The following is a 286,178-nucleotide window of genomic DNA, read 5'->3' as shown; positions in this document are numbered from 1 at the left end:
CCTCTGTCAATTTACGTCAATAACCTCTTCTTTTTAAAATTAATTGCTATTAATTACTCACTATCTGAAGCAGTTTATTGGTATCGATTTGCTCGCTTTTGTATGTTTCTATGAGATATCTAATTGGTCCTCCTCACCGCATTTGTTTTCCACCCAAGATACGAAACATGCACAGGTGAGCGTTGGTTGACAGCCAGGTCCAGATGAATGTCAAAATCTCAGTAATAAACTTTCTGTCAAAAGATAGCCATTGCTTTTGTGTTCTTGATTTTTATGGTATTTTTATCTCCTGAACTTCCTGATTCATACAAAACCAAAATAGCATGGCCTTTATTTCAGACCTATTCTTAGCATTTTAAAAATGAGTCCTGGTTTGGGGTTTGGTGCATAATGTTCCCTGTGTGCAACGATGGAAAGAGCCCCACTGGCAGTCCTGGCACCCACATTTCACTGATGGTTTCCACCACAGTCAAAGCAGCGCTTGTTTTCCTCATCAGCCTAACAAGATCCCCAGGCACATCAGACCAGGGCAAAGCCCGCAAGTATTTAAGCAGGACCAGACCACGACGGTAAAGACAGCGCCCCTTTTCCTGCTCCAAGTGCAGGAGGAAGCAGCCAGGCAGCTAAAGCATTTCCCACTTAGCAGGAAATCGGCACTGCTCAGCCCCCGACCTGCCAGCAGCTCCTCGCCTGCCCTGGAAGGTGAGGACAGCACCAGGACATCTCCGTGAGACACGCAGCTCCCAGCTGCTCTTCTGCACCAGCAGGAGGCGGGATCGTGGCAAAGGAGAAGCATTAATTTGCTTCAAGTTTTGCGATGTTATTGGCATTTTCTGTTGGACCTTTTTTTCTAGTGTAATCAAATAGCCACGATCAATACATTAAAAGCCAGATTTTCTTGTTAGCTTCTCAGTGCAGCCATCAGCAGCCAACACGCAGCTATCAGGGCAGCGTGCTCTTCAGTGTCTGCCTCATAAAAATCAAGTTTTGCGTGGTTTAAAGGCGGCATCCTATATCACGCTGGGGCCTGGTGGGGCTGAGCTCGATGGGGAAGTGAAGATGGTGGTGTGGGGAACACAGAATCAGGGCTCGTACAGATCCATCTTATTAATGGGATTTGTTTTGTTCTAACAATGGTCAGCGGCAGGACTGGGGTGCTTCAGACCTTCTCTCCTGCCCCTGCAGTCCTTGGGGCACTGTTATTTCTTTGGGACACACTTAATCTGGGAGGAGAAGCAAGGTGTGCTTCTCACCGCGTTAGCAGGACCCACCTTGTTTCTTTCCACGAGGATGAACAAGGAGCGCTTTCTAAAGCAGAGCTTTCACCAGCTTCTTCCGGAGCATTGCACCGTTAGAAATACAGGATGATGTCTCTGGCTGACGGATTGACAGGTTTTCCGTTGCTTGCTGGCCTCTCTGACTGGTGACACCGAAAGGCGATCAGAGCCCACGGCGTCAGCACCGTAACGCCGTGCTTGATCCAGGATCCGTGGGACGCGGCACGGGCTGCAGAGCGGTGTCATTTCTCAGCCTCTGAAAAGCTGCAATTTCTCCTCTCGAAAGCATCAGGAGATCCCCTGGGATGCTGTCAGCTGCTTTCACTGCCTGGAAAAAGATGTCATTTTTCTTTTTAAAGAGTGCTACAATTATTATCACCAGGCCTCGGGGCACTTCACCCCAAATCAGACAATGTTATTTCGGGTTTCTCTTTTACCACAAATGTTCAAAACCAGCTGCTTAAATCCAGTTTTCAAAAGTGAATTGGGCATGTGGCAGCCCGAGCGTCTCTCAGCATCTCGGCAATGCGCTGCAGTGGCTCTCCTGCCAGCCAGGTCCTCCCGGGGGCTTCCTCCCAGGGCCCTGAACCACGTCAGCAGCATCCTTCTGGGGTCCTCGGGGTGAGACGGGTTTGCTGGGAGTCTCCTCCTTGCCCAGCACCTCGGGATACCCAGATGTGGCTGAGAAGGACCCAGCTGTGCAGGGCCTGGTCAGGCAGGGTCGTGCTCGCTCACAGGCTCAGCTCCGCAGAAAAACAGGATTATATTTTGTATATAAGGCTTTGTGGGATTAAACATTGCTGAATTTGAAAGGCTAATTACTTCTCAGGCAGAGCCTACAGGATTTTTTTTCCCTCTGAAGTCTCTAATGACTGTGTTTATGGGTAAGTTTCCCTGAGTACCTCCAAGACTGAAAGCTTTTTTTATGAGACAGATGGAGATGTTCTTTCCAAGAGTGAGTAATATTTAACCTTAAGCACTTTCAAATCCGGCCTCAGGAATATTGAGATGAAAGCCTCGTGGCACTAAGCTTCTTTCAAATGGATATTACAGAAAAGCTGCCTGGACATTTGTCTCCCCAAACCGCCGCTCTGCTTAGCATTCTGCCGGCGTGCGCCTGTTCCTCGAGGAGGTCCGAGCAGAATAAATACTTGTCTTTCCGATTTCATTTTCAGCGGCGGCTCTGCTCTTGCTATTGTATTTCTTTTGAGCATCATTCACTGGACGTGAAGCTCCTGACGGTGTCACCGTGCGGACCCGTGCGGGCTGGCCCCGCTGCCCTCGGGGACGCTCTCTGTCCTTTTTCCAGCAGCAGCTCCTACGGCCGGGGACGGTGTGGGTCCAGCACAGCTCTGTGCCCTCGGTGTCCCAGTGAAGGGACCCAACTGGTCACCAGCACGGTGCCTGCATTGCCTGCGTGGGAAGCAGGTTTGGCACACAAACACCTGGTGGAGGAAGGTGCGAGCCTGGGCCTTTCCCAGCTGCTCTGGACCCAGTGCAAGTGCAGTGGAATCCACTTTTCCCCAATATTTTCTATTGTTTTAGTACAACGCAAAGCTTGCTGAGCACCGTGTGCTCTGTGTCTCATCGCTTAACTCACCGAAGCAAACCTTAAAGTGTTTTAAACTGAATCAGGTTGCTTACATACATAACCAAATGGCAATATTCTATAAATAATAGCTGGAGAAAAATGAAATAGGAAATGAAAATACATTTACAAGAGATTTCCTTTCTCTTCTTTCCTTGTCGACTGGGACTCTTTGCAAAGCAAACGCCCATCTGAGCAGAGCTGAGCAGCGGGGACGGGGGGATGTTGTCCCCAGCTGCACAAAGCACCTGGTGCTTCTCCGCTCTTCCCAGCACCCTGCACGGCCCCGAGGTTTGGGGGGATCCCCCCAGCAGCTTCCTCCCAGCAGCAGCAATGCCTCAAAGCTTCGCCGTGCACCCCCGGCAGCCTGCGTGCAATCTGTATTTGTCTTGATCAGGATATTAAACTACAATCGTGCACAAAGCAGTGAGGTCCCTCTGCACTACTGTTGAACTAAGAAATCATTATCATCAGACGGAAGAGAAGTATGGATGATGGATAATGGGTCTCTCTGCTGCCCAGCGATCATTACGCTCCTGCCGATGAGGCAGCGACTGTTTTAAGTCCCATTAGCGGATGATGGGCTGTCTGGGAGAGGATGCTCAGACGCGGGTGAGGAGCTCGCCCCAGCTGCCTTCAGCCCGCCACGGGGGGACGGGGATGGGTGGGATGCGGGGGCAAAACAGCGTGTCCCCATCAGCCAGGGAGCAGGAGGGGCCCAGGAACTGAGAAACTCCGGGTGAAGGGTAAACTGCTGCCTCCTGGAAGGACTTTTAGGCAAGAAGAACATTTACGGAAGTGCTAACAGAGCTCTGGCGTAAGTCTGAGTATTTATAAATGAGAGTCATCTGCTGGTAGCTTCGACATCTGCTTGGCCCCACGTGGGTTAAACAATCCCCATATCGGTTGTCTGAAACCTCTGTGGGCAGGCTGAGCCCGGCGGAGTGCGGGGAGCAGGGATACCGGAGGAGAGCAAGTCCCTCGGCCGTAGGTGCCCACACTCAGCTCTAAGCGACTTTCTGCTGTGTCTGTCACAGAATCACCCGGAGCAAGAGGGTGCCAAATTCAGGCTGAAAAACGCCACTGGGAGGACACAGGTGGCTGCTGACCGACGCAGAGGGCTCCCACCGCAGCCCACGCCGCTCTTCGCCGAGCCCCCTCCTGTTGCTCTGTGCTCCCGAGGTCGCCCAGCTCTGCCTCCTATGGGAGATAATGCCGCAGACTTGTGTAAAAGTGTCCGTGAACCCAAGTAATTTTAAGTAAACTTTGAGAAATTGTACTTTAAACCATGCCTAAATCAGGTACATCACCAGTCTGCGGGCTGTGCAGTGAACAACCGCCATCCTCCGGCACCTGCCGGGCTCTGCTCTGCTCTTGACCGTCCCTCAGCAGCTGTGCTCCAAGAGGACAGCAGAGGACAGGAACTGGATTTAGCTGGAAATGCACTTAAAATGGCATTTCGGAGGGTTTCGTTAAACTATTAAAGAATAGGAATTCGCCTTCTAAGCTTCAGGAGGTGTAAGGCATTTTACGGGCTATCTTTCAAATCGTTTTGAAAATCTTCAGATCCCTCTCTTGGAGCTCTCACAACTATTTAGTAAAACAATAATAAAACCAAAACCAATACACATGCTATCTGCTGTTTGGAGAAGTAAATATCCTTGCTAAGTTTTAGCAAAGCACTTACAACAGAGTGGTTTGGATGAAGTCCAGACTGTTCAATGATTAATATATTATTCATATTAATAAAATAATGTTTGGAAGGGCACCAAGTGTCCTAATACATGTATCAAGACCAGGGTTTTAGTAGCTAGTTGACAACTATTTACCAGCTGAGGATTTCCCATATTTCTCTAAAATTTATTATGGGGCGAAGAGACAAGTTTCGCTCTGTTTCGCTGACAAAACTCTGATGCTTTCAGCATTGCGAGTTCCCGAGCAAAGTTTCTCCTTTTGACCCTCTAAGGGTGGGACTCAGCTTTCAAACCGGGGACTGGAAAACTGGGGGCAGGATCAATTGCACAGGGGTTGGTGCCCCATCACAGCCAGGCTGGTGCCCCATCACAGCCGGGTTTTGGTGACCCATCACAGCCGGGTTAGGTGGATTTGGGGACGTGGGTGCCCAGCAAAGCCCCAGCAGCAGTCGCAGGGGGCTCATTGGACCTCGGCTACGTGCTCATTTCTGGGCAGGACACAAAGTTTGCAGACTTTGGGGACCACAGGGAAGCCGTGTACGTCCCTTGGTGGGCACCCCTGCCGAGCAGCTCCTCGCCCTGGCCAAAACTGTCCCTCCATGGTGCGCTGAGACCCCCTTGCCAGAGCAGTGGAAAACAAACAAGCTATTTGTAACCCTTAATTTAAACAGCTACCGAAGTAATAGTATAAATAGTATAATGCAATTGTAATGGATAATGCATTATGCATACGGCCTCATCCCTCTTTGAATATGCATGAGGCAGGAACTGGGGAAGTGGAGCAATATTGCTCGATTGCTTACTCAGGCCCTGGTCCATAAGGTGTCCCCGTGGGGTCCAAGGGGACGCCAAGCCCAGGCTCTGCGTGACCCCACGGTGCTGGAAAGCCACGGTTTGAGTGGGGCACAACACCCACGAAAAGTCACGGACTTGCAGTGCCAGGAGATTGCTCACCGTTATCACAATGTTTTTTCCAGCCGTGTTGGTGAAGGTCTCCTGGCCTCGGACCAAAGCCGCCCAAACCTCACTCCCACAGCCACCTGTGAGCTGGATACAAACATCAGAAGCACTTCCAGCTTTTGTAGCCTTCGTGCTGCCTGGCTTAAAAATCAGGAAAATATCAAACTAGTTCTAGGAGCTGAAGCAAATAAATTAATTTCAGTGACAGGAATAAAGTGGATCTAATTAGAAGTCCCTCTGCAGTGCCTCATTAGTGTGGTTGGTAAGTAAATGAAATTTCAGCAGTAGTGAGCGAGACTATTTGTCTTGGGTTATTTTTAGGATTTACAAAATGCCAACAACTGTGTTTCTTCACAGAAAATTTCCTTCATCGAATGTCTCGAGGCCTTTTCCATAGATGATGGTGCCGCCGCTTCATTTGCATTCCCGGGGCACTTCCCTCGCTCTGTGCAGCTCATTCAGAAATTGGAACAAATCGAAGCAATTTTTGGAGACAAATGGCTTCGAACTGTCTCATTGCACGCACGTAACCCCACAGAGTGAGCTGGGGCTCTTATGTCTGAATACTTTATAAAAGTTGAAAACGTTGTCCCGGTGAATAAATGCCTGTTTTCTACACAGAAAGGTGCCACCGACCCCCGGTGCCAGGGGAGCCCCTGCGAGGGGACGGACGGTGCCCGTTTTGTTCCCTGTCCCCCCTGGGGATTTGTATGCAGAGGATGTCCCAGTGTGCTGAATTCCCCTTGGTCCAGCTGTGGGGAACTGCGCTCGCTGCCCATCCCAGCTGCCAGTGGCACTGCTTTTGCCGACGTTTAGTGTTTGTGAAGTGCCACAGGTGTTAAAGGAGTGAGGGGGAGACAAAACCCCTGGTCATACACGTGGCGGGGCTCCTGCCTTCCCATGTAGCCAGACACCGCTTCCAGGACACAGCCCGCTCTGATGGAAACCACAGCGCTGTTCCTGTTAGCTTTGTTCTCAGCAAAGCGGTCGTTTTTCAGATAAAAAGCTGATGCAAGGAAAAGGCAGGCCCTTCAGCACCAGCGCCTATCATTTGCAGGTTGCACCACGTCCCCGTTCGCAGCCTGAACTTTGCCCCCTGACCGCAGGCCCTGGGGTTTGGAAACCGTCAGGAGCTGAACTCGCTGATCTTTGTGGGCCCCTTCCAACCTCCAGCTTCCTTCTGTGATTTGGATTGGGGTTGAGACGTTCAGCTTCCACACCCAGAAACGCCTGAATTCAAGCATCGTTTCCATCACACGTTTTAAGCCTGATTTTAACACAAGCGGTAACCTTAAAAAGCTAATACAGGTTTGGGGAATATATATTGCAATCAGCTCTAACAAGAACATCAATCTGAACCGGGTCGGGTTAGCCGTGCGGGCTACGTAGGATTAGACATATAAATTAGTACAAAGTTCTTAATGGATTTTAAGCCAATGCCTAAGATTAGCATCTTTATTGAAAAATATTACATGGATTAAGTTCAGGCTCTGTGTACTTCCATTCTGCTTCACAATATTAATGTCAAGAAATTGGGCCACACAGGATGATTCATAAAGTTTAGATACCGGAATAATATCTTAAGGCAAGAATAATTTGATTTCTTTTCCCTGAACGTGTTGCCATAGATTTTCCTAAATGTTTTACAAACAGTTATTAAAAGCACATTGAGAATCTGAATTCCCCGTGGGCAAAATGTTTTTGTACTTAACTCTCATTTAATTCAAAATCACATATGGTTGGACTCGCGGCAAAACATCCCAAAATCGCAACCAGCTATCACAACAGCCGCGGGAAGGACACCTCTGGGTGCAAACAAGACGAGGTGCTGGGTGACAAAACCAGGCCCGCCTGGGCCGAATGTGCAAGGCACAAAGTCTGGGGAGGGAGCCCGGACCCTGGTGCCGGGGTTTTCTAAAGCTGCCACCAGCGGTGCCGGCACCAGGGACGTGGAGAAGGGGCCAAGGACCGCGGGCGCTGTTGGCTTCTCTGTGGCCTGGCAGGCGCAGCGCACACCTCTCCTACAGCTCTGCTCCGGAGACACAGAAAGAGCGTCCCGCGTTTATTTATTGTGCCGGTGTCAGAGTTTTAAAAAATACATTTATCAGCTTTTGATATTAAATAGTCCATAACTGAGTAAATATATGGGAATTAAAATATATATGTGTGTATTCCAACACCCCCTTTCAAAACTCCCTTCCCTTAATGGCACTGTAAATTTCAATGTCATATTCCTCGACGTCGCTGCCCTTAATCTGACAGTGTCAGAGGGATCTATCTTCATTTTCTCACTCTTTTCATAATCTAATCCTCAGCTCTAACATGCAATTAGTGCCCTCCTCGCCCTCCGCATACCAAGCAGGCTGATTGCTACAGCTTTCACTGTGCAATCCATTTAGCGCTGCAGCTCGTAATGAATATGTACATTTTGAGGACCTCGGCGAGGAGGGTCACAGGCAATCAACCTTGAATTCAATTACGCGAGTCAAGGTTAATGACTCGGCGCAGTGGTCAGAGGCATTCAGCGTCCTGCAGATTAAATCAGCCTGTCACAGCTGACAGTGCCGGGCTGCTCGGGTGAGAAACGGGGAGCGGCGCGGGGAGAAAATGGTGTCAGCCTGCGGCGGGGACCGCGCGGGCTCTGCGCTGAAAATCTGACTGCCAGGCCCTGGTCCTGCCGCGGTTAGTGGTGTGTGGGCAGGGGGAGAGTACGGTGCGGCCAGACGGGGTGCCCGCGGTGGACCTTGAGCACTTTGTTCGGTGCTCAGGGCTGGGCTGTGCTCCCCCGGCACTCCTGCACGGCGAGCGTCCCAGCTAACGCCGGCGTTTCAGCAGGTCTCCTTTGGTCCAAGGAGACCATGTGCAAAAAAGGGTTTTCTGTGACGAACTCGTCCCAAACAGCGTTCACAGAAATCCCTTCCAGAAAGTGCCCAGGAGGGGCACCGCAAGGGATTGCTGCACAGCATGGCACAGAGACAGAGCGTGGGAAGACCATGTAAACTCAGCAGCTTGAAAAAAAATAAATTAGTTTAATCCAAGACCACTTTGCAGAGTAAACAGGCCGTGCTTGGAGCAGCTCAGGCACGGGCATCAGTGAGGGGTTGGTTCTCAGTGGCGCTGGTTTTTGGTGCCATCCAACAAGGTGCAACACCCCTCTCACCGCTGCCCGCCAGTGCTGCCGCCTCCCTGTTCCGATAGGAGTGCGATGCTCCAGCTGCTGGTGTGGCCTTGGGTTGTCCTCTTGGGGCAACACGTTGCTGCCACGGCCCTCGGGGACCCCAGGCACGATGGCAACACCCAACACCCATCGCTTGTGGCCTCCTGCCCGACTGCTTACGGCTTGCTCCAGCATTAAAAACCCGTACGGGGAGCACGGAGCTGCGCAGAGGAGCAGAGACGCTCGGTCCTCGTGTCTCCAGCGGTTCCTGCTGGCTCCCGGGGCCAGATCCTGCTCGGGCACCAGGGCAGGTGGGACACCAGAGGTCGGAGCCTCAGCAGGTGCCACCGGGAGCAGCCAGCCCCTGCTGGGGACGAGGACATGGGGGTCCTGCTACAGCCGAAGGCTCCACCGTGGGGCTGCGTGCTGAGTAAGGAGTTAGTTAGTGGCGCAGACAAATTAAACACATAAATAATGTTCGACTGTCTGAATCTTTTCAATAAAAACAAATTATGAGTTTTATGTATGTAAAGCAGCGTCGCTTGGTGTGAAGAATCTTTTACACGTGATTTATGCCGTTATTAAATACGGGGCAATTTTTAGAACCGAATCACTACTGCAATTCAGGACCATTACACTGCATTTAGCACAAATTCACAATGTATGTACTTTTCAAAACGCCTTTCCGATGCAGAGCCTATTGGCAGCTTTTAAAATAGAAACCCCTTTCTTTAAAATAAAACACCAGGGTTTTATTTTATTATTTGTCGCCTTTTGCTTCCTTTCCACAGGGAGGGAAAAACCGAAGGAGAGGCCAAACAGGCGGCTCTGGGGCTCGCAGGAGATGCAGCCCGAGCACTCGCACAGCACCGCAAACGTGTGCAGTTTCCCCATTCCTGAGCACGTCGGGGAAATGGGGGGGTCCCTGTGCTGGGAGGGCTCCTCAGCCCCAGGCACGCAGGTTTTGCACTGCAAGAACCATGGGGTGCCTGTCATTTTATTGCAGTGTTGCAACAGCTATGCACTTGCGTAATAGATACGAATTGTTCGCTACCGTTAATGAGAAAAAGAGAGGGGAAAACTACAAATATATTAGGTTTCCAATCCCTTTCTGCTACTTGGAAACTGAAGAAAGTTTTGGCTCTTGTATCATAAATTAAATATTCAGCATAACAGCTCTCGTGGGCAATAGAGAAGTGCTTGTAAGTGCTTGAGCTCAGCCCTAACACAGTCTTAAACTTTCTATACGTTGAACCTAATACCTGTAGAGCCACTGTGGTCTCCAACTTCTGTTGGGGCTGTTTTCAGGTGCAGGATAAGGCCGAACAGATGCAGCACCCAGCAGCAAACTCCAGCTGAAAACGCCTGCACCAGGAGCGGGTGGGAGCTGAGTGCCTGGCCCCGAATGCCCGGGAATATTTAGGATTACCAGGTTCGAAGCATTTCCTGAAAATCATTCTAATCAGATTACTGTTCGCTACAGCCAGAGAGGATGCTGTTGGGATGAATTACCTACATAAGCAATTCATGATCAATCAATGCAGGTTTTAATTGGTCTAACGAATTTACCTATCAGAATATAAGACCAGAATATATAAGAGTATAAGTCTTCCAGGTTTTATTTCAGTTTCCTCTGAGTATCTTCGCAGTTCTCTCAGTAAAGTTTCCAACCAGTTGGTCATATCCTTTATTTTAGTTGCACAAAATTGCGCATCTCACAGGAAGGTAAGCCACAAGCCGCTGGTAATTTCTGAAACCAGAGGGCGGGTTTTTCCTGTTTTTAAAGCACAGCCCACACATACCTGCTTCATTCATGATGTGGGAAAAGAGTTGGAGGAGCGGAAAAGTGAATTCCCTCTGCACCGAACTTACAAGCAGCAAGCAGTGAAAGGGCTGATGGCAGAGAGCACAGGGTGAGCGGTCGCCCGCCCGATCAAGCCCATCCCCAGGCAGCAAACCCAGGCACAACTCCCGCAGGTTTCGGCTAGAGAGAGGAGCCTGAGGAGGCTGCTGCCACCTCCCCACCGCCCCCACCACGCCACTGTAAAACTGGGCACCTTCCTGGGCAGCTCCGTGATTTTTCTCAACGAGCGCTGGAAGTTAAATAAAGCTCTCAAAAGGAGTTATCAGGTAAATGTTATGGATGGCTGTGATTTAATTTATGGGATTAGTTTGACTTTCAATTACCAGGCTTCACACTGAATCACTTTATATTTTGAGCTCTGTAACGAGCACTCCTTACACTCGATCTTTCATTTAGCGAAGGATTATCAATAATTAGACACCGTGGCCTTATTGATCAACTAATCAATAACTACATTAATCATCAGCAGTCTAAAAACAATTCACTCTTTGCATTAAAAGGATTCATTGCAATCAAATTAGCATCCTTTGCTGCACACCCATCGCAGGTGGTACCTTTGTGATAGACGTAATTTCTGAGCACCTTACGGCAGAGCTAGAAAGGTTTTCCCTTTCTTTGAGCATCCTGATTGAGTTTGGGTCAGTCTTTCTTAATTGTCACTAACAACAAATTTTTGCTCACAAACAATATCAGATTTAGAGACTGAGTATCCGAAGATGCCACACATGAAAAATACAGAAGAAATGTCTTAATGTCATCCTCTGCTCGTGGTGATTGACAGTGGGTAGATTATATACAAATATAAATCGTTTCGCAGTGCTACTTAACTTGCTTTGCTTTATTTTAAATTGAAGCCTGGAGAAGCCCAGTGCTGGTGGGGAATTCCCAAATCACGCTTCCCACGGTACAGTTAGTGCTGCAGCACTCGCAGAGGCAGCCGCACAGAACGAGGACTGTGTGTGCGCCCCTGGGAAATGATGTTACTGGTGGGAGATGCCACAGCCGCCCTCATCGCGGTGCGCCACTGCTGCCTTCATTCCCCTCTGACATAAAGTGATTTAGACCCGGAAATCTTCCTGCTCTGAAAACTCCATGTGTTTCAGCATCGTTTCGCTGGAGACGTGGATGAGCCGGTGGGCAGGGAGTTCCTCAGCACCTACCAAGCCATGTGGCACCTGCATGGAAAAAGAGGCCATGTCCCACTGCTTGCCCCAAAACTCCCACTCTGCCTGGATGTTTGGTGCTGTAAACCACAGCATAACACCGGGGGTAGGGATGCCAGGCACTTTCTGACCCATTTTTTCCAAAATGTGAGCTTAAACTTCTGTAAATGCATGCACTTTGCGTGGGAGGTGCTTGGGAAATACTACTTTTTTGCCAAAACACAGAATGCTCCTAATTTGCAACACCATGAGGCCACGCTGCCTCCCGAAGGCTGCTTTCCATGAATGCCTTTCCCTGAGTGTTCCCTTCACCGTGTAAAATTTTGCAAGCGTTACAAATAATTGCACCGTCCTATTATCCAAGTTGCATTGGGTCTACTTAAGCCCGAGCAGAACACCTGATTAAGTTTGTGTTTGCCACCCCTCAGCCATAAAACACATTTACAGCCAGCCCCCTCCATGAATCAGGTGAGACTATTAAGAAAACAAGAAACCACCCCATAAATTATCCTGATCTGTTGTAAAACTGATCTTAGCAATTAATTTAGTCAATTGTGTTTAACCGGTTGGGAAGTAGCCTAAATAATGTAATCACACTGGATATTTCATTGAGTAAAAACCAAGAAAGCCATAAAACTCACTCAGAATAACATGAAACTATCGGTTTGTTTGTTGGTATTTTGCAAACCCGCCTCAGGTGTGACCATAAATCCTTTCTTGTGAGGGTGTATGGGCTGGGAGCTGCTGCAGGAGCTCGGTGTGCCTTTGGCAGCGCAGACAAAATCAATGATTTTCACGTGCAACCCTTGGGACTTTGAGAAGAGTTTTGTTCATGGAGAGGGTCAAGCAGAAATCCAGGGTTTGGTCCGTAGCAGGGGACGTGTACGATGTTATTTGTGCCCCCAAATTCCCTGGGTTTGCCCCTAGCACTGATGTAGAGATGCCCTGGCAATGGCCACCAGTGCACAACTCCAGTTTTCAGGTATCTGGAGCCATCCGAAGGAGCAGAAGGACTGTGAAATGCTCAAACCCGTGGACTGGGTGGTGAAACCCAGCCCCGCACCTCCCGAAAGGGCCTTTCTGGTAGAAGAGGGCAGCACCAAGGCCAGACCGCCGAAAGCACCTCCGCGTGGGCCATGTTCTGCCAGCCCACCTCATCACAAAACGCTTTTAATGGGGAGATGGGAGATTTGGGCTTGCCCAGCCGCATGCAACAGGTAGAGCAGCAGTGGGAAAATGCCTGCTGCCGAGGGGATTTCGGCTGCGCCGCCGCTGCCGGCGCTTTGCTGGGAGAACAACGCTGGCTGGCACCAGCACACGGCTGTGCCTTGCTGCTTGCCAGGCACATTATAATTTTTTTTAAATGATAAAACCACCTCTTAATCACATCTTCCCGTTCTTTGAATTAATGAAGGACTTGTTCAGCGCTCTCCTCTCCAAAAAATAATAATAATAAAAAAAAAAAGCAATCAAAAAACTGGCAAAACAGAAGCGGCATCGTGTGTTTCTCTGCCTCCGTCACTCGAGACCTTTGACTGATAGCGAGTAAACCTTTTGTGTTTAACCCGTGTAGCATTAAACCTTTCAGCACTGGCGGTACGTGGGAACACCAGGGCTTGCTGTTTTGTTTGATGTAACACTATGTGCGGCGTAGTGAGAGGCTTCAACTGTCTGCACGGAATATTTTAAAACTGATGCAGTTGCTGTTAAAGAAGTTTTTAGCTGCAGAGGATGGCGACGCCTCTCCTGATGCAGTTATTAATCGGATGGTATATAAATTGGCGATGATTATTGTTGCTGTAGCATAATGCACTCAGGTGTACAGACTGATGTATGCACACATACACACACACACGATTTTTGTGCTCGTGAACCAAGAAGCCGCTGCCGCCCAACCTCGCACACCCTGGTTCATGTTCACAGCTCTGCTTTTCTAGTTTTATCGAGTGCCTTTGTCTTTTGCCTCAGCTGGTCATTCTGCCCCTCACCCTAAGAGCAGCAAAGAGCTGCTTGGAGACCACTGGGCGCCGTCCTGGTTCCCAGCACCGCTGACATCCAGAAGATGGGATTTTCTTCGTTGCCAAAGCCCTGGTGAGACGTTTCCCTTACAAACATCAGATCTGACCCAGAGGAACAAAGTCACACACTCAGACGAATCACCTGCAGGTGATTAAGCCCCATCCTTTCCACCCAAACCTCCTTGAATTAGGGCCTTTGGCTTCCAAAGCCAAAGAGCTTTCACCCTCATTTTTCCCTTTTTATCTTGCAGTGCCGAGCACGCCGTGCAGAAAGCAGGTAGGTTTTGGCTCAGAAGGAGTGGCTCTTCCCAAGCTGGATTTATGTGATACCTGCTCGGTGTGGTGCATGCCTCCTCCCACACCCCCTGGATCCTTCGGACGGGGAAGGACGCGTGCAGCACGCAGGCCAGGCACGGAGAGCGACTTCGTTCAAGCAGCACCGTGCAATAAAACCCAGCTTAAAAGACCCATAAAAACAGCAATTATAGGACACGAAGTGATCTGAGGAAGGGCTGGCGCAAAGAGGCCTCCCTCCTTTTGATGTTTATTGCCACAGCAGAGCAAATACGAACAATGCTGTTTTTCATGAACACTTCTTAGCATGCAGTATTTAACATTTGGTTCCAATTTTCACAGTTACATTGTATGCTTTCATTATGCCATTGTCTCAGAAATCGCACAGGCCGTAACAGTTGTAATTTATCTTTTGTGCAGTGTAATTTGGAGCAGTCCGGGCCAGAGAGGAACATCTGTATGGAGAGACCGGTGTCTGCGCACCCTGGACTTCTACACTGGGACGTGTTATAAGGTCACTTTCCTCATAAACTTCGTTATCGCTGTTGGTTTTATTCATTATATTTGACATATTAAGCTTCTGTATCTTGGCATAAAGGACACAATATTGCAGCATATTGGCAAGCTCATTTGCTTTTCACAGCTAGTGTTGTGTCCAAATATCAGTCCCTGGGGAGCGACACGTGTATATAGACTGCAGGAAAATGAGCCTCAGCAGCAGGTGGCCTTTTGCAGCCTAATGAACATGGCAATCTGTTACTATCACGGCAAGGCTTTTCACCAGACAATTAGGCAACTAAGCATGTAATTATTCAGGCCAACAAGAAGAGGCTCTTCTCTAATTTCATCTTTTCATTGCTGTTTACTCACCCACACTCCCCTCATTAATGAGAGATTTTCCAGTCTATGCTAATTGGTTTCAATAACATTCATTTCAGTTGAAAGGGAACGATTCTGTTAATTGAGAATCGAAAGCATCTTTTCATTTCAAGTGCGTCCTGCTATGGAAATCTGAACACTCTCAACAGGTTCGAGCTAATGAAATTAAGTTACACAGCCACTGGTGGTGTAATAGAAATAAAGTAATTTATTTTCACTGAAGCATGTGCTGTAGGTCCTGAACAATTAATCCAGCTCGTTCGGGAGAGCCATTGGAGAAGGCGATTTTGAATAAGCAAGTCTGCCTGCTTCAGATCCACCGCTTTCAGCCCCGCTTTGGTTAAACTGCTGAGCTTTTCAGGACGACCTGGAAATACTTAATGAGAATGATACGCGCACATGGAAACACTAATTCTTTAATAGCTGTTGGAAAAACAAACAAACAAACACAAACAAACAAACAAACAAACAACAACACAGAAAGTGAGCTGCCCCACAGGAGGGCAGCGTGGGTGCTGGGGCTACCAGGGGGATGCAGGACCCCCATCGGGACCCACCAGCAGCCCACTGTGTCCAGCACGTGATGGCGAAAAGGGCTTTGGAGGTAGAATCCAATTTCTTAAGTATCTGAGGCCTGGAAAGCAAGAGGGAACCGAAGACCAAGAAGAAAATAATCCTTTCTATTATTTTTTTTCCCATTGACCACAAGTTCTAGGAACTATTTTTAACGAAAGCTGATATTCTCAGCTATCTCCATAATTTCTAGCGTTCAGGCTCTAGGAAAGCTTAGTGTAACAGACAGCACACGTTATCACACCTGCAGGGCAGGCAGCTGTGGGCACCGCATGCCTGTCTGCGATGGCAGAAGGAGCGGCGCCTTTCCAGGCAGCTCCCAAAACATCCCTGTTTGAGCGTGGAGGAAACAAAAGGTGCAGCATGCAGGAGCGCTCGGCGTAGCTGGATGCAGCCCCATGTGCGCAGGCATATGGAAAGTCAGCGTAATTCCATACGCAATTATTTATTGTAAAAGTACAAGGCAGTATGTATTTAAAGTATCTTATGGTCATCCAAAATACTTGCATGTATAACTGAATAAAAAACCCCAAACCATACATTTTCTTGACTTTGCGATTTTTTTTTAAGGGAGACTTCCAGCTTTTCCTGCCTCTCTGGTGTTAAACGATGCCGTGGAACATATCTTAGCACGAGCGAAGGCACTGCGCCTGACTTCTGTCTTTATCGTAGCTGACGGTGGTAGGTCCGGGTTCAAGTCTGCGTGATAAGCACTGCTCCACCCAGCTCCTGCAGCTGAGCTAATTGCTCGCTGGAAGATGCCCTTTTCCTCCACGGGGAGCAGGACCTGGGCTCGCTGCTGGTTGTGCTTCATGGGGCCTTGATTTGGGAGCACTTGTGTGTGCGTGGGGCGTGTACATGCAAACGTGGGTTTCTTTTTATTTCTTTTTTCTTTTTCTTTTTTTTTTTTTGTTTTTCCAAAGCTGGCTTCCAAAATGCATAATGGGCACGGGCCGATAACATAACGCACCGCAGGCTGTTGTGAGCATTTCAAGGAATTAGGTGCTTGCCTGGTGCAGGGCTCCTCGTGCCGGCGCGGAGGCACCTGGGGTTGCCAAGACTACGCGGCCCCGCGCCCCCAGCCCCTGCACATCTGCATAATCCCAGAGCAGCCCCATCGCGTTTCCAAGAGAGATTGATAAATGGCACCTTGCTCGGGTGATGCGTCCATTTGCATGTGATATATCTCACGACTCCTGCCTTCTAAAGTGTTGTGGCTGATGAGATGTCACAGCGTGTGTGCATGCAGAAAGCGGAGGTATGTTGTTTTTTTTTCTCTGGATGAAAATGCCCCAGAGCTGAGGTAAGGGTATTTTGTGCTTAAAGCTTTTTCTTTAGAAATTTTGAAGACGATTGTAACTAACGCCAGACTTTGCTTTGGTCACAAGGGCATGGAAAACGATCGGTGCTCTGCAGCGGCACCTTCCCTCGGATATCACCAGAGGCGCTCAGCACCTTGCTTGCCTGAGCCAGAGCTTGCTGGTAGCATCCTCGCCACATTTTGATGCTGGATGTCCCCAGGAAGCTGCGAGGGGGACAAAAGGGACCCCCAAACCCCTGTCCCTTGGCACTCCAGCAGTGCAGGAGGGTGCTGCAGTGCACTGCAGGCAAGCCCTGGTCCCAGCCTCAGCACCACGCTGCCTCCCCTGCTCCCCACTCTGCACGCAAGACAAATTAATCCGTGTGTCATAAACCAGAGCCGTGCTCCAGCCACGGCTGGAGGTGGGCACGGCCAAGCCGTGTGGGGTGGGCAGCGTTGACTGCCCTAGGACACACTTGTGTGCCTAAAACTGGTGGCATGGAGCAAGTTTTGGAGACAGCAGGATGGGTTCAGGAGCATGGAGAGGCCTAAGCGTACCAGGTAATTTATTCACAATGAATAATGCGAGCAGGCTGCCTTAGCATCTTATTTCCAAGCCCAGAGATGTTTGTAACAAATCTCCTCCGAGATACATTTGTAAGTGAAATGAAGAAACTGTTATTGAAGCAATATGAGGCTGGAGCCTGGTGCCGCTCTGAAGACCTACGCCGTATTTCATCCTTTAAAAGCTATCATTTTACTTAGTGAGCTGCTCACTACAATTATACAATGTTTTTCTTGGCCCCCAGCTACATTAAACATCCATTTTATAGCGTTCACTGTATTACCCTGAAAGCCTGGCTCCCGAGGAGGGTTTGTAAAGGGTCATACTGTAAAAAAGTACACGGCTTCCTCATTAACTTTATGGCTTTACGGCCTCGTTTGGGCCACCTCTCCTTCCTGCCCGCGGCGGTGGCTCTGGGCGGGCGGCAGTGCCCTCTCCTCCCACCGCACCGACCCTCGCTGCCGGAGCCGAGGCACCTTGGTGGCAGTGCCACAGCCTCCCGGAGCTGTCCCCGAGGTGTTTCTGCTTCCGACAGCTCCGTGGGCCAGCTGGGCTATTTCACGGCGGTGCCCGCCGCGGGGACGGTCAGCCAGCGCGAATGTGTGTAAAATCTGTTATCGTCCCCGTGCAGCGCGGGAGATTGCACCGTGCCGCATGAGCCCGGTTTGACTGCTGCTAATTATAGGTGGATAAAGCACGGTTGGCTCCGCAGAGGCCCCGTGGCACACAAAGCCCGTGGCTGCTGGTATCCGTGCCTATTGTATATCGATAGGCTAGGATTTATTGCCGAGAGCGCAGCCCGATTGCTGGGGCTTGGCTGGGAGTCGTGCGCTGGGGAATAGGGCCGGGGGCCGTTAGCTCGGGGTAATCTATCAGCGTGCTATCAATTAGGGACCATCCACCCGCCGATGCTATCGGCAGCCTAATGGCGATAATGGGCTTTACTGGCCGGCACTGGTGCAGCGGTGCAGGAGCAAACGCGGCAAGGGCTCGCTGAGCTCCTCGGGGGCTGCTGTGTGGTGGGGGGATCAGGGGCAGGCAGCACCCCCGGGCTGCAGCAGGTCCTCCAGGCACCCACGGGTGCTGCAGGGAAGCCTATGTGGCATGCATCATGCTGGTGTTTGTGATGCAGTTAAGTTATTTCCCTCCGAACGTGTTTCCTATTACCGCCTCCGCTCCACGAGGCTATTTTTACCACATCGGTGTCTGCACTGAGTGCTCCCCTCCTTTTTCCCTGGTTGTTTGTAACTCGGCCATAAACACCCGCCCTGCCCAGGGCTGTGCGGTGCTGGCACGTGAGGGGCACTTGGGAATGACACAAACCTGGGGTCCTCGCTGAGATCCACCCCTCGCACCCAGCCGGGGCAGGCGGGAATGGCACAGAAGCTCCTTTTCCCCTTGCTGCCCCCTGAATCCCTCGCCCCATACGTCACATCCTTGCTAAACTCTTCTGATTCAGAAAGGATCCCAAACTGGCTCAGACACAGTGATCTGGAGTTCATAAAGATGCGAGATTCATCCAGGCGCTGAAGGGTCTCTGCCCTCGGAAATGGCAAGCGGAGCTGGAGAGGGGAGGCTGCCCAGAATGAGAACGTGTCCCAGCGTCACAATTAGTGCTTCGCTATTAAGCGAGGCCCCTGGGCGCTGTAATTAATACCTCGCGATGCCACAGGTGAGTTATGAAGGTACTATTTCACACACAGGGATAAACGAATAATTCCACTGTAAACCTATTAAAGATGTACAGGCAGCGAAGTGTATAGGTTAATAAAGTGTTCAATAATAAATAAAGATACGGGTAATAAATTACCTGGTTTTGTCGTCACCCAATTTGTGAACCTCAGTGTACCGGAGGAGAAATTCCTGTCGGATCTGTGCTACCAGGAGCGAGGGCTGCGGAGGGCCGTGCAGCCACGCGTGGCCAGCACGGCGGCATCGCCCTCGCCTGCGAGGCCAGGAGGCAGCAGAGGAGCACGTCCCGGAGATTTTCTCCTGCTGAATATTTCAGGTCAGCTCAATATAAATAAATCAGGCCCTTCCAGACTCAGCAGGATCCTACCTCCTGCAGTATTGCTCTGTCATCCTATTCCTGCTCGGGCTTCCTTCGGCATCAGCCCGGCTGCATCGGTTATTAGGTCTGTGCTCACAACTGGCCGCAGTTAGCATCCAGTTACAGCAAAACCCAAGGATAATTGTGAGGTTTTCCATCCAGTGGATTGTCTTACCAGACCAAAAGCGAGCGCCAGAAGGACTGGGGCTGGGAGTGAGCACATCCCAGCGGTGCCGCAGCCGCTGCTGGCTCATGGTCTCCACGAGCAGGGGTCCTGCTGTGCTTGAGCATCGCTGCCACTGGGCTGGGTGCTGGGTATTCCCTGAGCGTCCTGCCTGAATTTAACGCCAATTCCCTGGACTCTGGAACAGGAGGGCTGGCAGGGAGGGCCGGACATGCCTCTGGAGGCAGAATCCAGGGGCAATTGAGATTCACTCCCCCTTGGGCTCTCCAGGCATCATTTAGGTTGCACGTATGGGTTCTCCCTTGTGAGAGGTGTCTGGAGAAGGACTGGGGCTGCAGCCAGGGGCCATCCACTCCCCACGTGCCCTGCACTGCGCTGGCCTTTGCCAGGCTGCGGGATAAGGCTCCAGGAACAAGGCAAGTCTCATTAGGGGAGGAAATCATTCCAGCCTTTCTCTCCTTTGGGGACAGAGCTTTACCAGCTGTGCAGCCATTTCCCAGGGGTGTGGGGATGACAGATGGGGGGCAAGGGCAGGGCAAAGCGGCTCCTGCCTGCCCTATGGGAGCTGGGATGCACTGGGATGTGCTGGGATGAGCTGGGACATGCTAGAATGGGCTGATACATGCTGGGATGTGCTAGGACGTACTGGGATGAGCTGGGACATGGTGGGATGAACCGAGACATGCAGAGATGCATTGGGATATACTGGAATCAGCTGGGACATGGTGGGATGCATCGGGATATGCTGGCAGGAGCTGGGATGCTCCGGGACACGCAGCAGTGTGCTCAGTTCCCTGGCCAAGGCTCACAGCAAGCTAAATGATTTCCAAAGCCATGCCTTAAGGTCCTCCTTGGATTTCTCTGGCAATTCCTCACATATCAGTACGTCCTGAGCTCAGGCCATGACAGGGCCTTGCTCTGGGTGAGGCGGCACAAGGCTTCCAGCGGGCTCTGCCCGGCACCGCAGCTCCCTGGGCAGGGAGCATTCATACTTCTTGGCCTGTTGGGCCCATGGCGAGACTGGTGCCGGTGGTGCTGTGCTCATCCCCTGGGGCGCTGAAGCCCGCGGGACACCCGAGTTCACCCCACGCACCCATGGCCCCGCTTCCAAGCAGAGAGCGAAACCCTGCAGCGCTGAAACCGGGGGGAAACAACAAAAAAACCCACACAACAGCCGCGGTTAAAAACGTCTTGCATTGCTTTCCTGCACGAGGGAAACTATTTAAACTGGCACAAAATAAATTTAAGGAGCATATTCTTGGAATTACATAGAAAAATACCCCGTATGCTTTGGCAGCAGCTAAACATATCCTTAATAGAATTCATATGGGGCCTGGAGTGATCACAATGTTTGGAGAGGAGCCAGATAGTAAGTAATTTAAACATCACAGGAAATTAAATTTTAGAATTCAATTTTGCATAAAGTTTTCTGTAATGAAAATGTCACACATAAATTATGAAGTCTGATTATATTCTTTTTTGACTTTTTAATAAAATAATAGAGGCACTTGACAGTCAAGAACAAATGCATATTTTATGTGAGCAGCATTACGTTAAACTAACGTCCTCTGGAAATAATGGAACAGATGTTAACACTGCTATATCAGTTATCAGGTGCTCTGTTAAACAGCCTCAAACACAAGTATTTATTAAAAATGCTAACAGGATTGTCTCTTAGGGTTATCTAATTGTAGGTTTAAAATGTGGATGTTTAATGTAATTAATTATATCTGTAGAATTATATACTTAGGCCATAATTTATTGTATGTCCATATATAAATTATACGGCACCGTTCACATAAATTAGTTCAGCACGGGCAAGGGGAATGATTTCAGTGGGAACACAAACCAGTTCCCGGTACAGGGAGAAATCAGAACTATGCTGAATTTCCCCTGTGCCTCACGAGGGGCCGGGCACGGCTGCCCAAAGCCTGGTGGCCGGGAGCACCCCAGCAGGCCCCTCGCGCTCATGGATTTAACCTGAAAGCAGGCAGGTTTAGGTTCGATAAAGGAAGGAATGCTTCACCAAAAGGGCAGCAAGGCCCTGTCGCAGGCTGGAGTAAATACGCCAGAAAATCGGTTGTTTCACGGTTTGTGTTTGGTCCCTGTGCCTGGCTCCATCGCAGGCCGGGGCCTGGACGGCCTGTGGCAGCCGCACGAGCACAGAAGGTGACACTGTGGGTGCTCCACAGCAGCCCCAGGCAGGGGCAGGGCTTTCTGGTCCCCTCCCAGTGCTCCCAGTTCTCCCAGTGCCAGCAGAGACCAGTAGTGTGGGTGGCACATCCACATCTTGGGGGTACCTCCCAAAAACACAGCCACAACCAGCCACGTCGTCCTCAAAATGTAACGGCGTGAATGGCTTGGAAAAATAAAGCCTGATTTGTTTCCTTGGATTTAAATTGGAAAATTATTTGAATTTCCCCACCCCTAGGTGAATGATTTAGATGGCCTTGACCCCAGTCTGACTGCAGGGATTAATGTGGTATAATGATTGCTGAGGCTATCATTGCAGCAGGCATCATTAATTATCCTTATTGATTGTAGCTTTCAAAGATAAAGCATTATGCTGACTGGAAAATACCCTCTTCCTGCAAGGTCAAGGCTAAAATAGGGCAGCTAAATAATTGCATTAACAAACAAAGAAATAAAAATAACCTCTTGGAGAGCTGTGTAATTAAGATCCAATTACAACATTTGGCCCCGCTCACGGAGAGGCAGGAATTCTTCCTGCGGCAGGGGACAGGGACAGGGACAGGGGTGGGGACATAGGGATGGGGACATGGAGACAGGGACATGGGGACAGGGGCATGGGGACCCCTGCCACCATGCCTGAGAAGTACAAGGGCCCAGTCCAAAACCAGTAACGGTACTAGACAGGGGGGCTTGGGGGAGGAGGCAGTAATTAGCCTCAAATCCTATTAGATTTCCGCTGGATCATATAACGGAGTTTAAGGACGCCCCGGGCACGCTGCTGTGGATGTGTCTCTGCTCTCGGGGCTGCGGGGCTGTGGCCAGCTCCTGCCTCTCGCCTCACATCCCCAGCACCTTGAGGGAAAAGGATGGGCCCAGCAGGGCCCAGCAGGCCCCAGGCGGCGCCCGGGGGCATCGAGGAGTGCGATCTGCCTGAGCACAGGCCGGGCACCATGGGCCTCTGCAGAGGCTTTGCCTACAGGCCTTGGAGCCCGTCGCGGGGTCCGGTGTTTGATAAGGATGCGAAGCGTGTCTCAAACAGAAACATTTTTTTGACATCCATTTAATTATAATTATTTTAATTTAAACATTTGTCATTGAGAACCAGGCGATCTGGCACGCCAATTCACCGATCCGCTTGCTTTCCCTCATTTGAAATGTTAAAACCAACTCAGTAATTTACTTGAGCATGAAGACCACTTCCCATTTAAGCAATTACAGGCTGTGATTTCTGGCTAACGGGTGTCGCTGGGGTCGGTTGGGAGGTGGTGGTGCTGGGATCCTGCTCCTCTGCCCCCGCCGGCTCCATCCCACGGGCTACAAGTGTGTGCAAGCACTTTGCTACATCGGGGCCTGAGTTCCCGGCAGCGTGGCATTGGCCCCTGACAGCTTCATTAGTGCCAGATGAATCTTGGCGGAGTTAGAGATGTCACGCCAGGTAATTAATAACGTCCCCCAGATATGCAGATTTTCCTGGGCTTTTTGTGCAGAACAAACCAGAGAGCAGAGCGCTACAATCAGGGCCTGAAAAACCTTCTGCAGAACGGCGCAGTTCTTCGGATTTCTCCCTCATAATAGACTGCAAGAGGGAAAAATAAATGTGAAAAGGAAACTATAGGAGCAAAAGGAGTTTGCATTATTGTTCGCACTGTGAAAAAGCAAGGTGCGGGTTGTAAAGAGCCAGGGGAAAGCTGGCAACAATAGGCCCCATAGCAACAACAACTTCTAAGGGGAGCAGGAGGCGCGTGGCTGCGCAGAGCCCACTGCCCACGCCTTGATCTCAGCAGCATGGTGTGTTGTGCTGGCCCAGGAGCCAGGCAGCCCCGCGGGGACAAAGGCCCCCCACTGCCCCACCGCACAATGGCAGCTCCTTGCTCACTGCACAACCCTCACAGGTGGGCAAACGGCGTCCTGCAGCCCTGTGCCCCTGCAGACTGCATCGTACAGCCCTGCACCCCTGTATCCCTACAGCATCTCTGCGTCCCTCCATCCCTACAACACTGCACCCCGGCACCCTGCATCCCTACAACCCCACATCACTGCACCCTGCACCCCACGGGCCTCTCTTGTTAGCTCAGGCCATGAGCACATTTACTCAGAGAGGGGGAAAAAGCAATGACAGGCATTGGAGGTGCTTCTTGAGCAGCAGGGGATAAGATAAAACACCAGAGGACATGAAATGATGCGATGGGAGGCACAGAGGGTTGTGCGGTGGCCAGAGTGCATGGGGATAGAGTCGGCAGGAGGATGAGGATGAGGAGGGCCGGAGGGCGGCAGGGTGCAGGCGAGCCCATCAGGGCCCCATCCCACCCACGGACCCCCAGCTGGGGGGCTGCAGGGCCAGCATCTCAGGGACATCTCCTGCAGCCCCCGCATGCCCACAGCTGGTGCAAAGGCACGCAGGCGCCTCTGCCACGAGCTCCTCCCCTGCTTTGACCCCTGGGGAGCTATTTTTAGCTTTTGGGGGACTGCTGCTTCCTTTCCCTTCCTTTGTCATTGACTGCAAGCCCCTCGGTTTGAACCACATTTCTCTCATTGCATTAGCGAAAGCAGAAGTCGTTTTGACTCAATTTTTACATGCAAAGGTCACCATTAAAAAGTCATAATTCAGCGCTGCACCGAAGGCTGGGCCCTGCCGGCGCTGTCATTAGAGCAGAATTTAAGGAGGTTCTGCCTGAAATGAGTCGGTATTTTTAGCTAACAGTATCAGTCAGAAGGAGCGGGGGGTGCCTGGGGAGATAACAGCATGGTTTAGATTTCTGCCTTTACGCTCACTGTCACATTAAAAAAATAAATCATAATTTTGATTTTCCATGTCCCTGAGGGAGAGATTGACAAGAGCATCCAGTCCTCGTAATTGGATCATTCCTCTGGGAAAGTTGGCTCCTCTGCTGAAATCCGTACTTGCTCTAAGGAAAATTGCTCTCAACATTATTGAAAATATTTTAGGAGGCTGAAGATTCTGGGACCTTTCCAATTCGAGTGCTCAAGTCAGTCATGCCAAAGGAAGACAATAATGGGAACCAAATCTGGAGAGCATTTCACTTAATTGGAGCCCAATCCTGCAAGCCTGGAAGGCGCACGTCCCCCGCGACTGCTCCGGACCTTCCTTTGTTAAGGACTTGCAGGAAGGAGCTGTTAGGACGCCTTCCAAAATAGATGTCTGAAATAAATTATTTAAAGTGTTTATGTTTTTTGGTAATGAAAAATTCAAGTGTTTTGACATGGCTGAGCACTGCAGAGCGTTGCTGCAAGAGGCCAGTACCAAGCCTCCCCTGGAGAAGCCTTTTGCCCGCCATCACGGGGCTGTAGCATTTTGGAGATCGCCTTCAGGGGATGATTTTGGGCAGTGGTCCTGCCTCGGGACCTAGGATACAAATCGTGTTTGCACTCCTGGGCTGCCGAGCTCCGTCATGGATGTGTTCTGCCACCGCTGTCACCTCCCCTACACAGCTGGGGGGTCAGTGAGGAGACAGGAGGTGGGCATCCCCGGCAGCGGTGCGAGGGGATCAGGTCAGAGCGCAGAGGGCAGGGCAGCCAACTTGTTGTTGCGACCCTGCAAATTACTGCTCCTCTTTAACTAAAGCTTGCCCTCAGCTGAAATTTGCCAGCTGCACAGGTAGTAAAGAGTTGGTCTTCTCCAGGGCCAGGCTTTGGGGCAGGCGAGGCAGGTCTGGGTGCTGTGTCAGGGGGCTGTGCCACCAGGGCAATGCCCGCTGACGGCACCCCGCGGGCAGCAGGCGCCTCTGGGGAGGTGCTGGGAATGCTCCACCATTTCCCAGGAGATCCACAGCGCGTAACAGGGCTCCCTTTGGGAAGGGAAAAAGGGAAGATTGCTGATGAGCTATAGTCTTCCCTTCCTTCCGCATAAATTAATTGTACAATTTAATAAACTAACAGGTGGTTCCACTTCAGAGAAGCAGATGTGAGCCTGAATGAGCAGAGTCTCCTCTCATCATCCACTCGTCCCCCAGCTATTCCTTCCTTTATATTTTTCCCTTTCTCTTTGCCTCTTCCCCTTTCCCCCTTCTTCTCCATCTGATTTATGAGCAGCTACAGAATAAAATGTTTTGTCTGGACTGTATGAATATTGATGACGGGGCAGCGCTGATTTTGGCTGTATGCATAACTCTGGTGCCCTTCCCGAAAGCTCTGCCTCGTGCAGGCACCAGGGATGCTGCGATTCTCGTACGTCTGTATTTATTTCATGGGCCACATTTTCGGAAGGCAGCCCCATTCGTTAAGCCTGCATCTCGTGCACACATTTGTCTTCAATTATCTTCTAAAGAGAAGACGATAAGTACTTACACAAACCTACAAAGAAATTAAACACACAAAACAAATGAGCCTGGTGTGTTCTCATTCTTTCATTTCCAGTGATAATACCCAGGGGAAACACTTGCATGGCCACAGATGGAGGATGGTCTCAGAGCCCCAGGAGGCTTCGGGCTGCCCTCTTCGGAGGAAAGCTCGCTCTCATATTTCCCATGTGGAGAGGAAAAATCGCAGCGCTGCTAACGGCTGGGGCATGGCAATGCACAGAAGGGAAGGAGGAGGTAGCTGCGGATGGAGGAAAGCCTGGAAAATGCGAGTGGGAAATATTTTGATAAGAAGTGTTTTGGGCTTATACAAATATTCAGAAACTTCTGGAGCCCATTTATCACTAGATTGAACCCAGATGGTATCGGGCTGTTTACTTGGGCTGGAATGTGCCTCCACGAGGCTCTGCAGACACCGAGGTCCCCGGGCTGAGGACCGCAGGGAACATGGGGTGGGGGTATGGGCAGCCCAGGGTGCCCAAAATGTCCCCGTCTGAGCCAGGCTGGGCAATTCCGCGCCCGTGGGACCTGTCTGCAGTCATGCACATCCCTTCCCAAGACAAAGAACGGGGCTTCAGTACTGTGGGCACCATCCTGGAAACAGTGTAAAGGGCATGGGGAAAGCAGCTTAAATTTGTCAAAGGCTCGGGGGGCAGGTGAGTGCCCAGCTGACATCAAAAGTGAAAGCTGGCACGTATCCGTGCCTTTGAGGGCCACCTTCTGCTGGTTTAAAACACTTGAAATAAATGTACACCTCTTGCTTGTTCACCCCTTTTCTTTGCTTCCCGTCTCCCCAGCAGGCACCACAATTTCAATTTCCTTTCTGTTCACTGTAGGCTTCTTCTGACGTGCAGGAGCAGGAGGCAACACGAGGTGTGCGAGCACAGTCCCTCCTTTCCTGCTGGCAGTCCTGCCAGTGCCGCCCCAGCAGCCGTGGTGTCCCCCAGAGCGGCCGCAGGGCTGCAGCCCTCTGCTCCGGAAGGGGTCAGCAGCCCGCGTTTGGCCTCTCACCTCTGCTCAGGCAATGCGTGTTACCAGCTGTTGTTTTGAAGTTAAAGTCTGACTTCCCCCAACTGGAGCCTTTTCTTCATAAGCAATCAGCGCTGCTTTCTGAAAACGGCCCGCATGCAGCATTGCAGAAGGAACGACTCAAAACAGCAGAGCACCGTGACCACTGCTTTGCTCCTTCCAGCAGACTCTGTGGCTACCAGGTCCCCCCCGTTCCCTGCAGCTACATGGGTGACCCCCAGGAACCCGCCCGGAGCCGTCCCCACATCCCTCACGAAGCCCCTCGGACGGGGTTGGGGAACCAGGGCGCAGAGGGACCCCATCGCACCCTGTTGCAGCCCCTGAGCCCTCACGCTGAGCTTCTTTCCTAGAAAAGGAGGCCTTGGCCAACACGGTGGATGTGCATTTCTCGGTCTTTATTGGCCCCTGGAGGACTGGTGTTGTTTGCACAAACAGCGCGCTGGCTAATTCAGAGCAGCTCCTGGAGAGCTGCAGCCACGAGCGCGTCAGATAGCGATCTGCAAAGGCAGAAATTAACTCGGGATGTGTAATTCCCAGCGAGCAGGAATAATCTTCAAAGTCCTACTGGGGTGCTTTTTGGACGGCAACGCAGTTTTCCCTGCTGTAAATGGGATGTGAAAGAATTAACTGGAGTTGGAATGTTATTGTTTGTGTCAGACTCTGTTAACCACGTTAAAACTATATATAATACTGCAATTTCCTATGTAAAAACTCTCTAATGGGCAATACTCAGAAATCAAAGTCTTATGTAGCGGTTAATCTTCTGCACGGACAACGCCAAGTTTAAATCCAGTCCAAATGCCACTTCTCAGTCACAGCTTTAAAGGATTATAAATGATTATAATGGTATTTGCCTACTTGCCTGATACATAAGTTCATGTCAATGTTATCTTGGAAATTGACATTCGGTTTCATCTTTGAGGTGAGAGAATAAACTGTTGACTACCAGCTTCAGAGAGGAAAATGGATTAGCTATAATGTAATTAGAGCTCCATTCACAAATGATTATTTTAGTCCACTGCACAAAACACGGCGATAAGAAACACATTCAGCAAAAGCGAACCGGGAAAGTATTTCACTGGAATTCGCTCTTTGTTTCGCATCGGGCGACACGCTTACCATGTGCAGCTCCCGTCTAAGACACCCAAAATAGTTTCACCGAGCGTGCAGACGGCAGCCCCAGCGCCGGGGCCGGCCCCGATGCTCTTTTCTCCGCATGAAGGAAGAAAACTGCTGCGGCTCTGAGCCACGCACGCCACGCCAACGCGATGGCCTCCGCCCCTTGCCGGTTTTTAACTTCTTCCAGCACTCCATAAATGACAGCAACCAAAACTGCTGTGGCTTTTTACTGCATTTTTTTTTGTTGTTGTTTATGTGCCTCCTTAGCTCTTAAAAAAGACATGAAGGAATAAGAATTGTCCCCAAGGATGAAGGAACAATGGGAAGCGGTGATAATCTAACAAAAATAAATAAATTAAGCTGTATACGCTGGTGCTAATACAAATGCTTTGTGAGTGGCATGAAAGATTTCGCATTATTTTCAGAACAGCACAGAAATCTTTTCTTTCGCGTTATAAATTCAATTTAATTTTATGTAACATGATAAATAATGGCAAATTGAACTTTATTATGTATTCAAGAAAGCAGTTTAATACAATTGTTATTTCTGGCGTTTGTGGTTTGAAGACGCTCCCTCGTGAGCAGAGGTTATTTTTTAACGCGTGAATTCGGAGCCGGTGACCCGTGGTCCCGCTGCCTGCAGTGCCAAGGCTGTGGGACGGGGCCTCGCTGCATGGCACAGGGATGCTGGGGTGCACGGAGCTGTGTTTTGGGGTTGGGAGCAGCCGCCACGGGCACAGAGCCCTCCTATGAGTGCAGGCACGTCGATGGTGCGGGGTATTCTGCGAGCACTGCTGCTTTTCCCCTTCCCGTGGCACTTTGTTATAAAGACATGCCTGAAAAACTACAGCGGAATTACGAAGTGGAGATTATTTCAGGAAGACAATGCAAACTCAGAGGCATGAATGTCACTCCAGCACAACTCACGCACAAAGCCCTCTCCTTGGCAGCTCCTTAATAGAAACGCGAGCGGGGCGAGCGTGCAGCAGCCCAGCCACCGCTCGCCAGCCAGGCTCCAGGGAGCCCGCTGAGAAATCTCCAAGATGGTTTTTTTTGGAGGACTTAGCTCTTCTGTTCTCGTGGCAGGCTCGCTAAGTCCTCCTCCTCTCCTTCCAGCTGCCCCGACTGCCCGAGCCCCCGATGGATCTGTGCACCCCAGCGCTTCCACTGCCGGGCACCGCAGGAGGTTGCCTTCGGACGGGGACACGGCACGACACAGACGGCATGTCCAAATGCATGCTTCTTGCAGGCAGAGTAGGCAAACGTTTGTGCTGGCAGAAAAAGGATGCCCAGAGCTGAAAGCAGCTGCAGCTTCAGCGCTGGGGCTGAGATCTCTTACAGGGAAAAGCTGACAGAAATATAACCACATTGATTTGGGAAAAAAAAAAAAAAAAGCTTTTCCTCTTCTTGCTGGATATCCCTCTACTTTAGAATAATTTCAGATGGACAAATTAAAAACTACATTTGAGATAAAATATGGAGCCAGACGTAGATTTAAGCTCTGGATCTAACTCCGAAACCACTTGCAGTTTGACGCTGCGTAATGATTTAGTGTGCTGCATGATTATATCCTGTAGGTAGCAGCTCAGCAAGTAGGAAATAATTCAGCCAGGGACTTGGAAAAGAAATAAGTTTTCTTACGGGCGCGGGACTTGAAGAAGAGTGGCACAAAGCTAGAGCCCCGCAGCTGTTACGTGAGTGCTTGAGATCCTGACCTGCAAGTGGGCTTGTAGCTACGGTGAAAGTAATACAGCCACATATCAGGTAGAATCTTTGGACCTCTGCCTCTATGCACAAGATAATGTTCTCTGAAGGCCAACAAGAAAGTACCCTCCGCAACAGGACCCTCATAATCAGGCTGTGCCCAACACATCCTCAGCTAGTCCGATTATCTTGGTGAAATTAATTTCAAAAAAAAAAAAAAAAAGGTTTAAATGCTAAATTAAAAGCGGTTACGGCTGAGCTGGGCACGGTGGGGAGGTCCCAGGTGCTGGCGCTGCGCTGGCGGGCAGGACACGGAGGGAGGGATGACACCGGTGATGGATCACCCGCCCCTACAACGCTGCCAGCTGCAGTGGCTGGAGCAAGCCCCAATTCACTATTTATAAACCTCCCCAGCTGTATTTTCCTAGGCAGAGCAGCTGGTCGCTGCGGGAGTGTGAAGGAGAGGATGTTAACAGGTTGGCTCGCCGGACTCCGGAGAGTGCTTTCGGTGGCGCGAGATGGGGTTCACGCACAGGACAGCACCGAAAATCTTCGCCCGAGCAGGCTGGGCTGCAAACTGCCCAGGGCGAGGCCGGCAAGGAGGATCTGGCTATTTAGTCATTAAAAGGGGAAATTATCCCGATGCCTGGTGCTGAGGGTAGTGCCCGTCCCTGCCCCGGCTGGTTCTGCCCTGCTGGCATCAGCTGGCACCGAACACCCGGTGCAGGATGCGGTCCTGGGGAGACCTGGCCCCAACAGGGTAAAACCCACATAGAAACGGTGCAAATTGGGCACGTGTTTCTGTAATTTCTGCTCTTTGTGCTCAGTGACACATCCCCACCGCTCCGCACGGGCTTCTCTCAGCGCTGCTAATGCAAACATTTAATTTTGATGATTTATAGCACGGCTATAAAAAAACTCTGGATTACACTTTGGAGTCAAGGTCTCAGCTCGAGAGCACATTTTTATAGAGTCAGCATCTCTGTTTTTAAAAGTTATACTTCAATATTAAATATGACTTTTTTTTTTTCAGCAAGTCAATAAAATCCCTTTAGACCAGATAATAAACTCATTTCTTCTGGGCTGGCTATTGTTTCTATGGTGGGTCATATCCGGCAGCCTTTAACACCACTCTCGTCCAGCCTCTCTGATCAGGATTTGCACCTTAAAACCCTCCTGAGGGCATGCCCAAGCACTGCTGTTGCGCCTTGGTGTGACCACAGCCAGCACTGGCCCACAAACCCACCCCAAAAAGCTTCCCCTGCTCACATAAGGCATTATTTGTGAATGCAACTTGGTTTTATATCCTAAGAAGAAACAACGAGGCCTGTTACAGTAAGTTTCTTTTATCTGATACCAGTTTTCAGGGTGGAAGGAGACAAACCTTTGTTTTATCTTCAAAAGATGAGTACTGGAGAAAGGTTGAGTTCATAACAAATGTTTAAATATTTCAGTTTATTAAATGGGTAAACCATATCACATTTCTACGTATGTTCTGCACAAAGCTGCCCCACGTGAACAACCAGCAGGTCTTCCCACCAAGCTCCTTACAAACCCCAACGACTCCAGCTCGATCCCCCGAGCTGTGGCTCCACGCGCCATGCGGTGGCACTGGCCATGTCCCCTCCAGGGCAGGTGTTCAACAGGACCCTATTTTGGTGCATTTTGGGTAAATGCCAACAATTTCATCACAACTGTCCAGTCCTAACTGAGGAATGGCTTTGCTGCTGAGAATCTTCCTTTGGCATCAAAGCAAGCTTTAGACAAGTTGTGTGGTTCCCTCTGACCATTGCACTGAACCCTCCAAGGTGGAATCCCTCCACTGGAAGTCAATAAGGCAATCGGTGGTGCTGGATGTGGAAGAGCAAGGTTGGACCTAAAACCTTCCCGCTCAGGTGGAACAGGAGGGATGCGCTTATGGATCCCAGGGCTCCAGTGCTCTGGCCTTGGCTGGGCTGAGCCCATTGCCTCTGCTGCTGGTGCTTGTCCCCATCCTGTCCCATCCCCATGCCATGCCATGCCATCCCATACCATGCCATCCCATGCCATGCCATGCCATGCCATGCCATGCCATGCCATGCCATCCCATGCCATGCCATGCCATGCCATGCCATGCCATCCCATCCCATCCCATCCCATCCCATCCCATCCCAACCCATCCCATCCCATCCCATCCCATCCCATCCCCATCCCACCCTCTGCCACCGCTGGGGCTCCTGCCAGAGCTGTGCCAGGATCAGGCCCCACACGTGGGCACTGTCGGGCGGCTGAAGGGAGAAATGCTGAGGGTGGAGGAGCTGACGGTATCGGGCCCTGCGGAACACAATCCGATGTCGTGGCGCGGATGATACTGCTCCTAAAGTGTGGCACAATAAAACGTGACTTCTGCGTTTAGAGGGAGACAAGTGTTTTATGTTTTTAGAGCTCACAGAATTACCCTTTAATCTTATTTATTTTCTAATACAAGTTTCTGTAGAAAAGTGTATCATAAGATAAATAGAAATTAACTGATTACAAGGATTGCCATTCCTTAAGTACACGTTTATCAGACCATTTGCCATTCTGTTCTAATATCTTGACATAAGAGTGTCAAATTAAACCCTAGCCAGATTATGATAATACTCAGCACTTTTGTAGCTTTCCTATCTGATTTGAAAAGCTTTCGTCTTCATAAATGCACTTGAAGTTGGTGCTTTATAGGGTTTGATAGAATTCATTTCAGGGTTAATAAACCTTCTCTGAACCATTTAACAAAATCTCTGCAGCATCCTATCCCTGAATAGATTCAGAATACCAAAGAGTGATTTAATTAATTTGTCTAATTAATTGAGGAGAATTGAAGTTATTTCTTTTCTGCAAATTGCTTCGTGTTACCAGCAGCAAATGTCAGCTTTACATGTCAGAATTACATGTGCGACACAGCCCCGGCTCCCACCACGCACGAGGTTATCTCGGCCTTGTTTTAGCGGCACATGAAATTTGATGTCTGCGACCATTCGGGGCCAGCTGCCCATGCGATTCTATAATTACTTTTGCCACTTTGCTTTTGTGGAGTCATTCATTACGAGACTGTTCTTATCTTGTCATACCTCCGTGTCATTAGCAATGTTTTAATGCATTAGTGACCAAAGGCAGGTTTAGCAGCGGTGATTAGAGCGGCGGGGCCGCCATCCGCCTGAGTGATGTTTGAAATATTGGAATTGGTCTCTTAATTTCTATCAAAACAGACGAGCGAGGCGGCAGCGTGGAAAAGCGGCGCTGCTCCGCAGAGGGCCGCGGGGGAAGCCGCGTCCTGCCCGAGCCACCGGGGCGCTGCTGAACGGAGCAAGCGGTCGGCGGTTTTATCGCAGCGCGATTTTTTTGCAATTAACCTCCCATCGACTTGGCTCCGGAGCACGGTGCCCATCGCAACGTGGCTCTGTGCTGCAGGGGCAATTAGGTGCTGGGTAGAGCAGTACTGAGCGGCCACTCATCCGTGCAGCCATGAAGTTAGGGACCGGCATTGCAGCATTTTACGAAAATACTTGAGGCATCCTGTACTTCTAATAAAGACAACTTTCCTTAAAAAAAGGGTACCTGAGCTCTGACAGCACATCTATTGTACTTTATTTTCCTGGAAAATGCCAGCAGATTTTCCTCTGCTGCGGAACCAAACAACTTTTATAGGAAAAGGTCGAGTTTTGATAGATGCATGCTTGCAGACCTTCTACTCCAGCATTTTCCAGAAGAGCTGAGCGTTTTCAAAGGGACTGAATGATCATGCCGCGTGGTGTTACCATATAAGAAACTAGTGGCGCAGCTTCTGCACTGTGCTGAATTTCAAAAGCTGGATCTCATGGAGCAGAGGCGCGGCTGTAAGAGCCGGGCACAGCAAGAGCCCCGGGGGCCAGGCTGGCTCTGCAAACACACCAGGAGAAGGAGCGGTGTGGGCTCAAGGACACCCCTGGCCCATGAACAAAGTGCCCACAAACTGGCCAAAAGGTAATCAGCTCTGGAACTGGGTTTCCATGTCTCTGTTTTCTGTGATGAGAAGGACGACGTCCTGTGGCAGCTACACAAACACCTGCGTGCACAAGGGGCAGCGTGGGAGGAGGACAGGAAAGCAGCCTCGGTGGGGTCGGGTTGGTCCTGCCAAATTTATGGAAGGGATTATATCAAGTGGTCGCCTGCGTACACAGCATTTTCTTCCCCTGAAGTCAAATTGAAATCCCTTAAGTAGAAATTGTACGCCCCTTTCTGGTTCCCACTGCAAATTAAATCAAACGCTGGGACAATTAGTACAACCGGCGTGTCAAGGGAACAGGCTCGAGATACGGCAAACACACAGCACACTGAGTAAATATTTGATATATCTAAAAAATCTTTACAGTTGAGATGTTTTACACTAAGCCACATTGATTTCCCGTCAATTTTTTATATCAGTGCGTGTAATCCTGGTGCAGCAAAAAATACAATAAATACTAGAAGTGATATATCCAAATGGCATAGAGCAGACATTTTGCAGTAACTCAGTTCACAGCCTAATAATAAATAAATCAAAATGAAAACAAAAGCCAGCACATAAATCCTGTGTACAACCTACACCCTTACTGGGATGTAAAATACGGGGGAAATGCAGCCAGAGCGAGCGAGCTGCTCCTGCCCAGGAAGCCACACATCTGGCAGCCGGGGCCGGGGCTACCCTTGCTTATCTGAGAATTTTCTTTTCTCCTTTCATTAAATTTCGCAAACATATTACAACGTTTCATCTGTCAGCCCTAATACCGAAAGACCATATTAGCCTACATATTACCCGGTTCCTGTCTCCTGAAAACTTTGATAAGACCTGGCAGGAATAGCTCCAAAAAGCTGCATAATCATTTTGCGCTACGAGCCTGGCTTTATGAAAATGTGCAGAGGGAGCTGTGAGTGAGGAACGGAGGGCTGGAAATTAAAAATACAGAGCGGATCACTAAGAATAAGCAGGAGGTGGTGGGACAGGTGGGAAAGCAAAGGGAGCACAGGAAAATCCTAAAGCCAGGCTGAGCGAGGAGTGGTGGCTTCCTGGTGCTGTTCGTTTTGCTCAGGTAATGTTCTAATTAGGACTGATAGCTCTGCAGTTTTACAACCTGCTTGGCACGACGCAGGATGCTCCCTCCTGGCCGCTCAAGCTGCAGCAGCACCCGGTGACCCCCGGCCCCATGCCCAAAGCTGGCACAAGCATCCATGGGCTCCCCTTCCCTGCCTGGTGCCACCAAGCGTGCCAATACCTCCTGCACCTTGCCTCTGCAAAGGGCCCTGAAGCCCCAGCATCAGCGGGAGCCAGCTCAGCGATCAGAAAAAAGAGTTTCTTTTTTCCAGAGGACACTTAATCGGTATTATCTAAAAGCCTTTCACATTTTTGCGAACACATCCGAGCATTTCGGTGTGTATCTATGTCAATAATATTAGAAGAAATGCCGCGTGCCGTTAGCAGCTGTGGCGGGCTGATCGATGCAGCGGGTGTTATCAAAGCCTTGCAGACAGGCGATGTTCTGGAGTACCACCAGCACCTTGGTGCTTTTGTTTCACTGATGTGGGTCTATTTATCCACTCCCTACCCAACCCTCCAGCCCTGCTCTGGGGGAAGAGGCAGCATCTGTGTAACCACACGAAACCCCCACCTGTATTTTCAATACAATGGGATTTTAATTTTGAGATCTACATCTAGCTCCAGAATTAATCCCATGGCAGTGTATTTTAGCTGAATTAGTTTCAAGCTGCTATATTTAGTGTTTCGTGCGATATCTTGTAATATTTAAGCAGTTGCTGACGTGTCCATGTAGCTGATATTGGAGTTCCCACAGTTTTCCTCAGATGTTCACGGAAGTTCCCTTTTACAATTGATTTTTTAGTTAATTTGAAACAGCAAGATAAACAGCCTATGCACTAAATTCAGTATAAGTGTGCATACTTTTAAATGAGGTTAAAGCAATTTTAAGCAGAGATATTTCTTTAGTCTGGCTGTAGGAAAAAAAAATCAATCCTAACTTAATTGGAGGCCACAAACCAAACTCCACTTTCACTGCTCCCTATGCAGCGCGCAAGAGGCTGTATTTACAAACAGAATTTGTAGCAGGGAACCTGATATGCCTGTTGCATATCAAGCAATTTTAATTTTCTCTGCTCTAAAAGCCCATCACATTCGGGCCCAGCAGCCTGTGCTGTAACCCTCTGACCCGCTGCTGCTGGGGCCACCTCTCGGGGTAACGACACCTCCGGCACCCGGCACCGGGAGGTTGGGTGCTGCTCCCCATCACCGTACCTAACCCCCGAGCACCTCAAGGTTTTGCCCCATTAGTTCAGGGGCTCTGAACGAAAAGCAGTGCTCGTGGCTTTCCCAAGGCTCCCTGGAAGCACCTGAGAAGGGCAAAAGATTTTTGCTACAGGATCAGTGCTCGTGCAGCTCCTCTGGTTCATCGCCGCACCCCTCTTTGGGAAACCAAGGATTTTCTCTCCCGGTTCTGGACGTGGGAAGTTTCTCAGTCAGTGTTTTACGCATGCCTGCAAGGAGAGAGGCTTAATCCTGTTTGCATCCTCCAGCTGTTCTGCAACAGAGACACCGCGGGGGCGGCCGGGCACCGGGCGGGGGAGGCTGGTGCTGGGTTTTGTCTCTCCAGCAACATAAACCAAACGGGAGATTACAGGGAGATTGCATGAAAACGCAAGTCCGAGAGGCAAAACTTGCCACCTCATTACACGCACACTTCCAGAGGCTGCGTTTCAGTTTGCGGATGAGAAGTGGGACAAGGCTTGTCCTTTTCTATTCAGGACAGAAGGGCTGGCAGCGCCGAAGTCCGGCTGTTCGCCGGTAATGAGGAGCAGTGCAACACGCGATATCCATCAAACCCCTTTTTGAAATGAAACACACAATATGAGTGCAAAAAACCAACAGGACAGGAAAGAAAAAAAAAAAAAAGAATAAAAATCATATTAGTGCTGGAAATACCACTTTCAACTTTTCTTCCTCTACCAGAATTTAATAAAAATCCTGTCCGGTCTCCGCGCTTCTGGATCCTGCGCGAGCCCCAGGGGCGCAGCGCGGTGTGCCCCGTGTGGAGCTGCGCTGCCTGGCTGCAGAGCCAGGCTTTATTAAACCCAATCCCGGGGAAAAAGAGTGTTTTCCCTGCCACAGCGTGATGCAGCCCTCCTGGGGAAGGGCGAGCACGGCGTGTCCCACTTTGCCACCATGGCGCAGACCTGTTGGCTGGGGTGTCTGCAGTGGGATAAATGCGGAGTTGTGCACGCTCCGAGCACCACGCTACATCTCCGCCAACCAAACCCGTTTGCAGAGGGATGAATTCACCTTTTTTTTTTTTCAGAAGCTAAGCAATGAGGTGCCCGTGTGCCATCTCCTAGGGGAAAGCAGCAGAGAAGTACCACCAGCGAGCTGCCGGGCTCCATCTACCTCCGCAATTACACTCAATTAATCACAGCTGCCTCTTGCCGTGTGTTCTGCAAAACCAGGTAATGAACCAGGTAATGAAGCAGGAGACGCAGAAGATTTTATTTTTAACAAAACAGCTCTAGAGATGACTTGCGTTTTTAGCAAGTCGCATCTGTGTGTCTGCAGCTTGGAGGCTGGGAGGAAAGAGAAAGCAGTCGCTGGAGCAGCAGCCGAACGCTGGGCACGGCCCCTGTGGGCAGCCCGTGGTGCTGGCTTTAAGGTGGATTTGGGAAAAACCACCTAAAACCAGAGACCGCTCCACCAGGGTGGATGCCAATGATGCCAAAATTCAGCTGTAAAGCCACACAACCCTTCTGCCCGAGATTTTTGGGGGATTTATTCATGGTGTCTTTACTCAACATGGGTGGCTGTGAGGGGTCAGCACCACACGGGTGTGCTGGGCAGGGTGTGGGGGGCTGCTGCCGCCGAGCCCCCCGGCCCCAAAGCTGAGCTCTGTGAGGAGCAGGGCCTGGCAGCACAGCCCCTGGCAGGATGCCCCTTCGCAGCCGTCACCCACAGGGAGCCTCAGAGCAGCGTCAGTGCTGTAATTAATTTCTCATCTCCATCATCACTAAATGGGAATTGAGCAGGGGGAATTGAGCAGGGGGATGCTGCAGGCGGGGAGCTCGTTGCACCCGCTGTTGGCTCACCCCAGCTACAAAATGCACGTCTGTGGCTGGCATTAAGGTGGGGGGGGGGGTGTCCCCAAAGCAACCACTCCGACAGCACATGATGGGGGCACACCAGGGGTGCTGCAGGGCCGCCTTGGGCTTGGCACTGCCCAGATCCCCACGTCTCAGGATGCTCTAGGTTGGAACAGGCTGGGATTTGGGCTTGGGTTGGGGCTGGGATTGTGTTTGGGCTGGACGGGGGTTTGGGTTGGGTTGGATTCAAGTTTGCGCTCGGGTTGCGGTTGGGTTCAGATTCAAGCCTGGGGCTGAATTTGGGTTGGATTCAGATTTGGGGTTGGGTCTGAGCTGGGCTCAGGTTCAGGCTTTGATTTAGATTCAACTCTGGGTTTGGGATGAGGTTGGCTGGAGTTTGGGTTTGTGTTCAGACTGAAGTCTGGGCGTTGGTTTTAGGTTCAAGTTTTGCTTTGGGTTTGGATTCAGGTTCAAGTTAAAGGTTAGATTCAGTTTCAGGTTCAGTTTTGGGCCCAGTTTGGGGTTTGGGTTGGGTTTGGGTTGCATTATTGTTTGATTTCACGTTCATGTTGGGGGCCAGGCCTGGATTTGGGCTCAGGTTTGGGTTGGGTGGGCCCCAGCGCCAGCAGCCCAGCCCAGGAGGGTCTGAAGCAGCGGCAAGGGGCAGGCAGCATGAGTCGAGGGGCTGAAAACCCCAAATCGTGTTAGGATGGAAGGTGTTTGCTATCAAAGCAGGACTTTCCCAGGGCACTTCTGAAACAGCCCCTGTAGGAAGATGAGTTTTCTAAATGACTTTTCTAACTTCTTTTTTGGCTCACGTTGGTAATTGGTTCATTTCCAGGTACTAGCAAGAATGTAAATATGGAATGAATCAACTTTTTCCACATTTTCTTTAGCAGCCCTTTTATGAAGAACAGATTTTCCACAGAGGAAATTAAAAAGTACATAAAACTGAGAAACCGTGGTGTTGTTGAGAACAGCATCAGCTTTCAATGTCACTTTATAACTGGCAGCACATACTGTATTCGAATGGCATTAATATAAAGTACAAAGTTTGTTTCAATTAGCTTCGTTTTTCTTTCAGAAAAGGAATTATCATAAATCCCTGAAATAACATTTGTCCAAAAGAGATGTGTATCATTACTTTAGAAATCTTTTATGTCTGTTTTTAAATTACACTTCCTTGTAAAAATGACTATACATTGATTTAATAAATATACTTGATTTGTGTATATTGCTTAAATTAAAAAAAGACGCAACATAACTCTGATTTCCTGTACAAGACTGTCAAATAGTTTTTTCTGCAGTAAATCCAGCAAGAAGGATCTTGCCATTTCGTTCTGCGCATGGGTATGTTAGCGAAGGAGAAAGAAGGAATTTCATTAGCATTTGGTTCGTATTTCTTTCTGGACAGGATTCTTTTGAACAATTTCTAAAATAATCTTCCTTCCCAGTGCATCTGTAAACATCTGAAAATCCAGCATTTGGCGACAGACAATTGATACGGACGGCTCGGAGCGCCGGAGCCTCATGCGTGGCGATATCTGGATTGCCATCTAAATCCAAACCACATGCGGGGCAGATGCGGGGCGCGCTCCAGGCACGGCGGTGCCGGGGCATCTCCGGCCTCCTGCCGCCCCGCCGCGGTGCCACCCCTCACCTGTACGGCCCCGGCACGGCGGGTGCAGGGAGATCGTGCATCTCTTTATTTGCTTGCTGCGTTCCCCTCCGAGCAGCGGGATGGGACGGCCGTGCTCGGCGGGCAGCAGATCTGCCAGCACGGAGATCCCCTGGGCCGGTGTGCCCAAGCCACCGCTGAGCGACCTCACTGCCTGCACCAGACTGCAGATCTTTAATCCGCGATAGCTTTCTGTGGATGAGCAGACTTAAACAAGCAAAAAATAAGTTTTCTCACCTCATGGGCTTGAGCGGGTGGCCGAAAGCCAACTTTACAGCGATGCGGCTCCGAACCTCAAGCGTCCTTCCTCTGCTTTGGTCCTGGGAAGCAGGGCTGGGAGCGACCTGCACCTATGCTGGATATTCAGGAGGGAAAAATATGTACGTGTGCACATGCAGACACACATAAATATATGCCTGTACATAGACCTATGTGCATGCATGTGCATATTTGTACAGAGAGGAGAGGTGGTTTCTACCTATGCGTATACACACACACGTGCATATCTCTATATATTTATACCTGCAGACGTCCGAGCAAGCCCTGGAGGAAGAGGTGCTGCAGAACACCCCGCCGCATGCCGGGGGAGGCTGAGGTGGCGGTGACGAAGGGCAGGCGCTGGCTGCGAGCGGCGGCGATGCTGACACGGGTCTCGCCGTGCCGAGCGGGCAGGGAGCGGAGATGGGCACAGCTCGCGGCCAGACGTGACCCGAGGCAGTTTCCCAAACCAAACCTCCCCCAGACACCTTCGGCGTTTGGAGGAACGTGGAGCCAAACCTCATAAAAAATCTTGTAACTCGTAAAATGTAAACATCATCAACTCGACAAGTCTCATGCAGGTCCGTCCCAAAGGCCATGGTGCTTCCAGCCCCCGCTGTCCTGTGGCTTTGGGCACGGGACCTGGCCTGGCCTCACGAGGGAGCAGCACCCAAGGGTGCCCCCTCTCACCCCGGCCAGGGCAACGGCAGCTGGGCACCAGCTGGCTCTGGGGCTGCTTTGGGGATTTAAAGCTTGTCACGTCTCTCCCATTTTCCAGAGTCACCCATGAGCACCAGCAAACAAGCAATATGAAAATTCAGGAATTCCTGCACACCCACACGAGCAGCGCGCTCACAGGAGATGCGCCACAAATTTTAATTAACGTGAGATCTCATATGGCAGCCACTACACACCTACAAACGCGTCTCGTCTCCTGACCAATTTTACTGAAACCCAGGCTAATCTTGGCAGCTTATTTACATCAGTATCTAAAAACGTTTGTCCTTTCCTTGCCAGCATGACACATGCCTTGGATCTCTGTGGCTCAACAACAAAGGCTTTCTGAACTAGACAAGCTGCATCATAGTTAATATGTATGGCTCATCATTGCATCATGCAATGCAAATTGCAGGACATGCTTCTTTATCGGCTAAGTCGTATTTTAATGTTGCTGTCACGTTAAATATTTGTTGCTTTGAGTCAGTAAATGACAGAGTCATAAAGTGCGGTGATAGTCAGCATCTTAAGTGTTTTTGATGCCTAATGTGGATCTTGATACTGAAAATAAACCACATACATTTAGCACTAATTGTATGCAAGCTATGATAACAGATTTACTTTACAAGTTCGAACTGTGATCCACAGCTGTAATAACAAGCTTGGGAAAAAAAATCCTGAGACGAGTCAGTGTGGAGCTGCGAAGGCAAACTGAGCTTCTGCTTGATGCTGGCTTGGGTAGTTTGGGTATTTATAAGCAAATGGAAGAGAGGAGTTAAGATCTTCTCCAACGTAATGCATCTCCTCAGCATAGGTTTGGGCACCATGGCTCTGCCGGCACAATGAAGAAGAGCTGATTTATTTACTCTGGTGTCCTTTCTCCAGACCAAATTACTGTATTTGGGGATTTAATATTTTCCCCTCTTATTTCAGAGAAATCACACGTTTTAATCCCACCTATTCTCACTGCTGCTGCTTTCGAGGGCTACGACTGTGATCGCACGGCCACAGTTTCACTCTGTTATTAAATTCTGAATTATTTCTGTGGTTTTACCTGGATAACTTGTTCGTCAATTGGGATCCCAATTTCTGCAGCCTGGCTGGCTTAGAGGCAGTTCCTGGGGTTTAGGCCTCGTGAAATGGTGAAGGAGCAAAAGGCTGCTCACAGAGAAGGTCGAAGATGTGACTCGGTGTCTGTTCTGCCCCGCGGTTACGCTGGGCCTGATTAACCCAACGAATCTACAAAGTCACTCAGAGGACTCGTATTGCCGTGTCATGTATGGGTTAATACAGGATCAGTGAAGTGCTCTCAAATGATGTTAAAAAATGTACTTTTCTAAGAGTATCTATTGTCCTCTGGTTGCACATGTGTCGTCTGGCCGAGCACCTGCAGAAGAATAAAACGGATCCATGTGTCTGGAGAGCGGGACACTTCCCCAGTGTTTTCCTGCATATTTCAAGCTGTCTGTCTCTCACTCCACACGTCTAGGGGCTGGCCAGTTAGTTGTTTTAATCTACTGCCTAAGAGAGACTGTATTTCCTTTGAAATGCACCACTTCAGCCATTTTACCAATTTATTAGAGATGAATTGTTTAAGCTTTAAGGCAAAGAGCTGGAAATAACATTCCTTTAAGAGTATAAACAAAAAGTAGATTTCCTTTGGTTTTCATGTTCAGGAGAAAATTGCAGCATATTTTACTAGTTAAAGGTCAATTTTATATAGACTCATTACAACCATTTTGGTGCTGCACCGTGGACAGCTTTGCCCACTCCGAAAACGGTGTCTGTCATATCTAAAATACTAAATGCACTTTAGCGGTTTTGCATGAAAAAGGAAAAAAAGGATATTAATTTTGGGGTGCGGGCACTAAAAGTAAAATACTCGCGGGTGTTCAGGGGGCTCAGTGCCTGCTGCCTCTGCCGCGGTCCCAGCGGGACAGGAGCTCAGCCCTGCCACCGTGCCCAGGAGACCAAAACAGAGCGAGGAACCCACACTGGGCTGATGGTTTTAATTAAAGTGCCATGAAGGTCTGTACGTGCAGCTGACAACAGCTATGATTTATCTTGTCAGCTCTCATCAGAAGTGTATTCTTTGAAGTAATAGTAATAATAAGAAGAAAAATCATCCCTGACTACCACGGGAAGCAAGTTCTCGCTGCTCCCCCTCCGGCGCCATCCGCTGCGCCGCTGTCAGCTGCGGCCCTCGTGCTGTTGTTCTTCCTGGAGAAGGGAAGGCAGGAAAGGTGGCTCTGGGGGAGCTGCAGGAGCTGTGCCCCGGTGAGAGGCTGTGGGGACCGGCGAGATTGGAGCTCAACAGGATGGTTTCGTGTCTTCAAGGCATGCACAAACCCTTCTGAGCGCCCACCGGCCGGCTGGGAAGCCATTTTGTTTCAGCCAGGAGCCCCGCCACAGCCCCGCCGAACTTGGCTGTTTAGGATAATCTGCTGGGTTAGAAATCATGATTAAAACACACAAAGTAATTCAGGATATTTAGCGAGGGCTGATGCCTCTCAATGCTTCTGGGAGTAAAATGAAAACCTCAAGAAGGGCTCTGAGGAAAGCGACCACTTGATTTTGTTTCCTCTTTCTTTGCAGTGCAGCAAGACAAACACCTCCCCTCATGACTGCCTTCAGAAAGTTTTGTAATTAAAACGCTCGCTGAACTTGCAGACGTTACGTCCCGTGCAGCAAGAGGCGACGTCCTGCGGGCCTACTCATGCCATGCTGCTTGTAGGCCCCTCGAGGAGTGCCCGCGGCCCGGGGCTGCGCCAGCTCCATTCCTCCCCCGTTTATAATTCCTCCCCAATTATAATGCAAACCAACACCCGCAGCCCTGCTACCGCGCCTCAGACCTGAACTTCCTTGAAGTTCTGAGGATTTTAAAATATTGGTATTCATTAACAGGGTGATTTCCTGCAACACCAACGCACATTATGTACTGTTATGTACTGGAAACAACGGCAAATGCCGTGTCAGAAGTGTTTACATGGCTGTTGTGAAAAACGGCCCCACGCTAATATATGCCTGTTCCTTAAATTCTGTTAGCAGTTGTAAGACAGTCGGATCCCACCCATGGGAGCGTGTGCCCTCATGAAACACAATTACAATGAGAATATCTCATTATCTCATTGGCTTTAGCTTACTCTTCTGTTACCATGGTTTCAAATACACAGAGGAGCCTGAAACTAAGAGCGCTGCTAACAAAGAACATCTCCTTGTACAATGACATCAGATCGTGTTAGACAGAATAGACTTAATTAAATACCCCCCAACGTGGGCCAAAATATAGAAGTTGGGGATACTTTTAAAAATGGCATCTCCCGGGGGTTTTGTGTGGCTGGAAAGCTCCGCGGTTGCCAAAATCGGCGAGGGACGGAGCTAGCGTGTCCTGGTGGCACGAGGAGCAGCGAGCTGCTGGGAATGGTTTTGGCACTGATGCTCTTTGCCAAGCAGTCCTGCTCCCTTGCTGTCACCCCATTCCTGGCCCTGGCCCACCGTAACCGCAGCCCCATGGCACCTTTGCATAGGACAATGCCCGACCCCCTTATGTCCCCCCGTCTTTTAACCCCATGTCCCATGGGATGGCAGAGCCATGCCCGGTGCCGCAGCGCAGCCCCCGTCCAGCCCCACCGCCCAAGAGCCTCGGCTTCGGGTTTCGAGCGGTGGCATTAAAAATTCCACAAATCATTTATTTACCCTGGAGTATATCTGGTGACATAATGTGACAATAATGACATCCCTAGTGGTGTTAATTGATTTTGTCCTGGTAGAGAGGGTAATTTGGCGTCCACAGCAGCTTCTAGATCATGGACTTACTGATTGTCTGCCTAGGTAATATTACTGTTAATGAAGAGAAAACATGCTTTCCTCTTTAAAAGACAGTATGCTAATTATGACAGACAATAGGGAGTCAGAGGTCATTTATTATTTTTAAATAGAGAGTTAATGCTAAATGACTGGCATGGAAGAGCAAAATGACTGTAAATTAATAAGTGCAATTCCTAGCTCATAAAATCCAATGTCACTATTAAATAAAAAGAGCATTCATGAAATATTCCAACCATCTTAGTACTTGAAGGTGTGAATAATTAACAGCCAGAAGTTAACATCCACTCGCTTGTAAAAGGTCTGATTAAAAGCGGTGTTCATCATCCACCAAACTATCACAGCCCATTGGGTCAACATCTTCTAATTAATGATTTCTTATTAGAGAGATAAAACATATTTTCTCAGGATAATTATTTTTTAAAAAGGAAGGACTGTTCTGAATGCAATGTGTGGAATAATTAGAAGTTATTTAGTGGGGACAAGACTCGCTGGGTATGTAAGGCAGATTGTGGTGTGGGCACTGGTGGCTGCAGTATGGCAGTGCCAGGCAGGGTCCCTGGGCAGCTGAGGCACCCGGACCCACACTCCAAGCTGACCTTTCCCAAAACCCAACCCCAAAAGTCCATGTTTTCAGCTTTCCTTGAAAATACCACCATGGCAGCACCAACCTACCAACCAGCTGTCACCAACGTTACGGCAAACTCTTATCTTGTCTCCCTCTAGGGATGACCCCAAACCCCAAAGTTTTCTGATGGCAGGAGCTGGTAGAGATGGTGTGCCACATGTCTTCCATCACGTTGCAACATGGGGAGCTGCTGTTTGGCAGCAGATCTTGGATCTGTGGGCTGAAAAGTAGCCTGGAAAGCTGTCAGTGAGGTCTCATGGCAAGGCAGGTCCTGGGATGAACCAAACCTACATGCGGGAGATGCAAAGAAGAGGTTGTATGTTGTGTAGTCATCCTCTGGTTTTGCATGTTCGAGTTGCACCACAAAAACAGACACTTCTAGATATGTTCTGGAAAGAGCAATACGTTATATTGTCTGGTTAGAGCAGGATGAGAGATGAAGCAAGCTGGATTTCATCGCTAACCAAATATATACGGACTTGTCTCTTTTGCTATATGCATGTATTTCAATTGGTATTAATAAAGTATTAGGCGAATTCAGTGGAAGGGAGCTGACCTTTATTACTCTTTGTTGGAAAACTTTGAAAAATTCATTATAGGCCATCACTGGAGGTGTCACTCTAACCTTCATCTCACTCTGCTTCTCCTGTTCCCGTCTCGTCTCGGCTTGTGCGTCATGTGCAGAGGCACAGCGCAGCTGGTGTGGCCAGCTCCTTCTGGCCCTGCAGAATCAGGCCAGCTGCCCCGCGTTCACAAGGCTGGCTTTTAGCTAAGCCAATCTAAAAAACAGAATCTTACTTTTTATTTGATTTTTAGGCATGTTTTTACCATTTTACAGCTCTTATTCATAGAAATAATTTTTTTTTTCTTGTTCCACTTCTGCAGCTGAATTTGTACGTTAACTTGGCTCCAAGAACTGGGACTTTTAGCACTCACCTCACCTGCAACACAATTCACAACAAAATAAAGAATTGGCATCATATAAAACTTGGGATCACTGTTGAGGTGAGCACATCTGCTCCTCATACTGATACATTCGTATGAATAATTTACTTTCAAAAATAATTTTGTTAATGGGTTCAGGAATGGATTTGATGTTTGGAACCTGTATTTAAGGACTGTGGTTATGACACTGTACAGTATACCCTTGGTATGCAAATAACCCAAACGATATTAAAAAAAAAAAAAAGAAGAAGAAGAAAATATCCTTTGAAGGGTGAAGACCTCGAGGTGGTCACAGCTTATCTAGAAATTAGGAACATTGGTCAATGTGAGCCATGTGAATCTGCATGTTGAAGTGCAGGAGGAAATATTATTTTAGTGCATTAAAATCATCACAGATGATAGAGTGAATGTGACCCTCACAGAAAAGGAGGACTATGTCCTACCTAATTCCCTCCTTGGGTTGTAGGGCGATTGTAATCCTATAAAACCTAACTCGGAGAGAGATTTAGGCTGGTGCCGACAATTCTGCTCCCCCTGTGAAAGGGGAGACATGGCTGAGGTTGTAAAGGTGCTGCGGGGGCAGCTCTGTTTTGGGACATGAATTATGGAGAAAGCTGGAGACACCCAAGTCTGGTTAATCTAACAAAAAGGAGAGTAAAAGGGTAATCTCTGAGAGATACAGTGTCCTAAAAGGGAAGGAATTAATGCGGATGAGATGTCAAAGACAGTTAATAATTTAAAAGCCGTAGGTAATGGGCTGACTACTTTCTAGGGACAGATCGGATAGATATGGGAGCAGCCTGGGGTTTTGAAAGACTTTGGCTCATTTGTTGGCGTTGCTTTGCTTTCCCAGTTTGTCAGAGATGTGAGTTAGCAGTGGATGTATTGGGAGGGGTCCCTTCCAACCTCAGCCGTTCTGTGATTCTGCACGAACAGATGCCAAATCCTGGTGCTCCCCCGCGCATCCCTCGCGGTGCCTGGTGCCCCACCATTTCCCCCGATGCACAGGGCACAGTGGCTCCACTCGCTGTGCCCACTCCAGGGGCTCGTCGCGGGGTGGAATACGTGGCACCAGTCTGCAAAATGCCTGGCACAGCGTCGTGACCTCGGGAAGGTCCAGCTCGCTGCGTGGAGCGGGCATACCAGGAGCTCCAGCTGGGCAGCACCACCCGTGGCTCTGGCAGATGCTTCCCAGAGGATGACCAGGAGGATGAATTGTGGCAGGGCTGGTAACTCAGGTCTGGGAGCAGGGAGGGGATGGTTTTGTCGAAGTCCTGGTGCCACATAAACAGAAACAAAGAGCTCGAACGACAGTGCAGTCCCTAAGGCTTGGGGGGGTTTGTTTTTAATTTACTTTTTAAAGGCCGTTTTCTAAGCGCTGACCTGCATTAGAAGCATTTCCTGGTGCTCATTTGCATTTAAAGAAGAGAAGTTCAAGCTCTTAAAACTCCAAATTCTGCAGGAAATGAGGGTTGATGAACCAATATTTACACTAGATTCATTTTGGTGACTAAATGGCATTTTAGCTCTAGTTATAATGAGCGGGTACTGCGCATGCCGCCTTGCTGGTTTGGGCTTGCTCTAATGATCTGGAGGTGTGGCTACGCTTTAATGATATTCTTTAATAATTTATCAATAGAGTTTGTAAGTGCTAATTTGCACTTTTAGGTGCATATTCTCCTTTTGAAGCCGTTGTACAACCCCCCATTAATGTTAATGGGAATTGTGCTCACATTAAAAGGCGATTATACCCCGTAGGTGTTTAACATCTGACTTATCTAGGTCTTAAATTGCATTGCTGAATGTCATTTCTTTCATTTACCAAGATGGCTTTTTGTTGCTCTGTCACCACGTGAGCGCGACGGCAAAGAATGCTCAAGCTAGGAGAAAAATGGGGACGTGGCGAGTCGGTGCGCCGGCCCCAGCATCCTGCTCGTGGCTCCAACCTGAATTCGGCGTGAGACGTGGGGAGGCTGGCAACGGATCCGCTCTCTCTGGATGCCCGCGGTGCTCAGGGGCCACCGTGGGATGTGGGAGCTGGTGCCCAGGGTGCAGAGGGACAGCCGCAGCCGGGCAGCAGGTTTTCCCCCAGAGGAGTGCTTAAGAGCTGCTTCTAGGACAGTTGTCGTGATATCGTCAGAGGCCAACATTTATGAATTGATGTCTCATTAACAGAAAGTAGGTGAAGGCCCGCATTTGTCTTCTCACTCAAAAAATCACTCAAGTTCAAATTGAAATCCTCTTTACTTCACTAAAGTTAATCGGGTTAAACTACGCATTTAAGAACTGATTTCACCCCTGAGCACTTTACTAAGCCCACACTTACTAATATCCGGGATTTTGGAAGACAAACAGAGTGGGAAACTTATCTGGGTGCAAGGGGTGAGCCTGACTTCTGCAGGCATGCAGTGGCTGATGGATCCCAGGCCATACATGAGGGGGTTTGAGAGGCACTAAAACGCATTTTCCCCAGAAATACGTAGTTACAGCTGGCTCTGGACACAGCATCAGTTCAAGCCTATTGAGTGACATCCTTTAGAACTTGAACGTGACTCAGTGTGGGTAAAGATGACTAGCAGAGGAAGTCAACTGGAAGTTTTCTGATTGTGAGAAAATGTCCTGGAAAGGTTCTCTAGCACTGCATGCCCTCAGACTTGCCAAGACAGTGGGTTAAAAAACGTGGCTGTTGTACTTGGCTCTTGGTTAGGAGCATCCTCAGGACAGGAGAGCACGGCAAGTGCAGGAGTCCTCAGGCTGGAAAAAGCAGGTGGAAAGTCTGACTTTCTTGTTTTGGATCTGGGACAACAAGGACTGCAGCACCTCTATCGGATGCTGGAAACAGCATGATTAATCATGAGACGTGCAGAACATTTCACGGGCCAGGATGGGGCTGACGATGCCTGCGTGGTTGGGAGAGGCGATGCAGAAAGATGCAGCTCGGCGCTGCTCAGGGGTCCTGTGGCTCGAGGTCATCGGCGTCCACCTTCATGTGTGTTGAGCTTTTGGAAGAAAAAGCTGGGCAAACGGATCTTGCAGCTGCCAGAGACGTGTCAGATGGGGAGAAAGACCCATCAGCATGGGGACGGCTCAGACACCGGGCTTGTGGGTCCCGCTGTGCCCCTGCGCCCCGGTCCCTGCTCGCCAGCCCCGGGGGAATGCCGGTGCCCTGGGTGCACACCAAGGTGCAGGGGTGGGCTGCACGCTCTGCTCCCCTCGGGGAGGGCACCGCTGGGCTGCTCGGTTTGGGGAAAGTCCCGACCCCTGAGCACCCATCCTCCGAAATCTCACACTGCGTTACAGCGCAGTGCTGGAATGTGTTAGAGGTAGCTGGCTGCAGAGCAGACCTTGCGATGGAGCGGGATGATTTTATATAACACAGGTGTTTGGTATTCATCTGCATAACTTTCTGTGCTCGCCTGTGCACCGGCTGAAAAATATAATGAATGCCTTACATGTTAATCATGAGAGAGACAGAGCCGTCGGAGTGTGCTAGGTGATGAATTATGCATTTGCCCCACCTGGGAGTTAATATTTACCATATCTTGCTGAAATCCATTACGGAGAACAAACATTGTATTTATACGACAAGCTGCAAAGCCGTCCGCTCGCGTTGTTGCGAGCCAGCAGAAGGCAGGACGGGCGCCGCGGGGCGAGCTGGGCTCTGGGATGCTTTCTGTCGCGGTGCGCTCACCCCCGGGGAGGGAGCAGAGCCCCCGCCTCATGGCAGCCCGCCTTGCTCCCAGGGGGAAAGCGGGGTGATGCAGTACTCCTGGGGGGCCTTACACCTGGCACGAGGATGCGGCACGGGAAGGCCAAGCTTACACCAGCCCAGAGGGCAGGGGCTCCCCGTCGCCGCCCCGCAGTGAGGACTGGAACCTCCCGCAGCCCCCGGCACACCCCAAAATGCTGCCCCAGGTCTCCTTGAACACGTGTGCCCCTGGGCCCAGGCCCCTGGTGCCTCCTCCTGAAGCTGTTGTTGTCACCTTGTGCCACCAAGCAGATACCTCTGGCGCTCAGCTTGCTTTGAGAAGTGGGCGCAGATGTTTGGCACTGAGGAATTTTACACCAAAGGCCAAGTGAGGGGAATGAAGAGGCTGTGTATTTATGAAATCTGTGCCCTTCGGGTTGTGCTGCTGAGCCCATGGGCCACCAGAGGAGGAGAAGCAGAGGGGGAGGTGTGGGCCTCCCCTGAGGCCCCCCAAAGCCGTGCTTCTCCCCTTCCCAGGGGCTGCTCCCACCTCACCCAGCTCTGTGCTTCCAAAGGGAAATGCCTGTTGGGAGGCTCCGGAGCCTGTACGAGCACTTTCCCAAACCTTTCCCATGTTCTTCCTATTTAAATGAATATGAAAATAAAAAAGAGATGTTCTTTCCTCAGCGTTCATTTTCCTGACAACGTCTGTAAAGCAAACGCAGCATTTTCTGCCAAGTGCAAGCTCCTGCAGCCCTCAGCACCCCTTCCTGCCCCCCGGGCTGCCCATCCTCACCCTCGGTGCTGCGCCCGTGCAGCTTTCACCCCTTTCAGCATGTGTTCCTTGAAATAAAAATACTCGTAAGGTAAACTCGCTGGGGGAAGTGGATGCAACTTTGCTGGAAATTACTCTGAGTCTTTAGGACTTCCCACACTGCTGTTCACCAATTTTTCATGCATGTACATATAACATCGGTGAGTTAAGGGGATTTGGTGTCCTTTAATGGGGTTACCCATGAGACAACAACTGCCCCAAGGGCTTGAGAAGACAGCGGTGGTGCCCAGGCCCTGTTCTATGCAGGCAGCGTAGCAGCCCTGAATGGGGAGGTGTGCAAGGACACCACTGTCCTCCAACACTTTATTTTCACACCTTCGTTGCCCTGTGGGCCACAAGGCTTGCGTGAACCCTGAAAATAATTACACAAAAGTGTCTGCAGTGGAAAAAACTTTGGCGACAAATGGCCCCAAAGCACCCAACAGCACCTCATACTGCTGCCATTTGGTACAGGGGACTGAAATCTCAAGGGTGCCTTCACGGGGATGCATTGTGTGTGGTGCCTGGCAGAACAGCCGGTGCCTTTTTCCTGTAGACGTGGACGCCAATTTTCCGCCAGCACGGGCTGAAGCCCTGCGGCACGGGACCAAACCCGCAGGGCCCGCAGGGCAGCACGGAGCTGCTCGGCACTCAGCGGCACGGCGCAGCCGGTGCACGTGGATTTAATTCGCTCCCGATTGATCCCGTAATTACAAAATTTGTTTAAAGCTGTTATATTATCTCCTCATTTGACACAATATGGCACAATTTTGTTATAGTATTGAAAACCAAATAAGACAACCGCAGTTGGTAGCATTTCAAAGAAGCATTCCCTTTAAGATGAAATCAATCCTGTTTCAAGTTTATTCCCTTGCTTTATGATCGAGGCTCTAGGGGTGTATTTTTGCTGAAAAACGTCTTTTTGATTTTTCAGAAATTCTTTAGATTAATATGCAGCTGTCATTGCGAGGCAAATCCAGCCCCGCTTTCATGTGCCTCCTCTCTCCCCAGGCTGCGCTGGGGCTGCCTCTGCCGGGGAGCAGCCGGGGCGGCTCCGTGCGAGCCAGGATGGGGCCCTGCCACCCCCCAGCCCTCCGTGGCCAGCTCTGCCTCACTTGGCCCTCGCCACCATTTTTAAAGCAGGCGTAAAGTGCGGCTCGATATATAAATATGGCCGTATAAAGAGAGTTTTGCTCTTCTGTACCTTCCTCGGAGTGCCTTTTGAAAAGTTGTTTGGCTTGCAGATCATGTCGAATAAACTTTCCAAGGGGATATTTTCGAGTAAATAGGCGCTGAAGGCCGTAAGCGAAGTTTTAAGTATTTATATAAATATTTCAGCACTTCTTCCTTCCGCAGTGTCAATCAGCGCGGGGCTGCGGGGCTGCGACGTCGCGCCCACCTCGCTGGCTCCAGTGGGGCTGCGGCACGGCAGGGACCAGACCCGGGAGCTGCACCCGGTGGGGGTTGGACTCGGTGGTCGCCAGGGGTCCCTCCCAGCCCCTGTTCTTCTGTGATTCTGTGCTTCTGGCCTCTCGCAGGGCACCCGGCCGAGGTGGCAGCCAGCCGAGGGCTTCGTTGCCAAAAAATGGGAGTGCTAATCCAGAGCGGCAGGGTAGCGATGGCGCTCATTGACTCAGGGCATGGCTGCTGTATTAGTCCAAGTGCTCGAAGGAAGGAAATGAAACAAGGAACGTCCTTCTGGTGCCTCGTGGAGATTACTTTAAGGAAATACAAATAAGTACTACGGGAAGAGCTGTTTGACTGCCTCCCAGCAAGGCCCTTGCCCAGCTGCTGCTGCCCTGCCTGCTCAGTGAGAGGCTGCCCAGCGGTGCCACGGCGGCTCCTGGCATTTAATTACTAATTAATGAGGTCGTCAGGCAGAGGAGGCACCGAGCACCCCTTGTACCCACACCCAGGGGCTGCACAGGGCGGTGGCGGCTCCTGGGATGAGAGCAAAGAGAGGGGCCAAGCATCCCTGCGAGGGTTTCCGTGCGATTTCCCCAGAGATTAATAAAACCTATCACTCTGAAGACCTTTGCATATTTTATTTTCTTATCCAAACTGAGTCCTGCAAACCTGGCATTTTCTGTTGTTTCAAAGAATGAAAAACGCTGTTAGGGAATAATACATTAATAGCTGGAATGCTGCAAGCAGTTGTTTTACTAAGGCTGTTTTTGTGCTGGTTGAATAATTCTGTTGATTCCTCCACTTTAACATAAAACTTGTATTTTGAGCTGCTTTCTCAGAAGCTTTCTGACACAGCTGGAGATATATGACGAGTCAAAATAAGAATATATGAATGCAGAGAACGCAGCAGCTGGAGTTCTGTGTGCTGAAGTGCTCATCTCTCCTGAAAATTTGGCTCTTCGTTTCTTTGTTCTCTGTTTGATTTCCCTTTTTCCATATTTCTATTTTCCTTCGGGGCAGCTGGAAAGAGCTCGGCTGGGACAGGGTTTTTATCATGTGTCAGGAGTCCAAGTTTGGCGCGGCTGGAAAACGCAAAACCGTTCGCTATTTCTGAAAACAAACACCAGCAGTCTGCGTAATAAAGTGCCGAGACGTTTTGTAAAAAATGCTGCCGACAAAATATCTGGACAAGCCTGAACCCCCAGGCCCTGAAACATCCCTCCCCGTGCTGCGAACCCTGCAGCGGGCGGGGATGGGGGCCGCACGCCTGCCTCGGGTACCTTGGGTGTCCCGCGGGGGACACCTGCAGAGCTGCTGGGGACGGGACGCAGCCAGGAGCCCGGGGCTGCAGAGCGGTGTCTGAAAGCACTGAGCTCTTGCCTCTCCGGGACGACGTTACAGAAAATTTCTCGGCAGAAGGTGCTGTGGTCGCACGGGGGTGCGTACGTTCACACAGCCTGCGTCATTTCTCAGCTGCTCACCAGCGCTGTAAGCCTTTCGGAGGGTGATGCTTCTGCACGGAGCTGGAGCCTCTCCAAAGGAATTTCCCAAACTCCTCCCCCCCGTGTGTTTTATTAACCGTGGTTATTATTTGAAATGATTTATGGGGAATTTTGGCTGCTGTTCCTCTCTCGGTAACCCTTTCTCAGGATTTGATAATTACCCCGAAGCAAACCCTCAGTTTTGGCCATAATTTGTGCTGTGAACTGCAACAGACAGACGCGGTCTGTGTGATGCTGCGGTGTTTCATGGCGTTTGGTCATCTTCAGCAAAATAATGCAGTTTTCAGTAAATGCGTGCTTGGAGCTCTGTGTCCGATAGTGTGAAGACTTCCTCTCCGCCACCCGGGAGGAGCAGGGCGCGGAGGCAGCCCCCCAGCGGGGCGGCCCTAGCACACCTGGTTTGCTTTGCAGTGGCCAATCTGGGGGATGTGTGCCAGCGGAGACCTGACGCTAATCCTGGGCACTTCCATCGGCATCGGCACCGCTTTTGTTTGCTGGCTCGGGCTCGGGCGTGCGGGTGATTTCCACACGTTTCGGCTGAAGGACAGTCGCGTGCATCTCGTGCTCGCAGCGTCTTACATTGCTCGAGATTATGCATCTGTCATGTAAGTTATTAAGCCGCTGTGGATTACATCGCATTACTGCTTAACGGGGAGATGTGTTACGGAGCCCAGGAATGTCTTGCCTGTTCCAGCAAAGGACATTGTTTTCCCATATTTCTCTAGAAAGATCGTGCATTATAATCACTGCATACAGTATACCACGTAAAACGATCCCCATATATTTAATACAATAGATACTGTGTCATTTAATTAATTTAGACTAAAGAGGAATGATCAGCATTCCCTAACTACTTTTCCTCCGGGACCATACATGAAAAACCCTCGTTCTGTACAGCAGCCAGCACAGGGAGGCGCTGCTGGAGATAAGGTTTGAGCAGAAGGGAAACGTGCCCCTACTCCCATATTTTCCCCCAAATACATAATGAGTTCACAGAAATGATCTGAAGCACCTGGTGGCTGTGCAACCCACAGCCCCGTGCATTCACAGAACCGGCCACGGGAGCAACGCCAGTGCGGAGGCAGTCGGGGAGAGGTGCGTGCTCCACGGCCGGTATTTGGGGCTCGGTGCCGGGGGATGCAGGGAGGAGAAGGCCAGCCCGAGGCACCACCATCGCTGCTGGCTGTTCCTCACACTTCCACTTCTTTATTTTATTTTCTTCGGTGAAGTGTTATAGGGAGGTGTTGTGATCGGGGATGTTTACGGCGCATGCAGCCGCATGCCGGTGATCGCCCGGAGTCGTAGTGCTGCGTTTTAGCATTCCTGTCCCTGCAGAACCCATTTTTGTATTATGGAAATTTCTGCAGACCTTAGGCCATGAGTATTGAACAGTGCTCACCTCTCACAGCTTCTCATTGACCTACAGTACAATACAGGCTTCTTTGAACATAAAAGCATCATTGACAACTGCTCTATTACGCCAGGAGATTGTTTACCCATGTGATGGAGGAGGCTTTTAAACTCGCCGCTAATTAGAGGCGTGCTTCTGAGGACAGCCTTCAGTGCAGGAGCTATCACCACTTTTGTTCATCACGCCCGTTGCAGGTGATCTCTCACCGAGGTGTTTGCTGGTTTTGGCCAGCTCTGGGGCTTTACCTCTCTTCTCCTTTCTTCTTGTTCCCATCCCTGCCCCGAGCAAGGGGCCGGGGCAGCGGGGAAGCTCCGCGCCTGGCAGGCACCGAGCCCGCAGTGCGAACCCTCACCGTATTTCATAGCTCACCCTTCTTTTTTCCCCACAAATTTATAGCTCCCTGCATTTACTGTAAGCACCATTTTCAGCATACATTAAGAGGGTTATTTTAATCGTGAGTAGCAGAGCTTCTCCCCCCAAAACAATTTTTCTTCTCGGGAGAGCTAATGCGCACTGGAGGCACAGGTTAGCCCCCGCGATGCTCCTCGGTGAATTAGCTGCGGAAAAGTCTTTCACTGCAGCCTTCAGCAGTTGGAGTATTTAAATATAACCACACAGCTTTCATTTGATATAATAAAAGATTCTCATCTGTATTACCGGGTTCGATATAAGTGGTTTGCCTCTCAGATGTATTACAGTTCATTTCATATTTAGTGATACGGTAATAGCTCAAATCGTGCACTGAGGTCAAGGACAGGCATTGATCTGTTTAAACAAACACCGCTATTAATTAGAGGTGGGGTTGCACTGAAATACCCGACCTGTGTGGGTCCCTTCAAACGCCCCAATGCCCTGGTGCTGTCAGGTTTTGTCCCGGTGGCTGTGCTGAAGAGGAGCCGACTGCCGCGGGGGTGGCCCCAGGGACAACCCGAGGATGACACCTTCTGGGTGTCAGAGCCTTTGCTCCATTACCGGAGCCTTTGCTCCAGTACCTGTCGATCCTCTTCCCGCCTCTTTTTCTTCTTTCCTTTCTGAAGTTGCTGCCTAGCCAATTCTTTCTAAGCGAGGAAGTTTTTACAAAGTCTCATGAGCCGTGTCCCATGCCTATAAAGGTTTTATTATTCGGGCAATATGGCCAAAGCTCTCACTTGTCCCCTCTCCAAGACTTCAAACACAAAAACCCAACTCTCCTCCATCCTCACTCACTCACTCACTCACACACATTTATATCCCAGCTTTCACCAGGTCATCTTAACGAAAACTGCTGAACCAGAAACCAGTGAGTTTATACAAGCACGACTAAGCCGTCAAGAAAAGCCTTTCCACGTCACAGCAGTGGTTTTATTAAAACCCTTCAACCAAAACCAAAGAGCTTCAACGTATCGAGGAGAAGACAGACACAGAAAAGAGGTGGTGGAAAGCCCCGCGGTGTCAGTCCCAGCGGCTGCAGAGGTGAGAGGCACGATGGGCGGCTCGGGGGGGGTCTGTCCTTTACCCGTGCATGTCCCAGGGCAAAGGCTCCGGCAAGATCTGGCTGCTCACGGCCTCGCTTGCTCTACCGCACACCCAGAGTCGGTCGGGAACGACTATTTTTGCCCAAACCCACTTTTGGGTGCCTCCCTGACAGCCAGGGCGCAGGGGGCTGGGGCTGGGGGCTGCGCCCACCCCCGGGGAGGAAGCGCAGCAGAGCCGGCGTTCGGAGGCTGAGCGTAGCCCCGAGTGAAAAACCTGACACAAACACAAAGAGCAGGCAGGATAAACAAATCCCGCTATTGCGAAGTTGCGGGGGCTATCCATCACTGTCAGGGCTCTCCTGACGGTACGAGCCGTCATCGCAATTCAGAGCACCGGCAGCTAGAGCTGTCCCTGTATCTTAAGGGTATCCTTTTCAGAAGACATCAATAACAGGAAAAAAAAAAAGAAGGAGAGAGAGAAACGCTCTTTTTCAAGGGTCTCATCACACTGAAAACTTGCTTGGATTTGTGACAGCACTTTTACATAAAAATAAAAGAATTCACATTTTTCCCCATGATGTGGTACCAAAAATCACATTAGCAGGTAGTTGAGCAAGAAGATCAGCATTTAATATGTCCTCATCACATACCCATTTTTAACTATGAAATGAAATATTGAATTTCAGGAGTTTAAAATAAAACCCGTCTCTGGAGCAGTGCTTGGGGCACCTCCGTGCGGTGGCGGTAGCGGCAGGGACCGGCCGCGTTCACTGCCGGTTACATCGGGCTCCAAAGCACGGCCGAGGTCATTTGTCTGGTGCAGGTGGGAAGGCTGAACTGATACACGTTGGCATGGGGAAGATTAGGAGGGAAGATACGCTCTAAAGCTTAATACATCTGGAATATATGTGGGAATCTATTCCAAGCTAAATGCTGTGCAGCAGTTGGCGTTGGCACCAAAGACCTGGGGACCCTGGTACGACACCAGCCCTCTTCCGAGCCCCTCTCCCTCAAAGCAGCTCTCAAGTGGCCTGGACACGGGGCACAGCCGTAGCTTTTGGGGTTGCGTTTGGGGCCTTTCCTGGCGTGCTCTGTAGCAGCAGCAGCTCGACACCCAAGCATCTTATTGCAAACGTTTTACAGACACAAGGCTGCCAGCACAAGCCCTGGCTCCTGTCCTGCTGCCAGCCAGCTCAGCTGCCCCCAGTCACACTTTGCAGAAGTTATTGCAATTTTACAGGCAGACCTGGGCAAAAGAAGGTGGCTTCCTGTGGCTTTGCCCAATTGCATCCCTCCTGCCCCCAACGCTGCTGCTCCCACTGGTCCCCGCAGCCCCACCAGGAGACGCATGAAGGAAATTATCAACCAGGGGAGAGGGAGAAGCATCCACATCTGTGTGGGGAGAGAACGCAATAAATAACAAACGAGATTTGATTATATAACATAATATTACTTTCAATGTAAAAATGAATTACGCTGCATGCGGTAATAAATCATAACTTTACAATTCACCAGCACGGAGCCAGTTCTGAACCACAACATCTGGAGCTCAGGCTGAGCTTCCCAGCTTTTGGGGACACCCTGACCCGAGTTTCATCTCCGGCAGACCAGATGAGAACCTGAGCCTGATTATCACGGAAGGACCTACGTGGGGAAGGAGGCATCATCAGTCCGTGGCATGATGCAAAGCTTGCAAGGAAGCCAGACGGATTATGAACTTTTTATTTTTATTTATTTTTTTTTAAGCTACAGCAAAACAAAGCCGTAAGGTTGGCTATCTGAACAGGTTGCCTGCTGCAGCTCAGGAAGCCCCACGTGAGCTCACGGGGGCACAGCTTGGGCACGTCACCACCCTGGTGGCACCGCACAGCCCCAGTTGTGCCCGCTGCCACCCCACGGCTGCCACCCCGGGTCCCAAGGGGACGCCCCCACTGCCCTGCTGCGTGGTGGTGGCAGGAGATGTGCTTGGAGCCACGGCCAGGTCAGCTCTCACTAAGTCTTGCACAGTTCTCAGTTTAAAACTCTGTGTGCACAATCTGCACTTTGGCTGCAGCGAGCGAGAAGAGCCCCGCTCGTCCGGCACTAAGCAGTGTCCCTGCTCGCTTTATGGGAAGAAGCAAAGAGAGATGCTTTAAGACCAGGGGAAGAAATACTTGTTTTATTGCTAAGCTTGGCACATCTGTATCTCAGTGAATTGGCTTAACTACAAGTCACAGTTCTCATTTTAAAATATGGGCATTTCTCTGCTGGAAATGCTGTCCTCTAATATTTCCTTGGTCTGAAAGCTGCGAGGGTCAATACATCAGCACTAAAGTCTGCTGAGTGTCTGGAAATAAGGCGGTATCATTTCCAAAAGTAAGTGACCACCAGGCTGCCGTTAGCTCTGACATTGCAGAGGAGGCGATGGCTTTTTGCAAAGTTGATTTACTGACAACTGTTGGAAAAGAAGCAAGCAAGAAATGAAAACCCAATATTTCCATTACCGTTTACTTAATAAAAAGATATTGTAGGAAAGTCAGGCATCATAAAACGCCCATCTCCTCTCTACCTTTACAGGATCACACAATACCTTGAGCCAGAGCAGCAATCAATTAAAGAAGCCCGGAGCAAGCACAGGGGCTGCTCTCCCCCCAGCAGCACCCCCTGGCCCATTCCAGCCGGGGCTGGGGCACAGCACCGACCGCCGGTGGCCCCACAACAGCTCTGGAGCGTGCCATGGCACGGTTCTTCCAAGAAACCATCTTGCACGCTGAGCAGTTTCTCCTCCAAGGGGCCCGAGATCATCCTCATCATTTTGCCCTCTTGCATGAAACCTCTGCTGGGTGCGGTGGGAGCAGCGCTGCTGGGACGTCGGAGCCCGCCGGCGTCCCTTATTCCTCAGCCAATAGCTTAATCTATTTTAATGATTATCAGTACTGATGTGCAGTATAATCACCTTGTCTGATACAATTGCTAGAATCTGAAAGTCAACTAGATTTTAACGGTTTATCATTAGGAGTATTATTTAGTTGGATTAAGCTGGTCTCAATTCCTCTGCAGTCATCATCTCAAAGCTGTTGGGAGCCCATTACGGCAGCCCCTCGTCCCGATATGAATCAGTGCCCTGGCTGCACACTGCATATTCAGCTGCATTTAGCAAGCAGTGACACAGATGGACACTGAAGTACTACAGGCGATTCATGTTCATGAACTGTCCCTGCCTCCATTCCAAGCGCCTTAAAAAGCACGGCAGCAGCGGATGGATGTTCCTCTCCGGGTACTGCGGGAGACCTGGTTGGAAGACCTGGTTGGAAACGCTCATGAAACGGAGCCTGGAGAAGCCAGTGCAGCCCGTTCTGGAGCAGGAAAAGTGCTCACCGGCCAGGGTCCCGGGGCTGCAGGATGCCATGGCACATCAAAGCACCCAGCACAAGGGCTTGGGCTCCAGAAGGAGCCACAGAGAGCAGCAAGATAAAAGCAGGGACCTTGTACAGGTCTTGTCCGAGCGCTGACATGAGATGGAGACAGGCTCTGCTTTTGTACCTGAAAATAAGGTCGTTCTTCTGCATTCTTGTGCTTCTGGTGCAGCTGTAAACAACCCCCCAGAAAGTATCGTACTAAAACCTTGAGGGACCATGTTTGCTGCTGCCACGAGACGCTGCAGAGCTTAAAAGCTGGTTAGCTGGAAGAAGAGGCAAGGAGATTGTTGAGCAGCCCAACCACGCTTCCTTTACGCTAATACTACTTTTTCTTTACCCGCAGGAATATAAATGTGCATTTAGAAAAAACACTGGCAACTTACTGTTTCAAGAGCTAGTCAGAAGTGGTGAATTACGCACATCTTCATTGAAACAAGCAATCAAGATCAGCGTGTAATGACCACGCATAACTCTTCTGCGGACTGAAGAACTGTATTAGGTAAGTTATTTGATTAATTTGTGTAAAAATAAAGCACTCGAGGCATTTTAGATGTTTCCTTTAGTTAATGAGATTTCCATGATAGTTAAAAAATAACATTAGAAAACAATGCCATTAATCCTGGATTACATGCAACGCGGGCAGAAGACTTAGTGGCATAAAGCAGGAAGATTAAGACACCTCGCTCTCCAACAAAATAGCAGTGGTAGAGGCTACGTGCCGTATTTTCCTGCCTGAGATTAACAAAGAGGTAATCAGGAGCTGTCCTTTCGTCTCCAATGCGGTGCACTGGCACAGCCCTAACTTCTCCTTTTGACGTGGCAGAGCCTGCTTCTGGGAAAAAACAAATAGTGGCTGAGCAATGCGATGACAAAGAAACCTCACATCTTAACAGGCATCGGGAAACAGCAAGGACAATTGCGCGATGGCTGGTTACCGAGTAGGCATTACTCACGTAAGTTTCTGCTGGAACAGAAGCTGGAATGAGTTCACATTTCATGTCTAACAGCAGGGACAACTATCCCCTGCCCCTCCAAACCACTCAACAGCAAATTTATTGATTGGATTTTATTTTTCCTCAAGTATTCAGTTAACCCATACGTGAAATATATAATAAATGAAGTATCAATAAACAAACTATCATTGCTTTGCATTTAAAAAGTTATTTTCCACTGAAATTCTTAAGTTAAATCACAGTAACTTTATACATCCCCTATTTAGCTGTTTTAATAAACAGCTGTATGAAACAGGGATAAAAAGGCAACCCGAAATAGGATTACTTATAGCAATAAAAAGGGAAATAATCTTTGAAGAAATAATGCAAGACCAAATTCTAACTGCATTAAAAAGTAACAAGTCATGGTTTCAATCAGCAGCCAGGCAAGCGTCTGATAATCTCGTGTGTACAGCATATAAATCTGCAAGTGAGACAAATTGCATTTTAATTTATGTACTGAAAAGGTTAACTTCTAATACCCTCTACTAGCTTAAGAAACCAGGAAAAGCGTGTTCACTCAGTACACACTGAGGCCAATAAAGGCACCCTGCACGTGGGGAGCTCACCCAGAAGCCCAGCCGTGCGGGGCTGTGACACATCTCAGAAGTGCGCAGCCTTCCACAATACTATTTGGCAAATCCCTTTTATAAATTCTTTTCCAAGACCACAGAATTTAGTCACTCATATAGGTAAGTGACTGCTGGAACACAGGGCGAGGTCAGTTCACATTTCCCTATCCAACAGCAGGGATGACATTACTCCCAAAACACCCTACGCCCTATTTTGTGGGGGTTTATTTTATTGTTGTTCTGTTGTTTTTCGTTGTTGTTGTTGTTTTAATCAGTAGTGCAGGAAGTTCTAGAACGTCCACAGAGAAAAATGCTTCACTTTTAGTGTGCACTTTTGGCAGAGATTTAGATATGATCAATTGCACTCAGTTTATTTTCTTCTTATTATTATTTTAAATCTCTTCTGATGTCCGTTCAACAAAGTTATCTGAAATCAAAGGGGATGAGTTCCATGATAAGCCCACAAATGCACTGACTCATACTGACTTTTAAAAAACAGCCCTTTTGTTCGCAAAGTTATTTATTGAAGTGAATCATTATACACATATACAATGAAATATTAACTAGAATTTTATTCTGAGATCTTATTAAAGTTTTCTTCAAACAAAACAGTTTTGAATAAAAATACCTAACACACCATAGACAATTGCAAGGTACAGTCTCCTTAGCATACCCCCCTCCAGTACTTACCTAGAGCAGCAGCTTGTAAAGAAATGCAAGTCATAAAAAACCCCTTTCCATACAGTGTATGATGGCACACAGTAATTATATTCCATGAAACACAGGGGTATTGACGTATTAATGTTTTAATTAACAATAAAATGCATAGTAATACTTTGCAATGAGCTGTATATGAGGATCCCACCAGCTTACAAGATTGATGTAAGAGCACAACAATGCATCCTGCTTTTTTTTTTTTTAAACAGACATTACTGTTATCTAGATGTAGATTTTCATCTAAAAATAGTCACCTCGTGATACGCATTGTATCACGACATCAAATAAATACTTCTAAAGCAGTCACTGCTGTGATTCCCTATCAGGATAGGCAGAAACAGCCTAAAAAGTGGGGGGGGGGGGGGGGGGGGGAAATCAGGAAAAAAGACTTGATATCATCCTGAAATACAGTATTAAATATTTATTTTCATATCATCTGCAAATAAGTAATGACAAATTAATGACAAAATAAATAAAAAAAGTAATAAATGTGGTCCCTAAGCAACTGCAATCTCAACTGTTTGTTGAGGTCATCCAAGAGCGAAGTGCACGGGAGGCAGGAGCCGACCACGACCCCGCGCTAGGCGGTCTCCTCGCCCAGGAGCAGCGGTTCCACTTCCAGTGCCACCACGCCAGGCTGCCTTTCCTCGTGCTGACGATACAGAACGAACTGCGCAGTCACCTGGTATTTTGGGGTAAGGACGTAATTAACTGGGATACAGAGGCAGCACTTGCAGTACTGGCTTTCAGTGACAGACAGCAAGCCGCACAGAATAAAAGCAGCCACCCATTCAGCTCTGGCTCAGACTCTGAGCACCACAGTCCGCAGAGGAAAACTTAAAACTTGTTTCACCTAATTCACATACTGTGGGGTATTATCCATTTTATTTAATCCTAACTGTGGAATTTTCTACATTATCATACAAGCTCTTTCAAATCTTACTTAACGCTCATTTTCAGTATTTCTTTATGACAAAATGTTTAATTATTTTATTTGCAATACTAAAGAAGGGAAGATACAGGAAAAAAATAACTTAAAACCTCAGCTTTACGGCTCAAATACAAGTGAGAATATCCTTTGCTATCTCTTGCCTGCAAGGGTCATAAGCACGAAATTCATCAGACGTGCAAGAGGAGCATCGTTCACCTGGGGAGCCCACGTGGGGCTGCTGGTAAGGAGGTGGAGTTAGTAAAAACTTCTTAGAGGTGGATCAACAGGGCCTGATCAAGAAACAAAATTCTCCCCCATTTGGTATTGGAAGGCAATGACAGGCCAACAGCTCTATGACTCAGTATTTAATACTGTTTTCAACACAGAATTGTGCAATTAGACATAACTGTTTACTTCTATTGTAAAACAGACCACTGGAAATACTGCTAATCTAAAAAGAATTAACAAGTACGTACTTGTCCTTTTTCGTGATGATTCCAGCTCTCAAACAAAATTACTGACTTTGAGCATATCTAGCCTTCAAAGAAATGGCGATGTGCACTTAGAAAGGATAAGAGATGCCTTACTCCTCAATTTCTGATTGTTGAGTTTTATATTTCAGTACTGACCTGGATACCAGGCACTTGGTTTTGATAGAGACACCATTTTACAATATAAAAGTATCATACAAATCTCTCCAGCCGTCCTTCCATAAGGGACTGTGGTGTTTTTTTTTCCGAGGGAAAATGTTTCAATAGTACGAGACGTAGGCACAGCATCTTCCAGAATAGATTTCCTAGTGACAGGACACTGATCCGAACTGAGGTGTGCCCCCAGCAGCGGGCCCAGCACCCTGCCTTCGCGAGGGAACAGCACCAGTGGGCAGCGAGGTGGCAACGCTGCCTGGGTGTGAGGCACCGCCTGTGGTTCTTCCTTCCCCCCCCGGCATGGAAGCAGGCTTAAAAGTACAGGGTGTGAAGAAAAAGAAGCCATCCGTATACCTGGGTACCCCTCCGCAAAGTGCAGCGGATGCTCATCTATGTTCAGCTTTAATTGAGACTTGTTACCGCTACTACTACACGTAAAACCCCACTTTGATTTGAAACTGCATTTCTCCGGGAGGAAATCTGGCATATAAAATTTTGCCAGGAACACTTTAGCCCAGTTAAAATAACTTGGCTGGTAGACAACACTTGTGAGAAGTCTGAGGCTAATGTACATGCTTATTGATAAAAATAAGAATTAAAAATAAAAAGCTTTCTGGGAGGCCTGGATGGAAGCAGAGGAAATTCTCTACAAATTTCTTAGGCAAAGCCCCAAGAGTTGTCCCACTTTCCCAAAGCTCTCCTGCATCCCACCTCTAAGGCCTCCCAGCTGAAGACTAGACAGGATTTCCTTCCGAGACAGCAGATCAGCACTCATTTCAAGCCCTTCTGTAGTATTATGCAGGAAACTTTAAGAAGAGAATTTAGCAAATTAGTGTTACAGCATATGTAGCTACCGCTTAAATTTCCTGCCTTTTTCTTTTTTCAAATAGGCCTTACTGGACTTGCAGCCAAACACCTCCCCAGGTCTTAAAAGCTGCACTGGTAGGAAAATCTGTTGTGGGTTGGGGATCAGATCTGCTGAACTCACACTGCAGGCTGGGGACAGGACTGGGCTGCATTAGCACTTAGCCACCAAGCTGGCAGCAGCAACACAGCTCTTAATTTTTGTAACTTACCATTCTGATGTGGAATTCACCAAGAAGTATTTCCAGAATGTTGGTGTGGTTTTTTTTTTTTCTTTTTTTAGCATATGTGCTCATCTGGTTGTATTTTTAAAATAAACGCTGGACTGCCAAGACTACTTAATATAGAAACATGCTTGCTGCTCAAGTCTGTGACTTTCTGGGGGAAACTCCAAGGCCTAAGTACGCAGACAGCCCAGAGTGGAGGCGAGAACCAAGCTGACTACTCAAGACTGGTGTTTATGACAGCCACTGAACAAGTTTATCAGATCTGTTTCATTAAACCTACAAACAATTTAACGACAAATCAAATAATGCAATGTTTTTGAGACAACAGCAGGTAGCTACAGGAGTGCAGAGAAGTTTGGCTGGGAAAGTCTTGCTGACTTGTCAGGTCAGACTTACATTCTTTGCAGCGTGTAATTAAATTACAAAGCATGATGTTGTGTAGAAGTATATAATGGATTCCAAGTGCTTGCCCTGCAACTCACAAAAGGTGCTAGATAAAGAGTCGGTGTACAGCAGCTTGGCTCTTGCTGAATATACTTTGGCTATTTAGTTACAACCTGGCTACACTTAATGAAAAGAACTACCTGCAGAGGATTCGAACATCGCGCTCTGACAATAGGGTGATGTCAAACAAACAAACAAAAAAGAAAGGCAAAAATCTTAGTAAAAGGCCTTACCTGAATCTAAATACAAAGCAGAGTTGTTTGGTTTTGGTGGGGGCAAGGAGAGGAAAGAAGCAAGGGTGAAAGAGGATACTTAGAGAAAAGGACAAAGTTTTCCAGAAAAGTTGTGCTAAATTCAGTCTCTTAGACTTTTAGCAGCAGCCAACACTACATTTCCAAGGGCAGAACTGGTCAAAACCTCAGTATTTTAGTACCACATATTTTAAATCCTCATGTACAAGTGAGCCATTAAATAATCATGCACAAAGTAAAGCTCTAGGGAGGTCCACCACGGAACCCTAAGATAGGCAAATATGGACTTCAGCATCTCTCCCAGATAAGGCACACCACCCCATCAGGCACATTTAAACCTTGGCCTTCACGGTCTCTCAGAACCATAGAGTTGTTTGGGTTGGAAGGGACCTTAAAGACCATCTAATCCCAACCCCTCTGCCCTAGGCAGGGGCACTTTCCCCTAAAAACCCTTGGGAAACTCCAACCACCTTCCTCTGCAAAGCAGCGCTTGGAAGGAAACAATAACTGGAAGACAGAATCATGTCCGATTTATAATGCAAACGTGCAACGTTATGAAACTCCTCCTTAAAATGAAAAAGAGGACAACTCATACTTTACAAACAACTGCACACTTCCATTACTTACCAAAAATAACTAGCTTATTGTGAGATCAAGTAACTAGCTTTAGACACCGAGGAAACAGGATGACCACGTTATCCCGTTAAACTAAGCTGAAACCAGCCCGGTGTAATCCTGCACTGAGTAGCACTGGAGCTGCTGTTCCAGCTACGATCGGGAGTCCATTTGGTTCTAAAAATAGTCAATGCCAGCCACGGCAGACGGAAGCAAAAGAAAAAAATACCGCAGCAGACACAGAGTAAGTGAACCCTTAATCCTTCCTTGGACCTTGAGGAATGAGGGCTTATCTTCCACCTAATGAAACTCTGCACACTCTGAGGAATAAGCCGTACTGGAATTAGACAATTTCTACAACGACTCCTCAAACCAGAGACTGCTGCACAAATGCTTAATTACGAGACACCTCTCTTGTAGAAATTACAACGTTTTCATTTAAGTCCTCTGTTTTTCAAAACCCGAGCGGTCCTGCTCTTTTCTTTTCTGGTCTAGGTCTAACATGACATACCGGTTTGTTAGAATTTTGATTTTCTTGCTTGGCAAGAGACAGTAATGAAGCTCTCTTTAAAAAAAAAAAATAGCATTTACTTCCATACCTTCAGGGCTTCTCAAAGCTGGAGGTCTGCTTTTGTTTTCTCTTGATTACAAATACTTCATACATTTTCAACTAACACTATATACTTGACTAGATTTCTATAAGCTCCCCAACCTAATTTGGGAGCATCTGCTTCCAATATAATTTGAACTGGAAGACTATTAGCAAGATTGGATTCAGACTCCAATCAAGAGGGAGCTGAGAAATGAATGTCATGTGCACACTGGCACTGCAGTTCCGGGGCTGGGCTCGCAGAGGGGAGAGGTTTGTGGCCAACGTAAAAGTTTTGGAGTACATCACAGAGAGACATCTGCTAATATGCACGTAATGTACTGTAAGGGTCATCAAGATCAAATTCTAGTTTTTTTTTTCTGGTAAATAAATACTGGCAGATTTATGTTTCCAGCTGTGGAGAGGAAAAGAAACTTCCACTTCATTTGTGGAACAAAAGGCCTGAGCACTCACACCAGCCACATGGGCTAGCAACCCTGAAGCCCTGCAGTCTGTTCGTGCAAAAGAAACTACATTGTCTCAAAAGATAAAGGTTAAATTTACAAACGCAAGAAGCACAGATGCCTGTTCTGAGGGATGGTACCATTTAACAGCCCATCCAAGGTGAGGGTCAGCTGTCCCATCGTCAGGCTAATTGGAGTGGCTTATGAAATTACTTTAATCAGAAAGACAAGGCTGATGCCTGGGAATCACAACTTCTTGAACTGTTCCAGGTAAATCTGGTAAAGAACTTCTTTCTAATATGGAACGGATTAACACAGTATGCTTTAGCATGGTCTTGAAATCCCTCTTCACTCTATTCCATTTCGTACTTGGAGTTAATGGAACTAAGTACCAAGATGTTTTAAGAAACAAAAGTAAAATTCTTACTGCAAGAAAGATCAGAAAGTCTCCTGTTTATACTATTTTAAATGAAAATGCAAGCTAAAGTAACAAGGCAGGTGGCTATAAACACACAATGAACAGAAGAACAGCAAATACCACATTACCATTCACTAGACTTCTGAAGCAAAGTACAATATTACCATAAATACTTTACTTTTAATTTCTTGATCACAGAATGCTAATGCTCAATGTAGAAAGAGCACGACTAGCAATAACTAAAACATTGTAAACATCTTACATATGTCCCCTGAATTAAGAATAAAAAAAAAGTTTACGTTTTTGTTTAAGTTTGCTCAGAACTTCAAGAAACAGGCATACTAACCTACGTAACCGTGTAGTAGTAGGGCAGCTCTTAGCATGACTCAGTGAGCACAGCTGACAGTTTTCAGAGGCACTCACTGTATCAATGCATCTGATTTTGCCCCAAATTATACAGTTAAGGGTAGCTGCAGCATTTCCTTGTTATATGCTATTTTCTTGAAACAAAGTTTGCCAAAATCTCATTGTCTGTCTCTCACGTTAATGCACTCTTCCAACAGCACTTACAAGTCAGCCAACTTCTCAAAGCTATAATTCTATATTTACATTTAAAAACAAGCAGTCTTGGAGGTGTTCTTTGTTTTTACATTTATCAGATATCACACAGAACAACTATATTTTAGTATACTATGTATCGGCTACAACATTAAAATTAACCTGTGCAGTTCTATGATACTGTTCTATGTCGCTTTAATGTAGTTACTTTCTATGAACTTAATGTTATAGAAATATTGTTATAGAAAACATATGAATTATTGTTCTGAAAGAAGTTAAGATTTTTTAAAACATGATTAAAAAATTCCACTTAATATCTGATCTACTTATTAACAAGCCCATCCTGAAAAACTCTAGCTGCAACTGCAAAAGGATACAAGAATGTCTAGAAACAAAACTCCAAAGCTCCCAATGAGCCACGGAAGATGGTGTAAAAAGTAGAGAGCTTGGAAAGATTTGGTAGCAGGCATCTTTAAAACAAGGCTCAGTCCATACGTACAGTTTCCCAGCATGGCTAATGCAAACAGCAGGTAAGAGGTGCCTTCTGTTGATCTTCTCCGAAACTAAATATAAAGAAATTTTACAGAAAAAATATGTTAAAACATTCATCGCAGTAGACAGTTATAGATAATTCTGCTATTTTGTGCTATAATACATCCAGAGACTCTCAGTCATTCTTCCTGGGCTCTGAATCCTCTGAGCTTAGTATTTTCAGCATGTATCACCAACTGCTATAGAAATTGTTACAACTCTTAGAAGCAGCTCTAGTTAACATGATACTTATTTAAGTGCAAAGCTGCAGGGATAACCTGCTTCCAAATGATTTTTAGAGCAACAGACTTGCTAAGAACTATCAGTCTGTTCAGAAGAGCCCTTTGAAAATGTTGTGGTATTCCGTCTGGGATGGAAAAGGTAAAGGGGGAACAGGAATAAGCTTGGAAATTAATTAATCATTTACATACTCTGTTAGAATACCTGTATACATTTGATTATGTAAAGCCCTTAGCATTTTTTCTCCCACAGACTCTTCACTATTGGTATATTAAAAAAAAAAAAAAAATCAGTAATGGCATCTTTGTGGAAAAGTCTAAAGCTTTAAACTAATTTTCCTCTAATTTTAGCTTTGATCCTGTAGTTGGTTATTTAATGTAGAGTAGTTTGAAGAAAGAAAAGGGGAGATACCACTTGCTCATGAAACCAACCACACAAAGCATGCTTCTGCTCATGTATCTGATCAAACTGTGTAAAACTGTAAAACTTTCCCTTTTCCTGGCAAATCAGTCCTCTTCTAGCAATTAAAGACCATCATTTTTCCAAAATTCTCACCACCCTCTCCCATTCTGAATGAAAAAATAAAGCCCTTCTTTTTCTTTACCATTTTAGAGAGTCACAAAAGCCAAGAAGGCTTTTGATGTTGAGGGCTCACTGCTAGGAAGAATCCAAAATGTCAAGCAACGGAGAGTATTTTGCAAAACATACACAAGTATACTTAGCCAAAAACCTACTTACATTTTTATAAAGCTGAGGAAATCTACTTCCCAAGTAAAACACACAAGATACATAGCCACAAATGAAGCCTGACATTTCAATCATATCAAGAGAAGTCTGAAAAATAAAGGTACATATGTTTTGGCAATAACATTTTCAAGCATTTCAGAGACTCAGAGAGGCCACAGGCTATCATTCTGGACAGAACTCCTTTCAAAGCAGTTCAGGACAGCTCTTCAAATGACCAAAGAGGGCTAGAAAAGGTTTAATCTTTATCTCACAACAACGCACAGTGCTGTGTCACAGCCATGACTAAGATCAAAACCAGTGCCAGGCTTTAGGCTGTCACACTAATGTCAATCCAGTCCTTCTGCTCAAGATGCCTGAACACAATAATTCAAGCCAAAACTAAAAACTGTAGCTAGGGCTACTAAAAAAAAAATCATCCTGTCTAGAAAAAGCAAAATACTCATTTTTCAGTTTAAGAGAATTGTTAGTTTTCTCACTCTAGCTGTATTTTGAAAATAAGCTGCCTCCCTGCTGAGCAATGTTGCTGGATTACAATTATTTTACTGGCATTAGTACGAAGGCTGTAAAATTGCTAGAATAGCTTGTGAACTTCCCTGGTGAAGTGACAGCAGCAGCAGCAGCAGGTACAATTGTAATTTTCCACTTTTATTGATTTCACTTTTCACTGCATAGTCTCTACAAGGATGTCCACATTATCTAACACAGGCAGGAAGACAACACGTATACATGTTATTTCACAAAGCAGCACATCCTAATAACCCAAGGGGCAGAATAAGCCCAAAACACAGGAAGCTGCTAAAAGAAGCTATTTTGTAACTTTATTTTGGGATGTATGGTACATACTTAAAATGTCCAAATAGCACCACATTTATGATTTCTAAGGCATTGTTAAAAACAGCATCCAAATTTCTTTAAACCTCAGAGCACACAGTCCTTTCAAGACACTTATACTGGTTTTTTGCTTGTTTGTTTTGGAATGGAAGCAGGTTAAGAACTTACATTACTTCTTTCCAGTACTGAACTCTGGTCTTGGTTTCTTATTAGCAGCTGACAGAGTAGGACGATACACAGGGCTATACACAGCAAGATCCAGGTTACGCAGAAATTCTTCAGGTTTTTGCTGCCTGGAATGACATACAAACAAATTAGCTGAAAAATAAAAGGTAACTTTAAATTAACAGCAGGTGTTATCTGCAATATAAAGATGCAAATCTAAAGGTACAATTCCAAGTATCTTCTTCTCAGCAACAATGCAAGCCTAAGGAGTCCTCCTCTTTTCCTAGGCTCTGTGTCTGGTCCTGCTCACTGCGTACTGTGTCTTAATGCACCACCTGAGGGCAGCAGTGCAGGAGCAGGAGGGAGCTCCTCACTGAGGCATTGCTACTGGGACAATTTTCACACACAGTTCATCTCTCATATAGAGTTTCATTTCCTAGTAATTTACTTTTATGTAACAGCTGATAAACAGAAAACTGCTAACAATAGAATACAACAGTTTCTTTCAACACATTGCAATTTAAAAAGGCAAAAGCAACGATATTTGAAATTTAGATTTCTTATTTATCTGAAAGATATTTTTGAATTTAAGTCCTCTGCTGGACCACTGTCTATGTCCATGGTTAGACGGATGTGAAACCTTATCTTTACATGCAGAGGCTCACATATGCAAAGATAAAGACTCCGCCTAGTAAGTCTCTATGAGATATCCTGAAAATGATAAACAATCCTACTGATCTCTCGAGCTATACTATCTTCTGTATTTAAAAGGTACTGGTAAGCTCCTACAGTCACTGGTACCTGTGGAACAAATTGCTGTACAGCATTAAAAAGCCTGCCCTAAAGACCTGCAACCTGTAGAAGAGACACAGGAAGCAATACTGCTGTTTCACAGGCTTGGAGATGCAAAATTGACCAACTTGCCTGCAGTGACAGCTCTAGAACTGGCTATGGGAAAGCCCTCTTTTATTGCTTTATTCACGATACCATTTCTCCCTCTCCAGCTACGCAAAGAGTTGAGCTGAAACAGGCACAGACAGTTATAATGCACAAGAGCCTGCATTTGTTTTCAAGAGCAAGCAGCAGGAAGGAAATATCTTCAGCGCTGACCTATCTCCAGGCTTATTATCAGTTCCATATTGAATGAATCTGCTTTATCCCTATTTAGTTTGCTGGACAGGCATCTGTTTTGCTTCAGCTTTTTGTTACCTCCACTGCACCATGGGTATTAGGTGTTTTTTGTTGTTGTTGTTTATTTTTGTTTTGTTTAGATTGACGAAATAATGTTTTTGATTTGATACAAAGTGAACATAGCTTTCTGTCTTCCATTTCAGTAAAAACAGTAGTTCGTTTGGTAGGCTGAATACTACAACTACTGCCAGGATTTTATGAAGCAACTCAAGCAATTTCATTCCCATTAATACTTCTTAATTGTAGGTATGAAACAGGACGCATGAAGATGTCAAGATATTTTATGCTATAAGCAAATAAAGTCATGTTTTAATCAACATGAAGGAAACTGAGCCACACAAAGCAATAATGCTTACTCTCAACTTACACATACAGTTAGATAGCTGAAAGTAGGTAGTAAAACCATGGAGCAAGTTAAAATACGGAACCAGATTCCACAAAGCTACAGTATTTTTTATGTCTATATAGACTGAAAGTACTAGGAAACATGTACAGATATTTTGCGGGTAAAAGGAGGGCAGAAAGGCTGGGGGAAGAGAAAGAATAGGACTTTCACAAAAAGACTAAGAAAACTGGAAGAAATAGGCCTGACAACTCCAGGTTGAATTTGTGTACTCTATTTTTAGGTAGCTTTTCTTTAAATGCTATAGGAAACATCACAGTGAAGAATGTGCTACTTAACGGAGAATATTAATTGCTTAAAAATCTTACATTTTGTCATCTTCTGATTCTTGAGCTTATAGTATACATATTGTGAAATCATAATTATATCCATATTAACATAAGAGATGGCAGTGATGGTCTGAAAGAGAAAAATACATTTACTTGTTCAGTATACAAAAAGTTAAAAACTTTCTGAACTTAACTGTGCTTCATAATAATAACGTGAACAACAAATACCAAGTTAGACAGCAGCAGATGAACGCGATGTAAAGCTTGTGCAATGGTGACATGCTGACACAATCACAAGCGTGTCATTTTGCAGGATGCATGGCACAAATTCCTGCCTGGGCAGACTGATAAATCCTTTCCTGCCCAGAAGCTGAAGTTCACTCTACCCAGTTTCCCAGCACTTTGGAATCTATCAGTCTTGCTTAGTGCCTCCTGCCTCAAAAAGACAGGACTGACATTCTCTCTTCCCCCTTAACAATGAGGGAGATGAAACTGTTAGACAACATTAAGTTGTAAACTAGATGACAACTCTGTCCGCTCTTGGGTCCATCTCCAGCTTGGGAAAACTTCTGTGACTGACACGTACATCTTTCTTTCATTAAGAATTGAAAATAGAAACAGTAGACAAGAAAGTTCCAGGCACAATTAACAGATCACTGACAACTAAGGCTTCTTCCAGTGAAGCTGGAACTGTATTTTCAAATTTTAACAGATTAACAAGAAAGTTCTAGTTCAAAGAAGCTGTTAAAAAACAGTTTAACAAACAAACAAACCTCTGCAACCTTACTTTGAAGGTGAAAATTGGCTGATAATTCCCCACTTCATTCCTTACTGAATATAGCCCGGTAAGTCGCTCAAAATGCTAACTGCAAGAGCGAAATGGTTCTGGTAGTACAATGGTATCAGAGTAAATATCTGGGAAATTATAATTTGTTTTATAAATAGAATAGAATGTAAGACTATTTTCTTTCCCAGTACCTATTACACTGTGCAATATTACATTATCCTAGAGGTTAAAGAGACAGTCGAAAAGTATATATCAAAAAGTAGAAATATCAAGAGATTACCTGAATTGGGAGTTGATTTGTTAAATAACAGCCTATGAAATTTGTAAGATCTCCAGCTATCCAACACAGCAGAAAGCCCAAAGACAGTGCTTGATCCACTTTTCCATTCTGACAGGCAATGTAAATTTGACTGGCACAAATTCCAGAAGTAATTACAAAATATTGTAAGCCAAAAATGTTTGACAAGCTTGAAAATACATTTTTCAAAATCTGAATAAAGAAAAATTAAAGCTCTTAACCACAAGAGACCCATCACAGCAATACCCCACTTATAGTTTGAATGAGAACTCGGATTCACTACCGCTCACCATGTCTTACTCTCATATAACAACACCTGAAATCACAACCTCCTTACAGCTTGTATGAGTTCTTTTTTTTGTGTGTTCTGCACTGAAGTATCATTTTCTGGACACCAGAACTATGCCATCATCATTTCATATTCCTCTGCCATAAGTACTAGCCTTTAAGATACCGAAAGAAGAAAAACACTTATTTAACACAGAAGTGCTAAGAATGAACAAAGCTCCTGTAAGAGCTGACAACTACACTTACGCTTGCAAATTGGAGAACTGTTACTCAGATTCATAACGGGGGCTATGAAGCAATCCCAAATTTGAGTCCATTAGACATGTCTTGACGAATTCCATACCCACAAACATGACACTTTTAATGTAAGGTCCCTTTTCAACTAATATTTCAGAAGCTCAACAGCTTACTAAGAGTGTTTTTATTTTGCTTGATTTCCATCGCACTTTTATAAGTTCAGTAAATTATATTTCCCTTATGGGGACAGACTTTGGAGTCAATCCCATTTTGTTTCAGGCATTCTCGTCTACTAGCAGCATTTCTGCTTTTCTTTTGCCATCTCCTACCTACGTTTGAAATCTGAACCAGTCCACCAAACAGCAACTGATTTAGCACTACCAAAGTGCTAACTCATGCTGTTTCTGACTTTTTCTGAGTCCAAACTTTGATGGCAGGAGCCAGCACAACAGTACTGGTGGCACGGCATGTGGTTTAAATAAACACCGAGCCAGTTTTTGCGGCAAGTGTGCTGCATGTGCACACATCTCAGGGTGGAGAAGATAAGAGAGAAGAGGTGATTTATTCTCATTTGCTCTAAGTGGCAGAGATTAGTGTCAAGTCAGTACAACAGAACAGTACATCAAGCTCATTTGTCAACCACCAAATATTGTTCTAAACATGAACAACGTGCTTCTCTGGCATATTATATCTGTATTATGCAGATAGAGAAACATATCCAAGATAAACTAAAAAAAGGCAGCTTGTGAAAAAGGCTTCAGGCAAGATTACTCATGTCTCAATCTGAGGACTGCCTAAGACTTTAAACTTACGGTAGTGCAGCAAACAGAAAACAGACAATGGAAATCAGTCCTATGACAACGCTCCAGTACTCCCACGCATTCTCAACACATTCTTCCAGAAGATGCCAAATCCATGGTGTTCCATTTATACACAGTCTCCTAGTCTCTATTGGGGAGATATTGAAAGCATGTGTATACAGCTGGGAAGCCATCATTTCTGGACTGAGATTCAATTTCAGAAGTTTATTTCTGCCTCCATTTTTACCCCATGCAAATCCGCAAATCCGTTTACCAATGCTGAATATCCGCTGTGAAAAGACCTCTGCATCCAGACGGATGCTTGATATCGCAGTTATTTCCAATCTCATAAATGAACCTGCCAAATTCAAAGAAATAAATATAGCCAGTGTGAATAAGACATTAACCATAAGATGCTTGATCATATTTATTGCTTACAGAAAAGAAGTTAAGACTTCCAAGAAAGAAAAATACTTTGTAGCCCATCGCATTCATTAACCCTTGACAAATATGCAACGCTCCAGATGTTTATCACTGGAGCATTTTAGCCTGAGCCTGTGTTAGAGAGAGGTGCCAGAAATCTGCTACAGGGTAAAGTAAACACAGCCATTTATTTGCACTTAAGACCAAAACTCTGATTTTCACATTCAACATTACTGCAATGAAGCAACAGTGCTTTCTTTAACAGTATCCATCCTGAACACTCTATTCACACTTATGGAACATAAATTTAATGATCTTTTCTACGCAATTAATTTCCAGCTAATATTATGAAAGAGAAGTTATTTATTACACAGATTGCAGACAAGCTCTAAGGTCTACTTGAATATGTAGCCCAATCAGCCTAATTAGCGATTCAATATAGTGTCAGACAGCTTGTATTATTTAATACTTCAGAGGAAACAGGGAAAGCATGAGAAGCCTCATCAGGTGAATGTATGGTGTTTCCACTCCCATCCCACACAGAATGAAGCAGGTGAAGTAAAAACATAGCTTAAGTTTTGAAGCACGAGGTCTTTCTGACCTTAAAAAATATCTTCTCATAGCTAATTATAATAATTCTGGATATTTATTGTTATTCCTATTGAAATATCCATCCTATTGGACATCTTATTTTTTTTCCTAAAAGGCTAACCACTATAAAATTGAAGAAAAAATTTTTGGCAAACATGCAGAATTATCTGTGACTATTCCTTGAGATTTACTGCTGACAAAAAAAAAAAAAGCTGCTTTCCCATTCGCTGTGATGATACTTAGGTTCTCCGAGGGTTAATAATTTCCCATGCAGAGAAGTCTCAAATCAACTAGCTATGAAAAAAAAGCCACAGCATATTTAAAAAATTAAATATATATATATAAATATATATATATATATATATGTATTGTATTAATAGGTTCACCTGTTTAGTACTTAAAGCCAGATGTCAAATCAGTGACAAGAAAGGCAACGAGAATTTTTAAGACCATTTGGGAACAACTCAGAAGCACAGCAAGTTCAGAAACCAGGAAGAAGTAACACTGAGGCGTAAGGGCATCCTCCTAGAAGCGACTAAATATCTTGAGGACAACAGTCCCCAAAGGCCTCATGTTTGTGGCAGGAATTTTGATGTTTGTAACACCACGTGCCTGGGAACGGGACAGGGCTTGGAAGGGCTCAGCTTTCTACCCTTCCTACAACACAACATGTTGGAGCCACTCTCATTATGCAAACTACGTTCAAGCCTTGATGAAGGTTCACAGCGTTAGTTTTCGTAGAGCATCATTCACTGGGATGTTAGGACTCACTTTGCTAATCATCAGGAAATCTTTTTTCTTTCCAGACTTCAAGTATCTGCGGCGCTGAAACAAGTTTTCTGCAGAAACTGGCTGCCTCTCAAGAGAGCTGTCATCATGGGACCTAAACCACATAAACAATAAAAGAGAACATGTTTTCATACACTGAGAATTCATCTTAGTCTATTAGATATATTTAGCTTATACTGGAGAAGTTATTAGACTTTGTAGTCATCTTTGAAAATATTTTTTAAAGTTAAAAAAATTTATCTATGAGTAATGTTTAAAGTAAGCTTCCCATTCCGGTACTCTGAAGCTGAACAGGGTGTTACCATCCACTAAAGAGGGGAAACAAAGTACACACGCTACTTTGGCAGGTTTTAGGCCACAAGCTTTCAACTATCTATAAACACTGTAACAATAAACACGCAAATTTTATTAGGTTTCAGAAAACACCTCAACTTCATCCCAAAACGCCCCTTTCAATATATGCAAAACATATTAGACATTAAAAAAAAAAAAAAAAGGTTGAATGTGGTATTTAAAACTATGCCTGAATGTCATGACTGCAGTTTGACTCATGCATTAAAAGTTCTCTTAAAAAAAATTCACAGACTATGGGGTAAAAAGTCTAAATGAGGCAATTCAGACTCAGCCACCTGACTTAGGCTATACCCTGCTCCAAAACCCTGCAGCTGTTACAGAAAACCAAACAGTTTAAGAAGTGGTAGGAGTTCGGCCACTTACACTTCCCAGATGACTGCAGACTTGCGCGTTGGCCTCCTGCCACACGCTGCACTTAACACATTTAAAGCACGTGGATATTCTCGGGTTGCTATTCCTTAACATCTATACAGCAGGATAACTTCTGTGCTGCCGGCCCTTGAGACTATACTTTTAGTCTTAAAATAATTGTGTGGTTTTTTGTTTTTTAATCCCCAGCAAAATACTGTGCCCCTATACCAAGAACAATTTCATCCGTGGGTAGAACAACGGGATGCTGTCAACTAAACGCATCTGCCACAAAGCCCTTCTTACTTCTCTTTTGTTGCATGAAATGCTTTGCACCTGAAAACAGGATGAGTTTGCCATGACATTTCTTTTCTTCCTATAGAGTTGGTGAGAAAGGAAAATAAAAGGTGAGTTATGTCCCTGTAAAAATTTCACACGTGCAACCCCATTCTTGGATTACTGCCCAAACAGTATTTTCTAACATTTGAAAAAGTTGTAGTAAAGGTATTATTTATTATTTTCAATGAAGCGTTAGCTCAGAAGCTTGACGTCATACCTTTCTGAAAAGGCTTGGTGTTTGTCTAGCTAGAAATAAAACCACTGTGGTTTCGGATATTTAGTTATAAGGAATCAGTAGCTTGAGACTTTGCTTTGGACAACTTTCTTACTTTAATCCCCTATTACGGAATAAAGATGCCTGAACAGAAATAAGTAGTATCTTAAGAGTGAAGTCCTCTTCATTACGAACAGCTCCACGGTGCGGAGGAGGCAGAACATGCTTCTCCTGTAAGTCTGGAGACTTGCCACAGCCGCTCTGCCCCTCCAGCAGCCAAGTTGCTGCAAATACCCGTGTGCTCCGACCACGGCAAGCGCTGGGGGGGCAAGTAACGGGGTCGCTGCGAGTAACGCGTAACGATGTCGGATATATGTGTGTGTGCAGCTGGCACTTTTGCAAGTTCCTTAGATAGCAGCTGGTAACAGCCTGAAATCCGAAAGGATGTTCAGTTGTGTAGTGTTCATAATTTAATTAGTAGCGTGGGTAAAAAAGAAAATTAAAATAAGTGAGTTAAGCTAAGGAGTAACTGGGAGCTCCTTCACGCGCTCCCCAGCATTAAGCCGTTCATCTGCCCCTGGCTCTAGCTCTTCTCTGAGGGCATCTTCCCACAGCCCCAGCTGTGAATATTGCATTCCCAGCGCTGATGATAAAGCACGGCCAAACCGACCCCACAAACCGAGTCCAGTTCTCACAGAAAGCTCCCAGCTTATCAAAGAAAGAAGAAAAATGAGAGATAAAGAAGCGCCGTCCCAAAGAAGCGCCCAGCCCCAGCCCGACCGCCTCGGGCAGCCGCAGCCGCAGCCCTCCCCGTGCCCGGCCCGGGCCGAGGGGAACAGCCGGGGCCGGGCAGCTCGGGGGGGGCGAACAGCAGCGACATGGGGACAGCAGCGACAGCGGGACGGCCGCCACCGGAGGGGACAGCCCCGGGTGCCGGCGCCCCCCGCCCCGCGTAATGGCGGCCCCGCGGGGAGGCCGGGACCGGGACGGGGCCGTGAGGGAGGCGCGGCGAGGACGCGAAGCGGGGCGGACACCGACCTGGCCACGGCTGCTGCTGCTGCTCCGCGGATCCAGCTCGGGCTCGGCCGGCCCCGCTCCGAGGGCCCCCGGCACCCAGCGGAGGGAGGCAGGCAGGCAGGCAGGCAGGCGGCCGCCCGGCCCTGCCGGGGTGACGGGGAGGCAGGCGGGCAGGGGGCCCGCCCGCACCGCGCCGCCCCTCGCCGCCATCAGCAGCCGCAGCGGCGGGGCCCGGGCGCCCTCTGCGGGCGGCTGCCGGGGCTGCGGAGCTGCCTGCACGGGGAAAACTTCGCCCTGGGGGACAGGAGCTGGGCTCGGCAGGGTGGAAAATTGGGGATTTTTGGAGGCCCGGGTGGTCGTTTCGGGAGTGTGCCCCCCTCTTATACAGCACCGCGGCTTCCAGGCCTGCCTCCGTGTTGTACGCACCAGGGCGGTCACCGTGAGGGGTGAGGCTCTGAGCAGAGGAGCAATCTGTTGGGTGGTCCAAGCAGTCCGTAGTCCCATATTGCTCCATAATTCCGTGCTGCTCCATGGCTTGCCTTCAGCTGGAGCACAAGATTCGCTTCACGGGCAAATGCTCTAAACGCGCCTTGGTTTTCTGGAGGCTTCTCTTTCCCCCAGAGGCTCCAAGGTGCAGACCCAGGCTGTCCCTGCAGAGCTGGCCATCTCCAAGGAGCTCCTGTGCGGGCTCTGGTCAGTTTCTGGGTCTCCCTCTGAAAACTGGGAAATCGGCATCTAACCCCCAGTGACTAAAAGCTAGGTTCAACCCAGGATGAAGAGCGAGGCACAGTCAATTACTGCAGGGCTGAATGCGATGTGCCCTTTGCAGGCCTGGCCTCTGTCTGGGGTGCAGCCACGACCCCCCTGCTGCCTCCAAACGCGCCCTTTTTGCTGCTGAGTTAGTGCCCCTGGGACGCGCTGCCTGCTGGCGGCTCTCAGACGCTGCCTTTTGGGTTCATTGGTAATGGCAGGTGGTGATCCAAGAGACAAAGAAGTCTAACGAACAATCCTGGGATCTTCACAGGACACGCACTTTTAGGCATGAATATTTTAAAATATTTTGATAGGAAGGAATGTTGTATAATTTACTGAATTTTTAATAGAATTTTGCTTTTCTTCTCATACAGGCTCATCATTTCTGTAGTTACTGCAGCCTAGCTAATAAACACAGGGTTGGGAGACTGATTAAAGGAAGGGTTTGGGTATCTGTATTGTTCTGGTTTAATTGCTGCTCAAGCAATGATTCAGTGTTGTTTTTGGCAGCTGAGCAGCATTTGTCTGGCACTGTGAAATTCCCCGCTTATGTCCACGAGGCTCATCTGTTGCTGACTCGCAAAGGCATGCAGATTTATACTTTTATAATGTTAATTGTAGGGGAAAATGAGAAAACTAGCAATTTAGGTGTGGAAAAGCACTGTAATGATACCTCTAAAATGCTTCTAGAGGCTAGAAAATCTTTCCAGAAAGAGAGCTTGAAATTCATAGCTTTATCCAGGCCAGTTGCTGCTTCTGTTTCTAGAACGTATGTATCTTGTATGTCATGAGCTGCATCCTATGACACCCACTTTAAAAAGTGAATAAAGAGAGGGTAATGTGCTGAAAGACAGCCAATTATTTCATAAATGTAAACTACACTAAAAAGTGATGTACGGCATTATATATTTATGGATACAATTTTGTTCTACTGTCACATAACAAAATGAATAATACATTAGTCCAAGAACTTGTCATTAAGTGAACTTCTTTGTTGCATTTCCATTAAAATAAAGTCCTTGGTCTGTGTATATGCATGACATTAACCCTTTTCTGGGAGTACAGTGTAGTGTGAGTGAAGGTACTATGAGACTGTAAATTTGAAGTAGATTTTATAATTTTTAAGGTGAAAGGATTCTAATGAGATTCATCTAAGATTTGAAGTCATTCAGGATGGTTTTACAACTCTTTTTCTGTTAATGAGATGTGATAAATGGAATTGATACTGAATATTATTTGGACAAGAAAATGCTGTTCTTTTTGACAGTCTCTATTATCTGAACATTTTTGTAGTAACCGGTTGGAAAGAGAGAGTTCCTTTGCAAGAATTAATGAGAAGGTGGATTCAGGGAAGACTTATTTAAACGTTAGAAAACTTCCAGGTAAGACTAAAAGTTCTGCTTGACCAGATTTAACTGTAGAATATCAAGCTATTTTGTATTTTAAGTCAAATTAAGTATTATTTTTTTTCCAAGAAGTCAGAGGAACATCTATTTACAGTCTGATGAGGAAGACTAAAGGGGTAATCAGTCTTGGCGATTAGGAGAAAATTAACTTTATGTTTAAACGTACTGGACTGGATATGGGAATTTCAGGCCCCAGCTTAAATTCTTGTCTTGCCCCATGAGCCCAGCTGAGGGGCAGGGGTGGAGAAAACCCATATACAGTTTGATGGTGTAGCTGTCACAATGTTGAGCCTCCCAGGTATTCTGCAGAGTTCTCCATATAGATGTATATGATGAGTTTGCACCTTTCAAAAGTAAGATTAAACTTAGCTGAAATACCATTTATCTCAGGATGTGTTAATCTGATTTTTTTTTTCCTATTTTCTTCTTTTTCCCTGTAATGTAGTTGACAGAAAAATTGGATCAGTTTACTACCAACTTGGACGTGAAAGGTGAACACTGAATTTTCTATTACTTCATTTTAATGCAATGTGTACACCTCACTATTTGATAAATTCAGACCTTCCGGGGAAAAACTGAGAATCACATTTTGGACACAAAGGATCAGATGTTGACTTACATTGCAGAGACTATTGGTTTAATTTTCTAGTTTGAGAGGAAAAAATGGTTTCTCTGCAATATTTTGAAATTTAAGGGTGTTGTTTTCATACTGGAGCCCTGTTGTTAGCTGTGTGCCACATTTGTGGGTAGGAGATTCTTGGGCAAAAGGGAACGCTTAAGGAAAAGGACAATAGGTATAGCAGTATAAAAAACAAAACCAACCAAACAAAAAACAAACAAAAAAAACACCCTGAGGAATTTGAGGTCATGAAAGCTTTGTGAAGCAAATTTAGCTTAGGTCCCGCCCTAAGGTTAAATTAACTGAACAAGACATGGAAAAGCACTGAGCAAAGCATGAGAAATTGCCAAATGTGACAGGTAATGGTGGAGAAGCTGACAATGGTTACGTATATGAGGGAGGTGCTGCCAAGCTACAGCACAGTGATGAGTCAGTAGCATGATGCTGTGGAGAGAAGCAGCTGTAGCTTTGAAGTGTGCTCATCGGGAGATGGCTACAAGACATGGGAGACTGCAACCCTACTGTAATTACACTTGAAAAGGCCTGAGGTAGGCCGCGGTGTTCAGTTTTCAATGCATCTCTTCCAGAAAAGAGAGAGAGCAGAGATTCAACAAGGGTGGGGTGGAAATTGACAAGAGAATATGAAAAAGGTGAGAAACTGAATGAGATGTTTGCTCCACAAGAGACGTTTGAGAGAGCAAAGAGTCATTAAGAAAGTGAGGCCCTGTAACAGAACAGTGATCTGTTATCATCTGTTCCTAATGAGATTGGAAGAAGTGTTTGGCTACTGAGTAAATTCTTAATTGTGAAGTGTTGAAACATTTACCTCTGGGAAGCAATAACAGAGCAGAAAAACATCAGGTGTGCCTATACCTGACAGCTCTTGCCTCAGCACAAGGATGTAGGTTAGATCACATCTTGAGGCCTTTCCAATCCTACATTTCTATGGTTCCATGCTCACTTTGTACAGAGACTTTCTTCTGCAAATCTAGCAAACAAAATTAGGTCTAGGAAAGCAGTTTTCCTAGGCATACATACTAGTGCTGATATTAATTCATTTAAATAATTTCTCCCATGAGGTGTTGTCTCTTTTTTTTTGTTGACTGGTTTCCTTAAGCCATGAAATAACTGCCACTACTTAGCTCTGCCATTGTTGACTTTAGAGTTCCTGGTGGAAGTACTATTCCTTATGTTTGTATCTTTCAAAGCATTGTGCTCATCTGTGAGCTATAGAATTAATGATGGTAAGCTTTTGAAGTATTATATCCTGAACAGATGTTTCAGTCGTTTTTAAACACTGACTCTTACTTTGGCATCTATCCATAGCCAAGAGGAGAACCTGTTCACAGGAACGGCATGAGCTCATTGTATCAACGTGTGCTGCGTTTCTTTCTCAAAAGTTAGCAGGAATGCTTGTATTAATTTTAAATGTGTAGCTATGGTACGGATTATCTGGTATCATTAGCAGCTTCAGAGGATAGGTGTTTAATATTAATAATCACTGTTAGCCTATAGACTTAATTAGGATGAGAAGTGTCTGGATGCTGTGCAGAACCAGTCTTGGTTCTAGATGCTGTTCCTGTCTGCAGCAGGCACATCCTGAGTGCTGAGCTTTTGTCTCCAGGCGGCTGAGAACAGCATGTCCTCACTGCCACTTATCGATACTGCTTCTCCTCCCTGGTTCTAGGACTCTTTAAAAGGTTTCTGGCTCTTAACCAGAAATGAAGAGCGTGAGTGCCTATTGAAACAGTCCCTTGCAGTCAGGCAGCTTTTTCTTCTGTGTGGGAGTAGCTGCCTTTGCTCTCCTAAGGTAAGTTTTCTTGACTTCTGCTCTCAGGGACAGAATACAAGGGTTACTTGGGCTGTCATCAGCAGTTTAACTCATTTGCCTGGCTACCCTTAAAAAGACTTTGCTTAAGCCAAGTGTAGATTTCTACCCATTCAGGGTTGAAAGGGTAGGAAAATATGAAAAACGTACAGATATTCAGAAGTGAAAAATACAGTGGAACTGTTGAAATTCTCCTCAACTTGCAGAGCTTGTAAGTACGGAGGCGCAAATCCACACTCGGTATGCCGCTTGGTACAGTATATAAAAACTCTGCAGTGGAGTTATGCAGCTCAATTACCACAGTTCATAAACTATGCAGCTCAATTAAGAAGGTCCTTTATGTGGGAAACAATGTGAATGGAAATAGACGCCTGAAGTAAAATGTGCAGTTCAATTGGAAAATGATTCAGGTAGGTAATGAAAATATGCTATCTGATATGCAAAATGTGAATGTGAGAGGGTGTGTGTGCATGTATGCATGTGAGCGTGTAAAAATAGATTGGGTGTGTTTACAGTTTGTCCATCACAGCAAGGAAGGATGCTGAGCATCTGAAGAACCGTCAGATGGGCCTGAAGTGACATTTGTTTGTTGCCTATGAGTATTGTGGGACTTTCTCCGAAACAGAACTGGCTATAAAGAAATAAGTATTCAAACTTTTCTGTTTCTGATACAGTTTATCAATGAGATGGCACTTAGATGCACAGCAGATGTTGTCTTTTGTGATGCAGATGAGCCTTTTGGAGCAGTGCAGCTGATAATGAGCTCTGTGTATTGTTACAAGATAGGGCTGCCAGGCAATAGCCACCTACGAACCCAACTAACGAACAGCTACAGTGCTGAGGCAGAGTCTAGTTCCTCTGAGACAACGGGTCAAATCGTATGGTTTTTAGTCTTCATTCAGGGAAAACCTATTTTAATTTCAACGGGAGCTTTGACTTTGTCTGGAACACAGGGTTTGGCCTTTAGAAATAAACAGCTATTCTAAAAGTGTCAAACCAGATTGCTTTGTCAGTAATTGGAGTATAAACAATCCTTAGTGTGCAAATAATAACTAGAATAGTTAAAAAATAGTGTTAATAGCTAACATGGAATTTGATAGAAATATTAGGTTGATATCTAACAATTTGTTTGGCAGGAGAGTTTACTGTCCTAAATACACCAGTGTATGAAATTATGCAAGTACACTAATTATTGGACTGCTGCCAGTCAAATGCATGGCCCAGAAATATTTCTGGTAAACTAGTCCATATAGAAACCAAAGATTACTTCATAAATGCCTGTGTCATTATTCACTTCTTTATCTGGAACAGCAAATAGGCATAAGGAAACTTGTGGAAATACCTACTGGGAGAACAAAAGATGAAAACCTTCTAAGAGTTGCTCAATTGACTTCAGTGAGCTTTTGAGAGGTTCTTATTTCTGGAGAGAAATGTTTCTTCCTCAGAGGAATGGACACACCGGGATACGTTATCTGAAAGGAAAAAAAAATCAAATTATATTTATCTCATTATGGTAGAGGAAGCATTGAATCTGTTTCTATAGTTCTTAGACAAAATCGTTAATATCTGTGTAAAAGATGCAGCTGTGAACTAGTTAACTATGTGGCATGCGGTAGGTAAAGAATTTGCTTACAAAGGAAATGTTTCCATGTTCCTCAAGGTATTTGTGTCCTCGCCGATTCCATCAGAATCAGAGGAATTTTTGCCAGGTTTTAAAAATCTGAGTGGATTAAGGGAACAGTCATCAGTGTCTTGCTTAGCAAGATTTTGAGGCATCAGTGCACATACTTAAAGGACAGCAGTAGGCACTGCGCCATCTGTGCTAAATCTGTCTTCTGACAATGCTACCGCTGGTGGCTGACCACCAGGCCCTACAACACAGAGCTAAATTTTGTTATTTGAGCTTGCTGATCATCTGAACGCAGAATTTAGACTAATAATTGCCTGGCTTTGAAGTTAATGTAAACTATCTGGAGGCATGATCCATAACTTCTGTACTATCCTCATTGGTTTCTGTGGCTGATTTCGGGCATACAACAGATTTCTGGCATCTAGATGTATGCAGGGACATAAACCTGATTTTTTTTTCTATTATCTTTTTACGTTAGTAGGTTGTGGATGAACGTGGATTTTTATGAACGCTCTAAATTAAAGAGACTTCAGCTTGACTGTGAAATTAATAGAGCTATCAAAAAGCCCACTGTCATTCTACAACAATTGTTAATTATTTACAAGCAAACTTCTGCAAGAACAGTATTGTAGCTGTCAGCATTGTTGTTATTAAAATTAAACTGCTTTGCCTGAGTAGAAGATAACATGACTCATTTAGGCTAAATGCAATGAATACAGAATATTCTGTTTCTTTTCACCAATTAGTCAGAGAGAACAATAGCATCCTTCTTTCCTAACAAGATGTTTATTTAAACAAGTCTAACAAAATACGTTATTTTCAGGACTTTAAGAAGGACACAAATTCATTGCAGCTATTACGAAGGTTAAAACCAAGTTTTTTCTAGGATGGGAAAACTCTTCATAAAGTCAATTCTCCTCTTTCAGATAGTGAAGTATGCATGTACATCTTTTTGCCTAACTGCAATACATTGTTTATCATGTGCTTTATGTGCTTTAGAGTCATGAGTTGCTCAGGTGCTATCTATTGTCTTTAATTTCATTTGTCTTTCCAAGCATATCCTGGTCCAGTGGTATTCGGTGTTCTTTCTGTAGCTGATTACATTTTTTATAAACGGTAGGAGGGAAGTCGAAGAACGTTCAAGAAGACTGCGGTGGGTGGCTTGACTCAGGCTTCCTGTGACTTTCTTTAACGTGCAATCCTGCATTAGCTAACATTTCATTGTCTTGGTGACATTAGTGGTGTATAACAGTGAATCCATCAATGAAAAAACAAAAGAATTAAGGTATGAATATGTCAGGGCTGTAAAGGGTGATGCTAGCATGGCAAAGCCCTGCAGCGAGTGTACAGATTGGAAGGGACTGAAGCCCCTAGCCAGAAGAGTGCCACGTTGCTTTGTCTTTCTTCAAGGTAATGCCATCAGTCTTCTTTTCTAAGCTTGTTTGGGTTTCTTGCACCTGGTCTTTACTTTGCCTTACTCTCCTTAGTCAGCTGTCTTTGTTGGTTTTCTCTCTGACTATACAGATGATTCTGGGAGCAGAGAACATTCACTCCAGGGTAAGATATATTCTGTGCAGGACCCCTTGCTGCTGTCCACCTCATGGTATTAAGAGAATGGGCTGTCTGAGAAGGCAGTCAACGTTCATCTTATCCTTTTTAGTGTAGCTATCAGAAGAGCTTTTCCACATAAATCTTCTCGGGACTGTGATTAGCTCTGACTGTAGGTGTGTTTGAGTAAGCACAAAACCAGCTTGTGGTTCTACCTTTCCTTCTGTATAAAAAATTGAAAAGATTGTCAGACACTGGGGGGAAATGTTACTTCTGTTTCTTGCAGCGAGTGAAGGAATCAACCTGTTAATTCCCACTGTGCAGTAACTTAAATCAGATGCAGAAGGTAAATCCAAGATCCTCTTTGTGCTCTCCTAAGCCAATAGTTAGGCCATCCTGATTTTTAAAATACTTTCTAACATCTCTTGTTTAGAAAACAATTTTTAGAGTGAAGGTTTATGTTCTGCTAACAACCTATAAGTCTTGCATAGCCTCACAGAGGCAGAGGGAAGCAAACTGTGTGTTTCATATGCATGCTAAGTTAAAAGGAAGATGCAGAGAACACAATCATATTTAAAAAAAAAAAAAAGTCTCTTAGCTTCATTAAAGTATGTGTTCACCCACCGTTAATTTTGTATTTGGTTGTAGAGGCCATGCTGGAATGGTCTGGAGCTAAAAAGCTATTCTGAGTGCTTACTGTTAAAATCAAGGACTCGTAACTTAATTGTATACTCTGTGGAGCAGATTTTTTTAAGCTATAGCTTATAAATCCTTACTGTGTTGCAAAAAGACAAAAGACCTAACAAAAATGGTACAAACGTGCCTCCTCGTTATCTTTGGGCAAACAGTCATTCTTTTCTTCTGGCTAAGTAGCTGGCTGAGAGTGCTTGACGTTACCCTTTGCTGTTCTGCGAGGTGGCCAAAGCAGTATCCAAATAACCATTATGAGAAAAATGGCAGTGCTGGGACACTCCCAGTGTGGGTTTGCTCCTATGCTCAGCAACGAGGGGAAAATATAGCCCGATATCAGTTCTGTCAAGCTCCCCATGGGCCTGTGTGTAGGGTAGGGTTTAGTTACGGTTAATGCTTTGGAAATGTGGAATTTACTTATCAAAGGAAAGCTAAAGGGAGAAGTATACGGACGTGCTTAACGTGGGAGGCAAGCACGTTCAGCTTGCGTGCAAAAATCTGCCAGAATGATTTAGAAATGATTTCTCCACTGCAGCTGCCAAGCTTTGGAGGTGTTGAGGTAGGTCCCGAGCACAGGATTCACCTGGGCAGTGGCACTTTGTAAGGGCTGCCCGAAGGTCTGTGGGCTGGCGAGATAGGGCAGATGTCACCTGAAAGGATGCACGTCCTGCCCAGCGTCCTGCTCCTTCCCGAATTTTCTTTGGGCTGGTGTTCCTCCAAAGACACAGAGAGTCCAGCCTTCTCGCTGACTTCTGACAAGAGGCCCCATATTATATTATATTAACTGCTGCAATTTCCTCGTTGCTCTTAAGCAAGTTATTAATTAACTGAATGTAACCACTGGCTGTTGATAAATCCTTTTAACTAATTCAAATTCCATATCGAGCTCGGAGCGTTTTCACTCAAGCTGCTGCCGACTTTAAGCTTTGGGAAGAATTAGTTCTGAGCTGTTTTTGAGTTCTGGAGTTGGGGAAAATGGAGAGAAGATATTTGTTTGCTTGATTCCACATGACAACTCCAGGGTAACTGAATAGACTGTACGGTTGGTTTGACAAGGCTGTGCACCGAGCCAGCAGCCTCACATACCAGAGACAGGGGGATGGAAGGGGAACTGACAGTTGTAATGGATTTTATCAGAATTTCTCTAAAGACCAACAATTTGCCTTCAATTATTAATGGTTTTCAGAGGTTTCTCTCCTGAGAGGTATGAATAACTAACTTAAATAAATATGCATTCATGTAACACTTTCAATAATGAATAAATTACTGCATGGAAAGAAGTTGAGTAGCACATCCAAATATTAAATAATGGAAGAGGTTTTTGAGAGTGTGTAAAATGTTGTCTTTAATACCGGTTAAGTGACTGTTTTTTTCTGTGGATGCAGGAACTGTGGTTATTACATGTATAAATGTATTACAATCATGTTTGTTAAAAACCTGTTGTAAATTAGCTCGTAGTTGACTAGAGAGAAAAAGCAGTGCCTGTGCATCGGGGTGTGTTACAGCACGGGTGTTAATCCCACGGCGTTCTTGATTCATCTTGGGGCTCAAATGCATTTCGCTTTCCTCCCCGCTCTCAGAAGGCACTCTGTACCCCGTGCTGTAGGATTGTTGCCTTAAGTTAGGGGAACTTGGAAAATACGGACTAGAGAAGGTGTTGTCTGTACTAAAATATGTGCTGAAGAGAGGCTGGAGTGGATTGCCAGATGCCTGGGAGGAACCTTAGGATATTCAGTGATTGTTTGGTGACTTCCAGTTCAGGAGACATTGAGGGACAGGGACTTTGATTTTTTTTTTACTACTTTTTAATCGTTCTAGTCCCATTTTTACTTCCAGAGTGAAATTCTTGGAGACCTTATCCTGTTGTCATCTCCTGATGGTCTGTTCTGTTTAGTCTCTCGTGCTCTTTAAACAGAAATGCATGTTTTTACATTGAGTGAAACTTTGTAACAAGTCTTTTTCCTGTAATGCCATGTAGTGTTGAAAACCTGTCGCGTATATGAATTCTCATTAAGAAATACTTGAAAATGGTGAACTTCTGACAGCATCGCCATGACAATAAGTGTATTGGTATTTGTTACATGAAGCAGTTTAAGATATGTAAGCAATGTTATTCTAGCATGATATTTTAATGAAGCTACTTAGAAATTGACTTCTTACAAATCTGTCTTACTAATTTTTAAAAATGTTTTTGCTGTGTTACTTATAGCATTAGCATGTTCTGAAGCAACAGCCGAATATAAACCTTTGATTCTACTATTTATATACTGAAAATTGTAGAAAACTCTCAATAGTACATAGGTTATCAAGCAGGTATGTTAAATGAAGTATCATTTTTTTGGTCAAGTTACAAACCTTTTGCAAGAGGCACACCTGACAGGTTTACAGGTACATTCTTTCCACTCTCCATCGGTTTTGTTCTGCATGGATTTTTGCAGCCAAAATTGTGACAGGTCTGTGAGATCTGGCTCGCTTAAAGCATCATCTGAGCTATAAAACCTACCAGTTAAGCCAGTTAATCGCAGGGGAGAACATTTACCTGGTGGTTTGCATGTCAAGGAAGGGTACTGACCTTCAGAATGGGGATAGACCTCCCTAAAAGCCCTGCAAGCCTGTTAGAAGTGATGGATCTTAAGAGGCAGTACATTTCCTCTGATTGTTTTCCAGTTGCTTCCAGTAAGAGTACAGTTTCTTTTTGTATGAGGACGGGCATTAGTCAGTTTGCAGCTCCCAGGACTGCAGCAAGGTGTTTCGTTAGCCCCCCCCCCAAAATAATAAATCCTAATTAGTAGACTTCATGTTTCATTGTTTCATCATCTGGTCCAGCTCAGCATCCATGGGCTCTCTAGACGACATGAAGTGTGGAAACCTGTCATGACAGAAAAAAAACAGAGGCTTGCAGCAAACAATGGTTGTTTTGTGGGAAGAGTTTAAATATATGCAGCTGACCCCATGGGAACTGCTGTAGTCTATTCACCCTGTGTGAAAATGATGCTCTTTCAAAATAATCTTTAATCCTTTTCTTTCACTGAAAAATGTGAGAACTTTATTTAAAAGTTTCGAAAGAGCTCTCTATTTTAGTAAGTAAATGTGTTTCAAATACAAAAATAAATCAAATTATTATTGTAACACGGAGGGGGGCAGTTGTCCAAAATATCTTGCAATATTCTATCCATAAATTACGTATGTGAATGTTCTTGGGAAAGTTACAGGCCCAAAATAATCAGGAAATGTATCCGTGCTTTCTTTTTTTTTCCTGCATGGATGCATGTGGGGAAGGAAGTATCCAACAGTCTTGGAGACATTAGAAACTTTTGTGAGCGAGACATCCTTTTTCTAATGCCGCAGAACAGATTTTTCCTGTGAGGTGGGGGTGAAGGATTTCAAGGGAAGGGAATGCTGCTGTATACACAGAGTGAAAGTTTACTTTGAAGGTGATTGTAATCTTCCTCCTATTCATAGAAAAGTAAAATAAAACTAAATGTGCAGTTGTTGGGAATATTTGTCCCCACCCCCAGAGAGAATGGGAATCCAAACCTCTCTTTGTTCAATCCATGCGTGTGTGAATAACATCAAACTCCCACAGGGTTTTGTAGAGCTGCTGTCCTATTTGTTTTCCTGTGGTTTTTTTTTGGTTTTTAATAGGACCATGTCCTAAATATTAAACCCAGTTCAGTGAAATATACGGTCTTACTCCTGGTGGTATCATGCAGCATATGTGTTATAGTCTGCACACAGAGTGCTGAAAAGGCAAAGAGCTACTAACACTGTTGTGCTTTTGCTTTCCTGTAGCGTCTTTCATCCAAGGCATGCAAAGCACTTCATACAATCCAGTGTATTAAGCATGGCAACGTGTCTGTGAGGTAAGGAAATGTATTTATTTATTTATTTATTCCTTTTTATTGATAGAATAGTCAAAGCATTGGGCCGGGATTGTATGGGATTGCTATGGTAGAGCACAACCTCTGGCCTCCCAGTCCTTTAACACAAGTCTCTTCACTTACGGAGAATTCTCTCTTGTGTAATTTGCTCGACAATTAAACCTAAAATATTTTTTGCACTGGGTGTTTAGTTTATACCGAAAAGGAAATTTACCTTTTCTTTATCAAAGAGTTCTGGCTTTTAGGGTTGCTTGATCCATCAGTAAAGAAGCAGAAACATCAGCTGGCAAGGCTCTAGTTTGAAGCTGTGCTGCGGTGTTTGAGGAGAACCATGCTCAGTGCCTGTGGCAAAATGGGTGTCATGGAGGAGAATGGGGTTTGGGAATGGATTAAGAATTGGGATCCCTCGCTGTGCACTAGATTAGGAGTTGAGTCCGTCCTTGGTGTGGCTCCAGCAGGGTTCATCCTCCCAGCCTGTTGTCTCTTGAAGTGCTCAACTGCAACCGGTCAGCGGCTTTGAGAGTTTATCCCTCAAGGCTGTGGGTTATGGATTTTACTGCAGAGATGAGTTAGCTCAGGACTCGGTAATGTTTAACTTTGTTCTGAAATGCACTATTATGTAAATTCCCTTCTAATTTGCTTGAACAGTGCAGTAAGAGTTTAGGTGCCTCTTGCTTTTTAGTGAGAAAACTGGAAGATGCTGTAAGGTTCACTTAACATTAAGTGCAGGTGGCCTGCGTTTCCAAAAATTCCTTAAGTACAGTGAGGGGTTTTTCATATTTATGTTGTGTAGTGTACGGCTAGATTAACAATATTGCACAGTTCTTCAAAGACTGCCCTTTTGTTTTCAGTGGGATAGCACCATCTGGTAAAACTGAGCAACCGTACTTTCATGTCAAGTCCTTTGCAAGCTATGGAAACGACTCTAACTTCTTGCAGCATTTGCCCCACTAAAAATTCAGTGTATCTGATTCCTTCCCCTTCCTCTCTGATTCCAAAAATACTTTTTTTTTTTTTTTTGTCCTTCTAATGTCTTTCTGCAGAATCTGAGTTCCTGATAAAACTATGACTTTTTTTAGCTGAGTTCAATTGGTTCTTGGATGCCTTTAGGTCCGACTGCCCTTTTACGTGAATTTTTTATTGTTAATCTTCTCTCATTGGGGGAATTATTTTGCAAACAGACCAATTCAATTGCTTCAAGCTCTGAAACCTGTCAGGCTAGCTTTTGTTCTGATTGCTTCTGATAAGGAGCTTTGGTAAGAATGTTGTGCCTCCAGCAAGTTAAGAGACTCACCTTGGAGGGGAGCAGCTTCAAGGTCCCAGGGAACACGTGGCTCTTTCAGTTTGTCATGAAAAAGGCATCTAGGTGTAGAAAATCAGAATAAAAACTTTGAATTAGGTGTGGGAGAAGCACCACAAACCTGTGGAAATGGGCTGTGTTACAAGCTGTTTCCTTTTATGCATAATGATGGCCTGGAGTTTGTTACCAGAGCTGGAGTCACTGCTTTGTTCCCACGCTTTGACCACGTGAAGGCGTGGATGCCTGCTGCTAGCCCCCACGGACACGGCACTGACGGGGAGCCGCACAGGAGGGAGGAACTTTGGCAAGTCCTTTCGCCTGTTTTCCATTGACTGTGTACGTGGGGCGCAAATGTAAGGCTGATCTCAGATGCTGATCAGACAGTGATGTCTGTCCTATTGAACAAGAAGATTCTGACGATGTGGAATCGAGCTGATGAGGCATCTCAGGACCCATGCTCTGAAGCAATTTAATTGTCCAACCAGGTTCTTTTTTTTAAGAATAAAAGACATGTATTATGTTTTATCTTTTCTTCAGTGGCAGCTACCTACTAGCAGTAAACTAAAACCTTGTAGTGAGTAAGGAGTTGCTTAAAGAACAATTTTCTCCTTGTAAGACCTATGCGAGGAGAGTCTTTTGGGCACTGTTACATAATTTTAGTATTAAGATGACAATACAATTCCATTTCAAAGCGCTTATGGGTAAGCAAATGTTTTTCAATATTGTCCTTACTGTCTATAAACCATGTACAAATGGAATCAGTCCATCAGAGAGAACAGGACCTTTCTGAGAAACTCTTCTGCAGAAGCACATTGAGTAGATATCATTTGCAAAAGGCCAAGAAAAGGTAGCTGTGTTTCAGTGCCTCCGAGCAAAGGGACGACTCAAATGGAACTTCATTCCTGAAGCATTTTTCTGAATTCTGTGTCCAGATTTTGTTGTGCTACTTCTAAAAGTAATGTTAAAAGCCAAAAAACTTCAGACTCTCTTTTGTATTCATGTAAAGTGTTACAGAATGATAGCATTTATTCCTTTGGACAGAAAATCTCCTCTATTGCAAGAAAAAGAGCAAGTGAACAAACCAGTGTGAGCTTACTGAGTTTTTCTTTCTAGCCTTCTTCCCAGGAAAGGATAGCTTTCCACTAACACAGAGAGTTCTGTTTTCTCTATTAAAAACAACTGCAGTCAAGTGGAATAGGCTTTGTATTTTGCCCTAGAAACAGAGCGTTTCATTCAAAGATAAGGCCTCTCTGCGTTTAGGTTCATTTAGTCACCTGACGGAGAGATTGGTAACTTTTAGGCTGCTTTAGTCTGCATTCCTGAAATGCTTCACTCCTGGCACTGCAATTAACAGCTTCGGGTTCACTGCTTACCACCAGATTCCCCAGCTTTCCACTCGTGCCCTTGGATGTTGCCTGTGGTAGCAGGAGAGCAAAGCAAACAGGCTTTGTTTGAAAGAACGCAAACTTTACACCTCTAAACATCATTGAGGATGTCAGTGTGAAACCATGAACAGGTAAAAAAAAAAAAAACAGTTTGTCTATGGCTTTTTGAAGTTTTATTTATAAATTTGAGAATTGCTGAGTATGAGTACGATGGGCCCAGTCTCCTCTGTTGGAGACAGAGCACCATCACCTTACGTGGGTGACTGCTGGTTTAGGTCTTTGAGCTTGTCAGGAGAATCTAGCCCCGTGTGCCTTGGGGTTTAGAATTTTAGTAGCTTTTTTTTCTGCTTTTTTCTTGCTGCAAATAAAAAAACACTGTGTAATGATATTGATAGATTTAAAATTTTCTATTAAATTACCTATTTAAATCATTTTAAATAGTGAAGTATTTTAAATTAAAAAACATACAGTCAGGTTTATGGCAGATCAAATTCAGGGTTTTGTCTATTCTGTTAAAATAGAGATTGTTTCAATGAACTATTCCTGGAAAGTTCTCAGTGTTTTGCATTGGATTTGCCACTTATTTCACACTTTGCTTTTTTTTTTCCCTGAAAAATAGCATAAAATAGAGCACAGGAATCAAGGATACTCTATATATTTCAGTTAATAATTACGTGATGAACTATGGTCATCAGCTCAGGAGAGGAGTTTGGCCGTGAATGCACCACGTGGGCAATCTGGAAGCGCGCTTGGTAGATCTCTTGCTATCCTCAAAATCAGTAAATATTTTTTAAGATATGAATAAGTGAAGACAGAGGGAATTTTTTCCCTTGTGACGTAATGTTTGTGTTCTCGGGTTTCAGGCTGGGTAGGTGTGTAGCCAGGGCTGCCTGCAGCCTGCAGTGCCAGCTGCCGTGCTCCTGCTGCAGCACCTGAGCTCTCCCTGCGGCGCTGCCGTCGGGGCACGCGTGGCTGTGCACGCCTTCAGCTAACCCAAACCTCCGTGAAAGTGAGGTGGTGTTTGATTCCCAGGCTTGTCGTGCTCATCCAGCTCCTTCATCACTCTGTCCAGATTATGAATAGCCTACTTGTCGTAAAATTCCCTTTTCTTCTGTATTTTACTTCTGCTAATATATGTCAAATCTCTGACTCTTTTACCCCTCTATATAATATAGGGAAATTTTGCTCATTGGAAACACAGACCGTATTATTTAAAAAATGTGCACAAAAGCAGACTGATCCAGCTCTAGTGACTGCTTTTCCAGTTCATAACACTTGAAACTAACTCAAATCCGTGCATTAAATGAGGACCATATTTAGCAGGTGTCTAATGTCGCACCTTTACGTTGACCACCTTTGACTCATAGTCATGCATCTCTTGCACTCTGCAAAGCCAGCCATGAGTGGCGAAGCTGAACCTTTCTTGTTCAACTTCAGCATGAAGTTCATGGTAGGTGCTTAAGGACATCCCTAGATCAGGAATTTTGCATACTGCTTACATGCACAGTTTAAAACTCTTTGCTAAACTGGATGATAGTGAATGCATTTGCTAATTTTTCCTTCTTTTTTTTTTTCCCCTTTTAGATTGTGGCCAAGGAAGTCTTGAAATGTGCCACAGATTTGTTCTTCGTATTACACTGATGGCTGGTCCACAGGGTTGTTCCCGTTCTGTCCTCATCTGACTCCTTCGTGCATATGCTGCATGCAGAGGCCTGGCTGAGTGGCAGCAAACACAGCCATGCATCATCTCTTTGGGCTGGTTTTGGCACAGAAGGACCTTTCACGCGCGGGGGATCTCTTCTCCTTAGATGATGCTGAAATTGAAGGAAGCCTCTCGGAAGCTCTTGAACAAATAAGACTAATTAGTTCATCTCCTGTAAGTGAGACGCTGTCCTCTAATAATTTTTCATGAGATAAAATATATCATATAAACAAAGCATTAAAGGTGGTGACATACACAATTCAAGGTTTTAAACTCAAGAATGCCATACAAAATGTAAGTGTCCTGCTTTTGCTCCTGCATTTATTCATGGACAGCTCCAGGCTTGGGGGTTGTTGCAGTGGGCTGGTTACACAGGCACTGCTGGCTCCTTTGGGGTGAATTGTGTGTGGCTACAAAACGCTTGGTGAGCTTCTGAAAGGAGGCAGGACGATGCTGCCATCGCCAGAGTCCAACCCCTTGTCTCCTGAGACTACCTTTGTCACCTCTTTGTCCCTGAGTTTTGCCTTTAACCTGTCTGGTTACAGAGCGAGTTGTGTCCAGTTTAATGATCAGCCCGTCCATTCCTTAATTATATTTCACAGCAGACTTGAGCCAGAGCCTCAGAACCCCTCAAATGCACTTGTGGCTGGAGCGTGCGCCAGCCTCCAGAAGGGAAGGGCAAGCTCCTAGGAGCGCTAGGATACTCAAGCAGCAATACATAGGTGTTCCAACAGCTGCGCTTTCCTGGCGTGTTACTTCATGTGATCTTTAAAATCAGTTTTGGCAATGTCCAAACCTAACAAGACCTGACTCAGTCTCCAGGATGGCCACTGGGCACTGGCTTGTCTTCTCTTTGGTCATTTCTCCGACAGCAGTTATATCTGCAGTCCTTCACAAAGTTATTTTGGCCGCCGGGGCTGCTGTTTCCAATGCACTTCCACAAACCTGACTGCAGATAACCATGGGGATTTTGTGTAAAACACGGTATGCTTTTCAGGAAAGAATTCCCGAACCTGCCATCGGATTTTCTGAAGCACACGGCTTTGTGTGAAGCAGTACGAGGAGCAGGGCCAGGGCTGGGCACTGCCTGCCAGAGGGCTCCGAGCGCTGCCCGCAGCTGGGAGCAGAGGCAGAGAGCTGCCCCGAGACAGCCCCAGGTGTCATCGCCTCTGCCCGGCACTCGCAGCCATCCCCAGCTGTAGCACAGGCCCTCTGGAGCAGCACATTGTGAACTCATGCTGAATTTGGCCCTTGAAAAATGTCCATATTTTTCCATTTTTGATGGAAATTTTGATGACTTTCGGTTAATACTTTGGTCCGCCTTTCATCTTCGTTACTTTTCAGGGTGGAGCAGCACAGGTCAGAGGGAAGCACGGAGGAGTTGTATTTTGGGTGTGATTCTCCCCAGCAGCCTTTTAAGTTATTGCGCAGTGCTACTGTTTTATTGCCATGTGGCGTGTGTGTCAGTAATTATGGGGGATTACAGGGCTTTGCAATAAAGCCTGTTTAATTAATTTTTATTCGTGTTATGTTAATACTAATTGAAACTAACCGTGCTTACATCAGGGACCTGACATGATGAGAAATATTTGGGACCCTGCATTTGGCTATACGTAGGTAACAATTTCAGTTTGAGTTTCAGGATGCTGGTGGGAGAAGAGGCCCACACAAATGTTTATAAGGCATGCGGCTGCAGTCTCTGGTCAAGAAGGCCATGCTTTGAGACAGTTTGCTAAAAATCGTGTGATAACATAATCTGCATCTTAACAGTAATGGGAACTAAGACTTGGAACAGCGAGTGTATCATCTGTGACGTGGCTGATTTGTTTTTAATCATGCTAAACGTTAATTCTGAAGGTGGAAGTGAGCAAACAGTAGGCAGTTACAAAAACCTCAAGCCTTCTGGTTAGTTTTGTGGGGTCTAATAAAGGATGTGCATTCACTGGCAGATGTCTTTATTTGAACCAGGACTACCAAACCAACGACAACGACCAGGCTGTGGTGGAAATCTGCATCACTCGCATCACCACTGCCATCAGGGAGACGGAGTCCATCGAGAAGCACGGGAAAGCCCTCGTGGCTCTCTGGGAGTCGTGTCTGGAGCACAACCTGAAGCCTTCTGGAAAAGATGAGGACACGCCACATGCCAAAATAGCATCTGATATCATGAGCTGTATCTTGCAGGTAAGAATGAGCTGGAAAAAGCAAGGGAGTGCCATGAATTCCTCAGCTACCCAGTTTTATCTCTGAAGAAGCAGTTGTGCTTCATGTTTTCTGAGGGTGCATGAGAGTAGTTGCATTTGTTTAAAACCAAGAATATGACCCCAAATCTTAATGTAGGTTATCACATATATGTGTTATCTCTTCTGATGAATCAAACGTTTTGGCAGATTTCTTATCTTTAGAAATATTGTGACTATTTAGTGCCAGATTTCGTAGTGCCAGATTTCGTTATCTTAATGCTCATCAATTCTAAGTATTTGCATTTAATGTAAGAATTAAAGTGGGAGACGCAGGGCTACCATTTTCTGTTGTTACAGAAAGTTTCATGGGAAAGCACTTAATATCGGGAAGGAGGTTATTCTTTGGAATTGTTCTGGAAGGCAGAAAAATACTGAAGACATTTTAATAACGTGGCATTTAGGTCATTGGATATCCTGTCAGCAAGGAGACTCTCCCTTTAAATTTGGATTGCAAAAGCTGAGTCCAGATACAACGCAGAAGACTGACTTCTGACCTAAAACCTGATTGCTACGGCTCTAAGCAGAGGACTAGAAAGAGGTTATGCCCTGGCCAAGAGTGTTGAAATAATTTCTTAGAATATTTTACTAAATGCTGGAGGCAGCAACAATAATATGGAAAAAGTATTTAGGTCCCAAAAATGTTTGCTAGAAGAACAGCTGAAAATAGGTCCTATTTGAACCCTGTAAATGGAAGACTAAAAATAAGACCTCAAAGTATATAGCAGCCTTTTAGGGTAGGAGTAGGCTATTCCAAGGCTTTCTAAGAAGGTAATCTTAGGGTGAAAAGCCATTTAAAGATGGGGAGGAGGAAAAAAATCCCCCTAAGACCCAACCTGATTTAATATGGGATTTTTTTTATTTTTTATTTTTACTATATTTTAAAAGCAGGGACTGCAAGCAATGTTATTTCTTGTTGGGAAAAAAACTATCATACACTGGACGGGCCCTTAGAGAAATCTGTGTACAGTTATCTAACGAGGAGCAGAAATCAGGGTTCTTTCCAGAGTCTCGTCTGTGGGTACAGTGTATGGGTCAGATACAGCAGTTGTTTCTCCAAATGCTGTGGAGTGTGTTTTTGTGTGGACTGCTTTGGGGTGGTGTTTGCAGCATGTCTGCTGTCTCGTAATTGCTTTCTGTACCTCTTAAAATCAGATGTGTATTTTCTGGTTCTTTCGTTGTAAGAATTGCAGTGGTACCAGCACAGGTACGTCACTGTGCCATGAAAGCTGCTGCTTAGCCCCTTGTAGGATTGCTCAATAAACTTACTGAGATTCCTCATCTAGTTTTGCTGAAAGTATTTAAAATCCAAAAGAAACAAGAAGTTTCAGGGAAAAAAAAAATTGGAATTAAAGATGAATTTTCTTCAATTAAATTTTAGTTTGCAATCATTTGTGGTAAGTTGTTTACTCTCGGTCCCTCATTCTGACGACACACAAAAAAGTATTATAATAAAATATTAAAAGAAGGATGAGACTTCCTTTCCCGAAGCCAGGTTGTTGCTGGTGTTGGTTTAGGAAGAGTAGGAGCTTATTCTAGCCAGACGTGAGGTCAAGTCTGTGGATGAGATTTAGCAGGATTTCTTCTGCGCTGCGCTGGCAGCTGGGAGCTGCGATTCGTAAGCTGCACCCCGGAGCAGGGCCTGGTAAAGCATCCTCTGAAGGTCCGTGGTGTGCTGGGGGGGTCGCATCCCGGCTGCCCTTCTCTGTGAACGGCTGGCTTTGCTAAGGGCCGTGCCCCCTGGTACGCAGTGCATTCCTGGGGGTGCCGCTTGCTTCCCCTTCTGTCTTGTGTCTCTGGGGGTGAGGCAGTAACTGGATTTGGATGCTGGCTGCAGCACCGCTTAAACTTTCCAGACCAAAGGCTGCAGACTGTAAAATCGTATCGTACTTCATAAGAATGCTACAGTGCGCCACGGCTCGTCCAAGCCTTCAGTCTGTGCTGTTGGCAGCTGCGTGCCTAAATCCAGCGAGCTCTTATCCAAATGTTTTCGGGATTGCGCTGTGTTACAGATTGCTTTGAGAAAGGAGTTCACTGAAATGGGAATTATAAAAACATGTACTGCTCTCTGAAACAGAGCTGCTTTGAGCAAGTTTCTTCGCATAAAAGAAGAATGAAAGGCATAAACTGGGTTTTTATGCAATATGCGAGGGTTAGTTGAAGTAGTAATGAATATCTGACAGCTGGGTTGAATCTCACAGCATGTTTCTGTTGATATTAGCAGCAGGGAGGTCCCCTAGGTTTGCAAACAGCACTATATCATATTATTGGAATCTGGTTTTCATTGTCACCTGCACATAAGTGTGCTGTCATGCCCTGATATTATTTATAAAGGAGCAAATGGAACCTTTCTCCTTCCATCTGAATTAAAACCTTTTCTTAACTATTTCACCTTTATCATAGGTTAAAAAGAAAAAAATCCCTTTCTTTGAAATTTTCCTAGATCTTTTTAATACTAGTCAGAGGGCCAAGTCTTATCTTCCCCTTCTTTCTCCATGGAGCCCTAGAGTATAAAATGGAGGCAGAATTTGGCTCCTACTCAGTGGTGCCTCTCCTCCAAACGCAAGGAGGCATTATGTTGATTTAAATATGCTGCTGCCTAAAGGTCTATTCATTCTGAGGGCTTTTGCTAAAATGCAGTATTTGGTCATGTGGAGTTGCCCCAGTGAGCTGTGTCGATGCCTAGGCGTTGCTGCAGCCCCTTCTTCCGTAGGGGCTGGTGCAAAGGGACCGTCCCGGAGCTGCTGCAGTGCTGCGCTGCTTGGCAGGTCTCTGTTGCAGGGATGAATCCTCACAGCCAGTTAACTTGGCTTTTTTGCATTGGTTGAGCAGCAAACTGCAGCCTTAATTAGGGTCAGCCCTGCTCTCCGTGAGGCTAATGGCCAAGGCAGTTACTACTCACAGAGGCAGCCTAGCAGGCAACGTAGCTGGGTATATGGAACAACAGATTTGTTTTTTTTCTTGGGTTTAAATTTTTTTTTTTCAGTGCTGCTCCAGAATGAGCATGTGTTAAGTCTGGCCTGCCTTTCTTTGCACTACTTTGTTGCTTTCTGGAACATCTGGGTGCCAGTGGTTGCCTGTGATTTCAGATGCTAATTAAATATAATCATATTGCAGGACTATTTTCAAAAACAACGACATACTCTGGTTTCAAAGAGATATTCAAAACTGAGTGAAGATGAGAGAAAAGCACTGATTAAGGAGGTTTCAGAAAGAATGTAGATCCTCAATTGCACATAAACAAATATGTCCTACTTGTTTCAAGGGCAGTGAGGTAACTTAACTTGGGAACTTAATGGGCAATAGATGTTTATAATCTGTGCATACAATTTTGCGTACACAAATAGTTGCAGGAAATCCTTACCCTAATCGCAAGACGTAAGTATGAGTGCAGATAACCCTAAGGTCACTGAAGCTCGATGCCATTTTGAGGACAGAAGTCAGCTGTCTCTAGTTCCAGGTGTAGGAAAAAATTCAGTTGAACCTGGTGTTCAGAGGAATTGACTGGAATTTAAGAAAGGAAATCTTAATTATCAGAGGAAAATTGTGGGTTACCCTGTGAACAAGCCTTCCAGAACACCTTCTCACGTGTACTCTTTTCCTCATTTGACAGGTGTGCCTTTGATTTCAGAGTTAATTACATCTACCCCCTGTCCTTCAAAACAGGGCTTCTTTGTTTTCACTTACTTGGAGCTGCAATTTGAAAAGAGTTCTTAATATTCAGTGAATCGTGCTGTAAGGTTTTGAGTTACAGCTTTGGGCTGTCGTCACACATGGCTGCCATATTCATGCCGTGCTGTATATTCTGAAGAACACAACTAAACAAACGAGGAATTCGGACAGAAACATCGTAGTCATGCCAAATACAAGGGAGACCCTGTGCTGCAGAACCGCGTGGTTCTAGGGTTTTCTCCCCTGTGTTTGTCCTGTGCTCTGATGCTGTTTTTGGATGTGAATGCAGTTCAGGCCTCTGAGCTATCCCCAGCTGGCCTCTGGGGAGGGTGGGTGTTGCAGGGCAGCAGGGCATCGGAGGATGCAGGGCAGGGGAAGGAAGCAAACCTCGCAGCAGCAGCAAAATGCTGCCTGGACGCTGTGCCCGCAGGTAGGGAAAAAGGCAGTGATGGATCTGCTAGCGTGGTGAGTAGTATTTACTGGTCAACAGCGGGAGCGATGCTCTGAGGTGTTTCCTGTGCTTTGGGGTGAAAATTACCTATTCTGTCTGGATGATGGATATGGTTTCTGCTGTGTTCTCTGATGGCACAAAACAAAAAGTATTGTTGGAAATGTTACAGCGGTTAACGTTTAAGTAGTGCACTCAGTATCGTGTTTTCTCCTCCTCTTGCAAAATACGAAAATGGATGTATTGTCATCATCTCCTGCTGCAGCAGTTTTAAGTTTCCTTATGTGCTCTCTCTTTGAAGTCTGTTTTCAGTGGTGTTACCAAAACATAACCTTTTTTGACCTGTTTTTTTCTTCCTCCAATTCTGATCAGCGGGAGATTTCATTTTAATAATTTTTTTCAGCTGCCTATTTTTCAGTGTTTCTTCATGTTGTTCCAGAATTACAATCGACCTCCAGTAATGGCCTTAGCTGTCCCAGTGGCGGTGAAATTTCTCCAGAGGGGCAATAAGGAGCTGTGCAGAAACATGTCGAGTTACCTATCTTTGGCCGCAATAGCCAAGGCGGACCTGCTGGCTGATCACACAGATGCCATCGTCAAAAGTGTCCTTCAAGGTATGAACACACTGAGATTTTGGGTTTAGTCCTGCAGTGTGCCCATAATTACATTAATTAGTCTATAGTAGGTGTATATACAAACATACAAATAAACGTTTTATGCATAAAAACACTTATGAGACATGTATGTATAAAACATGCATGCAAACATTCATAAACATTTGATGAAATATATCAGATACAATCTAAAATAACAGGATGCATCAAGGAACACCTTCCAAGACTATGTGAATTTAATGAACCTTGTTGACTGTGGAAGATTCATTGCAGATTGGATGACCCGTAGGGCAGGAAATATATCTGTAGTTGTTATTGCACTGTACTAATGGACTTCAAATAATAAGCCGTGCTAGGAGACGCTAGTTACTGGGCTCTTATCCTTTCTATTAGTGTCATTGGCAGTATTCCAAAATATAAATGAGGATGAAATGAATCCCATTTTGTGGCAAAGTAGTCAGATGTAAGATATAAAAGCTTCATGGTGATGCTTTAGTCTTGCCCACATCAGTAGTTTTAGACAGTTTTGTTGCTAAACTCCGTAAATTTCACTATTGTGGTTTAAAAAGAAACCAAAAATATTCATACCTCTGCAAAAGTAAGTCCATTTTGGCTGAGGTAGTAAAGTTCACAGTATTAATTGCAATATAGTGCTACTGCAGCAGTAAAGCCATTGTTTTCTCAAGCACAGGTAACAGCAATGAGTACCAATAGCTGTCTAATTATGCCGTGAATATTATGAAAATATTAAGCCCTTGAACTAAATTTGTGCATTATTTAAAAAACAAAAAATGGTGCTAGTTATTTTTTGGTATTATGTGGAGGGATACCCTGAGCTAGAAAGTCACTTGGCCCTTAAAGCACTATAGTAAGAGTTTGCTTATTTCTATCTAACTTGTTTAAGGACAAATGTGATAAATACGATAAAAAGAAATAAATATGTGTGAGCTGTGTGATCATACTAATAGAGTAGTCCAAGAACAGGATTTTGTTAACTTACAAAGCCACGTGGATAATTCTTTTAAGACTTGTGACATGGGTATGTATGTGTTTGTTGTATGCTGCCACGGGAAGCACGGCACTATGAATAGAAAGATGAAGTGACACAAGTTTTGTGGCACAGTCATAAGTTTAGGAAAAGAGGGACAAATGCCCGCAACTGAAGGATTCGACTGTGCCGGCTGGTTTTCATGTATTTATATTATTCTACCAGCAGATGTTGCTGTGGACATCAGAGATGGAAATTGCAGATTGGACGAGAGTACTCTCTGCACAGGCACAGTGCTCTGCTTTGCGTACTGGCTTAGTGGCACCGTACACAATTTGTTTTTTTCAGGCATGAAAAGGCTGGTGTGCAGCAGGCCAAGAACCATGGGTAGAGACTGTCTGCAGAAGGGAGAAGGGAAGCAAGGGGGGATGTTAAAGATGGCTTTACGAAGCAGTGCAGAGACAAAGGGCCTTGTTCTGGTGCTGCGCAGAGCGGGTGCAGCCTAGTGGCACCAGCGAGACTGATAGTAGGCTTTGGCCCGCTGCCGGCGAGTGTTTGAGAGCTGACTGGGGTTTTGGCTACTTGGGGCAACAGCTTGGCTGCGCAATCAGTTTCTTATCGTACTAGTTAAGAGAGCTCTTTAGAGTGAGCGTGTAACTGCTCTGTTCTGTTTAGTGTGAACTCAGCCTCCAAGCACGCGCGTGTCTGTGCCGCGCGCGTGATGCTGACAGGCCGCGTGCTGGCACCTTCCATCAGGATAAGGGACCAGGCAGCCTCATTCCTGCTTCCAGGGGACGGCAGCAGAACCACCCCGCAGTCACTGCGGTCATCTGAGAGTCCCGCTGCTGCTCTGTCTTCTGGGGGAGCTGGGGCAGCGCACACGTGCCGCTGTGCTGGGCAGAGGCTGGTTACAGAGCAGGCCGAGCTCAGCGCCACACACCAGCTTACGGGACCCGCGTCTGCTCCTTCGAGTTTATGTTCCCAGTGCAGGAGCAGGATCACAGTGGCTCTTCTGTAGCTGGAGACCAAACTCGCCCCAGATACTTCTTAATTTGCGTCTTCCAAATGGGCCAAGTAACTGTTAACAAAGAAAAATTTAGCTCAGTGCTGAAGGGGAGAGAAGAGAAGCATGGTGGTGGAGGTGCCTCGTACTGGGCGGGAGGGGACTGGCCGTGGGAAAGCTCTGCTTGTTTGCGGAGGTTAGAAAGGGAAAGAAAAGCGGTTGGAAAGAGGAGGGTGTTCCAGCTGAGCCGATGGGAACGAAAGGACCGGCTTTGCGTTTGGTGATCTGCCAAACCAGTGCGGAGATAGGAAAAGGCTACTTGAAAGACAAAGCATTTCAGGTATGAGGAACAGTAAAGAAAAGCAGCCAGGAATGACTTTCGGTAATCTTTTTGAGGATTTCGCTTGTTCTGCTATATTTCATGGACATTTGTTTTCATTTAATGGATGGCAGTGTATGGAAAGAGGATTTGAGAGTATTTTTGCACTTGCACAATGTTGGGAAGAAGAGTGTTTTTCTTAACTCTGAAGATGTGTTTTCTGGCTGACATCAGATGAACAGAGGTAACCTTTCATTGTTCTGTACTTCAGGTTATTTGCAGATATTATTTAGTAAGGGCTTTTTACATTTTTATTGCAAGCAGTAGGAGAAACTCCAGCATCCTGAGAAGTTAGATTTGCCTTAAATACACAGCATTGCCAAAATGTTGGAGCAGATTGTGTAACTTCAGCTGCGAAGCATAACCCCCTTGAATGGCGTAGTCAAGTGGAAATTACCTTGTCATAGCTTTTTTCTTACTACCTCTGTGTTGCGAAAGGAAGGATTTGGTAGCTGCATTGTGTTCGGGAATGAACATAGCAGCAACTTTTCAGAGCGTGTCCTTAAGACATCTGTAGAGAGTGAGAAAGAAAATGGGAATAGAGCAGAAAGGTGTGCTGCTTCCAGTGGAAGTGAGAATTGCTTTGAATAAGACATTTTCCAAGATAACTTGTTCAGAGGCTTCAGCATACGTTGAGGAATCCCCTCAGGTTGAAGCGCGTTTATCAGTGTCAGCGTTCCTTCTGTACGAGCAACCCTGCCCACGATGGAGAGCTGCTGGAGCAGTAGATCCCTCCACGTGTCAGTGTCGACGGGGGGCTTGTTACCATGACAGACCAGTAAAGCTGGCTTTGCCAAGTGCTTGGAGGTCAGTCCTCTGAGGGGAGGGTCTCTCCATTTGTGTGAGATGTTAATATTTGTGTTTCTCTCTATTAGCAACTAAAACTGTGTGGTTAACAACATGGAAAAATTCCCATTTTCTGTTTATTTCAAGAGTTCCAGTTGATGAATGCCATGGAAAATCTTAGTTTAGTAAAGTATCTTTATTTACAGAACAACTTTACAAAAATAATTTCAATAAAATTATTACAAAGTCAATTTACAGTATAATACAGCTGTGTTTTCTCAAAATGTAACATCGGATTATGATGGTGAATATTACTTTTATATGTTAGGTCAATCCGTGGCATTAAATAATGCTTTAAACAAGAAGCTAGTTTTATTGTAGTCTACAAATTACTAACAACACTTAATAAACAACACGCTTCTTGGCTTTTGTGGTTCCTCTGCACAATTGACATTAGCACTATAAAAACCAGCGACTGGAGAAGCCTGGAAGATGTGCGGCTTTGCATCTGTTCTGCGGAGACGTGTAGGAGCTTAGCAGGAACTGCAGGAGTCCGGTTCTGCTCAGTCCACAGTGGCACTCATTTTTATACGTAAGCTAGAGAGACAGCGGTCGTCTGACCTCAGGAATAGCTTTTCCAATGTCAAGCCTTGATATATTATTTTCAGTGTTTTGCAAAAACAGCAGGCAGAGATCAAATCCCATCTCCACAGTACCTCATTCTGTAAACGTGCAGTGCTAATCTTCCTTGGGAGGTTGGGAGGTGCAGGCTCTTTCAGCTCTGTGTACTTGTATGCATTGGCATTCTGCTCTTAATGAAACACGTTCTCTGCTTCAGAAACTGTTCTACAAGAGTTTAAGAAACATACTGAGCTCCTCCGTATGGCAGAACTTCTGTGACTCCCCACCCGATGATGTTGCCCCTGATACTGCACGCATCTTCTCCGCTCTGCGCTGCTATCTCTTCAGGGCTGAGCACTCTGTCCCACAGGTTAAAGCCTGTTAATTTTCCTGAGAAGGCTAAAGCTTCATCAAATCCACCTCCAACACAGCAGCCATTCTTCTCCTGACCGATCTGCAAAATTCCTCCGTCTGGAACAGTGTGAGCGTCAGCAACGCCCGCGGCAGTGCCTGCGAGCTCTCCGTTCACCCACAGGGACGCGGTCCCGTTGTCCGAGCTCCAGGCGCCACAGAAGTGGATCCACTTTCCAGGAACAATTACATTTTTGACAACTAACTTGTGCTGGTCGCTGCCAACAGCAAGCACTGCAGACTCACGGCTGAGATAAAGCTGAATTTCGTACGGATTTTTCTTGGTTCCATAGGAGAAGACAATAGTTTTGTCCAAAACCTCAGTCACTTTGATCCAGATGCAAGCAGTGAAGGAGCGGAGGGTCATTTCAGCAGTTGGATGAACGCTCCCAAAGATCTTTTTTGAACGCATTGGGAATAGAATTGCTGTTTCGCAGCCTGAAAAAGTTAATTAGAAAGATTATGTAAGTAAAGGTTTGTACATGCAGTTAGGACCCTTGGCATACGCTCACCTCTGGACTTTTCGGAGGGAGCTGTTGGTTTGGCTCATCCTGTGGAATGTAGGGACCCACTTACGGGGTGCTTTGAGGAAGCTAGCAGGTCTGATGGATGAATTTGCTTAGCACTTGGTATGGCAATGAGCCTAGGGGCTAATCATGCTACTTTAACAAGACCCAGCCTTCCCTTCACCATCAAAGTGTATTGCTGTCCTGTAGCGTACAAAATGGGCATTTAGTTTTAATGCTGCCTGCCTGTCCCGACCACGTTATGGTGAAGGGATGGGTTTGCCAATCTATCAGGCTGGAAGTTTTATGTACTGTGACGTTCCTGGGAATAGCAGTGTGAAATGCTGCCGGGGCCGGTGGCACAGAGCCACCGGATAGCTGTGTCACCAGCAGCTGTAGCGTGTCCTGCTGGGCTGGATACCTGATGACGGTCTTCCGAGCACCAGCAGGGCTCGGTATGTCCGTTCTGTGCAACGCAATACGGTGGAACGGTGCCTGCCAGGAGCTGAGCACGGCCCCGGGGAAGCCCTGTCACCGCAGCACTCTGTCCAAACCGGGGCACCTCAGGCCCAAGGGACGAACGGATGCGCTGACGCGTTGCCTGTCAGATTTCTGACGGTGTTTCGGTGCCTATATTTAGGCTCACTTCTGAGGGCAAGGCTTGATCTCGTACGTCCTGTTTCTGGCTCAGGAAATGTCATCGGTTATCGGGGCTGTGATGTGACCCGAGGAGCCCTGCCAGCTCGGAGCGGCACAGGCTGTTTGTTGCTGATGCTGCCCCATAACAGCACGAGCTGAAAATGTGCCTTCCTGAGCCAGCCCCGTTTGGTTACGTCAGCGCGAACCCAGGGCTGCACAACTAGCACCTGGGGGGGATTTGTGCTGGATTAACTACAAATAGGATCTTGCACTAAGTAAGATACTTGAGAGCAGTTTCAGATCCCGGCTGGTTCCCCTGTCCTTTGCAAACGCGTGCCTATGTGCTGGCGATTTCCTGCAGCTGGTCTCAGGCTGCATCCTCCAGCAGCAGAGTGGGACGGGCTGCTGGAAAGCACGAGCAGGGAGCGTTGGCAGAAGCATGCTGAGATGTATTTTTTGTTTTTTTATCGGTTCCTTTTCTGACCCTGGCTTTAGGGCTGTTGGTGACTCTTGCACTGGTTGGTTGTTTCTCATGTTTCCAATATTTAGTATCTTTAAAGCAGTTCCCCTTCCCTCTCCAATTTATCAATATGTTGTAATAGAAGCTAGATTATTAAAGCTATTAACAGGAATTCACGGTTATTAGAGAAGTGTCTGATGATTACTAAACACAAGACATTCTTGGCATTCTAACGTGCTGTTCCCTGGTCCTTAGGTATAACTCAGTACTCTAAGTGAGAGGGGGAAAAGCAGCCCCCTTCTATAATTAAGCTGGTTCGTTTCCTGTTTAAACAAGCTAGAGGATCTAAAATGTCTAAAATGTGTGTGGAAATTTCAGCCTCAGTGCATGAAGGACTCTTTGTGTCCTTCTGGATAGTGCTGCTGTGTTATTTCATAGACTGCTTCCTTTAAACTTTGGGCGGATTTTACATTTCTTCGTTTTTTGGTTTTTTTTTGAGAGAGAGAGAGTTGAGGGGCAGCAAGCAACTGTTGGGGATGCTCCTTAAAATGCTACTTATGAATGCTATTGTGAAATGGCTTTTAATGAGCAAGCTTTCTGACTTTATTGTCAAGGAGTAAACAAAATTAAAAACAGCCTCGCTGAAGAACAAAAAGTGTGATTTGAAAATCCCTCAAGAGTGTCTGGCAGTAATTCAAGATGGGAGAAATTAAAGTCAGTTGCTAAAAATTCCCTTGAAAAAAATATCCAGTGAGAGAGACCCTGGAAGTACTTAAAATGTGTCTTTTAAATTAAGAAAGGAAAAAAAAAAAACAAAATGCTTTCTATAAAATCATGTAGGAACTAGTGGAAATACTCTGAATTTCCAGTGCTGAGTCTGGGATCTTTAAAGCTGAGCGAGTTTTTTTTTACTCTCACCCAGCGCACAGTAACTGACTGCAAGGCTGGCCGTGTTACAGGGGAGATAAAGGGTGAGATCATGCTTTTTGGAAGGCGAGATTCATGTGCTGGGGGAGGGAGGGGAGGAGGAATATGCTGTAAGAGCTACTTCCAGGACATGCAGATTACCAAAATATTACAGTAAAGAAGTAAAAGCAATTTACTTACAAAGCTGAATTAATGTTCTCCATTAAAGGATAGTAAATTGGTGGATTGTAAAATGCTTTGTTATAAACTATTGTTGTGTTTGCAGCGTAATAGGCTCGTGTAAGTTGCTGTTGGCTTTTGCAGCTGCGAAAAGCACACTTTGCTCACCTGTGTAAGCGCTCATGCTGGTGGCATTGCTAAGGGCTCACTGCCAAGGCTGGCGTAACCACCCAGCTCCCTATTCACACGGGTGGGATTCTGTGAGCGTAGGTTTCTTTGTGTTTGGGGTTTTCTATACTACCGTAAAACTTTTGTTTGTGGAATATGTGATCATTAAAGATATGTCAGCTTTTAGAAAACACGCAGCGCCAGTTATCCAGTAGGCAGAGTTACATCCAACGCGGTTACGCTGTGCACGCAGCAACTTTGCACCCACACCCTTTAGGTAGGGGTTTGCTCTGCCATACCTAAGGTGTCACAGCTACTTCTGCTGGGTGGCACATTACAGTGCACAGCAAAACTGCAATGAATTTTGAGATACGAGCTCATCTTTCTATGGCTACCTTGCTTGCTCACCGATACCAACGTTTTGGGAAGAAAAAATCAGTGTGTCAGTTCTGCTGTGTTACCTGCAGGTTCCCTTGCTTGGGGAAGGCATTCTGTCCTGACAGTTGCGTGCGGTGAACGTGCCCTCCCTGCTGCAGGAAGCATGCGTGGCCGTGGCTGGTTGGCACCAGCAGCACGTCCTCTGCCCTGGCTCTGCTCTTGGGCATCAGAGTTGGTGAGGAGGAGGCAGCGCTTAGCTCAGGAGGAGTGGGTACATGCAGGAGGAGGACAGGAGCATTAGTGACTAGTGAGTATCTGTGGGAGTTACCAGCTGGGAAGGTAAAAGGTGAGAGAATATATTTTGTATGTTTAAAATATGTTTGTTGCTCTTTGGCAGCTGCTTTGATCTAGGAGAGCCTCCAGGAGGTGGGATCCTAGCTGGGTGGCTGCTTTGCCCTGTGTAAGGACTTTGATTAAACCCTGCTTTGATCCCTTCTTTGAAAAGCTCAACGCCTCTTTTTTCAAGAACACTTACTGGGTTTCCTCCCCGTATCTGCAGACTGCTCAGAGCTTCTGGGCTATTCATAAGATTGCTTTGGAGTCCTATGTGGAGGTAAATGTTTATAGGATGTCTGCTTTGACAGGCCAACCAAAGAGCTCACCAGTAAAGAATAACATGTGTGGACTTACCTGCTGGCAGCAAGTGCTGAGCTGCCCATTTCTGCGATGCCTTCAGTTCAGCTCTCATCTGCTGTAGCTCTTTCCACAGAGAGTTCAAAATGAGGTTGTCTTCTCTGGTGGGACTGAGTTTGTCCTGCTGAAGTGCTGTTTCTTGAGCCTCCGCCTCAGATCTTCTCAGGCAAGCGCTCTCCAGACGGCTGAGTCTGTTGGACACGTTGTGGCTCAGTAACAGAACGTGCTCGAGAAGCTTTCCTTGCTGGGACTCGTGAAGCCCCTTGGCTTCTTCACCTTGGTCACTGCTCCTCACAAGTGCCTGCTCTACCTGTGAGATGACGTGGGAAGTGACTTTCTCGACCGCAGTGCTGAAGGTGCCAGCGAGGCTGGCAGTGAGCTGGCTCAGTTCTGCTCTAAGCGTCTGCAGGTCCACCTTCAGGATGTCGTCCATTGTCTGCAGCATCATGTTCTCCTTCATCTGCGAGTTCTCGAGCATGATGAAGAGCTTGTCCCACTCGGTGTGCTCTCGCTGGCAGTCACACGAAGCTGGAATGCAAGATGCAGATGCACTTACGGTTTTAAAAAGAAGGGGTATTTAACAAAATCTGGCTCTGCACAAGGCTTATGCGCTCCAGTCTGCCAGTTCATTTTCTTCTGTATCAAAATGGGAAGGTAAGGCAGTGTGTATTAGAGCGATTCTAAAACTGTCAACCCCACTCTTCTGCAGGAAAACAGGAACACTAGTGTAAAGCAAATTTCCAAGGCACGCTATCCAAGTACTGTAGCGTTTGCTGTTCACAATAATCTACTGGTAAGAGCACATGCTTCTTCCTCTTAAAATGAATAAATTTTTGTAACAATTGGTACAAGAGCAAGCAACAAAGAATGCAATACTGCACTTAACAGAAATTTAGTTTAAATCTACTTAATCTACTTACTTTCCTCAGTCCCATGAACCGGACCTTCGATTTCGTTATCCAGGTTCACATACATGAGATCATAGTTGTCATCTTCATCCAGAACAGAAACAGAAGCCCTGAAAACACAGAACAGCGTAAGCAGAGAAAGCACTCCTTGAGGCAGCATTCTCCAGCTGCTTCCTGAAAATAGCTGAGCTGTCTGGAGCTAAAGTCGAAGTCAGACTTCAGCGGAGACGAGACTGCGAGTGAGCCGCGGCGAGCCCCTAATAAATGCTCCGGGTGTCTCAGCTTGAATGAATGAGCGATGCTAGTGCCAGTGTTGTAATAAGAGCACTTCTGGTTGTTGGTTTTGGCAGCGAGGCGAAGGGGGCGTGCAGCTTGCTCAATCGCAGCCTTCCAGGTTTGCGCTGGGGGGGAAGGACTGCCTCATGGAGGGGAAGCAACGGGGAAAGCTGCTCTTGCGAGCTGCCGCTTCCCCTCCGAGAGCAGATTGCCGCAACGTGCAGCGAAGTGAGGGTGAGAGCGGGGGATGAAATCACTCAGAGATCGCTGCCTAAAAGCCCAGGCTGCATCACTCGTGCCATTTTGTGTCCTTTGTGGAAAGGAAAATGTTCTCTGCGAACTCATTTTGCAGTTGGTATGTGCCAGGGCTCTGGAGGGGACTGGTAGAGAAATAAATATATCTGCAACTGGTTTAGATACATATGTACAGTTTCACCTAGACCTTGTAACTTTTTTTGATAGTTTTTTGTTTAAAAACTTCTCTTATACTAGTAGTGTGCTGCCTTAAACAATAAAGAAGAACTTGTGAAAAAAATAAAGATAGCTTGCTAGGGTTTTACTTTTTCTAGTCCTAATTACCAATAATAGCTTTGTAACTGGTGGATAAGGCATTACTGCTGGTATCTTGTTTCAGGAGCCCATAGGTTCGCAGCTGCCGGATGAGAGCTGTTTCTCTTCACTTGGAAACAACAAAACGAGGGACTCGTGGGTTAGATGTTAATCCAGTGACAAGTAGTATTGTTGTTGGTGTTGACTCACTTAAGCTCTGGCAAGCTTATCAGTTTAACGGGCCCTTGATTATTCCAGAATTGAGATTAAGGGTAACATACTGATGGTAGAAGTTTCACATCGGCTATAAATATTTAGAAAACTGGGGGGAAAAACCCTACATAACCGCACTCAGCGTGCAGTCTGCGTTCCCCTTCTGCTTGGGACTCTCAGGCCCAGCCCCTCAGCGCTGCACACAGCGGTGGCAGGGAGGGCCCCGCGCTCCCCCCCACAGCTTCCTCGCCCTGCTCCATCACTGGGGCTTCTGATCAGGGGCAGGAGGTGTGGGGAGGTAGCACGGAGGCGTGCATGGCCTCAGCACACCTCCGGGAGCGGCACAGGGCTGCTCAGAGCCCGGCACTGCTGAGCTTGATGGCGAGCTCCCCGCGCTGCTGGCCCTGTCGCGGTGCCCTTCCTCTGCACCACACGTCTGGCTGTTCCACAGCGTGCGGGTGGCTCCTGCCCCAGCGGGGCCTCCGGCTGCTCTCCCGCTACCTGAAACAAATGGTAACGTTGGCACAGCGTCCTGCAAAGCCCAACGGTTTGGTAAAGCAGAGGTGAACATTTTCAGAGTGCTCCGCCCAGCTTGGGACACCCGAGGAAAGCAGTGCTCTTGGTGCACGTGCTTTTCCCAGAGTACTCCTCCTGGAGTGAAGGCCAGAACAGGGCTGTACGTTCACGCAGCACTGCCAGCCTCGTTTCCTCAGCGCTGCTGGGTTGGGCTGTGGATGGGGCAGAGCTGGGACAGAGCACGTGGCTGCCTTCGCCGCTCCTTGTGCATGCAGGGGATCGGCCAACGTGCGTGCGGCGTGGTCCCGGGGCTGTGGCTGCTGCTGCTGTACGTGCCTCTGCCCTGCCTGACTTGCAGCCAGCCCGGCTCAGCCATCGGATGTCCCCAACTGTACGTTAGTTTCTGCCTGAGTTGCATAATTCCCAGTGTGTGGTCTGCTTGGAACGTCTGAGCAAGTCTAATCTGGAAAGCATTGGGGATAAGGGTGGTAGGGAAGGAAGAGGGAGAGAAGGTAATTAAGGAGCTGAGTACAATGTTTTTCCGTTCTCGGACAGCAAATGTGCTTTTCAGGCTCTTGGTTTAGGCTGAGCGAGATGAAGCAAGATGGAGCAAAGTGAATCAGTTGGGAGCGGGCAGAGCATCGCCTCTGACTGAGCTCTGAGGATGCAAAAGGTTGGGGAGCTGCACGTGGGGAAATTGCTCAGAAACTGGGAAGGTATGGCAAATGGCAGCGGTGCTCAGAGCTGGCTGGAAACATGCAAACCGGAGAAAGCAGTGAATTGGGTCATGCTTTATGACCTTTCCTAAGTTATACAAAGAACAGGCACAAACTGTGGTGTCTGCTTGGATGGTTTGCAGGTTGGTATATGGGGGTTGTTCAATTAAAAAGGATTCCGTGTCAGTGAGGTCACTTAAACATCACTCCAAAATGATGGGCTAGCTTCTAATTTGCCCTTTTTTTTTTTTCATTTATCCTGCTTAGTGGATATAAAGGCAGTAATGTTTGCTGCGTGGTGACTGGATGAGCTGCCCAAGTTTACTTTTGTACAAAGTACTTTTGTTCAGAGAAGTTTCATAACTGCAATCCATCATGTCATGGCAAATTACACCACCTCCTCTAATGCATCCAATAGTTAAAATGGAGGTTTTCTCAGGGTGAATAATTAGTCTTCGTTTCCAGATATCTTCCTACCAGTGATATTCTGGCTTAGGCAATGGCGAATCTCAGGCTAGTAGCTGTCTTTCTTCATTTAGAGCTGCTACTTCTTGTTTTTCTGTTGAATCATTTCCCTCCATACTTACAACCAAGAATTTTCCCTGTCCAGGAACAAGGAAACTTCATCTTTTGCAGTTGTTACCATTGCTGAAAATTTGACTGGAGCTTAAGGGGTCTGTTCTGCATGGGCAGAAAGCTTCCAGTGGAAACTAAACATGCACAAGTACAAAGAAAGGGCTTAATTCAGTAAGCATGAAATTATCCAGAGAACAAGAATTTTTTCAGTACATTTGGTTACAAGACTGTTCAATTTCAAACTCAGATGTGAGTCTAGAAAACTTCAAGTAAATCGATCTTAACATTTTAGTTTTAGCCGTGGGCGAATTGGTGCTTTAATGGCTGTGTTTCACTGCACTGCTCATAACCACTGCCTTTCCTGGTGCTCAGCTGCCGCTGCTGTCCTGGGTAGTTTAAAAATTATAAAATAAAATCTATAAGCTGCGTGTGCAGGTCAAAGGCGTTTTCCAAAGAACCTCTGTCACTTAGGAGCATGAGTCCCATGGTAAGTTAGTGACTCTTGTGCCCCTCAATTATTTTACATGCCGGTAGCATCAGGAAGAGATGTGCACGAAGGTATGGATAGAAAGTGGCCAGAGCTGAACTGCTTGCTAATCTGTTTGGGGTAATCCATCAGCAAATACCCTTCGTTTGCAACTGGCCTTTGTGCTTTATTTGTAGAACAGAACGAGACATAAATTCTTCGTGTCCATGGGAATTGAGGTGGGGTCTGAACCTCGTTGTTAGCCCTGCCTTCGGGAAGAAGCCAACGACCCTTCAAGCAGAATAAATGCTTCAGGGTAGGATGCAGAAGTGAGGCTGGATAAGCAGTGCGGAGGCACTCCTCCGAAGCATAAGGACCCCTTAAGGATCATTACAGACTGCTTTGCCTAAAAGTTTTGAGTCTGCAATGAGCTTCATTTTATTTACTTGCCTCAGGGGCGATGTTGTAAGACCTAACAGTGTCTTGGGCTGCTCTTTCTGTATCTGGCACGAGCATGATGCGATCAAGTCTGACCCATATATCCTCTTTCTACCATCCGTGAATTGACCTGCTTATCTTCCAAAATTATAAGGCTTGGATTTAAGTGGGAGAAAAAGCAGCAGGCCAGAGTGCTAGTTCGTCTTGGAAACCAAATCCGAAGAGACCTTAAGGACTTTCAAGGGTTTACAAAAAGAAGCCATACTACACTGCAATAGGCAGATGGTTTCCATATGTTGTTCAAGTGAAACTTAAATATATTGAGGCAGGCATGTACAGCGATGTGAAGTTATATATTTTGGTATGAGCCTGGGCTTCAAACTGAATTATGCACAGACATCTTAAGAAAATGTGTGAGAGAGGGTTTTGCATATCTGTGTCTGTCTGCAGTTGACTCTCTCTGGCTTCTTTCTATTCCTGGAAATGGCATCCTTAACTATTTATGTTCAAATTTACTGTCATGCACATTTAGTTCTCTTAATAACTAACTATTCTTTCCATATGCTGGTTACTTAATTTGAAAGCCTTAATCTCAACAAAGGAGAAATAGAGCTTTTATGTGCTTTCTAGCTTTTTTTTTTTTAGTTATTAATTTAAATCACACTTTGTGGAGTCCTAGACCAATTTATCATCCAAATCTGAAAGCTCGTTAAGTGGCCTTCTCATGGTATTGTACTTGAGACTGAAAATTATAATTAATTTTCAATTTTTTATAATTAATAGGAAATACTTTTTTTTACACATACATTGTTATACCTGCAATAATTCATTCTATTCAGATAATTTATTGGGCTTCTTGGCACACTACATGATTTCCTACAGTGAATTTTACACCTCCCTGGTTCTGTGCTTATGGTTCTAAAAAACTGGTGTCTCCAGGTGTGTGCCGATTTTCCAGCGTGCTCCCTAGCTGTGGGGCACTGACATACAGTAAGTCACCGGCCTCTCGTTTGCTCTGTTCTCAGGGAACTCGATGCTGCTGCGTGTCCTGCCTTCCCTGTACGAGAAGCAACCGCAGCCGATAAACCTCCATCTGAGGGAGCTGGTGGCCCTGCTGGCTCAGCTGCACCAAGCCGAACAGCACCACCTCCTCAGGCTCCTCCAGGTCGTGGCGAGGAAGAAAGAACTTGGGGTAAAACTGCGTTTGGAACATCTCACTGCTAAATGTTGCACCCCCTTTTGGGGGAGGTTATTTGTTTCACATGGCTTGGCAAAGTGTGTCTGCTAGCCGCTCTCAGAACAGTAAGAGTCCCGTAACATGCATGGCAGTGCTTTCCTGTGATTTTCCCATGGATTTCCCTGTGAATTCTTTAATTCCATTTCAAATTCTCCATCTGATCATAAAGAGGACGTAACAGTGACTCCGTTGGACCAAAAAGGTTGTGTTAAACCAGAACTGTTTTCTACTTTTTTGGCTCTTCCTCCGTGAGCTGAGCATTAATTCCCATAACTACATTTCTGTTGGAATATGTGAGCTGCATTAAGTAATATATCAAGGAAAACTAAAACGAGTTAGGAACTGATTAAGAGTGAACTGGAGATTAACTGAGGCAAAGCATCCCGTGCTTTGAAAGTTCTAGGACAGCACCCAGCACGTTCAAACAAGACACAAAGCTACCTGCTTTGTAAATTTATGGAATCTATCAAATCTTCGGAAAACAGGAATCAGCAGTACTTAATATCTTCCTCCAGATAGCCAAGGAAACTTTATCATGATACCCTGTCACAGATGAAATAGGGCTGCTTTTGGAAGTATCGTCAGCCGAAGGGCCCTGCACTGCACTGCTGGCTATGCTGAGGCTCCACGCTGGAGCCGACACGTCTGAGGTTGCTTTGTGCAACTGTCAGGTGCTTGCTGTAAGTGTGTGGAGATGCTGCGCTGGTGAAAAGTAGATGTGTAAGCCAAAAAATGTGCGAGTGAGCACTTGGAGCATCCTCCCAAATCCTAGCAAGTTGGTGGAAAGCCTCCCTTTGGCTTCAGCAGGTGTTGGACCAGTCCGTCGTAATAGCATGCAAGTCTTGAGCTTTAATAGCTTTAAAGTATTTCATGTTTGCGCAGTGCTTTGTGTCTGTGCCACACGCTCCATAAATCCAAAGTGTTGTCTTTTACCACTGTTAACAATTTATTCAGTCATGTACCTGCAATATTTTGCCAGAGCCATTGGTAACAACTTGCTAAAACTGATTGTCCGCTTGAGAAAAAAAGGAAAAAAAAGTCACTTTACGCCCTCATTCTGTGCTGTAATGTGTTTTACATGCACACAGCAGTTTCACAGTCAGAAATGTGTTAGTATACACGTAGACATGCACCAGTATACATGTAAAATAATCATTGAGTAGGTAGTTGAGTACACTGCATCCTGTTTGTAAGGTGTTCTGAAGGACTGGACCCTCAACCTCTTGAAAAGTGTGTTGTAAGAAATGACAACTCGCCTGCAGCATTTCTGTGCAGCTAGGATCTTGCCCCTTATTTTTAGTTTTGTACCAGCTATTAACCTTGTCAAGTTATTTAGTTGCTGGGGGAAATCAAAAATTTCTGCTAGTACTTTAATTTACTGTATCGCTGGGGAAGACTAAGATGACCTATGTTGTTTTAATCCATAAAGTATAGAACTGGCCCAGAGCAAAGGAAATATTTGGTGAGGGTTTTTTTGCCTTTTTTTAAACAATTGAGTATTTCCTTACTTAAATATGCATAACTGCAATATTTCAAGGCTACAGCATACCCTTGTTCCATATGTTGAGCTGAACTTCTGTTGACCTCAGCAATAGCTTTGTGCAAAGGTCAACAAAGGTGGAAAACTATTGTGCTAAATCAAAGTCTGGCATTTTAGTTCTATCCCTCCAACGTACATGCCTCTTTTGGTTATATGTATTCACAATTCACAAATATATTCACAATCTTTGTCTTTTTTTTTTTTTAATAGGTGCTGAAAGAGTGTATTCCATGCCTATTGGGACACTTACGAGACCCTAGCCAGAGCGATGCTATTCTAAACATACTTGTAGAAATATCTGGCTATGACCCGGTAGCCTTAGCTGCTTTTCTTCCGAAGCTAAAAGAAATTGGTGAGAGTTTTCCAAGTTTGATTGGGCAAACGGCAAAGATCTTTGGAGCTGTTGGACATATTGATGAGGTAAGCTTGAAAACAAAAGTTGGTTGGTTCGGGGGATGGCTCTGCGTGTGTGTGAGTGTGTGTGCGTGTGTGCTCGTTGTACAACATTTAACAAAAGAAACAAAGCAATATACATAAGTATTCCAAACGAGGTATTGCAAACCCTGGGTATGATACTGAATTTTAGATGCATATAGTCTTCAGGAACGTTGCAATCATGCAGTGAAATGTGAACTCGCTACTACAGTGTAATCCAGCTATTTTGCATTTGTAGGGAAATGCAAACTCCCTACTACAGTGTAATCCAGCTATTTTGCATTTGTAGCCATAGTTAATTGAATACTTCTGACAAACGTCTTTATAAGGACAGTGCCCGGCAGTGATGCTGGACTCAGGCCTCATCACCGGAACATTTTCACTGTTAACTCGGTTTGGGACCTGACCCAGTGGGAACATTGTGCCTTAAAAGGATTTAAAGCCACAAACTCCTAAAATTATTTCATGAGTTTCGTGACAGAGTAACACATCTGCACTGGAGTTTTTCTTCTGCCATAAATGTGCAGTCTGGACGTAGAAGCGATGCACACCTGCTCCAGGTGCTACGAACAGGCTCAGCGTGCTGCACACACCGCCGAGCAGCTCTCAGGTCCCAGCCCCTTGCCCTCCCCAAGCCCCTAGCTCCCCATGGCCCCAGCCGTGAGGGATGCTGCAGATGAAGCACCGCTGTTCGCCTTGTCCCACCGGGACTGGGAAATGCCGTAGACCCTGCTGCCATCCCCAGCTCCTAAAAATGCAGCCTGAGGGAGACAGCCACTGCGAACTTGCGAATTACCAGACTGCTCAAGACTTTGGGTGTCCTGAGGACACCAAGCTAGCTAGACTCGTTTATGATGTACTGTGATTTTTAATACGACTTTTGTTTTCATTCCTGGTTATAAGCTTATGTGTCTTTCACCGCTAATAATAGACATTTTCCCTCTGCCTCAAATCACAGTTCTGTGAAGGTAAAAATAATGTTCTGCTGAGTTCATGGAGCTCCTGCTAAATAATTCAAACTTTCATGGCTGTGATAAAACTTGATTATATAGCCAGAAAATGAATAGTATGTAATAAATCTGTTTGCTGAAGTTAGGTACTGATGCTGCCATACAGTAACCTGGGTAATTTTATTTTGGCAGAGGTGAATCCTTGTAGTTTCCTTGTCCTTTCAGTGATCCTTGCGCCAAACCAACTGGAGTTTGTCTCCATAAAGGCTGGAGAAGTTGGTCCTGTGTATATGGATTGGGCTCGCGGACTATCTTAAAGGTTTTAAAGCCTCCCCAGGAGGTGGGGTCCTGCCTGGGGGCCCAGGAGCTCATGGGCTGGGGACACGTGGCACGACGCAGGGCAATGTTGTGGCATCCTGCACAGCCTCGCTCACGTGTGGTGTGTGGCTGCAGCTTCCAGCATGAACAAAATCGGTTGTTCTCCCCTTATGTATGTAGGATCACCCCAGTAAAATTTACCTTGCTGAGAACTGCAGCAGGCAGTGTTTATTTCTGCGTGCAGCGCTTCAGAGTTAAGAACTCCTAAAAGCTTTACAGCTCGTAACTGGTTAATATGTGAAAGAGCACAGCTGGGATTAGGACTCGAGGATTTCATTCTGGTTCTGTGTTTTAGCATGATGAACCAGCTCTTCCATGCAAATATCTGAGGCAGCCTTTCTGCTGTGTTCCCCTTCTTAAAAGGGACAGAATTTATGTTGCCTTTATTTACTTATTCATTGATTTATAGCAAGAACAAGCAAGCAGCCACCTGGATGTGTTGTGCTTTGTATATTATTGGAAATGACAGACTACTGTAAAGTTTACAAAGAAGCAATTTGCAGAACACTTTCTTATATTTTTTTAATCCCTGGGCTTCTGCAGATGCATGTAACATCCAACTTTTACATGCACAGCCTGGGCCGAACCTGCACGGAATAATTAATCTCCAGTCTTGTAAGCGTCAGGTAACCGCCGTGCTGCCCCATGCCGTACGCCTGATGTGTCCGAGGGGCTGCAGGCTGCTGAAAGCCACGGCTACGTTCCAGCCCAGCTCCATGCCACGAGCAGTGCTTGCTTGGAGAGGTGGGCGCACGCTTGGCTTGGTTGTGTGGGCTCTGCTTTAGTGGCACCCAGGAGACTTTTGACCAAAAAACATTCCTAAAAGCGATGTGCAAAGGGTGGCAGAGGTGAACTCTCTGGTGTGAGGCAGCTGGCTCCTCTAGTCTCCTGGGTTTGCTTTCTAAAAAGATGTCCAAATGTGTTTTGGTTTTTTTTTTTTGTATGTTTTTTGCATCCTCTGACGTGGGACATGGTCTGCTTCCCTGTGTCGCCTGCTCGGGTTCACCTGACGGCTTCCCTTTTCCTTCAGCGTTGCAGCTGAGGGTCTTTCTCACACCTTCTCCTTGCGACTTTTGTCTTTCATCCTATTTTTTTTTTTAATTTATTTTCTATATTTTAGGGAACTCGAGTGCTTTGTGTTCCACAGTTTTCTGGGGGTATGAGGAGCTATTTGGAGGGCCATTCACTGGTCCAGGATTTGCAGGAGACCAGACAGTGACCGAAGGGTCCCTGCCACTCTCACCTGTTCAGAAACACACAGATCTCATTCTCCCCATAAAGCTTTCTTTTCTTGCTTTACTCTGGCTGTTCCTTTTGCAGATTTTTGTCCCCACCCTACCATCAGCAAAGGGACGGGTGCTGTCTGTGGGTGCTCCCGTGCAGATTGGGCACCTTGAAAGAGGGGAGGAGAGAAGCCTTTGTGAGTGCCCCGTGAAATTCACGGATGTGTGAGGCATCGCTCGCTGCAGCGTGGACACCCAGCCTGTGATACAATAGAAGAAACACATCTGGCATCATAAAAGCTGGGCCGATCGTAAAGGTTCAGCAGATAAAAATGAGTCTACCCAAAAGAAATTGTTCAAGTAACACTGATCTGAGAGGAACTGCTCCGTTACGAGCATTACTGCAGCCAGCTAATTTATGTAGGCCCGGCAGAAACGTGTGAGCGGCACAGCGGTCCCCGCACGCCCGTGCGTGCTGATGGGGTCCCTTATCTCGGCCGTGCCTTCCTGAACACGTCTGCGGCCGCTTCGCCCCCTCTCGTTTCCTGCGACGGGGCTGTGCTGCAGATGCACCGCGAGCTGCTGCCTGCAGACGGGACCCTGCACCAGCAACCCCTCGGTGGCCGAGCAAAGCGAGCGAGAAACAAAATGATCACGGCGCTGTTGGAACTTTGTCTGTTGGTGTTTTATTTCACTGGGCGGTTTACTGGGTGAAAAGAGGTGGCAAGGATTAAGGGTTGGCCCGGCGTAATACAGATTGCAAACGTGAGCAGAAAATGTCTTCTGCTGGCTTCTAGAAGCGAGCTCTCGTGCTTTTCCTGAGCTGCTCTCTCCCCCTTGGCAGCTCAGGCAGACCCCTGGAGAGATGAGAGGTTTGGCTGGGAACGGAGCCCTTTATTTTAGAGGTCCCCCTTGTTTATGCGCACCGCTTCCCCTGATGTCAGGGGGAGTCTCACGGGTGAAGCTGCAATCAGAACGTGTCCCTTGACCAGCAACTTGTGCAAAGCAAAACACCACCAGCACAAGTCAGCTGGATATGTAGTTCCTGAAATATATATATGCATATATATCTGTATTAAGATGTTTTGGACAAACTGGAAATTGCAGTTTCTTCTGAAATCATTGTGGCCTCTTTTGTAGTCCCTTGAGCCTGATTTTAAGAAAAAGCAAACGCTGTTGCCACACCTTGTTGCCTGTATTTCAGATCTTCACCTACTGGCGGAGGTAACGCCATAAAGCGCGAGATAAGCTTACGATAAAGCACATGAATACAGAAAACAAGCACAGTTGAAATAACAATGGGTTATGTACGTCCAAACAGGCTTTCTGAATATTTTGGGGTAAAAATTGCGGCGCAGATAATAACTGCTTTCATGTTGAGCTGTTTTGCTGTAATTTTGTTTTGTGTAACAGTTCCATATTATATTACTCACTGGAGTTTATTGTTCTTTTACCTCACTCCAGGCGAGTAGCAGCATTTCAGCGTGGCTGGAGACATTCCAGCTGGATCAAAGTGACATGAAAAGGGTCACAACTTCTCTTCGAGCTGCGTCTGCTGCACAGTTTGTTTAGGAAACAAAAATGTGTTTTAAATGTTAATTGAGCCTATGTTTATCTCTTGGAGGGAGGAATGTCTTCCAAATAAGCTAGTGAGTATTTACCAAAAAGTCAGCCCCTTTCAAACCATTGAGAAAAAGGCCCGTTCTGTCACAGCAGCCCGAAGAAGTAGCCGTAGTTTTTCCACATACGGCTGAGGGGAAGCAATTTGTCCGATAAGCTGCGCTCATTTATCTCTGTCATGGCACGGCGTAGCCGATCTCCTTTTGTTTGAAAGAAGTTGACTTTTCCTTCAAAAAGTGTCTCAGCCGTGATACTTGGGCAACGCTCTGCCAAAGTCTCCCGTGTATTTTTATGACCCAGCTATACTTGGAATTAAACCTCCAGCACTGTTTTTTCTCCTGTTACACAGTCCCGGAAGAATTTGAAGTTTTTTCTCTGAAATCTGAGGCAATAAAGCTATTGCCCTGCAGTGCTGGGAGGATGTATATGGCACGCAGCTTCCCCTCCTTTTCTGCTAATACTTGGGAAGAAGAGATTTAGTTTTTTTTTTTTCCCTAAAGTGCTTCTGCTTGCATTTCAGCACAGGTTCTAACAGCAAAACATCTCCAGGTTTCTGTAACGATCTGCTGAGCGTGGAGGGGGTTTCGCTAAGGGGAGCCGTGCGCTGGTATCCCAGCGGAGGATCCGATATGAGCTCCGAGTTAATTGCTTCTCTCTTTGCTGCTTTTACCACTTAGGTATTTATAGGGTTGTGGAACCTTATACACCTAGAACAATTATAACAAAACAAAGAAACCCTCATGCATTTCTTTGCCGTCAGGGTCTGTGTTTTATTGTGAGAACTTGCCCATGTGCATACAGAGATACTTGGAACTGGAACTGTGTGCACTCGCCAAGCAGAGATAACGTATTTGTTAGCAAATATTTGCCTTTTTTTTTTTTTTTCTTACATTATGATCTGAAGCAGCCCCTTTAATTGTAATTTGTGGGGGATGTGATCTTGCTGATAAATTGACCAGCAAAACTTTGGCTACGGCGGGCATATCAGACTTCAGCGTGTTGGCAGGGATTGATACAGCTGCCAGACAGCAGCTTATCGCGTGTGGCGAGATCGTAAAACGAAATCTCATTTTAAACCCCTCTTTGTTTCGGTGTTAGTCACGGGTCTCATCTGAGCGTTGCTCCTAGATGCAGCACAATGGAAGGAGAGTGCCCCTGTGATTTCTGAGGCCCTCCAACCCGTCGCCATCAGCCCCGTGCTTGGCCCTCCTCTGCAGGACGCCGTCGCAGGAGTCCCTCTCGGTCTGGGGAGCCCTGGTGAAGACAGGGTCTGGGGTGACACTGCTAAATATAGCAAACGGGCAACACCCGACAGATCCAGAAAGGAAGTCATGATTGGGAAACACTTCTGTGCTCTGGAAAAATGGGTATTTGCTCCTGGCTATGTGCTTGTCACAGCTGGTGGCATGCGCAGAGCTCACTCTAACTGCCTGGTGGCTCTTGAGTGGTTGCAGTTGTGGAGGATAATGTGGACGAGGCAATAATTTGGAAATTAGCCCATAAATGCAATGGGTCTGTAACAAAGCCACACCAATGGAGTCAGCCATGGGCCGTGCAGAGCAGCCCTGAGCCACAGGGTCTGCTCCCTGCTGAGCTGGGGGCACACGAGCACGAGTGTTTGCCTGCCAGAAACAGCCCGGGAGTTAGAAGGAAGGAAAAGAAAGAAAAGCAAGCATGGAAACTGGGTTATGGGCAGCTGAGGTAGCTTGGCCAGGCTTACAAGGCTCATCAAAGAAGAAATAGGAGCCAAGCCTGCTGCTGGTGCTCTGATCTGTGAACCAGGTTGATCTACTGCCCTGGAGCAATGCAGGGCCCTCCAAAGGCTTTGGGGACTCCGTTTCTGGGTTGAGGAGCAGACAAAGGTGTACTGAAGCTAAGCCAGGTTGGGCAGCACCAAGCCGAACACCAAGCCAATGTTGACAGCACGCAAAAGTAAAGTGTGCTTTTGGTGCAGCTGCCTTTTTGTTAGTCATGGGGTAGCCACTATTCCCTAATTCCCTGATGGCAATGTTTTAATCAGCAGCATGCACACAAACCAGCCTTGTGCAAGCAAACATTGAATTCATTTGTTTAAAATTTTTTTATCTCCTTATGTTGTCTAGGAGCGAGCCAGGATGTGCCTGATGTATTTGGTGAGCCATCTGGCCAACATGGAGCACTCATTTCACCACATCCTTTTGCTGGAAATTAAGAGTCTCACTGATGCCTTCTCCAGCATCTTGGGCACCCAGAGCAGAGACATCTACCGCATGAGCAACAGTTTCACTGCCATAGCCAAGCTCCTCGTCCGACAGCTAGAGAATGACAACGTGTCAGCAGCCAGGTAAAGCTGGGTTTTGTGTGATGAGGGGCAGTCCCAGGGGCTGTGCGAGGCAGTGTGAATTTATATTAAATATACTCAAGTTGCAATGAATGAGCATCCAGCTGAAAATAAGCTGTACTGCAGTTCCTGTAAGTTTCTATTTTCAAATTGATCTTGATATCTCTCATGTATTGTTCCAGTGTATACTCACTCAGCTATTGGATTGCATTATTTATAGGGTCAGGTAAGCGTGCAGACACCCGATGGAGAACATCCGTACTTGTAGAAGTAACTTGAGGCATGCATTTCAAACACAGGAATAAGGACGATCGACACTAAAGCAGAAATCCATAGTTCCAGGATGTCAGTAAGAGCCTAGGTGCGCTGCAAATGCCAGATGCACGCTACCAGGCAGAATGGCCTCTGAACATCACGCAGTAGCAGCTGTGTCATTTGGCAAGGGAGAAAAAAGAAGCTGTTAAAGTTTTAGCACTTACAAAAGAGCAGAAAGAAGGCTACATCCCAGATAAGTAGACTAAGGCAATCTGAAAAGCTTCAGTTAAAAATAAATCGGTGAAGTCAGGCTACACAATTATCATTGAGTTTATTCTAGAAGATAACCACTGAAGCTGAGGAGAACAATGACTGGCACAGCTCTGTGACAAAGGTTTGCTAAACAAGTCTGAAAAAATATTCTCAAGCGTGTACAAAAATGTTCTGAGCACTTAGCCTCCTTAAACTTGTATCCTGAGATTAAAGCATTGGGAGCACTGCTGCATTTGTCACATTAAGAACGTGTTATTTAAATATCTGATAGTAGTCACTTTTAATTAGGGAGAGACTTATAATTAGCATTGCGTATACTGCAATAGGTCAAGAGGGCACAAAGGAATAGCAATCCTGTGATATAAAATTTAACGCAGATGTCAGAAAACTCATAACCATGAAGGATAGCTTTGGAGACAGACTGGTAGGGTCGAAGCCAAAACATTGAGGTCATTTGAGAAACAATTAATTGGTATCCTGGAGAGTTAAAAATGAGAAAGGAGAGGAACCCCGATATAGCCACTTATTTTACAAGGCTGTAATAAATGTGCACACATCACCTGGTGGCAGAAATCTGCTGAAACAGAGCCCTCAGAACTGGCTTTGTGAAAAGCTTCACTGAAGACAGTGAAAAAGCTTAAGTGGAAATAACCGAGTGAGCATGAAATGACGTACGTGTTTTTCAAACTAGTCAAGTTCAACTACAAAAAAGAGTAGGCAAGTTGTCCCAGCGAAGGGGGCCAGAAGAATGTCACATGTTATGGGAACTGTAACGAAACAGGACAGGAATTGAGGTTTCAGTAACGAAGTGTAATAATTACTCTTGCAGCCCAGGACTGGTCACTTGATTTATGATAGAGAAATTACTTTATTTGCTAAAATGTTATGGTTTTCCTATTCCTTAATTATCTTCTGTGCATGACATTTATCACTAGAGCAGATCTACCCACCCTAAAAAAAAAAAAAAAAAAAGAAAAACAGGAAAAGGTTTTCGTTAGAACGTTGTTGTCGTGTTTCTCTATTTCTCTGTAAAATTCCCCTTTAAGGACTTGCTTTGCTGAGGGGTAGAAGCTGTTTCAGCTGTGTATGTGCACGGTTACAGAAGCAAAATACAGTTTTGTGTGTGGAGCCTGGGGGAGGAGGAGAGGACAGAGTTTGGCCTTCTATCTGCAGTGGAAGGAACTTGAAACACAAGTTCCTCCACACTGTTTGTTTTGCTGTTGCTATCAGTTTTTAATATTTCTGGTGATAAATTGCTGCTTTTAGGAGCTCAGGCAGTTGATGCAACACAGGTGCTCTCACCACGAGGCAGGTGCAACTCGTATTGCTTCACCAGAATAAAACACGAATAAAAGCCTGTCCCTGATGCTGCTCTGGGTGACAAAGAGGGGTGTCTGCCTCACATGCAGCTTTCCTGGACCAGTTGCTGTGCTGGACCCTTTCAAACCAACCTTTCTGGGACTATTTCTTATTTGCCATCTTCCACTTGATTTCTCCTGCATCGTCTGCCTTATCCTTCGCGACCCTGGTCCTCGCAGGCTGGCAGCTGGGGTCCTCAGCGTGGCTGTGAGTGAGCAGAGAGAAAGGCAGACTTTTTGCAGTTATAGATTTGTTATTTGCTTTTGCATTTCAAACCTTTATCAAGCATAATATCGGCTAACTCAGACAAGAACGAGTATAGAGCAGCAGTTAAGGGTAAAGTGAGAGCTCTCCACTGATTTATGCAGCATTTCTTCTGACTTGTGTTAAGTGCAATAATGTTAAGTGGGGAGGATCCAGAGATCAACATGGAAATCCACTCCTGGCTGCAGAGCTGCTGCAGTTACTGAGCTGCAGTGGTTTTTAAAGAGCAGCAATCCGGAGTGTTTGTGCTGTGAAAGGAAAACAGGGTTTTAAAATGTGTGGCTGGATTATAACCATTCCTTCCAGAATCATGTGTTTACATAAAAGAAACTGATTTCTTCAGAGTGATGGCTGGCTTGGAGTTGTTTGACACTGGGAATTTTACATGCATTTAGTAGAGAGTGTAATTAAAACCATGCGATGCTCTATTGCCCCTCGCTGTCACAAAATCGCAAGCTACTCAGTCTCAGAGGGGCTTTTTAAGAACACATGCGGAGTCTTAATGGACTGATCTAACCTACAAGTGTAGCATGGTTAATTAAAAGAAGGCAAGAAAGGGCAGAAGGAAAATGTAACGGTGCTTCCAAGCCATCGTTCTGGGTAAGAGCTGCTGCTCAGTGTGGTGGCTGGATGAAATTCTTTCTTCCTTCAAGGAGAGCATAGGTCTAGCACATAGCATCGTTTAGCATTCATTTGCCTTTCGTTTTGTACAGTATTTGACCTCCTTTAAATCAACACTTGTAGCGGTAAGGAGAACTGGGGTAACATCTAAGATTTCCGTGCGTTTTAGTTCCCCCGTTACCACCCACGGATGCTGAGGCTGTGAGCTGCTGTGTGTTTGACCTGTCGGAGGATGCAGTCCGCAGCTCCGTGTAGCACCTCAGCCTTGGACGTTATCTGGCCGATTACGTTTCCATAATCGGTTACTAGCAATATTTGGAAGCTCTTGATGGGCTTCCTGACTGTGAGCCGGGGATTCTGCTGGCTCTGACAAGCAGTCCCTCCTTGTCTGCCCCGTGCTATCCCCCGCTTGCCTTCTTCAAAGCTGCACTTCTGTCGTGTTTAAGGAGGTGATTATGGCTGCACGCTGATGAACCACGAGGACCTGCACTTGAGCCATTCATGTTACTTCCAAACAGAGTTGAATCCTGGAACCGGTCCCATCTCAGTGTATTTTTAGCAATTTCTATTCTTGTGTGCTCCTCTTCTGCCCATTTTAAGCACCTGACTGTGATGCTGATAATGGTGTTGGTGCTCTGGAGAAATACTCTTCAAATTAATACATCACTCTTGACTTGCTGACCTGTATATTTTGGTGTCTTTCTAAAATTTGCAAAAGAGCATTTAACAGCAGTGCACCAGTGAGGAGCACAGCAACATGGAGGTCTTTGCCAGCAAGGTCCTTATGACTCACGATAAGTTTGTGCATCCTTTTCCTCTTGAAACACTCCAAGCTTTGGTGTAAGCTGATCCTTCTGCAGCAACCTCAGCAATGTACTGGGTGCCTCTTGCCAAGATTTCAAACAATAGTTTATTTTACTGTTGCTGCGAGGGGAGGCCAGCAGGAAGGCCTGCCAGGCAGCCCGTTGGGCGTGGGGTGGAGGCTTCATTGAACTTTTCTCTTGGGGCATGTGCTTTTGGCTTCCTGGGAATCGATGCGAGTGTGAGGCTGGTACACGTGAGAGCTGGTGGTGCCCCGGAGGAGCCCCGCCGTGCGTCGTCCCGCAGCCAGCAGCGCTCGCAGTTGCTCGAAATGCTGGGTATCAGCTGGGTCAAAACCAAGGTGGGGTGCGAGCACCAGTGATGAGCCTTGTGCTTACTGATTTACTGCTGCGCACATGGCAAGAGGATTCACTGATGTGTTTCTTTATCAGAAGCGTTTTCTTGTGTTTCCCTCACAAAGGCACTGGGGTTCAGCTGGAGAATGCTGGGGGAAAAAGGTGCAGTTAGGAAAGTCTGTTCTCATTTCCAAACGTCTTCAAGGCTTGCTGGCTTGGGGCTGTCATTCATAAACCCAGTCAGTCTGTCCATCCATCCCCACTCTGCAGCCAGAGGGCTGTACGTGTATGTATGTGTCAGATGTTTTCCTAGTGCTTGCTTCCCAAAATGAGAGCACTGGTGGCAGAGCTGCTGGAGTGACGGTGTCCTAAGGAATTAAATCTCGTCCTACATCTGCAGGAAGATTTGTTAGCAAAGGCCATACCATGATTCTTTATCGGAAAAAAATATTTTTTTCTAAAATGTTCTGTGCTGTTAATATATTATGAGATATTGCCTAAATTTAAAAACAAAACAGGACAAAACCTTGCCAACCCTCCTGAGAAATATCCTGAGCTGCCTTTATCAAAACAAACAAAAAGGCACACTTCATGATGCACTCAGTATTCACAGTTGTTCTTTTTTGGTTTTGTTTTTTGTTTGGTTGTGTGTTTTTTTCCAAGCATGCTTTGTTTCCACTATTAGTAATTTGCAGTGTTTGGGACTTCTTAATAGGCTTCCCAACTGTGAGCGTGACTTGTTGAGACGCTGTTGCTTTGAAAGTGGTGTGTTAAAATTCTCATTTGTGGCTTTCTGTGTCCATATTTCACAGATTGAGCCATTCAGATGTTTGCTCCTAAGGGGGGCAGAAAGGAAGAACAAAATAAGCGGGGTGGGGTAAAGGGAAAATGAGCTTATTTTTGAACTGCAGAACTAAGTAAATGTTGCCAGACATCCCTTCATTCTCTAGGAGGATTCTGGTTGCGGAGTTTCTGAACGTTGTACGGGTCAGGCTGGTTTCACCTCTGAACACCTGTGGGATGTGGTTACTCATTCGAGCCTGGGTTCCTTCGGAAAGTTGTGGCCCCATGGCTGCACAGAGCTGGGATCTGGGAGGGACAGTGTGCTGTTTTCCATCCCAGGAACCAGCACGGTACCCTGAGGTTTTAGTTTCCTGAGCCTGTTTCTTTCCATGCGCAGAGTTATTTTAAAATATATTTTTCTTACTCTGAGTACATTAAGTCCGTACAAACTGCGTGTACGTTTGTCAAACTTTTTAAACCACAGACTTCTATAAACTCTACAATTAGCTCTACTTTTGGTTTATGAAAATAATGCAATAAGTCACTGTTTAGCAAGCTTGAAAGAATAGTTTAAGTTCAGCTGAAAACCTTCTCCCTGTGGGACTATCAGGAAAAGAGGTTTTTTGCTTATGCAGATACAGCACATGCAGTTTCTAATCCAGTGTTGTCAGAGATGTTCAGTGTTTCTGATCCATCTGACAGAGATGTTGATCTAGAAGATGTTTCTGAAAATGATTAATCAACCTCTATGAAAATCTCTGCTGAAACATAATTATTTTAGCAGACACGTAACAGGGGTCAAGGGCGGAAATGCAGTGTCAGCATCCCTAGGAGCAAAGTGTGCCAGAGCTAAATCTCTGCTTTCTGCTTTCTTAGGACAGAAAATGATATTGAAATAGAATCGCCTGTACCACTGGATGATTTAAAATCTGTTATGAATGGAAATGAAGAAGAAGAAAAGCTTCAAGTTAAGATACAGGCTTTTGAAGAAAAAATAAACATCAACAACAGTACTCCTGGCTCAGTAAGAAGATACAGTTTAGGCCAGGTTTCTAAAGAAGAAAGGAAAGACATGAGATTTAACAGGTATGATTCTGTAAAATGCATGAGTGGTTTTTGTGAGTATCGGTTTTGTAAGAAAACTTGGTTCAAATATTGAGAAATTGGTCTGCTTGCATGATAGCTATAGGCATCCTAAGTCTAATAAGAACCAAGTCTCATATCTGTGAATTTAAAGGCTGGTGAAATCTTTCAAAGTTACTTTTTTAATCAGTTCTGTGCCCTAAAATAGCAGGAAGGACAGTAAAATATTTACACACGGATAATTGTAGAAGGGAAGGCATAGAGACCTCTCCTGGATGTTTCTGCTAACGGTATACATCAAATCCTGTGTCTGTGGGTCTGCCTGGGCTCTGTGCTGGGACGAGTGTGACTCTCCCAGGACCTGGGTGAGACAAGGCCCCTCATTCACCAGCACCCACAAAGTTCTTTGGCCGTGTGTGCTCCACGGGTTCACAGCCAAGGCTGCTTCTTCCTGCTCCAATATCTCTGGCAAAGACTCTGCTGTGAACTTGACAGCAAAGGTAACCGCAGCCCTGGTAAGGCTGGGACACTGCCTCGTCCCCTGCAGCTCTGACAAGGGCACGGCCACTTGTGTGCCCTCACAGCCAGTGTCCCTGCAAGCACACATCACCTCTGCTTGTGCGCTTTCAGGCACTTCTTTTCTAGCCTTTTGCTCTTACAGAGACTTCAGTTTTATGTTTGGCATACAGATATGGGGCAGTGAAGAAATGGAGGCTGAATCTTGGTTCGGGTTCAGGTTTGGTGCAGTTAAATCTCTGCTGGATGGCATTTTTATGATGTGATCAATAAAGCACATGCTGCAATGCTGGGGTTTTAAGTTCCTTGCAGATAGGTTGACTGGCTCCTTCCATGGCACGCAGATGTTGTGATATATGGGTATTATTTAGTTTCATTTGCTTATTAAAACTGGCTTGCATTTTGCTTTTGAAATGCATATTTATCAGAAGGTATTTGCCTCTGGCTAAGTTAGCCTTGCACTCTGCTCTCCGAACTGGCTGCATAGAGGTAACTCGGAAGAGCACATGTTCAAATGATTTCTGTCTCGTTGCTCAGCATGTTGTGTTCCACCTTACCTCTATTCCAAAGCACTTCTCCTTCCTTACTTGCCTTCCAGGTCCAAAAGCCTTGCTTTGCATGCAGTCCGCATGAAGTCGGTAAACTTAGACAGTGGACAAGATGAGGAGAACGGGGACGTACCTGCGGGTGTCTCCTTCACCGAGATCTACATTAGCCAAGAAAATGACAAGTTACCTTTTGGTGTTGATACCGAAGAAATGCAACTGGGAAATTCTTTGGTTTCACACCAAAGTATTGATTACACGGAATCAGAAAATTTGCCAGAATCTGCTAGAGAAAAGGCCCATGAAGAAAGCGCAGAGGTGCTGAAGAGTCCTGCAGAATACCAAGACAAACTCTACTTGCACTTGAAGGAAAACTTGGGTAAAGTGAAAGCATATGTCATGGAGATGGGGAAGAAAATTCCTATCCCTGACCAGTGTGTTATTGAAGGTAAGAGGCCTGAGCCTTTCAGGCTACAACTTTAACACGACACTGAATGTCATTACAGCATTCAGGCAAATGGGCAGCAAAGATCCTATAGCACAGAGCTTATGGGTGGGGAGAAGCTAAGTTTTATAAAATAACACCATTCACAAATTGTAGTATTTGGAAATCTTCCAAGACTTTTGCTGTTTTCCTTCAGGGATATAGCGCAGCTCTCACTTATCCCAAACTCCCAGGAAAATTAAAACCTGAGCCCTCCAGAAGAGGGCAAGACCTGTCACAGCCCAAGCAGAAGAGCCGGGGCTGCTGGTGAGGGCTGCAGATACCTGCGGGCACTCCTGCAGGGCACAGGACAGGACTTGTAGCACATGCTGGTACTTAAACGTCCTTCTTGGCCTGCTGAGTTGGCCTAGAGCAGACCTGGATCTCCCTCCTTAACATGACATTGTTAAATCAGATGAGTTACAAGTTACACCAGTGATGAAGCAGGTAAGGAACCTCCCCGCGGCATGTTCTATCCCTGAAAAGAAGCTACTTGAAAGCAATAAAATGAGATCCTGGTGCTCCAGGTTGGGTTGGATACTACCTCACCGCTTCCCTAGGCTTCTTTAATGTTTCCTGCTTTCATCAAGGGCGGGCAGGTATCTGTTTTTAAGTGCCAGAAGGTTGGTTTGTCTGCTTTTGTGAGGCTGCAGGGTGAGGGAGGGGTGCAACACGCTGCAAAATAGGTCCTTTATGCTCTTTGAAGGAAAGTTATTTAGGTTCGGTTGTAAGCCTCTTGCTTATACTGAGCAGTGGTCGGTTACTTTAGCACAGTTCTGTGTGCATCTAACCACTTGTCGTTGATTGTGGGCACTTCACAGTCCAACCCTTCATGGGTCATGTTGATGGTAAGGAGGAGCTGACTCTATAAATTAATTTGCAGTTGCTTAAAATGTCATCTTCTAATACTGTGTAACTTCCATCAAATGTCTTACCAGCTGTTTGTTTACTTTTTCAATAGTCAATAAGTGAAAAGCAGGCTCCACCCATAAAAGGGATATAATGATATATTTTTTAAAATTTATTCTGCGGGAATTTCTAAATAATGACAAGTGTTAGGTCTACTATTTGAAATAGTTATTTGTTAGAATTATTGATGAAACTTTTGTTTCATAAAAATACAATAGAAAAGTAAGAGTGAACAATCCGTCTTGAAGCGCTGAATGCTGTGATCTTGCATTAATCACGTGCACTACAATGAATATTTTTAAATATATTGCTCCATTTCCTTTCTGAAGTACCTATTATGGTATGTTCTAAGCATGTGACTATTTCAAAATTCGTTCAAACTATTGTAATTTCCTGGAAATCCGCAACTAGCATTCTTAGGGAAATTCTTTGAGTAGGGACACATGTGCAGAACTGGAGATTTATGTGACTCATTCTAAATACGCTCAAAGAACTGCAGTCTGGCTCCTTACACAGGGGACAGCTTTGTTAATACTTCAGATATTACATAAAGCACTCCATCAAAGACCTGGCAGTTACTGGACTTCTATGATTCCCACACACTATAAAGACTCATTCAAATGTATCTGTTTTTACTTTTCAAATCAAATGTTTAGAAAATACTAAGAAAACGTTGGAAAATATTAACAGATTTCTAAATATTTTATGTTGGTTTATAGGAATTTTTGAACTGGAAATTTAGTCCGTAAAGGGGTTAAAATATAAAAAGATAAGCACCTCAGAGCAATGTCTCACCATGAAAGAGAACTGGGAGGAAATAGTGGCAAATTGTGTTGCAACACAGGAGTGCTGCAGATTGCTAACAACGGAGAGTGCAAATTTCCCCCAAATTCCACCATGTTGTCAGAGTCGTGCCTTTCCTGGGCTGTCAAGTGGCAGCTCGCGTTCAGGTCGAAAGCGTCAACGTCAGTGACAAGAACGTCTCGTTAGTGATGGGCCAAATTCTGCTCAGTGCACTTGAGCAGAATTCAGAACCGTGCTTGTACTGCTGATGCCGGAGGTGTTTAACCTTCGGCCGGACTGCCTGTGAACATGGTAAATTCCTCATTGCTTAAAACTGAGACTGGGTGCCGTCCCCAGAAGTATGCTGTGAGGCACAGGGGCTAGGAGAGAAGCAGTTTGCACGCTGTTTGGGGCGCCCAGGCTTGGTGGACGCAGCGTGGTCAGGCCCGGGGGCAGCAGTGCCGAGCGTTAGCTCCCGTAAGCGGGGAGCTCACGAAGGTTCCCCAGGTACGACGTGAGTGCCCTGCAGAACGACAGAGGACGTTCAGCTCGGTGCTCGGCAGCAGGCAGAAAAGCAAATGGACCAGGGAAGAATTAAGAACAATAGATACCTCATGACGACAACGTTATGTCGTTGTCTGCATGAATTGGGGCTTGAAGGGCAAGGCAGACCTGTTAAGGGGAGCATGAGCTTAATTGGAGACCTCGAAATGAAGAAAAATGAACTGGACTGGGACTGCACACTGCAGAAAAGAGAAAGGTGATGGGGATCTGTAAAATCAGGAGCGACAGAGAAGACTAGCTGGGAGGCTCACTGTCTGTCCTAATGTGTATACTAGAGAACAAGTAGTGAAGTCAGCAGGAAGCACATTCAAAATATACAAAATAGGTGCCTCGTAACACCTAATCGGATGCACGTAAATAAGTGGCAGAACTGATTGCTGCGGTGCACTAACTATACTGAAGGTGTACCTGTTTTCAGAAGCGATGAGGTAAATTCATGGATTAGAGCCGTTCAAGAGTTACCAAAATAATACCTCCCTGCCGCTGGAAATGCCAGAGCCACAGCTGGAGGTGTGAGGTGAGTGGAAGGGAAATTATTGCTTGTCCTGTTCTTGCACTCCTCACCTACAGCTTTTCCTCACCCTTTGCGAGCGAACACCAGGTTACGGCACTGGCTGGGCTCCTGCTCGAGTCGGAGTCGACATCCCACCCACCCTCGATCCCCGAGCGCTGCAGGCAGCTGCGTGCAGAGGGAAGTCACTTGATTTGATCCCTCCATAGCTGGAGGACGTGCCCTGCAGGTACTGCCCGAGCACTGGAGACAGCAGAGGGAAGCAAGAAGGGTGCCCACGGGTCAGGGAAGCATGGTTTGTGAGGAAAATTGGAAAAAAAAATGCACTTAACTGGAAAAGGAGAAGGCTGAAGGAGGATATGATAATGGTTCTCAGCTATGTGTAAAACTTAAAGGTACAGCCCATGCTGAACAAGACAATGAGCTTTAATATCAACAAGAAAGATGCAGCTTAAACAGTAGGAAAAGCTCTCTAGAAGCACTACAAGCTTGTGCTGCCAGAGGAGGTTGTGGAGGACTTCTGAAAGCACATTAAAGACACCTGGAGAGGCTGGCTTCTGGGTTTGACACAGCTGAAGAATGGCTGGTGGCCCCTCAACCGTTCCTGGTTCTTCTACACCCACCCGTTGGTTTAATAAAAGACATTACTGCTTCTCATCCCTGCCTTACGCTACCAGCCAGCCTGTGGCTACAACTCCAGCGTCACAGGCACTGGAGACCGAGTGTGGGTCGGGAGGCAGATCTGCCGGCCGCTCCAGTTCCCCTGCGTGTCTTTGATTACATCTCTGCTCCGTTCTGCAAATTTCCTTTTTTTGTTGATTCATGCATTTGGTATGTATTTCATAGCCGTGGCAAAATATTTTTCCTTTACAGGATGCGTTTTTTCAGGCTCTTTGTTGATTTATAAGCTCATTCAATTTAAACTATAGTCAAAATTTATGAAATATTGACTCGAGTGATGGATTTTACAACTCTGAAGGGGATACTGGTTAAAAACCGTAAGAGGGGATCCACGGTCAGTCTGTGACAGTTAATTTGAAGATGCCTCCCGTGCACATTGACGTGTCCTCAGCTCTGTTATCCCATTTGGTATTTACAGTTTTGGGCTACATGTGCGTCAGGCAGAGGAGAGCTGTGAACTGGATGATGCTGCTACAGCGCAAGCAGGGTGCAGAACATCTTAGGCTAAGGAAATGGTCAAGTTGAGAAGGTTTTGAAGAATGGACAAGATCCAACAACCTACTGGGTCCGTGTGTACGTGCATAAGTGAATCTTTTGGGACTTACACTGCAGTGTGAGAGGGGATTTAAAATGGTGCATAAAGAAGGCATCTGAAACCACAAAAATCCTTTTATTTTAGGTTGTTTCAGTTTGGGGCTGATGGTTTGGTTCGGTTCCCACTTAGTTTCAACCACCTTGCATGGATTCTCATCTCTGCTGTGCTTTAAGCAACTTGAGACATTCTTTTATATCATGTTCATCACTTTAATCCTCTTAATCCTGTGGACCTTTTCCTCAAAAAAAAAAAAAAAAAAGAGGCCACTGTATTTGTCAAATGCTTTAGCTTCCACGGAGCTAAGCAGTTTTCATCAGCCCATATTTTTCCAGATGGTTTGTGATCTTCTGTCTTATCGGTACCTCCGGGATCTTGCTGATGGCAGCAGCCCAGAGCTGTGCCTCTCTAATTTCCTGAACACTCCCCAGCTTTGCTACTGCTTTTCAGCATAGGCTGGGAAGGATTTCCACCACCTCGGTGCCACTGGAATTTCAGTGACCGAGAACAAGAAACCGTGTTCTGTGTTGGTCATTAATGGTGGTGTGACCTGCCAGAGCTGACCTCAGGAGTGCCACAACACCCAGCCTGAATCAATATCTTACCTGGTTTAGTCCAACTTCTGCTGCGTGCAGCATGGAGCTGGTGGCTCCGTCTGCTCTAGCCTCGCTGGGCTTCACCCCGACCCCTGCATGCTGGGTAAGTCTTGACGTATTCTCCTTTCCCAGACATGAAGGCATAGCGGATCAAATGGCGTGGCTGCAGGGCCTGCCCCTGGCAACGAGTGGCTGGTGTCAAACAGTTCCCAGACACGAGCCTGTGGAACTGCTAATTTTGGCTATAACTTGAGGGGAGATCCCTGTCTTTCCTCTAGTTCTAGGGGCTCTTCAGACAATTGAAATAAAAACACCACTGTTATTGCCTACAGCTCAGTGCCAAGCAAGCCACTGGAAAGAAAACACGGTGTGTGTGCGCAGAGGGCAGTGGAGGATTTGTGCCTCTCTACCTCAGAAGGACCGAGGCCAGAGACATCGGATGCATCACTCAATTCTTGGGTGCTGCAGCCACGTTAAAAATTCAAGGAACGATGTTATAGCCGCTTTATAGTAGCGAGCCGCTCCTGGCTCCTTGTTGCCCTGCAGGAGGAAATATAAACAGCAAATATTTTGTGGGCTTAACGACAGAACTCTGATAAAGGAGGCGGCGGCAGGGGAAACAGGTTGCAATATCTGGCCCGAAATCTGGTTGTTGTTATGTTTTATGCTGTACCGAGAGCTAATCGGTACCACATGACGGAGTAGATGGAAAAGCTCGTTGGTCCCCTGCAGTGCTCGCCTCTGCACCGGGCCGATCGATTCCAGCATTCCTTCGGCCCGGCCTGATTGGGACCAGATGCACCTCCGCTCCCTCAGCGGCACCACGGCGCTGCGCGGGCTCAGGCCAGCGTTTCCAGAGATCAGCCCCGTTTCTGCTAGGCCAAAGAAACATTAGTTGGTGTTTTATCCCGTGGAACTGGTATTAACGTTCAAATCCATCCCAAATGTCAGGTGAGGCGGTGAAAATGGAGGCGTGAACGCGCGGGCTGGCCCTTGTGCTCGCGGCGATCTGGGCCCTGGGCTGCGTAGAGAGCCCCCGTGGTGCGGGGGGCGTAACGGGGGTGTGGAGGCGCTCGTAGCGGCCTGCCCTCGCGTCTGCGGTGACAGCAGCTGGTGTGCTGGTCTGGAAGCCTCCTCTGGAACAGGCCGACCCCCAGATGTGATTTACCTGGTGATAGCAGAGGGGTTCCCGAAGGGGATTTGTTAGCGCTCCTCAAAGGCAAACCGGAGGGCTTGGACTTGGGAGCGGTGGTGGGGACCAGGACGGACCCTGTGCTTCCCTGAGGCGCGCTCTCAGCAGGACGACAGCCCTGCCCTACCCTGCCCTGCCTGCTACACCTGAGCTCCGATTTCGGCAGGGGAGAAGAGCCCTGCATGGCTGGTGCCCGTGCCATGGGGCAAGCACCAGCCCCCCGCCAGGCTGCGGGTGCCGAGTGGAGGTGGCCATGGGGATGGGGACATTTCCCCAGGACCTGGCTGTCCTGCATGGACATCGTGGGCTCTTTGCGCTTCAGTCATCGATTCAGGCAGAAAGGGAAGCGCGCTTTTGCAGCTGAAGATGGGATGACGGGAGAGAGGTAGACCTTCCCAGATGGCACAGGCTTTTCATGACCCTGACGGGGAAGAGAAGGAGTCAGAAAATGTTATGAAGTTAAGCAAATCTGTATGTTCTCATATATGGCTTTTACCACTCAGATTTGAACTCTGCGTACTGACTGCATTGTAGCGGGCTCCCCGAGCCCATTGACATCGTACCTCTGCATTGTAGTTTGGGTGACTTACTGGGGGAAGTGCCCATTGAGCTGGGTTATGGCATGCATGTAAAGCTAGTAGTGCTCCAAAAAATAATAGTTTATTGAAGCTGACTGCTTTAAAAATTACTCTTTTCTCCTACAAACATATTTACTGTTTGCATCCTTATCTGTAATCTAAACTGAAGAGAAAAGGAAACTGAGGAAGCTGAAAATGGTTTGACACTTAAGAAGTTTTATCCATTTCTTGTTCTCCAGTTTCATGTTTATGGGTGGGTTTGAGTCTATTTGGGAAATTTATGAGCATACTTTTACTCCTATTAACAGACTTTATTTAATAGTAAAGGATTACCACTGTAAATCAAATAATGCGTGAATTGTTCCCAGAACCAGTGACTCTGTACCTACTTGACTACGTTACATCCCTCCTGGCTACCCCTGCATGGTAAGCTGGAGTAAACAACAAGCAACAACTCTGACAAATTCTTGTGCTTATATTCTTTTTCCCCAGGCACAAGCACTTAGTAGTGAACTTTAAAATTGCAACATATATTCTCTTGTTTCTTGTAGGAAAAAAAAACAAGTTGGTGCTTATTCTCTTGCTAGGAGTTTAGGACTTGCCAGCAGACGTGGTGAGAAGTGCTTCCTGACCAGCAGTCATGTTTTCAGGGGAGCCTGGTCATCCTTTGGTGTCTTTTGGCACATTGACAAGTGCAAGAGGTTTTTCTGGCCCAAGTAAAATGACCATATCCATTGTCCAGCTCCAAGGGCTAGCACTCTTAAGCTAGTCCTAAAACAGGTCTGTCTGTCGGGTTGTCTTCTTTTTCTGCAGTTAAAGCTTTTATGAGCCCGTGTGGTAGTCACAGCTCTGATGGCTGAAATGGTGTTTCCATGAATCCTAATTTAGGTCAGATGGGACAGGACACTAAATGAAGTGTTTTTCTAAGTTGTGTGTGCTTTCCTGTTATATGAATTCAACTGTTTTTTATTCTCTGATTCAGGCCTGCAAATGATTTATTTTTACTCATCTTAAGCAAAAATCTGTTTGCTCCCCTTTCCTAGCTAGCCTCGTGAACCTGGTCCCTGTTCAGCCATCACATTCCCCTTTGTCAGCCGCTCTGCACTGCCAAATGCAAATGCAATGAGTTGTTTTCCCTAGAAATGGCTGCCTTAAAGTTTCACAGGTGCAAATAGGTCTTGCTATGCATTATCATCTCTGCTTTAATTCCTCTGGGATCAGCTGGGATTACACAAGGTTGAGATTTGGTTCATAGTGTTTCATAGATCATTGCAATGAGGGACTGGAAAAAGTATGCAACATAGCTTACCTAAAGCTCAGCCAATGTGTGGAGATGTGCTTTAGGAAAGCCCAAAAATGTATCTTCTTAAACTGTATATACTGAACACGTAAGTACATGTAATTTGTTAATTCTACACTGGTTTTGGAAGTACCTTTTCCATTCTCAGAGCGTCTGAGCACAAGTATGAACACGGATGTGTTATGTGCGTGCTTCGCTCCTAAATGAGCCTGCCACTCTTCTAGCTTACCCAGAAGGTACAGCAAAAATGGCCTGCTGCAATGGGTGCTTTGAGGTTTAATTCATGGTTCTCTGGGATCCTTGAATAAGATGCTATAAAAGTGTAATGTTATACTAGTAATATCAAGAAGCAGTTAATGTTACTACTCTGTGCTGCAGTGGGATGTAGTGCGGGGACTCTGAATTGAAATCCCTACATGAGAGGGAAAATGCTTGTAAAGAGTTATATTTTCACTTCTGGAAACAGTGCTTTGGTTTAGCTTCTTAAAAATGAAAATGTAGCATACAAGTGTCTAACAACAGCTGGGTGGTAGGATAATACTATATAATACAAACATTTTGGGGGGCGTTTTGAACCAGAAAGGCTCGATAGCCTGTTGAGTAACATTTACAATATCTGCAATGTTTTTATGTGGGATGTAGAAGAAGAGAACTCTATTGACATGGTTGCAGTTCAATGGATGCTGTCAAATTTCGAAGGACCGTGACTCACCCTGTGTGATTTAGGATTAGTTTTTTTTAGTTAGAGGTCTGTCTCTGAGGTTGTTGGTGGGGACGTGTGCTCCAACGGGCTGCTGGTTATCCTGCACTGGTGTTCTGCCGTGTCTGTCGATCCAGTGCGTCAGTCTTGCATGTCGGTCTCTGATGCTGCTGCTAATTAAAATCACCATATAGTTTTTTCCATTTTAAACGTTTTGTGAAAAGGCACAGCGTAACTAGTTGTCTGAAACGGTGGCAGCTTCATGTGCCTGGATGATAAGAAATTCATTTAGCCTTGCCTATTCAAAGATCTCCCACAAGCATAAGAATAAATGGCCATGGTAGTGACATTGTGGTTGGCAGTTGAGCAAAGTACAGTGAAACGCTGCTAGATAGGGATCAGGGTCATCTTAGTTTTCATCAGAAATAGGTTTATTATTTTAATATCACTTCCCACTAACTATGGGATAGCTGAGATTAGCTGTTGTGTGTTGAAACTAGCAGTTCCATGCCATCAATTTAGAGCTGCGTGTAGTAAACTTTGGCTTGTTACCAGATATTGCCACATTCAGCATATCAAATGTAGTAGAAACTGCTATGAGTAATTGCTCATCTCGTACCAAAGGTTTGAATATTGTCTGAATTGAGTAGGAGGCTTTTTTCACTTGGTATTGACAGATGAATGTTACTTTTTTCCAGGAATTAGCTTTCTGCTCAGCCAGCACGGGCTCCAGTGCTTGAGCTGACGTTTATTTTGGCATGCGTTATCAGCCTCAGCATTTTTTCCATGTCATCCAGTGTCTTGCTAAGCGTTTTCTTAGATTTTGGTGTCCCTCCATATATCCCATGCAGTTTTTTGTTCTGTGGCCTTTGGGAACCTCCTTCGCGGTCCTACCGAGCACAGTCCCACCTAACACCAAGTGCCCTTTCTCAGCTGCTCCCCGGGGCTCCGCCGCCCTCTGCCCACAGCTGCAGCGGCTTCTGTGGCAGACGGCACGGCTGGGGCTTCATCGGCTTCGTGTGGACGTGATGTGGGGGACAGGAGCTCCGGCTCCGGGCTCTGCTGCCTTGCACAATTGTTTAAGGCACTCCGGCGCTGGCCTGCAGCCTTCGCATGCCTCCCAGGTTTCTTGTCAATTCCTCCACTTGTAATGAAAAAAGAAGCGCCGTGCTCACTGGAGAGGAAGGCAGTGACTGCCAGCTCCTTTGAGCAGTGGCAGAACGTGCTTTATGGTCACTTTTAGCTAAGAGCGATTTCCCATAATGAAGCATTAAACTTTTCACACACGTGGACCAAAGCCAAACCTCTACGTCTGGGGGAGTATATTGAAATTAAGGTTCTTTGTTAGCATCTGCGATGCATAAGCCAGGGATCTTTAGTTTGGACCATGCTGGTGGAGGAGCGTTCTGTCAGCAGGCTCCTTGGAGACAGCGTTTAGTTCTGTGCTGTAATACATCCCAGGACTTAGGGTCGGTCTAATTAACCCCTTCAGTTTCCCAAATTCCTCTTGTATATTGAATGTGAACACTGTCAGGTTAGTGGCTTGGGTAATTAGATTAGACTCAGGCCTTCCCCACAGCTGCTTAGCCAAGAGTAGCGGATTTTCTGCCCTATCTTTTTTCCTGCTAAGGTGGGAGTGTTGCTCGCAGGCACGGTACATTTGTGATCTGCAGCTAAGGTAATTTTCTTTCCAGGATTATCATCTCAGTTTAGCAGCATTAACATCTTTGTTAGCTTAACTTTAAGCCTCGACTTTCCAGTGCTGAAGGCTTACGATCATATGCTTCCCGTATTGCCTCACTGTAGATCTTGGTGCTCCTTTGAATTTCGAGTGGGTTTGTGCCCAGATGATTAAGAAAGCCCAAACAGCACTCCCAGATTCGTCAGAATTAGTCAAAATGCACAACTCAATGTTACCTTCTTCAAAGAGCGGTCTGCAAATGCCCAACGCCTGGCATCAAGCTCCCCTTCCTGCAGATTTCTCCCTTCTTCAACCAAGGCAACGTTCCTGGGTGGTTTCATTTTTTCAGACCTGCCCAGGACCTCCCAGAAGCCGGGAGCAGTGGCCCCACTTCAGCTCCTCTTCCCATCACTGTATCACAGCGAAGGAAACTTCCTCCAAGTTCCTCCTCGCCTCCCAGCTCGTCTCTCTGACCCTCTAGCGCCTGCAGCTTTCCTTTCCGCGCAGCGTCACTCGTTCTGGCCCCGCGTTGGCTCGTGCACCTGCCTGTGGTTATGGACTGATGAGCAACCCGGTGGTGTCCAGGTAATCCAAGCTTCACCAGCTGTAACGCTGTCAATGATAACTTGTGAGCCTTACCCCGAGGAAGGAGCACTGTTCTCACCCCTTTCTGACTGCCTGTACAGTCAGTTTTAGTTCTTGCCTTCACTTCCCAACACGATGCATTGCCTCGGCCCCTGTTTCCTTCCCCACAGCGTGTGTGGTGCCTCTGCTGTTCTTTGTGGACTCTAATCTTCCTCTGCCTTCACATCCCAGACCTTTTCTCCTTGTGGCAGTGGAGCCCCAGCAGTCCCCACTTGCTGCAGGTGACTTCCTTTCCTCGACAAATTCCAACAGCTTTGTCAAAGGGTAACAGAGCAGGTTCCACGTGCCAGCTTCTGAAGTTTCTCCCAGCCCCTGACAGCCACCTGCTCTCTCTGCAGCACACTGGGCAGGTTCAGGCAGCCCAGGCTGTGAATTTGCCACATATTCTGTGACAATTTGACCCACTGATATTTTGGTTCTGGGGACCCAGCCTTTTGTGCTTCTGACAAATTCATTTCTCACGCAATGCTTGGATGTGAAATACTGTATTTATTACGTTTCTCTCTTGCTTTCACATCTTGGTTAGACGAAAAATGTTCGCAACAAGTATTTCAAGATGGTCACAGAGGCTGGACATAGAGGCTGCCTCCCAGGAGCCTTCCTTCTTGCTGGCTCCCGTTGTCAGCAGGTCCACAGCACTTCCAAAATGTTACCGCTTACTGTTCCGATTAGACTATTTCCTTGCAGCATTTTATTCCTACACCTTCACTGCACTGTGACTCACCGGGACAGCACGAGACCGAGTAACGCTCCTCGCACAGCTGGCCCCGTGTCAGCCACCTCCAGTGAACGATTCACGCCGCGGGTGCTGCGCGGGGAGACCCGCCTGGTGGCTCGCAGGAGCACGCGTGGGCTCGCTGCTTGCCTTGCGCACGCCTGGCTTCCCCCTGCGGGTGCCGGCAGGACGGAGCCTCAGGAGAGGTCAGGGAGGGGGGCTCTGCACATGGATCACTCTATACCAGCTCATCGGCTGCTGCAGGGTGGCTTGTCTTCTGTCTGTCTGTCCGTCTGTTCTGCCTGTGGCTAGGAAGCAAGCGCGGCAGCAGCCGCTGGGACTGGTTGTTCCCCCCCGTCAAGCCCAGCTCTCCAGCTGGGTGATGTGGGTGCAGCACCGAGGTCTTCACTTAAGGATCTTCACCTCCTGTTTTCCATGCCTTTTACCTTGGAACACTCATTGTTCTTGTTCAAAGGGACTATACAATGATATCATTATTTTAAGCTAGTAAAGCAGCCTGATGAGGTTATGCCTAACATGCTGTTATCATTACGAGGCGTCATCCAGAGACAGAAAATGAAGGTTCGAGGTCAGTATTTTTCAAAAGCAGGATCGCATATCTCAGGGGCTTTGTTTCCAGTTAAAACCAGCATGGGAAGTTCAAGTCAGGTAACGTTACGTAGCTATAGCTTTTGTGCTGAGCAGATGGTCCCAAAGGGCGCTTTTGGATCCCACGTAAGCGCTGTGGGATTTTGGTCGATAATGTTTAGGCACAGATCAGGTGTGACCAGCAGACCTGCACCACACGTGGTTGGGAAGAAGTGGGGTTCGCAGAGCCCTTAGCCATTTCCTAATATGGGATTATTTTTTTCCCAGCAAACTCTTTAAAGAAGCAATTCACAGTTCTGACAGGTCTGCCTGGTTCGATAAGCTGCGAAGCAGTGCAGAGTATGTGAGGTTAATGGTAACAGCCCGTGTGCTGTCTTGTACCTCTTGTATTTGGGTGCGAGTGACTGCTATGGAGGATTTAAAGCACCTGAGACAAAATTTCTCTAGTATTGTCCCATGGCTTGTTCTTAATTTGATGGCACAGACACAGCAGTGCCCTTCTGGATGCCACAGGAGCTGGTTTGTGGGTGCCTGATGAGTGGAAGTGTAACGAGCCTGGGGTGCAGCAGCACTGGAAGTGCATCCCCACTCAGCACGGGCACTTGGCTTCTGTCTTCTGTGCAGCTAATTTTAATATTCTCTATATTTATTTCTAGATACCGTGAGAAACTGCGTAGCAAAGCTGTTCTTCAGCTGTCCCCTGAAGGGCCACTACTGCCTGTACAGTAAATCCAGCTTCACCCTCGTCAGCCGGCAGCCCCCGCTGTGGATCCACATCATGTTTCTCTTCCAGCAGGTGTGTGCAGTACGGATTAGTGGCACCTCTGTATTTTTCATGCTGTACCTGGAAATGTACCTGTTTTAATGGTTAATCTGTTGAAATGTGCTTCTAATCCACAGTGCTGTTAATGTGAATTTTTGTGAGCCTTGTGATTTCTCAGAGAGCTGTCAGGTTTATTGTGGGTCTCACCACGGTGGGTACACTACAGCAGGTTGAAGTGATTTTGCAGTTTAAGGATTTCTATTGAATGTAACAAATTCAAACTGTCTGTAGAGATTACAAAGCCTGAAGAGCACAATGTGGGGCCAAACCTTGTTGTCCTGATTCAGGCAAAGCTTGCAGTAAGTCCTAGGTGCTGCTCTGCTGCTTTGCACGTGAACAGGAGAAGCACAGTTGGTTCGTGTGGAAGCAGAATCGACCCCAGAGACTTCAGGTGACGTTCAAGGGGCAGCACCCACTGGATTTTTTTTTTATTTTTTTTTACTGTGGAAGTTTTGACTGAGTGGGATTTGCAAATTAGATCAGTGCTGTTCACCTACCAACCCTAAAATTACTGTCCAAATCTTAATGCCACTTCCAAGTGCGGCCCCTTATTTGGACGTGTATGGGATTTCCTAATAGGTTACAAATAGTGTGAAATTGTAAAAGAATACCTTACGTTCACAGTTCAAGATGAAACAAAAGGTTTCTATAATAAAATGATCAGGTTTGTTTTCTTAACCTTTGTAGTATTGGCCATTGCCATTCACCCCACCCTACTGCAGACTTAGAAATACAAAGGATTTATCTGAACCTTAAAACATGCTTAGTGAGTTACTGTAAAGCTAACAGGTCAGGTCACTCCTCCCTGTGTTTGTTCCTAGAAATAAATACAGAAAATATTTTTAAAAAAATCCAGCGTGGTTGTTACTCGTGGGTAACAGGCAACAGGAAGGAGAGGTCAGAGAAGAGAGATAAGGAAGCAGAAAAGGGCAGCAGCAAAACCAAGAACAAGAAGATGATAGGGAAGGGGAAAATAAAGGGGGTGAATGACTCTGTAAAAGAAAGCCTGAAGGAGGAGGTTGGATTTAAACAGAGCCTAGAGAGATTAAATAAATTATGTCACGAATGTAACATTTTGTTCTCAATGAGAGCAAGGGAAACAGATGTTGAGAAATACGCGCACAGCACTGAGAGGCACAGAACTGAAGGAGGAGAAGCAGGCACGAGGAGGGCAGGCACACCTCGCTCGCTGCCCCGACCCCACCGCCGACCCTCGCCCCACCGGTGCTCCGTGGGCTCACTCAGCTGCACCGACGGCACGCTCGCTGCTCACGCCCGCAGTCCCCCACACCCAGCCTTTTCCTGATGTCTTTCATTGTACCTGCTCTCCCTCTCTACTCCTTCCTCGATCGCTCTGAATTCAGCACTGCCGTTTCTCGTTGGGAATATCAAGCCCCGCGTGCTGCCCAGCAGACAGGGGAAGCGTGCCTTTCCCTCCCTGTCCTCGCTGCCCCCTTCCCATCTCCACCTGCCCCAGCCAGGCTCTGCTTCCTCAGGATGCTGCCCTAAAAGCTCCTAACCAACACTGCCCCAAAGCATCCCTGCAAACACCACGCAAGCGCAGCACTTCGTGCTTTCTCTTGTGAAAAAAGAACGCTGCACCCAAACCTGCAGTGCATTGGTGTGCCTCATGTGAGCTAATTCGTGCTTTTTTTTGTTTGTTTGAAATCCTAAAACTTTTATGTACTGGACACGTAACTATTATTAAATCACGCTGCTCTGAATTTGGCCCTGGAAAAATGTTAGTTAAGTCTGTGAAATTGCACAAGAGATAAATTTGACATAAAATATATTTTATAGTGTGTTAATAATGAGTTAAATGAAAGACCGGTGATAAAAATGTAGCTTTCAGCAGACTTGTCATAGATTAACAGACAGCTAATACACAGTTCCTGCAGATTTCTGTACAAGTTACTGTATTTTTATTCTCTTCTGGCCAGTCGCACTATATTCTGTTGGACATTGCATTCTGCAACAGTAGAAACAAGAAATATTTTTCTCTGAGGTCTCCAGAACATATCCTTAATTTCAAGACCCTGCTTTTTATTTAATTTAAAAAATTTTAATGAGTAGTTGTATCATGTTTCGAAACCCTCAGATGGAAGTTGTGAAACTGCAAATTATTCCTGTTTTCTCAGCTGAGCAGCTTTTGGCCAGTAGAAAGACGAGCATATTTCAATGGAGAGCTGAGAGAGGAGTTGTCATACAGGAAAATGATTATCAATAAAGGAAGAAAATCAGAATAAGGGTGAATAGAGCAGTTATTCGATAGACAAGGTGCTTGATTTCCCAGATTCGTTCGTTAAATCATCCCATACTGCTGTAGGATGTAGGGTTTGATTTCTCTCATCAGGGTGCAGCATCACGCTGGCAAGCAAGCCACTTGCCTGCCGCGGCCCTTTCCAGTCCCTTCCTGACAGCCGTTCATAAATTAGCCCAAGCCAGGTTAATTGGGCTGCAGTCCTCTCGTGCCAGGTGCTGCCTCATGCTGGCTGTTTCTCAGCTTTAATTTGCACAAGATGATCCAGCTGTTTCTGACAGCAGAGCTGGAAAAAAGTGCATGCCCTGGCCACGCTAAAAATGCCTGCTGACCGCTTGCTCAATACCTCCGGTTACATTACGTGCTCGGAAGCAGGAGCAGGCGGCTTGTTCAGGCAGAGCTGCTTGCAGGAGGGTTTGGCCGTCCCCGTGCAGCACTGCCAGCTCCGCTCCGGAGCCTGCAGAGCTCGTGCAGAGAAGGGGGCTCAGGGTCTGGGGATCCCCAGGCTCACAGGGGGGGCAGGCACTGGGTGGGCAGCCCAGGAGGATTACTGCGGGGTAGGGCTTGGGCTTGGGCTGAGGCTTACCTGGGGGTGGAATTGGGATCGGCAGGCTTCGGTTCAGAAAGAGAACAAGGAACATCCATCCAGGAAATCTACGTTAAAAGGACATAGTACACATTGTGAAATCAAGTGTTCAAAATACGGAAAATCAGATTTGCTTGTGCACTGTTAACTTGGCTCCTGCGTGCAGATGCATTTTTTACTTACAAGATCATGTAGTAGACGTAGTGGAGGAATAATGCTAAGCTCTCATAACTGCAGTGCTGTTCTTTTAACACTGACTTTGTGTGCAGTTTATACAATTAAGAACTTAACCTTATGCTGCCTCGAATAATTCTACATCAAATGTTATATCCTAGTCCTCTGAGGCAGGTGGTTTTGGAGGTAACAGCAGCCAACCTAACAGGTTTCATCTTGTGCTGTTTCACCTTGTGCTATGGGTGTTCAGGGGATGACAATTCCCGCACTCTGCACTGAGCAGCTTCCACGGGGCTTTTCCTCTTGCACTTCATCCCCCACCCCTCAGTGCAGCCGCCCTGTAACCCACCGCAGTCACCAGCCCTGCGCTGCGGCTCTTCCCTGCCTGAGGGCCAAATGAGCACAGCAAACCTGCAGCGGTGCTGACCATCTCTTTGCGTTGACTAGTAAATGGCATCTCTGTCATTTCCATAAAGCAGCCCATCGCTAAGACGTACATTGTAGAAGCCTACCTTGGTTACGTTTCCATAGACCACCATTTGCATACAAACATGGCATGCAAGTTGCTGTGCGTAGTAATAGGTGATATATAACGAGCCAAGGACCATACATGGTCATACAGTGAGCTGAGGACCTTAAAGACATGCAGTGTACAATAAAAAAGCCCCAGAAGCAAATTAAATATGTGGGCATTTATCTAACTGTGTGCATATTGATCCATCATAAGTCCCTATAAAGAAAAGAACTTATTCCTGTTTTTTTGCATGGCTGTCCCACTATGAAATAAGAACAAGATGCTCTTTGTTAATGGCCAAGTAAAAAATGCTTGAAATGCTGTTTTCAACATTTTCTTCAGAGCTTGTTTGCAGAACCTTTGTCAATACAGAGTAATTCTGTGCAAGTCCTCAAGGCCCTGTGGGAGAAGACACAGCTCAAGGGGACACACAGTTTTGAAACTGCCATGATCCAGTCTACATTTCCACACCAAAAGGTAAGCATCTCTGAACCACACTCTTAATAATGTGCCAAGTCCTCTTGTGCTGGGTGACCATATGGCAATTTGCAGTGCATGCCTCTGACCGCCCTTTTATAGGAAGCACTTGGCTTGTGGGGAGATTGGGAAATGTTTCCCCAGCCATTATATTTTCTGCAGAGGGTCCACGGTGTTATTTTGTATGGTGCTTTGAAAGATCTCCAGGCTTCTTCTCCAGCCACTCCTACACGCTTTATGTGGATTGTTTCCAAGGTGATGAAAACTAGTGATGCTACATATGGAGTTTTTCCTGCTCACAGTTTTAAACTCCAGATTCAGATTAGCTGCCATTATGGACTGTCTGGCAGCCACTAGGAAATTCACCTAGTTAAACACGGACTTGGATTTTATGAAAACGATCTTTTGCACATGCACCATTAGTTACCCCCATCAGTTTAAAAGATTACTCTTTCAAAGCTGTTTACTGCCTCCAGGATTTCAGGGAACGCTATTTCAAAGCTATTAATCAGGCTCTTGGAAAAGAACGCTATAGGATTGTAAAACAAATATCTATTTATTCCCGAACATCTCCATCCAGTGAAATTGGATGAAATGAATTGTCAAACATGATTTTAAAATACTCTCTCTCAGGATATTTCGAGGCATAGAAATGTCTGACTGAATAAGATTAATTTACTAAGGTTATGGGTGATTTAAAAACGGGAGTTTTGTTAGAAACACCTTCTGAACCTCCAAGATAGCGTTGCATTGAAGTGGGAACTGCCACTGCAGCTTGTGAGAGGAGCGGGGTCCCCACGTCTGACACCCAGCTTATGGGCCAGTTTGACTTAGACACAGTGCAGCTCGCACTAAGTCTTTTAGCTGCTTCTGAAATCCTAGCCTGAGTCATCCGAAAGCATTAGAAATGTCTTTCTGCTCAGTAGTGGCTTAACTTGAGTCCGTGCCAAAAGCTAGTAGTCGAAAGTCAGAGCTGGAGGAGTGTAGAAGAGTTTGGGGTGAATAAAGAGCTTAGAAAAGAGCATGCTTTCATGGCTAGAATTAGATGTAGTGCATCATGTGCACAAATTCTGCAAAATACGTCCAACACCCTAGAAACGTGATTAGTCTCCAGCGCATCAGTTGCATAATCCTACTACTATTTTTCAGATACTAGCGTTTGGCCTATTTTGGGAACTTTCATCACTGCGTAACAGGATGAGTATCTCTGAGTTCCCAAAATAGCGGAGCTGGAAAATGAGATACTGATCTTCGCTGATTTCATGAATGAGGCAGAAAATGGAGGTTTGGAAACTCCAGAAGTTGCAGATTAATTTACTAAGTAATCTGAAATTTTAGTTTGAGAAGTTCTTCCCGTAACTAATAGAACTTCAAACACAGCGAATGATTTGACAAAATGATTGCAGGTAATATTATTCCTCTTCCAGTCATGCAGAATGCAAAATTCTGGGGGTGGCTGTTTCGGTAAACATAGCACTTTTCCTTGGTTTTTGAAATCAAGAGATTCCAAAACATAATGGTTGAAATCCACTGCAGTATCAGTGTCCTGTGTTACGTTCAAGCTTTACACCTTGTGTTACAGTGACATCTGAATACCTGTACTGGATTTGAGGAACTTGGGTGATGTGGGAGCACGTGGGGAAAGCTCTGGGGCCAGAAGCCACCAGGAACCTCAGTGAAGCCTTGCTGCAACCCCTGCTCTGCAATAAATGAATTTACAATATTTTTTTTAATATGTATTCTAAAGAATGTTGTAAACCTGGAGAAAAATCTATTACATCACTGATTTATTCTGGAGTAAATTCTGAGAAATGCTTGCAGATTTATATCACTGACAGCTATCTGAATTTGGCTGAGCTGCGTGTGTGAGGAATTGCAGCGAATACCTAGCTTACAGAAAGAATGTCCTGTATCACCGGGCAGTCTGTTCATGCCACAAAAAATATTTATACAACACAGCTTAAAATGTGCCAGAAGTAAAGCATTTCCAGATGTACATCCTTACAGATTTCCGTTCAGTTGCTTCATAGTTCTTTATCAAAGTACACGCAGAACACATTATAAAAGCTCTGCTGGTGTGAGCCCTTTGCAGAAGTCTTTGTGTTGACTCATGCTGTGTCAGAGCAGTGACACAGTGACTACTTTACAAGCCCCGTGTGATTCTCTAAGAGAGCCTTTTGTTGAGCAGTGTTGCAAGAGAATAATTAACATTTTTAAGCCGTTGTTGGTTCTGTTCTTCCTTGCCCTTTGTTTGCTATCTCAGTTTACGCAGCAGAAAGAATTGCCACATTTTCACAATGGAGTCACTGAAGCTTTCAAGATGATGTAGGGAGAGGATGAGATAAATCTCTCCTCTCCAATTAGGCTTTTTTGTTTCCCTGTGCTTCACCTCCTAAACTAAGTGGCTCGTTTGAGGTGTCCTAGGTGTACGGAGTGGAAAAGGATGACTGCCGCATTGATATTTCCCTGATTTCCTCTCTCACTGCTTTAGCTCACTGCAGCCACTGAAAGGTTTTTCACAGGAGGGCAAATGTCCTGGTCTTTTTGTGCAGCTCAGTCCACATGCACTTAGAATGACCCGCACAGACCCGCTGAGAGCAGCGCCACCAAGCATTTTGTCCATCCTGCGTCCCCCCAGGTGTGCAGGGATAGCTCTGCGCTGCTGTCCCCTGCCGGGGGACTTCTCCCCTCCATGGGGGACCAAGGGGCTGGTCTGTCTGTCCTGCTCCCCAGGGAGCCAGCTCTCCTGCCCCAGGGGGCAGTTCTGGATCCCACGCCACGCATGAAGCAGCTGAAGGGAGGCGGTGGGCGCTCAGACCACCACATCCACTCCCGACGTACCGGTGGGAGAAATACGGAGAGAGGCTGCACAGCTCTCCTGTTACACAGTGCAGCAGCCAGCTAAATTCCTTGCATGCATAAAATTCCTCTTTGGAGGACAATAAGAACATCATCAATGCATAAAGAGCAAAATAATCAAGTTCTAGCGGCCATTTCCAGTGCCCTGGGGCAAGGCAGGACAGCCGGAGATGGGGGTGCATGCACGCCGTGGGTCACCCGAGGGAAGCGCCAGGTTTGCGGCAGTGGGTACAGCTCCCCACGCGGTGCAGACACCAAAGGAGACCTGGGGGCAGTCGCCAGCTGCTCTCTTGTGCCTGCCCTGCAGGCCAGAGGAGGCTGCCAGAGGAGGGGACTGGCAGGAGCACCAAGGAGCTGGGCCACTCATCTCCTGCACGAGGATGGAGAGGAGAGCTGAGCCTGGCTCTGCTGCCCTGCAGCACCCTCTTGCAACCAAAGCCAACGTGCGTCCGAGCCCTTCAGCGTGTGGCTGTTGTTTTCCCCTGTGCTGTGAAGCCCATTTTCCCTACTGCAAAGGAAAGAAAGCCTTCGTTGTCTGGAGCTCAGGTGACGTTAGTCCTGCTCGCGTGCTGCCTTGCCAGTCTTTAAGACAGCCTGAAATCCATCGGGACTCTGCTCTAAGGCTCAGAGAGGGCACCTGGGAGCAGCTGGTGCCAGCTCAGTCCCAGCCCAGCCTGGGGTCCCCGAGGGCAGGGAAGTGGCCTTGGGTGTTCCAGTTCTTGGGGCAGTAACTGTGTAAGTTACTGTAAGGAACTGTGTCTCGGCTGTTTGCCGGGCTTTGAGAGGCTGGGGAGCAGAGCAGCCGTGCTGCCGGGTCTCGCAGAACTCACAGGCTCCTGCTTTCTCATTCTCTAAAGCTTTTGAGATAGAAACAAATGGGAAAGGCTGGGATCAGACAGTTCTGTCCTTTGTACAGCCTTGTTCAGTGGGTGGATCTCGTGTCCCTGGCAGGAGAGGGTATTTGTCCCATTTACTGCGTAAATCCGTGTTTTCTTTGGGCTGCTGTGTGCGGTATTACAGACCTAAGATGATGCCAGGTAAACAAATAGGAGTGTTTTCTGAGTGGTCTTGGCAATTCCTTCTGTGTAGCGAGAAACTTGATGTTAGTTAACATCAACATTTGTCTAAATGCAAGATAACAGTATTTTTTGAAATTATACAGTGTTTTAAGTGCCTCAGAAAGAGCATCTCCTGGCTTTTCCCATCCTTGAAGATGCAGATGTAGTCTCTGTAGGTTTTTCATCAAGTCAGACATTACATTTACTTTGGATAATCCTTACTTTACTTTGCCTAATCCTTGCTTTCCTTACTGCTTTCAGTGGAAGAATAGCATCATGTTTACCTGGATGTGTTTTGCATAAAATAAATCACTCCTGCTGTTGCGGCATTTTTTTGAGACATTCATGTTAAACATTTGTATTAGTGCATCTTGGATGAGGTTCAGGACTTCTTTTTTAACAAAAACAACAACAACAAAAGGCACGGTGTGCACTTGCTGCGCCGGGGACCCAGGCAGACTGGCGGCACTGCCTTGTTCGTTGGGAAAGTCCCACAAGGGCTGGAGGTGATGCAGGAGGCTCAGCCGGAGACAAACCAGGGCTGCTGCGAGCGCTGCAGGGGCACGAAAGATCGCAGATTGGTCCCCTGCCTCCCTGACGTGTTAGGCTAGGTGCTGCTGGTGATGAGGGAGGTGCGTCCTGCTGAGCACGCCTGCCCCGGCAGGCTGTTCGTCCCCGTGAGATGTACAGAAGAGGACACATGTCAGCGCCCGCTGTGACGGGGGCTCCGAGGCGCTAACTGCAGCCATTCGCCATCTAAGTGCCTTTGGTTTCTCTCCTTGTTGGCCCAGGATCTGGACCACGTGCAGATGCACCTGGAAGAAGTGAGGTTCTTCGATTTGTTCGGCTACAGCGAGGAAGCGGGAACGTGGCAGTGCTTCATGTGCAATAACCCCGAAAAGGCAACAGGTGAGTGCTCTGCCTTCGTTCCCGACGGGCTGCGAGCGGTGGCTGGGCTGCGGTGGATGGAGGATGCGGCGTGGCTCTGTGCAGGAATGGTGACGGTGGCAGAGGCTATGCAAAAAGTACAGCAAAGCTCCCAGCACAGCACTGACAGTGTCTATTTTAACTGGAATTCTCCATTAAACTCCTTCTGTCTGAGCATTTCTGGTGAGATAGTCAAACACAAACCTTATTTGGTGTATGCTTATGGGGACACAATCCGAAATTAATGTAAACTCATAAATCTGCATGGCTGCTAATGCCTGGGGAGTGGGAGGGATCTGCACCCATCTTGCAGCACCCAGGTAAAGGAGTTGAATCTTCTGGACCATGCCTCAGGTCCACTGGAGACTGCCCAGGTGCCACGTGTCAGGGGATGCTGGCATAGATGCTGCAGCCAGTCCATGTCCTCTTCATCTGACAGGGCATCCCGAGGAGCGGTGGACAGGGTTTTCCACAGAATTACTTATTTTAATACAACTGAGTCCATAGTGCACATTTTCTTAAGAACAAGGCAACTCTTAAGACCAGCCATAATACTGAAGCAGCGTTATAGAAAACAGGATGAGGGGACAATCAACTTTGTCCAAGGTAAAAGATTCTGGTGATTTATGTTTTTTCGAAGCTCTTTGTTACCCATGTGTTTTAGATCAGTGCACTGAAATTCAGAGGATGGCCTTTTTCTTAGATTTTCTTGCCACACTGAGATAGCCTGCACAGTTCTGGCCAAGAATTCTGAGTATTTTAGCCAAGCCTTTGAATAATTTGCTTTTTCGGCTCTTTATTTCAACAGCTAACATCTCTTTATATTTCACCAACCTTGAATCTAGTAGGTCTTGTAAGCATGGTGGCACAGCTGCCTATGCTCATTTCATGGTGGTTTTTGACCATTTTCCTTCTTCCACAGCTCCCAGGTGGAACTCACCTCCCTAAAAGAACAATCACGCTTTGAGCTGAGATTTCTCCTCAGTGCAGCGGCCTTACCGTGGCTTGTCCCTCACGTCAGTGTTAGATGTGTGTCAGGCCACACGGAAAGAGTCTGTCTGAAAATTTCAAAACTTAACAAAACAGCTTTGTTTTGAACTTTCAAGAACTCAGTGTGCCCAAAAAGGGGAGTGTTCGTGGCAAGTTACTGACTGTGCTGGTAGGGCAGCCAAGGGACTGTACACAGGTGGCAAAGTCAATCCTCGGAGAAACGTGAGGCACCATGTCCTTGTTGATGCCGTGGATTTGGCTGTTGGCACTAGTCTGGAGACATCACAGGACCCCATGAGTGTGGTGCTGGGTCTGGGATCCTGTACAGGCAGTATGGGGCTGGTGTTTTCTAAGGGCTCTGAACACGGGGGGGGAAAGGCAACGAAAGACCCCGATGCCAGGCCGCGGTTCCCAGTGAACTCCTCCTTGCTCTTGGGCGAGTACAGCAGGAGCGTGCAGACGTGGGGACGTCTCTGTGCTGCTGACAAGAGGCTCTCGAGTCTGTTCTCAGAGCACTTGAGCTGACATCTCGAGTAGCGTAAACTGCGCGTGGTGCCGGGTGCTGACGGCCCCCGGGAAGTGGGAGCTGACGCATGCCCTCGAGCACCCGCGGCGGGGTTCGGCACGCTGCTCCCCTGCTTACACATCGCTGGGCTGGGCTGGTGCAAAAAGGGCTTGGGTTTGGCGCAGAGGTGAGCCAGAGCAGCAGCTCTTGGCCAGACGGGTGCAAAGCATCCGTCCTCGGCGTGCCTGAGCCATGGTGGGGACAGCGGCTCAGCCAGCAGGTCGGCACAGACTGCACTTGTTTCCCTTTCAGCCCTGTGTGCTGGGACTTATGCAGGCCCTTGTAAATTATATTGCTTCTTATAATATTTTTACATTTACTTTTGATTTGGCTTGCATTTGTATAATGTCAGCTAAAGCCCAAGGGAAAAAAAAGGCAAGGACAGCATTGAGCTGTTAAGTGAAATGCCACCTGCTCAGCGGATGCGATGACCAGGGGATTATAAATGCACGCTGGTCAAAGACTTTGCGAGGTTGGTCCCTAACCTTTGTGGAGTTTTTCTAACCCGTGGGCAGCGATAACCCTGCGAACTCCAGGCACCTCCCCGAGTGCTTTCAGTGCCTGAGAAGGGCAGGCCTTCCTCCGAACGTCCAGGGGCATCCTCCACGCTCTTGAGTACGTGACACCTTGTAACTCTCCCTAACCTATGGGGACAGGAAAATGTGCCTCCTCCCAGTCTGTTCTTCCCAACCGTTTCCTTCCTTATTGCTTCATGCAGGTATCTCCACTTGCCCAAACCCAGCAGTCACCTTCTCCTCCTTCCCTTGCTTTCCCCCCTTTCTCTTTCTCCTGATCCCTCCACTGATTTTATCACCCTGCTCATATCCCCGGGGGTATAAAACACAGTAGCAGCAGCCCCAAGTGGTGCACGTCGACTAGCACGAGCCGAATGCACGGCAGGGGAAATGCAGCTCCCTGCGCCGGCCCCTCCCAAACCTGCACAAGAGTTTTCCGAAGCAGGAACCTCCTTAGGTGTTGGCAGGAGAGATTGCCTCCCTCGGTGACCCTGCCACCCGTCTGTCCCCCGCTGCCGCAGCTGAGGAGGGGAGACTTTAATAAATGTCAGCATCTACAAAATCACCATTTACTCCTGGTTTTGGAGCCAGGGCTGTGAGTTATGGGGTGCCTTTGGGGATGGCCAAGAACAGGAGGAACTGAGCACGCAATATTTTGGGGCTGTAACTGTCTGTTCTTTTTGTAGGCCATTTCTCTTTGTCTCAGTTTAAAAAAAATAAATCAATTGTACGGCACATTGTGAATATCACAGCTTGCTTCTCAGTCCTCAAGGCCTTTAGAAGCCAAAGAGAACGAACTCTTTAATGGGTCAAGACACACGAAGGGAATACGGAAGGTAGTGCTTCACGGGACAAAACCTGCAGGAAAATGGCCAGTTCCCGGTGTCGGAGATGCAGTTCTGTGTCAATGGGAGAACTCGTGCCAGAGCGGGGGACACCCGAGGGTCTTTGGGGGTTTGTAAGATGTGACAGAAAAAAGAGGGCCCAGAGATCCCCTTGAGCGTGTAAGAAATGTAAAGGCTGTGAGACATCTTTCATCCTCATTCCACAGTCGGACGGACCCTGTTGAAACCTACCAGTACTTCTGAAAGACAAAAAAAAATATTTCTCCCTCTCAGCAATGCTGTTTAGCAACCCAATTCTTCTTAAAGAAGGAATTCAGAGGGAAATTCTTTTTCTATTATTTTCTTTTGTTTTCTGTTAATGTTGGGTTTTGTTACATTTTTTGGATACCGTGTTGCAAGATGCCATTTATCCCCCAGACTTAGGGAAGGATTATGCCTTAAAGCCTGGCTCTTGCCTCGGGATGCCAGCTCCGTGATGGTTTTTGCAGATGCAATGAGGAAGGTTTGCGGAGCCGCGCTCTGCTGGGAGGCCGAGTTAGCAAGGGAAGAGGCAGTGGCAATTAACGCAGAGAAAGTTTGCCTATTTCACATGCATTCTTCTTGCTTTAAAGCATTATTTAGATGACCACGCTCTTCCAGAAGTGCTGTTAAATCATCCTGATTTTTTTTTTCCTGCTAACCCTGAGCCAAGGAGGGAGAGAGCATTCCTGCAAACCCTACTCATCTGCCCACATACGCGTACGTGCCCTAACTGTGCGGCTGGTCCCAGAGCTAGGAAAACCAAGTTGCACTATTTTATTTTATTTTTTTTTTAACAATAACCATTCAAGCAAGGACATAAGGCATCTGAAATTTTAGTAAATACAGTGTGCCTCTTGTTAGGAAAAGCTGGCTTTTAAGAGCTTCATTTCAACATAACCTTCTGTATCGACAGTTGGCTTCACAAGCTCTTGCACAAAAAAATTCAGTAAAACCACTTGATAGCCTGTGAGGGAATTGCAGTACATTCCAGATTCTGGAAGCTTACAAAGAAATTGCAGTAATCCCTGTGGGCTGCAGAAGAGACATTGTGCCCATGGGCAATGATTCGGGTAAAACTGAGGGGTTTTTATGAATTCCTCCTTAAAAAAGCAATTCACTCAGAATAGCCTACACCATATTAACTTCTGAATACATTTATCTTTTGCTAGCAGTGGTGATTATCTAGTGAACTGGAATATCCCAGCTATAATGCTCGCTTGAAAATTATAAAAAGTGGCATTCAGTAATGTGTCCTTTCCAGGTTTTCAACAAAACCAAATGTGATAATTAATGAAAGAGAGCGAATCCATATTCCCTTAGGTTAATTGCATTTATCTTCTTCTGCTTACCACCCACACGTTTCATTCTTTCAAGTTAAGAGGAGCTTATTATCATTGAGATCATTCATGATTGGGCTGAATTTTTGTGGATGGCTTTGTTTCATCAAATGGAAGATTTAATACTTTGTTTTTTTCTTACTTGAGTTCATCTTGCAAGAGTTTGGTTTTGGTTTTGGTTTTTTGTTTGTTTTCTATTTATTCGCTACCCAAACTACTTCAAGTTTGATGCAGTGTAGTTCTGCAAAGAAAGCGAGATACAATCAGTAGAAAATAATTCCAGCTTATGTCACGGAGGACTCTTACATCAATGGGTACTATTCAGGGTTGAATTGATTTTGCAGTTAGTCTCTCTTTCCTGAGATCGTTTAAGAAGCAATGGGCATTATAGCAAGTAATTATTCATTTTGAGTTTGGGTAATAGTTTTAGCCTTACTGGGTGTTCTTCAGGAAAAAAAAAATGTAATGAAAAATATATAGTAGATAGTTTGAATCCTTCAACTCCTTTTTTTTTCAAGCTAGAGATATGTTATGCTCATGATATGTCAGCGTACCATTGCACAGAGTGATTTCAAACCCAGGGGAGATTGTGTGATCACCTAGTTTGACCTTCTGTAAAACAACAGCTAAAGAATCCAGTCCAATAATGCTTATGTCAAAGATTTTTCTCTTTGATCTGTAACACTTTAGTATATGTTTCTAAAGATGTCTAAACCTGTTTTTTAACAGTCAAGTGAAGGAGAACCCATTTGTTGCTTAGGTAAATTAACCTCCTGTTAAAATGTGGCTTTATCTCTGGGCTGTCTCTAAGACCTGGATCACATTAGGCCCTTCCCTGTTATGAGGAAAATCTCTGTGTAGATTTTATCATGTCACATCTTGATCTTTGCTTAGGAAATTAAAGAGAATGCACTTCATTAGTTTCCCATGATGCGAATATTCATATGTATGAAAGATCAGCCTTAAATCATTCTTGTATGACTTTTCTGAAGTCTTCTTAGTTTGTCTAGATTCATGCGAGGTGAAGAAATCAGAACTAGACGTAGGGTTCCAGCAATCCATCTGTGTATAAGGAATGTGCACGTACCAATTGGCGGTTGTTTGCATTTTTTGAATTATTCTAACCGTATTAAAAATGCAGGTATTTCGATGTGGTAAGCAATGGGGCCACCAGCGAGTGCATTTGGTTTTGGCTAGAGTTCAGAGGGAAGAGTAACTCTGCATTTCTGAGGCAGTGCGGGTTTGCTCTGGTGCCCCTTGCCAACAGAACCCTGCGCACTTACTCCTACTTTCCGCACACCATGGGTTCAGCCGCCGCAGTGGTGACTGAGTAAAATCCCACTAAGGACCAGGGCAGGCTGCACCAGGATGCCTGGGGCTGGAGGACGAGGGCTGGTTCAGGCCGGGCTGAAGGGACGTGGTAGTGGCCTCATGCCTGCGGGGAGGTGATCGGGAAGGTGGAGCCAGGCTCTTCCAGGGGTGCAAGGGCAGGAGACAAGAGGTATAAACTGGAGCAAGAGATGTTCAGGCTGGCTATAAGGGAAAACTTTCCCACCGTGGGGATGATCGAGCATTGGAACAGCTTGCCTGGAGAGGTTGCTGAGATTTTCAAGTCCCAGATCAATAAATCCGTGAGCAACCTAGGCTGACCCCCGAGCTGACCTTGCTTTGAGCAGGAGGTGGGATGAGGCACCCCCTGAGCTCCCTTCCAGCTGAATTATTCTGTCATTCTGTGAAGCTAACCGCAATCAAAATAAGCAAAAGGACTTAGAAAAATATTGGAAAAGAGCTTCATTCTTATCTTTTGTGAATCTTTTTCTTCTAATCAGACCCTCAGACATACTGGCATCTGCTTCATTATGACAACTTTGGAAGCTGACAGCAGAATTCCCTGCGGACTTCTCTGTGGATGTACACAAGAAGTGCTCTGTTATCACTGGTTCCAGCCACTGAGTGCTTAAAGGCAGACCAGCATTTCTCTAGTAAATCCAGTTTTTGAAAGATTTTGGCCATAAATATCCAATCTGGGACAAAATTGCACATCAACTTCCTTTCTCATGTTGTTTTCCTGACCACCAGCCATCTCAGTATCTTCCAGTGCAGAAAACTTTGTGCTTTAAAGCTTCTTAGTTTGGCTTAGAACATGCTCCTACTGCACTGGAATTGGTATCAAAGCTGCTCCCATGGATCAGAAGCCAGGTAGGTGCACAAGACCCAGACGTTGAGCAGTTGTCTTTTCATAGCAAAACTGTGTTTTGCTGTATCTAGATGTTCATACATCTGCCATCAAGGTCTGAGAGTTACTGTACACATTAGGAATTCTTTATAGTTCTCATTTAGAAGTAAAACTCCTATCCTGTCTTATCTTTTGCTTTCTGTCTCACTGAGTGGGCTTTGTAGCAGCAGTTCTGACACTTTCTCTTGGGAGACGATATGGAACCGTGCCCTGTTTTTATCTCCTACATGCTACTGAGATAGTATTTCCTGACATCAAACTGCATATTCTAATGGTGGCAAAATATCCTCCACCAAGAGCCTGCACATGTGAATGGCAAATAACGGGAACGACGGAGGTACGAGCCTGTACGTCATTCAGTTAAAACCCAGCCCCAGCTCCGTCATTTCCAGTGGGGTTCCTGTGCACATCCCCAGCAGCCAACTGGGCCGCTGTCAGCAAAGAGGTGTTGCAGTCACCTCATCCCTGCAAGCTGTAACTTCCTTGTGGCCAAGGAAGGCTTTAAATCCCCTCACCTTTTGACAACAACATGCATTTTCTTGATCCAATCACCAGGATTTTCACATCAGCTGAATATTGATCTCCAAACTGCCCCCGCCCCAACCACGCTTCTCTGGAAGGCTGAGCACAAAAGCTTGCCAGCTGAGGGAATTTCTTAAACAAAGGAAAACGTGTATCTGTAGTTGTTTTGAAAACAATATTTAACACAGTTGAAAAGTTCTTGTTAAGGGGCACACTGTAAGAGGTGCCTCCATCCCACTGGAAGGCATGTTGTGAAATTGGTGCAGCCCCAAACCAGCTTCCCCGTAAATTTGTGTGGTTTTGCAGTGGCAAAAAATTGCTCAGGGAGAAAATAAGCCTCTGTTTTACTTTGTCCCATGTCAGGTTGGGTGTTGTAATGTATTGGTGCTGGCATGAGAATACGCAGAGAAGAGCTGTCACGTCGAGCTAGGGGTGTAGCGGGCTGCGGGGAGCAGGGACAATGACCTTTTTATCACAGAAATCACAGGCGTGCTTCCCCATCGCGGCTGCAACTTGGCCACCCCCATTTTCATTCAGTGTATCTCCTTCCAGAAAATTGCTGTCTACAGAGACAGAAATATTTGCAGTCTTTCAGGAGGAAATTGAAGTAGTACGCACTGAAGACCCCCAATGCCTGCAGTTCTGCCAACACAAACAGCGCTGGGGAAAGCATACATTCTTTATCTAACTGATGCATTGCATTTGCATTGTTTCCCACTACCAGAGCGGAGGTAGCGAAGAGAGCTGCGTGTCCAAAAAGCCGCAAAGCCTCTGAAGCCCCAGGTGAAGCCCTTCAGAGCAGCAGCAGCGCTGCCTGTGGTGGCTGCCCTTGGCCACCGCGCTCACCTCGTGTCCTCCCGAGGGCCTCGGTGTCACAGCGGCCCCTCGTGCTCTGGGCTCTGAAGGGCCATGCATGGATGACAGCAAAGGCTTTCGAGAAAAAGCTTTGCTGGATAAAGCTGAATTGCGAAGGTATGCGAGCACGGCCAGCCAGAGGATAACGAGCTATCTGACAGATGCTGGGAAGGACTCCAAGCCAAACATCACATCAAAACACATCCGTTCTCAGGCTGCTTACGCCTTGGACTGCTCTTCAGTCCATCTGATCCGTCCTGTCCTGTCTGTCTAAAAATAGAAGAGAAAGCGGAAAAGAAGAACCAACAGTGGCATTACAAAAGTTAAAAATTGCTTGCTCCGTGTGCGAGGGCAGCAGCTCGAGGCTGCTCTGAGGGCAGCGTTTGAAAGCCCAGGGTGATCCTCGTAGTTGCCGGGCCTTCCTTGTGCTGGAAGCTTCCTTCCTGGGGGCAAGGTCTGGGGACGCTCCTCTGGCTCCTGAAACTCCGCGCCCATGGGGCTGATGGTGGAGGTGGCCCCAGCTTTACAACCACACCCTGAACGAAGCGCAGGGCTTCCCAACATTCGTGCAGTGCTCTGAGTTCTCAAAGTAGTTTTAAACATAGCGATATTTTTGCAATAACGATTCTATGTGGTCTTTGCAAGGGAATCAACAGAAGAAAAATCTGTGGTGACAAACCTGAGCTATTTTTCTAAGGCAGGCTGAAGTCACTTCTCGCATCGCTGTGGGAGATGAACGGTCTGGATGGCGCTGAGCCGTCTGACTCGGGCAGAGCTACCCCTTCTTTCATCTGATGGGCGCTCCGTACGGGTGGCATTTACCTGCACGCGTGGCACAAGCGCTGCTTTGGCTATTGCCACCCAGTACAAGGAAAGCAGTGTTAGTGGTTGATGACACGCTAGTAGCTTATCTGTAAGTAAATTTTGCCACAAGACAGTACAAACTTGGCTGTCCCAGCCGGTGACAGTGGAGGGCCCTGACTGCTCCTGTGGGGGCGGCACTGACCCCTGCGTGGGCTGAGCTGTGAGGCCCTGGCCTTTGTGGGCCGGTATCAAAACAAATCGTGTTACTTTAAAAACATAAAAGCGACAGAAAACATCACAATCCCAACGGGTCAGTGCTGTGAGATTTACAGGGCAGAAGTACCACTTGGTTTGCTGTAAGGGTTGGATTTTACCCAGTGGATCACTGACTTCAAATGACTTCAGAAATATCTCTGAAGAGAGAAGAGGGGGCTGGCGAAAAACGCCTCTGTCCTTACAAGTGAGGGAGCCCGGTCCTGATGGAGGGAAGGGGAGGATGAGGAGGGAAGGCCGTGCCGTTGGGACAAGGCCCTTCACCTCTTGCTGGGCAGAGTTCACGTTTCCAGGCTGGAGTTGTTTGTGAGCCCTAGGGCTGGCGGGGGCTCCCGTGGGACGGGTGCCTGGCCTGGCAGCCCGCACAGAAATCCCCAGCCTGGCTCTGAACTCCCTCCACGGGGCCACTGCTGCCAAAGGGGAGCGCAGTGTCAGCCCCGAGCTGTTCCTCTCCCTCGGACCCCAGAGCAGGAGCACAACGGCACCGAGCTCTGCAGTGGGGCGCAAAGCTCCGAGACAGCACGAATGCTGACTTCTAATCGCACAAGGCTATAAATTATTATCGCAGGGCCGAGGAACAACTGGGAGGCGTTATGGTGGGGGAAGTATGCGATGGATAAAGGAATAATAGAAAAAGCGACAGGCAGAGCGGTCTGAGCCATCGGCTCCATCTGTCAGGCCTCCCAAGCAAAATCTGACCAAGGGCTGAGCGCTTGAGGTCGGGAGGAATGCAGGCTGGCGCTGACACAGCCACGCTGCAGAAACCTTCTCTGCATCGCGGCAAAGCCTGGCTTTCCGCTGAGGCTGAGGGAGGAAAGAACTAACCCCTCGCTGTGTGTTCACCTCCGCAGTGGTAAATCAGGACGGCCAGCCTCTGATGGAAGGCAAGCTCAAAGAGAAGCAAGTCCGCTGGAAGTTTATCAAAAGGTGGAAAACTCGCTACTTCACCCTGGCTGGCAACCAGCTGCTCTTCCGGAAAGGAAAATCCGTAAGTCAGAAAAACGTCAGTTTGATCCCTTTGTTTCCCTCCTCCGCATCACCATTTCCCAGAGGTTTTCACCACTCAGCTTTTTCCATGGGCTCTGTACACCACACGGCTGACTTCAGCCAAGCGTTCGCTCACAGGGTCTGTTTATGCTTTTCTCTCTGGATCAGGAGCGTGAGACTCTGGAGAGGACTCGGCGTTAGGCTGGCAGCGCTGCTCTTCAGGGTAATGGCGATGCAGCCCTCACGTCTCGGTGCCTCCAGGCACCCGGCACCACCTCCCAGGTTTTCCAAAGCTCCTGCTCCATGAGTGCATCCCATCCTGACAGGACTCCAGTGGGCTAAGCACTAGTTGTCAGTCTTGGCTAGCGGTTCATATTTCATTAGATAAAGTTTCAATAAATTCTGCTTAGGTGCGTCTGTTTTCCCACTTGCTGAGTGTATGGCATGTGGTGCAGCCACAGCCAACGCGCCGAAAGGGAGCGGTGATTCCTGGGTCCCCAGCGCCACAGGATCTGCAGTGCTCGGGGTGAGATGGTTGTGTTCAGCATGGCTGGGAAGTCAGGCCCGTCCAAGCATCTCGGGGCAGTCTCCAAAATGAAACAACAGTTCGCTTTTTTTTAAAAAGCCTTGCCTGCTTTTGTACGTTAGTAACTGTTCTTGAGATTATGGCATTATAACTGGTGTTATTTGTACAGGAGGTGCAGGTTTGCTTAAAGCAAGGTGATGCTGAAGTGCTCTTCTCCGAGAGGAACCAAGTTTGTTCTTTCACTTCTACCCTCATCTAAATTCAGGGTAACTCTGCTGAAATTTCTGCAAAATTGTTTGAAATTTCCACCAATATGACTCAACGACAAGTTTGTTCTGGGCGTAGAAGAGAAGGTAATTGAATCCAGTCCTCAATAGTTATTACTTGTCAGTTATTAGAAACTAACTTTCTTCAGCTGTTCACAATGAAAATTATCAAACATTGGGCAAAATAGTCCTTTTATTTTTGTTGCAATAGTGTTCTCTTAGATAAACCAAAAATAGCAGCATCTTCCAGTTAAAACCAAGCCTTAATATTTCTGGTAAACAGTATATTTTGTTACAGAAACCTAGCAAAGCTCTTTAAGCTTCTGAAATGGCTTCCTGAGTCCTTTCTTCCAAGAAACACATCAGGGCATCCAGCCTAGGAGAAACAAGTGCCTTTCATGGGGCAGTACGACCCTCTTGAGAGCAAGTACTTCATAAAACGGCCTTTTCTTTACTTTCTAGTGACTTTTTCTGGTGTTTGGTTGAGATCTTGAAGACAGTTCAATCCATACACGTGTTCCAGCTTCAGTTCAGTACTGGCTGATGTTTTCTTCTTCAGGTGTCAGAATAATTGTCACTTTTCTAGCAAGTTGATTGGCTTAAAGAAATGGATTTAATGGAGCGGATTTAATTAGCTCTGCAAACAAGCCAAGCAAAAGCCACGTCAGAACACCTTGATTACTCCTGGGATGCGATTAGCATGTAGCAGTCGCCTCCTTGCATTTGCATTCTCGGCGCTCTCCTTGTTAACGTGAGGAGCCTTCAGTGTTTTGGTGGCAGATGAAGCTGGCAGGTTAGGTTGTCAAACAGCAGATTTTGCTTAATAGCAGAGTCTATATAGGTTAACTGACCTTTTTTTTAGCTGGCAAACTCCAATTTTCTCTGCTTTTTCTAAAGTTGAACAAAAATATCTGGTTCCTCCGAGTAGCAGGCTGGCATCCAGCCCCCGGGGACAGTAGCGGGTTGTTGTGCCTGGGCAATCAGTCTTTCAAATTGCTGCGTTATATCCTGTTACTTCTGCATTATTATTATTTTTTTAAATTACAGACTTGAGTCCTGTTGTTAACCATTGCTTGGGCTACAGCCTGCGAACCCCGTGAGCCCTCCACCTTGCCTTGTGTGCATGCCCAGAGCTGACTGCTGCAGACACCAAGAGAAAGGGTTTGCCTTGCAGTGGGGCTGGAGCTAGGGCACTGCACAGAAGTGGTTCAGACAATAAAAGTGCAAAATAAGATTTTCAAATCCCACTCTGTTGAGCGTGCCCTGACAGCAGGCGAAGGAGACAGCCAGGCTCCTTACGCTCCTCCGCAGCTGCGAGGGAGCGCGTCCCAGGCTGGGCTCGGCGGTTTCTCACGCCCTGATCCTGCATCTTTGCACCCTTGTGGGGTGAAGCAGTTTGCCTCTCAGTGCCGGGGAAGTCTGGTCAACGTCAGACAGGGAGTAGGCAACAAAGTGCTGGTGCTGGGCCAGGGAGCAGCAGAAGGGAAGGTGCCATCAGCAGTGGGGAGGCAGCGGAGGCACTGAAAGCGCTGCAGTCGCGAGCACTGATGCGCCCAGGCAGCTTGAGGTGTTGCCGGTGAATGGTTCTGTATCAAAAAGGAAAGGTTTCTGCCCAGCCACATCTGGTGCTCGTTGCGGTGCCCGAAGCAGCACAGGGCTCGCCTGGCTGAGCGTGACAACTCTGCCCCTTCATCTCTGGCGTCGCTGAGCAGGGACAGGCGCCGCGTGGGTGTTTGGACTTTTCACGCTGCTCGCTTGAAAACACAAACCAAGCACAGAGCAAGTATTGTGAGATAGCCAGCTGGCTGTGCCTGCCTCTTCCCGGAGTCCCACTACAAACCTTCCCTTCGCAGAAGTAACCAGAAGGACAACATTTGCTCTGCGTAAGCGATTGTATGGCCAGTGGGTGAAGGGGCAGAATTAGAAAACCAAAATAGAAGAGGTCTGAAATGAGTCCAGACTCCTGGAAAACGGTGGTAAACTCCTTCCACAGAAATGTGCCTAGGGTACATTCTCAACTTTCTTTAGCAACTTGAGGTCAAGCTCTGTGTGTCCATGACATAACATGAAGGGAGCAGATCGGTTTTGCTAGGCAGGCATCTGTGTCTGAAGGGCTGCTCACGGGGTGCGAAGTTCTCTTGGTACATGGGGAATTGATGCTGCTTGCCTGCATGGTAGGAGCAGAAAGGTTTTGGAAAACCTGCCTTACTCCTCTCGGTAAAAAGCATAGGAAGCTCAACAGGAAAAACCTAAACGGTCTTGACAAATCAGAGCCCTGTGTTTAAACTTCTCATCTGGAAACCACAATTCGTATCTGTTTGATGAGCTCACAAATCTCCTGCAGGAAACGTCTGTGACTTTGCGTAACCATCTCTTACACTCCCTGCATCACATCCCCACTCTTACCACGACGCCAAGATTTCACAGATGTACTACTTTGTACAGTTTCAAACCGCATTACAACTGAGCTGTGCCATTTTCCCCGCTCCCCACTGAAAAGTGCCCTGACTTCCCTCATATTCCTGGGCCAGACACAAAGTATTTGTTCTGTTGTTACAACCAGTACAAGGAGTTGCTGCTTCCCTTTCCTGGGGAGAGTCTGAGAAGGGGGACAGCTTATCACTCCCTAACAGACAGAGCTGTCTCCCGTTTCTCACGGAAATACTGCTGGATCAACGCACAGGATGGTGGAAGCTGTACTGCATGAACGTGGTTTTGTTTGTCTTCCCCGCCCTGTGTTTCAGAAAGACGACCCCAACGACTGCCCCATCGAGCTCAGCAAGGTGCAGAGCGTTAAAGTGGTGGCGAAGAAGCGCCGGGACCGCAGCCTGCCCCGGGCCTTCGAAATCTTCACCGACAGCAAGACCTACGTCTTCAAGGCCAAGGACGAGAAGAACGCGGAGGAGTGGCTTCAGTGCATCAACGTCGCCGTCGCGCAGGCGAAAGAAAGGGAGAGCAGAGAGGCCACCACCTACCTGTAGGGCTGCTGGCACCTCCAAAACGGGGCAGCTGCCTGCAGACTGCTCGAGGGGAATGTCCCCGGCCCCGGGCAGCTGCTGGGACGTGGGAAGCTGGGGGGAGGCTATTGGCAGGGGCCAGGGAGGCCGTGGGGCAGCACGGCAGCTTTAACACTACCGGGGGACCCAGCGCTGCGCCGTGTGCTGGTGTAGGCGTAGCTTGCACATCCGCAAGTGAAATGCAGGTTTTTCTTCAGCCTAATTGCCTCAAGGCCAGGAGACGTGGTCAGAAACAGCCCGGCCCTGGCCCCCCAGCTCCTGAGAGATGAGGTCTCCGTGGCTTTGGACACTGCCGAGAGCATTCGAGCATGTATGGGCGTCCTGCGTTCCTCACTCGCTGTCCGTCTGTGAAAAGATAATTTTCCCTCTTATTTAATCTCAGTGTACCTTACCTTTTTACTGTTTATGTGCCCATGAAAAAAAAAAAAAAAATCATAGTTGCTTCTTCTTTCAGATCTGAGATGGGGCAATTTTAAAGATTTAATAGGGCTCAAAAATAAAATTCTATATTACACGTTTTGCTTTTTCCTCCTTCTCCTGCTTTTTCCCCTATTTGTAACTGAATGTAATTTAAAAAATATCTATTTCCTTTTTTTTTTTTGTTTTTAATTACTTGTCTTCACTGTTCTGCAAATTTTCAAAATGTCTCCAAAACTGAAAAATGTCCAGGTATTTTGTTGTTGTTGTAATTCCAAAAGTAATTCCAAAGTGGAGAAAGTACTGCAGAAAAGATGGAAAGCAAAAGAGGAAAGCAGGGAAAGGAGGGAAAAAGATTAGAAGTCTGGAGCTGAAGAAATTAACTTGGAGATCAAGGCTGAGTAGATATAAAATCTTAAATTTCCCAATCTGCCTAAAACCTAGAAAAATGTATCTTTTGGAAAAAGATGTTTCAAAAAAAAAACTGCCTGTAGTGATTTTACTGACATCCGGATCTTCTGTTCGTCAGGAGAGCCCACGGCATCTCAGAGAGCTCCTTGCAGAGCACTGCCGGGCGGCCGCTGTTTCTGCGGCGGGGTGGGACAGACGTAACGCCTGCCTCTGAACTCACAGCCCGACCTCTGCACTGCCCTGAACATGCGCAGCTCTCCCGGTCTCATGTGAGCTGTTGCTGCTCAGCCGCGATCCCCATCAGGAGCTCTGATCTGGTTATTGGGACTGACGTGGGCACGGTGCTGGGAGCGGAGGGTGGGAAATAAAAGCAAACCAGCTCGAAGCTGGTTGGGGCAATGTGATCCGAGGAGACCCGGCTCCAAAAGGGGCTTTCTGGTGGCAGGGACGACGGATCTGCCTGGTGCCACCACGCTGCCCGCCCTCACTCCTGATGCTGCTGTTGAGAACCGACCATCCAGCCCGGGGGGCCCCGCCAGCACCCAGCTCCTGTCTTGTCCAGCTCTCCACGTGTTCCCCAAATCCTCTGAGACTGAAACAAAACCAGCAAACCCTTCCCGATGCTCTCACGCTCCTTTATCGACTGCTGGGAGTTTGTGTAAGTTGATTTTGTTTTTCCAGAGGGTTCCCAGTCCTTCTGCGAGCTGGTTCCTCCCAGAGCCGAGGCTGGAGCCGCCTCCAGCCCTGCTGACTGCAGCTCCAGCTGCAGCGTGTCCTGGCCCTGCTCCAGCCCCGTGCCCAGGCGCGCTGAGCAGCTGCCTTGGCACCCATGTCCCGAGGGGTCGGCGAGCCTGGCGTGAGGAGAGGGTGTGTTATTTCCAACACTTCCATTGTCCTTGGCAAAGAAGATCCGATAAATCACATCACACCGTTGCGACTGGGAACAGAGCAGCTGGTGAAGCATTCCTAGGTGATGGGAAATCAGGGAGGGCTTCAAAGCCGGCCACAGGTTCGTGGATCTAAGCAATCAATCTGCATCGCCGCTGGCGGTGTTGGAGGGGAAGGAGAAAACCGCCGCGTGCTGCCCCTGCGGTGCCTTAACCAGCTCCAGACTCCCCGCGCGTCTCGGCTCTCTGGGGAGATGCTCGACGTGGTCCAGTTCCTGAAAGTTCCCGTAACAGCTACAAGGTGGAGATGAGTGCTGGATCACCAAGTGCAGCAGTGATCGGAACAGCTCTGTTAAAGCTAGTCACCGACAGTTCACCCACCTAGTCACCAAGGGAAACCAGCTGATGGGTTTCGGTAAAGCTTTCGACACAGCTTCCCCTAGGGTCCTACCGGACAAAATGTCCAGCTTACGGCTAAACAAAACCATCACACGATGGGTGAATAACTGCCTGATGGGCAGGCTGAAAGGGTTGTGGTAAATGGGGCTGCATCGGGCTGGCGGATGGTCACCAGTGGGGTCCCCCAAGGCTCCATTTTAGGGCCAGTCCTCTTCAATGTTTTTATAAGCGATTTGGATGTAGGACTAGAAGGTGTTTTGAGCAAATTTGCTGATGATACCAAACTGGGAGGAGTTGTGAGCTCTGTTGAGGGTGGAAAGGCCTTGCAGAGAGCTCTGGACAGATTGGAGAGCTGGGCGATCACCAGCCACATGAAGTTTAACACGAGCAAGTGCCGGGTCCTGCACCTGGGATGGGGCAGCCCTGGATGTACATACAGACTCGGCGACAAGACGCTGGAGAGCAGCCCCGCAGAGAGGGATCTGGGGGTTGTGGTTGACACCAAGTTGAATATGAGCCAGCAGCGTGCCCTGGCAGCCAGGAGGGCCGACCGTATCCTGGGGTGCCTCAAGCACGGCATCGTAGTCCAAGCCTGTCGGAGTTTAAGAAGCGTTTGGACTGTGCACTCAGTTACATAGTCTGAATTTTTGGGTGCTACTGTGTGGTGCCAGGAGTTGGACTCGATGATCCTTGTGGGTCCCTTCCCACTCGGGATATTCTGTGATGCTATGATAAGCGTAGCAGAGTTAAAGCTAGTCGCTGGAAGTACCGACAGCCTGCCTGGGACCAGTCAATCCAAGCAAGTCTGGTGGCATCGGCGTAGGTCACGTCACTGGAGCTCAGGGGCACGACAGGCTGGCCAACAAAAAATCCATAGACCAGGCGGGCTGCATTTCCTAATCTTGGAGCCACGTTTCAGGCTGCTACCTATGCATCAGTTTAAGGCACCTGATCACCTGTGCGTGCGTATGTAGGCAGCCCGCGGGGTGCACACACTGCGACTGAGAATCCAGGGTGCTGCTGAGTGATTCCCATGCATGAGTGTGAAACTCTGACACAGGACAAGGCTGTGGAGGCTTCACCTGCTGCCTCGGAGCTTTGTCATCAGCACTTCGCTGTCATCCATCCCTTACGTCCTTCCTCTCAATCTCAGCATTATTGAAACAATATGGAATGCATAGCTGTGTTGTTAGAGACCCTGGGTTTTGTGCCAAGAAATAATTACATAAAATAAGAAGCTTAGCCACACTTCTCCTGTCTTAAATTAAAACTTGGAATAAAATAAAAGAGAAATTCAGCTGGCAACTTATTCTAGTCATCCTCCTAAAAGGAGAAACACAGAAATCATCAATCTAGTTATGATGAGAGCAAGGAGATTTAAAAATAATAAATAAAAAATAAAAAAAATAAATAAAAATCCCACTGTTTCAAGATTTCTTCTTGAACAAATATATAAATAGCTTTTACTGGTTCTTTTCAAAATGACATGTATTGAAACTTTATAAATCTGAATAGCCGCTGCCCTCTGACTGGGGCACACTCCGGCGGTTCCCGCTGCATTGTCCCCGTTTGTTTGCTCCTCCCCGGAGCCACCGCTGCCCGCAGGGGGCAAGGCCAGCGTCCCCGTGCCCCGGCGCAGGCTGCGAGGTCCCTGTTCGGCTGCAGGGCCCAGCACGGCATCGCTGCGCCTCTCTTCCAGGAAGCCGCTCGCCCGCTGCCTTGCGCAACGCTCGGCACAGAAGATGTCATTCTCACTCTGCCGTTGGGTGAATTAACCTTTGCTGAAGGACGCCATTATTCAGGAAGTGTTTGGTGAAGGAAAGCAGCCTTCGTCTTGCGGCGAGAGGTGCAGCAAATACTTTCCAAGCCCTGGCTGCACGGGATGCTAAAACCGCCAGGCGCAGCCAGCACCGCGCTCGCTCCTGACCCACCGCGGGCAGGCTGGCGGCGGGGCCTGGCGGTGGGGCCTGGTGGGGGGGCCTGGTGGTGGCACTGTCCCCAGCACGGCCACGGGATGTCCCCGGGGGCTGCAGCCACCAGCGGGGAGGGCTCCCAGCCCGCACCAGCGCCCTGCAGCCCTTTGCTGGCCGGGAACAGACCAGGGCCGGATCCCAGCCCGGCATCCCCGAGGAAACCAGACCCGACGCCGGATCTGGATGCTCCCGAATACCAGCAGTTCCCAGGTGGAACCCAGTCTTACAGATGAGTGTAGTTTCTCTAGGAAACGTACTTCTTGCAAACACCGTCTCATTTGAGCATTTTTGTGTAAGGAAACAATCCACTTTTCTGTGGGAGACTTGGTGTCCACCAAGGTAGCTCCATGACACAGGGTGTGTATGACAATGAATGGTATTTAACTTCACCCATTTTTCTGCTGTTCGTGAGCAAATAGTGCTTCCTTTCAAGTGTATTTGTTCCGATATTTTCTGAAAAATCCTGCTGCTTCTTCCTGGGCAGTTTGCAAACGGCAGCTTTTGCACGCTTTCTGGGCATCATTCTGTCATGGTTCTGTCCCAGCAGTGTGAGCTCAGCACCCACAGCCAGATGATGGCAGCGTTCCCCACAAACCCTCCTGTTAAATCCTTCTTTCCTCCCCAGGGCCGAACTGACCGAGCTTGAAAATGAACCGCAGAAGGCCGGGACATTTGCTGTGCTCCAAAGTAGGCACATTCCCACACGCAGCCGGCCCAAGCGGGTGCAGGCCGGGCCGGAGCCTCCCCGGGCCCGGTGCTCCAAGGCCCCGTGCTCCAAGGCCCCGTGCTCCAAGGCCCCGTGCTCCAAGGCCCCGCGCTTCCACGCCCGCAGCCCTGCTCCGCAGCGTTTCCTAGAAATGTGAGCCATAGGTTGTACTCCGAAGCTGCCTTCCCAGGGCTTGTTTATGAGAGCTGAGCCCGCTTCTGGGAAGTTTTCCAAGGAAAGTTTACCCTACGATTCCTCCCCTGCCTCCTCAAACAAAGAGTTCTCCAATGCGTTTGACAGGAACAGAATAAAACAGGCGATAAATGCTTAGGTATTGCACACAGGCACCGCAGGCGCTGTGGGTATAAATGGAACAAGCTGGACTTTATTTTTCACTCCCGGATTTTCCAGGTTTTCTGATCCCACAGGAACAACCTTGCCTGCCTATTGTCGACAACTCATCTAACTCATATTGATGCTGATGACTAATCCTGCGTGGCTAAAACCCTTGGCCCCGGTGATGTCAGACACAAACCTCCTATTAACTCTAATAGGGCCGCAGTTTTACCACGATCACTGCCTGTCTTAGCCTTACCTTCGAAGCCTGCTCCGAGCACCGTGATAACGGGACCTCCAGCACCAGCTGCCGAAACAGAGACACCTCCCTCCCACCCCGCCGGGACGAGGGCTGGGCTGCCTCTCGCCCCCGCCAGCCTTGAGCATCGCCGTGGCTCAGCGACCCGTGGTGCTGCTCCGCCAGGGACGCATCCACCCCGACGCAGCGCCGCTCGCGCCCGGGGCAACTGCGGTGCTCCAGGCGGCTTCCCCCAGCCGAGGGGTAGCGATACGCAGGAGGTAAGCAGGTTTTGTGGTTATTGCCCTGGCAGAAACACGACTGCACCGGTTAGGGAGTATTTAGACTGCACCTGCGGAGGAAGTGGACGGTGAGGAATTAGATGTCAAATTACCAAAACGTTGAGCTGGCTCAATTATGCCACACATCTCCCCGTTGTCTAATTAGGTGAAGAAAGAGGCAAAATCAGACTTGATGCATCTGACTGCTTCGCTGAAATGACGTGGAGCTTTCCAAATTGCCCCCATTGGGTTCGTCGTGCCAGGAGCCCCGTGTCCTGGTGCTGGTCCCCGTCCCACCAGGGGATGTCCCCAGGCCCGGGGAGCCCCGATGGGTCTCACGCAACCTCAGGGCACCTCGAGGGTTAGGTTTATTTGCTTCTGTAAGCGTGGATACTCTGGTATAAATTCTCTGTCTGTCTGCTGCGGATACAAAGCATTTGAAAGGTAATCCCGGAGTTTAATTAGCTGCAACTTTTAATACATACTGAAATCACTTGACATTTTTAGGACAGAAGTACTGTTTTGTTTAAGCAATAGCTATTGTTCAAGGGCCAAGTTTTGCCTGCTGGTCTCTGCCCTCCACTTCTTCTGGCTCTTCCTCAGCAGGGAAATCAAACTAGACATACGAGTTCTGTATGTCTTGTAGACAAAGCATGAGGAAATTAGAATCTGAGGGGTCTTTGCAAATCAAACAATGCCTTTTGTTGCCAGTAACAAGCGTATCCAGCTTCCTTTCAAGAGAGTTAAAAAAATTACCCTCCTGGGAACCATCCAAGGCCACGCTGACTTCGGTGTGGAAACCTCGCCCGTGCTGGCGACCGCGGCGACAGCCCCGCAGGGCACCGTGGTGGCCGTGCCCCGCGCTGGGCTCACCGGGCCGAGCCCCCTGCCCCTGGCTGCATGGCCGAACCTCGGCGCCCTCAGACCCTGGAGCATCCCGCGAGTGCTGACAAGCTTCGGGTGCGGGTCTACGGATCTGGGTCTGCACAGAGCCAGGAAAAACTCACCCCTGAGGTGGTCGGGGAGCTGGTGGCACTGCCATCTGTGTTCAGCCGGGGGGAGCGGAGCAGCTGCCCCCTCCCTGATTTTGCTGTCCAGAGCGTGGGTGCAGATCGTTGAAAGGGCACGGCAACAGAAGGGACTGAGTGCCTGCAGGGTGGGAGCAAAAAAAAAAACCACCCCTTTTCTTGTTACTGGCAGTTATGCATGGAAAATATGTGTGTCCGTAAGAGGGTTCTTTGTTTTTACAGTGGTTATTTTTTATTTTTTTGTGATGGACAACTTTACGTACACAGGTAACACTTGTAAGTGGGTACAGACACGCACTTGACGGACCGGCTCTTTATTTAAGAGCAAGCAGCGGTAGGAGGCCATGTGTCACACGGCACAAAACAGACCTGTAACCAAAGATCTTTGGTTGCGGTTTGGGACTTCAAGGCCAAGTGAAAACATTCGTGGCAAGCGCTGTTGTTTTTCCTTTGAAGAATATAAGTGTGAAAACCCTTTGCTTCAGTGCAGGTGGTGTTTAGGCAACAGCAGAGTATGTTTTTCCAGCTGTCCGTGCCTGTGCCTGAGTTTTGACACCGAGACGCCACCGCCAGGTTTCCGACGGCCGTGCCGAGCTCTGAGCCCCGGCCACCGCGGCCCCGGTGCCAGCAGCGGGAGGCCGTGGGCTCGCTGCGCTCCGCGGCACCGTGCGCTGATCGGGGAGGTGTCCCAGCCTGCGTGGCCGTGGTTCTGTTCTCTGGCCTCTCGACTTTGCTGGACCTTACGCCGTCTCACCTCCCTGTTCTCACACTGCCCCTCAGCAACCCACCACGGTTGCTCATTGTTTTGAAGGGAAGCGACTCTAAAATGGAAGAGAAGTTCAGAAATAAACAAAACCCGGGGCCACTTCCACTCTATCCGTGCATAGCTGACCCACCTGGCTCACCGGGACCCCCCGTCCCACCGCCCCGGCAGCAAGCCACCGGGACCAGCGCTGGGATCGGGGAGAGGAGGAAGCACGTTGTCCTCTGACACCTACGAGGTACGTCTTTAAAACATCGACTAAAACCCACACCACAAGGAATCAAAGGCGCTTTCTAAACATATCCCATGTGTGCACGGGACTGTGACTGCCCCGCTGGCTCCCTGCCGGGGGCCGTGCAGTATCTGTTTCATTGTGTTTTCACCATATGCCTTGCAGATTTGGATCCAGCACGATATGTCTCCAGGGAAATCGAGCCCAGCCAGTTCAGATTGCCGTCAGTTGGGCTAACAGGGATGTGGAGGAGCCCCACAGCACCCCTGGCTTGTGGCTGAGGGCACCAGACACCAGTCCTGGTGGCAAGTCCCCTCGCACGAGGGTACAGCTGTGTTCCTCGGTTGTGTTCCCTGGCTGTGGACCTGTGGCCGTCCTGCCCACCACACCACCGTGAATATCCCCAAAAAGCAGAGATGAGCCCTGAGCCCTCAGCAGAGCTCACCGAGCACCACCAAGGGGCACGGCTGGGTGGTTTATACCAAGGTTTGAGCCCCAGGATGCTTCATGGGGTGATGACAAAGGGTTGGGGAGCATCTTCCTTCCTGCTACATGGAAGGAGGAAGGGGCCCCGGGACCCGAGTTTCACCTCGCTCCATCAGCCAAAGTCATCTGGAGGCTAAAAGCAAAGGCGTGTAGGAGAAACTGCTGGGAGACCACTGAACCACCTCGACCACGTCTCATAATCTCAGGGGTTCAATTACCAGAAATGGTTCGCTTTGCCTAATACACCATTGGCCACTTGCTGTTGTTTCTGCTTCCCGACAGAACGGCTGGTTTGCAGGCAGGAAAAAAAAAGAGATAGTAAATGTTGGCTGGGGAGAAACGTTTGTCCTGTGCAAAGTTATCGCAGCCGGAGTTCATCAATAGCTTGGTAAACACCTTGCAGCCCTCCAGATACTTTTTTTGGCCAAACAAAAAGCAGCAAATTGAATAGGAGCTGAGTACTCAGAACTATTTTTGCAAACTGTTTCAGCTGTGTTGAGTGCATCACATCTGGCCGTATCCCGGTCCATTTAATCACTAATGAGAATGCATGTGAAAAACAGCCGCCTCTTCAAAAAGCTGGGTTCTGCTCTCGGGCTTCCCTTTCTGCTATCTATTAGCTCTCCACATTCACAGCAATTCACTTTCTCGCTGGCAGCCTCCCGCTGCTCTGATTGTCTTTGACAAGGGCAATGCAATGGGGGTGGGGAAGGATGATGGAAAACATTATGATTTTATCAGCAGCCTGTTGTACATACTATTATGAAATGAGGAATAAAACCCATGTGTAACGTATCAGGACTGGTACTAAACTCTGAAGCCCGTGAGCCTGTTAGCTGTAGGAAGGGCTGCGATGGGCTGGATCAATGGTCTCAGCTGGGAGCCAGCTGCCCAGCATCCTGCCTCTGACAGCAACCAGTAGCAGATGCGTGGGGAGAAGGCAGGAGAAGACAGAGGTGGGGTGGCCCTTCTCTGCTCCATCCTCTGCCTCCTCCAGATGCTTCGGGGCCCTCCCGCACTGGGTGCTTCTCCCAGCAGCACGGTGTTGCCAAACTGTTATGGAGCCAGCCATCTTCTCGGCCTCCACTGCGTCCCGTGGCTACGAGTCCCACCGTTTAATTACGTGTTGTCTGAAGGTTTGGCAGCACGAGGCACCTGCGAGCACGCCCGTACTTCGGCTGCCCCATGGGGAGGTTCCTGCCCACCACACTGAGCCTGGTGGGCACCGTGAAGGATTTTTGGGGCACGACACGTGCGGGCCGGTACACGGCAGGGCTGAGCCCCTGGTGCTGGCTCACTGATGAAGAGTCAACGGGAAACGGACTCGAGATCGTCAGGCTTACCTGAAGCCCCACCTAAAAGCAGGACCGTGCTTAACGGAGGCAGCAGCAGGGCGAGCTCGGGGTTCCCTCGTCACGCAGCATTTGGGGTGGTGGGACTCCACGTGGGCTCCATGAACAGCAAGCGTTCAACAGGAAAAGTCCCCCCCCAGAAGCACGAGGGCCTCGGGTCCCAGCCGTGGGTTTGCTGGGGGTGGTGATGAAGGAAGCCTGCTCTGGTCCGGGGCTCCTGGATAACCCAGCAGCGGGGTGCCGGCGTCGGTGTGCCGGCAGCAGGACGGCAGCAGCAGGGTGCCAGCGGCAGGATGCTGTCCCTGACCCAGGGCAGCCGTTCTGGCGGCACAGAGGCTTTTCCAAAACCCAGCACCGCGCTTGCGGGCGCCCCAGGCAGCGGCAGGAGCTGCCCTGGCTGCGCAGGGGAAGCAGGAGAGCGTGCAGCGGGTCTTTTTTGGCCGAGCCCTGCTCTGCGTGGAGCCTTGAATATGCAGCGAGTTACTTCAAAGGAGCCAAGGCCCTCGGGGAGGCCTCGCTCGGCTCCGGTCTCTGCAGGGAAGGAGCAGAGGCGTGGGGGAGTGGAGCCCGCGAGACGGAGCCGACCTGCGGCTGCATGCTGCTGGTCCTGACGCGGTGTGGGCACGGGCGGCAGAGCTGCCCAGGGACCTGGGTTACATTCTGGCGCCTTTCAGCTGATTGAGTGATTTCTGTTGAGATCGAGTGCAGTAAAAATAACGATTGCGGTAAACCGTGATTTTTTTATGTTTATTTTTGCAGTGGTGTATGTCAACAGCCTTAAAAGGGGCCGGCCGACCTACGCTGATCACCTCCGTTGGGCCCATCACAACTCCAGAGCGAAATTCTGGCACTCTTCGAGGCAGCAGTGTCAGCACTAAGGTTGTTCTGCTTCAAAGTGAAGTCAGAAAGTCTTTCTTCCAACCCGACTGATAATACTTCTGTATTTGAACCTAAAAATAGACAGGCTTCCCATGGTTTCTGAGACAGGCCATGGGATGCGTAAAACAGGGATGCTTTCTTGCCGTGATTCTTGCAGCATGATGTTGATGTGAGTTAGTGTTCGTTTTGCAAAGCCTTGCGTGGGTGGGTGATCACCCCCCCTCCTCCCTACAGCGTCAAAAAAGTTAAACTAATAATTTTATTTGTTTAATCTGATGCAATCCACTCTGAGTATGGTGATGTTTGCAACCAATGCAGGACAAATGCGGGGTTTCCTTTCCGAAGGTCTCTGCTCAGCTTCCTACCCCCCAGCGCAGATTTAACACCTTCTGCCAGGCTCTGCCGCCTAGCTGGAGGGTCAGCACTGCAAGCTGCGCTCGTGCTCGCTGAGCAGCCCTCTGTCTGCGAAACTGCTGGAGACGGGCATAGGACCATGGGTGTTGCTTGGATTTTCTGTTCACTTTAAAGTCTAGATTTTACCTGAGGTCAAACACAGGCGTTACGAAGTTCGGGTTCCTTTTTTTTTGCAGTAAAGTGCTGCCTCCTGCTGGGTGAAAGGCACTACAGGGAAGCTTTTCTTCTGTAGTTAAAAAGCGGTTTTCGCTTGAAGCTTAGGAGAGAGCAATTGCAGAGAACACGACTTTTCAGGCCCTCCCTTGTTTCTAATTCACTGGTGCTGGAAATAGCCTGGGATGTCGGTATCTCAGACGCCCGGACCCGTGTCTGTGTCAGTTTTCTCAGCGCTACAGGGCCAGGCAGCTTGTGGACGGTTTTGGGTGTAAACGGCCTGTGGTCTCTCGGTGCTGAAATCTGTGTGTGTGTAATAGCGCTGTTCGTTCTGACAGTAAAGCGGACTCTCGCCCAGACACGGGCAGTTCGATTTCCTCTCCCTGTGCTGGTGACGCAGAAACAGCCATCTCCTGCTGCTCTGCAGCACGGCGGCGGCCCACTGGATGGCACACAGCCCCCGCCAAAAGCCCAGAAACGCAGCGCTTGGGTATGAACGGCGAAGGGAAGGGAGCTTGTGCTCACGGTTCACCTCGCAGGAGACACTAAAGGTTGTCAAATAACCATTAGAGAGCTGTGTTATTACGATCTCTTTCACGCGCTGAGACCATGAGCTGTAGCATGAGCTCTCCCACAGCTCAGACCATGAGCTTCCACGGACAGCAAGCAACGTATTTCATGTTTTCTCATTACAGGTGCCTTTCTAATGAAGTTGCCGCTTTACCCAGTGGTTTCGTTTGGTAACACCCCACATACTTTCTCAGCAGCGGTGCTGTTCTGCCTAAAGCAGCCCTGTGCTGCACAGGACAGGAGGATTTCACACTCCGCTGCAGTCAGTGGGCAATTTGCCGCGGACCCGGAGCTCAGCGGGACTTCACTTAAATGCTGGAAGAGAAGTAAGGTCCCTGATGGAGGAGCAGAGGTGGAGACGCAAGGACCTGGTGAACCTGCTCGTTCTTCAAATCCTTTTCTAGAGGAAGAGGGGAAAAAAAAAAGTGTAAACCGTCTCATTTAAGGTTAACTGGACGCTCCAAAATGCTCTAAAGGCAGAAAAAGCTGAATACAGTTCGGTGAATACAAACATGCAAATGGACAACGCGGTGAAAGATTTGCTTGGTATTTACATGAGACGAGGCCTTTCGGTACCGACTTTATTTGTCTGTAGGGGAAACACCTGGCTAAACTGATTGCGAGGAGATATTTTCTCCACAGTGCAGCTGCTCCTGCGCGCCTCCCAGGCAGCGCTTCAGAAGACGGCCAGCCCGGCGCAGGATGTGGTTCTGCGGCCTCAGCGTGCTCGATGCTGCAGCGCGGAGCCTCTCCGGGCTCACCAACGTGCTCGGCAGCGTGGCCTCCTCTGCCCGAAGAGCCCGGCTGCGGGGCGCCGGCGGCGGTGCTCGGGGTGGGTGAGAACGCCACTCGTCGTGCCACCACCCGCACGGCCCGGGGTAAGGGCAGCACACGCAGTGTCAGGGTTTGCAGGAGCCAGGAGCAACAACAGCTGCCGTCGGGCTTGGAGCAGCACACGGTGTCTCCATGCGCTGGCACATTCCTCGGGCTGCGTGCGCATCGCTCCCTGCTCTGAGAGAACAGGATAAGCCCTCACCGGGCACGCCGATCTTCCCCCTCGCTGTCCTTTAAAGCTGCAGGCTCATGATGCAACCCCTAAAAATAATTTAGGCCTGTCCCTGTAGTGACAAATATCCTCCTGGATGAACCAGAGCTAAATCTGTCCTGCTGATGTCTGCCTGTCCAGACACAGCCTGTTCCTTTCCACCCCTCCGGTTGCTCGCTTCTGCTCGCTCTGTGCTAGTGGCCCCAGTGTGATTTACTCCAGGCTAACGCCCCGACCCTTCGCCATCAACTCAAAAAATGAGTGAAAGACACGTGCTAAAATTAGTACCCCGATGCTGCACAGCCTGATGACAAAATCTATAATGCACTTTTACACAAACGCAGCATTAGGGAGGGAACAGAAGGCAAGAAATATTACAGTTGAGTGTAAGACTTGAAGAACTATAAGATTTTAGTGCAGCAGCAGACTTTGACATTCTAGATGATAAGAGTTGGGGAAAATAAAAAAGGTTTGTTTTTACACGGGGATGGTATCTGAATCTTTTCTTGATAAAGACTTTAAGGCAGTCACCGGCAGTAGCTCCACTGGCAAGAAATGAGTAATGCCAAGAGGAATGCCACTGAAACCAACAGAATGAGAGTTTTAGGGAGTGGAAGGTAATGAATCAGTTAACGTGAAGCAGAGAAACCCTGAAATAAAAGGCTGTGTTCATAATTACGCTTCCGGTTTCACACCACGTTATTCACAGTAAGATCTGCAGGATGTAACTTACGCTCCTGAATTCCTCTTTTCTCTTTCAAAACGAGTGAGTAAGAGTTTAAAGAAATCACCCTCTAGGAGCATTTCAAATAAAAAACGAGTGAGTAAGAGTTTAAAGAAATCACCCTCTAGGAGCATTTCAAATAATCTTTATTGTTTCTCCGGGCTGTTAATTTAGAGTCCAGGTGTACTATTTAAGTACCTACCATTCTTCTTAAAGTTGTAATTTGACAGAGTAAAGTGTTGTTTCTCCAGCACTGCCAGGTCTCGTGGTGCCAAGCTCTTTCACATTTAATCCACAATGCAAGTGTACGCGCAATCAGAAGTCATGTTAGAGATAACACTTTTTTATCACTGAGATGACATAATTCTAGGTGCGCGGTTAATTTATCGGATTCAACATGAAGAACAGAAGCCAGTCTCCTAAAATATTTTGTTAAAAAGATAAAAAATTAAAAAAGACTTTCCAAGATCTCTGAAGTAAAGCCAGCAGTAGGGAAGAGCGCTGTGGGGTGAAGCACAAGTGGGCGAGGGCGCGGATACCACAGGGGAGCGGGACGGACACCGCAGACTGGAAGGTTTAAAGAAAGGGCTTACAAATACAGCTCCGGGCCAAAGGGCACAGAGGGAGGTTCGCTGATGTACTCACTTCCATGATTCAACCAGCAATTTCTGATTGCCGTGATTTTCCAGCAGCGTACTGGTTCCTGGCAACGAAGCACAAACTTATTAAATGGCTTCGTTAACAGGTTCAAGCTGCCCACGGTGCGCATGTAGGTGTGGTGCTACAGCACGGAGGCCACGGGGACTTCACCTCCTGTGGACGGTGTTACAAAACACAGCATTAATGCAACCCCACCTTACCGGTCCAGAGACACCGAGTACCGGCTCACCAGCTCCTGCAGACTGTTCTCTTTTTTTTTTTTTTTTAAACAACACGCTACAGCAAAACTTCCTGGCATTGCTAAAACTTCCAATTGCACAACAGCTGTGCGGACAACACGTTGCTCAACTCTACTGAATTAAAAAATATTTACACAAAAAAATAACGACAAGAATTGTTAAGAACGGTATAAGCAGAGTGAGCCTGTGAAAGAAAATACACGCTGGTTTTTGAACCATGAAAGCGCAACTGGAAAACTGGAGCAAATAAAAACCAATACACCATGGGTGTGTGCATGAGCAGGGGAAAGAAAAAAAAAAAAGGGCAGGCAAATTCCACTGCAATGAGTGACACCTGCTGCTTGCATGACTCTTGTTTTTCCTTCTTTCCAGACTTTTTGGCACGTATCGCTAACTGCTTTGAGAACGGAAAGAGCCGCTCACCTTCTGCAAATGCCCATGAACCTGATAGTCTCACCTTCAGAATTTGAGGGTTAGAGAACTGAAACAACCATGGTAATTTTTCCCCGGCTCCCCTTTTTATTATTCCTTTGTTCTTTAGTACTTTCGGCAGTCTGTAAATTGTTTTTGCCATTGCAGAGATGCTTAGCACTAGCATTGTGTATTCACTGGACTTCTCTTGGCTGTGCAGTGCAACACAGAGGGCTATTGGAGGTTTCTAAAAGACCAGTGATCTTCCAGAAGTGGTGGCGGGCTTTTTGAATCTCTGCATTTTTATTTTTTATTTCTCGGTGACTGTACAAGCACGTGGCTACAGGGAGGGAACTTGTGAAAGGAACAGGAAACTTGGGTGGGCACACTAACCCTTCCAACTACTAGAACCCATGCTGAGCCACAAAGAACAGCACCTCCCAGGACTGGGGAAAAACCAGAAAAGCAAATAAATGCTTACGAAAAAGCACTACTTTGGTAATAGGTACAGACTGGCTTTCAGAGCCCAAACTACAAACGGAAAGGAAGGCTCACAGACAAACACTGGACTGTGGACTTGGTGATCTCCACAAGACGTGTAAAACTCGCAATGTTTGCCTAACCGCCCTCCCCGTGACACAGGACAGTGCCCCAGCCGCCCGCCCAGCATCTGCTGCTGGCACAGCTCCTCCGGCTCCTTCAGCGCGACCCTCCCGCGACAGCCTGGCAGGCGGCGGTTCAGCAGCCATCTCCTGTCACTGATTAAAACCTTGGATCTGTATCTCTCCACAAACGTTCCTTCCTGTCTTAGGTTTTGTTAGCGTAAGGAACCCTGGCAGCAGTGAATCGCTCTGGCTCTGCTCAGTTAAGGGTTAGGCGGCAACCTGGCCCTGCTCTCTGGGGTTTGGGCAAACTCGTCCCTGTGCAAGCCCTCTGCTCCTGTCAGGTTTGCTCTTCCTCAGTAACCAGTGGGAAAAAAAAAAATATATATATATATATATATCTTTCCAGAGCACTCAGCCTGTCCCACAAGGTCACAACTGCATCAGTGAGCACTCCTGACGGACACAGCCCACACACAGGCACCAAACTGCCGTGGGTAGCTCTCAGACAGCGGATCCCGTGGGCACAAGGCTTTCCGCGTTGGGATATCCCTGCTGGAGCGCTGCCGCGGCCTCTTATCCTGCTCCACAACCCACAGCAGGTCGGTGAGGCGGCGTGGGGTGACGGATCAGGTGAGCTAGTGACCTGGCACCGGGGCCGCGGGAGGGGGGCTGCAGTGTGGTGCTTTGTGTGACATGGCCGCGCCCCGCCCGCCCTCAGAGCCGGCCGGGGACGGCCGGGGACGGCCGGGGACACGGCCCCACAGCGGCCGCTCCCTGCCCCGCACGCAACATGGCGGCCCGCTGACGGCGCGGGGCGCTGCCAATCACACCGCGGGAGCCAATCAGGTTCCGAAGCTGCCCGCCGGGGGGCGGGGCTTTCCTGGCAGTTCGCGTCTCCCTGCGGGCGGGTAGTCCCGGCCGGGTGCGCGGCCGCGGAGGGATACGGACGGGCAGGCGGGCGGGGCGAGGTGCGGCCGTTCCGAGAAGTGACGCGATAGCGGAAAGTACGCTTCCGCCGCCCCCGCGGCGGGCCGGCCGGGGAAGGGGCTGCTGCGGGGCGCTGAGGGGGCTCGGTGCCGGCAGCGCTGTGAGGGAGCGGCGGCTCGGCCCCCAGGAGGAGTCGGGGCCCGGCTGCGCCGCCTCTGTGCCGAGCTCTGGGAGCTCTTCTGCCGAAACGGGGCTGGGCTCTGTAGAACCCCTGCTGTACCGATGGGGTGTGTGGGGGCGCACCCCGGCTGCCCACCGCCCCCCTTGGGGCTTGCCAGAACTGTTTCTCAAGCAGCACACAATTGCAGTAGTAAACTACTACGGTAATAACAGCTTGCTAAAAAGGGGGTCGTTCCCAGCTCTTCAATAACCTGTTACTAGAAATAAATGCATCATACACAGCGTGTCTGTAGTCAAGAGCTACCACACTGGTGCAGCTGGCAGAAATAACGTTTTTAGTAAGGAAAAGTGGGTGCAGATGGCGGCCCGCTGGCACCAAGGTCTGTGTGCGATGGGCTAGGTGCACAGCGAGCACCCACGGGACGCAGAAGCCTCCAGTACTGGCTTGGCGATGTGTTCAGCACGGCTGATAATCTGCAGGGATCCTCACCGGGATCTGTGGGGACATGGGATACCGGGGTGTATGTACCGGGCATGGGGGGCAGCGAGGGCTGGGCGGCTTCCCAAATCTGGGGTATGTGTGTGGGTGCCCAAATCCTGGGTACGTGTGTGGGTACCCAACTCTGGGGTACGTGTGTGGATACCGAACTCTGGGGTACGTGCGTGTGTACCCAAATTCTGGGTATGTGTGTGGGTACCCAGCTCTGGGGTATGTGTGTGGGTTCCCAAATCCTGGGCATAGCCACGGCAGCCCGGTCACTACGGCACACTCCTGCCTGTGGAAGGTAACACTGCAGGACTGCGCTCTCAGCCAGGAGTCGCGTGGCCCAGCTCACGTCAGCGCCGCACCACAGCAGTTGTGCTCTGTTACCCGACGTGGGGGTTGTTCTCCTGCCCGCATCCCTCAGGAACACCAAGCACCGTCAGCTGGGGCAGCTCAGGGCGAGCCGCTTCCAGTCACAACCCGCCCGCTGCGGTGTAAGGCGTGCGGAGAGGCGGCCGCCTTGACTCGCCCTTTGGTGCGGACGCAGGAATTTCACTTTTTAGGGCGATTTCTCCAAATTATCTGGAGCGTAAAGGAGTTCCTTACGGAGAACGGACAAGCTTGAAGGGGCCCCTTCACGCCACCCCCCCCCCCCCCCCCAAAGTCTGTCAGGGCCGGGCGGGGCGGGGCAGCGGCGCGCGGGGGGACTTTTTTTTCCCGGCGTGCCCCGCGCGGACGCCGCGGGGTGCTGCGTCACGGCGCCGGGCCGCGCTAGTCTCTGCGTGGCCGGCCGCGGGTGCGGACGCGCGCCGCCATCATGGCCTCCGCCGCCGCGCTCCCGGCCCCCCCCGCCGCCGCCCCTGCCGCCGCCGTCGCCACAGCCGCCGCCCCGCCGGCCCCCTCCTGCTCCTCCGCCGCCGCCGCCGCCGCCCCGGGTATCCTGATCGGCGACCGGCTGTACTCGGAGGTGTCGCTGACCATCGACCACTCGCTGATCCCCGAGGAGCGCCTGTCGCCTACGCCGTCCATGCAGGACGGCCTGGACCTGCAGTGCGAGACCGACCTGCGCATCCTGGGCTGCGAGCTCATCCAGGCGGCCGGCATCCTCCTCCGCCTGCCGCAGGTCGGGGAGGGGGCTGAGCCGGGCCGGGCCGTGAGGAGGGAGGGGGGGGGCGGCCGCCATTGTGGCGCGGCGGGGCGGGGCGGGGGGGGCGGCGGGTGCCCGGCACAAAATGGCGGCCGGGCGGGCTGAGGGCCTCCCTCAGTGACTGACTGACTGACTGACGGCCTCCCTCACTGACCGACCGCCGCTCCGTCTCCGCAGGTGGCCATGGCGACGGGGCAGGTGCTGTTTCATCGCTTCTTCTACTCCAAGTCCTTCGTCAAGCACAGCTTCGAGGTGAGCGCGGCGCGGCGCTGTGCCGCTCCCTGAAGGCCTTCAGGCCACGCTTCTCTTTAATTACCTAGCGTTAATTTTTTATCGCCGTTCAAATAACCCGGTGGAAATGGGCTTCCTTTCAGATTGTTGCGATGGCCTGCATCAATCTTGCGTCCAAAATCGAAGAGGCGCCTCGGCGTATAAGGGATGTGATCAACGTGTTCCATCACTTGCGCCAGCTAAGAGCAAAAAGGTAAGAGTAGTTTCCGTCTCGGCACCAGCATCTTTTGTCACTAATGTGCGCTGCAGTTCTCAATCCACAGTATTTTTCCAGGCTAAGTTCAACGACCTAAAATTGAGAAAGGAGCGCGCATTGGCTGCTATGTAGGCAGTACAGCTCAGTGCTGACTTCTTCTAACGTTACTTTTGACTGTTTGGTAGAGCCTCTTTTATTATTTATTTAGCTACAAGTTTTTTGAGTATCAGTTGTAGTTTTAGGTCCGTGGTTGTAGTTTTAGGTATGCTATTAATTGATTTTTTTTGTTGTCTCGTAGGTCTTGAAAGGTAGTGCTAGGTATGATGAGCCAATTAGTGGGTTGGTGCATATTCTCTAATTTTTTAACAGTGTTCAGTAGTCCTAATGCTTTTCTTGTGGTAGCGTGTACCCACCCAAATGGGGTTATAGTGGCAATAAAGTACCAGTTTACAAAAGACGAAAGCTGAACTTCTCTCAGCGATAGCAGTATTACTTTTTAGAAGTAGCAGTTTTAGAATCTGAAGCAAGTATGGTTTGGCCTACAGTGTTTACAGCTTTAATGACTCGACTTCAACAAGGAATGTATAATTGAGCCTTGGAAGCTGAAGGCATCTTTAATTGCAAAAAGTGAGACTTCTGTTTTTTTATGGCATTGTGTGTTCGTGTCAGTCAGTAAAGTGGGAGTGTGAGCTTACCTGATCTGTGTGCAGATCTGGATAATTTGTGTGTTCTAGTTGTAGAGCTGTTCTCAGCTGCTAGTGCCTAATACTGCTTTTTTGTGTGTAAAGTGATGTATGTTCTCATGTGTAAAGCAAATTAACACGGTGTGTTGGAGGTAGCAAGGAATGGTTGAAAGGAAGGAGTTACTGTTAAACGTAAGATATCTCTTAAATACGTGGTGCAGCAGTGTTACAGACAGGTTGGAGACTTCAGCTGTGCTGAAGTCGCTTTACTTTCAGTATCCGATCGCTTAGAACTCAGGGTAATTTATAGTTCTAGAGAGGTGGTCGTTTTCAACTAGATGTTTAAATTCACACTTTCACGTCTTGCTCAGTATTATCAACAGGAGCTCAAACTGAGTTGCGTTAACTTTTCAAAGCAGAGTAGAAACCCCTTAGGGAAGCCAGCTGTTTCTTGGTACGTTTATTTTGGTTGTGTTGGCTTCTAAAATGTCGGCTTTTACTGCCTCGTGCTCAAGTTCTAGTTAGCTTCAGATACAAGAAGAATGGTCTAGTGTTGTACAATGAAAGGAACTTAGTTTTGTGGGTTGTTTTTCTTTGCTTTTCCTTTGAAGCTGTTGGCCCCGAGAGAGTTTTTTGAAGTTACACTGAAGGTGACTTCTGTAGTATTGTTTCTTAACCACAGTTGTGAGAAAGGAGTCTGGTTATTGGATTATTGAAGCTGGTTCAGAGATTCGTAATGTTTTGGCCTTGATCCAGGTGTTGAAGGTTAATTAATCATATGCAATGCTTTTCTTTGCAAGGAGAATACAAATTAGTTTTTTCTTTGTGCCATGCAAAGGATCAGAGAAACTGAACTTAACCTGTGAACTTAAATCTTTCCAGCTAGCCTGTTCCAAATCAGAATGTCACTTTTGCATGTTACATGGTGTCTAAAACGCATCATGTCGAGAGAAATCGTGCACTCCTACCCATTATTTTCTGGAGAAATGGGTATTGTTGCTGTGAGATTCTGAGTGAATCTGCATGAAATTAATCTAAAGATGCCGAAGTCTGACATTCAGGCTTGCTTTTCTTTTTTTTACAAGCAGGATGTAAACGTTTTTCTGTACTTTTTACAAGATTACAATCACATAATCTGTACACGTTATTAACTTCAACTCTTTTTTCCCTTGCAACCGACTATACAGCGACCAGCTACATTTACCAAAGCCTGGGTGATGTGGAGTGGTACATAAAGATGAAGCTGTCGTCATGGCAACAGTGAGTGAAGTATCGAAAATCCCCAAGGAGAAGCCAGTGCTCTGAGAATAGGTCACTGGAATCGGGGGACTAACAGGTTGGCCGCTGGTGAACCATTTGGAAGAACTCCTGTATCTTGTTATAAGCTTTTTTCTTTGCTGTCCAGGTTTTTAGAATACTAGCTTAATCTTCTTTTATCTGAAGCTAACACTTAAGCCGTAGCTAGTTTCTCACACACAACCCAGAACTGAAATGAAGTTAGGCTGCTGTACTTTTTTTTTGCTTCTAGTCTAGTATTTCTGTTAACTGAAGCTCTTAACCCCACACGTGAAGGTTGAGTAGTTTGAGTGGGCTTGCATTCTTAAACAATTTTGGTTTCTTGGTTCCACTTTCTGGATCTGTGTAATTGTAGCTTGAATCCATAGTAAAACTTGCCTTCACAAAGGTACAGAAGTCTTACATTTGTAAAGTTTTTTTTTATATAAATGATTCTATAAGTGCTCCCTTATATGTGTGTTTGCAGAATGGGAATTGCATTGGAATTTCCTGTTTGTAAGTCTTGTAGTCAACTGAGTTGCTGTTAGGTGGTATTTCTAATACTGAGAAATGAGAAAAAGCTTTAAAAGAAGTGTTTTGGACAAGCACGTTTTCTTTGGAATCTTTCACAAGCATATGTCATGTAGTATTGCATGTGAAATGTTTGTGTGCATGAAGAAAAGCTCGTATTATGAAAAATACTGCTTTTTTAAAATGTGTGCTGAAACATCTCTGTTCTGAGCCAAGTACAACTTATGTTTAACATGCAGAATGTAGTTTTAAGTTGATTTTATTTATCTTAAATGTGCCTGAAAGCTGCAGAAAGGCCTTACGAGGCTTCAACCAAATGTGACTCCTGTCATCTGTAACCTTGCAAGCGTTGGTCTGAGAGGCTTACTCAGCTGTTATGCACCTCTGCTGCAGCGGTCAGGTTTATACACTTATGTTGAAGTGGCCTGCATTAATTCACAAAACGTAGCATTCTTAACTGGTCTATAAATGTACAGTGCTTGTATTTACAGTGTTGGAGACAAACGTAGAACCTGACTTCTTCTCATATTGACTGGCATAAGAGAGATCTGTCTGCTCTTTGAAACGAGATGCTGATGTTACGCTGCACTTACCAGAAGTACTTTTTGCACTTTAAACAAAACCACACGCAGGGTACTTTTCCTCCAACGTATTAGACATTCCAAAGACATGCAATTTTAATATTGCATCTAATGAAGCTGTGGTTGTGTCAAGAGCACAGATCTTGTTTGTCAGAGGGATTAAAAAAAGGATATTTATAATTCTGTTGCGAACACATTATGGTCCATTTATCTTCTGGGTTGTTGTGCTGTCTCCAAATCCAGATGAAGTTCTGTGACTGGATGGGCTCACCAGAACGGGCACTGTGTGCTCTCTGTATAAGGTCGTGTCTGGAGCACTAGTGCTGGTTTTTAAGAACAGACTCAATGTAGGCTTTTGTAATACTTCCTTGCTATATAGGGCTTGAAGCTTATATTTCATATATAGGCTTATCAAGTAATTTTCTCTGCCGGGTTACCTGGACCTAAAAACAATTCCTGCTTGGACTGAGAGCTAAGTGCAGCAAATACAGTAGCAAAGCTCCTCCTACTGCCTTTCCGAGTAGGAATGCTCAGAAGTTTTCCACTTGGAAACATCTGAAGCTCACAACTTGTAAATAACTGCACATCCCAACACTTGGGAGTTGATGGCAACAGTGCCTAACTGACCAACCTTTTTCGGTGGGGAACTTCCCTTGTGCTAATAATAAGGTGCAGTGAAGTCTTATGCAGATTTGTAACTTTGCATAAGTAGATAAAAGGCCACAACTGTCTCTGTATTTCTGGGAATACCATCAAATAAACTGATGGTTTTTTCATGGCTTCCTTGGTAGATCTCTGGAACTTGAGTGTCATAGGTGACCAAGGTAACTCAAGACAACAGAGTAAAGCACACTTCCAAATGTCTATTAATTTTGAGTTTCCCGTCACTTAGCTGTTGAGCGTATATGAGCAGTTTGTAGTGATTCTCTGGCCATGTAGGACTGTGAAAACATCAAGCGAAGTAAGGCTTACAGTCTTTCCTGTTGCACTTCTAGCTGGCTTGTTGTTTTCATGGTAATGACTTTCTTAAAGAGCTGTCAGGGAATGGAACCTGTGAAAGGTAGTGAGCCTGCTGCAGGTCCTTAAGTGATCCCACCTGGTCATGCTGTCTCACTTCTGATCTTAAATCCTAGCTGCTCTAGCTGTTTGATGTAAGGTGGATGCCTCTGAAGTGTTGTGCTAACAAGCTAAGATGAGCCTGGATGCCTAAACCTCAGTTCCCTAGGCTCTCAGCGACTCACAGACCCTGTTATGCTGGTGATGGCTAGATAAAATTGTGTGAAGAGATGCTATCTAAAACTCAGCGTCGTTAGGTGAAACCAGTTGGAAGTGAATCGGTTTCATTGTTTTGAAGAACTTAAGTTGGTTCTCTGAAACAGTCTGCTACCCCAGAGCTTTATGTTCAGACTGCGTTTGCAGTTTTTTCTGATGAGTAAAATAATACCACAACTCCTCTGGAGAAGTAGTCACGTTAAACTTCAAAAGTCTGTTCTCCAGTTACTTTCTGAAAAACTACGTTTTTTGACTGGATCGTATTTAAAATAGCTGTAATCGCAAGGCACAGAAACTTGCTGTGATGAAAGTCGCTGTGAATGGATGAGAGAAGTGACTTCTGCGTAACGGAGAGCACTGAGAGAAGTAGTACGGTTCATACTTGAGCTGCGGGTCCTTCCTGGCACCATGAAGCCGCAGGAGTTGATTTCAAGTTGTTCTTCTTCCCCTTTGGGAAGAGCTGGGGGGAGCTCCGTGCTTCCTTTAACCAGTGGTGATAAGCATCCTTCCAGGTGACTGCAGAAACCTTACCTGGAGTAAATTGTGAATTACTGCAGCGGGGGAGCCCTTCAGTTATCCTTGTGATTCAGCTGACCCTTTCTTCCTGGGGTGGGGTTTTTGAGCGTTCCTTCTGCTCTGACCTGTCAGGGAAAAGAAACGTGATCAACGTGTGGAACATGCATTGGGCCCAAAAAGACAACTTAGCAGTGAAACATTTTGCCTGATAAAATAGGTGCTGTGTTTGGGATCCACTTTGCATTACTGTTTTCTGTTCAAGATAATGTAAAACGAATTTGTCACCAGTGTTTGGAATGAACTAGGTTTATGGTGGAAACAGTCTGTGGTTTATTAGAGTGTAACTAGCTGCGAAAATACTGTTCTGCACTGGAAAGCAAAGGGAATCTGTAGGGCGTATTACAGACAGGGCAACGGCTGAGTTTTATTTGAGGAACTGGGTACAGCGTGTGGAATGATCAAAGGTGAACCCTCAGCACAGACTAAGGAAAGAAAAGTTGGGGTGTGGTGCTTGTGCATAAACCAGCTTATTTCCAGCTTATTTATATTTCCAGCTTGTTTATATTTCAGCTGAAATTCAAAAAAAGGCCTTGAGTTCAGTTTCTGGATTTGTGAGGAATGAGGAGTTGACTTGCTAGTGCTAGACTTAGGAGTTTTTCTTTGTCAAATGAGTGATTGGTTTACAAATGCAAATACTGATCAGTGGATGCAGCGTGCAGAACCACAGGCAGATCGTAGAGTTTAAATTCGTTGCTTTACCAGGCTTTTTGTACGTTGCAGTAGCAGGGCTGTCTCCTCTCAAGATCTGAATAATTTTGACTTGTGGTGCATAGGAAACTACAGTTTGAAAAGCACAAGTCTGCTACTTCAATGTCAGTAAAACTGTTCAGAAAGCTCTTCTAGCTTGTTCTTGCTTTGAAGTCCTGCCTAGCAAAGGTAGTTGCATCACGCTCCTTCCCCCGTCGCTATCAAGAAGTAAAAAGGCTCCCTGAGATCCTCACTGTAAAGGTGGCTTCCGTCCCAGCAGCTGGACCGACGTAGTTTGCATACACAGTAGGACAAGTTGGTTTTTATTTTAGCCATCTAATCTGAAGCAGTCAATTGCAGAAACTAAACTAGTTTATCTAAACTTGGACAGCACAAGATTAATGCTTAAACTTGCTTGCAGGAGTTGAAAACCGGATTCTGTTGCCATTAGTTGGTTGGAAGGGAAAACAGAGATGCACTATTTTTGGATATGCAAAACAGTTTTGATTTTATTTCTTGCAAACTATAGGACTCCAAGCCCCCTGATACTTGATCAGAACTACATAAACACCAAAAATCAAGTAATCAAAGCAGAAAGGAGGGTACTGAAGGAGTTGGGATTTTGTGTTCATGTCAAGCATCCGCATAAGGTGAGTTATCAAAAATAATGTAGATGTAAATATTATTCTACCGTGAAGGCAGCCCTGTGAGCTGTGGGACAAAAACGCAGATGTAAAAATGATCTGATTTCATTTATTTATTCCATAGTAGCCGTCACGAATGTATTTGCAACAGTGTTTGAGCTAATAGCCATATTGATTTTGGTAGAAATTGCTTCCTTGGAAAGTGTTAAAGGTGACTGTCTTTCAAAATCACAGAAAAGGAGCAAAATAGAGTATTGTCTGAACACAGTGGGCTGAGGTGTGGGCTTAGAGTACGTAATCGGCAAAGGAGGAGCCACCATTGTTTTGGAATGCCATTTGGTTTACGTAGTTATTTCCTGTCTGTTGCCTTATATGTTAGAACTGAGTCTCTTTTTTTCCCCCCTTTTCCCTCAGATCATTGTTATGTATTTACAAGTCTTAGAATGTGAACGTAATCAAACCCTGGTACAGACGGCCTGGTAAGTTGTTTTCTGTTCTCTTCCTAGCCAGGAAAATAGTAGCAGAAATAATAAGCCTGATGATCCATATGCAAAGCAATGAGATGTAAGTTATTACATAAATACCTACTTTTAAAATACTCTGGAGCTTGTTTCTGCTTACTATTTTCATGGCTTGATTCCATTCTGTAATGGAGAACTCAATTTAACTTTGTTCTTTTTTCTACTCTTTAATTAAAGGGTAGTCCATGATGGTAAGTCATAGAGCTCTGCCCTCTGCACCTCAGCCCATGACCTGGGGATGGCCTGTTTGGCTGCCCTTCTCTCCAGCCAACCCAGTGCAAGCTCTCATCCGAGATTCACTGAAGTGGTCCATATCCATCGGGCAGCATCTTCTAGTTCTGTCTGGGTGTCAAAAGGATTTGTATATTTGCTTTTAGAAGTACCTGTTAAAAATGTCTCTAAATGTGTTTATTGCCTAGCTACTGTATACTGTAGTGTATTTAAAGGGCCCGTGGACACATTGGGTAGATTTTCTGCCAAGATAAATTCAGCTAATTTAACTCTTGGCTAGACTCAAGGTTTTGGTTTTATTTTGTTTTTTTAAAAAAAAATACAGTGCATGCAGCATGTTCACGTAGTATCCATGTGGGGCACTGTTCCGTAGAGCCAATAATTCCTGACTGCTGTTTGTTTCTTCCCCATAGCTCAGAAATTTAGAAATTGCGGGAGGTCTCTGCTGTTTAAACATCTCTCTTGGCATCTGTTTCTTGGCGGTGCCACCGTGCTGGAAGAAAAGTAGCTTAGTGGAGTAGTTCCAGTACTAACTTGTAGGCCTTTTTCTAATGTGAAGATTTTGAGTGCAGTGAGCAGATCAGATTCTTCCCTTTCTGGATGAAGTTAATGTTAATCAAGGTACACGTAGGATTTAAATGTGATGTTCTGTGAACTCCATAGGTTGCATCTAGCCTCTGGAAAATGGTAGGTTAAAAATATCCTGTATTTTTGTGCTTGCATTTGAATTTGAAACATACTGACTTGGAAATGTGAAAACATTGGTGTTTAAAGCAAACGGACAGATGAAAAGTACTTGCTAGATTGTTAACTATGGACACTTCATGGTGCAACTTGACGTAACTGGGGAGAAGCTATTAACTTGCATTGGTGTTTAGAAACAATGGCAATGGAGCAAACTGATTTTACAGAAGTAACAAATGTAAACATCAACTACAATAATTCTAAAGAAACTGTTTAATATTATAAGAGGAAAAAATAATAAAGTCAATTGAGTCTCCAGAACTGTTATCCTCTAAGTAGAAGGATGTAAACCTAAGATCCAACCGTGCCTAAATTCCTTTTTTGTAGGAATTACATGAATGACAGCCTTCGAACAAATGTGTTTGTTCGCTTTCAGCCAGAGACTATAGCATGTGCTTGCATTTATCTCGCTGCTAGAGCTCTGCAGGTAAGCATTAATCTTTCTTTGGTTTGCTATGGCTTTTATCACTAGTAACTTGTTTTCAAGAAAACAGTAGTGAAAATGCCTAAAACAAAGTGTAGTCCGTAATCTCTAATTAAGGCTTTAATTTGTTTTCAGATTCCACTGCCTACCCGCCCTCACTGGTTCTTGCTCTTTGGCACTACAGAAGAGGACATTCAGGAGATCTGCTTAACAACTCTTAAGCTCTATACCAGGAAGAAGGTAACTTCATTAAATCTTTGGTTTTGTTTTTTTTTTTTTCCAGTTCAGTGTTTGTGGCTGCTTGAGTTGTCCCATAGTTGTCTGGGAGTGTTTGGGAACATGTATGTACAAATCTGCTAATCTGAACGGCTCTGCTGTGTGGCTGCTCCTCTCTCCGAGGCGGGGGTGAGAGCACACGACAGAAGTCGGTCCCATTTCTGGGCAGATGGTTAAAGGACGTGTATCCTGGGGAAATGGGACAGAGCTACGAATTGTGTAAGTCTCTTACCACTTCGTTATTTTAACAGCCCAATTACGAATTTCTGGATAAAGAAGTAGAAAAGAGGAAAATGGCACTACAGGAAGCTAAACTGAAGGCAAAAGGTTTAAATCCAGATGGAACTCCAGCGCTCTCAACACTGGGGGGCTTTTCGCCCGCATCCAAACCATGTAAGCTTGTTCTCTGAACAGAAACTTGCGTAGTACTGTTTGAGACCAGTAGTACACACCTGCATATTGGGGTGTTTGAAAAAATGTAGGTTTGCCCTGTGAGCTCTTGAAAAATTTAGACTTTATCTCACAGAAATAAGAAACTAGAAATTTTCTTTTTTTTAAAACAAATTCTAAAAGCTGTTATTGATAACTTGAAATAGAAAATCAGAAAGAAAGAGGGCTTGCTATTCCACTCCCCTGTACTTCCACAAATGAGGCAGTGATATATTAATGGTGCGTTGAACTCATTATCTGAGTTTCCAGAGGTGTTTGAGTTAGCAAATGGAAATTTCTCCTGAACAATGAAAGGGCTTTCTCATTTCTGGGAAGTGGGGGCCTAGCGTAGAGTCTGAATGAAAGCAAGACCTATGGTGGGGTTGCTGAATATCAGTTATGAGCAGACCAACTTGGAAAAAGCTGCTGACGGGGTTTTGGCTTTCTCTACTTTTGTGTTAAACTGATGAGTCCTGTTGGAAGCTGTGGTTTAAGTCTCATACAGCATGCCTGTCTTTCCTGTCAGCAGGCCAGATCTAAGTGTGTTTCTTACGTAGTGGTCCTTCCATGAAAAGGAAGATAAAATTTTGGACTGTAGCAGTTTTCTGTCCATGAAGTTAGATTGGCTTCATAATGTGCTTGGCTGAGTAGGGGACAGCCTCTCAACCTGGAGGAGCTTTTGACCTTGTCCTGGGAGTATCTCAGTTTGGATTATCAACTACAGTTTTTTTTATTCTTGTATTTGTACCACTGATGTGAAAATCAGTAATTTTGCTCTTCAGCCTTAATTGTTTCTATGCTATTGAAAATTAACTGTCGTGATAACAAGTGAGGATGGGTATTCGTGGGCCATAAAGGCGGGCTTTATTTTGTACCATTTGAGCCCTGGTGAACCAGGTCCCAGGTGAGCCTGTTGCTTGGCTTGAAGGTCAGCGGTGTCCCTCACGAGGGGTGTCTCTCACCCCGTTCGGTCAGTTGGCTTCAGACTGCCATGTGTGTACCCACGGGCATCTTACAGTTCTGTTCTCAAGGGGGAATGAAGTGGGAGCTCTTGAGTTTTATTTCCATTTCTTGCAAAGTACTGGTGAGGGTACATGAAAGGTACAATGTGGTCATGACAAAGTCTGGGTAAAATACCTAATCTTGAATTTAAATTCGTAGCTTCCCCAAGAGAAGTAAAAACTGAAGAGAAGAGTCCAGTACCTCTGAACACCAAAACCATTAAAAAAGAGCCAGAAGAAAGGCAGCAAGCTTCGAAGAGCCCTTACAACGGGTAGGTGAAAATTTTTTTCCTGGTTTTGAGGAGTCTTCTGTAAAAAGGGTCTCTTTAACTGAAGTACAGTGAACTACTTTTGAGTTACTTAACGGAAGTAATGAGTATCTCAGAAGCGTAACCCTATTTCTCTCTTCTCTCTGCCCCCATCCAAAGCATGAGGAAGGAAAGCAAGAGAAGCAGAAGCAGCAGAAGTGCTAGTCGGTCCAGGTCAAGAACAAAGTCCCGGTCTCGATCTCATACTCCCAGGCGGCAGTAAGTAGTGTGCTGGTTGGTTGGTGTGAGGTTTAGGGGGACGGTGGTTTGTGGGTTTTGGGGTTTTTTTTGAGGAAATGTCTCTTTGTCCATAATTAGTTCTTTGTTACATTTTATGGGATAAGGAGAGCTGTGCAGGGAGTAGATGAGGCAGTGATAGCTGCTGGCAATATCTACTTTGTTAAAGAATCTTCTGGCTGGTATCTAGGGTGGAAACCGCCAATGTGGGTATTAACAAAGTGTTCCCCTTAAGTGTTGCTGATTAGTCAAATAATTGCAGATTGGTTACTGACTCTTTTCATTGAATCTGATGTTGAGGGGAAGCTCCATGACGAGGCAGAAGAATTGCAAAAGATGCTGTGTTCTGGTTTGGAGCTCTTGTGTTGTTTTTTTAAAGGAGCACAACTCAAAGGTGTATTGGTGTATTGTGGGAATGCCACTATCGTTCATCAGCTGTCTATTCTGGAGAAATACTCCTGACTTCTTCCAGTAGCTTGGAAGTTTCTAAACAGAAAAAAACAAGCGTATTTCTCACTTCTCCATCCCCGCTATGTGAATGAAATGTTTTAACTTGTTAACATTTTTCTGTAAGCTACAATAACAGGCGGAGTCTGTCTGGGACGTACAGCTCAAGATCGAGAAGCAGGTCCCGCAGCCACAGCGGCAGCCCTCGCAGGCATCACAACCACGGCTCACCGCATCTGAAAGCCAAGCATAGCAGGGAAGAGTTGAAGAGCGCGAACAGACACGGTCACAAAAGGAAAAAATCCCGTTCACGTTCGCAGAGCAAGTCCAGGGATCATTCTGACGTCGCCAAGAAACACAGGCATGAGCGGGGCCACCACAGAGACAGGCGCGAAAGATCCCGCTCCTTTGAGAGATCTCACAAAGGCAAGCACCACAGCAGCAGTCGGTCAGGACACAGCAGGCACAGGCGCTGAGGCCTGAGCCTGCGCTGGGTCCTAGCTAAGCCTGTATATAACCCAATAAATGGACTCTTACTTGAGAACAAAGGAATCGATTAGGATTTGTTTAATTTAAGCCCAATATCTGATTTTTCTAAAACACGTAGAACGTTTTCTTTTGGGAAAGGAACTGTTACCAACTTTTGCACATAATACCTTAGCAGTATCAAATTGATGGAAAACAATGATCAGGTGAAATTGTATGTATTAGAGTTATGTATTGTTTATCGCTATGAGAACTGGAGAGTGGATTTCTGTACAAAAGCAAAATGTACCTTATTTTTATACAAGTCAATTGCAGACACTTATATTTAAGTATAGTTATTTGTTTAAACGATGGTGGATACTTTCTTACACTGGTTTTAGTCTGCATGTGTTAAAAGATTTTTACAAGAAATAAAATATAAGGCTTTTTTTTTACTGCCTGCTGGATGTCAAATGTATTGAGACTACTAAAAGCAATTTTCTTAAACTTTGCACTTTGTCTGTTGGATATCAGTGGGCCACTTAAAAAAAAAAAAAATATCGACGTGCTTCTGGAACAAACAAAACACTTGGAGCAATTTAGAGGGAACCATGGAAAGCTCTAGAAATGTGTGTACCTCTTAGCACAGGCAGCCAGGAAGCTGGATGCACTTCTGATGCACGCAATAGGAACACGTGAGCAGGGACCCAGCTCTGTGAGGCTTGGTGGGCTGGCAGGGAGGGGAAGCCGTGAAGGAGCCGCGTTTCACAAGCCATGGGTAGGACACTTGAGCCCCAGCTTTCTGTTCAGCTGTCCCTCGGGAGCGGGGCGTTCTCCCCTGCGCCCTTCCTTCAGCTGCTGCTGGCAGGAGCTAAGATGTTGTCGTCTGCTCCTTGCTTCCCCAGGGCCGGCCTGTTAGGGCTGCATGTGCAATGCAGGAGAAGTTACCAAGGTTTTTGTGTCCCTGTCCCCTGCACTTCCCCAATGTTCTTCCCTGATGCCTTACTGTTACCCAGCTGCTGCGGCTGTGTCCAGTGCCACTGCAAGCCAAGGTGGTTGGCACCTGACACTGCTCTGTGGCTGTAGTTGCAGATAGAAAAGGGGAGAAAGGGTGAGGAGGGTTTTGGTTCTATCAGTTGCTGCTTAGACAATAAAATGTTAAGCTTAAAGGTACGAGGTGTCTGCCGTCATCACAAGCTTTGGACAGTAACCTGCAGATCTTTGGGTATGGAAACAACACAGCATAAAAACATCTTGACTCTCCTGAAAAGCTTCTCGCAGCTCAGTGGCTGTGGGTGACGTGGCACTCAGGCAGCACAGGAGAGGGCAAAGCCCAAGGCCGAGTGAGCTGGTAACCGATAGGGTCCGGCGCTGTGCGGTGTCAGGAGCCAGCGCCAGTCACTGGGCCAAAAGTCTGCAGCCCTAAAAAGCAAAAGGGGGAAAAGTGATTGAGCAAAAGCTTCTCGAAGTGGTGTGTTCCTGTAAGCAGCTGCCCAGCATCCTGCCAGACCCTATTTGTATCTGTTCTCTAGAAATTCAGAAAGGGATTTTTTTTTTTTGAAAAGTTGGAAAAGATAAATGTGTTTCTCTGTTTCTTGGTTACCTCTGTTTTGTTGTTGTGTTTTGTTTTTTTTTTTAATCTGCAAAAACTTGGCCTATATTTCACGTTGTTTGTTGCTTTCAGAAAGTTGTGTTGCTATGGAAATTAACGTTTTTCCATAGATACAGGTATTTAGATAGTTCGGGGCAGTGATAACAGTTCTACAGTAGCACAAACAGCTCCAGCTCTGAGTGTCGGGGTTCGTGTATTGGAGAGAAACTTGGAGTGGGCTCAGCCTGTGTGTGTGTGAGCGCTAATTACCCTTCTGTACTCCTAGTGCCCGGCGCTCCAGAGCTGAAGAGCAGAAGTTGTCTCCCGTACAGAGCTGGAACATCTGGCGACGTGAAACGTCTAGACACCATCTGCTGCAGATTGCTTACACAGGGAGCTTGCAGTCAGCTAGCAGAAGTTCGGTGTTTGCCTAATCTTTCCTGGGGGGAAAAAAATGTGTTCAGTCAGCTTTGTTGGTGGTGGCCGTAACCACGTAACACCTTTGAAAAAAACAGGCCATGAAATAAATGTGTTTGGTTACTGAAACAGAAGGGGCACATCTGTCTCAAAGCCCACCTGAACCGGGGTCGGTGCTGTGGAGAGGAGAGGTGCTGGGGAGACGAGTGCCCAGGGGTGCCACCGGGGAGCCCCTGGGGTCTGGCTGGGCTTCGCCTTGCCCAAGCTGTGGATTCCTCAGCCTCTTCAGCTCGTTTAGAGGGGAGAAAGCTGCCCCCCCAGAACAAACCGTGCCGTCGGTTAAAGGGGTGGGGGGCAAAAGCTGTGGCAAAGCAAAAACCGCCAGCTTGCTCGTGGCGTGACGCGGGCCGTGCTGGGAGGCGATGTCACCTGCTGGGGCAGGCAGCGAAGCGCCAGCCGGGGACTTTGACCAGGGCCTTGCTCTGTTGTATTGCACTTACCTGCTAGGTCCGCGGCAGTAACAATCAACTTAAAAAGAAGTCAAAGCCTCGTGTAAGGATGGTCCTGCATTATTTTTGCAACCAGATCTCGTGTGTCTCCCAGGATTTTGGAGCGTCGTTAGGTGTTCGCTGAGGTTCAAATCACAGAAATTAACAGCTGGGGTACCGCTGGACCTGTAAGCCTTCAGGCTATGCTCATACATCTCGGTAGTTGAAAAGCATTTTTCTTTAATGCTTGTTATTTTTAAATTCTGTCTTAAAATTCCAAGTCTCTTGTGTGTGCTTGAGTCACTAATGGGAACACTTAATCAGCTGAAACTTCTTTCTGAGCGATGTCATGGTTTTGGTGGCCCACCGCTGACATCTGGGTGTGAGAACACCCACGGCAGCCGTGACTTCGCTGCAGCTTCTGTCCCAAGTGGCACGTGTGCGGCCTCGCTCCGCTGGGCCCGGCCTTCGGGATGGGCCCACGCAGCCACATCAGGCAGTGGAAACGAGATTGAAGCATTTTGGGAGTGAGCTGGGGTTTTGAGTGCCCCGCGTGGGTCATTTGCTTCTGAAATAGCTTGTAGCTCTGTGCTTTGCTTTTGGGTTTTTGTTTGTTTGTTTGTTTGTTTGTTTGTTTGTTTCAAGGGATCCCAAGGCGTTAGGGAGACCCAGCTGCAGAGTTCCTGACCCTTTTCTATTCAAATGTGTTTCTTGACTGTTACCAGTGTGTAATGGTGTAATGGTTCATCGTGCAGGAAAGCAGAGAATGAAGCACGCGCTGCTTACGCCGCCCTTACAGCACCAGCAGGAGTTTAAGACGCAAAATCCTCTGTTCCCAGAGTAAATAAGCAGCCCTGGCGGTCTGTTGGTCTTCGGCTGTAACTGGCGTACGTCCTTCATGCTGCAGAGCATTATGTAACGCGCACAGTAAGCACAGTAAGACCGCGTTTAAACATTCACCCTTCGGAGTGGAAATGCTTTTATGGTAAAAATAGACTCCTGAATGCTCCACTGCAGCGATATTTCTAACCGAAACCCCAGGTGGAGATGGAAACGAAATGGCTTTCCCGGCTCGAGCTGTACTGCAGCACAGCACAACTCCCCCTCTTCCCCATCCCTTTACGCTTGATTCACTGTGCTCGTTCTCCCACCAGGACGGATGAAAGCACCAGGACCCCAAAGAAATCGGTGACCAAGCATACAGATGAGAAATAACGGAAGATATTTTGTGCTCTTCCTCTGTCTTCCCAGTATTTTTAGTAGTCGCTGCCCCCGGTGCGCAGGCCGCGGCTGCTGCAGTCCTGGAGGAAGGTTGCTGGGTCTGCTCGGGTGGAAGCAGATGGCCAGCAGGCCGGTATTTGCTTTCCCCTGACAGAGCGGGCGCCGTCCTTGCCGAGCGGCAGATGGCAGCCAGGGCGAAGCAGGAAGAGGAGCGACGCGGCACGGCGCCCCGAGCCGCAGCCCCCCGCCTGGGACGCTTCTGGCAAGGAGCTGGTCCAACAAAAAACTGCTGCGAGAGCCTAAAGCCGCGCGGTCTGCCCGAAACAGCAACGGGAGCACACGGCAGGGCTGTGGTTAAACACGGCGGGGGGGCAGGAGGAGCTGGGCAGGTAGGAGCTGGGGCTGGGGTGGCACCTGCCAGCACCCAGGGCCAAGCGCAGCGCCCACGGTGTGCTGAAGAGGGGACGTTTTCCTGGAGAATGCAGAGCATTTCTGTATGGGCTGGTGCTGCCGGCACTGCTGAGAGAGAAATAAGGTGCTGAGTCTGAACTTTGGAGCCCTGAGACCTTTCCGGAGACCCACAAGAACTAACTGATGGGACACAGTCCGACTGGCTGATCTCTTCAGAGCTGCGGTTTGCTGGGGTCTGTCCCGCCCTCAGAATTGCTTTTCCTCAGAAAGTTAGCGGGGGATCATGCTAAAATGCGTTGAATAATTTTTCCACAAAGGGGGGCAAACATTTCGAGTCAATAAATCCATAATATTGTGACTGTCCTTCACTTCCAGCTCTGTCACAGAAGCTGGAATCCAAAGATTTGGATGGCTTAGGAGGAAAACAAAACCATGACAGATTCAAGTATATTCTTGATCGAAATTGTCCCAATAAGTAACCCTTGGGATTTTAGCCTCTCCCAGAAAACTGTGGAGTGTGGTGGATTTGGGACATCTCTAGTCAAAAACTGCTGTCTGGAAAATGAGCAGGGCGAGCGTTTGTGGGCAGGGAGGACAGACGGACAGGGGGACGTGGCCCACCACAAGTTGAGCTCTCTCTTTGTAGGGTTTCTCCTGGCCTGACCTCCCCGCTTGGGCACGGGCAGCGGAAGAGCAGCACCGCGCCTCTGCTGAGCTGTCGGCCGTACAGGAATTGCTCTGAGCAGGTGCGTGACACCAGTCACAGCAGTGTGCCTTCTGCAGTGCTCCCAGGGACAGCGGTAACGCTCCCCTCTGCAGGAAATCCTTCCCCCGTCCCTGCTCCTGCCCGGAAATGTTTGTGAGCTCAGCCCCAAGGAGGAGCCTGTCCCCGAGCCATCCTCGGCACACCGCGTGGCTGTGTTCACGGCTCTCCCTCTGTGGTCCCCGTCACTCTCCCCACTCCCAAATCCGTGCTTACAGCTTGCAGGCTCTGGGGAAGGACGGACTGACGGTCCTCCTGCAGGCCTGGACAGACGGACACGTGTGGTGGCGCCCCGTGCCCCACTCTGCTCCACTCCACGTCTGCAGCGGGGCCGATGTGTGCCCACGCAGCGCTCGGGTGTTGGCGCAGCGGAGCAGCGGCAGCTACGCCCCGCTTAGGAAAAAACACTTCTGCAAAGGAAACGGCTTTCCATTCCCACCTCCTGCCTGGCCACCGACCAGCAGGGCGTTTTGAAAAGAAAACAGTAAAATCAGAAAAGCTGTCCTGAAAAAAAATAACGCCTTTATTTTCCAGTGGAAGGAAAAAAAAATGGCAAAAAGTGCCGTCTTTCTCCCAGGAGAGAGCCCCCCAAGGTTTTGCTCAGCTGGGTCCCTGAGCACCGCTGCACCCCCAGCTGCCCCCAGGGCCGCCGGCCGCTCCCGCTGCCGTTCTGGGTTTTATTCTGTAGGTGGAAGTGTTGCAAAGCGGACACGAGCATCCCTGTGCGTGCACACGCTCACGCACACAGGCACGCAGATGTTCTCTGCTGCCCGAGCCGTGCGGCCCAGCACGGCCTCCCCGCCACGCGTGGCTCCCTCCGGCCGCTGCCGCCGTGCCATGCCGTGCCGTGCCGTGCCGTGCCATAAGGTGTGCCATGCCGTGCCACCCGCCACCACGGGAGCATGCCCACGGCACCGCTGCCTGCAGGTGTGCTGGGCAGGTGCGATGGATTTAGCTTGCTTTAAGCCATTTTACAAACCGCCCCAGGTCTGCAGGAAGGGAGGGCCAGCACAGCCCTCGCCGGTATCTCACAGCACCCTCAGCTGCCCTTCCCGGGACATTTTTCCTGAGTAACGAAAAGTCTGGTGTTCCCAAATGGGACTGGCACATCTCGCTTCCACCTGAGTTTAAGGAGAAATTGATTTCTATTTAATAGAGTCTGAACAAATTCTTCGTTGTTTTTTTGTTTGTTTGTAAGCCGTCTATTTTTGTAAAGCCTCAATAATTACTGAATAAACTCTTGTACTGACAGGAGCACCAAAGCTGGCGTTGTCTTGTCTTTCAATGGTCCTTGGAGTGATTTTGTGTGTCTTACTGAGCACGGCAGGAGAGCTCCATGAACACTAGCAGGTAGCTCTGCCTCTTTCCAAATAATACAAATATCTGCTCCCAAACAGGGACCCAAAGCAGCCACTTCTAGCAGGACCACCGCAAACAGAGTGTTTTGCTGCTCATGCCGTGGTGGCATCAGGGAATGATTGCGGTCTGACTACCCCCAGCAGCACCAGATGCTGGAACAAGGATTTAAGGGAAAAATTTCATCAGAAGATGAAAACAAAAGTTTACTCGGAGCCAAATCACTTGCCCCTCACACAGTTTCCTTGCAATTAAGTGAAAGTGTGGAAAGCCACGTAAAAATGCCAGCCTCAATAAGGACAGGGGTTTTGGGTAGGAGTACCTCTCCGGGCGTAGGGGTCTCCCCGAAGAGGAAAGGGAGGGACATGGGGCTGCAGCTCGTTCCTAGCCCATTCGGGATGCCAGGTGAAGCCACCAGGACAGCCGGGGGCTGCACAACGCTTCCGACCGGCGGCGCAGGCGGCGTGCAGCGGGAGAGCTTCCAGAGCTGCGTTCCAGGGGGTGCGCTGGGGCCTTGGAGCGATCGCAGCAGATTTACGGCCGGGGAGACGAGCACAGCTCCCGCGCCCTGCCGTGCCCCTGCTGCCGAGACAGCTTGGATTTCTCAGGAATGCTTTAATTGCCTCCGGTGCAATCAACAAAGCACGTGGCCAAAGCGCACCTGGGAGGGTGCTGCTCCCGGGGCCCCAAGGCTGCCGCAGCCGTTCTGCTCCCAGGAACAAGGCCCTGAGCTCCTGCACGGCCGAGCTCTGTCCCAGACCACCCCGTCCCAGACCACCCTGTCCCGGACCACCCTGTCCGAGACCACCCATCCCTCTCCCGAACTGCTGCGGGGCGGTGGCAGCTCCCTGCCCGCAGCGGAGGTGATGTGCACGCAGCTCTCCTGCTCACCCCAACCAAGTTTCACCCGGCACGTCTGGCACCTCGCTGTCGTGGCACCGAAATGTCGCCGGCCAGCAGCATCCTGCCGGCCCCACGCCTGCAGGCACGGGAGCTGAGCGCGTCCACACAGGGGGATGGTGGGCGCCGGCCTCGTGCATCCACCCCTGCCCCACGAGCGGCTCAGAAGGGCCCTGCGAGGGCTCCGATCGCAGAAATGGCATTCGCCCCTCGGCCACTGTGCAGCCCCCGGGGAGAAGTCCCGCACGACCACGGCGGTGCCGCCGCTAATCAAGGGCTCCGTCCCCTGAGCGTTTTTGCGGTCGTACCACCAATGTCAGCCGCAAGCAGCCACGTGTGGCGGCAAGCAGCCGTCTGTCCGGTCAGGGAGCTGGGCCCGCTCAGGCCGGGCGGTCTTGTGCAGCTGCGGCACACGGCCTGGACTGATTTAGCTTGAACTGATAAGGAATCAAAAAGAGAAATCACTCCAAAATGATCTTATGCCAAATGAGTCTACTCAAAGGCTCGTGCAGATTCAAATACACCCATCCAGGGACGCAACACAACCTTCTAAAGCGCCCACGCGAGGTAGGATGTGTAGACCTGCATGGATCCAGCAGGAGCCAGGTACCCAAAGGCACCCAGCAGCCAGCCTCCGCCTCATTTCAAAGCTGGTTCAGAGGTCGAGGAGCCAAAGCCATGACCAAAACCCACAGGATTTCTGTGCCGCACCTGCTCAGGAGGAAGCAGCCCGCACGCAGGGCGTGTGCCAGGACCTGGGCCCTGAACACGAAGCCACCTGGCCCCGCAGCACCAGCACGGCTGACAAACGCCACACCACGGCCACAGGCACCCCTGCCAGGGGCCACCAACGCTCGGCCGGGGGCTGGCAGCGCCCTTCCTGCCCCCAGCCCCCCGCAGCCCCCACGTCCCCTGTTTCCAGCCACGGCAATGTCACAAATGAGCCGGACGCGACAGGATTACAGCACGGTAGTTTGCCATCACGGAAACCGCAGGCAACAAACAGAGATATTATCTCCAGCATATGGTTCCTATTTGAGGACCTCTGTCTGGCTGCAGTAATTGAGGCGGCATGGCTCGGGGCGGCTTCGGGGGTTGTGCCTACGTGTGGGTTCCCCAGGCAACTGCAAGGCCAGGGGACCCGCGTGGCCGCTGGCACCGCGGCTGCAGGGATCGCTGCTTGCCCCAGCTCCTCCAAATTGAGAGTTTAGGAAGGGGACGGGGTTTTTGGAAGGGTTGGCAGAAGCGGGTGCATAACGGGAGGGACACCAGACCCCTGGGAGCCTCCCGGCCTGCCGGCACCTCGGTGCCTGCTCGTCGCAAATCTCACTGAGACCCCATAGCATGAGGGGTATTTCAGTGGGAAATGGGCACCTGGTGTGGGGGCTCTGGGGCAGAAACAACTTCATCCTTCCCAGTAGGAAGGGCAGGAGGTGGGCTCCGCTCTGCTCCGCTCCGCTTGGCCCCAGCAGGTCCCCAGGCATCACAGCCGCCTCACCTTCCTCGTGCCTGGCAGCACCCCAGGACCGAGCAGGTGCACACAACGGTGTGACCCAAATTGTCCCCGAAATGGCAAAAGCAGCAGTTCTGCCCAGCAGCATGAGCTCCCCCCCCCCAGGGAGGTCTCCACCTGGGACCCCCTTTGCCCAGGGGACCGGCCAGGGAGAGGACAGGGTCACGCAGCGGGAGCGGGGCCGGAGCTGGCTGGAGGTGAAGCGTTTGGTGTGAGAAAACGCAAAATAGCAACAGATGTTGGTGGGATGTAAGCAAAGGAAATGATGCGAGTAACTCCATGGCAACTGAGTGAAAGCAAAGGTAAATGGTGAGAAAGCGTCTGAGCACGGCGTGGGCTCGGAGCGTGTCTGGAGGGGGTGGGAGCGGAGGCACTGGGAGCACCAGGCCCGCCGTGGGCTTCGTTAGCACCAGAAGTGTCATTAGCACAGGCGGTGCCAGGAGCTCTGGGTGCATCGTTAGCACCAGGCCCACTACCAGCACCGTTAGCACCAGGAGCATCATTAGCAGCAGGGCCCCCCCGCACCGCCCGCACCACGGTCCCACGGGCCGGCTGCCCACCCAGTGCACAGGATTTGGGGGAGTTTCACTTCTTTTGTGTCCGTGTGAGCAAGAACTGGGCCTGGCCCAGGGCCTGATCAAGCCCACGCAGCCCCTTTAACCCTTAAACCCTGCAGGCCCTGGCTGGCAGTGCTGAGGGCGGCAGAAGAGCTGGCTGGAGAGGATGCTCTGGGGCTTCCAGCTTTTCAGGTGGAAATCTCTATTTCCTCCGCCTGGGACGTGAGGGTTATGGAGTGAAATGGTGCGGAACGAGCAGGCTGGGCCAGCCTTTCCAGGAACGCCGCCATCTCCAGGAGCGACCTCGTTTCCCCAGCCCCGCGGGAGCTCCTTCGAAACAAACAGTTCTCCTCCGCTCAGGCCGCCCCTCGCCTCAGCCCTCACCCTCGCTTGCATTTCTGGGGATGTGACCCAGAGCCTCGGCCTTTGCATCGGGTGGTTTCGTCTTGTAGGGCTGAAAAGAAGTTGCAGGCTTGAGCAGCTGCTGGGCTCAGATTTATGGGTTCGTCGTCACTGTGGGGTCAGCGGGGCCACAAAACAACCTCCCCGCGTCACCTTACGTGTCCCCAGCCACGCTGCCCCGCAGGCTGGCAGGCACCACCGCGCTGAATGAGCCCCGAATTTTTCCCAGCCAGAGGCTCAGCCCCTGGAGGGGGCACAAAGGGAGGCCGGGAGGCAGGCGTGCGCGTGGCGGTGTAATCCCTCCATTCCTAGGGGCGTCCCTTGGGTAAGGGGTGATTCCCTGGGAAGGTGTCAGCACGGCGGGTATGGGACATCCTCGCCCAAGGAGAGCCAGAGGAAAGTGTTCCCGTGCATTTCTGTGGATCCTAACTCACAGAAGAGCCTGGTCTCCGAAGCAACATTTTTTTTCTTTTGCTTTATAGCACAGGAGTTACAAACTCAAGTGCTCCCCGTGTCCAGATTTAGCAGATGGATTACAGCCTCGTTCTAGCTCCAGAAACTGCTTCCATAACCCTCCAAGGAGGTGCTATCGCTATTTTTAGAAGGAATCTACAAAAACAAAACCCAAAAAAGACATCAGAAAATATAATTGACTTGGCAACGGGCGGTCTATAAAAACCCTGAGGCAATATTGCTACTTGGTTACACCCACAGCATCCGTAAATCAGCCTCAACATCTGACCTCTTGCTGGACACTTTTCAGAGGTTGCTGGTGATCCTTTTTGGGGTCCTTTTCCCAGAGCACACATGTGGTTCTTTGTTCAGGACTCCGTGATGATTAAAGCGACCACTCAGGCCCAGTAACTTGAAAAAAATACTGCAGCTAGCACAATCCCTCACATGCACAGGAAGCAGCTGGACAAATGGGTGCTTAAATGGATTTCCATAAAAGCCAATGATTCATGAAAACCGGTGTTCGGAGAGCAGGGTCGGCTTCAGGGTCCTGTGGAGAGCAAGGGACTTCCAGCACCCCTAGCAGCTCTGCACCACGATCCCGACACCGGGGGCAGTTTGGGCAGAGCTGCAGGAACTGACAAAGCGCAGAGCTGGGGGGATGGTTCACCTAAATCTTCTGACGCCCATTGAGTGTCTCGGCCGACCTGGACATGGAAAGAAAGTTCCTCATAAGTCGTGAGAGGGCAGGCCCCGTGTTACCGGCGCCTGTGGTGGTTTTACGTCCCAGGCCGTGTCGGCAGTGCCATTGCCAGGCCACTGGGGCAGGACAGGGAGCACGACCCCCGGCCGGGGGCTGCACGGCGTGGGCTGAGGTCCCCCCCCCCGTGCCCCTGCTCCCAAAGTTCACGACAGGCCCCTGCCAGCGGGGCTTTGCTATCGTAATAAAGTGATGTTAGGCCCACGTAAATCACTTTCCACGTCACATAAACGTGGAGATGGAAAGCAGCATTTGTGAGCACACAGCTCACCGGCTCCAGCCAGCGGGGTTGCTCCTGACACTACAATTTCTATGGTTTTTTTTTTTCCTGCCCCCTCTGAGTGACTCAAGCGAAGGGGCTCCGCTGCCCCCCCGGCTCTCCCATGGCCACCGTGACGCAGCGTGAGGACGTTTCCCTTTGTGTTGCACTGAAACTTTCCCTTGCTAAATGTCATCCCATGGCTTCTGCGGGGACCACCCTGAGTGATTCCACACTTCCACTGGTGTTTACCACTGCAGTTTTTGCTCTGTGCCTGTCACCGTAGTGGCTGAATGCTCCTGATCTTCAGAGGCATACCCCCATGGAGAGCAGTGTGTCTGGTGCCTGGGGAGGTGGCCGCAAAGACACCTTGGGCAAACCAGCCTCGGTTTGTGCCCAGGTGAAGGAAGTAATAAGGAAACCAAGGGAAGCGTTGCCTCGTTAGTTGGCAGCAGCCAGCTTGTGCGAACCCTGCGTGACGGCACCGTGCTCACTGGCCTGGAAGGAGGAGAGGAAAAGGAGAAAAATGCCAGCAAGAGTCACAAGCTCCACAGTTGCAAAACCCTGTTCAGATACCCCATTTATTCCCTTTTTTCTTTTTTTATAATGGCTGTGGAAAGGAGCTGAACCTCCACTTGTCTGTCTGTAGCTGTGCCGAGAGCAAGCTGCTTCCAAAACAGACCCGAAGAGACCTCTTGAAAGCGCATGCCTGTCACGCATTCTGACCTATCTGCTCAGTTATCTCCTTTTGTGCTTTGTCCAAAAGTTGTTTGCATCATTACAGACCTTTTACACGCTGCTGACTGCAGCTGCTTTTCCTCGTGTGCACTGCGATCGGCTTCGGCTTTATCCAAAATCGCCCCGTGACGTTTGCAGCGCTGAGCTCGTTCGGAAGCTTTGAAGCGGTTCCAGCAGCAGCCGGCACGCACCGCGGCCCTGGCACGGCTCCGGGGCCACCACGAGCTCCTGTTCCTGACCCACGGCACTGGGAGGGCAACCGGCAAGGAAACGGAAAGCGAAACTGCCCAGGTTCGCTGAAACGAAACTGTGTTACAGCCGACAAGAGCGTTCGACATGCGATTTGGATTCCAGGCTTTTGGTTTTTTTAAACCATAAATAAATCACTGCTTGAAATCGGTATTTTTCCTTTAAAAATAAATAAATAAATAAAATTAAAAAGGAAAGAGAAAATGACGAAAAAAGTAGTGTCAAAACAGGGTATATTCCATCAACTCGAAACGTGTTCAGTGTTTGGAAATAGGAGGCTCCCCCAAACAAATCAGTTCCTGTAAATCTGTGGGACTGAGGAACCAGCAAAGCCAGGCTGTACAGTCTAAAATGATGCTGTGTCACCATCCGCAAGTTTCCGACATTTAGAAATGAATTGATTTGGGGGGAGATACAAAAATCTACGCAGATTTCCAAGCAGCAGGCGTTACTCAACATCCCATTAAATGGGCAGTGCAGGTAACAGGAGCGCAGGGAACAGCCGGCCTCCGTGGTGAGCCCTGGGCCAGCCCTGGGCCAGCCCTTTGGCTGTCACAGCCCCAGCACGTGGGGCCCTGACCCGCATGGGGAGGGGACGGCACGAGACAGGTCTGTGACACGGGTGGCACCATGCTCGGACCTGAGGCAGGGCCATCTTCTGGGGCAATAGACAAGCTTCCTGACCAGAATGGCTTCTGGATTAGTGCATCCATTTTGTTCCTAATTTTGTTCGGTGTGTGACAGCGAATATGGGATACATAAAAAGCTAAACGGAATGCTTATTTATTCATGCCCCATAAAAATGGGGATGCGCTGACATTTCGCACACAGACAGCTGCACAGGGGCGAAAATGAATGGCTTTCCTTTCTCTCCATTTGTCCTATTTCGAAGCTGCCCTGCACATGGATCAGTGCTGAATTTCAAAATGTCCCTTACTGTGGCTGTCGTGCACGGAGCAAAGCACGCAGAGGGCGGCAAGGTACAAACCCACAGTGACAAGGCCAAGAACAAAGGCAATGTACGCAATGCAAACCACAGCCTACTAATATCCAAGTCTGATAATGACATCAGTTTTCAGCCTGCCAGTCATTCCCGCTTCCCTTCCAGTTTCCAGACGCTCAGATGGCACAATGGACAGCACGGCTGCAGCCCCGCGGGGGGGCGTCTGAAGACGCTGCTGGGGTTGGAAGTTGAGCAGGTCTCACCCCACCACAGCACGATTCTCGCCCCGTTGTGGCACGATGCTCACCCCATCGCAGCACGATGCTCGCCCCAAGCTGCTCGCAGCTCCCTGTGGGCATGGGAGCCTTTTCTCCGGCTCAGTCTCAAGCCCTGTGGTCGCTCCCTCCTGGCCACCCAGCTCCACTTCCACGCCTCCAGCCCCGGTTGTGCCGGAGCCCCGAGCAGCCTGTTGCTGCAGGGAAAGCCCGCGGGTCCCTAAAGACTGCTGCGTGCCCAAGAGGTAACCACAGCCTGCAGCCGGCCCCCTTCACAGGGCCATCTCCTGAGGCACCCTCAGAGAGAAGGGCAGCTGCCTTCGCATCAGCCGCGTCGCTGAAACCTGCCTCAGTGCAGGACGAGAGCTTTGGAGCACGCACATGGGGCTTTGTCCCATCAGCGGTGTGGGAATAGGGTATGATATGAGCTGTAGACACTTTTGATCTTAATATGTTTTAAAAGCAGATTTTTTTTTTAAGTTCTTAATCTTTTACTGATTTTCCATGTGAAGCACTTTGTGGAGGACTGCCCATTTAAATCTGTGTAAAGCAAATCGCAACCAGCTGGTATGACCTGCGTACTACGAGTTAACTTCAAGACGACACGTACCAGTGAAATACTGATGGAACTGGGCTTGTTTCAGCTGCCTGGTTACAGGGAGACCCATATATATAGATCAAACAGAAAGTGTTACTTTTGCAGGCTACGCAGCCATCATCCTTTGGCTTACTGGGAAGAAACACAGTCACATCCTGGCACTGACCTCAGCTCACCAGTAACTCAAGGCTCCAGATGGAAAAGTGCAACTATGGAACGTTTGTAGCTTGCTCCTTTCAGAAGATAGGACCTATCTCTTGAGATACGAGCGAAAACAATCTGCTGGAACTGGCCATGCTTGCTTGGAAGAGGTTTTTTTTTTTTTCATTATCTGGGAACAGTTCACAGTGCAATGCCAGATGCTCATATTTTCCATCACACAAATTATATTTCCGGTGTTAAAACCTCTTCAACATTAATCTTGTGCAGTATCCTTTTTATTATCCTATCGAAATTAATTTTGTACTATGCTTTGAGGATGAAAAAAAGCCACATAAGTGCTAAACATATTTGGTTATATTATTTCACACCATTACAGTTGCATATGGAATTTATTCTTTCTTCAGTAGAATAGACTTAAATACCTACAATTAAAGACAAAACCTAACACAAAATTTTCATTGCGTAAATAAGAACCCATTTTAAATAGCTTAAAATAAAGATGTGTGGCTTTTGCCTGAGACAGGAAATATCCCCAATTTCACTCACGCGTTTTCTTTTGTATTAAAAATGTACAGTGCTTTATGCAGCATAATACAAGCTTCAAAGGAAACAATTTATAAAATGCTGTGAGCTGAATCAAGAATTTAAAGCAAAGAACATCTCGGAGCACAACTGTCTCTTTAAATGAAAAAAACGACTGTCTATGTTTTTTTCTGATTAATACATTTCAATGATATATGGCATGGGGTCTGGCTTCGGTTTCTATTTTCATATACTCTCAATGCTGCTAAGATACAAGATGATTTTTTCTGAAGTCTGCTTTATTCCTTCATGGAAAAACTCCATGTGCAAGCCACAGGCTGCGATCCCAGATCACACACACTCACTCGGTTAAAGGTCTATTTATCATTTCCAATACATGAGGCACATCACTGCTTTATTTTGTAATATTAGGAATATGTCTGATACATATGGCAAGCACTTACATCTACGGTACATATGGCAAGCACTTCAATACATATGGCAAGCACAAATTTCACCTCCTGTCAAAGCAGCGGCAAGACAGCTCCGTGTCACCAGCACTGCATTTGACTCTCCCTGCACTACTACCTGTGAAGCATGCAGAGATTTGGGGCAATCTTAATGGAAAAGTAGTGACCCACAATGAGATACAGCCTGACCTTCAAATCTGATCGCTGCTGCAGCGAGCGAGGTGAGGCAGGGAGCACGGTGGGGGCAGCCCGAGCCCAGGCTTCCCGCGGGGACCGAGCCGTTCCTTGCCCACCGGCCTGCGGCCTGTGCTCCTGATGTGCTTCACATCAGGGGCCTGGCCCCGGCCATTGGTGCCGTGGCCCCAATTCTCATCAACGTTTGGGTTAGGTTTGGCCTTCCCAAGGTTCCCACATACCAGGGGCTTCTGACGCTGCCCAAGGAGCCAGGTGGTTCCCTATAGCAGTGATGGCTTTGCACCCCAAAAGAGACAGTTGGCCAAAACATGTTTGATGTTTGATGCCTTCATGAAGCCTTCTCTAAAGCATCCGCCCAATATTGCTGACCCTTGCTTTTCTGACCAGAGGAACCAGGCCCGGCAGGGAGGGCAGACGGAGGCCCCCACAGACTCCAAATGCTTGAAACTACTCTGGAAGTTATGAGTACTGGCTAAAAATAAATTTGGATAAATGTGGTAGTAACACGGTATGCTGCTGTATTAGCTACCCTGGTATGCAAAGTGGCAGTCTACTAGCGGGGTTAGTACTGCATGGAAAGATTTAGGGCTCTACTCCCGATCTGGCAACAATATCAGCACTGTCCAGGAAGAAAACAGAAGCCTTTGCATTAGGAGAGAACAAGACAACCCGTTGCTGTAGGACATTTTCTTGCAACCTTGAGAAGTGAAAGGATGGCTTGCTTCCTGCAGTCAGCGGGTCAGGATCCCACAGAGACAGAGTTGTTCCAAGTTTGGTTTTTTTCATTATTCCCTTGTGCCGTGAGTCCTAGAGTACAAGGTCCAGCATAAGAAAAACCCATTCATAAATGACACCACTTCTACAAGATGTATTACCTCCAGGAAGTTTTATTTCCTGAAAATGTGGGGATATAATTAGGTGTCTGCATTCTCTGTGGCATTCTGCGCTGCTGTGTCTCATTGCGTTGCGAGAAATGCTTTCTAAACTTTCTTTCACTACGTGAAATTAATTTGTTTTTAAAAGCTTGTCACTGGTGAACAAGGCTTCCTGATACTAACGTACTTTGTCTATTGCTTAGCAGCGTGGGCCCGGGGTTTCTGTAAGGTAGGGAAAATACGGGAAATATCTGTTCCTGACTCAGTTTGGGCCCATGATTTATGCTCTCCCTCCTGCTAGAAACATTATTTCCGTGGCTGCTCTCATTAGTTTATGTGCTACTCCTTTCTTACAGTTTATCAATGCCCGGTGAGTCCTTACAGCTGCCGCTGCTACAGGACCTAAGCACTAAAGCAGTGGCCCAGAGCCCAGATCTGGGGTCTGCCCTGCGTGCGTGGCTCCAGCGGCACCATGGCACCAATGGGTGGTACGATGTGGAACGGGGTATTGTTATACAAGGGTTAAAACGGGACAGGTTGCTTGCCCCACCTGTGCTCTGCCTTTGCTTTTAGTACAGAGGCATCACTGCGTGCACCTCCACAGCCCGCAGGTAAACATCCCAGCACTTCAATACCAAATTCCAGTGCTGAACTCCAGGTTACATCAACCACCACAAGCTTTGCCAGGAAGTCTTCGGCTCCTTGTCAACCAGCGTGGAGGGAAGACTTGTACACAGAAGCAGTAGGGAAGGTGTGTCCCTGCCACTGGTCAGCACACGGACTTGTTGTGTGTCCGCACTGAGTGCTGTGTGCTCCAGCACCAGTGCTTCCCACGGACCAACACGGTCCGTGCAAGTACACCACTGCTCCATTAAACAACTGCAAATACCTGACTCTACTGGAACAAAACACATTTTTACACCAGAAACAGACAATGAAGTTACACAGAACAACATACATACAAAATAGGAAAATTCCAACAATGTGGTTTATGGAAGACAGCATTTGAAATTGGCAATTATTTTAATTACACCTACTGAAGACCTGCTTCTCTTGGAGAGGCAGTATTTTTCCTTCATACTGTTCTCATCTCGAAATGTAGATAGCATTTAATTACACTGATATTCAATGGACAAAAAAAATATTATTGCATCAAAAATATATAATAATTTAACTTAATTTTAACCTGTAGGAATGCATGAATTGCATCAAGTAATATCTGACGCCAAGGTCCACAAGTAAATGGATATTTATGCACTGAAATACTTCCCCGTGTGCTACGCATGTGCGTGCAGCTGTCAGAGCTGACTCAGCTGTCTCCTTATTACTGCAGTAATCCTGCTCCTGGGCTCATTCAGGGAGGACGCCCGGCCTCTGGGAGGATGCGGTGGGCTGAGGGCTGGCAAAGCCACGCTGCCGCCACGCTTACTGGAGGTGGGCGCCTTAGCGGCTCTGGAGATACCAAACTGTCCAGAGAGATTGATTTCCTTCCCGGAGCTGGGGCTCGGGCGGCTTTTCTGTCCGTAATCACCAAGCAGGGCAGCAGAGGAGGTTAGGCTGCCCTGAGCCAGGGAACACGGCGATAACGGGAAGTTTCCACTGAGCTTTTTTAGCTCCAGTACTTGTTCCCTGGCTTGAGTCAAAGCTGCAGTCAGCTCATAGCGTTCCTCGCACTCTCTGCGCACCGTTTCCTGGAGGAGAGTGTTCTGCAAACAGAAACAAACACTCGCTTTACAAAATGCCGTTAGTGAAAAAGTCTGCCTACTAAAGTCCTCTGGTTCAAGGCAGGGGTGCCTGGAGGGCACTGATGCATGCAAAGCCTTCAGTGCTTCCCAGTATTTTGGTTCCCCTGAAAGTTGCTCCAAGGACGTACATCAGCATTTACACACGCTTCATTCTCTCAGGAGACAATGGAAAATATGAAATAAGTTATCAGGAGCTACTTCTGATGTCCTGCCCATCCTCCAACTAGGGGAACTGGGAATCCTGCTCTTGGAAAGGAAACGGCAATGTAGAGTCCCAGTACTACTACGCCACCTTATTACGATAAGATGTCCCAGAACTTATCTTCCTCTGTATTTAAGCAGTTGTGAACTGATTTTTTGTGACTTTATTGATTACTATTTCACAAATAATTCTGATAAACGATTATCTATCTAGTGGTTTTCACAAACTTTTCACTGTGATTACTGACACCCAAACGATAAGTGACTGGTAGGGGTCCTCGGGCAGACAACTGAAGCTGTTCCGGTACTACCCAAGTCCCCAAGTCAGTATATTACGTAGAACTTATTTGTGATGCTACCTTTCCTGTTTCCAGCTGAAATAAAAAGTCAATAAATAACAAAGGGCAACATGCTAAGTGGATTCATAAAAGTCAGAACCCCTGACGGTACTAATAGAAGCAAAAAATAGCCATGATCTAACTGTGGTCTTCTAAGCAAGCAATTGCTGTTGACTCCAGGAGGTACACGAGAACGGAAGGGAAGCCACCACGAGGACAGTCTCTGACACAGAGAATGACGAGCAAGTCAAATAGAGAATATTCTCAGTCGTGCACAGCCTCATTGCCCAGACACAAACATTTCTATGTAGACCTTTTTAGCGCTGAAAGTGTGGGCCGTGGGCAGGGTCAAACCACATACCACTCCGAAGTGAGGACAAACGTCTAGCTGAAATTCTCTACAGCCAAATGACAGTCAGTATATACAAGGAAAAAAAAAAGTGTAAGAAACATAATCCCAATGGCACTTTTTTGACATTTGGAAGGGACAATACTGGCGTCAGTAAAGTCAGAACAGAAGCACGTTGCTACCAAACCGGATGGGGTAGGCTCTGTTTAGCCAAGAAAAGGCTATTATTAAATTATTAATTTTTTGGATGTGTGTTCCTTTCAAAACTTGAAAAATGATGGAGCAAATAGGAGTTCTTTGTTGACCACTTAAGTTAGATTAGAACCTCATTAGATTAGATCTAACCTCTGTACCTACCACAGGTGAAGGAGCTGTAGGAGGAGGAATGCAACTGCTCATAGAAGTAGGAGAGATGGAATGTCTAAAATAATTTATTTTCTGAATACCTAATTGTGCAGACAGCTTAATGACAGGAAGTTAGACTTTAGTCTCTCTGCCACTCAGATGGTCACTGATAGTCCATGAACTGATCTGGGAAGTGTTACCACGAAAATCTGAGAGAGTATTCTAGTGTGAAATCTGTCTTAAAACCAGTTTTGATTTTCAGCCACTCTGACCTCCCCGTTTCCTAATACCATTATATGAGAAGAAGAACTATGCTTCGGAGTGGGAAAACTAAGAACATAAGTAGAGCTGAAGGAACCCCATGGCAGAGGGTAACAGTGTGCTCCTTACGACACTGAAGTTCCCGATCAATGCTTGGAGAGCACACGTCTTTCCAAGAGCCCTTCCCACACGTACAGAACAGAACGACTGCCAACACCCTTCTCATGCCACCAACACAGTGCTTCTGAACCTTTCTCATGCATTAAAGAAATGTCAACCCAAGACCTAACTCATTTTGAAGAGTTTCATTTTCACTGTTTATCAATTTTCTTCTGCCACTAATTACTTCAAACATTCCAGTCTAATCTTATCTGCAGTCCCTTACTCCACTGTTTTCACATTTCTCATACAGCACTACAGCTCTCTCTCCTCCCTTCCCATTATATTCCAAACATTCAGCAAATGCTTGCGGTAAGAATATCCAGCAGTCAAATTTCTCTTCATGTTTGATCACTTTTATGCAATTGTGTTTCAGAAAGTGGATTTACTAGTTGGAGGTGGGACAAACCCAAATGAGAAATATCCATGTCTTCTGCTCAGAAACCTTGAAGAATGCTTTATTGTTTACTTATTTATGTAGCGTGATGCGAGGCTACAGTCTAAGAAAGAAGGGTCTTAAAAGACCTGAAAATGTTTCTTTAAATAAAATAATATTTTAAATGTTTCTAATTAAAAATTTCACATATTTTGTGATAGTTTGTATTTATGAAATTACTATGAATTTGTTTCATAAATCTTGTAATTTCAAGGTGTTTTTTTTTTTTTTTTTAAGCCAGTGTGTACCAGGGTCTGAAAAAATGTATGCTTTGAATGATTCTAGAAATCACATGTCTCAAAGTAAAAATAGCAAGGCATTTCCTCGGTCATGTTCCTACCTCCTCTTGAACTTGACTCAAATTATGAATCAGCTGTGTCCTCTCCTGGGTTAATTTTTCCAGTTCATCTGACTTGTGTTTAATTTCTTTCCTCATATTATCCAGAAATGATTCATTATTGTTCTTTTCCATCTCCAGCTGAAATTCAAGTTCAGTAATTATTCTTTTAAGGTCCTGAACTTCCTTTTCTTTATCTTCATCTTTCTCTGCAAGTTTGATCTGGACATCTTGTAGCTTCTTTTCAAGAATTTCTGCCTCCATCCTTAAGCTGTTGGTGGCACTTGATATTAATCCAGGTATCTGCATGACAAAAATTGCCTAAGTCTACATTCAGTGGTTATCTTTAGACACGTAGAATTAAGTATCAGACAAATGACTTCAGGAAAAAAAAGTAGAAATGCAAGCATGCAAGTCCTCAGAGACAAAGAAAATGCTTTGAATTTACATAATATTCTCAGAGGATATCAGAGAGCTCTAAGTGTATCAAAACTCCCTCAGAGCAGAGATTAATTAATATGTCCAAGATCAAACAGAGAAATAGTGGTAAAAATGGGAAAATTTAATTTCTTTACAGCAAGCCAATATTTCTTCTGGGTTCTACAATCATATTTGTAAAGCAAACTGTGATAAACTGTTCTTTAAAACACTGTGTAATGTAATGAATTTTAAATAACAATACAGTTTCATCAAATTTATTTGATTTTTCCAGAATTCTCAAGTGACATGTCAAATCTTCTGAAAACTAAGGTGACAGGTACATTTTTCAATTTCTACGTAAAACCTCAAAAACTCTGTATCTGGGTAACAGAAACGGCCAGTTGTATGTGATGCAACAAACAAGGGAAGACATTAACTGGACCTTAGCCCATCGGTGAGGAATTCATTTAGGAAGGGAGAAAACAGCGCAGATGGTTCTGCGACAACCTGCCATAGTCTCAAACAGTCCAAAGGCTTTTAAAAGACGACAGTGTCAGTTGTTAGCAGCTACAGTCTGTGGACACAGATGAACTCTGGGTAGAGAAAATCTGATAAAAGATCCACAACCACAGTAATTACATATTAGCCTGTTTCATTTTCCAAAATTTGAAACACATGCTATATACTAAGATTGGGAAAAAATATTGTATCGTCAAGACACAGGACTACACATAAGGAAGATTTTATTCCTTCACATACTATTTTTCAATGGTTTACGTGATCCACTGCCACAATATTTTTCTCTCGAGTGTCACACACCTTCTTCTGGAGCTCTTCGTGATCTCTCTGATATTTTGTGATCAATTCTTGCTGTTTTTGCCTTTCAATGTCTAGTTCCACCCTTGCTTCTTCCTTGACTTTGAGAATTGCTTCTTTGTGTCGTGCTTCACCTTTAGCCAGATCAATCTCCATCTAGGGAACAAGTGCATTGTAACGACACGTAGCAACTCACCTCAGGATTTATTTTTTCACATTTCACGGTACTGTAATGAGTGGTGTGAAATTTAGAAGGCTGAGTCCCTGGGAGCCGAACAACCACATCCGACCGACGGCAAGCACCTGAGCCAGCGAGCCAGCTCCCTCCTCCCACTGCCCCACCAGCGCCGAGCCCCGAGGAGCTCGCTGCCCCGGGCACGGCGTCTCCAGCAGCGCTACATGCCCACCTGCAGGCAGCCGGACTCCGCTCTGGGTCACCACGAAACGCTGATTCACAAAACCTCTAGCTAGCCCTTAGAACAGATCGTTATTCTGCTGGAAGCGTTTGCTCTGGAGGTAAAACTCTGCTCGTTATTACATCCCAGTGCAGCAAAACGAAACTTTTCACAGTAAGTGAGATATACTGTGCTAAAAATAGGCCCTAAGCTCAAAACTAAAATAAAAAATACCGGCTTTCTTATGAAATCGTTTCCTATGCGCGCTCTGCCATCTGCAGCAGATAACGATGTGCCACAGGCAGAGGGTCTGCTGGCTCCCAGGGGCCCCGCTCACAGCATACACACACCGACAATTTGGAGGTATGGAGCGACTTAGCACTGCATCCCTAGCTCCTCACGTGTCCCCTATCCACTACATCTGCCACTAGCACCAAAACCGAGGGGAAGGCGCATACCCGAGAGCCTCCCCCCGCACCGGCCGGTGCCCGACGGGCAGGTGGCTGCACGGACCCATCGCTGCACCCCGGAGCTGGAGGATAGGAAGGAGGCAGCTCCTACCCACCTCAGCTCACTTATCATTACTTTTTTTTTTTCATTTTTAAATTGCTCTTCAAATGTTTTAGCACTGCTCTGATGGTATATACATTGGAGAAGCTCTGGGTCAAAAAGTGGAGACGAGTAAGTAAGTGAAAGGTTTACAAATTGTGGGTAAAGCATCCCAGTCCTTACAGCATCTCACGCATTAAGTATCGTGAATTTAAAGTTGAAAATCCAGCAATAAACGCCTCAAAATAAAAGCCTGGATTCTGGAAGAAATACTGAAGGCTGTGTTTTGAAGAATTTTTTTCCCAAGCCGGTTTGCTAATAGTATACTGCTGCAGGCTGCATTCTAATGGACTTAATTGTCGTACGCTGAAAGAATATAAAAGTCATGTTAAACAAGCACTGCACTATCCTAGTTATTTAAAATTATTAAAAGCCCAGAATGAGCTTAATTATAGCAATCTATTTTCATACACTAATTATGAGCAAGAGTGTTACAAATTCCTCGAACTCTTTTGGGGGAAAAGATAAACTGGAAATATTGTAATTATTTTAAACACCAAAATATACACAATTCTGGGCATTGAATGGGCACAAATCCCCCCCTGAGATTTCTTTTAAAACTGGTACGTTTGTAAGACCCTCAGAATAGACCATGATTATTATTATTATTATTGCAATAATGTAGAAGATACATCTATATTTATTCGATATTGGAGTTTGGTTTCTAACCACAGAAAAACTTATTTATTAACTCTACATATTATTATAGAAGCAAGTCGTGAGCTGGAGGCTACTTGATGACTAAGACTAGAAAAATATAAGCGGTACAAAAACCTGAGCTCATTCTGAAGCTGATGCAAGCACTTTTCACATTTAACGTTTGAAGCTAGTAGAGCTGATAACCACAACAGGAAATAAAACGATAGGTGAACTCCAAAGAAAGCATAATGACTACTAATTGCTTTAGAACTACTTATGTGTTCCCCAGTAATTACATATCAAAACACTCACAAATGCTTACATCGATTTTTAAGCCTTTTGTAAAAGAGAATTTTTTGACCCACTACAATTTAAGGTTTATCTGTATTTTACATATAAAACTGGAACACTTTATACTTATGCAATGGCACACTGACCCAGGAAAGATAACTTTGTCACATTTCTGACTTTTGTCTGATGAGAACATCCTTAGAGTACTTGACGTTCACCGCATTTTAATGGCTGTGATACCAAAGATGTAATTGCTGTCTCCTCCTAGCAGCAGCCTTTATCTTGTTTTAATGTCAAGCTGAACAACACGTTGTGATTATGCAGACAGTGTGACCTCATTCCCAAATTATATCCTGCCACACAGAGGTTAAGAAGTTTTAAAAGAAATGTAACAGATCTTAATTGCTGGTAGTCCAAAAAAATTTCCTGAGCCTAAATAAAGCTTTCAGATACTTATCACATACTGAACCAAACCCAAAAAAGACAGCAATTTTAGTCACCAATTATGTAAGGCCTAAATCAGAAATGTCAGAGTTATTGTTCAACGCCATTCGCTATTTTTCCTTCACATTTTTTTAAAACAATTTCTTACTTTTTTTTTTGTGTGTGTGTGTGTGTGCGCGTGTACGTTTTGTTCCCCCCATCAGCTACAGACGGGCACGTATAAAGTCGCGCACACACGGAAGGTCGATCGGCCTCCCTCCCACCTTCCCCTCACTGCGGAGGAACCGCCGGTCACAAAAGGAGCCTGGGGGGAGGCGCGTGAGGGGGGCTCTGCAGGCTGCTGTAGGAACCAGCGTCTAAAATAACAAATGCCGGGCCCTTTCACAGAGAAGCTAACTTGTAGGAGTGTGAGGTCTTCTCAAACGCACCGCGGAGGTATTCCGCTGGACTCTTCACCTCCACGCAGCTCTGATCTGAAGGGAGGCCACGTAAGAACAGCAGCCGTCAGCAGGAGCCTGTGTGGCAGAGATGCTGCTGCCTGAAAGCAGCTGGTGATGGTACGGGGCAGCAGGACAAGCAGGCACCCCTCACACTGGAGGCCTTCCTAGCTCCGGGACTTCCACTGTGCAGCTCTTTAGCTCTCTTCCGTGGAGGTGAGCCCAGCTCACGTGGATGGATGTTGCTTTAGGGGTGTCCTTCTCCTCACCGTGCACGTGAGACTCGCCCTGATGCTGCAGGAGCTAGGGGTTCACATTAAACCCACGAGTTTCACGTGCAGAGTGGGCTTGGAAAGGACAAAACTGTGATGGTACTTCTCCAGTTGTCTACTGCCACCAGCAGCAGGACGGTCACGGGGAGGGCAGGAGCGTGTATCCTGCCCTACGTCCTCGCCACCTCAACTGGACGGCCAGCAGCTCAGGGGCGTGCTGCTCGTCCACAGCTTGTGGCAGCTCCGGAATTAACACGCTACAGCAGCTCGTTTGTTTGGCTCTGCTTTGATTTGCAAATGCCCGTCCTTCTAGGGAGAGGACATTTTTGCTCATCCGCTTGCTATTTTATCGATTTGTTTCACAAATAGCCACCCCCGGTTTCAGTTCCCCGACAGCCCGGATCCAGTCTGAGCACCCACGCCTGTAAACGCTCACACTAAACACCATTTACGTTCAGTTGCAGCCTATGCAGGGATCACCCACTGAGACCTCTCGCACAAAGAATCCTACTGACGTGTCTGCACTTGAGGAGATAGGTATCTGCCTGACGGTGCAGATCTGTGACAGCTGACTAGAGCTGAAAAACAGAAGAAATCGAAACCGTGCCAACTACACATCCAGCGTTACCTTCTCCCTCCAGTTATCTTCATTCCGCATCTTCTGTCTTAATGTTTCCTGCAGCTGCTCTGTTCTGTTCTGATGAGAAATCAGCATTAACTCCCTAGAAACCACAAAAACTCGTATGTAAATACGTGCTCTGCCCAGATTGGTGGTGTGCCATTTCCTTCAATTAAGGCCTTTGTGGCAAGGGCTGGTCTTTTCTTCTTTGTTTAGTATTCTGTGCACTAAGCCTAACAATCCTGTCCGGAGCCCAGAGGCACAACCATAATCACTACTCAGTATTTGCATACTGCTGTCACACATTTTTTGAAATTTATGTTTTAAAGAAAATACTCTAGTTGATCATTCTTCCATATGTACACATGTAAACCTCAAATATATTCATAATGCTCAAGTCAAATTAAGATTAATACTGACTAACTTTTATAATACTCAGAACAAGTTGTTGTATTTAATGAACTCAGGATATTACTATCGTTATTTTAAAAAAATGTAATAGCCCCTGAATTAAAACCACCAAGTGGTTGCTATTGTTATCGTTACTGTTTGTTATGTTTTGCTTGTAGAGCAAAAGCCCTGGAGAGTTTAAATTCTTGTAACTTAGGTTATCAGCAATGTACCGACTGGAACAACTCACGTAACTGAGGCTTAAGAAGGGGAAATATTCTTAAATTATCGTGTAATATCTTTTCATGCAGGTACTCACGTACAGTAGATATTGAAGCCCTTTAGATGTAAAAATAGCTTAATGCCTCTTGTGTACATTACTATCGCAGAAAATCCTTATCTTCTCCAAAACCCACATTTCTAAACGTATTTTCCCAAACCAAACAAATAACCTACTGCCATGTCGTAAGTAAGGGACAGCACTTTCTATTTTGTTAATAAAAGACAAGTTAATTTATCAGTAACTGCAAATGTATTAGCAAGACACTTTTAAATAGTAAAAACAACTCAGTGAATGTTAGGAATAAACCAAATATGTAGATTATACTCAAGGCAATTAAAGAAAAAATGTGGATTTAGGTTGATATGCGGAGAAGTCTAAAACAAAGGCACTCGGATACCACTCCAGGAAGCAACAAGCCTCTGCAGCTCAGTGCTTTATTTTCCCCATCTGAAAAGTAATTACAGGGAAAAGGCTAGCTTTGTCAGCAGCTGAGGACCTTCAGAATGAGATTAGACTGGCAGGAGGCTGTCCATACACTTCACTGAATTCTCAGCCATACCCAGCACCCTGCCATATTGCAGTATTTACAGCATTGTTACCGCTTGCAAGTTGCTAATAACGTAAGTTACAAGAATTTAAAGTCTCCAGGGCTTTTGCTCTACAAGCTCACATAACAAATAGCAGCTATAACAACGGCAATAAATAGGTGTTTTGATTAAGCTTGAGCGGGATTGCCCTGGATTGCAAAGCAGGGTTGTTGGGTTTCTTTTTTCCTTTTTTTTTTTTTTCTTTACAGGCATTATTTGTTCTATTCAGCTTTTGCCTATACTCCAATAATTTAAAAACCCCATCCAATGAATTCCAGAGTTCTGGGACAGGGCTCAGGGCAGTCCTGCCTGTAGGAGCAGATGGCCGAGGGCAGGGGCAGGACACAGCTGGGCACAGCGCCTCTCTCCCAGTCTGCCCAGTGCCCATAGCCAGGCTCCAGTAACAGCCAGAGGGGTGAGGACCTGACAGAGGAGGAATGCTTAACTGTTTAGAGATTTCCAAGAAGGAAAGCTAGGCTGAGTGTACATAGCGATTATCTGTGGTGACTCAGCTCTGATTACCTTTCTTGCTTCAACATCACCACCTCCTCCTCTGTTTGTCGAAGCAGAGCTTTAAGTGTTTCCAGTTCGCTTTCTGATCGGCTGGTTCTTCTTTTTAGATCTTCCTCTCTCCTCTCCTTCTCAGCCACCTCTTCCTGTAAATGTTTGCATACTTGTTGGGAAATCAGTAGAGATTCCTCCTTTTCCTTGAGCTCTTTTGTAAGTCTACAGATGAAATGAAAAGAGAAAAGCAGTATCAACATCACAGTTATCACATCCTCATTTACAGACAGAAACTAAGCAGATGAAATAATTTGTACCTGGAAAAGAAAACGTTAGACAAAAAAAGTATGAATTCTTTATGAAGTCAAATCTAGTAACTTGAACACAAAAATAGAAACTGAAAAGAGAAAAAAAGATTGTATAGAAGCTGCATTAAAACCGTAAAATAAAACTTTTGTTCTTATTGCTCAGAAATGTACCTGTCATGAAATACAGTTTCAGCATTTACCTTGACTCAGAAATTCCATTTTCGTATTTCATTTTTTTCAGTTCATTTTGACAGACATCGAGTTCCGTTGATTTCACCCTAAGAAAATGTTTTTAAAAAAGTGCATTTGTCCAAAGCAATGACAGCCTTTACTCATGCAATAACCTGAACATCATTAATTAATCTATTATCTAACTTGCATTTTCTATTTAATTAAAATGCAGATAACAATGACAACAAAAAAAAACTCCATTCATTTCAGCTAACATTTTTAAGTAATATAGTTTATACTTGCAGTGTAAACTCAGCCTAACCCAGGATCACAAAAACTTTATTGTTGCAAACAAGAAAGTGGGAGCTTGCTACACTGATGAATGTTTCAAGCAAGATATGAACAAAAAGGAACAAACAACAATTTAGTATGCAAGAGGTCTGGAAACTTTGAAGGTTACTTCTCATTATGTCATCATTTCACCAATTAATAACCATGGTAAAGCCTCATATTTATGCTTAAACAGATATAGAATATGTTATTTTATTAAATTATACCCATATTACATTGAAATTTTAATATTACATTTAGAAACACTGTACTGTTTATTTAACTCTGTTCATGAAATCTTTTTTTCGTACATAATACTTTTATTATCATTAAAATACGTTGTTGCTAAGCATTCCAAATATTTGCAACTGTGTTATGATCAGCCCCTGTGAATATAGGGGCTGAGAACAGAGAGTACGCATCATACAAGAATCCTTCTTTGAATTTCAGGAAAACATACAAAAAGATTGATGATAGCTCTGTCTCACGATTGTCCATGCTCGTGCCCTACCCTCAAGCTTCATATTTGAAGCAGTGACATTTTCACTAGTGTGCTGTGCAGGCTGAATTGTTTTCTATGCAAGCACCGTGGGTTTTAAACGCGGGAAAGCACTCAGACCCCCAGTGCCCTGGCTTTTAAAGGTGGTGACTGCTCTCACTGAGCCCTGTGTACTTCCGAACCAGAGATCGGCTGCGTTTGAGGGGACCCCGGGGTCCCGAGCTGCTGCTCGGGATCAGGATGCTCTGAGGACGGAGCTCGCAGCGCCCCGTGCCCCAGTGGCCGGCTGCCCCTGCAGTGGGGGGACCTTCCCTTCTCCACTGCTGGGCCTGCAGAAAAGCCTGCCCATAAAGCCACCCAGAAGGGAAAATAAAGCAGGGTAATAAAGCAGGTCAGCTCAGTAATCGGTGTGGGTTGGCACAGCCTCGGCTCAGGATTTTGGGTGCCCACAGCACCTCCTGTGCAAGTCAGTGGGGAACACCTTGGGGCGAGAAGCGCAGCAACACCGACACATGGCCCTTGTTGGGCCATTCAAACATTACCCCAGAAGAACAGTGCGCGTTTAAACAAGGTACATCTCCTTTCTTTGAGGGAGGTCTCCCCTCTCCTCTCCCCTTGATCCGGGGGCTGCAGCAGCCCCAGCAGGAGCAGGCTCGGCCGCAGCGCTGCGGGTTGCTGGGCTGGGCTGGATCTCGCTGAGCCATCCGCTCTGCGGGGGGGCTCCTTCTTCCTTGGTTAGCTCTGATAAATGTTTGGTGACATGTTCTTTCTTCTCTGTTAATTTAGGCTTTGTGTTCTCTTATTTTAAATCAAACAACACAGTAAAAGTACAAATCCTAACATACTGGTGCATGGGGAATACTCACAGTAAATTTACATTTGGGGAAAAAAAAACAAACTGATTAAATACTAACGTTTCTGATGAACTTTACTGCACCCTTCCCTCCATCCCCAACTTGCAACGTGAAAGACTACTTTCCATGCACATTTTCAGTCCAGAAGTTATGTGGGTTTCACAAACTGTATCCTACACGTGTGCATTACATGAAGTGTCAGACTGAGCTGGCTTAACCCTCCTCTTTGCTGTGTCCTTAGACACAGCAGGAGAAAGCAAGCCCCGCTTCCTCACAGAGGCACGTTAAATCAGTTAGTTAGAAACACAGACTGTGTAATACAAATATAAAATATTTCCTCTGCTGGCCACAGCCTTCACAGACCACTCGGACAAGCAGCAGAACAGGTCTCTCTCTGCAGCGGGTGCCCAGCCACAGCTTTATGCACAGCGGCAAAACAAGCAAACAGAAACCTTACATTAGCAGCTTTTTGTAGTGGTCCATTTCCGCTGTTACCTTCTGCAGCTTGAGTCCGGTTGTCTCTACTCGGTTGGTTAAATCTGAAATGGAAACACAGCACTCATGTCATTCCCTTCTAGGCGCAGCGTGCTTTACGGGCACCCCAGCGGCAGCTTGAGGTGCACCTCCGGCCGGAGAGCCGCCCGTCCCTGTGGGGCCATGCCTGTGCCAAGCAGCTTGGTGATCTGTGATACCCGATTTCTCTCTGCTTGCAAACCATGCAAGCCAGATGCTTTTATTTTCTTGGGAATAACAATTAAGTTCACTGAAAAGGTTGGAGCGCTGCTGCGCTGCTGAACACTTCGTTTCAGAACAGCCTTCCAATTTGTATTCATACTTGAGCACTGGCCGGCTTGAATAGCAAGAAGCTGTGTTATTTTTTATTCTCCCAGGAAACATCAAATTCAACTAAATGTAGATACAAATGTGTTCAATCATATACACATTTGTACATGAGGCTGAGCAGAAGCGTAGAAGGTGGATAGGAAAATAAGTCACTAATGCTACTTCGTCTAAAATATTGACACTTCGTCTAAAATATTGACACTGACTTAGTGCTACTACATATTTTGTCTTACACTCTCTTATCTAAATGTTATCTTTCAGAACACATCACCTACCAGTTTCAAGCAGCCACTGCATTTTTATCAGTACACATCCCAGTCCTTTCCATGTGTATCATTAGATTAACTATCTCTTTTTTTTTTTTTCTTGGAAAAAAAAAAGACTTCCGAAGAAAATACAGTGCAAAGATGAAAGTGCTGTTAAGTATCACTCCTTCTGCACAGGCTCACTTCAGTGAAAAAGTGACAAACTTACTCCTAGCAGACAACATAGCGCTTTAATTTATTAGCTTCCAGCCCTGTAAGGAGCCCGGGCTCTCCCCGGGCAGGGCTCTGCAGGACAGACGGACGTCAGTTTGCTCTTGTAGCACAGGACCCCGGCACTTTGTTGCCCGCACGTAATGAGCATGGGCTATGCAAAAATACAGGAGGGTGAAAACTGAATGAATGTTCTCACCTGTTACAAGTAAGACTGTTCATTTGCTTACAAATGCAAACTAATTTTACAAGCTGATTTATAATCCCACAGTGACATGTATTAGATTGTTTTATCTTTAATAACAAATAGTTCAAACTTCTCAACCTTTGCAAACAGCTCCATGCCAAAGAAATCTCATCTAGAGTTTTGTGTGTGGCACAATATTCCCCATAAAAAATCATAAGCATAGTCGTAACTTCACAATTTAAACCCTATAAACTGACAAAGCACTATGCACTTTAATCTGATTCCCATCTTTATGAACGTAATCTGATTCTCACTTCACCTAAATATGCTCATGAAAAAGGAGAGCAGGCTTTCCAGAAAACACAAGGGCGATCTGAAATTAAAGTTCCCTCTACAGAAGAGGCGGCATTATAAACTACATAGAAAAAAGTCTACGACAGAACAATGCACCAAATCTAGGAATGGAAGAAAACACAAGATTTTCCCTCAAAATGCAACAGCAAGCTAAATGAGCGGACTGCCTCTCCGGAGGCAAACAGCTACATCCACAGTGCAAACTCTGTTTTCAAAGCTCCCTCATCCATCCTCCAAGATGCTTTATGTGGTTGAAGTTATCACTTGTGATTTTGGAACTCAATTAATTTTCTTAACTTTTCCTACATGCCTGTTTGAATGGAAACAAGGTTTCTGAAACAAAGGGCTTTTTTTGCTATCAGTCATTTCCAGCTACTACTGGGACGATGGGTAATCCCAGAGTGGGGGTACACACAGGTTCATACAGTGTAAGGTACGCACTACTAGCACAATGCTTTCCCAAACAATCAGCATTTATAAAGAATTTTTCTTTATAAGAGAGAGTTAAATTTTCTTCTGGTTTGACCAAGCTCCTGCCAAAGTCAGTGGAAGTGAATTACAGAAGCAACTTCTATACCTGCCCCGAAGACAAAACAGATAAAATATTTTTTGTATAACATACTATTATCATCGTGTTTATACATTTCAAAGACAAAAATACTGACACAGTACTGCTGCATTTATTTTTGCAGTTGTTTAGAGGCATTGCCATGTCACTAAATCCTTTAACGCTGAATCAGCTTCTATTCTGATCCATATCAGTGAAATTCCACTGATAATTAAATGAGCAAATGAAAGAGTGTAAGTAGATATTCAGGAAAAAAGAAAAAAAAAAAAGCCTTTACATGTTTAAATGTATGAGAACAGATTCATACTGAGCACTGCTGCTCATTGCAAGCCCTGACTGGCAGAAGCCAACAGATCTGGACTTTGTAGGTCCTCCTGGAGTTACTCGATTCATTTATTTTAGCACACAGGGGATGCTGATAGCTCTCCACTGGGCCCATGGTGAGCTGCCTCAGACGTGATGTCATCCCAGTTTGTTTTTTGTCTCCTTGAAACAATTCAACCATGGAAGATGAGACACAACAGAAAATGCAATTTTTGAACAGATTGGAAAGAACAGTTTTCATGAGAAAACTTTAAAAGCGTATTTAATCATCCTGTATATCTTAGATCAGCATCACACAGATAAATAGTATCTATAGATACCCCCACACAGAACTACACATAAGTAAGAAAGAAACAACATGCCATGAGAACAGTCAGTTGGAGGGAAGGTCTAAAATTATTCACTCCCAGTCATTGTTTTTTCTTATGTTTGCAATGCAGCTGTAGGAATTTCCTTCCTTCTGCAGTGTATTAAACATTTTAAACTTACTAATAATTTGGATTAAGGGAATTGAGACAGCAATATTACTGCTAAAAGAAACAACCAACACCTTATAATTACAAACAAAACAAAACAAAAAAACAACAGCAAAAGAAAGAGAACTCAAAGCTTAAGACCACTTCTCTAAATATTCTGTTGCAATGTCTAGTTGAGAAATGTGAAATAAGTTCCTTATGTTTGAACAGAGCAAATGTTTGCTGGTTTTTAATATAGACATTATTGATCACAGATATTCACAAACCCCTTGCACAGAACCATACAAGACATAAAAACTTGTCTGGAAATCAGGGCTTCCTAGAAATATCTAAATTTTTTACATTATTGGCTTTCCAACAATTTCTGGCATCTGTTGTTCAAGTGATATGTTTGAGAGGGTTTGGAGCCGGGAACGGCGCTGATGGACCATTTCCAGGTGAATCACAACCACCTCACCTCTTTGGCAGTCCTCAGAAAGCTGCCAGCAGAGCAAAGGCCCTTTCGGCACCCAGCGGACATGGGAGGTCTCCCTCGCTCAGCAAGGCATGCCCAAGTACGCAGCTTGCTATGAGTTACTGCCGACATCCACATTTCCGTCAAACCCCGTACAACTCAATTTCTTTTTTCCCATTTCACAAAATATGTAAATGAGAATTTTATTTGTATTAACGCTTCAGCGACTAGAGAGTACTTACCATTTACACTAGGCTTTCAGAAGCCCCCGGGACCGAAAGGAGCAGCTAGGTACAGCTCTACCTGAGAACACCATGCCTTGGCACTTTGACTAGCGGGAAGCCTCAGAAACCCACGGAGACAGACTCTCCTCACGACGTAGGAAGAAGATATTCCTAGCTTTGTGGTGAGGCCTGTTTTCCCACGGCATTATTGAAAAGAAGTGGAAAACGAGAAGGTCTGGCAGCAGTTACACTAAGCCTCACACATACATCAAGCTAAGGTCTGGCAGCAGTTAACTCCATTTGCGCTCCATCCCACGCGGCCTCCTCACCCCCGCGGCCCGGTCCCTGCTGCTTCTCCAGCGTAGTTCTGTGTGGGCGCAGCGCCGAGCGCAGCAAGGGCCCACACGGTTCCGCTTCTGTGGGCCTGCAGTTGGCTGCGGGGAGGCCGAAGCCTCTCAGGGTACCGTACGTACATGTCCCAAAACACTGCTCCGAGCAGCAGCAGACACAGAGCATGTTCACACCATAAACCACAGCGCGGCGCGGCAGCAGCCCGGCTGGGAGAGCTCGAGGCGAGGAAGAAACAGTCGGTCGCCTCTTTGAAGAGGCATTCCTCACGCAGCTCTTTGCCTGCTCGGTGGCAGGAATCCTATTTAACAGCACACGCAACCCTGCTCAAACCGTTCAGCTAAAACCTGGTTCAACGTATTTTCATCTGTACTCCGCAGCCCTCCTTACCATGCTATGGCTGCATGCTTTTGTGTTAAGCAATCGGTGGCTTTGCAGGCATTAGGAAGGAATTTTCCTGAAAAAATCATATTGCTTCAGACACTACAGTTTCTCGGTATTCCACGTAGCATCACTTTTAAGCTGGGCAAGACCAAGGACGAGCACTCAGCAATTAGAAACAACTGAGGACTGTTGACCTGGACTCTTCGCAGGAAGAAGATGCGGAGGCTGGTACCTCCTCTTTTCCTGCTTAGACCAGGGGACAGCTGATGGAAGGCTTCGGAAGCTCTTCCGCGGAGCTGCTCTCAACACTGCCCCAAGAATGACGGTACGGGTGCAGGGCCGTGACAAATGGTGAGGACAGCATAACTGCTTGTCAGCAACACCGGGAACCGATGGTTTATAATCTCGCAATGCCCTCTCACTGTTCCGGTTTTCTGCCTGGCAGGCCAACCATATTTTCCCTCAGTTCCCAGCCACTGAGCATCCCGGCTTGCTGTTGAACAGCACCCCTAGAGATAAATCACCAACAACGCACTGCTATTCAGAAACTGTTTGTGTGACAGTGTTCTTGCCAAAACTTCCTCTCAGCTGTTTTAAAAATGTCCATGACAAAACCCCCATTGTAATCAGCCATGCAAGTCATGCAGCCGCTGAGTTATAACCCAAGTTCTGCTGTCTGCACCAAGAACTGCACAACAGGCCCCGGGCCAGGCCGCGACGCGTCGGCTCTCCGCTGGCACCGTGGCCTTCTGCAAGGACGGAAAGTCGTGGCCAAGTACATGAAGGACAGATTAGACCACCTGCAGTTACTTTCGTTTACTTTATTTTCTTCAACTGGGCATTCTGTTGTAATGTATTGTTCTGTACACTTCTCCAAAGCTACATAATTCAACTTTAATTTCCTGTCATTCATCCTGACGTTGGCTTAAGAAGCAAATGGCTCTGGATGCCTACAGAAAAAGGGGAAACTTTGGCTTCAAACACCAAGCAGATGTTAGACAGAACATGTGGGAATGATCTAAAATTCACAACAACAAACTCTGCTGCAATGTGACTGCTTTATTAAAACAGATTAAGTAAAGATCGAATTATTGTAAATCAACAACACAAAAAGGAGAGAGCCCTTTGCCTTTCTTTGCATGGGGATGGCTGCTACAGAGCAGCTTTTCACAAACATCTGATTTCGATGATTATTTTTTTTTTAATTCAGTGATTATAGAAGATTTCGAGCAATTATAAACAACTGTTTTTTGTGTGTGTTTTTCCCCCCCTCTTCCTAGATGTGAGAGTATGGACACAAGTTGAGAAAAAAGGAAAAGGATAATGCTTATTTTGGTTCTGGTACTTTGGGTGGTCTTTCAGCTCTGTTTCTTCTTGTACTCAATTTGTTTAGAGAAGTTTTCATAATGACTGAGCATTGGGCAGGAGTTTCTCATGAGGGAATAGATGGATTCAATTATACAGCTGGTTTCTGCAAGTCTTCTCTAGAGAGAGTTCCCACCAAAGTCAACAGGAGCTGTTAGTAGAAAGTCTGAGGGACCGGACCCACACCCACAGGGACTACGTAACACAGTCTTCTACCAAGTCTGAAGGACACAGGAAAACTGAGGAAACTAGTAAGTGGAAGAGTAACACAAATGGAAACTTCAGCTGAAAACTTACTGAATAAAGAAAACACTATATTCAAATACTTCTGTAAAAGCATTTTCCAGCAATGAAAATAAAGCTTACTGTAAAACACAGGATAAAAAGCATTCCTGCTTTGTAATATTGATACTCGTTTTAAAGTTTTAAGTAGCATCACATTTTGAAGAATCTTCAGTCCAAATACATCTCAATATTGTTTGTGTTTACCATTATCTATCTTTGTGATTCACACTACATCTTACCATAGACACAAATCTTAGTTCCAGAGTAATTTTTCATAACATCAAAAGCAGTTTGGTGTTCTGAATTCTTACGTGTATACTAGCCACCTTCCAGACACCAACCAGCATACTCTGGGAAGCAAAGAAAAGACAGCTTTTACTGGCTAGTAGGTGAAACCTTGGAAAATAGTTTGATTGTTCTTACTGTCATTAGTCCCTACTTTTAAAGAACAGGTAGCTTTTGTTTTGTTCCATTTTTATTTTTATTTTTAAACTAGTCATTATAGGAGGGGAAAAAAGACTCGGAAATTCAGTGTAGCAACTCTTTTGACCAAGATAAAACTTCACTATTTATCAGAGAAGAACTAACCTTTTAAGAAAACTTTACTCTTTTTAATGAACATTTATTTCAAAAATGTAACAATTAGAGAATTTCTTTGTGACTAGATGCCTGTTTCATGAAATAACAGAGCAAGGGACGTTCTTTGAGGTCCATCCTTGAGGCCAGCTGTGGCTCTTGAACCCTTTCGTTCTCTGACAGCAGAGGTTTTCAGTCAACAATAACCTTTCAGGCAGCACGTGCAGCCAGCCCTGCCTTCAAACAGGTACAAAAGGTGGATGAGAGGAGAGGGTGCCTCACCTCCACCTCTGTATTTCAGCAGTGTCATATTCTCCATGAGGGGAGGCTCTGCTGTGATACAGACAGAGACCGAGGAGGCACAGCATGGAAGATGCACAAAGAAAAGGCATCTTGAAGAACCACAGCTGGTCGCTGTTTCCTCCTGTTTGGGCAGATTCTAAGATATACAGTCCACAGTTGGGAACAGAGAGCATGAAGTCTGCCTGGAAATGGGTTTAAGAAATTTAGCCACCCAGTTGGAGTCCTTTCCAGATGCCCAGCCAATGGCACGGTGTTCAGTGAAGGTTCCAGTTTCTGGTTCACAAATAGCAACAACGAGTAAAGTCTTCAGAGGGAAAAAAAAAATGGAAAGGAAGAAAGAAAGAAAGAAACAACAAGACAACCACCCATTGTGAACTACACCCACGTTGGGTAAGCAGCCACTCTGGAAGCCATCAATTTTCCGGCTAATTTGTAACAGATTCACAATGATATCAGTTCAGAAGCATGCATGATGAAGCTATGTAATTTTCTACTTTTCCTGCAAATCCTACTAAAAAAAAAAAAAATCCAAGATACTTTCTGAAAACTTTGGTTTCATCTAAGTAAAAGCACGGTGTCCTCTGCACACGTAAGAAAAGGAAGACTACCTGCCAGTAATTCAGAGTTTCTGGAGAGGCCCCCGGGCACTGCACAATCCCATTGCCGTAGACACGCAGACCCCAGGGACGGCTGGAGCCCCTTCTGCCGTGGCAGCACCAGCTCAGCCCAGGGGCTGGCGGGCAGAAACTCACAGCTCAGCTCTACCTCAGTGCTGGTCACGGTATGAATGTACCCCATACCACCAAGTCTCTGGTCTAAAATGACTGTGCCTACCTAAGAATAAATGCATGCCTACGAAGTTTTTCTGCTCCCAGTTTCAGAAATACAGCCCCTTTCCCACTGCCCGTCTGGGAACAGACACGTTGTACCAAAACAAGCGCGGCTGCCACTTTTCACCACATCACTGCACTACGGTACATAAAAACAGCACAGGGAAAAAGTAGTTTTGTTTTCCCTTCATCTAAGCTTGCTTTGGGGAAAAAACTGGCAGATATTTTGGTTTAAAGACAACAAGCTCTGACTCATTATACTGGTCACCGACGAGAAAGACCTGCTGGGGCAGCCCCCTTCACGCTCCCTGAGAAGCGGAAAGGCTGTGTAGGCTGCACACGTTGCCCTCGAGTCCTGCTGACCAGAAATACCCACACACGTACCAGCAGCGAGGTGCAGGTATCGCAGATCGGAGTATTTTTGTTTTTACCGAGCTTCGTGATGTTCTCAGTGTGACTCAGCCAGGCTCAGCCTGGGAGGGACCTCTGGAGGCTGCCGGTGCTGCCTGCTGCTGACAGAACCAGCAGAGATGGCCTGCGGGTTTATCCAGCCAAGTCTTGCAGAGGCAGCCTCTGCCCGTGCTGTGCTGTGCTGGGCCGACAAGGCTGCTCCTGACGTCCAGCCTGAAGCCCCAGGCTGCAGCCGATGTCCCTTGCCTTGCTGTACGCCCCTTCCTACTCTCCTACCTCCCCTTTGGGCACTTGCAGATGGCTGCTGAGACAAGCCCAGCTCTCACCTCGATACCACGATATGGTTTCCGTTGTCCAATTAATCTCATTTTAGGAATAATCTGAATCTTCAGAGACTTGGCCCAAATCCTCTTGAACACAAGCACTCCGTGAGCCGCTCCCTGGGCTGTCCGAGACCAAGATAATATTTGTCGTGCTGGGGGCTGACTGAAACCTCCCCGAGGGTGCTGGCTGTGAGAACCGTCCCTCGTCGGGAGCAGAGAGCAGCAGTCAGCTCTCAGGCACAGCCTGGATCGGGTGGAACAGCAGCTCAAACGCGGGGTCAGGAAACACTGGGCGGTTGAGCAGGGAAGGCAGGAGCTGGCAACGGAGAACGTGGTTAAGACTGGCCCGTGGCTGGAGCCCAGCTCCTGCCGCTGAATTCCTCTGGTGTTCTGGGGAAGGGAGGTGGCAGACTTTCTTCAGCGACAAACAGGATCGCACCGAACTACTTGAACTGATCACCAGTTCTGCTCTCTGTAGCAACCTGCTAGGTCCCGAATATTGGCCGATCACTTGTGTCAAAAAGGGTAAAATACTTAATTTTTCTTAGAATATTAATGGTAGAGCAAATCAGGATGTACACTTTACAGATATTTTAAGTACATTCATTTAACGCACACAGTAGAGAAGCTGTGAGATAAATATGAAATACATGCATGAAAAATTACCGTCAGACTAATTTGCCCCGCTTTATATTTTTTAAGGAAACTAGAGAAGAGAACTAAATACTCAAAGTCCTTGCCTGCACAGAACAGAACTATTCGCTTTTATTTATGGTATTTCACGTACTATGTTCTCTAAAAAAATTATTTTTTTGTATGGACAATAAAGTACTTTGCCTTACAGATTCACAAGCACAAGTCTGTCTGGAAAGAGCGAAGGGACGGGCTCCAGCCATGTAGACTGACATCCCTTCTGGGGGCAGTGCCACCAGGAAGGCTCTAAATCACTAAAAGCTGCCAGGAACCGGGAGGATGTGCCAGAAGAGGAGTGCCTGGTTCTTATCTGCCTACGCATATGTTCCTGACCACTGTCAGGAGCGGGCTTTCTGGACCTCTGATCTGAACTAGCACATCAGCTCTTTCGTGTTCGCATATAAAACAAGCGTAAAGAAAGCAAGAGAAGGGACCAGATTCTCATTTTTTCAATGTGCAAATATAGCATCCCTCAGTGCCCTGAAAAGAACAAACCACAAATGCGGTGGCAGTCTCTTCCAAGACCTTCTGATGTGCTTATTTCCAGAGACAATGCTATCGCAACACGCCCTGCTCCCTCTCCGTCCCGCTCCACAGGACACATTAACCAGTGTCACATCAGACGCGCTTCTGGAGTCAGACGCTGCCTAGATGGTATTTGCAAAAGATTTGGTATCTCAAAAGATTTGGCCCTTAACCCCGAATTTCTGCTTACATTCCTGCCCTTTCAAACCCAAAGTAATTGGGTGCAAGTCAGAATTGTTCCCACAGACCTTCTCCTATGTCTCAAAATCGAGTTTAAACACTGAGTTACTTACCTGTTGGCTAGGAGAACTGAAGGTAAGAAGAGTTCTGACAGTAATTCCTTGGAGACAAATATTTTTGTCAGCGCATGGGCCAAGCAGATGAAACAAAATACGATCAATAGATTTCCTTCAATGAGGATTCCTGCTTTTCCTGAAGCGGGAGGGAAGAGCGGCCCTTCTTCCGCAAGGCAATCACGCTCCAACACAGCACTACCCAGGCACCTCGCTGGAGAGAAGAGGACGCTGTTCCTTCCATCGCAGTCATGTATTTCCTCTTCCATTTCAAAAGACTGCTGAAAAGCACTAATGAGCCATTGCTTGGCCGAACCAGTTTGTCACAGCCTGTTCAAACACCAAACTGCATTCCCCAGCTCCGGCCCTTCAAATTCTTAGTATCGCAGCTGGAATTGATAGAAAAATATTTCAACAGTACTTGTGGCATGAATAGGGGATACTTGAACTGCAGCCTACCTAAAACTACAGGAAACTATTCTCTCTTTTTGGATTTTCAAAGCAGTCTTTAAAGTGCTGTTAGAGACACTTCATGTACATGAAAATACCGCTCCTCCTTTCCATGAAGAGTGTTAACATTCCCCACTTAAACTTCCCAGCTACTCCTACAGCTGCCTGCATTTTTCTATCATCTCTCATTAGTCTATTATGTCAGCAGACCACTGCTAAGTTTATATTTAGTAACTTAAATGGACTATCAAGCAGTAGCATCAAAAGCCTTAAAAGACAGATTTCACGTGCATAGCCAGCAATTTAAATCCATACAGAGGTAAATCTGCAACTATAAATAGGTTATGCAATGACTTTGTGAAGAAAAAATATTCTATATCTATGATTAAGTGAAGGAAAGGATTAGGCTAGCAATAAAAATGACAGCAGGGATATTAGCTCCTATCTTTTAGGAGCATGTGCTATTGCAGCTCCTCCACTGCTTCCAAGCCCAGGAATATAGACAATGACACTATCACAAGGCATTATCTTTTTTTTTTTTTTCAGTCTATTTGATTAGACAATTATTCACCAGACTTTGCCCTTAGCTGAGAATTCTTCAGGACCTGTCATCTCTAGCTAACCAGATGATGCATCATGACTCTGAAAAGTGGTATGAGATCAGCAATCGAATCACCTCTTCAGCAAAACATAACTCATGAAGGTAATTTTCATAAAGTCACGAGAAGCAGGAGAACCAAGAAACAATAGTAGAAACTACGGTTTAGTTTCAGCTCTTGCAAATGACTGCTATCATACGAAACATGCAATAATTTACAATTCACCAAAAATATACAAAACAAGAATCCTCATAATGTTGGCTGTAGAAATGAAAATCCTTTCAAAACACATAATATACCCAGGTGGTTTTGTGTGTTGTTTTTTTTTTGTTTGTTTGTTTGGAGCACAGAACTACTTCGGTACTGAACCAAAAAGGGATATTAGCTTCTATAGTTTGTGGGGAAAAAAAAGAAAAAGAGAAAAAGAAAACCAAAAGCCGTGGGCCCTCTATGTCAGACTGATTTCATACACACTGACTACGTGGTGTAAACCTACTAACTGGAATTGATTTTCACTAAGATCAAGTGAGACAATAAAAATGTGTTGTTTGTTCCTACTAGTTTATTTTAATACAATGGTAAGATATACTTGATTTTTGTTTCATGAATAAAATCATGCTTTCTGTTTCAAGAAGAAAGAGAAATAGATTTTTATCATCACCGAGTCATCCAGCTTTATTACCCCTATCCAGTAATGTGCTCTACGTAGACAGACCACTTCAACTGTGTATGGATTTGTGGTTTGCTGATCAATTCAGAAAGCGAGGAACAAAAATGCCTGAGCTAGCAGTCTTTTCGCCTTGAAAACTCCTGGATATCCACATTTTATTGCTTATTAATAACTGGTTTATTAAGTAACTGATACATTTTGTTACTAATAACAATTAAAAAGAATGCCTCACTTAACACATTGACTTGCCTAGCTGGGATTTTAGCTCATTAATACTTTGCAGGATGAATATTCTGTATGAATTCCACATATGACACTGTATTTATGTTTCCTCCAGAAAACGTCTGCTATTTCAAGTTTGTATCATACACAGTTTGAAAATGAAACCTGACATAGGCAAAATAAGTAAATAGTGAGTCAAACAGCACAGCAACACGAGCAGCGGTCACAGTGACCCTTTTGCTCAAGTGTTATGGTGCTGAGATGCTGGAGAATCCGAAGTCGCACTAACCGCTGAGATAACTTTAAAGTGAACCCACTGCGTGCCCTTCCTTTGTCAGCCCCTCTTCTCTGGGGGCACACTCAAAAAGAGAGTGAGCAGGAGCGAGCACGCGACGGTGCGCTTTCCAGGCTTCTTGAGAGAAGAAGTACCGCTGTACAGCACTAAGCTTTCAAGGCTCCCTATTTACACAAACAAGCAGCTTCTAAAATATTCTTTTGAAGTAGGCAAGAAGAAAAAAAAAAAAAAACAGTTGCTTTATTTTTATCACAAAAATTTGGGTGGCAGCTCTCAGTTATGTCTCCTATCACTGTTAACACTGGAAAAGTTTTAATGAAGATGTAAACATGGATAAAACGTTTTCAAAATATTCTAACATTTCAGGCTTTTTCTTTCAAGGGTTATGTCTTTACTTTCACTGGTATTACACCGAAGTGAGAAATGATAACTTAGCTCAATAAATCCCAGTCTGTCTCTCATCAAAACCAGAAATCTCTAGCAGCCTGTACTAAGCGTTGACTTCCACGAGCAGTGTAACTGGTGAGAGATTAATCATAAATGTCCTCTCCACATTAACTTGGAGAAGGGGTCTGGATGAAAGGAATCATTCTCTTTTTTGTGGGGAGGAGCTCAGGGAAAGTTAATGGTAAGTTTACATTCTGCTCCGAGATGCGATACCCACCGCCTGGGCGGCTGATTAAGTTGTCTTTACTCTGCAATTTCCTACAGAGGTCAACAAATTATCTGAAGATTTCCAAATCTCGTTAATAAAGCTTGGAAGAAAGTTCAGTGAGCATTCCTTATTGCCGGAGGCGCCCAGAGGCAGGATGGAAGACAAAGGCCGAAGGAGGCACGCTCACAAGCTCCACTACGCGGTACCGATTACAGTCGCTGCCAGCCAGCCGTCGGACGGCGATTCAACTCCATCATTAGAGAAACCACAACGTGAAACTCCTTAAATGATAAATATGGAATATGAAACTCAAAAACATAGAAACGAAATCCACCGGCAGTGCCGACACAGGTATAAAACTGCAGGATTTGTGGGTACAGAGTAAAATTTTTCATCAGAAGCAGGCAAAGGGGGCATATTCCATCAAAAATTTCACTTGGTAGAACGAGATCAGCTCCCGGTGACGGGCTGCAGGTGGAAGGGAGCGGTGTGTCCGGGCGGTGAAGCCCGGGCAGGGACGGGGGCTGGCTTGCAGCCCCGCTGCTGTCGGTGTCTTGGATCTGCTCCAGCGAAACTCCGGCCACCAGCGAAAGCCTGCTCTGTGTGTTCCCCTCCCTGCTGCCCTCCCTCGCGCGACTCACTGGCAATGGAGGAAGGGAAACTAAAATCTGAAGTCTGTGAAGTGCGTGGGGGCTGTTACCCAGCGGCGGATGCACAGTGCAACAGAACATGTCAGCCGTCAGGTTCAGCTGGAACTAGGCCAGCGGGGAAAAAGGAAAAGCTCTTTCACTTTTCCTCCTCTACCTGCTGTGTTAAACCACACAGCATCTGGTAGCCGTCTCCTCCCTGCACGACACGAAGCCTGGGGAAGCGGCATTTCAGCCGCTCGACACGTCCTGCTGAGAGCACCCTCCTCCCAGGCACCACGGCTATCCCACTCAGAGCAACTTACTTCTTCTAGGACACGGCTCCAGTTTCCTTCTGTGAACTGCATTCCCTGCAGTGCCCACAGACCCGGGGATGACTCAGAAGCAGAGCAGGGCAGCAGACTGCAGGTCTCAAGTCAGAAGGGAAATGGCTCTGACCACGCTGCCTCGCTGAGCAACCCCAGCGTACCGTCTAGGATGCATGCAAGATACACACAAACCCTGCATTAGTGACTGTGGTGAGTGCTGGAATTGAACAAAAAATTAATACCAGATGGCTTTTTCATGCTTTATAACTACACATTACCAAACAGTCGCTCAGGATACGGCAGCATACTGTTTTCTTGCTGCGAGATCAAAGAATCCAGCTACTCGAGACCTGCATCCCGCTGCTCAGCGTGCGCTCCCTGGCTTACTGACAGGACAGTTCCCAGCCCCCCCATCACAACGCCCTAACCTCTTCACTCCTGCTCCTCGCTGGTCTCCACCGCATCCCTCCTTGCTTTCTGTCCCACTGCCCAGCACCACGGTGACACGTAACGCATGGGAAAGCATCGCTCAGCCCGGTGTTCTGGGGCCAGAACACCAGAGTTTGGCCACCACAGTAACAGATATTTAATGTTTTCAGAGGCTTAGACATCAGTTCAACATTGTCCTCTGCGTCGAGAATACTGTCAACCCCCCCAGCTCAAAGTCCTTTCTCAAGGAACAGAAGGTCCAAGGGTTTTTCAACAACGTTTTTGCATAGTAAGATTGAAACATAAAATCCAGTGACATTTCCACCCATCTTACCCTTGTTAAAGCTATGCCCATTTTGTGTAACTACCATTCAAAAATCACTGATTAGTTAAGTTTGGTAATATTCTAAGCAACTGAAAACAATGATGTTTTATTAGCAATTGTTGAGCAATCTTGGTAGACTTATACAACAATACTTAAAAAAAAAAAAAGAAAGAAAGAAAGAAAAAGGATCCAGAGAGTACAATAGGGCCTCTAGAACAGAAACTTCTCTGTAAGCTTAAAGATCTTTTTTTTTTTCAGCACAAGTAGGGGTGCCCTGCGTGAGCTAGTCTGAACCTGCTCATGATGTGGCATACCTATACTACAGTTAACGTACTATGTTATGCATATTAAAGACAAAAAACTAGAACATAACTATAACTGCTTGGTGTGATGTTATGGTGCAGTGTACTAACTTAAGGAACTAACTTCAGATTTTCGAGAGTATGGGTCATAAAGCCATGCAAGTATCAAAAAAGTATATTACACACTGGTTAAGCTAAAAGAAGTTGACTGTGAACAACTTTCTCTCATTTTCTAACACAAGAATAAGGCAATTCTCCATGGAGTTAAAATGTGGGGAAAGCTAAGCAAGAAAACGTATTTTTCCAGTGCATGTAAACAAACTATGGAACTCTTTATTTACAGGAACCCGTGCAGTTCACAGCTTTACAAAACTGAAAGGGGAACTCTAATGATAACCCTGTGTAATTTTCATACCAGAGTAAATGTGACGATACGTCTGATGTAAAGATATTAAGCCACATACTTCAAAGCTTAACAGGTTGTCTTATTAGATTCAATGACCTCCTAGATCAGGATGAGACACGTAAGGATGACAGATTATCTCATAACTGCTGTTGTAGAGTTCCTGTACCTTCCTTTGAACCGCGCCATTTTCAGCGGTGAGGACAGGACACTGAATTAAACGGGCTTTAGACTTCCTCCAGCAGCGGCGAGTGCCGACACTCCAGCTCCCAAGAATGCGTGTGAACTGCCGCTGAAATCACCAAGCTCTCACATGCTCACATACAGCCACTCCACTCAGCAATGTGTGAGATTATCTGAGATATATCGAATGTGGCACCTTATATAAGGCAAAATCTTCAGCCCTGAGCAATGTAAGCAGGAGCGTTCTCAGTGCGTACTCTGAGGAAGGAACTACAACGGGCTGCACAGCTCCAGTGGCAATTTAACTTGTGCCGCCCACGAGTTTCTTATTTCGTACAGAGAATTAAAAGGCACTTTAACACAAATGGAATGTCAAAGTGCACTTGAGAAGGAGCTATTTCTGCACTGAGATTATTTTATTTCGACTAATTTTTGCACCTGAAAAATGCATGTCAAACGTAATTATGTTTTCCTCAAGGCAGTCAGTTAGTACACCCACTCAGGTTTCTAGAGAAAGACAAGTAATAAACGGTCTGTAACTGCTTTACGAGGTACCGTTATTTGTGCTTATTTATACAAAGTTAGGGGATAAGTTATTCCTAAAAAGGAAGTGAAAATAAGTTTGCTGGTCATATTGAGCACAGAAGAAAGTCAGGTATTAGGGCAAAACAAGCCTTCTGTATCCACTGCTACTTAGAAAACAACAATGTGACCAAAACACGACACTACTCAACCAGGTAGCAACCAGGGACCAAAGCACTGGTGCACAGGTTCTGTACAGAGTACTGGGGCCAACCATCCTCAAACTGACTTGCAAATAACTGCAATTTCTCAGCACTTCCAGCAGAACACCCAGACCGCTGTACTAATGAACTTTAGGACATTTTCCTTACATGGCACAAGACCACACTAAGGACCAAACAGACCTTCCATCTGTGCTACCCTTTTCGAAGAGAATGAAAAGCTCAATCAACTTAATAAATCACTGCTCTAAGTCTTATTGCAGGATCTGCAACTCTTGTGCTATTTTTGAGCCAGTCACCTTGGCTATCTTTTCAGTGATACTGCCTGCTCGAGCAATTTCCAGCACAGCAAAAGCCTCCAAGCTCAATCTCTGGTTACTTCAGAGTATATAAGGAGAGAAAAACATATTAAGAAAAAAAAAAAAAAAGAATATTCTAAAGTATACAACTTCCAAGTTTTAGACTGTGGTTTTGTAATAGTCAAACCTGGCAGCTAGACATGTACACAGATTATTTTGATAAAACATAAATCTCTTAATGGAGAAGAAACACACTTGTCTCTTCTACAGAAATGAATGCATTTTGAGCATCTTTTTCAAAACAGTTTCAAGTAGAACATAAGGAGTCACAGGTGACCTTATGCTCTTGGGGCAAGCAACTTGATTTGGTAAACCTATGCAACTACTTAATGCCTTCAATTCTATCTTCTTAAGTGATGTTATCTTGAACTTATTTTGGGTTTTGGTTTATTTATTTTTTTAAACCCAGGCACTTATCTCAGACATATTATATTATATATATATGCATGTGTACAGATAATATCGGTTACTTTTCTTGAAAAAAACAACACAGCAATTACCATTTATGCACTCCCAGTATTTTATTTCATGCTTTCTTCAAATCTCACCTAGTTATTTTACACAGAAGCCAAAAAAAAAGGTACGCACTTTCTGAGATGTGTTCACTGTGTTCAAGATTCTCTTGAAAAATGAAATTGAAATAAAATTGATGCCTTTCTTCCAATCTAATTAGATCTTCAGAATGAGCTACTGTGACTAGTTACTGACAATTAAACACTTTTAAGGCAGCCCTCCCCCCAGATCCTGCCTGCCAGAGTTTACTCGGAACAGAGGATTAAGAAACAGGATGTAGCTATGATCAGACAATGAGCCTACCAGAAAACGTCACGGACAAGATCCTGAGACACTGGATCACTATGTTCACTGCAGTAGCTCCCCAAGAAAAACCAGACAAAACAGCACACTGTGAACAGTGCACAGAGAAGAAGCTTCTCAGAGCCAAGTCTAACCGATTTTGTACTCATTTAAAGTCAGTTCTGTGAATAAATACCACAAAAAAGGAAGATATATAAAGTTTATTTCTTGTGTGGATGGTGCCTGGAGAAGGCTGTACAATTATCTGATACAAATCTGTACAAATCTGTATCTGTACAAATATCTGATCATATCTGGCATTCAAATCTGGAGCTTTCCTATCAGTATTGTTATCCACTGACAGAAATGCCCTCAGCAATCTGGATTGATAACTCATTGGGGGATGAGTCCTCCACAGTCACTGCGGTCTTCCCCTCTTCAGTTTCACGTTTGATATTATCACTGCTATCGAAGGATCAGTGAAATTCCTTTATCATGACTAGCACCGAGAGCTACTGCTTTAGACCTGAAATTACATACTGTGCATAAGGCAGCGAGGTAATTACAGTGCCAATTTGATGACTCAAAGCCACGTGTGGAACAGCACAACCTCTATATGTTCTGAATGTCTTAAAATGTCTCTGAGCCAGCACCACAAATACAATACTGCTTTATAAAGACAACAGATTCAAGAGATACTAACATAAATACACAATAATCTTCTTGTAACGAGCCATTGTCTCAACAAAGCTCACAAGATGCTCTAATTCCAAGTGCTACCACTTCTCTTACAGTTTTCAAGAGGGCTGTATTCTTGAGACAAACTATCAAGGGCAAATCATTAGACAGATTCAAGTTCAACAAATCTAGTGGAAAAGAGACTGGCTTAGGCTAAGGTTTATCAGTTCTGATGCTGATAGATCAGTTTGGCCTTCCCAATCAAAATGAGAGCACCTCTTTTGATTTCAATCTCAGAGCCGTCTCCTTGATGTTTTACATACTGACAGGTAACAGCATAACAGTATTACCACCATCTGCATCGTTTTCCTCCCTTCCTTAATTTTATTTCTTATTGAGAATTACCTTGTGTTTCCAACAGGGTAACAGACTTCAGACTGACATGCTGTCTTTCTGACCATGCAACATCCATGCTTTATCAGGGCCTGAGTTCTGCTGTTGAGTGCACTCACAGTAACAGCCAGAACTTAGACACTTCAAATATTCCTGCATTTCATCTTATTTGAAAGTTTGCTTGGAATCTCAAAATTCTCTTACCTAACGTTTCCTTTTGTAGCTCACGGCACCTGCTTTGTAGCTCATTCCCTTGCTGAAGAGAAGTTTGAAGCTGTTGAGTTTTCAGCTCAACCGTGTCGGCCACCAGCGTCAGATGTTTTACCTTTTCCTGAAGACTTTCATTCTCTCTCTGGGATTTTGCTAACCTTTGATTCAATTTGGGTATTTCTGAGGAGAAAAAAAATCATATAGCCTCTTGTCAAATTTACCTTCTTCATTAAAAAGCAGCTCACCTGATTTATGACCTCAGGACTTCAGTAACCCTAGTTTGTGCAGGGGTCGGTGTAAGCCACTGACACAGCAACGTTCCTGCTGAGAGCAGAGGGCCAAAGAAAGCGCCCTGTGCAATAAATCTTCACATGGGTAACCTGTACTTAGCCAAACAGATACTACTGACAAGCATATAAATTTTATTCTAAGCAATAATACATATTTCCTCTAAGATCATGATACCAAATTAGAATATATGTACTCCAAATGAAATAACCGTAGATGACAAATACTTGAACCCAAACTTTATCTCGAGGAGATACACGAAACATTGCTGACATACAAAAACATTTGCAAACTTGTTTTGAAATTAATTTGAGAAAATATCTCAAAGGGGTTAGCTTCTGCCAAAGCTCAGTGTGAAACTTTTGGTTCAGAAGATGTTTGGGCATGTGTATTACAATTTATTTCCTCCTTTCTGCTGTTAAAGCAACCCGTTACACTAAAGGTAGGCTCTTTCACTCTAGCTTTCATCAGCTCTTCTACTTGGAAAAGCAGCAGTCCCCAGGAAGCTTCCCAGGTAGTATTTGCTGCAAGGTACATAAGTAAATCGGGGTGGGAATAGTGGATCTCCTACATTTTCGTATTTTTTCCTGACCTTAGCTTAGGTTGATAAGTGCCCTTTAACATTTCCCATAGTTGCAATTCTTTCCTATGCCCTCACCAACTACAGACCTAAATGTTCAGTTGTCCAAAGAACTTATATCACTTTTATTTATATTAGTGATGACAATTCTTGTTAGATGAAGCCTAATTATATCATTAAGTCAGCTGTGACATATTTTTATATTGTCTAAGTGCAAAATTTAAATTACATTTTCATTATCTACTATCTTGTCTAACTACTTGACACTTATATTGATTTATTGTTAGGCTAAATGATGTAAATTCCAAAAGATTTTAACTTCTTATACCTCTTCCTATTTGCCACTAATTAACCAAAGCTAAATAATTTACATACACAAGTGTTTTATAACTTGTTTTTTTTTTTTTTCAAACTAAGGAAACTGGTCTAGGCATAAAGAGTAGCACTTTATGCAACATTTTTCTTCTGAAAATCTGCTGTAGAAAAGCTTTGAAAAATCTTGTTGCAAATAACAGTAAAGTAAAAGAAAAAGATGCTTTACAATGTTATGAAACTCCTTGAACCTGAAGATGTCTGCAGAAAAGCATGTACATGCTCTCCTTATTAACTAGAAAGAACACAGAGAACACAGGAAGAGAGGAATTCGTAGGAACACACGATACTTTCTGTGCTCGGTCTAATTAGGAGATGAAGTCATGAATCAAAATGCAAGATACTGGTGCTGACATTTAACCCGACCGTTCGCACGGCAGCTGAGCGCCACAGAGCAACCTCCCCACCGCGCTGGCCCCAGCAGGCAGCAGCCTCAGTGCCCCAAGCCCTCTGCAGGACCAAGGGGCTGCCCCAGGGGATGCGGTCCCCTCGCCCCCGCAGCACAGATGCCCCGCTCACTTCTTCCTTGTGTGAGAAAAGCAGTTGCTGGACACATTAAAAACGACCTCTAATCTCACAGGAGCCATTAGTTAAAATGGAGCTACCTATTTGCTGAGATACTCCATGCGTGCAGGTTTCACTTGAGCTACGCATTTACAACGGGGCGCAGACAGTTTCATCAGCACAGCAATTTGGGAGGTGCACGTTGCCCACCGTGCCCTCACAGCCCTTCTCACAAGGACAGACAGGGAGATGTCAGCTCACCTACTCCTCTGCTACCTTATAACCCTGATAAAACTAAGCTCCAGACCAAATACTGGTTTATCAATTGATACAGAACACACTGAAAAACTGTAAGGACAGGAACACTTATATGGAAATTGTGTCCAAGGACCATTAAAGCTGCAAAAGCCAACACATGGCCGATTTGGATGCTCTGGATGGTGCAGTCTGTCATTATGCTACTGCATAATTTTTTCAGCAAAACTAATCTCTTCACTGAGGCAAAGCAAAAACGGTTTTCAAGGATAAATCTGCGTTCTCAAGTCCAACCGCCAGCCTGAGGGCTGGGTACGACCTTCCTGAGCAAGCCACCAGTTGTGACTTGTTCCCAGCTTCTCTGCTCCTGAAGGCTGCCCTTGTCTGAGCAGGAAGCAGGCTGTGGGCCAACTGAATTATTCTCAGCCCATGGGCTGCTCCATGCCCCTTTCAATTCCAAAGCCCCCTCGGATAAAGAGTGGTATTTGGGGATTAAATGCTGTTATTCAGGCACAGCAGGAGGCAGTCAGTAGGTGCCAGGTGCAGGTTTGCTCGCCTGCGGTGGCCCCGGTACTGGAGACCACCCAACGCCTACACCAGTGGCTTGCTCAAGGGAAGAAAACTGGCAACAGGAGGCACACAGCAAATTAAATATCTCTGTGCCCTTGCACTGCAATCATATCTACACACAGTAAGAATTTATATTATTTATGTTCCATATCCACGCATTCATGGTATTTATACTACTTCTATGTCAGTCTGCAGCGAGCAGCGCACACACTAATCCTGCAGGAGCCAGAAACTAGTTCAACGCCGTTCACACAGTGCCGTGACATCTTGTACTACTTTGCATCTGGACAAATTAAATGTTAGAATTAGAAATTATCTAACTGATTTTACCTTCAAATTTACCGTGGTACACTCAACTACCAAAAAATATTTCGCCTTGACCGAAGTTATTGCAATATGATAATTTACCTGTCAAAGCTTCTTTGCTAACGGTTTTTATCTGGACAAAAATTTCTTCTTTCAGGGCAGCCCAGTTCTCTAGATTACTGGACACGGCTTCTTTAATATTTTCTAGTTCACTTCTGATAAAGGGAAACAGTGAGACAGCCTTGTTCAGAGTTGAGCAATGGTGTTCCAATGTATTTCTGCAAGACAGAAAAGTAATACCAGACGTACATTTTTAAAAGCAAATATACATGACAAAATATCTTAATTATTTGTAAACCCGATAAAGTAAACCTGATAACTACCTTTCTGTTATGTGATATTTTGTAGCATATTGGGTTACAACAATTCAGTGAATGAAATATGTTGAACATTGAATTTGTAAGAAATTTCACCCTTCTAAATGTTCATTTTAAACTTACATGTAAAAATGAAATTGTACAATTACTTTTTATTGAGAAATCAGAGCAATAATGCTTAAGTAACTACATATCCAAGCTTATGCTGAATTCTCACAGACAACCTACGTAAGAAATACTGTATCTCCACTGTGTTAAAAGTGGAACATGCTTGCTTTTAAGTGCTATTTAATGATTTTAAATTTGTGAAGAACTTAGCCTGTTGATAGCAGTATCAGCCATCAGGAGTGGCATTTTCTGGTTACCTCTGGTAACACTACAGTGCCTCACCATATCCTGGAAAAGCAAGAGACGCTGGGATGGTTACAAACACTTCCCTCTCACGGTGTTCCTCCCGGCCATGCCTGCAGCTCCGCTGAATCCTCTCAACTGACAGCACACCGCAGGAGCCACAACTCCAGGATTTCTGTTTGGGTTCTTACCTGAGCACTTGTGATTGCTTATAGGCAGCTTCCTTTTCTTCTTGGAAATACCGCAAATCTTCTTTCACATTTTTCAATTCATCTTGTTTGGTTTTGAGTTCCTTTGTTAGGTTTGTTATTCTACAGATTTAAATAAAACCAAGTATTACTCACGCTATTAACCCATCTCCAACTTTTGTTTCCACTGTGCATAACGTCCTTCCTATGATAATTGCCTTTTCAGATTGACGTACCAGACCTTCAAACGGAGAGAATCTAACTTAAGCCCACTGTATGAGATGCTTCAGCAACACTCTGGAAATAATACCCATAATATGCTTGCACATGGAAGCACACAGTACCAGCTCACGGGCCGTTACAAATACACTAAGAATGCAGTGTTATCCACAGAGGCCACACAGAACTGCTCAGTTGTTTAAATCATAGTCACATTTTCACTTGTATGTTTTTAATCTCAAAGGCACGAAAGAAGGGGTTTTATGAAAAACACAGCTAATTTTCATTCTTAAATTAAGGCATGTATATCAAAAGTAACTGTTTTTGAAGAATTACGCCATTTCCAACATACGGAGGCATCAACCCCCAGATCAGTCCTGATCGTTCATCCTCCATGAACACACGCTGTTCAGTAAAACGGGGCCTGACGCTGCAATGCCCAACAAGCAGGCGCCTCATCCCCGCAGGGCAACCCAAGGCACCACCGCCACCTGCGTGCCTCGTGCGCACCGCTGCACGGGCGTGCAGCAAAGGGAAACAGAGAGCTCCTCCGGGCTGCAGGGGGACGTGTCAAAAGCCAACCAACAGGAAACACCAAATTTTTTTGTTACCGGCACTGTAATGTTTTTTTTCCATTCTGATTGTTCATCTATTTTGCAGTTTCAGGCTTTTGCGAAACACGAATCCCAGCTGGTCGTTTTCTTTTGTCTCGATTCACATTCTAGTTCTCGTGTATTGCTGAATTAACGGTGCTCGGCAAATAATCATGGAAAAATACACACAACATATTCTGTCTAAAGAGAAGCTTTTCACAAAGATGTTCTCACCAAGCGTTACTTGTTCATACTCCAGCAATCACACTGGTATCAAACTGATCTAAAATGTCCAGTCAGTACGATCACTTTCCTGTATTTTCCTTTGGGAAGAGTCAAGCTCTGGACTAGAGCTAGGTTTCTACGTTCCCAGCTAGACCAATGATATACCAGAGAAAGTCTGCGTTGATTTCTCTTCACTCCCCCTCTTCCTTCCAGGAAGCAAAATAAAAATAAAATACATCAGCAGCGTTTGGGCTGAGAAAACTCTTGGCCACAAGCTGGGGCGGGAAGGCCACAGCGTGGTTGCTCCATCCGACAAACGCTGGCAGGGCGCCGGGTCGTGCCACAGCCTCGGCTCTCCTCGGGGCGCCTGCGAGCAGCGTCCCTACAGCAGAGGATCGAAGGAGACGCTGTCACAGCACATTTTAAGTATTTGCCTTAAATAGACTGAAAAGGCTTCTCCTGCGTCGTCACAACAGCGTGCAACAGACTTTTAAATTACAGCGTGGGTTGTGCTTTGAGCTTTTCCATCAAATCTGACACCAAAGAGAGATCGTCAATCTGGGACCGGGAAAGGAAAGGAGCTTAGCGCTACCTGGACTCACAAATATAACGTGCACGTTAAAAATGCAAATTAACGCTTGTCCCATCGTACTTCAGTTATGTCTACGTAAATGAGATTATGACACTGCAAAAGCCAAGTATCTGTGCTAGGGGAAAGGTAAACAGAAACAGAAGGCAGGTGCCGATGGTTAGGTACAGGAGTATCCAAGCCGAGGCACCCGGTAAGCACGAGGTGATAAAACCCCGCTCTCGGCGCTGCACAGCAGCAGCATCAGCCAGCCGTGACACCCAGCCGGGAGAGGGGCTGCACCCCGTCCTCGCCACCCTTCCCACCCCAAGAAGTGGGAACGAAACCGGCCGTGTCTCGGCGGAGCACGCCGAGCGGCTGGGGCTTTCCCTGCCCGTGGGACTTCCCTGCCTTCCCCTTTCCGCGCGGCACGGGACGCGGCGGGCAGAGCGGGGGCTGCGTTGTGCAGCTTCCTGCAGCCCCTGGAAACACGCAGAGATGCCTGCTACGGCCGTTCGGTTTATTCGCTAACACTGCATTTTTTTGTAATTTTTTACATTTATTTTTTAAATCCACTTACTGGACGTTATGTACGCCTACAAATTAACGCCGTCTCTAAGTTATGGAAGACGTGTAGCTGAACAACCTTCACGTGCCTTTCTCCTTTGACTTGCTTATAGTTCTGTAAATATATATTGAAATAAAACGGGCCCACGATGCAGGAGAACCAACCCAGCATTTCTTTTCCACCATCACCTGCCTGCAGGAGAGGAGAAGGTGGGTGGCCCCTCGGGGGCACTGGGAGCTCTCCGTCACTGCGCAGCTGTGCACAGCTCTGCGTGCTGGTCTGCTGCACGCGCAGGATGTGACCCACCTTCATGCCCCAGCACACACAGCCGGCCAGTTCAAAGGAATAGCTAAACTGACCTATGCATTCGTCTTTGCCTCTAAAATTTACCTTTTGAACTTCTTCGTTACAGCAGTGGTTCTGGCCTGTGTGTTTTTCAAGCACAACTATACCAGCATCAATAAAATTTAGAATATTGTTCTTTCAGTGACTCCTGGGTTATTCCCACAACTGCAATGAAATGAGTGGAACCATACAGGAATATCAGATAGCTGACCCCAACTATCTGCCTGTGTAACATGTGCAAAGAGAATATCACATACAATACCACATACAATATTCATTAGCAGTTTACACTAGGGGTTTTTGTTCAGTTGCTAGCTGCAGTTATTATAGTATATTCTTCTATCCCTGAAAGCACAATGACAAGGACATGTAATTTAAAAACTAGTCCTTTTCAACACTACTCGCACTAGATTAACTGTAAAAGTAAATGATCTATTTATCTACTAGTGACTCACTGTCACTAATAAATAAATAATACTTGAATCCGCAAGTATTTTACAAAACCAAAGGATGGCAGAAGCATTACATTAGCATTTGCTTCAATTTTAAAAAGAAAATGAAAATGATTTATAGCTTAAAAATAAACAACAAAGCCTGTTGTTTTTCTGTGCATCATCTAGCGTTATCAGATGGATCATCTATAACACATTTGCACCAAAATGCAAACTTAAAAAACAGGAGTCCTGATAAAGAAACTTGGATCTGCAGAGCTCTGCCAAAACCTTAACTGAACATCTGGTAATTAAAAAGCAAGTTGTTTGGGCTCAACTGTGATCACTGAAATGAAATAAAATACAAATAACTTTAAAAATGAAGAAAATTCTAGCATTACCTTGCTAGGAAAATTTGCCCACACCTACCCATAAATTTCTTATATTTCTTATAATAAAAATTATAGTCTTAAAATGAAACTTCCAAATAAGCAGACTTTTTTTTCCCCACTCCAAACATTTGATTTAGTGAGGTTAGCATAGAATTGCAGCCTCAAAGTGCAAAGCGACATTATTGGTATTTTCCCATTGTTTGCACACAAAAATATATGCGGACAATGCAAGACAGTTGCACTGTCTACTCTCATCACCAAAAGAAGGAGGAAAAAATAAGCATGTTATTTTGGTGATACTTGGCTCAAAGGAAGGAATTCAACAGATCATTAGATGACATAATTAAAAGAGAAGTGTGAGAACACAGTGGTCTTGTCCTCTGTCCTGTATTTTGCATGAACTGTGAAAATTAACTTCCAATCTTTGCAGCCAGCATACTTTCTTTGTGAACACAGGAGGAAGCCTGCACAGAGTGGGAGTTGAGTTATAACATGTTAACTCCTAGTGCTGGCAACGAAAAGAATAGCATGAGAAAATACAGAAGAAGTTGCAAGGGATTATTGCCAGCAAACGAATATATTAATTGTCCTAAAAGTAGTGACAATTACCGCAACTGTTCAAATTTAAGAAGCCGCGTTTCTCAGAAGTTAAGATTTGAAAAAGCAACCCTCTTGCAGGCTACGTGGTACACAGCGTCTTTACGAGTGTGATCAGCTTTAGACCATCCAAGTTAAGACCAGGCTATTTCACAGATTTTGTTTGCCGCTACAGAACCATCCACCTGTGGACTGCAGGTTAGCGCATGGCCCACTTTGACTGCGAATGGAAGTTATCTCCGGCAACCAATCCGTAGGCTTTTCGTGAAGGTCTCTGTCAAGTCTCATGTAAGCTGACAGTCATTTCAAGTCTTGTATTAATTGTTATCTTTATTAATGCAACAGAAATATAAAGTATGCTGTGAAGACAACCTGGATAATTTTTGTTCAAGCAAAGGTAAAACTCTGGAACAGGTCTGGAAAATAGCGACAGAAAGATGACTGCCTTGTCACAACCAGGTCAAAATTCACCTTTGAGAAACCTAAGGTTTTATTTCTCAGAGCTACCACTCCAGCTGCTGATTTCATCCTCAGTAATTGCAGTTTACATAGTCTCTGTCACAGCAGTGTAACTCAGGAATAACTTCTTATAAGTCAGCAGAATTACCTGACTCAACAGATTAATGAATGAGATTACAGTTATGAGTAATTCGATAATTGCATAAGAAAAGAAATGGTGTTAAGGCAAATTTATAGGTGACTTTTTACTTGTACTATATATTTGCACCTGTAAATTTCAACAGAAGTTTCTCAAGGGGTGTGAGTAAGTGTATACTTCCTAACCAGAAAATTTCTAGTCCTTGCAGGTACAGTAGAGACTACAAAATTATATAGAAAAAGACAATACATTGTGTTTCCCTAACATAATACAAATCTAGCCAAATAGAAATATATTGCAATTTATGCATTTGGTGTTTCTTCCCCCCAAACTAGAGAAATGTCTTGCTGATGAGCCAAGTCTGTTGCATACGTTACAACTTGGAGTACAAGGAGAAACTAGGCTTTTCCTTTCAACTCTAAAATAATAACAATCCATGTAAACTCATCTTTTTTACTAATTTCTCACCGCAAATGAAACCTCTTTTTTTGTGTCTTCCCTCTGGCGAGAGGCTCCCCGACCTTCCAGTCCACAGAGCCTGGCGATCCAGAGCAGGAGGAGAGCTCGAGGCGCCCCATCTCCCCCCGCCTCCTGCGCCAGGGACGCCCTCAGGAGGCAGCGGGGCAGGAGCCTTCACCCCGCACCCTGAGCAGCCGCCTTCCCGTTCTGCAGTCGTCGAAGCAGAGCCAAGTTCAAGAGCAAGTCAAAGGCCAAAGTAAAAATAGGTCTCTCGGCACAGGGGAGAGGTATTCAAGGATTAGCCTGAGTTCACCCCGGTCCCATCCGAGCTTCATTGCTGTGTGGTCATCGAAAGCACCAGAAAATAACACCTTGGCCTACAAGCACATGCACGCAACGTATTAACCTCGTTCAGCAAATAACCGCAGAGCTTTCAAATTTCACTCTGACGGATAAAGAAGCAGAAGCCCTGTGGATTTTAGCGAGTCTTTTTGTCTGAGCATGAACTGAAAGAAACCATTTAAAGCCTTGTAATTATGTCCAGAATCATTTTACCGCTATTAAGGCCTTTTTTGCATTATGTGGCACCATTCTCAGACACCAACATCTGTGATTTTTAATCTAAAGTTTAATTTTACTTATTAAATATGAAAATATTTTATATGAAACACATACAAAAAGAACGCACGGAAGCAAAAATGCAGATTTCATGTTACCTTTTGCATTTTCCACTGACTGCTGTCTCTTCCAGATAGGGAATTCTGCCTCACCAAGAGACAGTTCCTTTTACTAGGAATCTGGGAGAAGATCAAACCTTATCGCAGAGTTTTGTGCTTTGTGAATCACGCTTTTGGACTACCTTAGTCACCGAGTTTGTTTGGTTTATTAGCAATTGATCTTGGCAGCTAATGATGTTAATAAATTGACAAAACTGGAACAATCACAGCTCTAACACATGAAGAATGGGACTGAGCTATCACCAGTCAGCAAAGAGGACGTTTTGTATAGGGAAGTTACTGGCTTCAACATCCCTAACATAAGAGTTCAACAGCAAGAGCTCGTTTCCCCAAAGCACTGCGGTGATCAGCTTTCGGAGACTGTGACAAGTTTTTGTCAGTGTGGGGTTTTTTCCCCATTCTCGTTTGTTTTTAAATATGAAGGTGAAATTCACTGCTTTACAGATGGTGAACACAGGATCTCACTTAAACTTTATCAGGTTTTTGCTGGCTGTCTGCACAAGCCTGAGCAATACCTGAGTCATCTTGATGACACCATCAGGACAGAATATACAGATCAGTTTGCAAGCACTGAAGGGAACATATTAAAACACTGGCATTATACAAAATTCTGCTTTTTCCTGGTTAATAAGTACACCCTAAAATTATCGTGTAGCTAATTGAAGAAGTATGTACTGTTGCACTATAAAACAAATACAGTTAAATATGTTGAAGGCAGTCTCTGATTAAATTTCATATCCTCTCTTCAGAAAAAACTCGCACGCACTTGGCACTTCCCAGTACAAAACAGCTCTTGTGCTCTTACTTCTTTATGCTGCAACTTGAGCTGTCTAAAAGTAGAATTAAATGCAGAAAGAGCCAGACAAATTCCAGCACTTCTGTGCTCTGTATTCCCCCTACAGTATAAAAAACAATACATTATTTCCTTTTGCTGGGAAAAGATCTGTGCAAAACCCGGGGACTTGCTGAAGCCCATGCTCACCCAATGCCTCTTGCCGTTGTATTTACTCGCCTCTTTCCACCAAGCCCTGAAGGAGCACGTACCCAAGACTCACCCAGAACACCCGTAGCGTGGTGAAGTACTCAGCTGCTACTGTATGAATTGATTTCTTTTCAGATAAATTATATTCCAATATTCTGAAAGTACTTGACAGACATGCAGTTAGTCATGCTTTCTAAAACAATGAAAAGAAGAACAAGATTCCCAAGTTACCCAGATATAATAACTGACTGCATGACCCAAACGGCATTTGATACTTATTAAAAATTATTAATTTCTAATAGAGCTTTTTATGTTTTCCAAGTGATTTGAAAACATCAAGGATATTGTAAACACATCTTTCATACCATGTTCCTAGCTTGAAAATGGGAGGAGTTCAACGTAATTCTATTTCTTAATTAATGACATAATCACTGATTAAATCCTTTCTTCCCACCACTCCATAATGACACAACAGAGTTCTGACAAATGAAAAACAGAAACAAGAAAGTGCACACCCACTGCAGATAGGCTAGTTAATGACTGGAGAACACTGATAAAGAGATGAAATTAGGACAAATGAAAAACCTGGGAGTATCTAAAGGTCCTCTCTGAAGCGTAAATTCCTTGAGGAAGGTCTCTTTATAGCTGCAATAGTCCTCATAATCTTGGAATTTTATAAGAAACCAGGCCTGATAAGACCACGTGGAGAGAATGAATCTTTAAACAAACAGTTCAATATCCAAAGTGACAAGATGAAAAAGGAACTCCAAAATTCCCAAGGGTCATGTAACACAAGATTTCTCTGATGAAACCACAAACCTGAACATCACGCTGCGGTTTCGGGTTCTTTGTTTTCCCTTTTTGGGGGTAGTGGGGTGGGAGGGGGCATAGAAAGTGGAAGGATAAGTGGGTGGGAAGGGATTCCATCCATCTTACTGCTATTGATGCTCAAAAGGTACTGACACACAAAAGTACTGCACACTGAAAATCTGAAGGTGAAAACAAAAAGAACAATCCTCATGAGGAAGTTTTATACAGTGACCTACACTGTTTAGGATATTTAGCCAGGTTAGTATCTTTCTAAGCTACGCAATTTAAGTTTAAATCAAGACAAAGTTATAACAATTTATGTGGCTAGACTGTCTGCCATAGCAAGGAAAACTGTGAGCATCATTGAAAGGACTGAGTGGATTTAAGCATGAATCTTCAGAAAGATGCAAGTATGAGAGCTTCCATGCAGACGTGAGCAAAGATGCTCTGGTAACATTAGTAATCTCTTCAAACAGTAACAAGGTTTTCTTACTACAGGTCTGAACACACACCGTTGTGTTAGACTGAATCAGTATAGTTACCTGCGTGACGGTCGGTTCCCCTTCTTCCGATAAAGTTTCAAAAGGGCAGGTAACTGAGTTCCACAAAAGCTGAAGCTCCCAGGTGGCTTTCAGTGTTAACCACAGGTACGAACTATAACAATACTTTAACCAAAAAGGAATATAAAAATGAAATAGTTTGCACCTAACAAGAAGGATTAAATCTCTTGGTCTACCGAAGATGAAAAGGGGCTTATTTGGCTTCTGATAAAAACTTGAAGTTTGAGAAGAACGATTTGTCAACCATGCAAGAACCAGGAGAAAGATAGTACACTGAGTAAGTTAGTTCGTGCCAATGGCACAAGGTAACGAGAGACCCAAAATAGTAGAGAGGAGATAAGGAATATTTAGACAGCTGATTTAACAAAGCACAATAGTTGATTTATGGCCTGAATGAAAGCCTACTGAAAGTATTCCATTTGATTTCAGCAGGTTTTAAATCAAGCCAAGCCTCAGGGGGAAAAAGTGCAGAGATTAAATTTTCATTAACTCTTCCAGCTTTGCTACAAAAAGTCAGCTAAATGAAAACGTAAGTCTTCCTCTGGCAAATGATCCTCAACAACAAGAACATGCTGTCACTGTATCTGCTAACACGCTGAATACTGCCACTATAATTGCTACCCAGAGCCATTAAAGGAACAAGGAGTGAATGCGCTCTTCAGAAATGTGCTGTTACACCAACGAAATCATTCTGGGGACGGGGGAGGAGGGAGGTTTTGGTGCCAGTGAAAATAATATCCTAAAGTACAGTACGAGCAGGGTGATCCACGAAATATACATTTTGTTCAACCTTAGGTGAACTTGTGTGTCAAAATGAATGCTTCATTAGCTACGTTAACAAACACTAAAACATCCTAACTAAAGGTAATAATAGTTATGCTAACTTGTTACAGTATCTGAATGATTCACAAAAAAAAAAGTAAATGGATGCGAGTGCCTGACCTACAGACAACCCATAGTTTCTTCTCTAATGTTTCCAGTCTCTGGGGAGAGCACCTGAATACCCCAAAAGCTCCATGTTTTCAGGCCTAGATCAGTTGCTACTGGGTGTGAGTCAGTCATGCAAAAACACCCCAACTGGGAGTCTTCAGAATCAAAAGGACTGTCCCGATACTAAAATCATAATATTGCTCCTGTAAAAAGCTTCTGGCAAACAGTTTGATTCAGATGAGCAAGGAATTACCGAGAAGTTTCCAATTCCCTTGCTTATACTTCATCGTTCTAACAGTAGTCAGTTTGAACAGAGCCACATATATATTTTGCCATACCGGAGATCTCAGGAATACACACTTCCCCCATTAACGTGGCCCTTCACATACCACCAGAAAGCACTTGCAGGCTCCCGTTTCTGAGGAAGAAAGCCACAAGCAGCACCCAAGTAACTGTTTTAGCTTTCTGTATCATCACACTGATAGTGAACCGTAAGCTTCTTGGGGAAAGAGCGTTGATAGGAGACAGTAAGGACAAACTTCAGGGTGGTGAAACCCCCAGCACCATAGGATTTCTTTTGAAGTGTTTTTTATTACAAAAATGATAAGATTAAATATCTGATCGTTTCCCCTTTGCGTAGTGTAGGGGGGGAAATACCTCTGAAATGCCTTCAGGCCTTTCTTTCACTTTAAATATATTGACTGTTTTTAAACTGTTAAGGAATTCAAAACTCACTTCTACAGAATACTACAAAATAGGACTTACACATCACAATATATGTTACATCTGATAAAAGACAGACAAATCTCATTTGTATTTTTAACTTCTTTGGAATGGCATTACCTAACACCCACGCGTGCAGAATAACATCAGACTAGGTAACATGCTCTGACCTTTCTGTTTTTGATTCCCTGTCAGCTCGACAGTGTTCAAGGTCTTGGTAAAGAGACTGCAATTCTTCTTGAAGTCTTTTTTCCCGTTCTATACTTCCTTCATAAAACGCAATCTGCTTTTCCATTGCTTTTACTTTTTCTTCCATCACCTTAAATTCATGAAGAATCAAATAGCTGACGCCACAGTATTTACACACAGTCTCCTCCCGAGACATCTAGAAAAGATACAATTTTAAGACTGTACGTGAGAAACGAGTTGCACAACACAAAAACTGAATGATTAGTTTCTATTCCAAACAGTTTAAACTAATGCTATGGAACATTTATGATCGGATATGTTATTGCAGTAATAAATAACAAAGAAAATGCAACATCAGGAAAATGACAAACTATAGCAGTACTTTTGCTTACCCGAAACTTCCCAAGGCAGATCAATTATGCAACTAGCTATGTAGGAACTCCCACTGGAATTACAAACTGAAGTACCTCCAAGTTATGCTTGATGTACTAATTTCAAATAAAATGAACTATTCTGTGTTTTACAAAACTGTACCCTTAAAGAAAATTCTGACTGTGTGAGCCAGAAAAATTTGACTTACTATGTTTTTGACAAGTCACATCCAATCAAGCAGGCAAGATGAAAAGTGACTAGAGTGACATAATTCAGTCGTCTTTACAAAAATAATTCAAGATGGGAATATTATTGTGATGTAGTGTGTATGGCACTTGAGTGGGGTGGAAAATGTAAGCAGCTTGCTAGGTATGAAATATTCATCACTGATTAAAAACACAAAGTAATAGATATCTAATTGAAAGACAGTTGATTAAACTGGGAACAATACTTTTGTAATTGATCAAATTACTAAGCTTTTCAGTATGCAAAGCTTTATAAAAATGAACAGCTAGATGTGCCCTGACTTCAGTACGTTCTTGTTACTCAGTGTGTCATTCCTATGTATTTTAATCTTCGTCCCTTCCAGAAAGCAATGCTCAGTTTACAAGTGATACGGAGCTGAACCTGCACGAGAAATGGATATTGAGTACACAAGTTCACCAGACCTACGCCGAAGGTCTGACACTTCGGTAGAGGACACGCGAGCACCTGCTTACCAGCACAGATCAACGGGACGCAACGGGACAGGGGCTAGATAATCTCATCTAGGCTCCCTCTCCCATGAACGGTTGGACCCGATGAGCTTTTGAGGTCCATTCGACCCTGGGCTATTCTATGACCTTTGAAAATGTGAGGTTTTACCCCATTCTTGGGGCATCACAGCACTGATGCATTGGAGAGGAGATGATCAGAGTTGTGGCTACATCAGAGGACACGCATCACACAGCTGAAGAGACAACCTCAAAGCAACAAATGTAAAAAGTTCTTGGCAAGCTTCAAGACATGAAAGATGGGAAGTGGGTGACAGCTGGCAGCGTAGTCTTTGTGTACCAAAAGCTTAAAATGTGCTTTAACCTTTCTTACAATTACCAACAGTTAGAAGGCTTATAACAAAATGACTTACAAAGATCATAAAACTAGAAAAATGAAAGCAGTTTAAGTTAGAAAATATAAGAATCCTTTGTGTTACAAAAAATGAAAATAAGACATTTTGAAGCATTGGGATAAATTGAAAGAAACAATACTTAGGTGAAGGAAAACAGCTTTCAAAAAAAAATATCATTATCCCATGATTCACTAACCTTTAGCACTTTAAATATAGCTTGATAAAAATGATATTTCAGGATGCCCTGGAATTACCAGGCCAAACTTTACCTTCCGATTTCTAAGTTTTGCCCCAGTTTAAAACACTCTTAGTTACAGTTGCTCTGAATGAACTGAATATTCAAGTTTATTTTTCCTGGCAGCTGCAAACTGTGCTTGGAAATATGAAACTGTTGCTCAGGATAAATACCATAAGGTTCCAAAGCACTGAAATTACCGTAATGAAAAAGGACAAAATGAGCTGTTATTAGGAGGACAGAAAGGTGGCTCTTGTCCCAAAAAGAACACTGTGCTCTCTTGTAGCACCACCACTGTTGTCTTTCAGATAAACAGTTACAGAAATTCCACTGGGTGCTAGGATTAAAAAAAAAAAAAAAAAGTTTTATGCAAGTACTAAAACTTTTCAGTTTTCAACTTTAATCTTGCTGCTCAGCCTAAAAATAAATGATGTCATAGCACAATGAATAATATACACCTGGACTTCACAGGAAAAGGCTCCTGTTCTCCCTCACACCCATTCCCCAGGCGATAGGAAGAGGGAAGGGGACACAAAGGGACAGCAAATAGCCCCAAAAGGCCTGAACCGAGCAGAGGAAGGGGCACACAACCCTGCATTCTCACCCTAAATCCAAGAGTCTGGCCTCGTGCCCACCCGCAGTGGGCAAATCACACACAGGACTTTCTCAGTCTCCCTTTTTGTCACCGCCACCAGCCACCCCAGCCCCTCGCCGGCAGCGAGAGCATCCCCCGCAATCCCTGAGCTGCGGGCCCGTTTGCAGGAGCTGCTGCAGCGCACGCAGCCAGGTGCAGCGCAGTGCTGCCAGGCTGCAGGTGCTGACTGCGCTCAGCCGAAAGGACGACAAAGCCATCTTAAGGCCACACCAATTTAAAGGTCGGAGCCAGACAGCTTTTTATAGCTTTGAAAATTACTTAAATAAATGAAATGTTTTTCAGAGTGGCACAATTTCTAAGAGAAATAATATTATTTTTTGTGTATTCCTCTTTTGCCATCCTTCAAAGATTTGTGAACCAGAACATTTGGTTATTTACAACCAAACCTGACACTAAGGGCAGAAATATTTGAGTGTCTAGAAGTGTTAGACAGCCAGACGGGCAAGAAAGACTTCCTGAGTCCCCTACTGAAGAAAACTCTGGAGCGTGAGCTCAGTCCTCATCAGGTAATCCATACGGGAGAGGCCTTGTGAAGGGTCTGTGCCGGAGAAAGGATTCCACGAGACACCTTTCCCTGCATCTGAGGCACCAAAGTTGATCAATCGTTGCATACAAATAGATAGGGAACAAGTTTTCATTAGTTCTCTGCTTACAAAGCTACCTTTTCTGGAAGAGGAGTACCGAGTAACTGCCAAGCGTGTGCTTTACGGACATGACGGTCTGTACTTTCAGATTCTATTTTTCCCTATTTACATTTCACCAGAAGACTGTTGTCATCATCCCAAATGCAAACAGGAAAAAAATAAGGGAAGAAAAGCAATTTGGAAGGACCAGAAAATGAAGAACTGTAACTAGAAAAGTGACTGTGAGGATAAGCAGTGAAAAAAAAAATAGGAATTTTTTTAAAAAGGGAGGTAATTTAATAGTGTGGTTTTGGTCATCCCGGACAGAGAAACTCAGGGCAAACAAGAAATGAAAAGATAACAGAGGGATACTAAAAAACCCTGCTAGTTGAGTTAGCAAGACAAAAAGAAAAGCAAAGCAGCTCACAAAGGACAAAGTGTATAAGCCAGGAATACATTTGATCCATAAGGTTTTGAGCTGCAATTTTGATAGGAAGGACAGAGCCAGGTCCAGAACAAACCACTTCGCAAGGCAGTATTTCTAGCTACCGTGTTCCAGCAGCTGTGGGAGCAGTTTCAGCTCCGAGCTGCGTTCAGTTTTGGAAGAACTAATATTATTCCACGGTTACCTTTAGCTACCAAGGGCAAGTGGAGGTCTGAGCCAGGATGGCTCGGTCCGTCTGACTCAGTACTGTAAGCATATGCGCAACATACGTTATATGGAAAAAAAAAGAAAAAAAAAAAAAGACTGGTGGTCTGTGCCATTTTTAGCTTTCTGAATAACAAGCTTCTCTCCAAGCTTCTGAAATATGACGTGACAGGAATTTACATAATTTCTACTTGACCAAATAATGACAGGGAACGCTGACTTGGGCACTGCATTCTCCTCCACTAGTATTTCAAATTCCACTGGCAAACCTTACAATAATAAAGAGCTAAGTTCTTGTTAAAAGACAAGTAGCCTACTTATGCACTTAGCAGTGCCTTGTTGTTAAGACATCCAGAATACGGGTCACCGATGCCGGAAACAGACGGTAACAAGAAACTAATAGATGGCCATGACTCTGAAAAGCCAGACCTTTAGTCCACAATTAATGAGGTTCTTTTAAAAAGTTTTGAATGTGTTTCTGTGCACCACAGAAACAAAAACAGAGCCATGAACACAGATGTACTCCGTGTACGTTACTTTTACAGCCCAGGGGAGGCAGAGCTTTAGGAACTGAGGCACTCACCATCCTCCCTGCATCACCCCGTGCCCCTCGGGGGCATAGCACAGCAGTGACAGCTCGTGCTCCCCCTCCGCTTGCTCCATCACGCTGAGTCTGCTTTAGCAAGGACTGCACCAAAAAAACAAGCCAAAACAACAACAAAAACCACCACTGCATTTGTCCAACCTAACATCGTAGCAGAACTACACACAATATTCCAGAAAATAAAATTGCTTTATGCTACAGCTGGGTGCTCTTATATTATTTCTGTGTATTGATTGTTTCATTCTGCCTCTACCTGATTATCTGAATGTATTTTCTTCTCATTTTACTCCCCCTCTACACCATACTACTTCCCTTTCTTTCATGCTGTTTTCCCTCTTCTAGCACACTACCTAATCCCTGTTACACAGAGAAATGGTTACTTCCAGCCACGCAAATGATATTCTAGGAAGAAAGAGGTGTCTTCCACTGCATATGCGAAACCGAAGAGTTAGTTGATTGAAACTATTTATTTTTTCACTGAAATATTTTGAGTCCCAGTAGAATTTTCACTTCCTAAAAAAAAAAAAGTTTATTGTGAGCAGAGTTTTCAGTCAGCATCTAGTCAGAGAGCAATGCAGGCTGCAATGCTAAGCCATGCTGCATACATAATTATTTGTTCAACTTCCATAAAAAAAGCAGTTGCAAAATAAAAATAACAATACTTGCTTTGAATACATATGAATAATGTAGGAAAAGCCTTGCAGCAAAACCAGAATGTCCTGCTCTCAAGCATCCCATTCAAAACATGCCCCAAAATAATCAGTTTGCCACGACAGGAAATAATACTCGGATTTCAGGTAGCTTTAATTTTTTCCTGCTTGTGTTTAAAGCAGACTAATGAATCATAAAAGAGCACGCTGCGCTGCTACTGACCGCACACGCGAGCCCTGCTAACATCCAACACGTGTCCGGCGTGCCACGCAGACCTCACTGCTGCTCCCGAGCTCCTTGGGGCTGTGTTGTGGCACGCTCCAGCTCTCCGGTGCAACACACAGCAGAGAATTCCTATAACTGAACCACGGTGTATCGCAACTAAACGTGACGCCTGTGCAGAGAACTGATGATCTAGCCCATCATTAACCTTTGGTTCGTCTGACAATACTGACTTGACACCCACCGGCAGTTGCAACCATTGGGAAGTCCCTCCTAGCTACAACCCCGACGCTTGAGATGCAAGAGATTCTGCCAACCCTCAAATTCCCAGCAAGGTACTTGGGCACTGGTTGCAGAAAGGACTGGTTGCAGAAAGAAAAATCTCTGTCAACACAGGGGCAACTTGTGAACGCCATCTCAAGAAGCATTCGTAAAGTACGTGCCCATGGGACCTCCTGCCCCTCTGTGTCAGTGCTACCGTGCGCATCCAGAGGCACCAACAGAAATACCGCTGCTTATAAATTAATATTAACACTGCAAGTAGTATGTACATAATGACCTTGGGTACTGTTCGCATCTACCAAGCCAGTCACTGTTGGCACGACAGATTCTTTAGCTAATTAAAGCAAACAGAACTATGTAAGAATCTACGTAAAGAAAAATAATCCAAGGTCCAAAGACAGCACAGAAAGTTACCAGAATGTGCTTGTAAAGATACCATTATGTGCTCAATCTACAAGTCCATGTGGCAAATCTAACGAGTAACCACTTGCTGCTAGCAATGTACGTGACGTTTTGTGGACAGTCAAACACCAGGGAACATTCTGCCCTGATGTGCAACACAGCTCCGAAGTTCCTGCACTGCTCGCTTTCTTAAGCTCCTAGGGCGAGAGAACTACTAATATGTAAGGATATCTTGTGCCCAATTAATTATGTGATCTGTGTTAAGCAAGGGTCATTTGTCTGCCAAATAAAATATACAATTAGGCATAACCTTGTTTGCTACTTGGAGGACTCAGGGTGTCACTTGACTCTCTTCTGTAGGTGGCTGCTGCTTTGCTTCCCGCTTCGCTAGGATCTTCCTGGCAAAACCGTACCTTCCCATCCGGGTACATCGAAAGGGCAACAGAAATTGAAACAAACACAGAACTCGGCCACGGCTTTCAAGCGACAGGTCTTCCCCCCCCCCAGCAGGCTTTGGCAGCTGAACTACCTGCAGGACAGGCTGCTCCAGGCTGACGCTCCCTCCCCTTCCCCTCTCAGTGACATCCTCTAGAGGAGTGCAGCTCTGGAGGCAGCGATGTCAAGTACTGACAAGCAGCTTTTGAAGCTCCGTCCGCCAGAGCACAGAAGAGCAGAACGATGACAGCTCTGGGCTGCATCCTTCGCCTTGCCCCACTCTGAGCCCTGCAGCCCAACCTCCTGAGCACGCAGCCGAGCAAGGCAGCTCGAAGCAGCTGCGGGACCAAGAATGCTCACTGCTAGGTGCTGAAATCACAACGCTTAACACATTCCCTCTGGATACACATGTTCCTTCGGCCAGCTAGCTGCATGTTGGGAGCATGTGCTCCGTTTGGCAGAACAACCTACAGCTGGCACAAGTTCCGCTTATGTTAGGAGCAACCTAAAAGCGAGATTACAAAAGAGATGCTATAAAATCCAAGAAGCAGAGAACGCGAAGGGAATAAGAACATGTCTACATAAAAGGTAGAAAATACAAGGACAGGAAATTGTGAGAATGACTTGTAACCAAGCCCAGTATCTTGTAACTATCCTGCAACTACAACGCAAGCCAGCTGAGCGAAGAAGTGAGCAGCAGCAAAGGATGTGTAGAACCATGACCCCTAACCGATCCCAAAATCTTGGCCTGTCGTTGCCTTAGAGCTCACGTTGAGGCGACTGGGTAGGATGGGTCAGGAACATGAGACTACTCTTGCTCACACCCAGGGGTGCTGGCGGGCGTACCCTCTGCATGGAGACCTTTCTGTTGGCGGCACGCCGCAGAGCTGAGAGCTCAGGGGCTTGCCTGCCCAGTCCTCTGCTCCAAAGCAAAACCTTGCTTCAGCCGTCCCCCCAGTACCACCAGAGGAATTCCACGGCTCCCCTGCTGAGCTGCTCCACTGCTCTACCCCTGCCTCTGGGTTCGTCACTTTCAACCAAAGCAAGTGGAGAAGGGTGAGGGTAAGATTAATTTCCAGCTGGAGATAAAGGACAACTACATACAGCGTGTGAATACCGTCAGCGTGCCCTGAGGCATCTTCTAGAGCAAGTAAACCCAACTCTATTGCCCTTTCCTAGGGCAACGGACTCGTCAGCTCTTTCCTAAATTCCCGGCTGTATGATTTTCCTTAAAGACCTGCAGCTCTGAGCTGACCCCCCCCCAGCCCTGAAGAGGAGACAAGCGGGGCTGAGCTCCACACGCAACCCCGACACCGCTTCAGCCCAGCTACGCGCCCTGCATCGCTGCGGCAGCCACACGCGGCGCGCGGTACCGGGTCCGGGCTCGCTCGGAGCGGCAGCACCAACGCCTTCCCGTCCCCGCCGCGCCCCCCCGCGCCCCCCCCGGCAGGTGACTGCGCTCCGTGTGTAACGCCGTGCCCCCGGCGTGCCGCGGCCCGGGCCCGGTTCCCCCCCCCCCCCCCGCAGCCCCGTACCTCTCGGATCCCCGGGGGCAGGGCGTGCCCGGGGCCGGGCCGCTCCGTGGCCGCCGCCATTTTCTCGCCGGGCCCCGGCGGCGTCCTGGCGTCACCGCGGCAACGGCGCGGCGCGGCCACGGGGCGCGCCCCCGCGCGGGCGGGAACGGGAGCGCGCTCGGGGGTTGGGGGGGGGGGGTGGCGGTGCTCGCCCCCCGCAGCGGGTCCCGGCCCTCCCGGTGCCTCGGGGCTGCGGGCCGGGACCGGCCTCGCCGTGCCCCCGGTGATGGCCCGCGGGTGATGCGGGGCTGCACAGCGCCCCAGCGGGAAGGGCACAGCCCCAACGGGGGGGGCTCCGCGGGGAAACGGCCCCGGTGTGTCCCGGGGTGTGCCCCGGTGTGCCGCGGGGTGTGCCTCGGGGTGCCCCGGGGTGTGCCCCGGTGTGTCCCGGGGTGTGCCCCGGCGTACCCCAGTGTATGCCCCGGTGTGTGCTCCGGTGTGCACCCCGGTGTGTCCAGGTGTGTGCCTCGGGGTGCCCCGGGGTGTGCCCCGGGCTGTGCCGATGCGTCCCGGTGTGTGCCCCCCTGTGCCCCGGGGGGCGCCCCGGTGTGCCCCAGTGTGTCCCAGGGTGCGCCCCGGTGTGTGTCCCGGGATGTACCGATGTGTGTCCCCCTGTGTCCCGCTGTGTGCCCCGGGGGATACTCCGGCTGCCGCCCCGGTGAGCGCCGTGCAGCCCTTCCCGCGGCCTCGTCCCGCCCGCCCAAGGTCGGCACAAAGGCGGCGGCCTGCGGCAGCCCCCGCCGGGGCCGTGCGGTCGGGAGGGGCGGTGCGGGCCCGGCAGCGCCTCCCCGGCAGCTGGGCCCTGCGTGCTGCCGCCGCGGCGGGGGGGGGCGGCGGGGCCGCCGGATCGCACGCGATGGCCGCCCGTGGCGTGCCGAGCCGGGCCCTGCCGTGCGGAGCCGGGCCCTGCCGTGCCGTGCCGTGCCGTGCCGTGCCGTGCCGAGCCGGCGGTTGTGAAACGGGGCAGGCACGCAACGGCCCGGGGCGGCAGCACCGCCCCGCCGCTCCCTGCCCGGCCCCGGGGGATGAGGGGACAGGCGTGGGGCTGGGGGCTGACATGGGGCTGGGGGCTGACATGGGGCTGGGGGGGCTGACATGGGGCTGGGGGGCCTGACATGAGGGGATGTGAGGAGATTGTCGTGGGGTCTGTGAGGAAACTGACGTGGGGGCTATGGGGGGACTGGTGGGGGGCAGTGGGGGGCTGATATGGGGGATGTGAGGGGACAGGCATGGGACTGAGGGGACAAACACGGGGCTGCGAGGGGACTGACACGGGGGCTGTGAGGAAACCGACGCGGGGTCTGTCAGGAAACTGACGTGGGGGTGCTCTGAGGAGGCTCTCATGGGGGATGAGGGGAGCCTGCCAAGGGCTTTGCTGCCACCAGCCCCAGTTGCTCAAGGTCAGGGGGCCCTGAGGAGAAACGTTGCGCAGGACGGGCAGCTCCTGCCTCGCCCTGCTCTGAGGCAACCCCAAAATCCCCCCCAAATCCCCAGTCCCCCCGGGGCCGTGCTCCAGGAGCGGCTCAGGACCACCCCGCCGGCGGGCTCCCAGCTCCCATCGGGGAGGCGACGCCTGGCCCCGCGGGGTGGGCGAGGGAGCCCGGCGGGAGCTGGCCCGCTCCCCACGTGGCGTGGCGGCAGCGCGGCGTGCGTGCCAGCCCCAATTACCGCCACCGCTCCAGATCAGGTTCCAGGCGGCGTGCGCGGCTCCAAGGACAAACCACCAGGCAAGAAACGAGTGCGTGACACGCAGCAGTCATAAGCCAGCTATTTCCATTGTTTTCCTGCAGGCTTTGTACCTTCTCAAACACACGTGGAAAGCCTCCCGCTGCCTGCAAATCCCAACCCAGAGGAGCAAAGTCCATGCCAGCGGGCAGCTAGGGAAAAAGGCTAATAAACACGAACACCCTCTTCACACAAAGCAGGACCCGGTCACCGAGTGCAAGGGTGAACAGGTCTGCCAGCGCCTGCAACATTTCCCAGTTAACCCAGTTTCCTGATTAAAAGTGGTATTTTTATACCAGCCCTCTAGTTTCAGGCTGCCCTTTCATGTGCTCGGTACAAAGCCCAGCGCAGCGAAGCGGTTTTGCAGCGCTGCCTGAGAACCCCCGGGGAAGCTGCTGGGTGTCGTGGCAGGGCCCAGCTCAGCCGCCCGCCGCTCAGCGCCGCGGAGCCGCCGGTACGGGCACCGGGAGCTGTGCCGGGAGCCCGAGAGGCCCCTGCGCCGGGCCTGCAGCGGCGGCTGACGGCGAGGAGAGATGGCAGGAGACGTGCAGGGAGGGGTCAGGGGAAGGACAGGGTTTGCACCGCACACGGCAGCGAGGTTATTTCTGGTGCTGCGTGCACATCGTGTTAGTTCCTGTTTTCAAGACATATTGTTTGCGAGGTTTGTTTGGTTTGCTCCCCCCTCCCCTTTACCAATGTCACAAGGACGAGGTCGTCCTGGGAGAGCGGTCTCAGAGAGAGGATGTTTGGAGGAGGGATTTGAAGGTGAAGGCTACCTGGGAGTCAGGGTCAGGCAGGTCATCCCGTGCAAAGCGATAGCAGGGCAGAAGCTCTCCGAAGCAGCATGGAAACGATAAAATCAGGGGGAGCAGTCAGGGTACTGGCAGTGGGGCAGAAAGGCAGAGGTGAGGTGATGGTACGGGACGCAGAAGGTAGCGTGACGCCAGCCCCAGAAGAAGTGAAATAGGAGCGTGCTAACAACAGGGGGACATGCGGGGCAAGAGTCATAAGGGAGGAGATCCCAGTGCTCCTGCCGTGACATTGCCAAATCAAAGACAAGCTTTTGGCTGCAGGAGCACATGAGGTGAATCAGAGGAGGAATCTGTATGATTAAGCAGCAGCTGAGTGCCAGGAGTGAAGAGCTGTCAAGGATAATATCAATAGTGTATGCGTAGAGGACAGTGGGTTTATTTGCCGTGATAGAAAAGGATTTGAAAGGGAATACAAGAAGCTCATACTGACTGTGAGTTGGCAGCAAGAGAGCTTGGGAAGGATGCCAGGAAAAGCGTCCCAGATACAAGGCTGAAGTGAGAAAGAAATAGGGAGCAGAGGCTGTTTCAGCAGTCAGCAGATTCAGAACAGGCACGAAAGGCAGGAGGGCAGGGACAGCCAGCTAGCAGGACGTGCTCGGGGGGAAGCGACCAAGCAGAAGCCCAGACGCCTGGGAGATCGGTGCAGAGGGGTTCAAGGTTCTGTGCTGTAAGGCAGCCAAGGGCCTGGACTCCGCGTATCTGAAAGATCACCTAAAGCTCCAGGACGACAACGATGGTTGCACTTCTGACGGCTCCTAAGGGAAAACAGAACCTTAACCATACGGGTGAGGTTCATCCGTGCGGGGCTCAGCAGTTTCCCAGGGGCCTGCTAGGAAACTCCCACGGGAACTCGAAAACCCCATAAATCTTTCCCCTCCCCCTGTCCACAAGCAGACTGATCTGCTCTCTCCTAATTTAAACACACAATCTGTAGGGAGGGGAACGTTTATACTGTTGGTTTACAAAAAAAAAAAAAAAAAAGACTTCACTGCACACACAGCCCTTCCCATTGAAAGAAAGAGTGTGAGAATGGATGAAACAAGACAGATGTTACTCGCAGCCTTAGTGAGCTACTGGAAGAAACGTTTATCATCCTGTGATGAAGGAACTGCGGAGTCACTGTGAAACAGGGAAAGATAAAGAGGAAAAACAAACGAGAAAAGCCTGGATGTTTACAGGAATGGGAATATCAAGGAGGATGGTGAGACTGACTTGAATTTGGGAGCAAGATCACTAGGCCTACATACATCATTCTGAGATCCAGCTGGCAAGAAGGATGCTGCAGTCTCCCAGCCTACAATTAAGTGAATGGGATTGTTCATACGAAGGAGGATTACTGAGGATGGTCAGGGTTTGCAAGCCCTGAAATTGTACCATGATACCTACTGCTGAAACAGTCTGGGAGCTTTCCTCGGGCTCCACCCCATCTCCTGGTGCTATGGGTGCCCTTTTAAAATGCTAAATAACAGCAAATACTCTGCAGTAGATTAGGCTGCTCCTTCGTCCACTTCACAATATTACCTCATGATTTGCGATTGCAGTGTGATGTCCTGGCACATCCTGATAGGAAAATGCAAATGTTGCATTTCCATGGCATGGCCTGACAATTCCAATTTATTTACCACAAGGAGATAACACTGTGTGTATGCTGATTGCACGCTGTAGCTACAACCTTGTTAACATACAGCCATATCATTATACCTTGGTGTGTGGCTCCTGGGAGAAAACATGAAACAAAAAGAATTTTCTTGCTCTGCTTTAGAGCCTAACCTGTTTCCTCTTACATTCCTTGGCTTCAAATGGGGTATGGCCAAGACCCCATCCAAAATCAGGGCCTGTAATTTTTTTATTTGATATAAGTAATATTACTGAAGTGCAAAATATATATATATATATTTTGTGGGATTGTTGTTTGTTTTGTTTTGTTTTGTTTCAGTGATCTGAAGATAGATACAGGGGTAGGTGATGGCCAGGTGAGCTTGACTTGATTGTGCTCCCTTGCCCCTGTGCACTGACGTGTCCAGCTGCGCTGCCAGCAGCGGCGCACAAAGAAAAGTGAGCTCAGCGTCCTGGCCCGTGGCCATCTCAGGTGGCCTGCATCGCACTGCGGCTCTGATGCTGGCTGGGCTGACAGCTCGTGAGAGCTCGCGTAGCTAAATGAATTGTGGCAGGCATCACCGTCACCACGCGAGCTGGTTTGTGAGGGACCTGGGAGAGAAGTCAACAGAGCTAAGTTCCAGGGTGGTGGCTTCAGGTCTCCTACGGCACTTAGGAGCACGGGGAGCTGCTCACACCACAATTTGTCCCATCGGGTTAGCTCTCATTTCTGTGAATTACCTGTCAGCAAGTCGTGATTTACATAATCTGTGTGGTATTTGCAATTAGCCCAAGTGGTTTAAGGAAGGACATTTTTAGACAAAACATTTGCCTTACAAGTTCTAGGTTTCTTTGTTACTTGCTTTGAAAAAAAGCTCTTGAAGGATTTGGCACGGTGGTCAGTAAAAGGCCCAGAACTGTTGAGATGTTTGGGAGCATGAGTGGAGACTGAAGTATGTTATCGGGAGTATGCACAAAGGAGTGTTTGTGGCTCTGCTAAGAGTGTGTCTGGTGCCAGCCGGGCTTGGGATGCAGCTTTTCACCAGCACCGTGTTCCCTCTGCCAGGCTCCAAGGGAAGATCAGCACGTGGAATGGCCTCAGGTCTGACTTCTGCACCGCTTCGCTCCCCGATAAGGCTCGGGATAAGTTAACGTCCGGCTGTTCACCGGAGCTTGGGGCTCACGGTGTATGTTTTAGCTGCCTAGCAGCTTGTCTCTAGGGAGAGGTGGGAGGTCAGAAGTCCAGGGGCAGCACAGCACAGAGGGCTGGCCGTGTCGTGCTGTGCAGCGCTCTGCGAGTACAAAGTGCTGCGGAGGGCTGAAACCAGCTTGTCTCACTCACCTGACAGCAGCGCGCCTGGGCAGGAGAGCTAACAAATAAAACTTGACCCATAAGAGGAAAGAGACGATTGTGAAATTGGACAGCATTTGCCTGTCACTATGGAGTCACTAAGGGAACAGGCATATTTTCTTCCTGTTTACATAATATTTCACCAGTAGCTTTGCACCAGTGAACTGCGGCAGCAATTTCTGAGCTACATCGACACTCCGGGGCGCTACAACTTGCCAGAGCTTTTTCTGTGGAACTCTCTGAAACAGAGGGTCTGTGGCAGGCAGGGGCTGGCGGTGCTGAGCCTGGGCTCGCCGCAGCATCCTGTGGAGCAGGAGGCTGAGAGGAGACGTAGCTGTTGCCTCCTATTTCCTGAAAGCCCACGGAGGCTGCAGCCACTGGGGTACAAGTTAGGGCAGACTAGAGAATTGCCCAAATACGTCACAGGGGTGACATTGCTCCCCGGGTAATGTGGGACAGCAAGGGACAACATTTGTAATGGGAAAAGTGGCAGTGTCCCAACCTGCACCAGTAAGAAGAGCAGGCTCCGAGCATGTGGCTGTCACAGGGGATTAGTCACGTCCTGAGCCACAGGAAAGCTGCGGAGAAGCGCAAACCTTGCATCCTCCAGCTTACAAGCTCCTTTCACAGCCAATGCTTTTCTTCCCTACAGAACAGAAAATTACAGAAAACGAAGCACCCCCATGCTGCTGTTTGCTCTTTGTGCAGGACACCGTTGAGTACACTCCACCATACACTCGCAGATACTGTAGCAGATAGTCAGCATCCTATCTCAAAGCACAGGAACAGCACCGTCACACAGCCCGGGGATCAGCACTCCCTCTTGGGATACAAGTCACCTTCCGCACATTAAATATTGATATAGCTGTCACGCCTAGAGGCCCCATCAGGATTAAGGTCCACGGCGCTCGGTGCTCTGAAAGCTTGTGATAAGGGCCGGTCCCTGCCCCGAAAGAATGCAGCCCCAGCGCGGCCGTACCAATGGCCCTGGGGAGGTTGTTTGCCTGGGCTGTCCCGCCATGCCCATTTCACAAAGCTCCTGTTTGCTCAAAGACCAGTCGTGTTATCGGTGGTGCCGGAGGGCGGAGGGCTCTGCTTCGCTGCCAGGCCCTGGCTCCTGCTGGTTCCGCAGACCCTCTGCTGAGAGCGACCGGCTGGTGTGGGACACGCCGCCCTGCCAGTGGGCAGAGTGGGAGGGAATCAAGCCACAAAACAAAAACCGAACCGACCAGCCCAGAGGGGGCTTTCTGCATCAAAAAGTAGCTCTTCCCCTGAAACAACCTTCTTGCTGTTACAAGAAGGGGATTTCAGGTAGTCAGAAGCACAGCCCTTGGCCGTGGGAGGTCCGCATTCAATTCCTGTTCCTCAGACATCCTGGGCCACTGACTCAGCTCCTATCTTGTGCAACTCACCAGCTATCAAACACTGCAGCTTCTCGCGGGAGTGTTGCAGGCATTAATAAGTCAGGGAGGTGACACCGTGTGGGGCCGGTGGCCTGCAGCGGGCAGTGTGGCGGGGCTGCTTGCTCGCCGCTGGCCTTCGTGGCAGCCGCGGCCTCCACAGCGCGCGGCAGGAAGCAGGGCCCGTGCCTGGACGTGACCGAGCCCGGCACCGAGGGCAGCAGCTTCTGGTCACAGCGCTGGGCTGACAGCGGAGGAAATCCTGGAGGGGGGTGACCCCGAAGGGAAGTGCAGGCATGGGATGTGGACCTCTCACCGGCTGGGACAGCCGTGGCATCAACAGGACTCATCTAGCACAAGTCTGCCTGTGGAAATCGGCCCGCTAGTAAATAAGATCAAGTAGTCCAAGAATGTGTAACGCTCCTTACACCGGCACTGGGCAGAGCTCAAAGGCACAGCCCCAACGGAGGAGCCGCACTGCGTGGCCTGGGTGCAGCCAGCACAGGGCGCAGAGCTAAGGAAAGGCCGCAGACCCGTCCCTGTCTACGGGAAACCCACGTTCAGCAAACTGGTTCTCTGGCAAAGCAACAATTGAGGCAGCCTGCCCAGGTGGGCATGAGTTTATTCACTAGAAATTGACTTCATATCAGGGAGCTGATGTGAGCCTGCAGGGCTGGCCTCCTGGTCTCCAGCACGGCGCCTGGTACGCCCGAGGAGCCGATCACTGCAGGCCAGGCCATGGAGGAATAAATCGAGGCCAGTACCTGCCGCTCCGCCTGCATTTGTGCCTCTCGACTCCCTGTCGCTGCTGCCTGTGACCTGGTTCTTCACACGCACATTCCTCTACATTGCCACGCTGCAGTGAGAACAGCGCGCAGGCATTTGTGCCAGCATATTCGCCGGGATTTCATTAGCCTCCAGGGATCTGCTCATGAGAAATGAATGTAGGTCTCGCATCATCTGCTCACTGGCTGCTGCCTCACGCTCTCTTCGTTTCCAGCAGTACACGAATCGCCTGGGCTGACCTGCTGGTGGGGCTTTGCCAGGTCACCCCCGGGACAGCAGCACTCGCGGGGCGCCTTGGAGAACGCTTCCGAGGACCGCAGGGCAGCAGGCTGCCCCGAACAGCTGCTGAACCCCGGGAGGTGGCTTCGTCCTGTGAGATAAAACACAGTCCTCCTGCCCCCTGGTCCTGGAACTGGCTGCCGTCAGTGCTGCTGGGCTGTGTCTGCGCAAGCTGTGGTTTTGGAGGGGGCGTGAGGAGCTGTGGGTGCTGGCACGGCGCTCCCGGAGCCTTGCCCCGCTGGAACCCAGCCTGCAGGGCCACGAGCCCGGCCACACCACGGGCACCACGGCCCTGCTCCCCGCCTCCCCCTGCACGGCGAGGTGCCTGGAGCTGCCTCGTGGTTTATTTTAAGGACGGCAATGAGTAACATTTAGGTATCGCCTTTCAGAACTCTTAAAAATAGATGTTAAAAAATTGCTTCACGTAAGCCTGCCCACGTAATGCCTTCCTGGCTGAGAGGAAGAGACCGGCCACAGTAGCAACAGGACATGAGTGTTGTGGACTTAGCTTTGATCCAGAGAGGCCTAATTACAAGTTATTTATACAGAGCCCTTTTCCTTCTCAGACTGCACAAGCAGTGGATCAGCAGACTGATTTCCATTTCACAGCAAAACAGGCAGATCGCTCACGGCCTGGCAGAGCTGGAAGGGGATCCGGACCTCTGGATGCTTCAGCAGCTTGCAGCCTACCTGACTGCAACTCCCTTGCCTTGTAATAAATGTGTGATCAGTAAAAGGTAATTCTATCAAGGCCTTAAAGGCAGTTAGTCATACAGGAATCATCGTTTATGTTTTCAGTCATTTAAAGCTCCCTGCAGAACTCTGCCTTCTGCCAGTTCTTCTTTGCGGGGATGAGAAAACAGCCCCCTCCCTGCGTTCTTGCAAACCAGCGTTTCCCAGCTGCGTGCATCATCGGTGAATCAAACAGAGACAAAATCGCTCGCTCGTTTCCAGTTAAGCCTGGCGTGTTATATGGCATTACATAATATGACAAGAAACCAATGCAGCTAATCTGGCGTGTCGCTGCTGCGAAGGGAAATTAAAACAAATACAGATCTATGAAAGAAGGCCCATTTTTGGCAACAGGCATGGGTTTCCTGTCTGACTGCTAACTCCGAAGTGCAGATCGTCTATTTTATGGTAGCAAAGGGAAATCCCAGCAATTCATGCCACAGCATTAAAATACAAGAGTCTAAAAATAGCATTAAAAAAAAAAAAAAAGCTGGACTGGAAATGACAATAAAAACAGAAAAGAAAAACTTGCCTTTTTGTTTGCTTGATTTTTTGAAAATAATCAACCCAAGAACTAGGTGTGAAGTAGCAGAGCCTGAAAGCCATGGTTAGAACAGCAGAAGAGCCAGGCACCCTGTGGGGGTTGGCTGCGGGAGCCCGCTCCCTCTGTGGGATGGTTTTTGCTGGAGTCCTGTCCCTGGAAGAAGGTGATGTAAACTAGGCTGGGCTCCACCGGCCTGGGAAGCGTAGACAGGCGGGGAGAGGACTGATGGACCGGCGACAGACTGAGATTAAAGATGACACCGCCAGCCCCTTCTTCCCTGGGCGTTCTCGTGGCTCTCCCTGTCCTCCTGCCCGGTCCCCCCGGGCCTGGCTCTCCCCTTCCTCTGCACACCCAGACATATTCGGAGGCTTCGCTGTCTGCCACTGCTCCGGGCATCCCTGAACTCAGCCCTGAGCCTGCCTGCCCCAGCTGGCACGCTAGCTACAGCTTTTACTGCATACTAGAGAAGAAAATGCAAGTGAGCCCCAGCCAGGGCACGGCACGATTTAACGTACCAGAATTTCAAAAGCAAAGTGGTGAAATGAGAGCGGTGCGCTCATAGCAGTGATCGGTCTGTGTGTCGTCTGGGGGAAGAACAATGAATGATGTCTGCCCTGCCATGAGCCCAGAGCAGTGAGACCTGTCTGGTACAGACCAGAGATGCAGACAGAGATAAGTGGACGCTCAGGGTGAGCAGTCAGGAGAAAAAAATGGTAATTCAGAGATATGTAATCAAGGCAGCACGGCTTTTAGTGTTCAGCTTTTTATCCATGTGCCTCATTGGAGCAGCATAAATCCTCATACAGAAACATTTGAAAGGGCAAATAATCAATTTAAGAATGGAAAATATTTCATGGAGAAGCAGACAAGAACAGAAATGCTTTTGAAGCTGACTGCAGGGAAGGAAAGAGAGCATCCGGACAGTCCTGAGACTTTCCAGGCCTTTGAAAACTCCCCATGAATGCAGCTTGCTTTCATTTGATAAAGATAATGAGCTGAGCTTGGGGGGGGCTGCTCACTGCCCCTCGTGCACCAGCAGTCGCCTGTCCGACGGCTGGGCTGCGAAGGGCGAGGAATTGCCACGCAGCACAGGACAGGGCACTGTATGCCAGAGAGGAGGCAGGGCGTGCTGCAGGAATCCAGCTGGATGAAATGCCTGCTGCTGCTCAGGGACGTCTTTCTATTTAAAACGTGCATTTCTTTAAGATTTTCAACTTTTTCTTTTTAAAAATGAGTCTGATTTCCCATCGCTGGCCTTGTGGGGATGCGACTGCAGATTCAAGCTGAGGAATTTGTGGGCGCTGCTAGCGCTTACATAGGACAGCCTGCTTTAAATAATTACATGGCTTTAAATGTCTGCCTACATGGTGCGTATGGTAAGAGAGGGATGAGAAACAGCTTTGTTGCTGAACCTGCCTTCCTCTTGCAATTGCATTCCCTCAAACCCATGGGGAGAAGAAGAAACAAGGAAGAATCTTTCCTTGCTGAGGGCTCTTCACATACCATTGGGAGACCACACATGAAACACATCTAGTGTTATCCCACCATAACGTGGGAAAAATCAAACATCCATAGGCCAGAGAAATGATGTCAGAGGCTGCAGGTTTCTCATAGTTGTCTTAAATACACAGTGTCCTTGAAAATACCAGCTCAGTTGGCTCTAGGCTGGAGGATGGCTGGGGGCTCGCAGCATTATCCCTGGAGATGAGCAGTCCTTGCACCACTGCTGTCCCAAGGAGATCCTCTGGGTGCTCTCCTATGCATGACTCCCTTTGCAAACCCCTCTTCTTTGGCAGGTCGAGAAAGCAAAGTTTATGTGAATTTCCAGTGTTTTTCCCTTGGAAACTGTTTCTCAGGGAATTATACTGTGTGAGTGGAAGAGGTCAGGACCACGCAGTGGGATATTTGTACAGCTGGCTGATCAGATTGCCTTTGTATAGTTTTTCCAGAGGTCTAGTTATAAATGGTCCCACCAATTCGTTCTCAAACCTGACTTGTTAAAATTCATTAAGTAAGCACTTCGGTATGGCAACAGCCAGGATTGCTTTTCCATATTTGTTAGCATTCTTGCTAATCCATAAAATTTAGCAACTCGGAATGAAAACCACAGTCAGAAAGAGCTAACGAGGTCCTCCTGTAAGGGTCTGTTCTGCTCTGGGCTGGTATATACAACTCCCATTAATGTTAATTGGCCTTGCAGAGGCACAGCAAAAGGAAAATGCACCCTAGAAGACCACTTTTTTTTTTTCTTTCTAGAGAGGTAATGCTCCCCTGTTCGGCAGCTGGGATTTGCTGAGAGCTTTATTTAATACAATGGCTACATCTATTTTTGCTTTACCTCCCTTCTGAAAGCCACGAGATACTTTCAGAAACAAAGATCGCCAAAGTAGTTCAGGCACATTACTTATGCCATTATAGCACATAACGCAAAAAGAGAAACAAAACCCCAGGCCACTACTGGCACCCTGTACCAGGAGAGCACTTAGCATCTGCTTAACTTTAAGCATGTATTTGAGCGGCATGGAAAGCAATAGGATTTAAACACATTTCTGGCTTGGACCTACATGATGGCTGGTGAAATCAGCAAAAAGTCCCAGCTGGCGATGCGAGACGCCGGCGCTGGGAGTCGTGCTGCCTGTACCCGCTGGTCTGCACGGGGCCGGGCCGGCTGCGGGGCAGGGCTCCGGGGAGAGGAGAGAGATGGCAGGAGCCATCGGGGGCTCCTCGGGGACGTGGCAGCCCCGTGCCACCGGTGGCTAATCCGTGCAATCTGCCTCTGTCACCAGGCTAATCCCCCCGGCTCACACTCCCACCGGGTCTGTTCCGCCTGCCGGCCGCCCCCGGCTGGGCTCTAAGCCTCTTAGGTCAGAGATCATCTCGCGGCTCGCACGCTGCCTTCCGCTGCGGGATCCCCGTCCGCTGGCTGTTCCACCACACCACTCGTTTCCATTGCTGCTCCTTCCTAAGGCAATCTCCGTGCTATTTGGCATCTTATTCCTCAAGAACGATCGCTGCCGTGCTGTTACCGTAGCCCCTCATCCCCAGCGCCACAGCAATGTCCCGTGCATGGCTGCAGGGCCTGGTGGCTCCGCGGCCGGGGCTGAGGGGAGCTGCACCAGCCCCTCGCCAAGGACCAAGTCCTTCCTGAATAAGTTTCCCGAGAAAGAAAGCAGAAACACGGACCGAGAGGTTTTGTTTCTGTTTGGGCCTAAAGTCAGCATCCAGCAGCAGACGTTGGCACATGCAGGCCACAGCTCTCCTGCTCCTCAAGCAAGGGCCTCACGAGAAGGGCTTGGGAAGGGGCCAGCACCTCCTCGATCTGCGCAGACCAAGGCAGCGCAGCGATTTGTACCAGCTGCTCAAAGCATACGATCCAGAGGCCGATGTGAAGTGGCACTGTCCCTCACCGTCCCTCTGCCTTCTGGTGGCACCAGCCTCTGCCGGAGGATGCGGCGTGGCTGAGCCAGGCGCTCCTCCTGGGGGCTGCTGAGGGGACGGAGGGAAGAAGGTTGGTTACCAGCAGGGGTAAAGCCCAGCACTTTCCTTCCCCCCCAAAAAAAAATGATTGTGTCAGGCCCACGCGTACACATCCGCCCTCCTGGGAGTTTTCCAGCTGCCTGTCTGCACTGGCCCAGCCCCCAGGAGTTAACAGACAGGACGAAGCCTGTGGTGGCTTTTGTGAGATTTTAGGGCCGATGCTGGAAGCGGAGGTGCTGGAGGCATAGCAAGGTGCTGCTGGTCACCGCCACAGAAAATGCTGGCCGTGAGCATCGGTACCAGCCCGCGAGCTGGGCCGCAGCGTGCCCTCATGCTAAGCAAGGCTTGTCGCTCAACTGGCGTGCTGCTCGCAATAATTATTTGTGTTTGTGCATTGTAAAAGCTAATGGCCTCCAGAATGTGGTAAAAAATGTAGACTCCTATAAACACTTCTGCTGTTTTATTGAACATTTCTGAAATCTGCTTCACATGCTTAATGCTCTGTGTATGGAAACTGCAGCAGTGAGGGAGAAAGCACCCGTAGCATCTCTGTCAGCTGCAGCTTTCTGACTTCAGCAGATCGCAGCTGAAGATTATCTGGAAAAGACATCAGGCAGTGCATTGGCCTCACCGCTATCAGGGCGAAAATTAAAGTATTTTAGTCTGACGAAGCAAATACTGAGTTCATGGGAAATAAACAGGAATTCGACTCCATAGTGGTATTTACTGCAAAATTTCCTTACCAAGGCCTTTGCACAGCCTGGCACAACAGGCGTGCTGTAATGGCATTTTCAATAAAATCCTGTCCTGGTAGGCAGCAGTGTGAACTCCTGCACAAACCTTAGCTGTGTAAGATTTTTCTCATGGAGGTCCCAGTTTTTGTACATCTGTGCGTGATTTGTCTTGGCGTGCAAAACAAAAGAAATCCTGTGTATTATTGAAATATCATTGCATTTAAATACCCAGCTTGACTTTTTCCATAAAGAAAAGAGTATAAAACGCCTTACAAACTGATCCACAACATTATCACAGCTGTTTAAATTCTTACCCTGCATCCCAGCTCAGAGAGAAACTCATGGAGAAACTGCATCTTTTGAAAAAAAAGAAAAAAGAAAAGAAGAAAGCCCTCGCCAGGTGCCACGTGCTGAGGCCATGGGGCGTGTTGGAGGAGCAAGGCGAGAACGAGACATCCGGACGTGGTGCGCGGGCGGGTTTTCCTGCTCTCACACCCATGCATGAAGAAATGCACTGGAGTATTTACCAAAAATTGCAGGTGTCTAAGCTGTAATTTGAGGGGACTGGCAGCAGACCTAACCGTGCGCACGAATTCCAGTCGGAGAGCTGTTTTGACAGCCCTTTGGTAATAGCCCCAGTGGTGCCAGCGCGCCGCGTGCCGCAGTGTTTACGCCGGGTGAAGGGCGCACCGTGGCCACCCGCACCGGCGCGGTTACGGCCCAGGTGGAGCGGCCGCGCCGGCTGCGGCTCTTATCGTGCTGCCCGGGGTTACTGATAAACAGACCTGTCGGTGCCATTTATTGCTGGGCCGACCAGCAGGCGAGGCTTGGAGCTGGCTTTGCGGCGGAGGGGAAGAGCAGGGCGGCCTCGAGCATCCCCCGGCAGCTGCTGGGCAAGGAGGGGCAGCCGTGGGCTGGAGGCGCTCGTGTAAGCAGCTGCCCGGCGGCTTGAAACCAGGCCAACAGCCCCTGCTTATGACCAGTGATGTCACTCCAACAGAGCTGTTTTTAATAAGCTGTTGATATTTAATTAATGGGGATGGTTACTACGTTTAAATTTGCTAGGTGTTTGAAATGCACAGACAGAGGCCAGACAGCCTGGGAAATGAGAGGCAGGGAAACGCCGTGGGGCCGGAGGAGCGCGGGGCGAGGGAGCCAGGCCAGGCCTCGCTGCGAGGGAAGGGCCCGGCCCGCCCGTCAGCACGGGGCCGGGATGAGCAATAGCAGGTTTATGGCACGTCATCGTCATCGGGCTGCTCGTCAGGGGCTGTGGTAACCGCAGGAGATATCCAGGAGGCTTCTGAACTTCCCAGCTCTGAGAGACTTCAGAAGCGTGCTGCAGAGTGAATGCGAGCCCATCACGCCCCTGGACGGGCAGGGGCCTTTCTCGGCCCCGCTCTGACACCCGAGATAGGCTCGCACTTCTCCCAAGCAGGGAGGGATTGTGACCTGTAAAGCCGGCTGCTGAGCAGCCTAGGTGGAGACGTGGTGTGAGCCCGAAGCCATCCCCCAGGCGAGGAAGACATCAGCCATGCTGTACGGGGCAGCTGAGGCTGTGCTGGGTGAGCTCCAGGCGCCAGCCCAGCGCCGGCTGCCACCAGGCTGACAGAGCAGCACCCGAACCTCTGCTGCTCCTGCAGCTGCCCGCAGCCCGGCGGTGCCCGTCCCACCCCGGCCAACTTCACACCCAACAGCTTCCCTTGCTCGTGTTACCTCAGATGTCCTGCTAACCACGGGACATCTGCGGTTACACCGATGAAATCCTCCCGGCTTGTGCAACGTGAGTAACAGACCGAGCCAGCTTTTGCTTGCAGTGCAAGGAGGCAGAGACGCCAGCTCACCCTTAGCAATGTGCTTGTTTTTGTTCTCAGTGACGATGCTGCCTGTTGTGATGAGGTATTTTGCAGAACAAAAATACCCTGACAAATCACTGTATACTTTTCTAAAAAGTCATTTCCAGTTTTACTCTGTGGAAAAGTATTAGCTGGAGCCACTCCGGGCAGTGGCTTCAGGATTTCCATTTCCTCCTGCAGAAAGCCTGGCCTTCCAGAAGGAGCAGGAACGGAGATATCTGCGTGTATCCGCAGCTCCCTCCTTCCATTTCGAGCTGGTTCCAAGGCAGCAAAGTGCACGGGGCCCTCGGTGCCCCTGCAGCTCGTCCTTCCCCAGGCAGGAGGGCTGCTCCCCAGCCCCACCACGTCTCTGCTCATCCCACCCAACACACCAGCTGGGCAGGGACCGCGCTGGCCCAGTTCTGCCTGGTTGACAACACCCATTAACCTAATTGCAAGCTGCAGACGCACGCGAGGAGGAGCACCCAGCCTGCTGGGCAGCCCTCCTGCCCCGCTCCTTCTCAAAGGTTTTGGTAACGAGAGCGTGGGCTCACCCAGGGTAGAGCAGCCCTGGTTTAATTTAACTGGTAAGCTTTTACATCCAGGCTGAAAGGCAAAAGTTTTTAAGACACACCCCCAATAAAAATAAATAAATAAATAAATAAATAAATCGAGCCCAGCTGAGGAACAGCCCCAGCAGGCGGTGGGAGGCCCGAGGCGGCGTGAAGCGGCGCCTGGTTTCACAGAGACCCTCCGCTCCTGACAGAATACCTGCAACAGCACCCGGGGGTTGGATTTCCTTGCTTTTTGCTTACTTTTTGTTTCCTGACAGTTGATTTCCAGCTGTTGGCACCTTCCTTTCCATTTCCTGAAGTTTCCTCTCTCCCACTCCCACTTTCTACTCGTGTTTCTTCCCCGTTGGTTTCCTGGTGGATGTTTCCTTGAGCGCTCCTTACCCTCCCTTCCCCAATTTCTGTTCCTGCTCCTTTCACTCTCCCTTCCTCCCCCTCAGAAGAAACCAATTCTCACTTTTCTTAAATCACTTCCCTGTTTCCTTTTCACTCTCCCTCTCCCCTGCACCCGCACCTCCCCAGCGCTGCCAGTGCCCCCAGCACTGGCCCCCAGCTGCGGCGGGTCGCCCCCAGGCAGCCCCACGGGTTGCTGCGGGATCAGAAGCGCCCCTTGCCCTCCGCTCTGGTTTTCTGTAGGGCATCCTGAGGGTGGTGAGGCCCTGGCACAGGCTGCCCTGAGGAGCTGGGGCTGCCCCGAACCTGGCAGTGCTGGGCTGGGGGGGATTTGGGCAGCTTGGGCTGGGGGCAGGGGGCCCTGCCCATGCAGAGGGGGCTGGGGGAGCTGTGAGGCCCCTTCCGACACAGAGTTGGGATCATGATGCACCGTTACACCAAGCTGCAAGAAACACCAGTGCTCAAGGCGGGCAGTGGTGCCAGCACCAGCACCGCACTGGCCTCCCCCCCCCCCAAGGGGAAGGCCCCATCGGCAGCAGGAGCCTCCCATGGTGCTGGTGCTGGCGGGGGGCTCCTCTGGTGCCCCCCAACCCTCCTGGCCCTACACTCCTCTTCCTAAAGCTCCACAGCGTGGCGAGGCTCGTGAGCTGTGGGCAAGGGCAGCCGAGGTGGCTCGCAGCCTCACGGGAGAGGCCGTTTGTCCTCCTGGGGCCTGCAGAGGACGGAGGCCGGGGCTGAAGGCCGCTTGCCTTCACCCACCAACACGCACCCGGCAGGGCCACGCTGGGGGTGTGCTCGTGCACCCGCAGCTGGGGCGGCCTCTTCCCCTCCGGCCTCCAGAAGTGAAAACGGCAGGGAAATTCCTGGCAGCGGACCGGACGGGTGCTGCTGGGGCGAGAAAGGAGAAGTTCGCCTCAGAGCTGCTCCGTGACTGGGCCTGGCAGCGCAGCCGGCCATCAGGTCCTCCTCACGCGGACGGCCCAGGTCAGGAGCGACCTCCTTCACCCGGGCCCCGTCCTGCTGGAGCTGCTGCGGGCCCGGCACCCGTGGCGTTTCGTCACACAATTTCTGCTTCCAGCTGCTGCTGGGAGAGGCCGCAGATTCATTCCGGGTGAAGTTTGGTAAACAGTTCTGTGCGGGTCAGCTTCGGAGGTATGAAGATTGCATCAGGTCCTGCAGCAAGACAAAACAAAACCAAGCGTATCAATGCACGAGAACGTGTTCCTCGTGGAAGAAAGAAAAGCGGAAGATGATTTATAGTGGGCTAAGTACATTTGAAACAACTTGTACCCGTCTGGCTGGGGGAAAGGGAGCCCGACGGAAATTTAGGAAAGAACAACCCTTAGGTCAATCTGACATTGTTGTCCAGTGGATGGGAAAATGTTCTCATAAAAGCAGACCTCATGGCCGTAAGAGAAGAATTAATTGGGAGGGTTTTTCCACTTGCTGTGACGTTAGGTGTGACGGAGGTGACACTGCTGATTGCTGGTGACAGAGGTCACGGAATCACAGAATGATGGAATCACGGAATGGCTTGGTTGGAAGGGACCTCAAAGCCCATCCAGTTCCAACCCCCTGCCACGGGCTGGGATGGAACCCACCCAACGCAGGTTGCCCAGGGCCCCATCCAACCTGGTCTCGAACACCTCTAGGAATGGGGCATCCCCTCTGGGCAACAAGAAGCCCCGGTGGCAGGAGATGCTCTCCAGTTCTGGAACTGAGCTCCCAGTTCTCATTACTGTGCGAGTACCTCAAATTTCCGTGTAAAAACAGCTCAGAAGACGCATTGCCCACACTGCTGGGGTTTGCAGGACAACCCCCGTGCTGTATGTGCCACTGAAGCCTCGTGCCAGGCGTGCAGGCTGCGGTGCTGGAGCCAGCAGTACCAAATTCCCTCCAGCAGAATCCTCATGGCCTCCTCCTAACGATAACGATGGGGAGGCGATTTCACCATGCACGAGCCCAGGGATCAGCTCCTGGGGCCCGCTCCATGCACCACAGCTCCGTGCTCCCACCCGGCATCACTGCATCAAGCGAGGCCACCGAAAGCAGGACAAGACGAGACGATTACTTATCCGTGCTGCAGGAAACCCAGAGCCAGCTCGGCACCACAGCCCAGCACCGTGCAGGGCGCTGGAGGCCACAGACAGGACAAATCCTGCCCCAGAAACCTCCGTGCCGACACGTGGAAAAGCTCAGGTCAGTGACAACAGCAAGGGGAAGTGGGAGGGCAGGAAACCCAGCAACGAGCACTTCAGCAGACCACCTGTGATCGCCGTGCAGGGGTTTCAGTTCAGCTGTATGTATACAAAAACGCCATGCACAAGCACACAGCCCATATATACACTCAGCCCTCCCAGGGACAGCCTCGCTCCCAGCTCCCAGCTGGACCGCAGCAGGCAATGACCAGGACATAGTCTGTGGAGCACCATCAGCTCTGGGATTTCGCACAGAAATAAATCCCTTTTTGTAGCATCAGAAATGCTACAGTGCCAGACTTGGCTGAAGGTTTGCTGGTGAGCTGCGGAAGGCACCAAGCGGCCCTAAACCCACACGGACTGCAGCCCACACTAACCTTTTCCTAACTTTACTTGGGACTGACTTTAGAAAATGATGCCTTTATTTGTGTTTAATAATCCAAACTA

General features: G+C 47.1%; 4 protein-coding genes across 22 annotated transcripts; 2 read left to right on the top strand and 2 right to left on the bottom strand.

Annotated features, from left to right (window-relative positions):
- Positions 1 to 61,827: 61,827 nt before the first annotated feature.
- LOC308199923 (lysosomal amino acid transporter 1 homolog) lies at positions 61,828 to 79,133 on the bottom strand. 7 transcript variants are annotated; one of them, XR_013955092.1, is made up of 10 exons: positions 78,934 to 79,133; positions 76,623 to 76,734; positions 74,850 to 75,195; positions 73,495 to 73,624; positions 72,467 to 72,557; positions 70,568 to 70,692; positions 69,560 to 69,655; positions 68,428 to 68,613; positions 67,839 to 67,928; positions 61,828 to 62,724 (listed from the first exon to the last, which is right to left on the bottom strand). XR_013955092.1 is itself a non-coding variant. In XM_080604797.1 (10 exons), exons 3-10 carry the CDS (start codon positions 75,185 to 75,187, stop codon positions 62,623 to 62,625), a joined length of 969 nt encoding a protein of 322 aa, XP_080460923.1. In that variant the 5' UTR covers positions 75,188 to 75,195; positions 76,623 to 76,734; positions 78,934 to 79,133; the 3' UTR covers positions 61,828 to 62,622. The 7 variants fall into 7 exon arrangements, 6 of the variants coding, with proteins under 6 accessions (XP_080460923.1, XP_080460924.1, XP_080460920.1 ...); XM_080604797.1 differs by lacking the exon at positions 67,839 to 67,928 and having other exon boundaries at positions 74,850 to 74,985; positions 75,085 to 75,195; XM_080604798.1 differs by lacking the exon at positions 67,839 to 67,928 and having other exon boundaries at positions 74,850 to 74,985; positions 75,112 to 75,195.
- A 148-nt stretch (positions 79,134 to 79,281) lies between these two features.
- Positions 79,282 to 168,454, top strand: VEPH1 (ventricular zone expressed PH domain containing 1). 11 transcript variants are annotated; one of them, XM_080604783.1, is made up of 18 exons: positions 79,282 to 79,951; positions 80,959 to 81,047; positions 81,517 to 81,562; positions 83,378 to 83,500; positions 91,179 to 91,249; positions 95,537 to 95,828; positions 97,623 to 97,838; positions 102,454 to 102,628; positions 116,430 to 116,596; positions 118,392 to 118,601; positions 124,890 to 125,110; positions 130,696 to 130,905; positions 132,017 to 132,411; positions 145,160 to 145,299; positions 149,203 to 149,337; positions 154,046 to 154,163; positions 163,996 to 164,132; positions 167,668 to 168,454. In XM_080604783.1, the coding sequence occupies exons 6-18, from the start codon at positions 95,691 to 95,693 to the stop codon at positions 167,902 to 167,904; spliced, it is 2,499 nt and encodes an 832-aa protein (XP_080460909.1). In that variant the 5' UTR covers positions 79,282 to 79,951; positions 80,959 to 81,047; positions 81,517 to 81,562; positions 83,378 to 83,500; positions 91,179 to 91,249; positions 95,537 to 95,690; the 3' UTR covers positions 167,905 to 168,454. The 11 variants fall into 11 exon arrangements, with proteins under 11 accessions (XP_080460909.1, XP_080460910.1, XP_080460908.1 ...); XM_080604784.1 differs by lacking the exon at positions 79,282 to 79,951 and having other exon boundaries at positions 80,738 to 81,047; XM_080604782.1 differs by lacking the exons at positions 79,282 to 79,951; positions 80,959 to 81,047; positions 81,517 to 81,562; positions 83,378 to 83,500 and adding an exon at positions 83,532 to 83,928.
- Positions 168,455 to 184,469: 16,015 nt separating this feature from the next.
- Positions 184,470 to 198,166, top strand: CCNL1 (cyclin L1). Its single transcript, XM_080604793.1, has 11 exons — positions 184,470 to 185,863; positions 186,065 to 186,139; positions 186,262 to 186,371; positions 192,509 to 192,629; positions 193,038 to 193,102; positions 194,447 to 194,546; positions 194,679 to 194,783; positions 195,071 to 195,212; positions 196,410 to 196,521; positions 196,678 to 196,776; positions 197,369 to 198,166. Exons 1-11 carry the CDS (start codon positions 185,558 to 185,560, stop codon positions 197,715 to 197,717), a joined length of 1,584 nt encoding a protein of 527 aa, XP_080460919.1. The 5' UTR covers positions 184,470 to 185,557; the 3' UTR covers positions 197,718 to 198,166.
- Positions 198,167 to 214,831: 16,665 nt separating this feature from the next.
- LEKR1 (leucine, glutamate and lysine rich 1) lies at positions 214,832 to 267,383 on the bottom strand. 3 transcript variants are annotated; one of them, XM_080604791.1, is made up of 12 exons: positions 267,262 to 267,383; positions 259,470 to 259,684; positions 249,566 to 249,685; positions 248,749 to 248,924; positions 245,766 to 245,951; positions 227,321 to 227,402; positions 225,210 to 225,287; positions 224,720 to 224,923; positions 222,947 to 223,040; positions 219,235 to 219,387; positions 217,999 to 218,298; positions 214,832 to 215,530 (listed from the first exon to the last, which is right to left on the bottom strand). In XM_080604791.1, exons 1-12 carry the CDS (start codon positions 267,319 to 267,321, stop codon positions 215,123 to 215,125), a joined length of 2,076 nt encoding a protein of 691 aa, XP_080460917.1. In that variant the 5' UTR covers positions 267,322 to 267,383; the 3' UTR covers positions 214,832 to 215,122. The 3 variants fall into 3 exon arrangements, with proteins under 3 accessions (XP_080460917.1, XP_080460916.1, XP_080460918.1); XM_080604790.1 differs by lacking the exon at positions 267,262 to 267,383 and adding an exon at positions 263,714 to 267,170; XM_080604792.1 differs by lacking the exons at positions 214,832 to 215,530; positions 217,999 to 218,298 and adding an exon at positions 218,680 to 219,023.
- Positions 267,384 to 286,178: the final 18,795 nt, after the last annotated feature.

This window comes from Anser brachyrhynchus (genome assembly GCF_964034855.1).
Source record: "Anser brachyrhynchus genome assembly, chromosome: 9".
In the NCBI taxonomy this organism is placed as follows: Eukaryota; Metazoa; Chordata; class Aves; order Anseriformes; family Anatidae; genus Anser; species Anser brachyrhynchus.
The sequence above is the reverse complement of the archived record's forward strand: the minus strand, read 5'-3'. Positions and strand labels throughout refer to the sequence as shown.

Bases quoted from the DNA above. Each gene is read 5' to 3' on its own strand.
- LOC308199923 (XM_080604794.1), bottom strand. From the start codon at position 75,187: ATGAGATTGGAAATAACTGCGATATCAAGCATCCGTCTGGATGCAGAG. The intron at 73,625-74,849 runs GTAAGTTTAAAG...AATTTGTGCCAG, and splicing joins TTTCTGTTTGCTGCACTACC to TCAAATTTACATTGCCTGTC. The intron at 70,693-72,466 runs GTAAGATTTTTA...ATGTCATTCCAG, and splicing joins GAATCAGAAGATGACAAAAT to GCAGCAAAAACCTGAAGAAT.
- CCNL1 (XM_080604793.1), top strand. From the start codon at position 185,558: ATGGCCTCCGCCGCCGCGCTCCCGGCCCCCCCCGCCGCCGCCCCTGCC. The intron at 185,864-186,064 runs GTCGGGGAGGGG...CCGTCTCCGCAG, and splicing joins TCCTCCTCCGCCTGCCGCAG to GTGGCCATGGCGACGGGGCA. The intron at 195,213-196,409 runs GTAAGCTTGTTC...TTAAATTCGTAG, and splicing joins TTCGCCCGCATCCAAACCAT to CTTCCCCAAGAGAAGTAAAA.
- VEPH1 (XM_080604783.1), top strand. From the start codon at position 95,691: ATGCATCATCTCTTTGGGCTGGTTTTGGCACAGAAGGACCTTTCACGC. The intron at 97,839-102,453 runs GTAAGAATGAGC...ATGTTGTTCCAG, and splicing joins TCATGAGCTGTATCTTGCAG to AATTACAATCGACCTCCAGT. The intron at 132,412-145,159 runs GTAAGAGGCCTG...ATTTATTTCTAG, and splicing joins TGACCAGTGTGTTATTGAAG to ATACCGTGAGAAACTGCGTA.
- LEKR1 (XM_080604790.1), bottom strand. From the start codon at position 263,866: ATGCAGTGGTGGTTTTTGTTGTTGTTTTGGCTTGTTTTTTTGGTGCAG. The intron at 249,686-259,469 runs GTCAGAGCATGT...TTAAATCTGTAG, and splicing joins AGGGAATCAAAAACAGAAAG to AATAACAAACCTAACAAAGG. The intron at 245,952-248,748 runs GTAAATTATCAT...TTTTCTCCTCAG, and splicing joins TAGCAAAGAAGCTTTGACAG to AAATACCCAAATTGAATCAA.